Below are 243,793 nucleotides of genomic sequence, written 5' to 3'. Positions count from 1 at the left end.
ATTTGGGTTCTGGGATTCATGTGAATACCATCCAGGACTGGTGAGTGACGGCCCAATGGCGCTCCCCGATGGCAGCAGTCTCCCCCAGCAGGACCACATCTCCCACTTTGAGGGATAGTGGGCTACACCTGTGAAACACCCCCTTCCTGTCACTGTAACATAGTTTACCTCCACATTTAATCCCTGAGATTTCTCAATATAGAAAAAACAAGCGCAATTACGAGTTTTTCTACACGATAAAGAAATGAACAGCTTTTACTTTGGTTTAGTATGATGGGGGAAGTTTTTAAGGAAAATTGATGAAAATCCATTTAAATAGCAGCAGGTAACATCCCATCAGTGTTCATTCGCCAGCGCTAGGCTCTACAGCTAATCTAAGCTCACATTGTCTCCTTTAAAAATGTGCCAAAGAAAAGTGGCTTTTTTAGAAAGAAAATGACATTAATTTCATTCACTGAGATATTGGTTTTTTACATCTGTTTGAAGAAGCAAAGAAGAGACAAAGAAACAGTTTTTTTCCACATGAACTGAGGTGTTTTTACTGCATTTCAGTAACAGACACAGCCTTATTACACATCGCACTCACAGCGAAGAAGAAGACACATCCTCAATGTCAGTGGACAAAGTGATCCAAAGTGGCCTTTAGGGAGAGAGAGCCTGCAGGTTAGAGCTACAGGCTCTCTTCAATCAAAAGCTGCACTCCAGAATGCAGGCATTAAAAGCACCCAGTTGATGCCTTGGTGGGTCAATACAACACACACAATGGGTGTAGATGTGATCGACAAAACTGTGGGGCGGAGGGGGGAGGAAGGGGGGACGATCCACTGACATAAAATCACTGGAATGGAGAGAACTTTTCATGCAGACCGTACAAAAAAAACCTCTCTGGAGTTATTCTGAAAGCTTACTGGCACTGGAGGATGTGTGCAAAAAAATGAAAAACCTAGCCACTGTTGAGGAGAACTGGCCTATTTTATGACCTAAAAAGTACACATGGGGCGGCCCATTCACCGCCGTTGATCAGGTGATGCTCCAGTGATGCTATGCCAGTGCGGGGTCATGTTAAAACAGGTAGGCCCCCTCAGGATGTGAAAAGGTTAACCCAACCTTTCCTCCTGGGGGGTCAACACTTCTACTGATTACTGCTAACACCAGTTTTGTCCTTTTTGTCCACATGAAAAAAACTTTTCTGTGTTATTTTTTGGAATATGATACTCTTGCAAAGTCATACACATCCATATAGATAGATCAACTCTTTTTTTATGTCAGCATACAAGGTAAGCTGGGTGACTATATATGAAGACAACAACTACAACTTTCACAGCACTGGCATTGGTTAATTTTAAATACAGTACTCAAGCATTGTTAGATTGATAAAATCAAATAAGATCAAATAAAAAACAAAATAAAAAATTAAAAGGAAATATAAAACCCCCGAAGAAAAAGAAAAGAAAAGCTACTGTATGGAAGTTGGTTTTCTCCCCTAATGTGTTTCTTTTGTATTTCAATGGCATGATGTACATTATTTGTTTTAACCATACCAACATCTATCCAAAGGGAAAATTGTCTATGCAGGGTATCGCTTTGGACTTCCCTTGATTTTACACAGTACCATGCATTTATCATTAGCTTGTATTGTATTTATTCATTTATCTTGTCCTCTAAATTTTGACTGAAATCATCAATAAACGTGTTAAGATAGCGTTGTCTTCACATAGACTCGGGTAATGGTGTTTTAGTCGGTCATTTCTCGGTGCACATCCACCCTATTGCATGTTGACAGGTTTTGCAGGATACAGTGGCGATCGTGAGGGGTAGAGAGGGTAGGGTGGGGACTGCGGGTGGTGGCTGGAGGTTATGTGGGATCAGGGTTATAGGAGGCGGGGTTGGGAGTGTGTATGTTGAAGGAGAGGTTCGGGGGGTTGTCAGCTCCTAGACGACAGCCTTTGAATCCTTGCAGACCTGAGTGGTGGTGCCTGAGTTAGTCTGTTTAATGTCCGTCCTCCCTCCCACATGGTTCAGTGGTCTGAAACGAAAAGTGAAACTTTGAGTTAGGAGGGGAATGCTGCCAATAATTACTCCTGTACTGGGAAGTTTACTCTACGGGTTTCTCATGAAAAGATTCCATCAGTCTTTAATGAGTAATACTTTGTCAAAAAGAAAAACAGGTGATTGTTGTTGTAAAAGAACTTCCAAGCAGACAGACTGAAAGTGCTTCAGCTATGAGTCAAGACACTTATCAAGCCCTTGACCTCAGTCTGTTTCACACTAACTGATCAGCTGTGGCTCCTGTTCTCGGGCTGTTTTATTAGGAGGACATAATCATCTCTGATAGCACTGACAATGATAAGACAGTAGGTTCAAATTTGTACTGCTTTGTGTTTTCATCTTGGCAACAGCAACCATCTGAAAACAACAACTGAGAATGTGCTAATAGAAAAGTATGGGTGACTTAATGAGTCTGAGGACCACAAGGGGAAAGACTGGAAAGAGAAAGGAGTGATTAACTGCTCAGGTGAAAGAGTAATTGCTGCCATATTTGCTCCTCATTTCTGTTGGTGACGTAAATAAAGCTGTTGCAACACTGCAGTTGTTTTTCCTCCCTTTTGTTCCTTTCCCCTTTTTTTCTTCTAAAGGAGACACGGGGCTGTAAAAAACCTTTGTTTTTCTTCTTCTTCTTCTTCTTCTTTTTTTTCTTCCAGGGCACACCTACTATGAAAATACACCACAGGCGCTTGACAGTAATTTCCTCCCCGGTTTCCAAAAACCCCCCTGCGGTGCTCCTGCTTTCCCACTTGATTCTCCGTTGTCGGCCTTCCTCCTTCCTTCCCTCCCTTCCTCATCGTGGAGGAAAGAATGAATGAAGGGAAGCCCTTGTGTCTGTCATGACTGAGCCTTAATAGTGATAGCGATCATGCAAAGTATTCGGCACTGACAGGAACGTAGTGCATGTAAATGCAATACGCCTACCGCTGCTTTCCTATGGAAGAAAAATGTCGAGCGGAAGTGATGGACGTGTGTGCGTGGGTGTACACGGAGCTGATCTAAGCCCACCATCACTGGCTGGAGCTGGTTAATAAACCCAGCAGCCATGTGGGCATCATTCAGGTCTTACTGTACCTTGATGGGGCCATCCACTGGGTCCAGTCCCTGCTCCGACAGCTGTTTCAAGGCACTTAGAGCAGCCTGAGAAGAGAAGGAACAACAGATGGTCGAGTGAGTGGGGAGGGAGGGAAGAAAAGGAAGGGAGATTTGGGTGGGAAGAGAGTGAGTGTCACCCTTCAGCTGCTTTTCAAATAACACTTAGTCTGGGAAACCTGATGCCAGCAGGACACTTTCCCTTCACTCTCTGTTGTCTTTGGCCTCTCTCCTCTCACTGTTTATCTAGCGTTATTGGGTTAACATTTCCACTTTATGTTTTGGCTGCTCCGCATTTTCCTACGTCAATCCAGAGTGACATCTGTATTCGTGGCGACCGTAGCTAAACAAAAGCAGCAGGTCGGAATAAATCATAAAGTTTTCAGCGCACAGTGCGCAGAAAAATCCAATCAGTCTAGCCTAAAAAACACACTAAAGACAGACAAGTGTGTATGTAACATTTTTATTGTTAATTGTGTAATGACTTAATTAGGGTTAATTTGTGGCCGAGAAAGAAAACTGCAGTGCAGCCTCATGTGCTCGACAGAGTATTTATCTTAGAATTTACCGTGTCTGCCACATTTAGCTCATAATCACAACCAGCCACTTGAAGCAATCCGATGCGATGTCATTAAAAAACGGCACTACATGCTATCTATATTTTCAAACTTGGACCAAAAATCCCATGAAGTCATTTCCTTCCTGCTCATTGCCTGCCTGCCTGTGGCAGCTCGAGGGGCTGCTAGCAAAGTGAGAAGGGTCCCGCCTGCTATCATAACATATACAACATGTGTGGGAGTCAAGGGGTGCAGCATAGACACACACACACAATGCAACTTGGGCCTGGAAGGCAACAACAACAACAAGCGAGTTTTTTCACCAGTGTTTTCTTAACATTTGTACTGTGACATTAAAACTTTACAACCACTGACCACAGTTTGATATAACAGCTGTTTACATGTCCCAATATGAACTGTTCTACCTGATCTTGACAAGTGTGAAGGAAAAATCATAGATCCTTCCATTATTCTTAACCTTCATCTTGGATGTGTTTAGCACTTTTGTTCCTCTTGATACAGATTGAGGATACAGGGTAGGTGGGGAATATATCCAACAGCAGAACTAATACCACTGGTATCAACACAAATGACCCCATAACGAGGAAGCACTTGGCGACAGTGGGAAAGAAAAACTCCCTTTTAACAGGAAGACAACTCCAGCAGAATCAGGCTCTGGCTCAGGAAGGGGCAGATATCTACAGGGTCACCTGATCCAGCCCTAACAATACGTTATATCAAAAAGGAAGGTTTTAAGGATAATCTTAAAAGTAGAGAGGGTATCCATCTCGTGAATCCATACTGGGAGCTGACCTGGGAGTGGGACCTGAAATCTCATTTTACTTTTCCAAGGAGACACAAGTAAACTAGCAGTCTGTGAGTGAAAGACTTTCAAGACTTGTATGTGAGCAGAATGATTTTAAATTTAATTCTGGATTTAACAGGGAGCCAGTGAAGAGAAGCCAATATGGGAGAAATATCCTCTCTCTTTCTAGTCTGTCAGTACTCTCACTACAGCATTTTGGATCAACTTAAAGCTTTTCAGGGATACAGTAGTCCAGTTTAGAAATGATAAATCCATAAACATAATGTTTCTCAGCATCACAGAGGGACAGGATGTTTCTAATGTTAGAGATGTTGCGCAAATGGAAGAAAGCAGCCCTACATACTTGTGCAATATGTGCATTGAAGCACATATCCTAGTCAAAAAATGACTCCAAGATTCCTCACAGAGGAATGTGAGAAATTCCTCAAGTTTATGCCATCCAGACCAAGTAATATGGTTAGATATCGTGTTTCTTGGGCCTAGTACAATAACCTCTGTTTTATATGAATTTAGAAGCAGGGAATCATAGATCATCCAGGTCTTTATGTCTTTAAGACCTGCCTATAATTAAACAAATTGGTCTGTGTTTTCTGGCTTCACATATAGATAAAGCTGGATATCATCTGCATAGTAATGAAAATGCATGCTATGTTTTCTAGTAACACTGCCTAAGGAAAAAATATCAATCTATATGTCTACACGAGTGATCACTGTTGGAGATACTAACACTTTGTGTCTAAAAGTACACATATTATCTGTCTGAGGAGGAACTTGTTCTACTGTTTTGTCTCTGAGCAATTATCTGTGATGGTGCTGGAGAGATGAAGAAAGACAATTAAAACTGAATTAGTTTTATATAATTAGATTTACATACCTAAAATGAAAAGAAATATAAAGACAGGTCAAACACAACAAAACCAAATGGGATGGAAGTCAGCTGACTCACTCCACCACCTTATAGCTCAGTTACACTTGAGTAAAACTTGAAAGGCAATTTTAATGTCCCTGATAATTCAGCAAATTTCATCACCCAGTGTATCCAGTTACACTTCTTTCATATACTTTAACATACTATAAAAACTCATTGTAACAAAGAGGAAAAATCCCAACAGTTTCACTTTATTATTCAACACACATCTGCTATGACAGTGGCCTAAGCTAGCCAGGACCCGTTACACTTCATCACTGGTTAATCAGAGTCGAGATAAGACACAAGTGGTTTTGCGCTCTAGATGAGTGAGATGTGATGACTGGCTGAGTTTACCTCATTATGAAGCCCACCAACGTCACTCAGTACTTTATTCTCATAATAAATTAGCCATTCTCCTCACAAGGATATCTGACTGAGAGGCATTTTCTCTGATAGTCCAGAATAGACAGACAGAGACGTCTCCATGTGAATACCCATTTGTATTTAAGCCATATGCAAGCGAGAGGAAACATTAATCATGCTTTAATCCTGAGAAAATATGAATCCCAGTACATGCCATATCACTATGTCTCCATGGAATGCAATATGCCCAGAAGGCTGTTACAAACTATTATCTGTGTGCTTGTGTCCAAAATAATTTTAAAAGTGTTTCACTTCAAACTATGAGAAACATAAACCAGGAACTGTAATTTATGACTGACAGGTGCAAGGGTCAAAATCTGGTTTGTATCCATCAAATTGAGGGGAAAAAAATCTGTGATGCGTACAGGTACTAAAAAATCTACAACGCTAATAGCTGAACTGATGTAAAAAATTGATACTGCTGAGTTACTACTTATAGGCCCTTTCTCCAGAGACACAGAAATCAAGTGAAGCCCTTCTGAGTCTGTAGCAGATAATTTATGGTTCGGGTTGGGCTATGTGTGTTTTTTTTACTCTGTGAGCATCTGACAGCCAACAAAGATTTAGAGGTAGAGTATACTTGAAGAGATTTAAGGCGAAAACCGCCCAGAACATGACAGATGATGGGATTTTTTCACAATTACACTTTTAATAACCACAGATGATACCAGGGGAACGCTGCTGTAATGCTTGTGATGATTTGTTTTATAAATATGCAGTTACATGTCATTTTACAATGGTCAAGGTTGTCCACATACTGAAGTGGGAAGTCATCAAGATAAGAAGGTAACCAGTCAGATTCATCTAGCAGATATTATCAGTATCATTCCTGATCACAAAAACAGGGGCAGATATCCTGTTTTCTCACATGACAAATAACTTGAAATCAGCCTTCCCATAAACTTCTTTTTTGTTGTATTTAAGCAACCAGATTGGGACCATTTTCTCCCTGAGTAAATAGCTAGAGACCATCTGTTGGAGTGGGAGGGGTGCTGGTGGTGGGGTAGGGGCTAGAGATAAACAGCCATAAATCAGGGGGCTTGACAGTGGCAGCGTTGCTGATATACGACAGGCAGGCATAAGGCACAGCAGCACAGTGAAGGACACGGAGCCTAAGACAAACACTGGGCCTATCTGTGGGAATGGCAGCCAGTGAAATCATTATTTTTCTAATGTGATAAGTTGACCATCGTTAGAGTCAGTCGCTACACTGATGCATCAACACAAGGAGACTGTGTTTAGTCTGAGGCCGGGAAACGCAAGGTGGAGGTGTTCCATCTCTGCCATGGAGCAAAGAGACAGTGAGAGGCGGGTGAGGAGACAATGAGGAGGATGCTGTGCCCCAAGCCGTTGACAAATGGAAGAGGACAGCAATGATTTTTGAATTTGAAGCTTAAAACTAACTAACTAGAAAATTGTTTAATATCCTCTTAAGTCTCTGTCTGCTTTCCCACTCCCACATACCTCGCAATAGCTTCAGTGGTGTAAATATTTGGTTGTGAGTTTGAGAAAGTTAGAGCCAGGTCTAAATCCAAAAACAAAAAGGTGTGGGAAAGGCAGTTTGTCTGAAACGGTGAGATCCCCTGACAAGCATTTCTGAGTATAGCATAAGAACAGGATTACATATGATCATGGACAACACAAACTATTAGCTGTTGTTATTAAACTATGCCCTGGTCTGCTTGGACAAATGGACAACGGTGCCTATATATTCAGGAATGTAGTGTCAGAAATAAAAAAAAAACATGATGAGGAAATTTTCATCCCTTGGACCCGAGCCGAACCTCACATATGAAATGTTTAATATGCCATGTGTAGCCAACTTTAAAACAAACAAACAAAAGCCAAAAACAAGATCACAGTTTTTGCAAAAGCAACGGGCTGACACAGAGCCCCCCAGCAGGAAGTAACAAGCATGAAGTTCTACATACAAGTTTACCTTTTGTTATAGCATGTACAATTCTAGTAATGATGCACGGATCAGCCCAACTTCAGTTGGGTTGGGCTGATCTGCAAATCAGAGGACACATACTGCATTGGTGCCTGGTAACTGTTTGTTGTGTCATATCAATTTTTGGCTGGTAAGATGTTATAAGATGGTTTGAAAAAGAGCTTAAAGAGTTTTAATCATATATTTATTTATGACATTGGCTAACTGGGTAAATTATCAATCCCAAGAAAACAGCATTATACTCTTTTTACCTCACAGTCATAGAGATGTAAAACACTGGTGTCTCCTGTGTACTTTCTGCAATTACTAAACATCCTGTGCATTGTGTGTGTATTTCCATTCGGGTGTTCTTCAAATGTTTGGACGTTTGAAGCACAGTTTGTCGAATCTACAGGGAAACCACTCCAGTTATTCCAGTTATTCCTCTTTATTTGCTCTAGCTTTAGATAACAAGCCAGCACCCATCATTAATGCAAGCCTGGTAGCCAACCTGAAGAACCCCAAAAGCACTTCACACATGAGCTCATCCATCTATCTATCTAGCAGTCCCGAGTTCAAAGGCTTAGACAAACACTGGTTGAATGTGACAGGTCTGAGGAGGATCTGTAACCGTGGCTGAGCTCCTGATGTGGAGTGACAAGGGTGGCTCATTTTTCTGGGCCTGCTGCGCTCTTAATAGCTTCACCGACAGAGGCTACGCTTCCATCAGCGGCTTAGCCAAACAAAGTTCAAGTCCCAGAGGAGTCTACCGCATCAGCATGTCAGATCTGATGGATCGTTGGATCACATTGACCCTGACAAATCAGACCCCTGTATCAGCTCTCACTACTAGACAACTGAGTTTCAGAGAAGCAATATAGACAATCTGGGGTACAAAGAGAAGACACAGCAGAATGCTGAGAACCAGGGATCAGCGTTTTCAGACTTTGAATCTCCATCACTTCATTCTCTGACCTTTAGCAGCCATCAAAGACACCAAGGAGGCCCCAATTAGGTGAAGACCACCAGCATATCATTCAGTCTTGCATGTTTGCTTTCTGCACGTATTCTGAAAGAAAACATTTGCCTAGTTTTTTTCATTCTGTTGGGTTATCAGATAAGATCCTGTTTATGCTCTACAGAAGGCAAGATGACAGTCCAGTCATCAGTACACTCTGAGATAATCCACAGAGTACTGAAGTGTCTCCCTTTTAACCAAGAAAAGGCTTTGTTCTGGTTCTGTGCAGTCCAGCACAAATAACCCTTTTCTAATCTCAAGTCCATTCTATGAGAATCAGAGTCAACCACCCCTCCCCTGCAGCTGAGCCACAAACCACACCCCACCACACTCCCATTCTCACTTTGATCAGGCTTCATTATCTAAACCAGGGGTCCCCAATCCCAGTCCACGAGGGCCTGTGTCCCTGCAGGTTTTAGATCTCACCCTGGGTCAACACACCTGAATCACATGATTAGCTCATTATCATGCCTCTGGAGAACTTCAAGACATGTTGAGAAGGTAATTTATCCATTTAAATCAGCTGTGATGGATCAAGGACGCATCTAAAACCTGCAGGGACACCGGCCCTCGTGGACTGGGATTGGGGACCCCTGGTCTAAACCATGTGTCATTTAAAAGGAAAAAACACAAATTCTTCCTGTTCTTAAGACTACAATCCACCCCAAGCTGCTACGCCAACATGCATACCAAAATAAAACCCATTAAGCGTGAGAGACTAACCTGAAATGAAACCAAAACTGAAATCATTCATGAGCTGCTCGACAAATAATAATAATTATGGGCAGAAATTGGAGCGCTGCATCGCTTACAGGAACAATATTAGCCAAGACACACTTCCTCACTTCTACCAAGTACCACTACACACACCCCTGTTATACACAAACCACAGCATTGTTACACAAGCACTTCCAGTTTCATTGAAGAACTTGAGACTGCGATGGGGTGGACGAACTGTAACTCAAACTGTTCGCTTTTGTTTGTTCAATAGTGCAATAACCCTTCATCCTCTCATCCCACAAAAAAACATGCCCAATCTTAGTAATGCTTCAAAATTGACGACAGGTGACTGTTCTGGGGCTGCTATGAGATGGGGACGCAAAGAACATAAAGGGGATGCAGGACAGCTGCTGATGAAGATGATCTAAGGGATATCCACTAGACTAAACAATGACCAGAGTGGATATCAAACAGGGTGTTTTACAGGGAGGACCTGGGAAGTTGAGAAAATGAGTGCGCTCATGTCGGAGAAGTTCTGAGGCTGGATATATTGTTCTGTAGAGGGTTTGTTCTGTTTTCAAAAGGCCACATAAAACCTTGACAGTGCTCCCTTTTTTTGCGCTCATTCCTCAAAGCAGAAAGAAATATGAGATACCCGGGAAGAGAAAACCCCAGCCATCTTTTTTTGTCCTTTGTTAACCCTGTTGTTACCATCATGTCATCACGTCAAACCTTCCTCTGATCTCCAATAAATTCTGTCAGATATACTTTGCAGACCCTCTCTTCTCTTTTTCTTAAATATCTGCCATCTACTCCTCGGCTTCATCTCATCCCTTGGCTTTCGTTTTCCGCTAAATTCTTTCCTTTTTCCTCTACCCACATCAAAACCCTGGACAGGGATCACTGGAACATTCCGGGACAGCTCGTGCAGAACACCTGTGTGTGCATGAGGGCTGGCAGTGTATGCTTCTATTTGTTAATGCGGTGTGATATGTACATGGATTCTTGAGTAACTACAGAGAAAATGTATTCAGATCCACACACCAAACCTCTTCCTCACTCTCTCTCCAGATTTCACATCCTTTCCCACATCAGAGGCATGAATAAAAGAGGCAGTGTGTGCCTGGCAGTGGCCTAGCTTCAGCCTGATATGACGTTAATTCCTCTGAAGTAGCACTTCATGTATGTGGGTTTGCTTCTTTCCAACAGTGTAGCAATTGTGATGTGACAGCTAAAAAAAACCTTCTCTATGAGGAATTCAATTTGATTTCTCCGTACGACTCGGTCACATGTGCATGCTTCCACATTATGCTGATCTGAATTCCGGGAGTGGATAGTGTTTCCCTTTGTGCATCTTCCAGGCGTGATATTAGCCCTGAGGACTGGCTGAGCTAAGTTAGCGGATAACGGCTGTGGGGCTCCCCAGGGGAGCAAGCCTCTGCTGACATGGGAAGCCATAAATAAGGGCCCGGGGCGCAGCACCATGTCATGCGTCATTTGGGCCAGAGAGGCCTGCTTTATCCCCTTCCACCACCGCGCTGCTGAGCATGGCACCTCCTAGGGCGTAAATACAAAACATATGGGCAAAGGGCGAGGGGCAGAATCACCTCAGCATACCATACTTCTGCCTTGTCAGCAAAGCATCTTAGAGGATAAGCAGATACAGACGGGCTCTGTGATAAGACTGAGTTAACTTTGCCACGATATAACTTTTCAAGGAATTTTATCACTGGGCTCAGTTATTTTTGATACGATAACATTACATCAGCAGAAGCCGCATGAAGCAGATAAAACTGCTAGCACTATTTTTAAACTGTTAGCACTATCCAGCCTGTATGAACCGTTCAGTATATATGGCTTGCAAAAGAAGAAAGAATTATATTATTTAGTATTCTGCTAGAATTCTTTATTCTAACATTGTGCATGCATACATACATATAAATAGAGAACAGATTAAAATTTTAACTGGAAGTCACAATTTTCCTTAAAAACATAAAAACACCAGTCAGTTGCATTTCTGTGCTGTTGTGTGTAGTATACCAGTCCTTTGCCTTCACTATAATCCAATCTAGGTCAATGATGGGGCGATCGTGGCTCAAGAGTTAGGAGTTCGCCTTGTAATTGGAAGGTTGCCGGTTCGAGCCCCGGCTCGGACAGTCTCGGTCGTTGTGTCCTTGGGCAAGACACTTCACCCGTTGCCTACTGGTGGTGGTCAGAGGGCCCGGTGGCGCCAGTGTCCGGCAGCCTCGCCTCTGTCAGTGCGCCCCAGGGTGGCTGTGGCTACAATGTAGCTTGCCATCACCAGTGTGTGAATGTGTGTGTGAATGGGTGGATGACTGGATATGTAAAGCGCTTTGGGGTCCTTAGGGACTAATAAAGTGCTATATAAATACAGGCCATTTACCATTTACCAATGATAAGCAACTGCCATCAAGAGTCTCTGACACAGCAGAGAAACTTACATTTCCAATAAAATGAAGGTAGGGACACATTTTCAGTGAGAATGGTTTACTCAAGAGAACCTGTGTACGTCTGCCAAATTACTCAGTGATTGTTAATGAAACACTGACTAAATTCTCCTTTGGATGAGACACAGAGCGTGTGGAATGCATTAGTGACGGGACTACTGCCTGTGAAGATACTCAGTCTGTCAAAAAAACAGCCTCAAGGCCGGTGACTCACCAACCTGACCACTGACTAAGATGAAAGTTCCCTAAAACGTAGATGCCTTGAATTTTTATGGAGAAAAAACCACCATACAGACACAACCTGGATAATGAGACCATCTGGATGGACTATTCTTTTATGATTCATTCAATGAACTGAGATTATTTGATTCATAATGTTAATGGCATGCCTATGTGGATGACACAAATAAAAAAAACCTCTGATTGTAAGTCTTTCAAAGTACTGGGAAGTTGAGATTTTCATAAAATGTCTTTCTCAAGTTCCTTGTCTGGGATTATAGTAAAGTCATGGTGGGAGGCTTGGAAAACAGCACCTAACCATCCATTTCTATCAGGTTTCCCCGCTGACTGCAAAACAGAGTTACATCACCCCGTCTCCACCTGCAGGGATCCACCTTTCTATGCCAGAGGGAGCAGCTTCTATAATCCTGGACAATTGGACTCAAATTGCTCTGGGGAAGGCACAAAAAGCGGTGGGAAGGAAAGCCAGCCTTCAGGCACTCGCTCTCTTATCAACGCAGAGATAGTGATCGGCCCCAAGAGACGTCCCATTTCTCTCTTTTCTGCGGGCTAATCTACCTTTCCTTTCGATCTGACTGTCAAAGATGGATCCTTTCAACAGCTGTCTCCCTGCCAATTCTCAGTGTGTGGGTTTTAAAATGACAAACTCACACTGTTTGCTTGGTGATGAAGTGCACAGACAAGTTAAAGTGGGCAGTGGTACGAGGGTGGGGATGCAAATGTAATAGTTGTGGTTGTTGCTACACAACCAAAGGAAAAAGACCTTTCCTACGTGCAGGGTGGAAGCTCAAACACAAGAGGTAGGATCCAAGGTCTTAATCGCATCCACAATTTGCATAGATAATAACCTTAGCAGAGATACCACATGAAACAAATCAATCTCTATTGAGGATATCAGGGTGGATGTCAAAGAGCATTGCTCGCTGTTATCAGCCCTCCCAATTTAAATTGTAGTCCAATTATTTCTTCATTGTGGGATAAGTGATAGAAGCTAATATCCTGTTTGTATTAAAAATGGTTCAGACAAATGAGAAGTTGGGTAAGATGAGTCATCAGGACAGTAACTTCATGCAAGTTAAAAACTCCTATACCTTGAGTTACGAAATTTTTTAACAGTTTAGGAACAAAAAGAGAACTTGAGTGCAAGACTGATAGAGACTTAAAGTTATTAATCATCCCAAAACCTAAATATAGTTATACTGTGACTCATTCTAAAGCATTACTCTTTGAATTTACACCCAAAACATTAAAAGGTTATATTCATTGTGTTTGTTCTCGACCTCATTTTACATTTTTATCTAACTGAATGCTTGGCACACATAAAGTGATTATAGCAGTTGACTAACAAGCATGCAGGTTTAGTTTAGTTTATTATTACACTCATTTGGCTTGTCAATGAACCTGATCATTGCTGTTAATCACACTATCTATTTTGTTCCGACGCAGATCGGTCGGGACAGTTAATAGTTAACTGTTAATGCAGGAAAACAACTCCAAGTTTTTTTTGTAGAGATATAGGAGATAAAGGTTTGTTGAGCATTGCATCCATTTACTTGACTACATGAGCTCTTTAGAAATACAAAAACTATTAGAGAAAACAAATGGTAAATGGCCTGTATTTGTATAGCGCTTTACTAGTCCCTAAGGACCCCAAAGCGCTTTACACAATCAGTCATCCACCCATTCACACACTGGTGATGGCAAGCTACATTGTAGCCACACTGACAGAGGCGAGGCTGCCAAACACTGGCGCCACCGGGCCCTCTGACCACCACCGGTAGGCAACGGGTAAAGTGTCTTGCCCAAGGACACAACGACCGAGACTGTCCGAGCCGGGGCTCGAACCGGCAACCTTCTGATTACAAGACAAACTGCCAACTCTTGAGCCACGATCGCCCCAAAACAAGTCAATAAAAAACGTTCCCTCAAATCTAACAGCTGCATTGTCAAGTACAGCAGCTTCAGAAATATTGATAATGCCTATTTGTATTTTATACACCATACCAAGTACACTGGTCAAGGATGTTCCAGTGTCATTTACATGTAACCAATCTATCTTTGTGAAAAGGTGCTGCAGGATTTGAAAAATGTTAGAATTTAATCTTTACTTAAAAACTCCAACAGTATACCATTACATCTAACTTACTACATGAAATCTTTAAAATAAACAAATGAATTACATGAACACTTACACAGAAATTATTTGAGTGTTTTCAGTTCGGATTTATAGCATGTTGTACTGTAGCACACAAACAGCAATGGTCAATAACTTGTCCTAGATTTCAAAGACCAGAACACATCAGTAGGATTAAATAAACTGGTACTATGCTAATTTAAGTCAAATTTATGAAATTCAGATTCCAATTAGTTCATGTAAATGATCGTGTGTTGAAACACATAAATTGGGGTTTACAGGTTATACAAGCTTCATTTTGGCAAAATTATTAGCGAATAGCTTCCACTGCTATGCAGACACAATGCTGTGAAACATTTGTGAAAGAATAGGTCTTTCTAAAAAGGTCACTGAATTCCACTGAAGTATTGTAACAGGATGCTTTCATTGCAATAAGCCAGTCTATAAAATTTCTTCATTTGTAGAGCTTCCATGATCAACTGTATTATTGTGAAACAGAAGAGTTTAGGAGCCACAGCTACTAAGCCACATAGCGGCAGACCATGTAAAGTTACAGAGTCTCCAAACGTTCAGGCCCACAGCATGTAAAAGTTGTCATGCTGACTCAACAACCTTGTCTGGCATTAACATCAGCACTAAACCTGTGGGCTGGGAGCTTCATAGTGTGGTTTTCCATAAGGGCTATGCCATATTATACTGACTGTGATAATACTGGTATAAATTTTTACATGATATAAAAGTATCATATCACCTTCAGTGTTTAAGTCCCCCAGTGTGTGAGCTAATTTAACAACCTCCAACAGACAATGCTTTGCAAAATTTCCTCTAAATGTGGAATCAACAACAATTGAGGCAAAAACAAACTGTCAACTACAACCAGGCTATGAAGGAGGCCACACTAGGAGCTACTGATGAGCGACTCAAAAGTAAACAAATGACTCAACCAAGCATCACTAGCTTCACTTGCTAGGTGGACATCATTTAGGAAGAGTAACCAGTGCAGGGAAATTACTGATGCAGTTAGATTGTAAAAAAGCACAGCTTTAAGCAGCTGGCTAAAAAGTCTGACCGAAGATACGAATTATTTTTCAGTGTTATGATTGAAAACATTGCACAGGCTCCTGACGAGTCACAAGGTTAAGTTACTTTAGTTACTTAACTAAAGCAGCGGTCCCCACACTTTTTGGCGCCACGGACCGGTTTATGTCCGCTAAAAACTATTTCAAAAATAACGCTAAAACCTGATAAAAACCCTGAAAACCATGAATTTCACACCCGAGCCTCAACTCACGCGGCCTGGTACCAAACGACTCCGTGGGCCGGGGATTGGGGACCGCTGAACTAAAGCATTAAGCAGTTATTCTTATACTTACTACGTAAAATGTCTGGGGCAAACAGTAACTGTGCTACTTTTGACTTCTGCTGTATCACTAGATATATTGTTGAGTCACTACTACTGCACTATAAGGTTTACTGCTTTATACTGCTTACTGCTACCGGCACCATGTGGCAACAAATTCCCATTTTGAAATAGCCAGTGAGTCATCAGTGACAGAAGCTCATTTACTCACACTTTAAATGTTGCTGCCTGCACCCCCACCCCTGACCACATCGTAAGAAATACTATTATCGCAAATGTTCTTGAAATATTGTGATATAATTTTGAGGCTCACCCCCAGTTTCCATGAATGAGCATCTCCTGTAGTCGTAACGACTAGGTGGCCCAGTACTTTTGCCCATATAGTTTATTTATGTAAGAGACCAAAATAAAGCAAATCACTTACTACAACTGAATCCAAGTGACATACATTTTGTCATTAGTTGGTGAATATGAGGATCCGTGTTGATGTCTGCATGTCTGCCATTTTTGGGGGGATTGTGTGGACTCGATCGTAGAGACTTTACAACGCACCAACTGCGCATGTGCCCCTGCCAACAACTTTGGCCGTCATGTGTCAAGCTGTTGGTGTGTCAGAGTATAATCAAAACTTTAAAATTATGCTGAAAACTGTCGATTGTGACAAAACTGACACACTGATATTTAATATTATCAAAAATTCCCAATAGTTCACAGATAGCCAGTCATTGATGAGGCTTTCTCAGTGGTTGTATACAGGAAATTGTTCTGAAATGGTGCTACATACATTAGAAAAAAATGATTTTTAAGCTTTATAACTTGCTGCCTTTTCAGGAGAAGCTTGTAGGCGTGAATATTAGCAGTATATGAAAGGGTTAAGATACAGAGTAGAAGATGTGCTTAGGCTATATAGTGACAGAAACCAGCTGTATGTAATAATCCTCGACCCTCCATCATGAGCCTTTTTATATTTTTGTGTTAGAGACAGCAGTGTTTATGCGGATACATGTTTGCTGGACAAGGACATCCGGTAACAAGAGAGGACATGGAGTCAGACAGCGTTTTACACATTCTTCCTCTCGTCTCTTGTGCTTTGTTGCTCCCTCAGCTCCTTTTTGGACTTTAATCACCTACTACACACAAGGGACCCATCTTTAAAACCTGTTGTGCTGCTTTATAATTTGCAATGGATCCCCACAAAGCTGGTGAGTGTTTTTCATTAGAATCATAAGAAGAAGACAGACATTTTTATCTTACACTAAAATCCAAAGAAATACTGAGCTGGGCCTGAAACTCACTGTGTGACAGGAGCGACTGAGACCCATCATGCCTTAGCCCTTCATGTGTTATGAAAACCCTACTTTGTTCCTATGGCAACTGGCAGTGTGTATTGAGAAGACAGATTATGTATAAGGCATGTTTACAGAAAACAATAAATTCCAGCATGCTTATATCAAGAGGCAGGCTTTCCCTAAAAGGCTGGTTTTCTGATGAATTGGTTGAGGGGCCACATAAACTAGCCAAAGATGGAACTAGAAGAGAATAAAAGACTTTTAAATGTTAGCCTAATGCATCTGCCAAGTTAGCATATAGCTGGCAGGCCTGTCACAAACAACATGAAACCGACCTCTACAGAAAAAAAACAATGTTATGGACTCCAATTGCAAGCACATACATGAGCAAAAGCCAAACACACAGTAGGTGACGTAATAAGCAAACATAGAATAGCCTTACACACAACATAAAAGCAGCATGACACAATGTTTTCCAAAGGGAAGGGATTTCTATGTCTCTGTTTATCCCTATCTGTATATGTATAGTATACCGTCATGGTAAAAAGAAAGTACACCCTCTTTCATTTCTAAGGTTTTATGTGTCAGGACATAATAAAAAACATTGTCTGGTCTTTACAAGTTAAAGTTGGGTAAATACTTCAGCTGAACAACAACATGCACTGCACTTTGACATTATTTGACAAAAAACTAAGCTAAAATGCAGCTGTAGGTGAAAAACTAAGCACACCTTTACTGCTTCAATAGAAATTATGGTAAGCAGATGCAAGGTGCTGCTAGATCAGACAGTGCAATGCTTAGAGAAATTGCAAAAGACCCAGGAACTAGATCTTAGACTTTACAGGCCTCATTGAGCTTGTTAAATGTTAAAGATAAGTATGGCTTGCTTAGGAGGGTTGCCAGGAAAAAGCCTCTTTTCTCTAAAAAGAAGCAGCACGGCTAAGGTTGGTAAAGTTGTGTCTGAAGAAACTACAAAATGTCTTTTGAAAAGATGAGACCAAAGTAGAAATGTCTGGCCACTCTGGGCATAAATCATGCAACCACAGCAAATCTGCATTAACACCTCACACCAACGGTAAATAAATAATAATAAGATAATTTTTATTAGTGAAAACCTCAGATCTGTGTGCTTTTTTCCCATGCCTGTATATTGCACCGATACTTGGTGGATAAGTACAACACTAGAATGTAATTTGGTTAAAATGTGAACACTGTAAATGTTTTGCTTAGTCACAAACTTCCTTAAAATGAAGCTTTTCATAAAATAAAGAACACAATTAAAAGCATTGTCTGGTATAGCCAAACTAAATAAGTCTATCAGTGTTAACTTTTATGCAGCTGCACAATACAAAGGCTATAATCTGTTATTCGTTATCAACGCTTTGATCTTGCCCATTAAATGAAAGTGAGGACTTATCTGTGGGCAAGTTTTTATGAGCAAACTCACACATTTTTACAGCATGACAAACAGACAGTAAACACCAAGACTGTGCTGTGTTTTTATGTGTATTAAGACACAGCTAATTAGATGGTGAACAGTAAAACAGTGAGTAGAATCGTAAAACAGGGAGCAGAGACAGGTCTGAGTGAGGGATCAGGTACAAGTAACAGACGTCAGAGTCAGGACACAGCAGGCCACTGACAAATGATCGAGGTAGGGTTTCTCATTTGTGCTGTCTTCTCTGTGGTGAAAATGTAAATAACAGACTTTCTTATGTAAAAAAGACCCCTCCACCCCCTTCACCAAGTACCCCTATCCCTCTATTCTTCTACTCCTGTCTTCTCCTGTGCAGTGGTTGGTCCCATGAAGCAGGGGTCAAGGTACTAATGGAGGACCTTGTGGCCTTGTGTGCCTCTGGAAACACTTCCCCCCCTCCACCACCACCAGCAACACTCTCTGCTCACTTATAAATCAAGTAGGCTTCATTGAGAGTGTCAGGGTCCTCTGATGTCCTAGCTATGTCTCATTTCAAAGTCCTTCTGAAAGCTCACACGGTTCCACGTTTACTCACTGGACACAAGGGAGAAGTGTACGTGGGAGTCAGTGTGAGACTCAAAGAGAGAAAGACAGACAGAGAAGCAGAGAGCAAAAAAAAAGGGAACGAGTTTGGGTTCAGAGAGAAGGAGAGGGAAATCAGGAATAGAAGAATGGAAGGGGTCCCTGAGGGAAAGTGGGAACCAAAAAACAAAGGTTTATGTACCAACTGTGCTGAATTAAAGCTCCTATTTGAAAGCATCTCCAATAAACCACACCAGTTTGGGGAAAGCCATTAACTGCATCACTCAAACAAGATGCGTGCATATATGTGCATGTGGGCATTTGCAAATGAAATAGATAAAACAACTTCCTCTACTGAACACACACAGTTTACAATGCACTTATAGAACTGCAATCAAAACATAATTCCCTCCCTTGTGGTAAATCGAGGTGTACATTCTGCAGAAGTACATGCAATCGCTGAGATAATAACACTGCGGTTTCCTTTAGTGGAAGTAATCACAGCAAAACACAGATGAGTAACATATGGATTTAAAATATTTTTTTCTGGACTGCAGCTTATTGTTGTAGTAAGCATTCATATACATCATAAAAGGAAACAATGAAATAATATAGTTTCTAAAGAGACACACATTTGTAAAGCGAGCATATAAGAACGCCTTTGATCAAACTTTAAAACGAATCAACAAAAAGATTACAATTAGCACTTTCTTTCATAATGGGCTAAACTGTTTGAGGTATGGAGTCTACTCCTTAAAAAACATAATTCTCCAGTCACACAGTCCTACAGACCAGTTGCAACCGCCTGGCAACCACCAGTCACTACAGAAAAATTAGCATTCCCTAACTGGTTGCTCGTGGTTGCTGAAGCCTCATTCACAGAGCTGTCACTAACCCCTTGGTAACCAGCAGTTATGCCTTATCCCTTGAGGTCACGCTTGCCATCTCTCCCCTTTTACCAGCCATATAAGCAACCCAATAATATAATTGAAAGGAGAAATTAGCTACTTCTTCTTTGCATCTTATATATTTCACTGGAAAAGCACAAGTTAAAAGCTTTAGCATCAACTCTCTGGATAACGCAGATCTGTAATTCATCACTGAATAGTGCTTCATCAAATCACAGTCAATGACTGTTTCTCTTTGGCCCACTAAAACCTTTTTTTCTTCTGTTGTTAGCACTGTTTTTGTCACAGGCACTGACTCCTGTTTCTGACCATTTGCTTTTCATTTCTTTTGTTGTGCAATTTTCCATTTTCAGGACATATTGCTTTGAGTTTTCTGTCCAGATGCTTTGAGATCTTCCTTTCGTAATCTTCCCGTTTTGCCTGTACCATGTTTTAGACACAGCTGACTGGGAACAACCAGCATCTCTTGCCACACTCTGCTGGGTTTCCATCTTAAAAGAGTTGTACAACCCTTTGAGCGTTTCAGCTGACAGCTCTCTTGTTGGGGCTGTTCTTCCATTAAATCGATCAGGTGCAACAGCTTCTTAAGATATGCAAACACACACTTTTAACATCGGACTATTTTGCATATTAAGCTTTGATTTAAAAAAAATTTTCCTCTTAAAAAATGCCATAAATTAAAATCATTTAAAAAAATTGAGTTATGCTTCAATAAGCCAGACTGTTCAGCAATTAAATAACATTTTCTATCATATCTCTGAACATCCTCCAAGCATAGTACACTATCTGAAGTAGTCATTTCTAACATATAGCACACAACAGGATATAGTTCACTTCATGTTGCTAGAAAAACGAACAATTAAATGTGTAGTCTCCCGAGGGGTCCAACAGACATCACAAAGATGATACATGAGAGTATCAAACTGACATTTTCTTTCTCACATGCAGCTACATTGTGTGACCTCTAGTGAAGTCCAGAGCTGCATTGCATGTGTGAAAATGTCTTTATATAACCAGAGTCAGTGATTAACCTAGCTTAGTAAAAACAAACAAACACTGGAATATGGGGAATCAATGCTCTTCACACGTAATAAAAATTACCTAGTAGCATCTCTAGAGCAGAAAAGCAATTTCAAGGAGATGACATGTCTGTGGGAAATTTAAGGTCCCTGCCATCATGCAATCATACAGCGCTATCCATAAAAAGGAAGCTTTAACAATTTAATTATGATATAAGTTGTTAATGAGTGAGATTAAGAAATGATGGTAGATGGGGTTTTTTATCTTTAATCTCAGTCCCCATAAAATCAATAAAAGCTGCTGTATATATGTAATTCATTGCCCTGCAATTATGTTCCTTTGCATATGCATACACAAAGACATATAAGCTTTTCCCCAGCAAAAGCCTAAAGAAAGGGGTTTTCACCTAACGCTAACATGTTCCCATGCAGTCCCCCAAAATCCCAAGTGCATAATGCTGGATGTGGATGACACTGTGCTTGATTGGTTGACAACTAGACTGGAAAAGGAAAGAGTGCTACAGCGGATTTTAATGGAGAAAAAACTGTGTGAAAAAAAGCACAACAAAACATCCAAAAAAGAAAAAATACAGCATGAAAAGCCCAGACAGTGGCTGCAGTGTTGCATGCTGCATGTTCCATTGTTTTTAACACCCAGCTCAACTTCAGCTCTTTGAATGTTATAACTCCGCTCTACTCAGCAACTGGCTGATGGCTTGACAGCAGCACGAGCAAGACTAGCCCAAAGACTGGTACCACAGACTTTGTACACTGCCTCCATCGACTCTACAGGTATTTGGACCATTCACGGACTGCCAACGCTCTACCACAGCTGACAGCAGTCTTTGTTTTGCTCTTGGTGTAGCAACACATGAACCAGGTCAACCTGGAAGGTTTCTCTAACTAGAGCCTGTTATAGGCAAGAAGCTTTCCAGCTCGCAGACGCTCTTTAGAGCAGGCAGTGATAGGAAAAGACAGCAACTACACTTTCAAAACAAGAACATAGCAGTTGTCTACAAGCAAATCGTGTCATTATCTCCAGCAAATAAAAGAATGACAAAATAAAATCATAAAAAAAAGCCCTGTAGGGGAGCAGTGTGTATTCAGTAATGTCGGTAATGTTTATGGCTCTATAATTGCCTAATCTGACACAGTGACAAACATATTAACCAAAGATATCTTGTAGTCTCAGCCCTTTCAATATTGGACAGCAGTTGTGCCCGTTACCCATTATTTGTGACTTTCAAACAATTCAGTATAGAGTCATTTGAATTACCAGTAGATCAGAATCACATTAGTATTTGATCAATCAGATATTTAACTTGGTGCAGGATGCAGAGCATATGATAGAAGTCATATTGAAGAGAAAAGAGGAGGCACATTGGTTGCTAAGATGTGCAAAATAGGGGCTCATCAGCCTTAACAAAAAAGAGCGAATGCCCATGTTTCACTTGCCACTGTAGCCTCTTCCGCTCACATTTATGTAGTGACAGTGTGGTTTGCTTAATCTTTCCTTATCTCCTTTAAATGCAAAGGGCTGGGCTGAATTTGCATATAAAACAGAACACAAGTTGTCACTTGTGACTTTATTTACAGAGGAGATTTAGTAGATCACGAAGATACTGTTAGGAGGCGGGCAGGCACACACACACACACACACACACACACACACACACACACACACACACACACACACACACACACACACACACACACACACACACACACAGAAAGTGTTAAACCACAGGGGTAAGTGACACCTTAATTGTAAGTGGTGTTAACCTCCTATGAGACTGTTGTTTTGAGTGTTTCAAAATGTCTGTTGCTAGAGGCCTGAGAATTTGTTCACATCGGGATGAGGGGGAGGTGGCTGTGGTGGTGGGACTCAGACAGACAGAATAACATTCCCCAATTGCTACGGTCATTTCCATAACTCAGTACACATCCAGACACACTGATCACCGCTAGAGGTTTAGTTATTTGCAGCTGAACACTTAAGTAGATTGGATAAAACAAATCACTGGTAATTCTGTATAAGGCAGGAGGAACCTCGACTTCTGCTCCCCCCCCAAGAAGCTGTCAACAAAACCTGAATGCCAGTAATTTCGGTAAATAATGACACAGTATTCAGTGGGAATCAAAAACAACCGTTGCAAACAAATAGGGTGTACGCATCTCGGAGATCAGATTTCATCAAGTCAGGAAAGCAACAAAGAGCATAATTACAACTCATAATACAGGTCATTGTGCAGCATGTGTGTTTGTCTATGTGTGTGTGTGATTGTATTTATGCTTGTGAGATAGACATGTATGCCTGCAATTACTGTCAGGGTGTGATATGGTTTTGGAGCAGTCCTGCGATGATTAATTCTTTTTTTCTTTAAGTCTTTTTAACCACAAGAAGTGTCGTTCCATATCAAGTCAAAGGATTTTATTTTAAATCCAGAGATTTTCCTTGAACAATAGGAGTTTGGTATATTTTGCAACTTTCCAAGGACAGGATGAGACTGACAGTTTCAATGTTGGTTTGTGTTTTATCTATGTCGTAAGACATTGGCCTGGATGGCAGTGGATGAAGAGATTAGGATGATTAATGCACATCACTGTCACAACTGTGCACCAAATGGATTATTTCCAAAGAGCTCAAATAGACAGAGGAAGGCTGAAGCTCTGAAAATGTCTTCTTGGCATCACTCTACTGCTGTGTGGCTTGTATATTAGGTCAACAAAGCATAAGTGGATTCGGTGAAACAGCTTGCATAACACAGATTATTAAACAGAGGAGAAATATTAACCTTTGAGGAGTAAAACATCACTGTGCTGCCATTAGAAAAAGGTGATGTCCCCACAGATGACACATCTCACACATTGTTACTGAAAGATTGCAGAGCAGAGGAAAAGATTAAATGCATGGTCCTTATCTTGGGGACCTTTTCAGCAAAGCGAGCTATCACTCAGTATCAAATGACATGAAGCTAATGAGCAAAAGACGCTACAAAGAGCAGTGGGTAGCCCAGCTCTCCTTTACCTCCCACAGAGGTGCCGAGTGAAAGAAGGTGCGACTGCTTTACAAACCTTTATCCGCACCTAATTTGTGTGCGTGAGAAATCACGCGCAAAACCTGACGCCCCTGAAGGCTGCAAAGTCACTGCCAAAACATCTTGCTCCTCTCACCGTGAATGTGATAATGAATCCGGCACCTTTGCTTGTTCTAAAGTAGTCACACTGGTCTGGGAGAACAATTCATTTCAATAAAAACATAAATTATTCTTTTTGACAGAATTTTGATTAAAAAGGTTATTTGCGCAAAAAAAGCCAATATATGACAGAATGACAAATCGGCTAAGAGAAAGGATCTCACTCTTAACGTTATTTGCTCTCAAAGTGTATTATATCTCCAAAACTCCAGTTTCAGAGACACTCCAAGCAATGGAACGTAATCCAGATTGGCAGGCACAGTAACACTATCTGCGAGCGAAAATTGCACTAATGCCTTTATGTGAGTGTCTAAAAATTGTACTAAAACGTGTCAAATTACTTTGTAGCTCATACCTTACTAACACGTGCTGACAGCCTGAAACGCAGGCCTTTTTAATTTTAGTTTTGGAACAGAAGTTATCATATGTTTTGCTAGCACTTGTGGGTAAACTGTGTTTCTGGACGTGCAGTCATCCATAAATGTGTTATTACTAGTACATATTAATTATTCAATTCAATTTTATATAGTGTCAAATCACAATAGTTGCCTCGAGATGCTTTGTATTTGCAAAGGTAAAAACCCTACAATAACACAGACGGCTCCTTTTTAGCAAGCACTTGGTGAAACCAGAACCAGGCTCATATATTCCCAAAGCATGGATGACGGTTAGTTCAGTGATGGTCACTAGGAAAACACTCAAATTCCCAGATAGGCTATGTAACGAAGGGCATCTGGCGTAAAAAATTGGCCAAATCAAATGCATCTGCTGTGGCGACCCCTTGTGGATAAGTGAATAGCTAACAGATTTTGTGGTTAGCACTATTGCCTCACAGCAAGATGGTTCTTGGTTCTAACCCTGAGTGGGGTGTTCTGTGTGGGCAGCCCAAAGACATTGGTGTTAGGTGAAATAGCAATTTTAAACTGGCTGTGGACATGAGGTAGATAAAATGTTTTAAAACATATAGTACAAATATGGTCTCTATTACTAGAAAATTGCTCTATTAATGGCAGTCCATTCTTTTTACTTAGATTACTTTGAAGTGAAAATCTGATTGGCCCGAGGACCATAGTGCAGCTTTTTGAGTACATTCTTCTCCACTGTAGTGGAACAAAAACAATTTGCTAAATAATGGACTAATCAATTGACCAAAAAATAAATAAATCAAAAATCAAAACAGATTAGCTTGTTTTGGCAAATCTGTGGGATGCACAATCGAATTGGAATCCGGGGAGTTGATTTGATTTGATTTGATATACCTTTATTAGTCCCACAAGGGGAAATGGGTCTAAGCCATTGCCTTGGGGCCATTTTCCAAGCCAATACAGAGCAGCTTTGTGGTTTGGTGTGTGTCTGGGGGAGCTTGAACTACAATGTTTACATTGGTGGTACGTGTCAAGGTCTCCCAGCAAAATCTTCCATGTTAAAAAGACTTATCACACATTAACTGTTGTGGCAAATGAGTTTGTAAATGATACAAGTCTACTGGAGCAGACTTGTATTGTTTACACATACATACAACTTTCTCACATAATGTCTAGAAAGGTTCAAGGTTATAGTGCATGTGTGAAAATGGCTGATGTCTACCCTTAAAAGCTTTGCTAATGTTCCAAGAGGCCACTAGGAGATATCAACAAGTCCCCTAATGGGCAAGTTCATGTTTATTCCTACTGGCGTTCTCTAGGTAAAAGACACTTGTATCTCCCATTTTCTCATTCCTTGCCTCAACAGTCTTTTGTTTGCCCAGTTAATCAGTTTCTCTGCAGTTCTTCTCTAGCCTTTCCCTCTTAATCATTTACACCTTCCTCTTCCTCCTCCATCATTCTTTCACTGCTCTTCTCTCTTCCCGTCACACTCTAATCTCCTGGTCTGAAAGGTGTTTCCTGAGGAGGGCAAGTGGGAAGACAGGCAGGAATGATGGATCGCTCTATAGATACTTCGCTTTGTCTCTCTCTGGGGTAGGGAAAGGGTGGTGATGGGTAAGGGGATAATCATGGTTTGGATACGTCTGACAGTGTGAATGTAAGGTATGAGCTTTTCCTTAGCAGGATTTAGGTTCTGCAGAACCTTTAGAGGAACCTACGGGCACCACCTGTAGTAATCTCTAAATGTTCAGGTAGCTTCTGGGTGAGGGTTGTATTGCTTGATGTTGGTGACTGCTAAGACAGGTAATTTTTCTATAAACCAGCAACTGCAATAAGTTTATTTTCCACTTGCTGTTTTTGGCTAGGCACAACAATGTAGAGCTTAAGACTAAACAAAGTCCAGGTCTCATTATGTACTATATAAAGAAAAAGACATCCAACCCAAATATGCAATAGTGGTCTGCAGTGACTCGCAATAACGTAGTGTAAACAGTACTTGCATTTCTAGCTGATGAGTTCTTCAACTGACCCAGTTAACAGAAGCAACAGACCAATTCTCCTGCAAGCCAAATTTTTGGATCATTACACTCAGCCGTGACTTGATATCAGCCAAATATTTATGGCGTCATTTATTTTGTTCTGAAATGACCCAAATTTTGTGTCAGGATGTTGTTTGCCAGAAAAAGCGACAAAAACACAATCGAACCAGGGTCTTCCTGGCTCAGAAACTGGTCCTTGATGGGCGACTGGCATGTAAGTATAGAATCAGGGCAGGACACTGTGTTACTCCAGCTGATTGAAATTTATCTATCTTCCTGTCATTTTTGATCACGTCACAAGTGAAACCACAACTAAAAATCTCCTTTTCTTTAGTTCCACCAAAAAAACCCTCCATGCAGGCAATCAGTTACTATACACATTTAATACGTTTAATTAAAAACTGTCTCCAGTCCTCATTCAGGTGATTGGTGTTTCGATGTCTGAGTGACAGACCAGTGTGCCCTGTGTTCTCCACATTCAGTGATTTAGGATATGTCCAGGTGCTGGTTTTGGTTACAAAACACTGGCACATAAAGAGGAGACAGCTAAGACAGATAAGCAGGGAGAAGAAGCTGTTCAACAGCTGCCAGCCTGGTTGGGTAACACTCCAGAGGACCCCCTGAGAGGAGCACAGCTTGGGGTAACGTCTGCACTGCAGTCAGGGAGGAAGACTTCAAACACAAGGCTTGTACAACCTCTGGCCCTCTGCAGCTCCCTCTCCTGCTGTTCCCCTGAGCTCCACGGGGGATCTCTGAAGACCATGCCAGCAGTTATCCTACTATCTTCCACTATACTTCGTTACTTTCAGCTTTTTTCTCCTAACTTAAACACAGTAAACATGGGTTTATAATAGTGATTACCAGCCCTTAAATGCAACCAAGAAACTATCCACTAGCACTGTAGTAAGTGTTGTATTCACTGCCTTAAAAGGCAACTTCCTTTTTAAATATATACATTTTAAAAATATAAATCAAAGTAGAGGTTTCAGGCATCTGCAGTGGTCATGCTGTAGCCTATTCCATACTCACTTGGGTCAAACATGAATCCAAGCCTTTTCAACACATTTCATGTAAACAAAGACAGGAATGTGTGTAACATTTAGAGTCCCTAAACGGGCTCCTTATAGCTCTGCCCTTTCATCCTTTGTTCCAATATCATTGCTCTGCCAGAGCACGATCAGATTCCCAGTCAATTTTACCAGAACTGTTACATTTCCTGTGGTATAAACGAACAAAAATGGTCAAGAGAGCAAGAAAACAGTGTTTACCTACTGTAACCCTGGCGTGGAATGAATTGGGAATAAAAGCACTGGCTCAGCAAATAATGAACCACTTATGCAAAACTTTGCATCACAGCTTCATGATAAATTGTTAAGGAATACCTGGAAAAACTGGTACAACTTAATAACCAAACAAATCCAGAAAAAAGTGGCCCTCATTACCTGAAAGAATGTCTGCAACACATTTTAATCCTAACAGATTATAGTCAATGTGTCACATCAAAGCAGCCAAAAAGTGCCTTTGCTGCAGGAAACCCAAGCAGTCACAGCTGACAATCTGGGAGACAGGGCTCCTGGGACCTAGGGTGGCTCAGCTGAGGACATTACTGCACGCAAAGCAATCCCACACACAACCAAATGCACATAGACACACACAAGAGTCTGGTGGCAGACAACAGTCACCCTGTCATCTTCGATTGCAGGCCACTCATGTTGGACCAGCGACACCTTACACTCAGACCAGAGGGCCTCGGCCCCCCTGGTGTCCCACTGCCGCCACAGAGGGACTGCCAGAAGAGTTAGTTCAGCTCTGAAGAACAAACACAGGAATCAGCCTGTCCAGAAAGCATGTAGTCCTATCAAAAATATGTCTAAATACAGTATGTTACGGAGCCTGTTATTTGTTTTTGGAAGTGAGATAAAAGCTGTTTGAATGTGAATTTAACCAAGCAAATCTAATTTAACTAAAATGAATTAATACAGTATAAAACCACAACACAACAACAGTCTCCTCACAGTGCTTTTTTGATCATGTAAAGACTATAGAACAATAAAGAGAAACCCCAACAATCCAATGACCCCCTGTGAGCAAGCACTTGGCAACAGTAGGAAGGAAAAACTCCCTTTTAACAGGAAGCAACCTTTTTCAGAAACAGGCTCACGAAGGGGCACCTATCTCCTACAACTGGCTGGGAGTGAGAAAGGACAAAAGACACACTAAGGAAGAGAGAGGGATTAAAATTACCTAATGATTAAATGCAGAGTGGTGAACAAACACAGAGAGTGAAAAGAGGTGAGAGAAGAAGAAACAGTGCATCATGGGAAGCCCCCAGCAGCTAGGCTATTACAGAGTAACTAAGGGAGGGTTCAGGATCACCTGATACACCTGATCTTAATAACATGTTAATTTATCCTTGCTTTTATGTGACTTAGAAAACAGGGTTATGGTACTTTTAAAAGAATACATTATATCTGATTTCTCAGCTCATGTGTGCCTAAGCTGTTCCTCCATATTAAATAAAGGAATCTATCATTAAACCCCAATCACTAATCTTCCTTTTATTTAACACCTCATTTATGGACATGCGCTTGTTCAAAAACCTAAGTAAAGCCTGAAATGCCAGAACCATGCAAACACAAATAGAAAATGAGTACTATGGGGTTTTTTCAACTCTATTTTGTGTTTGCAAACTCCTTCATAACTGTACTCTGTATCATGCATATCTTTCCTTTAACATCATGGGCAGAGAAGTATGGAGAGGATTTCCTCTGGCTGTGGATCTTTATCAGTTACTCTGGCCTAGTAGACATAAACCTCCACCAGAGTGCGGATAACACTGCAGGAAATTCCCAGCGAGATCATAAATTGAGTCACCGCATGTCACTGTGGTAATTTTGTGTGTGCAGCAACAGAGAGAGGCTCCAGGAAAAGTTTTTTATCAGGTCTTAGCGCTGAGATTCCCAGTTCCATCTCATCAGATTTACAATCTTTAAATGTACATATTAAATTGTGAGATGAGAGTGCCTGTGAGTGGGTGCTGAGGCATTTGGCCTAGGGGACACATAGCTCACTCACTCACTTAGTAATTGGCAAATCAATCTGAATTTATGAAAGCGCATGCCTAAAATGAACTAGGAGACCTTTTACAATAACTTATAAGTAAGTCAGGTGCAGCCACTAAGTCACATGCACGTTTACAGGAACTGACTAATTGGCTCTTTCAGCTTTTCTGCTTCAATTGTAACAGGGCTTCAACAAGAAACACATGTGACGTCATAATTTTGCTTTAACTAACATTTAAATAATTTGACGTCATTGATGTAAGCATGGAACTGTGAGTCCATAAAAACAGGATGACTGAGGGAACAAATATAGTTGTTGTGTTGCTGATTGTTGCATTGCCTTACTGTTTTTTTTTTTAAGTGTTGTCTCAGCATTGAGTCTTGCCTAGTAGTACTTCAGGGGCGCTCAGAGCTACTTATCCTGGAATTTATACTTTTTCCCACCACGGAAACAGCCCATAAAGAGGTCATACAGGGATAGCTTCCATGGTTGGAACATGTAAAAAAGGAGCATGACACCCTAATATGACCTGCTAGTTCCTGTGATGGAAAATGGTCTATGGTAAAGCCATCCAAATGTGTGATGCCTTCAGAATTGTTAAAGTGTTGTGGACTGAAGGGCTGCTGGGGGTAACCCCTTATTGTTAGGTGCTCCCTTTGTGGTCATACTCTTCACTGTACTGAGAAGAGGAAAAGAAAGGCTTTCTCTAACAGTCGGTCATGCCCCAGTGCTCCTGGCAACAACAGGTCCCAAGGACGCAGACCTGCCTGGCCTATATTGGCTTGGCTCTCAGTTAGCGGTGGCGACACTATCCCCCTGTCAGCTGGCCCAATCGGGGCCGACCAGGCCCTTTATTAAAGCTTTGAAGACTGCTGAACAAAGAGGCGTCCTATGTTTAGATGATAGATTGTAAGCAACTGGTTTTCTGCTTGGGCAACACAAGACAAAGAACCTCCTTCTGAATGCAGTGAGTATGCGAAAGAGAGTGAGCGAGAAAACTAGAGAGGGAGGGAGGGAGAGAGAATGACAGGGTCTGCCATAAGTTTAATCAGATTTGTGGATGAGGATTATTTTTGATGGATAGAAAAACTAAAGCTGTCGGGAAGAAATGCAGTGAGTGAATATTAACACGGGTGGGTCTAACACCCTGGTGATTAATAATAAAAGCAGAGATTCTCTGTTAATTAGAGGATGAGACCTGTCAAAGTCTCACAATACGTCCTATATAGTGCACCATATACAGCATACGGTACACTTGACTGCACCAGGAAAGGAAGCCCATCTGATAACATAGTGGGACAGTTGCAGTTTATTTTTTATTATTATTGCAAAAAATAATAGAAAATCAAGATTAGCTAATGATATTTACAGTTTAATATGTACTCAACTTCTTGATCCGATTTTTGGATGGATAAAGTCTTTGATTTAACTGTCAAATGTCTTTAATAAGATACTTGATTATTACAAGTATCTGTTTATAATATTTGATATGTTATCTTTCACAAGCATGACTATCAGTATTAGATTCAACTGGAAAAACCAACTTGATTGTACTGATTCTGTAGCACTGCTAACCAGCGAACTAACTATAAAATATCATTATTTCATTTCTTGCTATTTCATATTTCTGTGAAATGTTTTTACAATTGTCAAATTAATTCTTACATTGGAAAAAAACTTTTTTTTTTTTTTTGGTCAGGTCACTGTAACCATTACCAATGACCACCAGATTTAAAAATCAGTTTGTCCATGAGTCCAAGTACACATTTTTGCCAGATGTAGTGTCATTTGTAATGAACACTCTGCAGGTGTCTTAGATATCCCCTTCACAAGGGGTAGACTTGAGATCACAGTGACCTTGGACTTTGACCACCAAAATCTATTCAGCCCTGACTTTAGTCCAAGTGACCATCTGAGCCAAATGTGACTAAAATACATCAAGGCCATCCAAGAGATATCATGTTCACCAGATTTGGATGGACAGGCAACCAAAAGCATAAACGCTCGGGCCACGGCGGTCACTGTTATGGAGCCATAAAAATCCAATTTAATTGCCATGAAGGATCATTGATTACAGTCCACAGGAAGATTTGGTCAACTCAGAGCGCTTTATAAATATATAAACGTAGGAAGAAATATATTTCAGTTTTTTTAAAGTGGATATATCTATAGTCAATGTACTTCTTAAAATGTGTTATGGTAGGAAATCCCCCAGTTTGACAAAGTAAACACAAGGATCAGCACAGAAGCGTCATACTGCTGTGGATGCATCAAAATACATTTTAAGCAACTTAAAAAAGACTCAGTCGGGTGATGGGGGTATGTGGCGGGGTGTGCTCTGTAGCACTGCTGCAGGGAGGCTGACACACCAGAGCTGCATCAGCTCATCACGCCTCCCGTGCATTAAAATCTGTGCTGTGTCCTGACTGTGTTGTTGTTGTTGTTGTTGTTGTTGGTGTGTATGTTCGGCTGCGAGCCGAAAAGCTGCAGCCATGTGTTTGTAACAGCAACCGGTTAATAAAAGAAGTATGCTAGAGAGCATGAAAACATGGCAGGGTCTGTTATGGATTTGTTACATCATGTTATCAGTCTCCTCAAAGCGACTGGACTTCTTTGACTGACATGACTTTCTCTGCAGAACACTGAAGCTGGTAGTCAATGGCCTTGATTGTTAGTTTGTTTGAAACACTGAGTTTGACTTTGATGTTTTAACACATTACACTGGACCCTTAAAAAAGTCATAAAGTAATTGACTCCAGAGGTAAACTGCTAACTTGTGCTTTAATAAAGCATGGATGTTGTGGGTTTTTTGTTTAGTGTACTTTACATTCAGTTCATTGATAACCACAAAAACAAAACAAACAAAAAAATGGGCATATTTTTTAAAAACATCCTCACTTTACTGTTATTGTATACAACTTTTACACAATACTGAATGCATCTAAGCAGACTCACCTGGTCATGGCTGGCTTGGAGGGTGCTCCCAGTGCCGTGGAAAGTCATTTGCACAGGGGAGAGAGTCAGATAGGTCACAAAATCCTTACCACTCTGCGCATCGCTGTACTGCACCTGGACAGAGGCAGGCAGATAAAGTGAGTTACCTCAGATAATGCAGGAAAAAAGAAATCAACGCAGAAAACACAAGGGAACTGAAGCATCTCAAGCTTTTAGTGGGATACAATATTTTTTGAAGTGGTTGGCTTGAGAGTAAATCTTCCATGTCTAATAGCCACCAAGGAGCATTTGTGGGCAATTATCCCACACCGTACAGAGATGGCATTAGGGGAGAATGAATGCAAGAGTGTGTATATGCAGTTGGCAGGGAAGCATCAGAGGGGTTAGTGATCACATCACTGGTGACCCCTCATCACTGAAAGGTTAACTCTGCAGGCATTCCTAAATGGTGTGCAATCAGGACTGTTATGACATGATGCTCCTCTGGGACAGCCTGCCCCTGATATCCAAGGGCTTTTGGTAATACTGCCTGCTTGTCTGCCCTACTTCTTACTAGCTCTCACTCTGCGCATGTATCTGTATTTGCATTGGTTCATCTGCGTACTAGCCTGCCCTACTTCAGTCCAAGACAGCTGCAGGCATCTGAATAAAAAGTAGGTTTCTCAATAACTGTGAGGTAACCGAAAGGAGTAAAATATCTGACTGATGCAGAAAGACAACAGGACAGAAGGAACAAGACAGTGACTTCACATTTGAGTGAGAAAAAGGGTAAAAAAAACAAGTATTCAGGTATGGAAGATTATCACTGTAACACAGCTTCAAGCTTCTGCAGTACAAAAGGGCACAAGCTTCAAACTCTCATCATATATAAGCCTAATCACACACAATCTTATGCATCACTTACATTACAGCATGTATTCTAGCAAATATTTTGATATCAGTAACTGCAAAATCTCTAAACAACAAGTGTGCAGTGAGCTTCGTCATATTTTAGTTGTCTGAGTAGAATCATTTCATGCCAATTAACAGAAAATGTGTGTTATAAGCACAAACCTGTGTGTACTCCTCTGTGCACCAACTATCCGACTGGATCAAAGTTTCATCTTATCTAGACCTTAATTCAGTGGTTGTACAAGCTGAACGTGTGTGTGTGTGTGTGTGTGTGTGTGTGAGAGGGTATGCACACCAAAGTGGCTGTATACGATCTGTGACTGAAAGCTTCCAGAACGAGATGTGTGCCTTTCCCTCCCAGTGAGTTACGATCAGCCAGCCAGACACACTGAAGTCTGCCTAAAGACACAGACCCATCGTGACACACACACACTCACATACCCACACACCCATCATAACATATACTCACACAGAGATATGAATATGCGCACACAAAGATATGTTTGTGTGCGCTCGTCATGTTACATCCAAAACTTGCACACACTTGTGGGAAAATTCATGCAAACCTGCTGATGAAGAGATGGGGCCACGGTGATAAACTGTGGAAAGCTATTTTAAATGTGTATGAATCATTAATGCAGTAAAGTGAGCCACAGAAAAAAGCATTCCCTGACAAGTTATTCTCCAATAAATTGTCTAGACTTCAACATTAAAGAGAGGAAAAGACAGAAAGGAGGGGTGAAAAAAAGAGGTACTTTTTGGGGTAAGAAAAAAAAGGTTTTGCAACAGTAATCCTATGGCACAAAGTTTGCAAATGAGCTAAAAATACTCATATTCTTGAGCAATAACCATGTGTGACTAAGTTTAGACTACACAGTTATACTTCAGCGTCTGAACACAGAGACACATACAAGTCTTTGTATGTGTTTAACTGCCCCGTATGCTGGTGCGTTTAGGCAGGATGGAGGCCTGTGTTTAGGAACCTGTGATGTATGGTGTAATCACGCTGTCTGATCAGCGGGTACTCTGCACGGTTCGTCTGTCATAAGCTGTCAGGACTCCAGCTGAGGGTGAGGCCCTTAATGGTGCTGGAGGAAACAGGCGTTCTTTTAAAGTTGTTCACTGGAAGGAGATATACACTTATATGCATATCAGATTTCTTATAATTCACAACTTCTGCCATTGTCTGCGAGGGTACACGTGTGTATTTTTAGCTAATAGTGAGTACAAATTACAAAGTCAGTATGCTGACTTTGAACGGGCAGAGATCAGGAGCTCTCATACACAGAGTAAGGTAAGTGGCAGCTCTGTTGCCTTTGGTCATGACAAAATTATTAACTACAGGGAGTGCAGAATTATTAGGCAAATGAGTATTTTGTCCACATCATCCTCTTCATGCATGCTGTCTTACTCCAAGCTGTATAGGCTCGAAAGCCTACTACCAATTAAGCATATTAGGTGATGTGCAACTCTGTAATGAGAAGGGGTGTGGTCTAATGACATCAACACCCTATATCAGGTGTGCATAATTATTAGGCAACGTCCTTTCCTTTGGCAAAATGGGTCAAAAGAAGGACTTGACAGGCTCAGAAAAGTCAAAAATAGTGAGATATCTTGCAGAGGGATGCAGCAGTCTCAAAATTGCAAAGCTTCTGAAGCGTGATCATCGAACAATCAAGCATTTCATTCAAAATAGTCAACAGGGTCGCAAGAAGCGTGTGGAAAAACCAAGGCGCAAAATAACTGCCCATGAACTGAGAAAAGTCAAGCGTGCAGCTGCCAAGATGCCACTTGCCACCAGTTTGGCCATATTTCAGAGCTGCAACATCACTGGAGTGCCCAAAAGCACAAGGTGTGCAATACTCAGAGACATGGCCAAGGTAAGAAAGACTGAAAGACGACCACCACTGAACAAGACACACAAGCTGAAACGTCACGACTGGGCCAAGAAATATCTCAAGACTGGTTTTTCTAAGGTTTTATGGACTGATGAAATGAGAGTGAGTCTTGATGGGCCAGATGGATGGGCCCGTGGCTGGATTGGTAAAGGGCAGAGAGCTCCAGTCCGACTCAGACGCCAGCAAGGTGGAGGTGGAGTACTGGTTTGGGCTGGTATCATCAAGGATGAGCTTGTGGGGCCTTTTCGGGTTGAGGATGGAGTCAAGCTCAACTCCCAGTCCTACTGCCAGTTTCTGGAAGACACCTTCTTCAAGCAGTGGTACAGGAAGAAGTCTGCATCCTTCAAGAAAAACATGATTTTCATGCAGGACAATGCTCCATCACACGCTCCATGCTCCAAGTACTCCACAGCATGGCTGGCAAGAAAGGGTATAAAAGAAGAAAAACTAATGACATGGCCTCCTTGTTCACCTGATCTGAACCCCATTGAGAACCTGTGGTCCATCATCAAATGTGAGATTTACAAGGAGGGAAAACAGTACACCTCTCTGAACAGTGTCTGGGAGGCTGTGGTTGCTGCTGCACGCAATGTTGATGGTGAACAGATCAAAACACTGACAGAATCCATTGATGGCAGGCTTTTGAGTGTCCTTGCAAAGAAAGGTGGCTATATTGCTCGCTGATTTGGTTTTGTTTTGTTTTTGAATGTCAGAAATGTATATTTGTGAATGTGGAGATGTTATATTGGTTTCACTGGTAAAAATAAATAATTGAAATGGGTATATATTTGTTTTTTGTTAAGTTGCCTAATAATTATGCACAGTAATAGTCACCTGCACACACAGATATCCCCCTAAAATAGCTAAAACTAAAAACAAACTAAAAACTACTTCCAAAAACATTCAGCTTTGATATTAATGAGTTTTTTGGGTTCATTGAGAACATGGTTGTTGTTCAATAATAAAATTATTCCTCAAAAATACAACTTGCCTAATAATTCTGCACTACCTGTATAAACTTGTTTTCATCCATCCATCCACTGCTTATCTGAGTCTGAGTCGGCAGTGTAAGCAGACACCCAGACCTCCTTTGTCCTGGCCAATTTGTCCAGATCTTCAGGGGGACACCAAGATATTCTTAAAATAGCCAAAAGATGGAATCTTTCCACTGTGTCTTGGATCTGCCTCAGGAGAGGGCATTCCTGAAACACCTCACCCAGGAAGTATCCTAGTCAGATCTCCAGACCACCTCAACTGCCTACTTTCATTGTGGAGGAGTAGTGGCTCTGCTCCAAGTCCCTCTGGAGTTATGGAGCTCCTCATCCTATTTCAAAGGCTGATTCCAGATACTCTCTGATGGAACGTTCTAATGACGCTTGCATCAGAAATCTCATTGTTTTGGTCACTTTGGTCATGGCCAGGGGTGAGAATAGCAACGTAGATCAGTCGATCATGGATCAATCAGCCCTTGTTCGTTTTCTCTTCATAGTGGTGTTTTGAATCGCTTTTCATCTGGTCCTACCCAGGACCAATTTGCCTTGAGACACAATACTGGGGCAAACTCCCACCAACAAAGTAGCTCCTGGGATCTCTACGGCACCAGGTAAAGGTGTTGATTCCATCTATTTTGTGAACAACTTATCCAACTACAGGGCTGTATCCTATCTGAGCTAACATTTTGTAACAGGAGGGATATGGCATGACTGCAGTTTTGTGTGTGATCCATTTCCCAGAATAAAGAAACTGTTAAACCTATTATGAAGGAACAGTGGTTCCTGATGTCATAGTTTCTCTTCTATGTAGCATTGCATTCTGTTCATTATTTGTCATTACCATTTAGCTGCAAAACTATGTAAGGAGTAGGGTTTCTTTCTGACCTCCCCCTGAGATTTCCTACACTTAAATATCTTAACAACTACTGGATCATATCCAAAGTATCCTAATGAATTTGGCTATCCCCTAGCACAGCTCTTGGTCGATTATGCTTTGTTTTCTTTGGGGTATATGTTACAGTCCCCCCTCTGAGATCTGGAGCTGGAAACACTTCCTCTTTAAGCCTGTAATGCCCCTGACACGCTGTATGATACTGGATCATAAAAGTACACATGACGTAGTCAAGCTAACAGCAAAATTGCAGCTAAAATAGCAAAGTTGGCAAGTCACCAAACATCAACAGGAGGGTTTTCTTTCTTGGTGGCTTTTTGATAAAAGTGCCTGATTATGAGTATTTACCAGAGACTGTGACCTAGAGGAAGGACAGAAATTTTCGTGATCTCCCAGCATCAAAGAACATAATGGCATCATCTGATTTATGATGATTTGTTGGAAACTAAAATAAATGAGCATCTTAAAAACAAAGGTCTATTCTACCATCCAGGCCGTCTGTTTTGAGTGCATGTTTGCATGCATCTGTGAGCGCATGCATTCTAAACAGGCCAAACTAATCATCCCAGGTCCCATCACAGAAAACAGCCTCTAATCCACTTCCTTCAGAGACAAAGAGGCAGGAAAGTTATGCAAGGCCTGCGATTGATCGGCGGCACTAATGTGGAACGACCTTTGACATCTGGCTTCTAAAGCTGGATAGCTCCAGTGCTCCTCCTCATTTGAACAAACATGAACATGCACAAACTGAAACACAACTGCAGTCATCGCTCTTGCAGCCATGCTAAGAATTTATCTTTAGTGCACAAATATGCACGTCCACAGACAAAAATACAGGTAAAATATCCAAATTCAAGCAATCCACAATGAGGATTGTGCTACACAACGCTGTTAAGGTAACTATGAATACAAATATCTGTGTAGTCACGTTCTCCATGTGACTGCACACTAAACTGAGTGTGAGTGGCACACAGTCAAAAATCGCAGAAATAACTTGGACTTCACAATAAAGTCTCCCAGGCTGGCATTGTTGGTGAGAACCAATTAGAAGTCCATGTTGAGCAACTTCAGTGAGGACTCAAAGGCCTGTGAGTGTTCGAAGGACTCTGTTAATATACCTTTGGCTTCTATAATGGGCAGGAGGTTGAAGGCAAACAAAGTGGCTGCTCTTAAAAACTTTAAGTGCACTTTGCCTGAATCACAGAGAGATGTCCTAAGAAAAAGAACAAAGCAAGTTCGACCTTCTATTGAAACCAGTCCATTATCAGAAACTTCCCAGAGGAGTTTGCTAAAATTTGCACCAGAGGTACACTTCAACTGTGAGAGACAGAATGTGAAAAAAAAAATCCATGAATCCACATGGTAGGATTTGTAAAGAATTTATTCGTAAATCAGGGTGGAAAATAAGTATTTGGTCAATAACAAAAATACAACTCAATACTTTGTAACATAAACTTTGTTGGCAATAACAGAGATCAAACGTTTACTATAGGTCTTTACCAGGTTTGCACACACAGTAGCTGGTATTTTGGCCCATTCCTCCATGCAGATCTTCTCAAGAGCAGTGATGTTTTGGGGCTGTCGCCGAGCAACACGGACTTTCAACTCCCGCCACAGATTTTCTATGGGGTTGAGGTCTGGAGACTGGCTAGGCCACTCCAGGACTTTCAAATGCTTCTTACGGAGCCACTCCTTTGTTGCCCGGGCGGTGTGTTTTGGATCATTGTCATGTTGGAAGACCCAGCCTCGTTTCATCTTCAAAGTTCTCACTGATGGAAGGAGGTTTTGGCTCAAAATCTCACGATACATGGCCCCATTCATTCTGTCCTTAACACGGATCAGTCGTCCTGTCCCCTTGGCAGAAAAACAGCCCCATAGCATGATGTTTCCACCCCCATGCTTCACAGTAGGTATGGTGTTCTTGGGATGCAACTCAGTATTCTTCTTCCTCCAAACACGACGAGTTGAGTTTATACCAAAAAGTTCTACTTTGGTTTCATCTGACCACATGACATTCTCCCAATCCTCTGCTGTATCATCCATGTGCTCTCTGGCAAACTTCAGACGGGCCTGGACATGCACTGGCTTCAGCAGCGGAACACGTCTGGCACTGCGGGATTTGATTCCCTGCCGTTGTAGTGTGTTACTGATGGTGACCTTTGTTACTTTGGTCCCAGCTCTCTGCAGGTCATTCACCAGGTCCCCCCGTGTGGTTCTGGGATCTTTGCTCACCGTTCCCATGATCATTTTGACCCCACGGGATGAGATCTTGCGTGGAGCCCCAGATCGAGGGAGATTATCAGTGGTCTTGTATGTCTTCCATTTTCTGATGATTGCTCCCACAGTTGATTTTTTCACACCAAGCTGCTTGCCTATTGTAGATTCACTCTTCCCAGTCTGGTGCAGGCCTACAATACTTTTCCTGGTGTCCTTCGAAAGCTCTTTGGTCTTGGCCATGGCGGAGTTTGGAGTCTGACTGTTTGAGGCTGTGGACAGGTGTCTTTTATACAGATGATGAGTTCAAACAGGTGCCATTCATACAGGTAACGAGTGGGGGACAGAAAAGCTTCTTACAGAAGACGTTACAGGTCTGTGAGAGCCAGAGATTTTCCTTGTTTGAGGTGACCAAATACTTATTTTCCACCCTAATTTACGAATAAATTCTTTACAAATCCTACCATGTGGATTCATGGATTTTTTTTTTCACATTCTGTCTCTCACAGTTGAAGTGTACCTCTGGTGCAAATTACTGACCTTTGTCATCATTTTAGGTGGGGGAACTTGCACAATCGGTGGCTGACTAAATACTTTTTTGCCCCACTGTACAAAACATGCATAAAATTGCTCATTTATTCCTAAAATTGTCACAGTCATTTATTGTCAGCAGATTAGACATGTGAGCCTCGCATCTCAGATCAGCTGTTTAAAAGCTAACAATATGCTAGCTAATGTTAGGCTCGAACATCCTAAAGATCAACACAGCATATCGAAACTAGCGATATTGACAGCTGCGGTAAACGGTGGATTGACAGCCTACAATCTGCCTGTTTGTCCTACTGTGGCCACCATAGATAGGATTATGTACTTGAATTGTGAGGGGTAAAAAACACGAATTAAGTTGACTGCAATCTCTAATATAATGACATCTAGTAGTGGGATTTTACACACTGTACCTTTAAGCAAGCAATAATGCAAAGAGACAATAACTGAGGTTAAAATTACAAATGTAAGGAGCCAAAGGTCCAAAGTAGCAGCAGAGCAGTTACTGATTCGAAGATCAGAGCAATTATCCACTTTTTTTCAACAGCTAGAAAAACATTACTGTGTGTTTAAACAGATACGAACATTTTAATATCTCCTATAGTCCATAAAAGCTATTTCTCCCTAGAACGATCCTCTTGATTACTCTTTCGGAATTGCGATTTATAGAAACCAGTGCAGGGCCCTTTAAACTCTGCAGCAGGAGTGAGTGAAGTCTATCATGGCAGGAGGAATGGGGTGTGTCAGCAAAACACACAGCTGATTCAGGGTGCCAAAATTTAGCTGCAGTAATTCAACAACGCTGGTCTTGAACTGAAATCCAGAAATATGACATTATCTAGTGCGATCTGCAGAGGCCAGCATCTATGTTGAGCTCAGTGTGTGTGTCTATAATAAAAACACAAACACCAAAGTCAAATAGAGGAGCACAAATGTACACACACGCACCATTACTGCTTTTGAAAAGACAGAATAACTGTACAGCAATACATTTACAAGGGTCTATTAAATAGAACTCCAAACTTAACACTTCAGCTTATCAGGTCCCCACCAATACACCAAAACAACTAGATACACACAGGCACACACACAGACACACCTTCATTTAGTAAAGAGATAGCAGACACTTTGGGAAATACCCTTACCTCCCTTCAAGAGACTGATACCACTCAAATGTAAGAATGAAACTATAGTCAACAGTCCACGACTACTCTGTCACTTACTGTGGTTTCATATTTAGGAGCATTAAGATAGCTATTATGGGCATTTCTGTAACTTTTGTAAAAGCCAATGTTTTTTTACAACTTCAAAAATGATCACTTTATTGTAATCTCATTCTTTAAGTAGCTGCCCACAGCTTGTGGCCGCGGATGAGGATGGAAGCATCTATTAACTTAAATCAGCAGCTCTGCTCTCACGACCACCACCACCATCTCTTCACCGCAACAGATCAGGCCAGCAGCTGCATCTCTGCTGAAGTCCCACCAATCCTAAGACAAGTCTTTGCAACCGGGGATTGGATCGTCAGGGTCGGTGAGGTAAAAATGGATAGTGTTTGTTTTCTCAGTGCTAAAATAAAATGCCCACAAGTCGTGCAGAATTTTTTTAAGTGGTAAAAGAAAACATTCATGAAATTGCTATTGTAACATTACGCTGTTCTGTGGTCACAGTTATCATAGTACGAACCAAATATCCAGAGAGATTTGGGGACAGAAAACAACACAAAGGGGGCATTTTCATTCTGTGATTTTATATCATTAAATTGTCAACAGATCACTTGTGACTTTGTCTGCAGCTTGTGAAACAGCTCACTCAGTTGAGAAGGAGTCGCAATGAATAGAAGCATCCAGGCTGGAGACTTTCTGAGAACGGCGGCTTATGTGAAGAAAATAAAAATAAATAACTGTTTGGGAATCAAAGCGGTCGGTTAACACGCCCTCGGTCTCCTAATGCTAAGCCTGCACTGACACAAAACTGCAATCACAGTGTAGTTTTGAGAATTACATGAAATATGATCAATACTATCAAAATACAAGAGAACAAAGGCGAGTAAAAAAACGATTATGCTGCATATTCAAATTTGCAATATGCTGCGCTCGCACTTGAGGGTATATGATTTAAAGGTTTGCAAATGGGCTTGATTGTGGTGTAAAAACATCATCACTCAGTTTTGCCAAGCACACAGACGCAGGCATATCCACTAACACGCATACGGAGGGCCACCATGTAAGCAGAGACTGCGCGCCGAGCCAGCACAGCATTAGTGGTCTGATTTATACCACCGACAAAACTTGTTTTCGAAGATCGCTCTTCACACAAATATGCCGCAGAGCGCAGCTGGAAGCCATCACCCTGCCGCGGAAATCAAACGTGCAGGGATTAGCCATCCCAAAATGTATTTTCTAATGCAAATCCCAGAGTAAACAGAGAATAGAGGGATGAGATGATGACAAGGAAGTTGGAAACAAACTGTTAGAGTCTTTGAACGTTTGTACCAGATCAGGCGTTTGATGTTAATACAGAGAGATGCGAGTGAGCAATGGAGATTGGAGAAGAGGGAAAGGTGGAAAGGGAGTGGTGCAGAAAGTGCCAGGGTGGGTACGAGGTGGAGACGGCACCATTTGAAGTGGTTTTTCTGCAAAGCCAAAGAGGGAAGCGTAGAGAGAAGAACAAATACCGTATAAGTGTGAGAAATCCTGGGAACTGCACTGAATGGATATCAACACCAGTCACTCGCCAAGGATAGTGTTTTCATTAACATGGGATTTCCCCCCACAAAAGTTCTGCCTCCAGCACGGCAACATCTACATCCCTCCATTTTCTCCAAATCCATCTTCCAAGTTAAGCCTGCCGTGACTAGTTAAAATAACTCAGCTGATTAATATCTCTACTGTGTTATTGCTTTGGACAGAACTGATAGACACAGTAGATACAAATCAACTCCTCTAGACACAGACTGGAATGACAGTGCAGTGAGCTGATCTCTGTCCACTGTAATACATACCCAAGTAAGTAGACCTTATCAGTTTTTTTAATCCAATAAGTGGTTACATATTTGTACATTTCATTGTGCACCTTTTACTGTGATTCTGTGAATGGTTTGGGAAACATCAAGTAATCTAATATGTTATGCTTTAATGTAAGAATTCTGCAGGTTTGTTGAAAACTAGGTTACACTTAAGAAAGTGATTCTGTCATGTGTCCCACTGCAAATCCAAGATACAAACTCAGGAAGGGTGTAAATTCTAACTTTTGCTGAAAAAAAGCTACCCCCTTTCACCCCTTACTATATAGCTTAGGGTTTTAAGAGTATGAAGAGCAAAACACTATTACCATTGCCATTATAGTGGACCTTATCTACAGAGAAGCCCATTCTTACACTTCAAACTGAAAAATTAGATTTTTTTTAAGTAGTAAAACCCAGTTTCTCCCAGTACAGCCTTGTCTTGTTTGCACCTGACCGAACAGATATTCTCATATTTTAAAGACCCAACTGTCTGGAGAGGCAGAGTAATGGCTTGCATTTTACTCCCGCTACACAATCATGAAACATGACCTGAAGCGCTTGCACATAAATACAAATGAGGCCAACCTGAAAGAGCGATATTGTGCCCCAACACATTCTGCCAAGTGTGACATGAGCTGAGAGTTTGACCAGTAGCTTGTGGAGTATCTAAAATGTGCAAAATTCAAGGAAAATACTGCTGTAGACTGAATGCTTAGTGACTCCATAACCTGTTCACAAACATCCCAGTACCAGGAATGCATTAAGTGAGTATCTTGAAAATAAATCTGCAAGTAGACTGAAAACATTTTATAAAGAAAAGGAATTTTCTGCTGAAACACTCAATATTGGTGCACACATATGTGACTGCTTTTGATAACATTTATACTCCCTTCTTTTTCCATTTATCGACTTTTAAATATGTGAAATCCTGCCAAGCAGAAAGTGCCGCTCTGATAAATGCCTGCTTAGTTTTAAAAAATAAAATTCAGGTATGAAGGCATGAGGAGGAATAAATCAGGTCCACAGCAGCAGATCTGTTGTGGTCCAGATGTGTACCATAGCACCATGTGGAGCTGATGGGAAAAAATATCATTAGCATTCCATCAATCACCGATATCTTATATAAACTTTTTCCCCAGCTCATTTCTTACTGAGGTAACATTTAATAATATGAGGCGGTCAGCAATAACTGACTGGTGACTACCAGAGTCAAACACGTAGAAATGGACATAACATACAGAAACATGATAGAAGTAGTAGGCCAGAAAAAAGGTACGTGGACACAGAAACTGAGAATCTGTTATGTAGCTTTCATTCACTTCTTCATCCTGTTCCATGTGTTGTCTATTACCTCCTGCTTTGTTTTGTTTCTGCCCCACTTCCAGCACACATACCCAGCATGCCAACAACACACTAGCCAAATTAATAGCAAATACACAAAGACACACATACGTACAAAAACACTGGAATAAGTGACAGCATCCTTGCTCCAAGCTGGCATGAGTACAACACACTGTTGCTTATCCAATCGGAGCTTCCACTAGAGGCCATTTTCCAATCAAATCAAAGTGGGGCTTAGCAGGTAGGCCCCGGCTTTTGTTTGCAGCGCTGGATGGATGAAACAGACACTATGAGAATGTCCTTCGTTTTTGATTTGTTCCTTTAATCCACCACTAGGAGGTCTCTGTAATCCGCTCACTTGGATGACATAATTACATTTTTCTAATAATTATACATCAGACAAGCAGATTAATATTAAATTGCTAAAAAGATCTTAGTGTGGATTTGACTACTCGTTTGCTGTTGAGTATGGCTGACAGGAAGACGGCTCAACACAAAGCAGCACATTACGTGACCACTGGAAAAGCAGACAAGTGCAGCTTTTGGCAAAAACATTTGAAATCTGTGGTGATTTGGCCGCAAAAACACATAAGAATACATAAGCCTTAAAAAGCCTGCCTAGCATGGCTCTGTAAGCAACCAGAGGTTCTCATTACAAACCCACATGATATGAAACATCCCCTCAATAGAACACATATTGTCTGCGTGTCTCAATTACAGCCTGAATTCCTCACTTAAGAAATGCGCACACACACATGCACACACACACAAGCACACGGGAATATGTGAGTACACCGATTATGGTTTGTGTATTTATTCACAGAAACGCATGGGAGGATGAACAGACAAATATATTTGCAGCAATGTGAAATGGGTTACAGTTTGTAATGTTTGGCAACAACACCAACTTAAACTTTACACACAGGCTTTGCCCAGCTCTTCCATTTCCACTAAACAGAACCTGCTGTGTGTGTGTGTGTATTTGCGCATATGTACAAGTGTGTCTGGGCTTGGCCAGGCAGCAGAGCTCTCTCAGGTTACACACACACAGGAAGGCTCAGAGCAATAACAAAGGCCTTTCAAAGGAACCCTCAGCAGGTTAAGATAAAATGTTTTCGCTCAAACTGATAAAAAGCATCTGCAGCTTAAATGAGCAGGCGCTGGTATCAGTGGCGAGGTATGTGCAGCAGATCGGCCGGGACAGATTAAAACAGACAGCGGGTTGTCTCCCTCTTGGACGCACAGAGACCTAAGAGCAAGTGTATGTGTGCGTCCAGTCTAGTACTGACAGAAACACCTGTGAGGTTTAGTTCCAGCTTTAAATCCTCGGCGTGCCAATAATGTGAGAAACAGAAAATGGATAGGGTGTTATCGAGCAGTTCTAGGTTGTACGCTCCACACACAAGTCCCACTGTGCTGTAGGACAACCGCTGTGATGACTCTAAGATACTGTAGACTCGGCAACCTCTAGCACATACTTTAAATGTGTATTTTCATTTTTCTTTTTAACTGTCCAAATATCTTCTTTATAAACACACGGCTGATGAAGAACACATTTTTATTTGCAGCACTGTTCTAGAGGGAGAAGAATTTGGACACAGTTGTTGATCATATTTATGCATGGTCATGCTAACATCTGTCATGTCATGTGTGATTACTGTATGGGTGTAGTGCTGGAGGAGAAGGGGGGGGGGGGTGTCTTTAACTTTTTTTAGTTGGAATTATTAAATTTATGACATAATTGAATCCAGTTTAAATGACAAGACTTTATTCCACAAGAATAATAAAGGTTAAAGCAGCAAGAAAGTTCACTGAGCAAAACAGGAAAATTCAGATTTTTTAACTTTTTTTTTAAACTTAGAAACATTTGCTTCAAAGATGGTGATCAGATTCGCTTGCGTTCAGTTGGCATCGTCAAAGCGACTTGTGAATTTCTGTATATGTAGATGCCAAAAGATTTGATTTTTAACTGATTTATCACAGTTAATTGCCATATTATCACAAACATATTGCATGTAATTGCCATCTCGATCCCATTTAACTGCAGACTGATAGCAGCAGACCGACTCTGTCTAATTGCTGCTGTCTTGATGCATCAATCTGTTTGTAATGATATGGCGATTAACTGTGAAAAATCAGTGAAAACCTCAAATCTGTTGGCACCTACATATGCAGAAATTCACATTAAACAGAATTTCATATTAACAACTTGCATTTGGAGTCCAGCCAGAACCTCATAGATCTGGAGCAGAAATTCCTCTATATATAGCGGTGCAGTAGCTACAGGATGACGATTTAGCAACAAAATGACATGGGTGACAACCTTCCTTTTTGATAGAAATATAACCAGAATAAAACCAGCTGGTAACCAGTTGAGTCAAGTCCCCTATTGCAAAGAAAGACAGAAACTGGTTATGCTCACTGGTAGAGACCAACTCCGACCAGATATCCAGCAAAGTGTGTAATAGACATGCTAGTCCACAGTGTCCATTCCACGTGTTGCCTCTCAAAAATGTGAAATGGACATGTATGCAGAAGTTGCAATAACAGCAGAGAGAGATATTTTATTTCAAGCCAACATACAAAAAAATCACGGGAAAGTGTTTAAACGGATATTAATAACATATTTACATGTATATACATATTAGCCACCTAGCTTAATCATTTCTGATGATTAAGGACCCTGGAACACACTTTATATGATTTTTGCTCACTAGCAACTTGTTGGCTTTAAAGATATTATCTTCCCCTGCTGGAAATGCAGTTTCCGTTTCATGTTTTGGAGAGGCAAAGCGTGAAATGGACACGGTGGACCAGCGTGTCTATTACACATGTTGGTGTGATACTGGGTTGCTGACTCAGGTGTTTTATTTGGAGACAGGCTTCCTCCTACTAGGTGACCTGTGCAATCACCTTGCTATTAAAAGTAGTTGCCCAGAGGTTGAGAGTGTTATATTCTCTGGGCAATCAGTTGGTTGCCTCAAAAATGCTAAAGATTTTAATGTAATCAATGGGCAAGCACCAATTTTTCCTAGGAGCAAAGATGTCAACATCCTATTTTATTCTGCGCCAATAACAAACTGCATGTTGAGATCTGAGAGGGTGTCCAATGGAAATGAAACAAAATCTGTCAGACAACCAATGAGGCTGTAAACAGAATGTTGTTATATCATGCCACTCACTTATTAAGGCTTATATGAACTTTGTACTAACTATGCTGAGGTACTTCCAGTGACAGAGTGACACATTTAATGAATTCACCTATATTACTGCCAATTAAAAATGTTTGGTAAGACTGCAAAAGTAGGGCATAACACAGGCCACTTACCATGTAACAAAAATTATTTTTTAGATGTACAGAAATTTTAGAGGTTCACCTCTTTTGCATCTTACCTGGAAGCCCTGGATGCGAGCCAGGTAGTCCAGCTGCTGTGCTGGCTGCACCGAGACACCACAGGCCAGGTTCTTCCCCTTCATGGGCAGTGAGGCTTCGGCTGTGGGTGACTGACCATTCAGCAGCAGCTCCCTGGCCATGGTAGCGGTTGGGCTGGGTGAGGAGGATGAGCCACTGTAATAAGAAGGGTGTCCTGGGGGTAGCGGGGCAGAGCAGGGCCCCATGTCTTTTGATGCCATGTAGTTAACGGAGTTGCTACTGGTGCTCCCGGGGCCCGGAGCACTGCCACCTTGCTTTCTACTGGCCTCCATCTCCTGATAGACATCTGGGCTTAGGTGGAGCAGACCCTTTTGGGCTGGAGGGGTCAAGAAGGGCGGGAGGAAGGGAGGGAGGTGAAGATTAAAAAAAAAGATGTTAGTATGAATAGATAAATGGACACAAAGAAAAGTATAAAGAGTTAAAAGAGGCAAAACAGAATAAAGGAATGACATTAGGAAAGAGAACAGAGAAAAAGGTTATTATGGATCTCATAATTAAGCGTTGAAATCTCATGAATACAGATTCCTTAGCCACTTACATTAAGACAATACCAAGGAGTGTTTGTCTATGTGGGTGCCTAACTGTGTCCATTTGTGTGCCTACAAGTGTGAGCTCCTAAACTGGCATTTCGTCACCAAACATAGTTGACAGTTACTTGTGTTTTGGCAGGTCCAAGCACTATCAAAGCGTCTGCTGGGAAACACACACACAGCCCCTTTCTTTCTCACTCTCAAACACAAACACAGAGACACAAACGGAGCATCCACCAATATCAACAGAGTGTCTATGACTTCATCTTTGATGGAAAACAGCACCGTCACTTCACTGGTATCCTGCTCCAGTTTTTATGTCTTCAAACATAGACCCAGCTGAACCTCAAAGGAAGTTTAGTCACAGACAAAAGGTTCTTGTTATATTATTTTGAATGAGGAAATGTCCCAAATGGCCTGGCCGAGGCACCTTTGTGGTCTAACAAGTGAAACTGGACAATACTTGCTGTAGTTCTAGCCAGCTGAACACAACAGCACCATTTTAAAGCTTTCTGGACTCTGATATCACTGACCTGAAAGTGTTGCGGAAGCAGGAAATGCCCGTGGGTTGGGATTCAATACGTTTGTTACTCTGTGGCCATGGTGAAAGTGAAAGGAAGGAGTACAAGGCATTAAAAGAATGCAAGGAATTGTAAAGAGAGGATAAAAGAAGGAGGATGAGCTGGCAGCTCGTTCAGATGGAAGAGGATGTGGGGATGAGTGAATGTGAAACCCATGAGGAGCCTCCAAGCCCAGCCAAGGTCACCAGAGACAGGAAGACCAGCTGTCTGTGTGTCTGTGCACATGTCTGTGGGCTTGTTTGTGTGTGCATATGGACCAACAGCTGGGAGAAAGCGCTGGAGCGAGCACTTGACTGACAGGTCACTTCCTGTTTCAGTTAACATTTACAATCACAGACAGATATACACAAACAAGGACAGAGTTTTGCACAATTGTAGCTTACTCTAGTGTAAGGTTTCTGGGAACCTGCTGACAGTATTTCCCATAATGAACAATGAAGTTTGCATTCCTTTCCAGAGCAGCAGAAAAGCTGAAGGAAACAAATGAAATCCAGAACTTATTGCTCGTACTACAACAAGTGGCCCCTTGCCAACAATGACACAAATGCTAGGACTTTTCCCCCCTCCTCCCAATCATGATGACAACTTTAATTTGAATTTACACAAGTAAAACTTGCAGGCCTGCACATTCTGAATGCAGCATCATAAAAAATGAAAGGTGTTAGCCAACATGACATCAGCAGTGGACAAAGAGAATTGGAGGGGGGGGAGGAGGAGGCAGTCAATGTGATCCATGTGAGTTTCTGTGACTGCCCAGTGCATGTGAGAGTGTTTGCATGTTTGCATGTGATTGAGTACTTAAAGCTGGTGTCAGATGGTAAGCGAGAGCGTGAGAGCAAGAAACAACAAGAGTGAGACAATGGACGAGAGACAGTGGGAGTGAATAAGCAAGAGTGGCTGGATGTGTTTGCGCGTGATGCTGGACAGTGATTGTGAAATTGTGTACATAAAGTGGGAGAAAGTTAGTGAAAGGGGAGAGCGGGAGAAAAGCAGGCTGAGCCTGAGAAGTGGTGAACGGAGGAGTAGGGAGAGCTTATTTGTGGTACCGGTTCCAGGCAGTTGCAGAGGGGTCCCACCCAGACTCGGTGTCCGGTGGGCCAGGGGAGCATTGGAGGAAAGCCAGAGCCAAGCATGAGACTGATCGAAAACAGATAGGGCCGAAGCCCGCCGCTATAAATCACCACTGTGGAGCAAGACCTTCACATAGCTTACACATGCACACAATGCACACACACACACACACATATGAACAGCAGGAAATGAAATGTGGCAACTCAAGTGAAAAGCCGTGCTGCAAGACCCATGGGAATAGAAGGGAGAAAAATCACCCTCTTACTTCTTTTACTTAGGCTTTCTTTTTATGCTCTCTTCCTGTCTCTAAGCCACCCTGTTTGTTGTAGCAATGCCTTCCAGAGCTTACATAGGGCAAAGGACACTGACGCACACACACACAAAGAGTAAAATGAGGGTTGTAGGTGCCTGAGGTGCGTGTGTGGGTGTATTGTCTGGGAATGGAAAGAACAGAAAGACAGAGGGATAAATGGACAGCCCTTGACATATTTACCTACTTTCTCCCACTATGCCTTATATAACGCAGAAACATTCTTTGTGTGGAGCATAGCTCGTCAATGACAGCATTGGTTATGTGTAGGAAATTGCGTTTGTGTTACCTCAGGCTAGTAAATGGAAGAAGATCAAAAATAGAGTTAACCCATTTTGCCAATATGCAACAGCTTTTAAAGCTAAATTAAAAAAAAGGTTTCGACAGAACTGAGTTTTTGAAACCTTTTCAAGGGTTCCGTCCTGCTTTATGTCCTTTTCTGCTATAACTACCTGAAAATGGATCAAAGGACATGATATTTGCCACGTCAGTTACATACACAAAACATTAAAAAATCAGCTGACAATAATGCTTATTAGGCCTCTATATCATCCTCACATTTTGAAGCAGCTGGTGTCCTTTGCACACATCCCTACATGGGGCCCCTGTAGTGAGTTTTCCAACTAAGATGCCATTGCAAATGGTTCACTTGTTGTTTGGGGGGAAAAGAGTGAAGTTTGCCAGCCTTCTGTGGCCCTCTAACACTTTTGAGCCCCACGGAGAGGCCTGTGGGTAATGTTTTAAACATATATCTCGAGCTACACCTAAAATGTGGACTGTGGTTCTTCCTTTGCCTGTGATTTTTAGTTTTTGCCTCTAACCTAGCCTAGTTTCTACTAACCTAGCAGACACACAATGAATAAAATGACAATGATAACCTCCAGCAGCAACTCTAATTGCTCTAATTTCAGGATTGAGCCAAAAACAAACCATTTAAAATTTGTTTGACCTGAGGTATCCACTCACTAGAAGCAATAATTAAATCACACAGTAAAGTCTCTCTAGAATTTCTATTAACAATCAATCTAAAAACTTGAATATCCTGTTTTTATGCCATAACAGTGCAGACTGCAATAAAAATGCACGGCCTGATTGTAAATGGAATGCCATTATTATAAGTGTAGATTTAAGAAATGCTAGAAAACCTTTTTCCTGATAGCCTATAAATGTAACTTTCTATGTAAGTCTTAGTATCATTTTACCACCGCTTGGTAACTAATAACAGGACTGTATACCCTTTGGCACCAAATTAAAATTTCAGCAGCAACAGATTTATATTTTTGCATAAGTTTTTTTTTCTTAAATTGTAACACTGTGTTAATTGTGACCAACAGTCTTTTAAGACAGACAACAGGAATGACTGTGGCTGATAGTAGGATATGATCTACTGTTATCATCTACATTAAAATAAACCACAGTATGCTACTTTAGGGGATAGGCGTCAATGAGAAAAGACCAAGGTGCAAATACCAACCCTGAAGACACAACAAAAAAAGACTTGTAAACGTGGCAGTCAGAAAAAGTAATTGTTCCATGACCCTTATACCTGGTTGTTCCACCCTTTGTAGTAGGAACTGCAATCAAGCAATAATTGGAAATTAGCCTTTCACATTGAATTCTTCTTTGCAAAACTTTTAATTCAGCTACACTGGCGGGTTTTTGAGCATGAATGAACTGCTTAAGGTCATGTCAAAGCATCTCAATTCAAAATTTTCAGTCATGTGACCGACTCATCATCCTAGCTGTCAATTATTATCTATCCATGGAGGAAAAACAAAGATATGAAGAGAAACTACATCCATACTTTAACCTGGCAGGTTTATTGAATCCCTAAAAGTAGCATTGTCTTTCCCAGAGTACCCATTTGGTCATGTCTACCTGTATCTGTATGTGTATGTAAAAAGAAAATTCACCCTACATTGCTGCCTGGATGAAAGCTTTTAAAGTAAGGATAGCTACATGAATTTTCGATCTGGAGGTAATTGTAAGTGTTACCTAGCTAACTCTTTTTTTTTTTTTTTAGCTAACTCAAACAAACTACTATATGTAAATCTTTAGTTTTGTTGACTTGGACATTCACAGTGTAGGACCAGAAAAGTTCTGGTAGTATTAATCATCACATTACTGTTGTGTCATAAGAGTAAAGTTGAGCGAGTATTTTTCTGATGTCAGGTAAATCATCCCTACAGTTTAAATGAGACGCCACTGACAGCTTGAGTTGCTGTTAAGAAGCAGGGATTGATGCAATTTGTCCTCATTTGGCAGGTTTAGGTGAGGTTTGCTCACTTGTTGGTGCCATTTTCTACACCATTCTGGCAGCTATAAATAAACGTTCATTAGTGCATTGATTAGTGCATCCAATAGCACAGCAACTATCTGGCATTTTGGCTGAGTTAAACTTGAAAAGGTTGAAAGTATAGCTGGAGGGTAAAGAACTGCAATACTGTCAGGTGGGCGTGTCCCAGTAGCTCTGACGTCACATGAAAACTTTGGATATGATTCAAGTCCGGACTTTGACGGTCCGGACCTTTGTTGCAGGCTTTGTTCATGGCTAAGATCATTTTGGGTTAGAGTTGTTTTCTTTTTCTTTTGAAAGTGTACTAAACTAGCCAATAGGGTTGGGAGTAAACAAATTGTTTACTTTTCTAGGCATCTGAAAGAAGCAAGTGCAAATATGGGATACTGTCAGAGTGGATACTAGCCAGGGGCCTAGGTACTAGAGACCTTCTTGCTCCATAGTATAAAGTCTAATTTGTAAATTCATAATTCTTTGGTGACTTTACAGTGTACAAGTTGGGGTTCTGTGTCTGTCCTCCTGCACAATTTATCAAAGCAGCTCCCTTGCCTAAACATTTCCAATAGTGAGAATGTCTCTGAAACTGATTATTACCTCAAGCATGCAACACTTGAGGTAATACGGGACTTTGGAGATGACTTCATTCTCCCTGTGCTGTTTGGAGTTAATTTGAGAAAATAGGTATATCCACATACGGTACAGTGAGACAAGGGAAGAGCAAGGCACAACCAAATGATTGCAACCACGTGAAATTAGGCTTTTGTGTTTTTTTGTTTTTATAACATTTGCTTCAAAGACAGAGACCAGGTCTGAGACCACTCAGATTCAGTTGCTGTCTTCAAGGTGACTTTGGTGCGTCATGATGGTGAAAAACAGCAATAAGACTGACTCAGTGTGCTATCAGTTTGCAGCTGAATGGGGTGAAGCTGGCAATTACACACAATCTGTCACTGTTAGTAAAAATATGCTTATTAACTGTGAGAAACTGTAGTAAATCTGTTGCTTTCCTCCACAAATAGTGATGTAGTTGCTGCAGGAAAGCAATTTGTAAAATGACACAGGCACTCTTGCAGATGTGCTGCACTCATTGGTGACTCAGACTGATAGCAAAATGGCAGTCTGTCTGCGTTTACAAATTACCTGGCAGCTCACAAATCTGAGAGTACGTGCAGTTAGGCCATGATTGTTTAGAGACAGGTTGCCTTTCACCAGACAACCGGTGCAAACACCTTAGAACTGAAGTCATTACAGGCATTTAACCTCTGATTGCAGCTGACTGCTGCAGCTACCTGCACTTGATATTGAATGTGATTTTTCGTAGCAGCACAGATACTGCCGCCCTTGTTTTACTCTAGTGTGACTGAGCCAATTCTAAATTCATTGAGGAAGACAGATTTGAAGCAGTTTTTTCTACGGTAACCTTCCTTTGGTTCAGACTCAGGGCTGGGCTTTCTAACATTTTTACACATTTTACACAAAAAATCTGTATGATATAAAATACGGGGTGGAATCAAACATATTGCTTTCTCTCGTGGCATTATTTGAACAGTGGAAGAAAGCAAATTAACTGAAGTATATTAAAATTTAACATAAAAAATATAAATAAAACCCATCCTGACTACACAGTGTAGTAGTGAATGTAGAGAATTTATGCTTTTTTGGGGGGGTGGAGGTATAATCACTACGGAAAAATGTGTTGTGATATATCATCACTGTGGGTGACACACTGTGATAGTATTGCACGGTGAGTTATTCTTGGACTCTTACTCATAAGATTAAAGTGCTTCTGAAAAAAAAAAGTCTCATTCAGAAAAGATCCGCACAATAAGTAACACTGCCGTTATAAAGAGTCGAAAACAGATGTCGCTACATCAACAAAGATGGCTAAAATATTGAGGATTATAAGTTTAAAAGTTTTAATTTTATTCACCTATAAACACGGGCCCTGTTTAAACACTCGCAAAGTTTGAACAGCTGCAAGGAAAAGAAAAGATTTTCACCCCCCCCCTTTTTTTTTACCCCCAGCCAGACTTCTACTTATTCACACTATACGTCAAAACAAAAGACAAACAAGAAACATCTTCCATTCAGCACTGACAGACACACGCACACAGAAAACTGAGACCAGCTGTATCTGTTTGAATGAGTTGTAAATGGTGTTTATGAAATAAATATTATTCAGACATTAGCGTCGTGTGAGTGTTCTGCGGTTTGGGCAACTTTAAAGAGCTAATTAGCAGATAGTTAAGCCTCATGCTGAGTGTGAGATAAACTAAGTGGAAATGGCAATGGACCAAAGGCACACTCCAAGCCAACAATAGGAACAGTCATCGAAAAAAGGAAGATTTTGTTTCCCAAGAGGCTCTACTCTGGAGGTATTGGGCAATGACCGAAGCTCCGGCTTCAATAGAAACCACAACCACCAAAATAGTTTTTCCAAGAGAACAATCATTGATCTACAAATATTATTTAGATAATATATCTTTCAGAAACTCGACTAAATCACAGATTTGAGTGCTATAAAAATTGTGGCACAGGCTCAGTTCTCATCTGGGTCCTGCCTATCAAGTCTAAACCAGCAGTGAGCAATGCAACAAATCTGGGCGATTACTCTCTCAACATAAGTGTGCTAAGCATGACATCCATTCTCCTCTCCAGAGTGAAGCTGGATGCCCCATGTCAGGGAGCCGGAGCTCTGCCAAAACCCTCCATTAGACCAAAGTGACGACAGCACATTTGAATCTATTAAAGCTATCTGTTTTCCCCTCTGCTGCTCGACATCTCACAGATTGTTCATTTGAGTCACAAACTGCTCTTTCTCAAGCTGCTGGCATTTACTTTCCTAGTTTAAAACTGCTTACATCTGCTTTTTTAAAAACTCAATCTAGAACATCACAAAAATATAATCAAGCTCAGATACTTGCTTAAGCAACACCATGACAATTAATTCTTTGGAAACTTCTTTCACACGTAATATTAAAAAAACAACAACAAAAAAAACTTATGCCACATGTGGCACGACTAGCAAAATAACACCACTGCCAGGCTCCGGAGACAACAAAACAACTAAAAATAGAATGGGAATTCTTGAAATAGCTTCTTGACTTTAATGTGAGATTTTCGGCATTATTTTTTATTTTGATTACAGACAAGACAACCAACTTAACAAGAGACAATGATGGAGGCCAGCTGTTTTAAAATTACACCCTTAAGGTTCTCAGTGAAGAGTCCTTTGAGACAAAGCCTCTTCTATAAATAAAATGCCCTTTAAGGCCATCACATTCCTATGTAAGATCTTACATAAATCCAGACAGGAAATGTATTTTGCATTTGCTGACCTTTTGAAGATGTCCATAAGGTGAGATAATGATCTGTTTCTCCTTTGTATCTGTTTGTACATTAACAGGCTTGGGTATTGTCCAGATATAACAGCAATGGCAAGGCTAACATGATGATGTTTAGGAGGTTAACTATATTTACCATCATAGTTTAGACTGTTAGCATGCTAACATTTGCTAATTATAGTGAGCGATGCCATTAGCTTTGGTCTTTCACTATAAACCAAAGTCAAAGCCATGTATTCCTTTTTGTACTTGATTATCCCACTAGTGAGAAATTTAGAAGAAGACTTCATTCATTGTAGTTCAGGCTGGACCTACACACTGGCCCAGTTAATTGACTGGTATTGTGATTTTCACAACCATGCTGCTAAAAACCTGCACAGAGATCCAAATTGAAATAAAAAAATAGCTTAATATCTAGTAAAGACCTACTACTAATCTTGTGTGCTCAATGCACATTTTAACTACCGAATGCCTTTTTGAACATTTATTCCAGAGCATGGATATCACCACTTCTGTTTTTTCCACTACTTTGGTCCTTTTAGCACTAGTTTGACATTCTGTAATACTAGTTGTAATGATTTATTAATTACTTATTCTGTTTCAGCAACTAGTTACAACACAAACTTTACTAAGGAAGCTGAGCCAGAACCTGTAGCATGAGAGTCACAGGTAGTCCGCTATCTGATGCATTCGTGGCCTTCTGGATAATGTAAGCCAGACAATGTCAGGGGAATCAGATTAGAGTATAACAGTTTCCTTTCATACATTTAATGAACAACAGGTGATAGTCTACCTGAAAATTACTCAATTTTTATCATGTGGTGTTGGCTAGGTAGAGCATACTCAAGGCAGGTCACATCTACCCAATCCACTGGAAACCAGGCAGTTACCCGCTCTATTTAATGTTTAAGGTCCGATCAGAGTGCAACCGCATGAGCACACATGGAAATACCTTTACAAGATCACTACTCAACTGCAAAACATTTCTCAAGTAAATAGTCTAAAAATCTTTTATAGCAAACTAGCCTTGTGTAATTAGCATTGTGTACATTTTATTTACTATTTTGGTTTTGGTCTCATCAGTTTGAGAAATCTGCTAACTACTTTAACCACTGATGTGATAAACCTTGTAAACATGTATGACAGTTGCAGTGTCTCTATGTGTTGAGGATTATGGGTATGTGTATGTGCACATACCCTATACTCCTGTGCACTTGTGTGTTAATCCTGAGTGAAAGGCTATGTTTTCTGCACAGGAAGGCAGCGGAGGGACTCCCCGGAGGGCCTCTGTGTGCCGGCCCTGTAAGCCTGTGTGAATGAGCCTGAATTCGCAGGCTCCCCACGAGGACGCACGGCCAATTAAGCTGACAGTCAGAGGCCCATTGACCAGTCACAGAGATTAAACGCCGGGCCATCTCGGTGGCTAAAACCACCTGCAGGATGGAGGGAATGATGGAGAGCCAGAGAGGAGGAGGAGAAGGAAATGGAAAGAAACACGGGGAGACGTGCCGATACTCACTGTTGCTTGTCGCTTCAGTAAAAGACGCCTTTTGTCCATTCCAGCCTTTGTTGTCCATCTGTAGTGATGTGGAGAGAAGGAGAGAAGGGGGAGGTAAGAGAGATGTAGATTCTTGAACAGACAGCTTCTTCACGCATGTCAGACAAGTTCCTTCCTACTGTTTGGTCAACAAAGAGACGAGTGCTCACAGGAGGGGATGCTTAAGGAGCCTAGTGTCTCTAGGCCAGCTACTTAATTAGGGGGGTTGTCAATGTTTAGTAACAAAAAAAAGAGGCTCCTATTCAATGTGTTACTTCTGCTGTGGTGTGTGCGTCTGCTTGCACAAACACACACAGCCACAAACACATGTGAAACACAAACAAATCATTTCTCACATGTGTGACAGCTGAGGAGATGACATTGCTGTAAACAAATTCACCCACGCTACAGTGGAATTTCAGTGCAAGAGAGCTCACAGCTCACAGAGAGAAAGGAGGAATGGAAGGAGAGAAAGCGCTCGAAAGAAAGACAACCTATCTTACAAAAGCTACAGAGCTCTGAGTTGTCTGAGATCAAAAGAAAAGGAAAAACTAATTCGTACAGAGACGTTGTCGGAGTTGTCGAGCTATTGCACAGTCACGTATCGGCCAATAACTTTGTTCTGTCTAAATATTGTTTCTTGAGTGTAACCAGACAGGTCTCACCTCTTGCCAGAAATTAGCTTAAACAGGGAGACTCACTGCTTATTTCCATAACAGCAGACTCACATATCTGAAACCTTAGAAAACAAAACACAGTGGTTTATAGGACTAAAGAATGAAACATCCAATGATGTGATTTGATTACATGTCTGTAACGTTTGACATTCCCCTGGAGACTCGTGTAAGTGGGGCATTCAGTGTGCAGAGCGTTTAAAACTTTCAAAAACTCCTCTGCTGAAGTCTCAGTAGCAGTAACTACACAGAAGATCAAGGTAATTAATGTCAGAGCTGAGGAAATCAAACTAAAAGGAAGGAAATTACTGGCTGCAAACTGAGATGCGCTTTCTTCGGAGCATGTCATGTTTAACTCTCCTGCAGTGTTGGTCAAGTTACTTGAAAAAAGTAATCAGTAACTAATTACTGATTACTTCCACAAAAAAGTAATCCCATTACTTTACTGATTACTTATTTTCAAAAGTAATTAATTACTTAGTTACTTAGTTACTTTTTAAAAACACGATTTACAACCTGAAGAGGTGATAAAGCGATAGATCTTTCAGCCCAATTCTACTTTTTCTGCATAATCCATCATACAAAATGTAATCAAATGGAAAAGTCTCTTTTTTTTTTAACTTGTTTTATCAGTTTTAATCTTTTAACTTTATGCATCAAGCAAAAATTTAATTATATGCAACATTCTCTGACTTGAATAAATTAGTTTAACATTTAAACCTATTTTCTGCACATTCCAGCACATAAAATAAAATATTTTTTGTGTTTACACTCACTCTTTCAAATAGATGCAAGTAAAACACAGCAGAAAATAAATAAAGTCAAAGACTCAGCGGTCCTGTTGCTCTATTTTCACCTGTAAAGCAGGACTGCGGTAGGCGGAGGTTTACCCTGGTGCAGGTGTGCCGCGGTCAGTTGAAGAATCCGCGAGTTTCTCTGTGAGTTTCCCATTACGTCGTTGCACACTCGGTGCTTGCTTGGAAGTTTAGGGGTTTTTTTGCTGTAAAAAGAAGTTTTCTTCCCACGCACAACGGACGCTAATGTTTTTGTTACTTTTTATGGAATCAAACTCAAAGTAAGGTCAGTACTTCCACGCTTTAAACGCTGCACGCTCATACGCTCTCCCGCACTCGATATATGATCCATTGTTGATCTGCACACAGCTGTTGTCACTAACGGCGCACTCGCTTATGTCACTGTCATTCTCGCAAAAAATCACGGTTTTAGTAACGCAGTAACGCAGCGTTCCTACGGGAAAGTAACTGTAATCTAATTACCGTTTTTGCAATAGTAATCCCTTACTTTACTCGTTACTTGAAAAAAAGTAATCAGATTACAGTAACGCTTACTGTAATCTGATTACAAGTAACGCGTTACTGCCCATCTCTGCTCTCCTGTAGTTCTAAGATTTGGTTTTCTGAATAGTATACATACAGTATATGCAGCATCATATATCAAACTAATGAGCTGTCTGGGGAACAATTAACATTCTACAGAGAGACTGGTTATGTAACTCTATCTGATTCTGCCCCCTTGAGCTTAAAAACCAACGAGGTGAATAAAGATGTTGGTGATCAATGGTTGCTTGCAAAACACATATGGTTTAGAGAAGCTGAACGGGTTGTATAATAGGTCAGCAGCACTGGGATTTGAGATAAATCTGGGAATTGAGTATCAGAATTACTGTGCGGGGTTGTAGAGATGAGATAAAGTCAGGGCAGTGCATGAAGTTTCCTAATTAGTTCTTCAGCATACAACTTTATAGGTACCATCCGCTATCACCATTCTTATAGCTCTGATGCTAATAACAATTGCAAAGTGTTATTATTTGGGTGTCTCTGCTTAGACTGCTGCCCCCTGCAGCCCCGACCTTGATAGGCAAACAGAAAAGTGACAGAGGCAATAAAAACCCATTGGAATAACTCATGAGTGTCTGTAATTAAGTAACCTAAAGCAACCTACATACTATACATTTATGTTGCACTCATTAGCCATTATATTAGGTGCCCGAAAGGTCATTTATGTGACTTTGAACGTAGCATGGTTGTTGGTGCCACACAGGGTGGTCTAAGTATCTAAGTATTCCACAAACTTCTGACCATTCTCTGTAAACCCGAGAATGGTCCAAAAAAGAGAAAATGAGTACCAGTTCTCTAGGAGGGCAACAGTAACTCAAATAACTACTTGATACAACAAAGGTATGCAGAACAGCATCTTCAAACCTTGGTGCAGATGGGCTACAGAAGCAGAAGACCACACTGGGTGCCACTCTTGTCAGATAAGAACAGGAAACAGGTGCTACAATTCACAAGGGCTCACCAAAATTGCAGAACAGAAGATTGGAAAAGTGGCAGGATCATAATTTCATGTAAACAACATGAAAACACCGATCAACCCTGGGTTGTTTCAATGGTTCACGCTGCTGCTGGTGGTATAATGGTGTGGGTGATATTTTTTAGCATTTCCATACTTTCATAGGTCCTTTGGTACCAGCTGAGCATCTTTTTAATGCCACTTGACTAGGAAGGTGAGCTGTTGTTGACAATGTCCACCTCTTTATGACCACACAATATCCATCTTCTGATGGCTACTTCAGGATATTACCCCATGTCACAAGGCTCAAAAAATCACAAATGTATTTCTTGAACATCACAATGAGTTCAGTGTACTCAAATGGCCTCACAATCAATCCAACAGATCACCTTTGGGATGTGATTCACATTATGGATGTGCAACTGACAACATCTGCAGCAACTGAGTGATGACGTCATGTCAATGTGGTTCAAAATCTCTGAGGAATGTTTCCAGCACTTTAATTAATCTGTGCCACAAAGAACTATTGCAGTTCTGAAGGCAAAAGGGGGGCCAGCTTAGTGCTATCAAGGTATATCTAATAAAGTGTTCACCTCTTCAACAGTTTTAACATGTTTTCACTTTAGTAGCTACAAGAAATCGGAACCAAATGTAATCTGTGGATCATATTGATATATTCGTATCATTATGAAACAAATGAGATAATTTATAGATGCAGTATAAGAAACCAGTGCTGGGAAAGTTTACATTTCTAAAACGGCTGTGAACAAAACCTTCTGTATAATTAATTGTGTGATTTATTCCTCCCCCCCATTATGTAGAATCTTTTAAAACTTCAAATAACATTCAACAATATACAACTACTACCAGTCAGGAAGTAAGATAAATAAACAGTTGTGCAGCAAAGTGGGAGGCTTGTATATAAAACAGATATGAAATATACAAGCTGGCGAAGGCGTTTTTACCTCAGCCGGGTTCTGAGGGACTGTGGAGGCCTTGTATCCCAGCTGTAGCAGCATAGCCTCAGCTGCATTCCGCTTGGCAACCTTCTTGTTGGGCCCTGTTCCCGTGGCAACCTCATTATTCACCTTCACCTGTATGGGAATGGAGGAAAACACGCATATAAAGAAACCAGTACACACAAGTGAGATAAAGACACTAGCAATATTTGCTGATTCACAACTGAACATTCTGGTTTTGCTGATGCATCCTGTTGTGATAATGACTAACTGTTCCTTAGTTTTTTTAAAAAAAGTTTCTTTTCTCTCTTTTTCAGAGCTGAGGCAGCCATGCAGTGCACATTGCACAAAAAGAATCTGAGTGAAGTGTTTGTTTTTCAGTAATCCCAAAACATTAAATCTGTCTATACAGAATGTAAGCAGAAATTTCCAAGAGAATATCAGACGTCGTTATGTTATCCAAACAGACAATTACACTGTACAAATAACATTCTGGGAGCCAAAGCCTGTGAACTGCCAGGCCTCAGCGCACTCAGTCAAAGTGGTCTGACATGCTCGCTAAGTACTCATCTGAATACATCACGAAGGTCACAACAGAAGGAGAAGGAAGGAAGGCCTCAATAAATTCCCCAATCACTAAACAAACACAATCACTCTTTTATCAAAATTTAAACGATGATCAGCTCCTCAGAAAGCGTTTGACAAAAAGGTGGAGCCCTTTCTGAAGTGATGGCTTCAGACAAACGATACGAAAACAGAGACTCATTTGAGCCCTGCTGCCTACCAAAGGAAACAATGTGGAAATTTTAGAAGATGGAGTGGACTGCACAAAAGAACACACACACTCACGGGGACTAATGTGTGCATCAAAGAGGCATGGAGAATAGGTTTGAGGCTGAATTACCGCCTGATGCTAAGAGAAGCTCTGTTCTTCACATGAAAGAAAAGGATTATGGAACGAGAGACTAAGTGGGAGAGTTTGACTGGGAGAGGCAGCCAGGGAAAGATGAATAGGAAGAGAAAAAGACAGACTGCTGTTAAAATGGCGAGCATAAATAACAAATGCACACGTTTAGCAATTTTACGGTGTGAAGCGGTGTGGGTTAGTACAATGCCACAATCTTTCCAGGAGTATATGTCCCAGAAAATCCACCCCAAGATATGGTCAAAGAATTTGCAAAAAACCAAACAAACGAATAAACAATCAAACAAAAAAAGGCCTCAGTTAGCATGTTGAATTTTAAAGTTCATGACAGCACGATTAGAAAAAGACTGAACAAGTGTGGTTTGTTTGGAAGGGCTGCGAGGAGAAAGCCTCTTCTCTCTAAAAAGAACATGACCGCATGGCTTAGGTTTGCAAAGAACAAACCACAAGCTCTCTGGATCAATGAGGCTCATTCATGAGTATTTTCATGGAAACATTCTTACCCTGTGCAAAAAACAATCACGTAAACAAAATTACTAACAAATTCACTGCCATTAGCTAATTTCTTTATATAAAGAAAGATGTTTGATGCCAGGTGACGTAGAGAAAGAGATATATGAGAGAATCCTGCACATGGTGAAAGTCCAACTGAAGACACTAGCTCAGGCTGAAATAATTGAGGTTAAAATATGAGGTTAAAAGGGGTAAAATATCTCTACCCAAGAAACTCATTGTGGCTCAATTTCTTTTTAAAAAGAAAAAAAAAAACAGTTTGGAAATCCGAATTGATACATAAAAAATAAAATAAAGCACTAAAAGACTAAAAGAAAAAGAAAAAAAAGGTCACGCACAAGGAGCAACCAGATTGGTCACTCCAAGATGAGAAACTTGGTTCAATGGAAAAAAGAAATCTAGATTCCCCGGTATCCATGGAACAGTACCAAGAACTGTATATGACACTCAGCAATCGCCTTTTCATTTGGTATTTCATTTTCTTTACCTGTATTCTGAGCATTTCTTTTTTTGGTTTGCTGTTTACGATACATATGAATGTTTCACACGCTAATCAGTGATTCATTAATATTGTTGTACCTGAAAAAATTTAGAAATGTTTTGGAGATACAAAGTATGTGAAGGTGTGGCTGTCACAGAAAAATTTAAAACACAGCTTTTTGTCATCTCTGCTGAAACATAAGTGAATTACAAGCAGCACACTAAGTCCAACATCTAAAGACGTTTTTTTTTTTTTTTTTCACATGAAGGGTGGGACAGAATATCAAAGCAGCAACATAACTAATCACTTCCTCATGTGAAATACTTTCAATACACACTGATGCCAAATATCAATATTCTTATTAAAACTCTAAACCAACTGTAAACTGGCTGGTACAATTTCTCAAGAGATGAAGTTAGGAAGAAACTCAGAGGGAAAGTACCAGACAACACGGTTAGCAGGGGAAAGCAAATCAAAGAGCTAATTCATTGAATCGATTAATTAAAAGTGAGGAGCAATAATACACAAAGATTCAATTTTCTCTTCTTCTGTTATAAAACTATTGCAGCGTACTGCTAAAGACTGTATACTGCAGAATCACTGTGTTGTGAATATTTATTGAGTTCATAATTTAATAGTTATTGAACTATAGCACTGTATGGATTCCCTACTTTACACAATGAGCTTGACTGATTTGTTAGAGCTTAATAAAACATTTTCAAAATCATGTAATGATCTGATTTACATAAATGTCATCGGCATTTACCTGACAAGTTCTTTTAAAATCAACAAAGCATTTCTCAAGATTGTCCTTCAATCTTAATTGCAAATTAATTTTAACACGTGGGTAATTAAAGAAACACATTTGGCAGAAACAGTAGTTTAGCTTTAACTTGTAAAAGTAGGGCAGGTAAATTAAAGAGGGCAAATTCCAAGTTTAAAGTGCACAGTTTATTAACTGAAGCCAATTTCAACTTGGCTTCAGTTAATAAACTTAATTTCAACTTGCAGACACAGATTATTTTTTTCTCCTGTGGTTTTTCATGCATGACCTCAAATAGGCTAAACAACTCTGAAAGAGATAACTGTGGTATCTGATGAGATTTCCTCATACAAAGATCCTACTCTGTTTACTGGACTAATAATAAACACCAAACCACCCGTAACTAAAGGTTGCAGCTGACAGAGGAACATGACATTTTATGAATACTAGCTCCTTAATTCCAGTATCATCCTGTGGTACAGAAAACAGACTTCGTGCCACCGACAACTTGAAATGTAATAGCATAAAAAAAAGTTGGCTGCTCCAGTGATGGAAACAGGGCTGTAAAGATGGATGTTCATCTATTCTAAGCTTTAACTGCATCTATAAACATAATAAATGCTAAACAGAATGTTTCACAAAGGAATGCCGAGCATGAGAGACAAAGAGGAGAAGAGAAAACGGTGAAAGGAAACATGAGGAGGCCGAAATCATTTTAATCCAACGTTGAAATGCAGTAAATGAAAACAGACTTTAATGTTCAGTTATTCTACCACATGTTCCTGACAAAATAACCATGTTTGCACCAAATGCATTAAATTATTTACATGTCTTCTGGTGACTAAACATTAACCAACAACATTTTTTCCTGTTCTTTGACATAGTAAATAATAAATACTGCAAAACTGGAAGTAGGTTCCACACTTAAAAGAACAAAGCTGGTCAGTGGTGCAGGAGGGGAATAGATTTCTTTTCTGCACATTAGCAGGCTGTTCAAAAACGACCTTGTTTGAACAAAGGGGAGCTTGTCATGCTAACACAGTTAGGGATCATAATCCCTGTGGAAACCTAAGAAACCTCGCACCCACGTTCATTATCCACATATAGCCATCCTCCGTGTATGTAGTAGCCTGAGATTCAGCAGATATGAGCTAAGCTCCTTGTCTTTTACAGCATATATAACCCTTTTTAGGACTACTTAGCAGGCCACATTAGCAACGGCAATTTATTTATTTACACAGCACATTTCATTACAAGTAAACTCAATGTGCTTAAAAAAACGGTAAAATAACACAACAATAAAGACCTAGCTATGTAGGACTATGATACCTTGAGGCACACACAGTTATTAAGTGTACGTCTGTGAGAATAAAAAGGTTTTAACTTGTTTTTGAATGCGGACACAAATGGAATTGACGTCAGGTCAGCGGGCAGTTTCTTCCAAAGAAGTAACTGAAAGCACCCTCAGCACACTCAGATCTAACTGAGAGTAGTTGAAAGATCGGTACCTGATGACCAGAGAGCTGTAACTGGGTTATAGACACTGAGCAAGTCAGAGATGCACTGAAGGGTCAAACCACTGAGAGATTTATGAACTAACAGAAGAATTTTAAAGGTAATCTTGTATTGAACTGGCAACCAATGACGTTACTTACATACGTGTAAGGCTGCTACAATGTGGACAAGCTGAAGACGTCCTACTGATGATTTAGATAATCCCGTAAATAAAGCGTTAGACTACTCTATCCTGTTTGATATGAACACAGGGGGCAATGTCTTAGTTTGAGATAAGAGCAGTCCTGGTGACTTTAATAAAATAATTGTCAAATTGAGATCACTGCCCAAAATTATGCCACAGTTCCTGACTTGCTCACTGTGTTTGAGAGAAAGAGATTATAAGTATGAATATATTTTCTGTCTCTGTCTCTTTTTGGAGCAACAACAAATATTTCCACTTTGTGTATATTTTAGTTCTTAAAGATTTTAAAGTCAATTTATAGTTGACTTTTCTATGATTTCTCTCAGATCTACAGCAGGTTCTTTCAGCCATCTTTACGTTTTCACTATTTCTCCAAGGTTCTCAATCGATAATTGTCCATCATTTCATCACATGACAACAGTACTGGTAATGTGTACTTTTTACTTTCCTTTTTGTTTTGGCAGGTGAATGAAATACTTCTGAAAATATGCAATAATAATCAGAGATAGCAAAGTCTAAAACATTTGTATATGTGGGTCAGTAATATCATCCAAAAACACGCCAATAAACTGATTATATTCAAAACTCAGTTAACTGTCAAATGGCAAAAATTTGCAGCTAAAAATGATTCTATACAACGATCACACCACCTCCTGCTCGCACGCATGCAGCATTCAAAACTACAATTAGTCGTCGATATTTCAATCAGCTGTTCAATCACTCTTATCAAGCCAGGGTTTTGTTAGAAGGATAAAATCCAGTTTATTAGTAACAGTGACATCATTAAAAATAAAAGCCTGATTTGCTAAACAATTTAGGAGCGCAAATTGGAAAGTGGACTTAGTTGACTGAGACAAGGTGGGTTTGATGAGTACAATGTGTTCTTTGTGTATGGTCTGCTGTTAATTCCTACTTTAATATGAGAAAGTGGTCTAGTATTTGCAGGACATCATATAGTTGGGAATGTCTTTTCTTGTAGTAGCATATTCTGTGACCAGGAATGTACCTGCATGATGAACTCCCGACGTCGGGGCATCCCTCTCTCTGAGAGCAGCAGGTACTCGGGCTCCTTCTCCTTTTTGGCCTGCTGGATCTGGGCTAGACGGCTGATCGGGTTCATGCCCTGTCCATAATCTGGTCCTGTCTACAAGGAAAAAAAGCCAGTGATGATCTCTTGTAATAACCATAATCATTTATTCTGCCATGCATCCCTGTGTGTGTGTGTTGGTTCACTTTATTAAAGTACCTTGAGGATGGTCTTGGTTCGTTTCTTGTAGTGTGTCTTGGGTTTTTCCACAGTGGGTATGGAGGGAAGCTTCTTCAGGTCCTGCAGGATGGACAGAGCGGCACGTTTCTTGGACAGCTTCTTGCTGTTGCCCTCACCCTCGGCAGAGAACTCCCCCACGGTGACACGGGTCAGGAAGCTTTTCATGTGTGGGGGCCCACTCTCCTTCAACACCTGGAAAGGTTTTTGGAGAAACACAGATGGGAGGGGTTTTTTTTCATAAAAGAGAAATTAAATAAAAATGATAGTACAAAATCTGAATTTATATATGTGTGGGTTTTTTCTCCTGTGTGGAATATGTATAAAGGAGTGTGTGCAGAGCTCTCTGTGAGCAACTACACCAGGTGGTCCAAAACATCTGCTCTCAATGGTCACACACTGCTACCCACCCACATGTGGGTGTGTTATCCATATACAAAACACTCCAAACTGAACAACACTGACGCACAAACACACATATGAAAAGTAACATGTTCCTAGATGACAGTCTCTAGTGATGAAGGCTCAGTTTCCTTCCTCTAGCCTCTGGTCACCTGGGAGACCTAAAACAAACACCGGCTGGCGTTAGGTCATGCTTCTGCAATCACATCTACTTCAAGTCCAACCACAGTGTGCGAGTGTGTGGATGTGTGTGTAGCAGGTGGGGTTCTTATATAGGAAAACATGCTGGAGGAAGAATTAAGTTTCACACACTTACTGAGTCCAGCTCTACATGTTCGGTGAACGTGGATCGGTTCCTAGCTCGATGGCTTTCTCCCTTGCTTTCCTTGCTTTTTTTGGTTTTTTTGCTGCAGCAGCTGTGTGCTGCTTTGGATTTTTTCAGCCCCCTCCCACGCTCTCTCCTGATTTTCTTCTTTTGAGCTTAATTTGCGGTGCAGACAGCACAAATTGTAGTAATCAGATGCAATCTAGCAACAGTTGATTTGAACTCAGTGACCGATAAAACAGATTAAACTGATAAGCGGAACCTAGAGCATTCCTCAAATACTTCACACATCAACACAGACTAATACCAGACCTTTGGGGAAACAAAGGATAATGTGTCCATACCCCCTCTTCAATCTACACGACACCCAAAAAAACAAAGATTTTAGTTCAATTAAACTCAAGTGACAAGGCAAGTCCTGTGCATGAAAACTAAACAAATAGAAATCAGTTAGTGAATGTTTAGACAGATACCACACATACAACTATGGCCACAAGTAAAACAGAAAACTCAGAGCAGACACGCATAGTTTTAATGCAACTAACACCTTTTATCACATACATGATCACTTCTTTTCTCTTCCTACTCAACTGACTCCAACATTTTCTTAACAGAGGATACACTGGCCCCCATGTTTCCCATCACTGTTAACCTGTCAGCCTGTGGGCAGTCCTGCACAAGGAATTCAAGTATACAGTAGGTTAGCATGTGCGCTGTAGTGAAGCCTTGAAGCACTAGCTGTCCAAGACATCAGGCAAACTTACTCCCACCCAAGGGATCTAACTCTGGTCTTGCTCATCACCAGAAAAGGGAAATGTAACATGGCAGCTTCTTGTATGTTACAACATTCAGTGGGACTGGAAGCATCCCGAGTCAGATTTAGTTTTTTAAGGCATAGTGCTGACGATGACGTCGCACATCACCGGCCGCACTCAGCTAAGATTATGTCACTTTGAGGAAATAGAAATGGATTAACAGTGAAATGTGTATTTAGGGCCATAAATATCTAGATAATAACATTTTTGCAATAGATTTTGAATCAAACAATCAACATGTGACTGACTTTCAGCCTTACTTCAGGAGACTTAACAAAAGTACTGCATAAAGGAATTACAGCCATTTTTATTCATTTTTATACATAACTTCACATATACTGATCCTGGATGTGAATGTCACAGTAATTCTGGCCTTATCGAAAAAGTTCTTTTTCTAGGATGGAATGATTGTACAGCACACATCTTTAATGACATTAAAAAAGAAGAATTGGTTGCTAAAGTTATTTCTCTAATAAACATAAACATATGCATACACTCACTTAAATAAGATAAGATGAGATAAGATAATCTTTATTAGTCCCACACGTGGGAAATTTGTTTTGTCACAGCAGAAAGTGGACAGTGCAAAGTTATATACCAAAAATTAGAGAACACAGGAATACAATAAGAATAAGATACTGTGCAAAACTGTACAGACTAGAGTAGAATAAAATAAAATAGCATATACAATAGGATAAAAATAGAATACAAATGCGATATACAACCGAGTAAAAATACAAATCCACTTATTAAATCTTTTAACAAGGCTAAGCCCTACTAACTTACTGTTTGTGATCATGATTGACTACAACTGGTAGCTTTTCTTCTTTCCGCATAAAAAGAAGTTGTTGTACAGCACTCATTAGATTGACCAATACTTAGAACAATGGGAAAGTCCAGGCAACTCAGTAGTTCTGAGAACTGGAGATTTATACAAGTTGGGAGCCATTTTCTAAACAACTGCAGATTCCAAGATCATCATAAATTAAAAAAAAAATAAAAAATACATAAATACAAGTTATTCAGATGTGTCACCACTTTGCAAAGGTCTGGATGAAAGGTTTTATAGTCAGACGAGACAAAGACTGAGCTATGATGGCAGTAGATTTGACCACAATGACAAGAGGATGTTTGGAGGAGTAAAGGTGACGCTTTCAAAATTTAAGAACAATGTACCAGCTGGCAAGAATGGTAGTGGAACCATCATGCTCCAGGGCTGTTTTGTTGCCACTTGTATTGGTATATTGCAAAAAAGTGGATGGAATAATCAAGAAAAGGACAGCCTCAAATTCTTCAACTTCACCTCAAATCAAATTAACTAGATAGCTGTTCCTGCAACGATCCCAAACCCACATCAAAACTGGTTTTGGAATGGATAAAGATGGCTAAAATTGAGCTTCTCTAACGGCGTTCCAGCCTCGACCTCAACCCTTTTGAAAGTTTGTGGACTATGCTTCAAAGCAGGGCACGTGCCAGGAAACTAAACCAATTTAAATGAACTCTGCCAATTCTGCCAAGAAGAGTCGTCAAATGTCCAGACAGAACTATGCCAGAAGCTTGTTGATGGTTACTAAAAGTATCTAGTCAAGGTCCAACTTGCTAAGTGACATTTAACCAAAACTTACTGGGGGCGGGTACATATCTGACTATGTATGTCTACTTCTGACCCTGTGTGGATTACAGAAAATCCGAAATAAATAAATAAACTTGTGCACCCAATTCATATTTTTAAAGTAATAAAAGATGTACTGCATGCTCTACAGTCACTTTACCTTAGAAAGAGAGAAGTTCAACGACACCATTAAAAGCCCTAAATTACTGTAAAATCTATGACTTAACGTCTGAAGTCTGGAGCCCTTTGACATCACCTAATGCTGTTTCCTCTTTTGCAACGGTCTGCTAGGCCTTTATTGTAGCCATCTTCACTTGTGTCTTGTTTGTGGGTCTCTTTGTCTTCAGTTTTGCATTTAATAAATAAAAAGTATTAAATATAAATCAGGTATTAAAGTATTAAATACAAATTAAATATAAATCTTGGGTTGACATCCGGTGGCTGACTCGGTCAATTCAGGAATATCCTATTTCTTTGCCCTGAGAAACTCTGGGGCCATTATCCATTTATTTACTCATCCAATTCAATTCAATTCAATTCAATTCAATTTTATTTATATAGCGCCAAATCACAACATAAGTCACCTCAAGGTGCTTCATAGATACAGAGAAAAAACCCAACAATCATATGACCCCCTATGAGCAAGCACTTTGGCAACAGTGGGAAGGAAAAACTCCCTTTTAACAGGAAGAAACCTCCGGCAGAACCAGGCTCAGGGAGGGGCGGCCATCTGCTGCGACCGGTTGGGGTGAGAAATCCACTTTGACAACGATAAGCTTGCCTCCTCAACAGTGTTCTTAACTTGGCTAGATGCGATCAAGGGGTTTTCATAAACACTGAAAATATTCTGCAATCATCTCCTTAAGTTGTCTTCTGCAGTCTTTCAGATCTTTGGGTGTTGCCAAGATGGTCAGTGCTTGTTTTTCAGAAGTACCAGATTGGGGACTTGTCACTCGTAGAGTTTTATTATTGAAGGTTTATCTTTAACAGTTACCAAATGCAAGTTCAATAATGACTTTTTATCTGGTTAGTATGACATGATTAAACAAGGGAACAGGGCTCAAAAGTGACTGTCAATTCACCTTTAGCATATTTTTACAAATACCTAAGGACCTATATGTAAAAGACAAGTCTTTGATGCTGTTGTAACAAATAATCAGATGTGCAAGACAGGAAACCTTTTAACCTCTTCTCAGTTCTATTGTCACTCAAACCTTCTGTGTCTCCTTGTTAATCACACCGAACATCAAGTCTTTAACATTTAGTGAATAAGCAGAGACTCAGTCAAGAAATGTTCTGGCACATAATCTCCATAAACAGAAAACTTAAAAGAAAGAGACAATATTTTGGTTTTCATACTGATTAAATTAGGTATGACATCAATTAATTAATGAGCTGGTTTTGGCAGGCAGAATTTGTCACTATTGGACAGAGCCAAGTTAAATGTTTCACTCTTTTTTGGGGATGGCTGTAGCTCAGGAGGTAGAGCAGTAGAAAAAGCAGATAGAACTAGTCCATTTAGCATTTACACATCTTACAGGGGCATTGATCTTTACATCTAACTCTTGGTGAGAAATCTACTATTTCTTGTTTTGAATGTGTACAGCAGTTACATTAATTAACAGAGAAAAGTCAATGTTCTGTAACTACATTCATCCTCTTTGTCATTCAGGAAGGTGTTTTTGTGGGTTTTTCAGAGTGACAGACTCACACAAATACCGGAGCATGAGCCCTCCAGAAGTGTTCCACTTGCTTATAATTCATCTGTGCTGTTTAAATTGAAAACATAAAGTCACCAATGGGAAGAACGAGATCAAATGTGGCCTACATGGACATATGGCAAGTCAACAAAAAGTATGAGACAATGCGTATATATCTACGCATTCAATGTCACCTACTCTTGGCACACGATGGCGGCAGACAAGCTGCAGTCAGTCTCCTGGCAGATGACACGGGATCTGCGCCACACCGATGGGATTTCAGCACTTCCATTCATTTACACGCACAGTCAGACACACATACATGCAAACAAATAGACAAACACACCCGTCTGCCACCTAATGACAAGGATCAGATTGTATACAGGAAACCTTTGGTAATTCAATGTTGAATTTTTTTTAAAAATCCCATCTATTCTTGTCTCTTTATTTGTTCTTATTCAATCATGTCTCCAGCTCCGCGTGGAGACATTAATACCCTGAGCAGTCTGAGGATTTGAGCATGCGAGAACTCAGGTACTCTAGAAGAGGAGGCTATGGGAGCAGGGTAGGACAATAGTAGGGACTGGTAAAGGGAAGAAAGGCTCTTTTGTGATGAGTGGTGGATGGACAAGCCCTGAGGGAAGCTGATTCTTGTAAGATGGGTGGTTCTTGGCTCGGACCCTCTTCTCTTGTGTCCTCCTTGGAAAAGGAGCCTCCGATCCAACACACAAGCCGTGATTTATAGATTGGTTCCTCTTTGATGCTGACATCTGTTTGATATTGCCTGACGGGGGGATTAAATGAGCCAACTGGCTCTCAGGGTGGCAACGACCCTCATCGCTGCAGAGGGATGGGAAAGCAGACACTCGCTAACAGTGACTCACGGGTAATTTCATGCAACAGTAAGGGCAGGGATGAGCTGATGTGAAAACATGGTTTCTGTGAAAGGCATTCACATGAGAGATGACCATTACTGTTTTATGTGGGACGCATCTATGTGTGTTAGACGAGGGTGTGCATCAAAGAAGATTCAGTAAAGAGGAAAGACATAAAGCTAAACTTTGTCAACTTAGTTGGAATTTAATGGACTAAGTGTGCAAAATGAAATCCATAAAAACAAGTAATTCAGTAATTCACACTTGATCTCCAACCACAGCATACTGGCAGAGCGAGAACATACTGCATCTAAGAGTGGGGATTAAAGTGAATCTGCTCAAGAGAAATGAAAGCTATGAGGGAAAGAGAAATGTATGTTATGCAAGGAGAGGGAGAGGATAGATTTCAATCTCTGTGCTTGTAATTTTTCTTTAGTTTTATCTTTAATTATTATCTAGTATGTTGGTTTATGGAGTTCCACGTCTAGAAAGACTGCCGTCAATCTTAACAGATCAAACGCTAACAGTCTTGCCACCAGTGACTACTCTGAAGAAAATTGCCGGTTCAAGTCAACTTGTCAGTGGAACAATCGTTTAATTTAGCGGCAGTTTAACAAATTACTTCTTAATGAGGGGAGATCCATCAAAAAGTGCTCTCTATTTTTGTTTCTCAAACAAAGTACTGAGTGTGATATCTTATTGTGTAATTCTTAAATAATTGGGTTACATTCACAATTTCATTAGTAGTTTATCCTTTTACTTAGTGACACTTCATCAGTGTGTTACCGAAAAATGTAAACTAGTGAGAATATGATTGTCTTTTTATAAGGAAAATGGGGTTCAAGTGCTTCAGGATAATTTAATTCTCACATGTAAGTGACACAAATAGAAGGTAACTCTATTGTAAAGTGATTCAACTCGATTAACTGTATCCGGGTTTTCTTTTCAGTCCTCTTTCCATTCATCGCCAAATGGCAGCTCCAGCAACTGGATAAGCAGTTAAGAAAATTGATGGACGGATGTTTCTTTTTTCCCTTCATTTACTTATTTCTTTGATTTCCCCTTTTTAAAGTATTTTTTTCTTCTTCTTTTTTAAATGTGTGTGGCCATTTGTCTTTGTTTTATTTTCATGGCTGAAAATAAAACAAAGACGTTCAACATTGAATTACCAAAGACAAATGGGAGTCTGTGATGGGAGGGGTGGGGGGTAGCTATCAGGAGGCCACTGGAGGGACTGAAAAGTTTTGTATTTCTGCATTAATGTTTAATCCCTAGAGGTTGCCGCTTGATTCAAATGCCTTGTTATATGTAATCACATTCTTTTCCAATTATTTATTATTCATTTATTTAAAAATAAATAATTTGTTGATTACTGTTTGTTGCCATCTGACACTTCAACATTTGCTTGATGTAGCGCAGAAAAAAAAATGAACCTGATCCCTCTGATTTAAATAATGATATCCTTTTACAGTAGAGGGTAGACCAAACAAACCAAGCTAAACGCTGCTGTCAAAAAGCGCACACAACTCGTAACTTGTGAAATAGTCAAAGAAAATGAACTGTTGACAGAAATGTAGGGAGATGGTGAAAGAGAATAAGTGTTGTGAGAGAAAGCACATGGAGAATATTTACTGATTTACTGCTCATCAGACAGCAGTAATGAACAGTCTGTCTCCAGACTGACAGTGAGCAGAGGAGAGACCGCTCGGAGGAATGTGGCTATGTTCTTCTTTTAAAAACTGCTGCTCTCAGCCTCCAGTTTGGAGGGACTGAAAATGAAAGTGAAATGACTGCTGCCAGTGACAAAGACATAACAGATAATGAATCATGTCAATCCAGACTTAGCTGGATGAAATTATTAATAGCAATTCCAGGAAGGTAAGTGTAATTCCTCTGGTTAAACGCAAGGTAGGACTCACAGGGTAGCCATTCCATACCCTAGTGAGTAAATACATTTTGTTAACAAAGAAGTTGAAAGGTGGAAGGAAAAAGGGAGGATTGGATAGCTTCGCAGATAATTTTTCCACTGTTGTGTAAACTCTTATTAACAAGCAAAGTAAACACAGTGAGAAGATTTTACCTCCCTTCCTCTCCTTACAGTTCATTTCCTCTCAGCCCATCTTCACATCCCCTAGTGTCTGTGAGGAACTGCCCTCTGTAATTTTGGGACTGATGTAAGAGAGGTGGAAGGGAGGAACTCTGTGGAGGAAGGGAGGGGGCACACATTGTAAACTGAGCCTCTCTTGTTTTTGGCACCTTGCTGAGTGCAGAAGAAGAAGTGGGGAGCGATGAGGGAGAGAATATTGGACGAGTCAGCTGAGATATGGTGAAAGCCAAGGAGCACTGAACCAGAGGGTCATACAAGGACACACTAGATTTCATGGACTAAAAAAAAAAAGTTGTGTTGTGACTCTAATGGTCAGAAAAGATGTGGTAGGATTCCCTGTAGAATCCAAAGGAATCTTGTCGGGCAAAGCTAGTAAGGAACTTAATCCTGGTCATATCCAGTGGACCATGTGAGGGGAACAATGTTTTAAGTTTTGGATGTCGGGTTTTACCAGCTGATGCAAAAAGCTTTTCCCAGAAGCAGCCGTGATTAAGAAACAGAAACTATTGTATGCCAAGAAAGCCCATCCTGAGGTGGCATTAGACATGACAGACAATGTACTTCACAAAAACGAAAATCCCTGAATACAATGATTACACATCCTTAACTGTAAAACCAAAAGTGAGCCAAATGCACAGAATTACCAAGTGCCTTTACTCAGGTTTTCAGAAACACATGTAATCCCTGTTTTAATGGCAAAAGGCAGAATTCTGATAACATATTGAAGCTTGGTTTAGCAGATGATGCTAGTAAGTAAAGTTCATTCATAAATAAGCCTGGTTTTAAAGCCTTATTAAATGAGTCTATTAACAATCAGATACAATGTAAAGTCAGTACAATGAGCTTGACTCAGGAACCGAATTTAAGTTAGTTAAGCATAAAACAAACGAGTTAAGAGGCAGAGTTTTGAATGGTGTGATTTTGTCATCATAGTTAAATTTAACAGTAAGTTTGTACAAATAAAGCCTACTCAGAGAGCACAGCACTCAAATAATGGAACAAAGCTCTGCAGTCTTGTGCTGTATAACCGTTTTGCCTTCTGGGCAGGGATGGGTGTCTAGATTGAAATGTGATTTAATAAAGTAAAGTGTCTTTTAGGGGTTTGTACTCGATTAGCACCAGCTAAGCTGAGTCACCAGTCACAACACCACACCACTGAATCCATTCCCACATGCTTAATCAATTCCATAACCGCACTGAAACACACTCTCATATGTAATGTGTCTCACTAAGATAACAGAGCTCACTGACGCATAAGTAAAGGAAACGTCCGTCCTTATAATAATAAAAAAATGCATTATTAATGAAGGATTCCCACCGTGACTCCTTCAAATTCCAGCATGTTATCTTTTCACACGGCTACTGATGAAAACAATTTTAGAAACACTTCCCACATTTTGACATTACATAAACCCCGGACACCACGACTATTTACACATCATCTCACTGCACAGTTTAATCTTCATTCTGCATTCCTTCTGAAATTACTTCAAGGAAGATCATAACTTGCAATTCCCCTTGGTACCAATAATAATAACATTGCACGAACATATCCTTGTGGGTATTTCTCATATCGTTCTCACCTCAAAATTAACAGACAAGTTCCTCTTGAGGGCAATTTCATAGACCAGGCTGATCTCTGATTTACTGGCATCAGCGCCTTCCTCCGTCTCCCCCTTTTCCTCTGGATTCTGGAAAACAAATACAAGATTCGAAAGAGGGAAATGTTTAACAAAGGTCTGTCATTTGATACAATGGTAAAATGATAACGAATTTTTTATTTTTTATTTTCACAATTTCCAATGAACAGTGACTCAATGTTTGACATGTCATCAAACATGGACGATACTGAACTGCACACCAGCAGTGTGGACGTCGGCCAACCTGCCACAACGAGAAGCTTGTCTGTATTCTGGAGACAATCCTTATCTGATATGGAATTAAAAACTTGGTTACATGGACACGACTGGTGGTCCTCTGTCTGCACTGGAAGGCCTCTTAAATTGATTTTCTATTAAATTTGAAATTTTTATAGTGAAAAACTGTTCCAGCTTAAATTATCAGTTATAATTTGTGAACATCGTAAACTGTGTCCTCCTTAAAACAAACTAGAGAACAAGAAAAGCTTAAGATCAAAGGATCAGCGCTCACGGGGAGAATCACACATTTATATCTAAGAGACAGGCTCGATGACATTTCACCGTTAAAAATTAAAACTATTTTCTGTCTCCCACAAAAGCAAAAACTAATTAACCTATGAAGCAATTCTGGACTTAACATATGACGGCTCTGGGTTGAACTTACGGTTGAAATTACGAAGCTAGTGATAAGAGCAACTTACAGTAATTCTTAAATTCGTTCCCATTAATGTTTGAATTGAAATCTTTCAATTTGTCATCACAGTATCCTCTGCTGATGATAAAACCTAGTTTGCAACACAGATATCACGTCACCAGGCACACAACAAGGGGTTTTTTGGTGCTATCTGTTGATGAATGTAGCCGTCTCACTTTTTGTCTGATTAACTCTGAATGACTGCAGTCTTTCCCTTTGGACTCCTTTCCTTTTCCTGCCTCAGTACATGACCTGATGGCACATGACTAACACTGTGAGGTCTCTTAAAATTCACAGGAAGGAGTCCTACTGCACCTACCCCACTGGGTTAAAGACATACAGATGGTAAGAGGCATGTGTGACTAACTTATGCTGAGATATACGCCATATTCTATTTTGGTCTAAGACACTTAGATTGGCATTAATCACACAGTAACATTAGTGTGATATTGATCATAAACATAAAAACAAGGTCACAGGTTTATGAATCAGCTGTTGCTGCCTAGCAATTGCCAGCAACTTTCAGCAACTACTTGCCAATTGGTCGGGGACTAGCAACTGGAGACATAGCAGTGTGAACTCAACTCAGGGATAAGAGAAAGAACTTGTAAACTGTAGAAAATTGTTTATACCTGCAAGCAGGTAAAAAAGTCTTTTTTAGACCTTTCAAACAGAATGAGGACTAAACTTGAGGCTGAAACAGCAACAGTTTTGTTACATAGTATTAATTAAGTTTCAGAACAGAAATGTGAAATAAATTTAATGTGAAAACAAAACAAAGCTAACTTTCTGCTGATTGGAGTAAAGGCTGTTAAAAAATAACATGGCCTTAAGGATGGACACTCATCCCGTGATCTAAATATGTAGAGAGGGCATAAGTAGCACACAATGATGCTACTTATTCCCCCTCTACACAAACAAAAAACATTTAAAATGGATCAGAATTTAATTTAAGGCAATTTAATGCTTTTTTTTATGCCATTATTATTATTAATAGCATTTTAAAGACACAGTTTTACTCCCTCAAGAGAACCTTAGAGAGCTGGTTAGGTTTAAAAAAATAAAAGGTGGTGACAATGATTTGTTTGGTATTTATTTTTTATTTGTCACAACTATGGCTAACTAATAAATAAGCACTGCTATACTACACAATACATATCTAATGTGCTTAATGCCCTGTATAGACACGGACATGAGAGAAACTTGAAAGTGACTCAGAGCACATCTCATTTTTTTCCCACTGCTCTAATTTCAGTTCTAATTTGGATTCATATTTATCATGATCACATGTTTCTGTTTCACTGATATATTTGATTAATAGCATAAATTAATCTCAAAGCTGCATTAACAAGCTGCTCGATAAGTTTGGGTGCAAACCAGAATGACTAAGCAGACCTGGCAACCTTCCAGTGACAAAGACAAATAGAGGGCTAACTCTGATTCCAGCAATTCATCTATTTATATAATAGTATATAAATATAAGTATAAGAAGAACCCATACAGAACTCTCAGATATTAACAATCACCTTGAAGTAGCTATTGTCAATGAAAAGAAGAAAAAGATTTCATTTTTATATTTAGGTCAACTGATTTTAAAAGGGATCATCGAAGGATAGGAAGAAGGGGCTCCCAGAAGATGAAAATGAAATTCAGTAAAATTAAAGGCAAGCTTGTTTGTTTCACAGAGCTTGCACCTTGAGCTTTTAACTTTTCCCAGAGCAACATGCATATACAGAACTGTGCAAAAATCTTGCCCTAGCTATTATTTCTTTAAACTTTGTTTCAAGGAGCCAGGCTTTCTTGTAATTTTTGAAAGCAGTCTTGACGAATTCAAAGTTTTTCTTTGGACATTACCTGCTTTTACAATTTACCTGACCTATTCAGAGAATATTTTGTTTGTTAAGACGCTTAACATTGACCTATGGATCATTCAGGTGTAATTAATTTGGTACCTAAATCAAAGGAAGAATGAGTGCATGTGCATCTACACATAACATACAATTTAGCAAAGAAACAATTTGTTATGAGCAGCCTGATGCAAAAAACACTTCCTCTTCCCATGTCTTTTTGCACCAACAAATAACTTCTAACCAAACACTTGTCCCAACTCCAGGATGTTGTGCAGTATCTCCTTAAAAAAATGTGAGGAAACTGATAAAGTGGAGGACAAAAGAACAGTCATCAGGCCTATCATCACTGTCAATATGTATGGAGGGAGTCAGGAGAGAGGTCTACAGTCACAGTGGAGTCTCTGTCATGGTTCGAGGCTAGTACGTTTATGAGAATGCATCATTTTTTTGAAAGAGGTAACTTATATGGTAACATATATTTATGAGTATAGTATCTGTTTTTTCTATTAAGAAACTAAAAAAATTACTTACTGTGCCTTTAAAGAAATGACAAGATAGCTTTTCTAAGAGAGTTCAGGCCTGCATGTTTGCATGTTCTAATAGGTCACTGCACCTATTTCCCAATTTCCCACCACAGTATAAAGAAACGAAGGCTAGCTCAAAGCTAAACTCACTAGTGGGGATATAGTCATTCATTTAAGCATTTAATCATTAAAATTGCAGGTGTTTTATGATTCCCGGGAATATATCTTGTTGCCCCACTGGTGTATAAACAGTATAATTACAGTGTCATTGATATTTACCTGCGGTCTTCCTCAAAATAAAGGTTTGACAGCCCGTGGTGAAAAGAAACATTTTATGCCGGAGGGCGCCCACTTACACATGTAGGATCACACAGACTCATGCAGAGACAGAATGAAAGACGTATACTGTAGACAGAATGTTCCTCAATTTGTAAATCAAGACTCAGAAGCAGCAGCAAACAAAGAGCTCATTTATGGAGGCCGACGCCACAAGACAGCAAGGCAGGCAAGTGAGAAGAGCCAAAGCGTTTTGAATAACCATCAGCGATGCCAGGCTGTGAGGATATGGGGTAATTTGATTTCCGGTGGGAGATGATAACAACAGTTAACAGCTATGCCCGAGGGAAACTCTGGAAAGGTACAATGACACTGGGAGTAGGCAGAAAGAAAAGCACAAGAAAAAAGAAACAGGGGAAGAGAAAATAACCCTGTGCCAGGTGCAAACTAAAACTATGGAGATTGCAGGGCTTAAATTATACATTGGAGTAATTAGAGCTGAGGTGAATCTGGATTCAATCTGATGAAAGGTGAATATGCAATCATCTTAGCAACTGCAGAAATATTACAAAACATGATTTAGAGGCATCCTCTAAGCAACACCAAATCAAAATAAAGAAAAAATCCTTCCACCTTTAATTAATGAAGGCGTTTATAACAGTGGGTAGGATGAAAGCTGCAGATGAGGCTCCAAAGAACAGAGGAACAATCTAAGTGTTTATTAGCTTTGCCAAAGCTTAAAAAGCAGCCATAAGATGTCCAAGACTGTGTGCTCGTGGGTGCTGGAAAGCATGTACAAAGCTCTCAAAGCTGAATTCTGTTGATTTGTGTTGTATTTGTGTACATTTTAGAAAATTACATTTGCCAGTTTAACCGAATGTTCCCCTTAAGTTGTCTATAATCGGATGGACTGACAGCTACCACTGGATTACTTTGATGCAGAAGAAATATTTATAACTTGAGGATTCTCAAAGCTGCAAGGTTTTGTGAATCTATATGTTAAAATCCATCCAGACCTCCAGAGAGTCATTCAAAGACCCACTAAAGTACTCAAAACTGCCTTTGTAGTAGGTCCTGCTACACTAGGTGAAAGCAATACCCGTCACGTTGATACTGACAGTGATACTTGTTGTGCAGAACAGGTATCAGATTTATATCATGAATAGCAGCCAGGGCTTTTATTTGGTATCGGTTTAGTAGGAAACTCATGGTACTGAACACCACTAGTTTCAATTCTTTTTCAGTGTATTTCAACATGCCCAAATATAAGTACGAGCCAACTCCATGTGTGTACACTCCCCAGAATAAGGATAAAGACTGTAAAGAAAGTACACTGGATAATGAAAACACTTTCTCAGAAAAAGTGACGAGACCAACAGGACTACTGTCCAGTCATTGAACTCTAGTCAATCCTACTTCTGAACCAAATCAAAGTAAAGTTCAATGTCGCTTTCAACAATTTCAATATGAACTCTGAGAACTACGTCACTATTTGTAGAGGAATTTCTGAATCTGTTTCAAATCTATGAGGTCCTGGATGGACTCTGGATGTCAACAGTTAACATGATTTTCTGTGCGTGTACCTGGCAGTACAACTGTCTTGATGCATGCTCGGTCATCCAGGTAAGACAATCACAGAATGTTCAGATGCTACCCATCAGCCTTCCATTCGATGCACCAGTAGTATCGATTTTCAAATATTCTTGGGTAAAATACAAACCCCAAGTTGTTCTCTGATGCATCCGGAGCGTGCATCGGTGTGTGAATGTTCGAAAGCACTTACATAGGAAAAGTGTAGAAAAAAAGTGCTTGTATGAATGGGTGAATGAGGCAAGTTGCATAAAATCGCTCTGAATTCTCAGAGAAGAGGAGCACTATATGAGAACCAGTCCATTTACCAATCCTAGGTGACTTCCTTCTTGAGTTATCACATTCAGAAGATTTTCTGAAAACATGACCTCTGACCTATGACCTTGAGGTCGAGGTCACTGAGAGTGGAACTTGTCTGAGACTTTCAGTAGATGCATCTATGGAATGAATTAAAAATCTTCCATCAACTTGTTCTCAAGTTATCACATTCACAAGTTTGGTTGTCCAAAATTGTCCGTAAGTCAATAAGACTCAGTCAGAAGTCAGTAGAACTTAGTAAGTGCAGGTTAAACATTGGGAAATATGCAATGTTATTGTAACCTTTCTGTTTTTATGTGTTTCCGCGTGTTTACCTGTGGTGGCCGCTCAGGGATGGGTTCATTGCGGAGGGCTTGCAGGGCCTTCATGGCAGCGTTGTGTCTGGCTGCTTGGCGAGTGCGTCCCTCACCAATAAACTCATGACTCCCTACAGACAGCTGCACATAGAAGATCTTAGGAACAGGATAATGGTACCTGGAATTTAAAAAAAAACCCCACAAAAAAACATTAGCAAGAAGAGAAGATGTATCACGAAACTAGTAGTGCAAAATATGGCAGATCAGGAGTGCACATTAAAGGACATTAAACGATCAATATGTCGCCTTAACCTTAAGCGAAGGTTTACATCCGCTTTAAAAACAGATGCTAGGGAAAGAACTGGCTCTAACATAATGAGCCAAGTTATCAATTCTCACCGTTTACACCATTTCCAAATTAAAGGCCCACTACTTCATCAGGGTCAATTACTACACAATAGCCTGTTGGCCAACCACTTGAAAAATGCAGTGCTATTGAATCTCAGCTCAGGCATGCAAAACAAAGCGCAGGGACATATATCCTCTCTTCTTTCTTCTTGCCCCAAACATAGATTATTCTCTCTTTCTTTGGGTCCTGACAGAGTGGGACTGAGCTGTCACTGAGCAGATTTAGAGGTCTGCGTGTGTGATACCCCCCTCCCGGGTCAGTAGGAGAAGGGCTGAGAACGTCTGCTGGACTGAGGACAAGGAAAGAGAAATAGTGGGAAAACTAATAAGAGAAGAGAGACGTTTTTTTTTAATATCCGCCGCGCTGTTCACTTTCTTCTCTGCCAATTTACACTTATACTCATGAGGACATACAGACACCATATGTGGTCGACACAAATGGATAGGAGCAGTTAAGATTTATGGAAATGGGTCTTGACTCGAGTCTGGTTCCCAAACTGTATTTAATTTTTTCGTAACCTTTTATATCTATACTAAGTAAATACAGTGACATCTTTGTCTTGTACAACGACTGGTTGTAGAAAACTGAAACTGCCTTTAGAGATATACAGCTTTCCTTTTTTCTGTGTTCACATTTCTATAGAGCAACATCCCACTTGGTGTCATAGTCCAAATAACTGATTGGGTGCGTGTGGGAATTTGGGGAAACCCAAGAAGCTTGATGATGCTGGACAGGAAAATCAGCGTGCAATGGAAACTTTTGCAGTTTCTGTCTCAACAAACTGCACACATGCACGTTATTAAATGAAAAGGTATCAAGGCCTTATGTTATCATTAATTTATTATCTAGTGTCGTACAGTACAACAACACAAAGAGCTGCCATGCTAGCAGCTTCCAACAGTGGAGCACTAAGCTAATGATAACATCACAATGCTAACAACATACTGAAATTTACCATATACACAATATGAGTTGGGGTTCACAATATGGGGATCATGGCCTCAGTTCAGTTCAGTTCATTTTTATTTCAGTTCCTTTTGGGGATTAGATATTTTTCAGGGATTTAATCTCAAAAATTACAGTGGCTCCACCGTGTCATCATTAAAAATTCACCTTACTTGCAAAAGTTCCCCAGTTTAAGATAGGGAGGAGACACATTTTTTAAAAAGTTACTGTGCTAGTGCCAGTAGCTCGAATAAATGGTTGGGTTTGGTGAGGAAGAGCAACTGGCGTCAAAACCTGTGCCAAATTAAATATTAGGATCCATCCACGTTGGTGATCTCTTGGGGAAACATGGGAGTAACCGTAAGTACCTTCTTAGTCAAAAACAATTCACTGTGGACAGTTGTGGCCAAGTGTTTGACGTAGTGACAAACATGCTCTTACTTTTAAATTCTTCATCGACTCCTGCCTTGTTCCAAGATGTTATTACTTTGGAAATTCCAATTTTACCATAACTGATGGAAACTGCATCAAGTGCCTATGTAATTAAGAACCAACAATAAAATCTAACTTGAAGACTTCATTAAGATTAACACTGATAATTGTTTTACAGTGTTCAATAAAAACATTCGTTCATTACTTACAGCATCACAAAGGTCTCCTAGAAGAAATTCGAGCCATTTGGCAACCATCTTGGTAACATTTCCGAGAGATTAGTTCAAGTTAACAAGAAATGAGTGGGAGAGGCATAACTTTGACTTCAACACTTCACGACTCACCAATGAAACTTGATAAAATGTATAAATATTTGGCTGATTGTGCCACAGATTAGGGTTTAAAAACATTTTATACACTCACAAGTTAGACTTCTGTTACAGGTTCCTGGAGTTTGTTGACAAATGTCACAATCATGAACCTCTTTGTGTAACAACATGACTCACTTGGCATTACAGCTTTTCCCCATGAATTTCTTTTCAAAATGATTAAAGATAACATATCTGTTACAGTTACACATTGCTTCTTTTTTAAATTCTCCTCCCTTTTTTCCCTTTTTTGTCTTGAATTTTCTTAATGTCTTGCTCAGCAGGCCTAAGAATGAGTCAGCATATTACTCCCAGAATTCCAGCAGGTCTTTCTCCAGCCCACAGGCCTCCTCTCATTCGTCTGCTCTCAACTTCTGGCCACAGGGGCCTTCCCTGGGCGGGGGCCTGTCTGGCCCTCACACGTCAAGTGTGGCCCCAGGGTCTCAGAGGACATGCCAAGTGCAACATGGGCTCCAGCCAAAAGCGCAGAGCTGAGACGGGAGCAGCTGGGGCTGAAGCACTGAATACAGGTGCAGAGAAGAACAGAAAGAGGGGTAAGAAAGAGAGAGAGGAGTGAGACTGAAGGAGAGAAGGAGAGAAGAAGAAAGGGAAAGAAAAGAAAGGGAGAAGAGAGAGAGGGGGACGTGGAGGGATGCCTGTGGGAGACTCGACTCCACAACGTGGGAAAGTAGTGGCTTACACACAAGCAAGTAAGCCAAGAACACAGGCGAGCACATATACACTCCGAAAAAATTACACACACACGGCAGGAAAATCACATTAGTGCTCGAAAGAGAAACACCTCAGCTAAACCAGCATGGTCTGTGTTATCAATCATTATTTTTGTTGTTATTCCTGCTACAGAGAGCAAATTGAACCAGAACATCTGAGGGAATGTTTGGAAAATTCTCAAAAGGAAGAGAAAAACTATTAAAAAAACAAAAATTGTGTCGGCTGATGACGCAGATGAGTGCATGTGCGTATCTAGTTATGACTCAAGGGGAAAAAAACCCCAAATGCTGCAGCTCAATCAAATGATAACTCATCAATGTTCAGCAGTGAGTAATGAATTTGACTTTGAAGGCACAACCTTCCCTGCGGCTCTCTTTGATGTTGGCCATGTGATATTACTTTTTCATCTTAATCATTCAAAGACTTATGTCTGAACATACAAAGAGACAGATACACTCAAAGGTTCTAGTTTTTTTCCTTCCAAGGCCACACACAGGCCTGCTGGGAAATTGGACATTTGGCGTATTAATTATCACTAAAAATGACAGTGTGACATTTGAGCTGGAAACCATTTTCAGTTGCATGAAAAGTATTTCCTCTCTAAATCGTTATATGTTATATATGTTCCTAAATGAGCTGATTTCTCAGCCTCTACCTTGACATTTTTATTATTTCTCAGTATATTTATATTCACAGTAACAGACTTGTTTTCATTGCCTGTAAATCTGTAAATTCTTACACTAACGATATGTTCACACACTCACACAGAGAAAAATACCACTGTCAGAGAGCCTTTACCACAGGAAATTTAATAAAAATGTATCACACTTAAAGCTAGTTTTCCTTGCCTTCATTTTTCAAGTTAGGCATCATTAAATATACGAGACCCATCATCCAAATTAATCAAATTAATTCTGCACAGTCAGTAAAAATAAATAAATAAATAAATAAATAAAAATCAATATTATCAATAATGTAATTCAAGATGGCTCAAGGACTTATAGAGATGGCAGAAAGAGAAAAAACAAAAAGGTAAGCATGACCTCAGAAACACTCCACTATCATGATGTCATTCAACTGTTCTTCAGTTATTTGAAAATATAGCGCAACAATATCGTTTGTTATATAAAAGTGCATGTTGCATATAAATGAACGCATTTACAGTGGAAAGATGAATTTGTTGTTTTTTTTTGCAGATTTGATTCTGTGTTGAGCTGTTGCTCTGAAAACATTTTTACAGTTGGGCATAGATCTATGCTGCTGGGTTCATTTGATTGTGCGTCTTAAATATAACACACATGTTCTTTAAAATATGCTTTTAAAAAAGCTTCCTTTGGCTGGTCTCTTATTTCTAAGGGGTCGCAACAGTAGTTGGATCTATATTAGTGATTTGGCATAAATATTTAGGCCCGTCTTGAAGCAGGGAGGAGACACAAGTCCTTTGTGTGTTAACTGAATGTGTTAACCACTACACTATGGTTAAAAAAACATGTATTGCATGGGATAAAGTATTTTTAGCCAGTATCAGTATGGTGTCATAGGTCACATTTCACATCAGAGTATTTTTTCTCTAACAAAAGTCTTTTTACTATAAAAGCTCTAAATCAGCTGTTGAGCGACGGCTAAGACAAGATGACCCGTACTCTCTTCAAACATGTTTGACTAACAAAGCCTAATTTGGTGCGCCCCATGCCCCCAGCCCTCTTATAGGAAGTACACTTCATAACTTTCAGTGGAAACAGTGCAGAACAAAACATTAATATAAGATTAATACAAGATGGTGGAAGTGGTGATTAATGGTGAGCGAAATATTTATGTGGCAAATTATGAGCCCCTTAATACCAATCATCATGGTTTTGCGTTTAAATAGAAGTTGCATCACCTTCTCACTTCTTTACCATCTTGAAATTACTACTTTTAATATTAAATTGTACTACAGCTTGAAAGGAAAACTGTTTTCCTCACACCAGTGTCATAAATTTCACAAGGCAATGAGTTTAGTCCAGAATCTGAATCCAAAAGAAGCCCTTTGGGACATGGCAGACAAAAAAGATTTACAGCATGAAAATGCAGCTGACGACTCCAAAGAAAGGAAGTGATGCTGTCAAGTCAGTATTCACCAGAAAGAATATTTACAACAACTTGTGGAATCTCTGACATGATGAGTTAAAGCTATTGTGAGAGCAAAGATGGGCTTTACAGATTTGAAAGAAATCTATTACGCTCATTTCCAGAATAATTCTTAGACTCTAGTAATGTAGCTTTGCTTCACTCACAGTTCAAAATAAACCTTATTTAACTCAAAGTGGATCTTTACAAAGACACTCGCTTCATCCACTATTTGAAACCAGCTCTTTTATATCCTTCACCTTCCTTATTAGCCAGCTTTCATCTGACTGGATGCCCCTCTCAAACAGAAGGTTTCAACGGGAGGTGGGTGGGGCCTCTGTGCTCACAGCGGCAAGTCTGGAGCGCCCTCGGTGGCTGTATAAATGGTGGCAGGGCTGTGGTGATGTCACAGTTGGCTCACAAAACAACCAATGTGGCGACCATAATGGGCCCTCTCTACTCTCACTGACATCACTGGGAGAAAGGGTTCGAAAAAACTTCCTGAAACTCAACATTAGAGCATTTTTAAGATCAAAGATTACTTGCACGTTCATTGATGTTGTTATTTTTATAACTTGAGCATTAATGATTATAAGAGTCATGACAGAAAATAAAGAAAATCAAAAAAGCTCTGTTTTAACAAAGGAAAAATACTGAGACCCATTCCATTTAGCCCATCTACCAAAAGCTTTAAAGTAAGTAAAGCATCGTTTATGTGTTCCTCTTATACATGGGATGAAAAGGTAACAAGTCTGCTACAACAAAATGCTGCAATGAGAAAAAAGTGGGCCAATCAGACACAGATAAATGACAGAGCATGAATGAGGGAGGGTACTGGCCTACTTGTCTTCCAGGGTCACTGAGCTTTAATACCAAGATCTGCTAACCACACATACAAACATGAATAGCGGTATGTATGGAACCACATTTACACACACACTAAGCTTTTGAAGGGGGATGGGACTGCACTGGAAGCAAAAGGGTGACAGAGATCTGGGGGGAAAAAAATACAAAAACTTGGACAGACTCATTCTTCCACCAGCTGCATTTTCTTCCAAACTCCTGCCAGACCTTTACTTGTTTTCTCTCCCTCCCAACTTCCATACTTCATTCCCTGTGTCCATCATTGATTGCTCTCCTTCACTTCAGCCTCACGCGATTGCACATGCAAAATACAAAGCGGTGTGAGAAAATAGCCCATGTTGTCAAGTAAACACAGTTTTCAAAACATCTAGTGTCATGGTGTTAGGTTGTGTATTAAGATTTCTTTGGACCCTGTCTGAGGTTACAAACCACTAATCCACATGGGAGAAGCTGATCCAGTGTGATGTTCGAGGAGTGGTTCCAAATGAAAGCATTTTTTTGGCTCTAATTGCTCATTAAGCATGATTTCTGGAGCCCCCTGTACATGAAACTCAAAAACAAAGATTATGGGTGCTTAACTCAAATATGTCCATGGCCAATGTCTTCTTTTGTTAATAACTTGTATGAAACACTACAGACGTTTTTATTATATATTCAAGTTCTTTAAGGGGGATCTGCAATGCATCTAAAACCGCTGGGTAATTCAGGGTTATTTTTTCTCCCATATATACTGTTATACCGATGGATGCGATGGATGGATGTTGATCAATGGATCAACATATAGAAGCCAAAGTTTCTACAAGTTTTGATACTTTTGGCTCTTTCTGATGTCACTAAGAGCGGCTATTATTAATATGGTTATATCAGGCACACAACTGAGGCTCTGACCACAGAAGACGGGCAACAGTAACTCAAAAAACCCTTTGTTACAACCAAAGTATGCAGAAGAGCATCTCAAAAGACACAACAGGTTGAAGCTTGATGTAGATGGGCTACAGCAGCAGAAGAGCACAGCAGGACAAAGACTGGAAAAACGATGCCTGGTCTGACGAGTCTTGATTTCTGCCACAACATTCAGATGGTAGGGTTAGAATTTGGCGTAAACAAAATAAAAGCATGGATCCATCCTACCTTGTATTTATGGTTCAGGTTGCTGCTGGTGGTGTAGAGTGGGATATTTTCTTGGAACATTTTGGCCTCTCAATCAAATAGAGCACTTCTAGGTAATGTGGTAAAATAGTGCTTGTGTGACGCTATCATATCAACATGGAGCAAAATGGGGACTGTTTCCAGTACCTTGTTGAAGCCATGAAGAATTAAGACTGTTCTGAAGGGAAAAGGAGGTCCAACATAGACCTAGCAAGGCGTACCCACTAAAGTGTCCAGTATGCATAAATGCTCTCTGTTATGTTGATCATTAGACAAAAACAGTGACAGCCAAAGACCACCCAGAGCTTTGAAAGTGTCAATGGAAAGCATTTGTTTATTCCCTAACACCAATTTATAACCCATCTAAATCTATACAAATGAAAAATAAGCTTTTGGTTAAGGGGCTTGAAAATGTAGCTTAAAACAATGTCTGGCTTTAGATTTTGTTTTTAATACTATATAGACAAAGGGAGGTTTTTGAAAGCACAAACAGAAACAGAAAGGAATAATGGGAGAGAGAGAGAGAGTGTAGGATCTGTGTCAGTTTCACAAAAGTCACAATAAGTGCTACTCAGTGAGTGGTTCCATTAGGCAACTGTGACAGAGATAAACAGATTTGCTGTCAAGCCTTTAGTGTTATAGAATTTAGAATCTCGTGGCATTTCAATATAAAAACATCAAACATACAACAACGTGTCAAATCACTCAGGTGTCCAGTGAGAGAACTTTAGTAAAATAAAGTGTCGACCTAAGACTGAAGCTCTCATTTTATAGTTCATTTAGCATCCCTTAAAAGCTAGTCTTGCCACTCTTAGCCCTTGACGGAGCCATAACGGCAGTTTTCATTATAACTGGGAGAGAAAAAGCTGTCCATGTAGAGTCACCAGTAAACTCTGCTAAGAAACAATTAATAGTCTTGGTGACTTTCCATCACAATAAGGTTCAAAAAGCTTTTTTGCCCCATAGGTTGAACTTCTACTGTGCATGTAGAGTGCTTCACGACGCCAAGATGATTGGCTAGTGCTTCTAGGTTCTGCAGATGACTGGCTTTTGGGGGGAAGGGGTGGAATATGTCACAAGAACTGCCACATTCAGTGACATAAAATTTTCCCATAGATTTTTGTTCAAGATTCATCGACTGGTTTGTCTCTCCGTTGCATTAAATCAGAGATTTAATATAACTAAACCTTACATTCTGTAGATTTTCATTAAAGCTCACCATGGGAGCAATCTATTTCCTCCCTCATATTCCTCCAGTGTAATGCATGGCTGTGTCTTTGTACTGCAGACAGCTGGTGTCTCTTATGGACAACTCAAATCACCGACTTTAAGGACAGAAGATATTAATCTGGAATAACGAACAGGCGCTGTGCATAAACCAAAGCTTTCATGACTTATTTTAATTAAATTGTCAAAAATGACAGTGTTCATTGTTTTTACTGTTGTGGTTTTCATTTTCTACAAGAGATTAAAGCTCTTTTTGTGCATGCTCTGTAATCAGCGTGCTGTCTTGGTGCCCTCCTTGTACTCCCATCACAGCTGTGTGTAGGTCCTGCCCGCTCTATTGCTGAGCTGCAGTGGTGCATTAAGTACTGTTTCCATACATGATAGTATCATTTATAGTAGCGAAACTGACAGGTAGCATACTCCAGGGAAAAATATTAATGTGCTAGAGTAAAACAAAAAACAAGGCTTGATTTCATTAGGTTAGTAATAAAAGCAACCACTGGAAAATAGTCTATTCGTTAATAATCTGACTGAAAACAGGCATCGCGTGAATAATTCTGACTTCTTAAGCACAGAAGACTGTGCCAGTGTGCGCAAACCAATTATACCACTTGTGCATTTATGTGACATAGCAAGAAACAGTTCTTAGCCCCTGTGCCCTTTTAGTGCCAATTGTTAAGTCTTGGCTGACTGAGAGGAATGGCTGGCTGAGGATCAGCATAAAATCAGAGCCTTCTGTCCTCATTAAGAATATTACTTTGAGACCTGCTGTTTTATGTTCATTGTCATTAAAAGGGAAAAACTAATTGCTTTGTTAAAATCTCATGCCATTTTCTGAAAATAAATACTACGAATTTCTTATGGCCAGATTATTACGATGTGGTTTCTGTGTCAGCCATTATGCCTGTCACAGTTTTTACTTTGTATTTTTATACCAACATCTCTAAAGCAATATGCAGCACAATTTTTGCCATTTAATGCATCTAAAAATTAATGAAGCACTCTAATTGAGTGCTCCAGGCATCAGATAGGAGACAGTATGTATGAATATTTGCATACTATACAACTAATAAAGAAATAAAAAATAGCAAATTTAGTGATTTAGCAGCAGGCTAACTAGTTAATTTATCGACAAAGGCAATGTTCTAGGCAATACTATTTATTTCTCTTTATTGCTTACTGCTCTTTGAGTCTTTCAACCAGATGAGAACAAAGCTGTTTAAACAAGCAAATATCCTGCTGATGTGTGCTTAAAAGTGTTTTTTCCCCTTTTTTTGGCTGAACTGTGGTTTGCTTATGCTGAGAAAGAAACACAGTGTCAATTACTTACTGTACAGGATGTAAAATAAAGACTGGATGATATGATTCCACTTGTAGGACCACCAAAGAAGAAATGCAGAATCATTTAAAAAACAAACTCTGTTTTGACTTTGCACGCTCTGAAGAAAATTATAATGATGCAAGATGACAGTTCCTAAAAAGGAGGAGATGCATATTTCAACCGTGTGTCTGCTGCTGGCTTTATTCAATTCAAAGTAAACCAAGGATAAATTTGTAATAGATTTGTGATATTTCTGTAATCTTCGTCACATCTTCCAGTGATGGATTCAACTGCAGCAGAATGATGATTGTGATGTGGACCTCGTTCAAAATGTGGTTTAAAAAACTTTTGAATCTGTTTTCCCAGAAACAGGAACCTATCCGCCTACAACGACTGAGGTTAGAACATCTGGGTGTAGCCCTGAACTATAAACTAAACTGGAAATGTCTATCTACAAAACAGTTGAAACACTTCTTACAGGTATAACACCTTTAAGTGCAATTTGCCAATCCGTATCCTGGTGGCAATGTTTAAGAAATAATCTAACAGTCTAAATGAGATCACAAAAAACTACAGGAGTTTTTCTGGAGACTACACTAGGTGCACTCCAATTTACAGACATAATGGGTGAACATAATGAAATTGCTGCTGTTAATACTCTGCAGCACCAGAAAGTAGGACAGTAATGTGTCCCTATGAGCTGATGTGCATTAACCCGTGATGAACCATGCCAACAATGGGTGCAGATGTTATGATGCGTGTTATGTGGTTCTGGTGTCTAATGCCCTAAATAAAGAGCGATCCAAATTACTCAGCAAACAGCCAGGAACGTCAACCATTCCTCTTGACAGATGTTTACTGCAAAGTACTGATATTGCACAGCAACTAAGGAGGTAAGGCTAATCGCTTTGAGCGCTGCAGCAAAGTGCACAATTTCTTGAGAAGAGATTCAAGTGTTATTTTTGCGAAAAATGCAAAAATGTTCTTTGTAAAAATGCCTATTTAGTCCTCTGACTCCCCCTGACAAACATCCTAAAAGGCAGCATTATGAAAGGTGATTCCACTGATTTAGCCTACTTTGTACATCATGGCCTCAGTTCCATTTTTAAATTCAATGCATCAAGGAAGAAAAGGAGGAGAGGAGGACACACAGGGATACACAAACAAGAAAATCCACTCAGAAGAGAGGAGATGAAAGGAGAGCCCAGACTTCTTTGTCAGTGAGTCTGCTGAGCACAAATCATTCCAAGCATTTGTTTATGTTGGATCTGTATTTCACTCCTCCACCCCCAGTCTCTTCAATAAAACACTGCTTTATGAGTTTACACCCATTTGTGCAATTAAGACATGTTATCCTTTAGACTGGATTTCCGCCAATGTTAATTTATCTACTTATGTAATTTATGATTTAGAGACACACACGAATATGTGGAAAATTTTTAAGGAATAATGCAATAGGAGTAACTCCTCTGAAGTTTACCTTGGGGGGTTTGGATGGGCAAGAAAACTGTATCTGTAATGCCTTACTGGACAAAAGAGCACACAGTGTCCCGATTAGGCCGTTTGAGACTACAAAGCCCAATTGGCCAGAGAGCACTACAGAAAAATAAACCTGAGTGGGAGAAAGTGAGTGAAAAAAAGATGACTGTGTGTGCAAAGGGAACCTCGGAGGATATCTAATACCTCCACAGTAGAGGAGATGACATGAAATGTTGAATATAAAAAAGCGCTCATGGGCAGATTTGCCTTTTCAATGGGACAGGTTGTCCCAATTAGAAATGTAGATGACAAAGTACACCTGTGTGTCTGTGTGTGCCCTTTGTGTCTGTGCTGCTGTCATTGCTGTTTGATGTTATACCGTTTTCCTGAAGGCATGGGAAGGGTACTCAAATATCCTTCCATTGCAACTGTCTCTTCTTATAGTTCTTACGTGAAAGTGATTTTACACTGACATTTCCATACAGCTACAGACCAAGTCTGGAGCACAATTGTAAGGCGATTAACCCTTTACATGATGTGACATTCAACAATTGAGGAATATGCAGCATTTATTGAGGCCTGTGTATAGACCAAAAAATATAAAATTATACCTGATATATTTGTAAACCCTGAATGTAATTTTTCACAGGACCTAAAGTTAAATTTGTTCCCTCCAGTTGTTTGTAGGAGTCTTTCTTCTGTGTTAATTACATACCTTTAAGCATCATACAGCAGCAGGATCCATATGAGCACCTCCAAAGCTAAAGTTTTGCATACATTTTAAATATGTTCAAGTACTGTAGTCTACTTATAATAAATTGTGGACATGGAGGTACAACTGATCAAGAACAGTGAGAACAACAGCATTCTTACTGTTCTTACAGCATAAAGAACAAGAACAGTAAATAACACTCGAAGATGTACTCTTTTTACCCGAAAGAGGTTAGCGTCATACAAAGCATCACAGAATAAACCATCTTTTTATAGCAACCATCCTGAGGATGAGTTTTTAATTCACCGTGAGTTCGTCTTTTTTGTTTATGCTCCCACGCATATCATCTTAGCAGTGGCATCATTGTGTACAGGGAGGCATTTCAAAAACAACATGCAGATGTAACCTCTCTAATCATCAAAGTGACTAACAAAGCACAGCAGCAAGCAGCCTATTAAAAATGAAAATGGATTTTATTATACCATAAAAATTATTTGGATGATTTATGAATGTAAAGAATTTTCACTTAATTGTTTTTTTTTCTTTTTTTGTTTTGCCCTGATAAATAGTTCATTAGTTTAGTTGGGGTATTTGAGCTATAAGTGAACTCTCTGCGGGACTATTCAAAGGGGGACACTGGTACAAATAACCCAGTGGCATTAATAGTGAATATAAATATTCTGCCCTTCCTGATTTCATGTAATTTTATGTATTGTATAACACTATTTCAAATTATTTTTATCATAAGTCCACCAATATATTCAAAGCAGGCCTTTATGTGTAAAAGCATTCCCTGTAATTATTGCTGATGTGCACCCATGTACTCAACCCTGAAACCAAACACACGAGACATCCCATTTAACCCTCAGTGTAGGCTCAGTATTATTCAAGCCCCCTTTTATCTGCTAAATGCTCTATGTTCAATGCTCACTAACTGCAAAATGGATAAAATGTAGTGGATTTATCAAAGTTATTCCACTGAAAACAAGTGCCTGCTGTGACTGGAACCAAGGTCAGTAGGAGCAATGACATCGAACCACTACATCCATCCAATGAGCTAGAGGCCACTAAAACGTATCTGTGGGTTTCTCAATACAAGTAGAGATTTAATAAACAGTAATGTTTCTCACAGTTGATCTAAAAATGCTTTACAAACCAAAGCAAATTGGGTCTTTACTTATTCTCCTACATACAGCAGACTGGCCAATATAATATAAAACAGGCACTGAATTTTCAGCAGTAAAGGTGAGTCACTCTTCCTCTCAGTTTCCTACAGAGAAAGCAGTAATGGCCAGCGTAGTATCTGAACATCATCACAGGAGGAAATGTCACAGTGCAAAGCACCCCCAGTATTTCAGCCCACTGTTCTTCCAACAGACATGATGTTGGTGTCATAACCAAATGAGGACTGGGAGGAGGTAGGCGGCTTCAGGCCGCTAAGCTTTGCTCTAACAGGGAAAGTCCTATCCAAATTCCAACTCTGACAGAATGCAGGATGCAGGCGCCCCGCCCCCCTGAGATCAGAGCAGCAGGAGGAAAGCTGGGAGCGTCGTGGATAAACTGGAGGAGCGCAGTATGACTCATTGGAATCAGGTGTTCCAATGATAACACAGGGGTTGTCCGTGAAAACGGTTGATGTAACCAGATTTCATGATAACACAAATATTTTCCGATTCTGTGATCATTTTTTTTCATAATCACTCAGGCTAAATTTCCACACATGTTTCATAGCAGCTCAGTAACTGACTGAGAGAGCTGATCACTGTTGTTCAATGGTGTGGTCACGTCTGGATGATAGCAGAGATGAATCACTGATTTAAAGATGGACTTGGATGGGAAAGAATTATGCATAAGTCCTTCGCCATAAATAAGATTCATTAAGACTCTGATAAATGTACATTTCATATTATCGCTGTATTTTCTCATCAGGGCACTTTCTGAATGAATCAATACTGGTCTGGGCGGTGATTAGCGCGCTGATAGATCATAGCCAGACTGCCCTTTTAATGGTCAGATTTTCCATCAACATGACTTTGGATCACTCTTATTCATCATAATAGGTAAGGGCATGGGCATGAGGAAACCTTCGTTTCCCTGCACCATCATTAAGGTGACCGATTGTGGATATGGCCTGTCACTCTGCCACATAGTTAGTCATCTAAGTAAGAGAATTCATATTCAGAAGGTCTTACTATCATTAATCGGGGCTTGACTACACTGAAAGAAAGAGACCTCATGGAAACATAATGACCTTGGAATAATAAATGTCTTTCTTATGTCACTTCTGTTTGAGACACACACGTCCTCCAACCCCCTTTCTGCTTCCTTTACACAGTGCCATAAGAAAACAAAACAGGCCATGAGGAATAGATACTGCCTGTCTCCACACTGTGACATATGACATTGACAGACAGATGCTGGAAAACAGATTTTCTCCTCTACCCCATTTATCTTTCACCCCTGTTTGCTCCTGCATGGATCAAATAGTAGAAGATGTAAGCCAGATGCTAGACTGTCTCCTGACTACACTCTGTTACCCAACAGTGCAACTGATTGACTGACATCTTTTAAAAAATAAACTGCGCTCAGCAGAACTGATGGCAGAATGCTGCACCTAATAACATTAATGAACAAAAATATAGATGGAAAAAAATCTCTTCTTCATGACATTTCACTTTGCTTAGTGCTTTAATATTGAAGATGTTAATTTAAAATCCTTATGATTACAACACTGAACCCATACACACAGAAAAGCTTTCATAAATTCACCACATTCCTAACTTGCAGGTTACAAAATGGGATCTAAGGCCTTCACTAGGCACCTTGAAAGAAGTGTTATGGGACTTTACATGAGGAAACACTGCCACCTTGAGGGGATTATAATGTGTCCTGAAAATAACACCAAGTATGTCAAACAATCCTAGATGAATACTAACTTTATTAGGAACAGTGCACTTTTTGGAGCCGCATAACTCAACTTCTGTTAAGTTTTAATCACAAACTATGTCAGTATTTAAAATAATATAGCATTTAGGAGACTAATTAATATAACTAAATGTAATGTTTATCCTAAGCTGACAGTTGAGTAAAATTGTGAAGATACGCTTGTGGGATAAAACTAAAAGCCAAACAAACTATTTGTGCACTGTCCAAAACAGAAAACAGATTTCCCATTGTTTTCCTAACTGGGAGTAACAGGGTATACCTGGATTAGCTCAGCAAATTCACAGACCTACATAGCATTTCTCTCCTGGGGGAGAGGAGATCATTAATTGCACCTCTGTGGCACTTTTACAGAGTTTAGGAAATGGTCGGGTGGCTCCAGCACAGAAAAAACAACGAAAGAAAGTTGACAGAGACAGAGTGCACAGGGAACCCATGAGGGCACCACGTTCATCAGTTTAGAAAACATATGGAGCGGAGAGCCATGCCTGACACACATTTAAGCCAGTTGGGATCAAAGAAACATCATCTAAAATTTATCAAGACCATGTCCACACCAAGTCAGATGAATGTCAAAGACCCTCTCTTCCTTTGTATATTATCGCAGATTATCGACACCCACAACAAAGAGAAATGCTAATCTTGGTGGTTGGATAAAGCATGTGCTGTTGCATTAGAATCAGCAAGCATGTGCTGTTGTTACAAACAATGCAGCAGTGATGGTAAAACAAAGAAAACCTAAATCTAACTTTGGTTGGGGTTCCAGGTCGAAAGGTGAGTATAAAAGACTTTACTTAAAAAAAAGAAGCTCATCTTGTCATGAATAATTTTCCCCCACCCTTAAAGGTTGAACAATAAACCAATCAGCAAGTAGCTTTGAAACTAAAATGAATAACAGCTGAGCCAATCAAATCATTCATTTTTGGGAGCTCACCTTTGGTTAAACATCCCTCTGAAGTTATAATTGGCTCTGTAGTTGGGCATCGGCTTGGGATCCAAAGGCCTGTAGATAGCCGGCTCCCCTCTCTTCATGGCCAGACCATTCAGCTCAACTGTGGGTGTTATACTGCCTGTGTGAGTGAGATTGCAGATGCAAGCACGGAAAAGATTAAAACCAAGACAGGGAGGTTTTTAAAAACACTGATGTGAACTTCTTTTTCTGGCAGCAGCAAACAAAATGGCTTAAAATGGTCCAAGCAGTCTAAAAAGATGGAAACAAAATATTTTCTAGAAAAGGTACACAGGCAGAAAGCTGCACTGTGCAGCCTAACATTTGCCACGTGAAACTGCATTCTAAGTAAAAAGTACCCTCAGGATGCATGCACCACTAATACCACCACTTCTCAGTGATGTTGCATAATTTATCACAGGATTTTTTGGACTTTCTTAATCCCATTAAAAGCCTGGCTTTGAGGCCTTTTACCACTACAAAGTCGCAGAGGGCAAGGGAGGTAAGTCCAGACTAGTGGTATTAATTTGGCTAGTGATAAACTGTAAGCCTGTTCCTAGGTTTTACTGAGACACTTTATACTGTTTTTTGTTGTTTCCTTGAACATCAATTATCTGAATATTCCCAGTTGCTTGGCAGCAATGCTGGGAAGAAAAGTCACTCAGATGAAAAACCAAAATGCCCCCTAAGTACATAAATGCATTGCACTTTAAATTCATGATTGTACAGACAGGTATAAATTAACTTCCTCTGTAAATGGACTTTTTAGCTCTATCCAGTGTGCTAACATCCAATCCATACTTTTATTTTAACACCAGACTTTAAAATGAATGAACATTAGTGAGTTTCAATTAAAAAAATCTAAACATTGTTTCCAATTTTAGGAGGATGAGACAAGGCGAGCTACTAGAAGTGTAAATGCATGGGTTTTAATGCTAACTATAAATTCCTGCAGATGTGTGCACACAGAAATGAACAGCACAAACTTGGTTTTAACCATCTGCAAGAAAATGAAACTGCTTCTGGTAAACAGGTTAAAAAACTGAAAAATGTTCACAGTGCTGTCGTAATTTTAGATCTTGTTCACAGCAAACTGCCATAAAAAAAGCACAGGATTGATTCGTGTCTGCAAATATCTAGGGTAAACTGCTGGAGTCTAATATTATGTCAGATGAAATGCAAAATTTATGTTTGCACAGACAGATGACTGTAGATTTTGTCTTTCATCTCCTACGTGGAAACTAGGGAGTGATTTTACCATGACCAGTAAAAATAGATGGAACAATTACAACAAGATGTTTCATATGGTGACCAGACTTTAAAAACTGTGAGCCTATTCTTGACAATGGCTCTGTTCCACTGAAGTATTTTAACAGTTTGACAGTAAAGTGGAGTGTATAATCCCAAGACCTGACCCTGCAGCAGCTTTATCAAGTTCATTCATTGTTTATTTGCCATTTATTCCATTGGATACTCTTGTCCACAGGATGTGGACCCTAACCTTTTTATCCATGTATCACTAGCATCACAAGTCAGTAACTCACTACAGCCTTTTAAACTGCCAGTAAGTCCAATGAAGAAAAGATGAAAAAAATGTGTCCTTTTATCTGATCTTCACTCTGTTACACTCTTAACTTTTTGATTATTGGCGCATATTTGCTATTCCAGGAAGCATGGTAGTGACTATGCCTGCGTGGGTTGTCTCTGGGTACTCTGGCTTCCTCCCATAGTCTTAAGACATGCTTGTTTGGTTAACCGGTGATTCTAAATTTGTTACAAGTGTGTGTGTGACTGTCTATCTCTGTCTTTCACCTTTCAACAGCCCAGATACGCTCCAGCCTCTCAATAATCCTAAGAAGTAAGTAAGAAGCAAAAAAAAAGAAGAATGTATAGCTTTAATATTTGCTGGTCTATGATTCCAACTTCAAACAGTATCAATGAAGAGGTTAAGTTTTTAAATGTTAGACATAGTGCTAGCAACTAACTTTAAGATAGGCCCGGATTGTGCTTTAGGATAACAGTGGACCAAAGAAACAAGCTTAGCTTGAGAAAAATTCCTCCTTACAACAAGGTTAAAAAATACTGTAAAACTTTTGGAGGATGAAAACCTGCTTTGTTGCCCTCAAAGATTTGAGAAATCTTGACACTCTTAGTTAATGAACAGGGAGTAAAAGTACCTCCTTCTTGGCGGCCTCATTCTCCCTGGATCTAAAGGCAATATCTTCTTTCTGCTGCTACAGCTGAGCCACAGCCCAAGTTAACATTTAAGTTCTTCTATAAGACATACAGTGTTAATTATTAATTTAATACCTAATAATATATGAATAGAGTGCTGTCTATTTTTCCTGTAAAAAAAAGACACCTCCATTTTTAAGAGTTTAGCAGATTATAACCAAGCATCAACTTGTTTTGCAGCTTTTTCCAAATGGTTCAAACATTCTTCTTGAAACTATAGCAGCTATCACATGCATAGCCATAGAAACAGTAAAAGGTGCAATTCATGGTAATCCTTCCCAGCCACTTGCTTTTTTAACAGTTAAAAGAAATTCAGTTGTGGCTGCAGTACCTGGGTTACTGTTGATGTCAGCTTTAGGGGAGCGGGGCGCTGGCCTGGGAAGGACACTCTCAGCCAGTGCTTTGGCAGCTGTGGAGTGTTGCGCCTTTTTAATACTGGTGCCCTCTGCCTCCCACACCTGCTCCCCAAGAGTCAGCTGCACGGTGAAGATCTGGAAGTGACACCCAGAGAGGAAGACATTACCCAACATTTTTATCAATATCCTTGTTACAGAACTTTTGGCAGGAGTTCGGTGCTCTCAGCACAGCCAATAACTAATTACTAATTACAAAAAGTGCAAATGCTTTATTTATTTAGCACATGTGGATGTGTGTCAAAACAAGAATTACACTGAACTACCTCCTGAGATTTATTAAATATTATTCCATATTGACATGATAACGCTACATCTGAAAAACTTTTTTTTTACCTTAGCGTGTGCAGGGCCTCTCTCATTGAGGAGCTTGTACTGTGGTTGGATCCTGTTGAAACGGGCTAACTCATTCACCAAACACATTGGAGTTTTCTCTTTAGGGTTTGCCATGTTCTCCTGGGGCGGGCCTAAATCATATCAGAAGACGACATATTTAAAAACATGGTAACTAAAGCACTCATCTATCCATCTTCTTCCACCTATATTCATGAACAAATATCATTTTTTAATATAAGAATTGGATACTTCCACTGAGTGACAAGGGATGAGCTATTAGCAGCGGATACAGCCACTGGAACACTTCTAACTTGCAAATAAAATGCAAACTTGTTTTATTTTTATATGTAATTAAGGGGAAAAATCAGTAAACAAGCACTTAATAAATAACTAATAAATGAATCTGTTTATAGGACAATATTGTAAAGTGTTTTTTCCTTCGTGTTGTGGTCAGTCCGTGAGCTACTGGCTTATAGTGCAGCAATCGTGGCTCAGGAGTTGGCAGTTCGTCTCGTAATCGGAAGGTTGCCGGTTTGAGCCCCGGCTCGGACAGTCTCAGTCGTTGCGTCCTTGGGCAAGATACTTCCGATGGCGTGATATGGCAGCCTCGCTTCTGTCAGTCTGCCCCAGGGCAGCTGTGGCTACAACTGTAGCTTGCCTCCACCAGTGTGTGAATGTGAGAGTGAATGAATAGTGGAATTGTAAAGTGCTTTGAGGGTCTCGAAAAGTGTTATATAAATGCAATCCATTATTATTATTATTATTATAGCTAACATATGACAGGACGTGTTGGCAGAAATTCACTTCCTAAATCATTATTAAAGAAGCAGTGGTACCGAAACGTTTCTGAATTTAGGTTAGGTCATGAGAAATAATGAGCAGTAAAAGGAACATGAGATAGAGCCCTTTAGGCCAGTTACCTAATTGCCTAAAGTCAATTTTTTATTATAGAATAACTATGAAAAACACACACATTGTATTGTAGACTTGGGTACAACTATAACCTTCATCATGCACACAGTTGTCTGTATGAATCATTGTTAAGGTCTTAAATCTATACCAGTATTATAGAGTCATAATATATTATGACTGAGGTTATGAAATTTTCACAGAATAACTCACTGAATCATCCCCCAAAATGAAAACACTAATGAAATGTAGTCCATCGTTTGTTGGAAATCACAGAAACTATTGATCGCTGAGCATGTACTGGCCATGGAAAGCCAATAGTCAGTGTTTTTGTTTGTGTGCGTATGTGTAGTTTTTTTTAAATCACATTGCCCCCTGTTGCAAGAGTGAAACCAGGAATCAAATATTTTAGCCCTTCAACACTCTATTTTTTGAATAAGCAGAAATTTAATAACACAATTTTACAGATAAGCAGTTAAATATCAACCACTGCCGTGGGTGATGGTATTTTATTTGCAAAATTGTTAACCTACTGTAACAGTTTTTAGTTTTCATAGATAAGTAGCAACTCCACACATGATGCAAAATAATAACTAATTTCCCCTAAAGACAAACTTGGGGGAAATTCTACCTGGCGGTGTGGCAGACACAGGGGCGTCCCCATATCCGACTGCAGGAGCAGGGCAGGCGGGTGTGGGGGCCGGGCCTGTGCCATTGACGGAGGGCTGCAGACCCAGGGATCCTTGACTGGCCATGGCCGTTGGAGGGACTCCAGGGGAGAGGCCAGGACCAGCCAGGGGCGCTGAGGTCTGTACTTTCACTTGAGCCATGCTCTATTCCTGAAAGCAGAACAAATTTGAAAGCTTTTGTTAGAAATACACTTACTACACTGTAATTATAACTACTGAGTAGTTTAAAAATAAAAGAAAATCAATATTCATTCACTAGCAGTACACAATACTACATTAAGCACCTGTGAATCTGAGCACAAATGCACATGCACAGTTTAAAGCTAAATGTCATTTGACAGATTTCTCTGGGCTAAGCCTGGAGAACAGACTTCAAACTGAACAGCCCTAGGCCTATCTCACATTCTGATCCACTGGCAGCTAATACACCCAGACAATGAACCTTTATTTGAAGGAGCTTTGCTCATGTTACGGCTGAAAAAACTCCCTGGCAAAAAGGAGGAATCCGCTGGTTGTAGCCTGAACAATGCAATCTATATTAAACCACATTTTGAGGGACACAGCCCATTATCAAACAAATAAGGGTCAACAAATATCAAACAGCAGAATGAATTGTAGTATTTATTTATCTCTTAAAATATGCATGCAATATTTAGCAGAATGCAGTTAGACACAGTACACAGGCTGTGACTGTGTAATTTAAGTAACATAAGCATATATGCTACTGTGTGTTTTTGTCTAAAACAAAATCATGATTAAGGTGATAAAAAAGTCTCTAAGATAAAAAACAATTGCTCCAAAATGGCTCCCACTTTTGAGTCACACAAATAGTGGCAGACAGTGATCGGAAATGAAGGAAATACTTTGAGCATCCCCACAGAGGTCAAAACAAAAGGTCAAAGCTGAGCTGAACCCCTGGAGTTTTGGAGAAATTCAGTGTCATCCCTTGGACACTGCATGAAATGCTAGCTTTGAATATGGCACATTCAGGTTTTTAAATATTGCATATCTGATTTTGCAGGTGTCACTTCTCTGTATTGTTTAGGGACCATGTTTGAACTGGTGTAAACATCAGCCAAGTTTGCACGGTCAGAAAATAGCTAATAAGGTTTAAATGCACCACAACTGATGTATCTCTTACTGTAATATGACTTTTATTCATTGCATGTCATGAAGTTATTCCTGTTTAATTCGTAGGTGCATCATGCCTGCCCGTGGGGTACTTGTGGTGATAGTCCCTCTTGCTTTTCTTTTTACGCTCTCACAGCAACACGCACAAATACAGCGGCAAACAGCTGCCTGTTTGCACGGCTGTCTTTCACTGCAAGTTGAACATGGGGGTTGTGTTACGTTGGGGTTGACTGGCAGAGCTTCAGTGCTGTCTGCAACCCCTGAACATTTATTACTGTGTCCAGCTTAGCAGGAAGCTAACGTTGCCAACAAGATATACGCCGTTTCTTCCCAATGTCAGCTCCTAAAAACACGCAGACAGAATAGGCAAGCATGCATGCTGTCATGAATATGCCTTTATGGTTTCCCCAGATGAATAAATCCTATCTAGCCACCCCCAGTTGCGATACTTTAGCCGGTTAAAGCTCATCATGGCTGATCGGCCGAGCACCCTTCTTGCTAGCATCTCCAAACCGCCCCATCCTTCTCGAAATTCTGGGGATTTTCAGTCAACCCTGATATCATATACGAGTTGGCGACAACATGGCAAATAATCCACAGAGTATCCGACAACTATGGGAAAAATATTTCAGGACATTTTTTTACCTTTATCCAGGGCCAGACCCCAGTTACACCTCCAACATTGGCAAACACTAAAGAGAACTGGATGGAAGAGGAACCGACCACCTTATTTGTCTGGGTAAAAAAAGAAATGAAAATACGTGTCACTGGACTCAACATGACGTATCCATGTAATATTTCACGCATAAAGCTTGTGTTTAGCTAACCTTGTTGTGGCTGCATATCGCATATCGCTAACGTACTATGAGTGGAGTTTGAGGTGAATTTTGAATGAAGCCACCCCCGCCGCGGTAAGGATGGTTCAGTCCTGGTGCGCTTCCTCGGATCCCACAGTGTAACTTTTGATTCAGAAACAAAATTAATATTTCCAAAGTTGTTTTGTGCACATTTGTATCACCAAATGGATTTTTAGTCTTATTCGTAAGTTTTCCATTTTACAGGTCCGTGTTTCAGTGAAACTTAAGGTTTTGTGCTAATGCTATAAAATATAGTTTTACTTGGAATATTTCCCCAACCATCCATTGGGAATTTTCTCTATTTGATTAATTAATTAAAGCAAACCCTATGAGTGTCTCACAAACAATCTAGTCAGAATTCTGCATCAAGCTTTATTTGGAAAAGTCCACGCTGGGGCAGTGGTATTGTACTAAGATGAGAAATTTAAAAAAAGAAAAAGAAAAGATGGCTAGGGGTGGGTGGGTAACCTACATACACTTTATATTTAACAAGGAATAGATAACCATAAAGGGAAAATATCACGAACTGCTAATCCCCAGATTTGACAGCTAAAGCGTCTCCAATAGAGGGCGTCACTAAACCACTTCTCCCTGTGTTATTGTAGACAGAAAAATATCCAACAACAAATAGAGCAGTATAAAAAACATAATTCAACCAAAATAAGTGAAGTAACTTGATAACAGATTGTAATTTTACTTGGCCAAACGCATGTATATCTATTGTACAATCTGAAATTACCCTTTCCCCCTTTGTTTTTGGCTGAAATAATTTCTCACACCATAACGGACCAGTTAAAAAAAACAAAACAAAAAACAAAACAAGCTTCAAATGAAAGCTCCATTGCTTTCAAAAGCGTCAGATCATCAGTTTTCCTGCCACACTACATCTTCATCTTTGCACATGTTTCACAAACCTAGTGCAATTCCACAGGCACGCCTGAGATCTGTGCCATTCACTTTTTACAGACAGATGGAATTACATGCTTCTGAAATATGCAGTTTATGTAATGTGTCACTGTCACACATTTATCTTCTTTCTCAATTTGGTCATCATCCTTCTGCCTTCAGAGCAGAACTACTCAGTCTTTTGCAAGCTATTTAAAAAGGAGAAGAAAAAAAACCCATACTGTTCAGACTGAGGTTGAATAAAAGTGAATCTTTGTTTTTATTATCGATTATGAAAATGAACAGGCACCTATTACATGGAGCTTGCACATCCCAGAACAAAATTTCAAATATAAATAACACACCCTTATTAGTGTTGACCACTCACAACAACTTGCAAGCTAAGAGTTCAAACCACATTTAAAAAAAAAAAAAAAAAAGTAACCTAAGGGGGAAAAACAAAACAAAAAAAGAACAGCCAAACCCTGTAACATAACCACAAGCATGTTTAAAAAGACAAAACAAGCCTTTATTGATCCTTTAGGCGTCTCTGTGCACTGATGCTGCTGTGACTACATTTACACAATCAGTGTTTCAGTCAGTCTTATTCTCGAAGCAGTGATAGCAGATACGACCTTATACAATGAAACTAATAAAAAAAAATAAAAAAAATTGGTTAAATAGATGTCCTTAAATTATCAATATAGTTTTTTGTTTTTAAATCTTCAGATAGCCGTGTGCTGTGGTAATCTCCTCTACAGAATAGAGCATCATCACATTCACGCATGTTCATTCAAGAAACTCAGCTAGACCCTGGAAAAGGGAAAAAAGAAAGAAAGAAAAAAAAAAAAAAAAAAGTAGTAGATACAAACAACTCAAGATGGAAAAAATTCAAGTATCTCTGACTGGATGGCGATAAACATGTCTTTAGGAATGGAGTGATTACACTTTGAAATGAGCACAGCCTCTGGAGGTGAGCACTGTTAGCATCCATCCTATAAACCGTGACCTCAGTTATGGAACGACTAAAAGTTGCCACAATGTTAGATGCCAATAAGAAAAAGTAGGGTTTGAAACTGCATGCACCCCTACTGTAAAACTACCTTCTTTTTTTTTTTCCTTTTTTCCAAAACCAGCTTTACATGTTTGTTGCTGACCGTACACAACCTAATTGGCAAAAGATGCAAAGTTCCAATGAAATAAAGCACTCCTATCATCATTCTGCTATAAAGTTAATGCATCCTTTGCCAAGTTCTTGCACATCATCTAACAATTTAAAGACGCATGTATGTACAGAATAGTTTCAGACATGTTACAAGTTTACAACATAACAGTCTCTTTTGGTGAAAATATAGTTAAATTCAAAATCTCTGATAGGTGTCTTTTTAGAGGCGATCTCTTTATTGAAAAAGTACCTGAGCCAAAACTCTGACCAGGGGGAAGAGAGAGAGAGAAGGAAAAAAAAAAAAAGTATTGTCTTCATACATTCTAGAAAGACTTTGTCATTCTAGAGATAAAAATGAAGATTTAAATAACAAAAAAAAATAAAAAAAATTCAAAAACATACTGACCCGTCAAAAGCACCCCCTTTTCAAAGTATCAACTAGTTGGGAAAACAAAATGCCAAAAAAAAAAACAAACAAACAAAAAATTCAAACATTTCAGAAGATTAAAGCATGAAATAATAATAAAAATATATATCATACAAATACAAATGGATCATGCGATGACATTCTTTGAATGGAAGAGAGGCTGATGCACGTCTTAAAAGGCTGGACCAGAAAAGTTCAGCCCAGCTTTATGAGGAGACAAACGCCGAGGTCACTGGATGACTCCTGGATCTACCGTCACGCCTGTGCTATTCCCGTGTGTACCAAATTTCAGTCCGATGGTAGGAAGAACTGCAACCAGGTCTTAAGAGTTGGAAGATGAAGAAGAGCGCGTGTGCTGTCGATACAGTGGTTAAAAAACTAAAACCCTTGAACCTGATAAGCATCGAGGACTGCTTACAGTACACCTGCAAGTTGGGAATAACGTAATAGTGCCTTTTTAAACTAGATACCATCACAGTGCATGTAGTACTACTACTAATAATAATAAAAACAGATGAAGCATTTTCTTGGGGTTTTGATGGTCAAATCCCTTCCAGAAGACTGTTAGATTTAGATCTCTCTTTGTAGGCCCCAGCATGCATCCACCGGTTATTATTGCACAACACAAGGACCTTAAAATGCAGCCACACACAAACAAAAAAAGTAACAATAATAATCTTAAAAGAGGAATTATAAGTATCAGTACAAGTCTGCCTTACTTGCTCGCTGCATTGTGACCTTTTTGCCCTCCCCCCAAAAAACGGAAAAAAAACAAAAAACAAAAACAAAACAAAAACACACACAAAAAAGGAAGAAGTTCCATCTTGGGTGCAGCTAAACGTTCCGTTATTTTCTATTTTACAACAGACTAAAACATGCAGCCAAGAGCCTCCAGCGCATGGTGTCCATTGTTCCAGTCAAAGGTCAGAGTTCAAAGACTGAATGATTAAAAAGTGCTTTACGTAGGTCAGTAGGACTTCTCTCTTCTACCATTAATACAAAGTTTGTACATTAGCATGTATCATCTGTGAAGGCAAACAAGACAGCATGAAGATTAGAATTACAACAGGAAACAGACAAAAAAAAGTTTCACGTTCAGGAAGTGCTGAAAACAAATAAGACCTTTTTCTTTTTTTAAACTCACCGTGATACCACCATTTTGTTTTCTTTGGGTTTTTGTTACATGTTCTTACATAAAATGAGTTATCGGGCGGCCGTCTCTGCAGAAAACAAAAAGCAGCAATTAGATTTAACATTTAACACGTGCCCACAAACCGCTACCGCCCACACCGGGTGTCGCACACTTACCTTTTCTTTGCAGCTTGACAACATGCTGATAATGCTAAGACAAACTGATTGCACCGAGAGCGCTGGCGACCAGTCTTCCGTTAGGATAGATAGACAGATGTGACCGTTGCTATACACATGCGGGTGGACAGGTATATTCTCTCCTGTGAACATTACCTGCACAATGAAAGCAAAGCAGACCACATCAACGCAACTGAATATGTACAAATAAAAATCCCACGAGGCTGGCGAGCTTTAAGATCCTAAAGAAAGAAGAAACTTTGGGGTGGTTGGGGGTTACGTGTGTGGTCAAAGAGCCAGCTCGGGGATGAACTTTGGAGAAAGCTAAAACATTCATTCCCGTCAATTAATGACAGCAAAATAATTAGACTTGCTGCAGGGTTAACCCACTACTGCAGGGATAGCAAACTCATTTTACTTTGTGGGCCACATGTAGCGAGCTGGACCAGTGAAGCTCTCCCATTCTTTATTGCTGATTTAGTGACCGTTTTACATAGTGGATATTTTGTATACCTTGTACAGCACTTTGGTCAACAGACGTTGTTTAAAATGTGCTATATAAATACACCGATTTGACTTCTGTCGATGTAAAGATGCTTAATTATGGATTTAATCTCAGATATTTTAATGGAAGAAAAACCAAAACCTTGTCGTTTACGTCCACAAAGCTGATTCTGTTCATCTGGATGTCCAGTTTTCAGTGGGAGAAACGTTTTTTCACTTATCCAAGTGACTTCTTAAAAAGTAATGAGATGTTTCCCCCACTGAAAACACAATGTCCAGATAAACAGCATCAGTTTTCTGGGATTTCCTTACTTGGATAATAGAGCACAGGGGAAGTCGTATCAGTAGGAAAAACTGTAAGACTAAAAAGCTTATGCCTTTTTAGTCTAAGAAGCTTATGCCTTCTTTCACATCTTACTAAACTGTCCAGTTGGTCGGACTGAAGGCTTTGTCGGGCTGATTCTGGCCCCCGGGCCTTATGATTGACACCACTGCTCTACAGGGATATGAGGCTCTCGGATTAGGACAGAGGGGCCGGGACACGGTGGGAGAGAGAGGAAAAGCGAACAGTGTAGGGAGAGCTAGAGAGGAGATACAGCATGTTTTATAAAAAAGTAGACACGTTCTATAAAAAGCACTGGGCTACATTTGACTTTGAAAAAGGCACAAGAGTGAGGGCCAAGCAGGAAGATATGTGAAGTGTGAGAAGCAAAAAGCTAGAGTCAGAAGTGCTAAAGCAGAGAGAAGGGGGAGCGGGTAAAAAGGGTAATGAAGGGTTGAGTCAGTCTGGCACCAGACCGGGCCTCACGGGAGAGTGCAGGCTCCACATCATGAGGGGGAGGGAGGTGACTGATATGACTAGAAAGCACAGCTAGCTTTATAGTCTAAAGATCAAGACCAAAAAAAAAATAAAATAAAATCTCTTAAAATATTTACTCAAACCTCCAAATCACACCAAGCCAACAGCGTCTTTAGGTAACCTAAATCTTCTATTTCACTAAGATATCTAGTCTCGGGTCCATGCTGTGCCTTGTTCTAGTGCTGAATCTGTGCTCACCACAAGTTTCAATATTTCTAACTTTAGAAAAAGAAAAACAGAAGTAGCCTCTGTTTTGTTTTATAAGGTGGGCCTCTAATTTGCAGCTCCAGTGAACACAATACCCATCTCAATGTGACAGTGAAGAGGTGATTTTAATGACACTAGGCAGAGCTTCAATGGAAAAGGCCAAATCTGAGACTAACCAATAAAAGAAAGCCAAGACTGCTAAACGCTGCATGCATTTGACTGAGAAAGGCTGGAAAATGGTGGTAAGATCAAACAATTCCACCTTTAAAGTGTTTCCAACAAAAATTGAGATGGTTCGTTTTGTAGTGGGTAAAGGAAAAGATTTATATAAGATTAAAAACGAGATGTCGAATAAAGAAGGGTGACCCTCTATTTGGAAATGCCATGCTGTAATCTGCTGGAAGCGGCATGACTGGACCGCACGCAGGACAGTGATCTAAAGAACAGCTCCGAAGTACACAAGAACTCTTTATAGAACTGGTCAGCTCGGGGTCTGTCTTTAATGGAGACGTTACTGCAGTCACCAGATCTCAACCATACCCATTAGATTACCTCAACAAATTTGAAACAACGATGTCTGCAACGGTTCTTTAACGAAAGCAAAGTCTGAAGGCCAAAAAACAGATGTGACATTTTAGGTCGAGCCCAAAGTTTTCCAATTCTGTCTTATTTAAAGCTGAAGTTATTATTGGAGACTGATTCTAATCTTAAAAATTTTGTAAGCATTAAAAATAAAATAAAAAATTCTAGAGAATACTCTGATTCCACATTTCAATCTAATGATGATTAGTTTTAATTGCAAAGCTTCTATTTTCCCCATGTGAATGACACAGAATGTTCAAATGACTGGTGGAGTGATGTGCAGAGCTTGGATGGCTAAAACATGTCAAAAAATGAGTAAATGAAAAAATAAAAAGCCCTTATACAATTGTAACAATCTAAACTGTAAGATTACACAACACTGTTTAAAATTTGACATCTTTGTTTTAGAAGATGCTGCACAGGGTTAAAGTTCTGGTAGGAAATCTGGAGTTTCTCCTGTGCGCATGTAGCTGTGAAAAGGCTCAACAGAAACTGAAGCTGTTATGCAAAAATTGTCAAGTGATTTTGATCAGACTTTGTTTTCTTTTCCACGACAATAATAGGATATAAGGTGAAAGAGAAGTTCCTCCGAGGCCCCAGGAGAGGACTTCAACAGTGGATAAATCTGATAGTGTGTCCTTCCTATTTGAGAGGGTAACAGCTAAGTAGCTCAATTTATCTAATTTTCTCTACCTATTTTTAGACGGGCAGGCTCCTAATCAGTGAAACAAGACTGTTGAGTCAAACTAATCCCATCAAACATGGCTTCAGTGAGACTTCTGCACTGCTGTCTCTCAGTGATTCCAAGCCAAGATTCATTGCACTAATGACCATAGAGCCAAGATGTTTCATGAGATTACAGCAGGTATCTAGCCGATGAATATAAAAGACTGTTTCTACAGCTCTTCAGTTTTTGAGTTTATTTCAATCGGAACACCACTGTGGACCATGAACTCAGGAATATCAATCTTTGATATCAAGCTAGGAATGGATGTGGGACATTCGATCAGAGTAGCAAACGGTATCCTTTGTTCATCTGCATCTCCTGCACCCACAGTGCAGACAAAACAGATCCATAAGACAAGATGGTTAATAAAGTGAACTTATAGATAGCTTCAGACAAAGTGCTTTAAAATGTTTAACATTTACCCACACACCTACGCACAAACAATAATGACTGCTGAGCTTACCTGAGGTGAATCAAAAGGATATCGACTACTAAATTTGAAAAGCAGCTGAAATTTCTCTCCTTCATACAGTGTGCCAGGTGCTCCCTCCATATCTACAATCCACCTAAAAAATTAAAAAATAAAAGCACAATATTAAAGTATGTCAAACAAAAAAAAAAAATTACATAAAATAACACAGATCACCTTGAGATAATCAGGGTCTAGTAGTCTCTGACTACAAATCAGAGTGATGTAAATATGAAAAAAGACCATTTTCTTTTAAATTTATGGAGTTGGTGGAGGGAGATCCATTAAATTTCAACATTAACTCTCTTAAATTACAACTTACAATAATGTAAAAGTTAAAATTTCATTAACTTGCACAAAAAAACAAAACACATTTTTAGAGATTTACACAAATCAGAGGAAAGAGGAAACCACAAGGAACCACAAAGCCCTGCGAGGTTGCCCACAATTTGCATGGAGGAAATGAGCAATTTACCCTCGATTCACCATATTAGCAGAAGAACCTGCGCCTTTAAGGGACCCTGGGCCTATACAGATAAAAACAGCACAGTTTGAATGAGGTGCACCAATTACTTTTGCGACCCTCACACACCCTGTGTGTAAATCCAAATTGCAAGAATCAGTTGATTTGTGGGTTTGGGGGATTGGAGTAAAGATCTTGCAAATTTTTGACAGGATAAACTACTCAGGCTTTTTCCTTTTTCCTCATACGTAGTGTACTTGACAGTGAACATAAACCTTCAGTGCTTTTGGAGAAAATGGCATTTCTATAAAAGCAAAATTTGGTTTATGAGTGATAATGTGCTCTGTGTTCAATCTTACAATTCTGGAGTAGGTGGGAAACAATGACAGCTTCAACATTATTTCTGTTAATAATGTGCCGTTTTATAATTTGGCAGCAGATTAGCTAGAGACAAGTACAGAACCACATGTAATTATCATTAAAAAAATAATAATAAATCATACACAATGTGAGCTGCCGGTTCTCCAGTAAGTGTGTGTAATCAAAAGCTTTCAGTCTGACTCATTTCAGTGACATTCAATATTCATCTGGGTTATGACAGTGCTTTAGTAATAATGTGATATTCTATTGATCTACTGGACAAAATCTATTTTCGCTTCGGTGGCCAGGCTACAGAACTCTGCTGACTGAGCTGCTAGCAATTCAATCCTGCTCAGATGATTGCAAATACAGAGCCTTGTGCCTCTGGGATGAAAGACAGCCTACCTGCACCGCACACTCTTTACACACACACACACACACACACACCTCAAGACTGCTGAATGTAGCTTCACTGGTGGCAAAAACAAATTGAGTGCAGAACAGTTGTGGGGCTCATAGTAGAATCCTTAGAAGAAAAAAGCATCACAATCTCTGCCCTATTTTTTCCCATGCAAGCAGTGCAGACAGGACACCAGAGTCTTGTGGCTGTTATCCAGGTTTATAGCCTCATGCCTCATTCAAATCTAGACTGGCACACATGATCATTTAAACCTACATATAAAGTCTGTTCTCCTTAAAACGTTGCCCTTGGAAAGGGTCAGTCACAGTGTCTAAACGAAGCTCCACTTTTCCTTCAAGAAGTTCAGAGCGAGGCCTGATTGTGCTACCAACTCATGCCGAAAACAGTCAGGGACTTCAAGGACATCACGCTCAATGTGCTCAAATTCCCTATAGCCTGGTGATTATATGATCCAGTCAACAAAAATAACACTGAGACATTTAGTGAAAGTGTAGGGACAAGGACAAATGAGTACACCTGAGAGGCCCAACAGTGCCTTTAAGCAGCAGTTTCCCTGTTTACATTAAGTGACTCATTACACCATCAAGCTAACCAATATAGCACCAGCACACAATACACTTAAAAAACAAAACAAAACCATTGACTCTCAGTGTTGCTCGTTACAGTACAAAGTGTACTATATAAACAAAAGGTGCAAAGCTGAAAACACACTGACCCTTTATTGCGGTAACATACCAGCTTGTGTGCTTCTATGCCAAGCACAACAAGAGTATGTCATACTCCAGTCAGGATAATAAAGACATTTCATGACCACAGTCAATCGTGACAACAGAAAGTAGCATAAAGACACCTTGTGACATCAGAGCAGAGCGTTTAAAAAAAAAAAAAAAAGACACACCTACACATGCCTTGTCAGAGAAATTATATACAAGGATCACAAGCCAGCAGGACTGGTTAGGAGACTTGGCAGTCATGCAAGGCATTTGTTAGACCAGGTGACTGTTATCTAATGAGGAAGATGCCACCATAACTGACCAGTGACAAACACTCCAATGTGCACCCTCTCTTTCAGACGGCATTGGAGGCCAGAAACCATGCCACACAACTCGAAAAGTTAGTAACTTAACAAGTCCATGCTTCAGCTTAGAAACTAGTCTCAAATCCATTTAAAGACTACAATTCAAGTCATATTTCCTGGCAACAGTAGTCATGGGGTTTAAGGGGATACATCACGACAACCAGACAGAAAGGTCAGCCAAGCAACCTCTGTTTCTAGCCCAACTCCTGCATGCCAGCCATTAAATATTTTATAAGGATGAATAGTGACACTGTGCATTAGAGACACTCTACGAAGGGCCTGTGGCTGCCAGTTGCTGGAATGACCCCAATTCCTCACCACTACACACTGCTGAGGCTGTGGTGTCTCACCTCCAGCCGCAGCTACCTGTATGGCATGCGGCATGCTTGCCACGCTACCCGTTTAAAGGAATGAAACCTGGCATTTCACAAAGCCACATGGTATTTGAGCAAACACGATAGGCATATCGGTGATAAAAACCCAGAAGTGCTGCCACTCTGAAACAAATGAGTCACAAGAAATTAAAAAAGAGAGAGAGAGAGAGAGAGAGAGAGAGAGAGAGAGAGAGAGAGAGAGAGAAAGAAAGAAGGACTTACTGTGTAATGGTGTTCTGTACACTTTTTTCATTGAGCGTCATTCCTGGGGGTGGATCGTTTTGCAAGGCTAATAATTCCTTTTGTAGCCTTTTCTGTGGGAGAAAACATGATTGGGTTTATACCCCCAAAAAAATAAATAAATAAAAAGTTGAAATACTGGATCAAGTCAAGTAAAATCAAACAGAGTAGTGGCTGAGAAATTTAGCACATGTGTTCATCAATTTTATTAAGAGGCCCATACCCGGAAAAACACTGATACATCAATGATATTCCAATGAGGGGTTACCGTTTATTATGTTTATTAGTAGTTAAACGTGACCCAAACAAAACGATTTCAAAGAGGTAAGTGTTTAAAAAAAATGTATGAAATTTGCTTTACGGGTTTGATTTATTTAGACGTTAACAGCCAGTCAACTGAACAACGCAGTTTCTGTGAAAGTGATGCACCTGTTCAGCTGTTCAGGAGGAAACTGCAACTGTTCGATCTGCGCACCGTCTGCTTAGCTCACTGTGGTGAGAGCCCGGCCACTTAACCGCCAACATTTACGGGAAACATCGGAAATTTTTCCACCTCATATCCTTGAATTATCACGCCTTTCTGAGAAGAACCTACACACGGGCCAAGTCATCGACATACAGTTCCAGGAAGCTAGCTTCTACTAGCCTTGACTTGCTGTGGATGATGATGATGGGCTAGTTGTATTGCTAGCAAAGAGCAGCCGCTAAACCTGAACAGTTGAGGATAAATGTCATCGATTTTACAGTAACGTCACCACCACTTTGGGCAAATACGCGTAGGTAAATGAAGTGGTCGATAAAGTGCCAGGAAAAAAATAGTCGGGAGGTCCGGTAAAAATCACAAAATAAGCGATCGCTGTCAATTGTGTTCTTACCTGCATCGACGCCATGATGGAAACCCCCCCCTCCTCCTGCCTCAGCGCAGAGTGTAGAAACGTACGTCAGGCGGTCACGTGATTTAAGTTGTTTTGACAGCAGAAAACAAATCCACACGAACGTGTGTGTGTGCGCGCCACCGTCACCGCCAAGATGTCCGTAACATTTAGCAGATTTATCACAGCATTTCACCAGCGATAAAGACAACATAATATTTTTAAATATTCTTTAAATATGGGGGACTTCGGGCACCTCCAGTGACCTTTGCTAAAGGATGTATTTTAGTTATTAAAAGACAGAAACTTCCTACCTTTGAGGTATAACATGATCAGACGCTCGGGTGGAGTAACCGTGCCTAAAAATGAGAATAACATTGGTTTCTACAACCTCTAAGTGTGAGAGTAATGACTCATCATGACAAAATGCTTCAAAGAACAGACTTCCTGTGATCATCAGAGTATTTAATTACATTTTTCGTTTTCCTGATGATGATTATCATTATTTGAGCTGCTTTAGCTCGTTATGTTATCTTACTGTCATTTTTTTTTTAGGTGTCAGTGGCTTAAGCACAGGAAGCATATTCATTTATCTGTGTAAGCAAAATTTTTGAACATTTCATCCACTTGAACTGCAATTTGATCTAACCTCCTAATGTTTCCTACAGAGAAAATGTCTCTTGGTAGCCAGAGTTGCATCAGATGTGATATAAGCTCTCGCCTCACCATGGGAATTAATAGTTGGGTGTATCACATGGCATGGCTGGTAAGCACTCCATATAGGCACCAGTCAAATGTATGGACACAGGCAACGTAAATTTCTGAAACTTGAATGTGCAAGGCAATGTTTATTCAGAATAATAAGATCACATCTATCAGCTTTACATTTTTATGTAGTTTAAGTGATCACTGACTGTTTTATGAACACGGAAATTTCTTCTATAACATGCAACACAAAGCCCTTATGTCATACCACTTTATGGGACTTTAAGGAGTCTGTACCAATTGTTTTATCCTAGAGTCATAAATTCACTTCTTGATGAATCAGTGTCACGCTGGAGCAGTACGAGCACACAGTGAGTCCTTTCAGTTATTTGATAAGTATGTTAAGAGTGTTTAAACCACAGCAGTTACTGCAGTTCTCCTACGATAGTGTAAAAAAAAAAAAAAAAGCAGTATTTTCAGATTCAATACACATTTTTATTTCAGCATTGCCATGCTAATTAAATTAGACATCTGAGGTTCATTCATTTTCCAAACATCCTTATCTGATCCGTATAAAGACTAAACCCTTTTAGTAGATCTACTGATGTGAAAAAGCAAAACAAAACACTGAATTATCTGTTTTAGTGTATACAACATCCCCACTGTTGCCTTTATCTCAAATATCTTTTTTTTAAACTTCAAAAAAGAATAAAAATAGGAAGCATATTCATTGTGGAGATGGTACTTCATTTCATGAGGCACAAGGTACCAAAGACTGGAAACAAAGTGCTCACCAAATACGTCTTTATTAAGATGGTGTGGTGAGGAGAGATTTCTGGGGGGGGGGGGGGCCACATTTGTCACATTCTGCTATATCCATTTAACATGTTAAAATGTCATCTTTTAATACTAATGAAACAACAGCAAACCACAGAAAAAGGATTATTTTTCATATGAAGTGAATAGCAAAACAAGTTAAATACTCAAAAAAAGAAGAAAAAAAAACAACTAAAAATGTTTTAAGCTTTCTTTCCATTATCTTTGCAACTTTAGCAATCCAAAAAGTTAGCAGCCATGAGTAGTTCCAGTGCGATCTCCGGCGCGATGGGGAATTCGGGTATTTCTGTGGAGCTGTTGGTGTAACGGACCTTGTAGGTGAAATACATGCAGACCTTGGAGAGGACATGAGATGGAATCTCTCTGAAATTCACTTCGTTGGTTTCATTCTCAGCAAATTGTCCTGCAGATAGACAATATCATGTTCATACATTAAAAGAACATATACAGGGATTTCCTCAATGATGTAAGCTTAATTTATAGGGCTGTGTTGAATTTCTGCCATTGCTCTGCCATCGTGAGCAAAACTCTTAATATTGGTCATGGATTTGATGAATCTGGAACTAAACAGTTACTTTTACAGAAACTGTGAAAGGAGAAACGATATCGGAGCCAACTGAATCTATAAACATATTGCTAGACTTATGAAAAAAAGAAAAACAGCATGTCTTTGCACTGATGCTACTGGAATAGCATAATGAACAAGCTAGATACAATTACTGAGGTATTATCCTGCTAATGTGTTTACACCGGATACTGCTACCAAACAGCCCTATCACAGTGGTTCATGTCTATGCCACTGTAGTTACTTTTCTGTTAAGGTGCACATCAGCCTACAGTGTCAAGTAAAGAGCTTCAACATAAATTTAAGTCTTGCACTGAGCATAACACCTAAAAACACCTTATTAACCAAAAAAGTATTCTGAAAGCTTTCCAGTGTGCTGGCCCAAGTACTAGTAGTAGTAATAATAATAATAATAATAATAATAATAATAATAATAATAATAATACTACATATTATTTGAAAGCGCCTTTTAAAACACTCAAGGTCACTGTACACAGTAGAATAAAAAGCAACATAAAAGCAAGTAGTTTACACAATCATAAAAGCACAAGACATAAATAAATTTAAAATAGCAGAGTGGAGAGGTTATGTGGGTTAAGCTATTTTGAACAAGTGAGTTTTAAGTTGGGACTTAAAGAGAGAGAAGGAAGAGATATTTCTTAAATCAGGAGGTAGGGAATAGGGCTGGGCGATATGACCTAAAATCCATATCGCAGTATAATTTGAACCATGTGCGGTAACGATATATACTGCGATATATATATATTTTTTTTCTGTATAACGTATTTTCCACCCTAAAAATCCTTTAATTTTCTCAAAAATCGAGAGTGCGCCTTATGTATGAATTCTGGTTGTGTTTACTGACCTCGAACCGATTTTATGTAATACACAGCGTGCAGAAATCTGTCAAAAATGCTTTAGTACAACTTTGGTAAGCTACGAAGCCACACTGCTTGATGGACTGTCAGAGCATTAGGTCTGCTGTAGTCAGGAGCCTTGCAGATTATCTGGGTCCAAATCTCCGTCCGCTTCAGATCCCAAAGTCAAACGAACACTGAGAGTTAAAAACTGTCAAAATTCATTCATCTTCAATAAAATGATCAGCGTTGCTGCTTTACCAGGTGCAACAATTAAGTTTAACATCCAGGCATCAATAAAAACAGAATTTATTTAAATTTAATGGAGCTAGAAGTTAGCAGGAAGTTAGCTCACTAGTTTCCACCTAAACATGTTCTGACTGAGAGATTTTTGAATATAATGTTATATAATGTTGTGCTACGTGATCGCTAGCGACACAGCTATGTTAGCATAACATTAGCACAGTGAAACTGGAGGATGAACACCAACTTTTTTCCACTCGATGAAAGTTAACGTGAGGGATTCTGGTGGTTAGGGACACATGCAATCGCAAGGCAGGATGCTATACACGGGCCAAACTTCAGTCAGGAGAACAACTCAGATAATTCATCCACAATACGAGGTTAGTTATTAATATACTGCAACAACATGGGAATAAAACAGCTGCCAGAGAATTCAACATTAATGAATCAATGGTATGGAAGTGGTGGAAGCTCAGTTTTTGGCTTTCCCCATATTTCAAAAGTGCTTCATCTCTTTGCGATTACTGTCGCCCGGCATAATTTGCAGATGATAATGGTTGTAGCCGCTGCAATGCTTTTGACCAAAAGAGGCGCATGTTGACATCATCAACATGCACTATTGCGGTAGAGCGGTATAGTCAAAATCTCTATCGTTGGCCAAATTTATATCGTTTCTATCATATATCGTTTATATTGCCCACCCCTAGATGGAGCCAATAAACAGAATTCTGCATGATGATCAGAGCAGGATAGGTAATCAAGTAAAGTTGGGCAAAAATATTTACAAGTTAATTGGAAAACAGACCATATAATGGATATTGATAACAATAATTAATTTTAAAAAGCATTAAACTGTCCAATTAATTGTAATTATATGCACCTACAAAGATATTTTTGATCAGGGATAAATGAGGCAATGAATAATGGCATTTGCACCAATGAAATCCTATTAATAGTATTGCTAACAAAGGGGGAGCACAGTGCCATCAACTGGAGAAACAGAATTAACCTGACTGAAAGCAATAACACCATCTTCTACAAGCACCACTATGCACATCTTATACAGAACCTCACACACCCTCTAACAAAATTAGTCAAATAATAGTTCACATGATGATCATGTGGTTGAGGTACTACAATGGGATTTCTATATGTGGGGTTTTTTTTAATTGCAAAAAGATTTTTTTTAAAAAGCCTCCAGTAAAAACAGCAGCAAAACAAACGTTATGTTCTTCAGTGTTTAAATACATTTGGTTCCAAATTCCAAATAACTACTCACACTGGATTAAAGTGGACAGCAATCCAATTGGGGCTGCGCTACAGGTTAGCATTGGTCAGAGACTAACTCAAAACACTAAGAAAACACCTCAAAATTCACACACAAAATTTTTTTTAGTTTCGTTTTTTTTAAGCAGATTGGCAGAAACAAGCTACCACTGGAAAAAAAAAAAACTGGCATGACCTTCAAAGTGCAACAAAATTACTGGAGAGCATGACCAATGAATGTATGTGTGTATGATAACATTAGATTACAAATCATTCAAGTTAAAAAGTTAAATTTGCTCCTTTATAACAATGTCATTGTCTGAATTCTCACCTGGCCCGCTTAACATGGCTTTGATAGTCCCAGATGTCAAGGCATGTTCTCGTTTCACAATGAACTCGTGGCCATCTGACGAGATCAGCTTCACATACATGGCATCTGGCCCTTCGCAGCCACCATAGGTTCTCTCTTCACCATCTGTGAAGTAACAGAGATGACAACCAACAATTTTAAACAGGTGTACGACAACAGCTACTGAAGAGGGACGAAGAAATGAGACCTCAGTGTGGCTACTTTAATGTGGACAAATGGGAATTGTGGATTTCTAGCCATCACTCACCCATGTTGTTCCGGGATTTCTTTAATCCTGAAAAGGAAAAACATTAAAACATCACTCTTTTTGGGGCATAACTTGCAACTCAACATTTAATCGGCTAGATTACACAACGGTTGCCACTGTGTTTGTCAAACTGCAGGTTGTTAAATGTTAACGCTGGCTATCCCGTCGAATATGATTTATCACAAACGCCGCGTAAAGTTAGGGCCGTTAAAACAAAGCTAGCTTCCTTTCAGAGATATATGAACATCTTCACCTGTAAATCCTCTTCATCCATCATATCTAAATTACACAGCAATGGCTGTGAATTTATTCCTCTATCATATGTGTAAGCAGCCGTCAGGGTTAGTCAACTCTGGCTAGCCTGCTAAAACCTTTCCAAAAAATTGATATAGCTTTTTTATTTTACCGCTTCTTCACAATGTAAAACTTAAACCACATAGTTGACTTTGACATACGGCAATACATAAAATCACGTAACGGAAAAGATACACGGATTCTTACCACTATGTACCTTATAGCGTAGAGAAGATTGTGTTTCAGCTAACGTTAGCTAACAGGATGTTGAAACCCGGAACCAGTATGGGCGAACACACGTCCGCAGTAAATTTCTTCCGCAGAGTCGAAAAAGAAACCTCCCCGGCTCTTTGCCAGTTATGTGTATAAAATAAATAAATAATAATATTCATATTACTATGGCTAGAAACCTTTTCTTTTTAAAAAATAAAATATTGTCTTCTACGATCACAAAATACGTGTCAGGATAATGAGCGTTCAACTGTCCGCTATTGTATATGAGTCAGCATATCGAAATAATACATTAAGGTAAACAGATAAGGCTAAATAAGCAGAAGAAGTAAGACATTTTCTGGGTTTTTTTTTATTGTATTTTATCATTATTATTATTATTATTATTATTATTATTATTATTATTATTATTATTATTATTATTATTATTATTTTATCAAGAGCTCAGATGACTAAAATTGGTTTACGGGTTAATGCCTTGTTAATCCTATAGAGAGCGCCTGTGTTCAAGCTTAACCTCTCCGACTGTTTCCACTGGGTTTGTGACGAGCGACAGCAGGTGTTGATTGGACATGACAGAGACATTTTATAGGGCCATAAATCTGGATTCAAGAAAGAAGAGGCGGGGGAGACATGTACTCTGTGCTTTTATATCTTCTGAAGTCCAGCCAGTACAAAATATTATAAGAATACAAAATATCATAAGAATATCGAATACATAAGGACAACATTACAGCAAATGGGATGTCGTACGCTCAGATTCAGACTGTGTCTTTGCCTGGACCTCTCTGCCTGGAGGTCTTCATGCAGGAAAAGTGATGACTGTTGAAATCTGAGGCTCACAAATGGACGCAGAGTTATCTGAGCTGGGACACTAAGAGTAGTATACTGAGCATGCCTGGAAACTGTACAGTTTGATGCAAGAGTGATGAAGTGTATGTTCCTTACAGATAATATTGTGGGACTGTGATATACTTTTTCCCACTTATTCTGATATCTAGGGATCCAGAGTTCACTCACCAGTGGGAGAAGGAATCTATTTTCCAAGCCAGTTATTTATAATTGGCTGTGCTGGGTTCTGCCATAGATATCAGCGAAGAGGCAACACCAAATCTGATATTTATTTTTTGTTGCAAGGATTATATGCTGTTGCTTTGTGCTCCAGAAGGTTCTATCACCTTTGTTGCCTGTTGACTTTCTTTCTCTCCCTCCCTCTCTCTCTCTCTCTCTCTCTCCCTCTCTCTCTCTCTCTCTCTTACATACACAGACACACAACCAAAAACAATCACTGACCTTCCAGTCCCCCATTACACCATTAGTGCTTATGATCAGAGAGGGCGGGTGGCGGCGGCCCCTTTGATGTCCCTCTGATACGACCCACCCGGCTGCAGCTGCTCTCAGCTCTATTTTGGGGAGGCTGCTGTGGGCCCTTACAACAGGGCTTCCTTAAACCACACAAACATGCAGAACACATGCAAACACTCGTGTCATGTGCAGTGATACCATTCATCCCTGTGACAACTGAACTCTATACAGACCACACTTTCTTGTACCCACCTCTGGTGCTATGGAAAAACTTGAGCCACCAATTATTTCTTTGTATTTTTCTAGGAAAATGAGAAACGGCTGCAGCTATTTATTGAAAAATGGAAACATACACGGAAATACAGTATATAAGGCAAAATCTGAGTTTGTGTAATTCTAACAACCTTGAAATACAGCTTTTTTCTTCAACACAGCCAACTCTGTTGAGGAAGCTTTCTTGTTATTTCTTGAAGTAGTCTTCAGGAATAGTTCTCCAGACTTTTCCTATCAAGGCATGCTTTTGTGCTTCGAATCATTTTCAAGCCATGTCAGGTTTAATTCATAACTCCAAAAGACCTGTTGGCGTTGATTTTCAGTCAAGTTCTTGTAAAATTCGGCATACCTCAGCATTTCCTCCTTGTTTTTCTTCCTTAAGAATGGCTTCTTCACAGCCAATTTTCCACTGAGGCCATTTCTTATGAAGCTTCAGTGAATAGTGGATGGATAAACTAAAGGGCCAGATGTGTCTCTCGGGTCTTTGTTGGATTTTATTCCCATTTCTTAAGAACAGTTTCCTTAGTTTTTAAGCTAATAGTGCTTTGTGAATCACCTTGTTGGTGCAAAAATACTTTATACCCTTCAAACTGTGTTACATTTGCCATTTTTAATAAAATCGACTAAAGAAATGGGAATAAGCAGTGTGTTTTTGTGAGAGACTGCTATTAACAAATTGACTAAAAATACAGTTTAAAATTGGTTCTTTGCTAAATAGTCTGTTATGTGAAACAACAATGGTTCACCCCTTGAGTTTTGTACCATTTATATTCTTGCATGATTCACAGGTCAGTGCTAAGTGGCTTAAAAAACATTCTTCTGAAAATGTTCAGGTACAAGAACTGCACTGAAAATCAGGAAAACCAGCCAATGTCCAAGAATAACCTTCAAAGCCTTCCAAACAGCCTGGGGAACCATTGCTCAAGATCACATTAAAATATTAAAAAGAAAGTCTGGCTTCTTAGAAGTTAAATATAAAGAAGTGAGGGGTGACTCAAAACTTTTGCATAGTAGTGTAAACACGGTCAAAGTTTCAAATAACAGTGTAAGTGCATGTACAATTAATCCAAATGAGGCAAAAGCACAAATGTCGGAGTGCTCTAAATGATCAGTTCATCTTTTTATTCTGCTCCACTTGCCTTTTTTCAGACAGATCTTCAACTGAGTGGCCACACCAAAGTTGAGTATAAGATAATTAAAAATGAGTTTGAACTGTGAATAATTCAATGCTACTCTAATGAAGTCCAATAAAGAAAATATGCATATGGAAATGACAATAGTGGGCGTACTTTAAACATTTATCTGCTGATTTTTCCATCATTAATGATAAATGGCAAAAGTGGATATGGTGTTGTGGGAAGACTCTGTCTCACTTGTCTATATTTACCAGCACACACAATTTCCTCTTCTTTATACCACAGTTTTAATTCCACATCGGTTGGTCATATGTAAATACATTAGGACCATTTTAGGAGCAGTATAATGGCCTTGGTAGAGAAGCCCTGAATGAAACCAGGTCAGCATTATAGTCATGATAGGGAAAGATGGGGGATGAATGTCTTTGGGCAATTCTTCTTCAGTGAAAAGAAGGGGAGTCTTGTCACAGTGAATCTGAGTGTACTGTTCCTTTAGCCTGCAGCCAGCCACAGCGCCCTGCACTTCTCATGTTGGTCTTAATCCCATGAAGCTCAGCATCAGCAGCCCATGACATGGTTCAAAACAGAAGCATCTCAATATCAATTTATGCTAATTGTTTAAAAAGTCTTAAAATCCATGAAATAAAAATTGTATATGAACTTTTTATATAAAAGGATTTGTTTCTATTTCTTCCACAATAACTGTGTTTGTGTAATTTGATTTACCAGAAAATTAGTGAGAATGTAAAGTATCATATGTGGCAAAGTGCCGCTTTTGATATCCTGTCTTTGTTTACCTTGTACAGTGGTGGGGTCCTCTTATGTGCTCCTTTGATAAATAGTTGAGCAGGTAGAGCTGTTGATCAAACAAATGGGTTGAGGAGAAATAGGTGCTGACATAGTAGTATTCAGCCAAAATGCCTTTGAAAATTGCAGCTAATGGTGAAAGCAGTAGGATGAAACAATGCGCTCCGAGTCAGTGAAGCACAATTATCACGAGCCATTCATTAATGGTACACTCCTGGCAACTTATGCATCCGTTAAGACGAAGCCATTCGCAGCAAATAATGCATGAGGAAAAATAGCATCCTCCAAATCTTTGAGAAGTCTTTTCTGGCTTGCCTCAAGTTTATATATTTATTTAATGTAGTTCACGCACAATGAAAGCTTCAGCAGACAGATAAGTGGATGCGACAACCATTTACTTTGAGTAGCTTGAGGCTAATGCGTTGTGTTGAGGCTTGCTTGTTTGAACTATTATGACTCACCCTACAGACCCCTGTGATAAAACCTTCACCATGACTCACATGTCACTAAATAAACAGGACATGGAGGTCCTTGTGCTTAAATGGCATGCGTTGCTCTCTTAGGGTCCCAAAGAAGTGGCACATTGAGGCTCGACAAGTGAAAAAAGAATCTGCTGCGTGTTTAAATAATGCAGGTAATTGTTTACTTAAAAGTGACAGGTTTACAGTTTGATAACTGCTATTTGGTTCTGTTTGTGTAAATATGAGGAACAGATGAGGTGATGCTAAGCAAGGCAAGCAATGCCAAGCATGGAAAGGGGATCTGCTTAATACTGATGTCTTAGCAACACTTCTGAAAAACGCTGCCCACTGATATCTCCTCACTGCTTACTAGCATTAATCCAATTTTAGAACTGAGTTGCTTTTTGCTCTGAAGGTGGAGGCTTGGTCTCAGTTTGTTTGACCAATCGGCAGCAAATTTCAATTTGCTACCCAAGTCCTTAGTTTCTATTAAGGCTACCTGTTTAGAACATAATTATAAGCACTGTATAAATATTGTTTTAGAAAGGCTAAATATAAGGGGAAAAATGTATGTCAGGTGTCTGCTTATGTATTTTCTCTGCTCTCCCATACTGAGTCGCACACTCACCTCACGCCCACTAAACTGGGTGTAGAATCTCCACCCTGGTTCAAAATTATAGCTGTCAAAGAATTTTGTTAAATGGCCTCTATAAGAAGGTACAATATGCTTATAAGGTTTTGGTTTATATTTGTCCAACTCAGCCTGTGCAACCAAATCTTGTCCCACTTGCTCTGCCTTATTAGAATAGTAACAGAGATATTCTATACTATTACTGACAAGTTCTGCTTCACATAGGGGTTTTAGTTGCCAGGAATATATACCCTCCAGAATATTCCAGAGGGACACAGTCTGAACAGCAATACGACACCGTAAAACCATAAAATTAAAAACAAAAGAAATAATCTCCCAGTTTTGCTTTTTTCTCTTGGAGTCAGGGCAGAGACCACAGCAAGTGCAACGACATGGTGTTGCTGATTCCAGGCAGGTGCCCCTGCTGGCGTAACATGACACTAATCCAGGGCTGATCAGTGGTGGAAACAGTATAAACTGACTCGAGACAAACTGGGGCACCTGCGTGCTTCTGAACAGCTAATGTGAGACCCTGACTAAGATACTTTGATTTCGTGCCTGGTGTTTTCCCCCCTGGATCTCATTATCAGAAGGTCAACATGAGGTCACTGTTGCATGGATATAGGTAGGAGTGAACATGAGACTAGAATTTAAAACATTTTTACAAGACAAGTAGAAATCCTTGTATCCTTCCAATGAAATCTATCTGTTGATTTTATTTGGAATTACTTGTGTTGCATGTATGCTGTCCTCTATAATATACTTACCAGCCATTTCATTTGGTATCAGGTTTGATCCTGTTTTGCCTTCTTAACCACCTTAATTCTCCATGGCATAGATTCAACAAGGTGCTGGAAACATTCCTCAGAGATTCCGGTCCATATTGACATGCTTGCATCACACAGTTGCTGCTGATTGGTCAGCTGCACATGCACGATGGCCGTCTCCTGTTCCATCACATCTGAAAGGTGCTCAAATGTGGATTGACATCTGGTGACTAGTGGAGGCCATTTGAGCACAGCGAGCTCACTGTCATGTTCAAGAAAGTTTGAGATGATCTGAGCTTTGTCGGGTGTTATCCTGCTTGAAGCAGCTTTCAGAAGATGGGTACACTGTGGTCATAAAAGTAGACATGGTCAGGAGGGCAGGATGAATCTATGCTTCCATGTTGTTTTGACCCTACCATTTGAATGTCACAGCAGAAATCGAAGCTCATCAGACCAGGCAACATCTTTCCAATCTTCTACTGTACAGTTTTGGTGATCCCCTACGAAGCTTTTTTTTTTTTAGTTACTAGCCATTCTTCTCTGATCCATGGCCTCAACAAGGCCTTTTTACCCAAGGAGCGGCTGCTAAGTCGATATTTTCACATCTTTGGACCATTCTCTGTGAACCCCAGAGATGGTGCTATCCCAGTTTAGGGATAGCACTGAGTGTATACCATGATACCTGAAAGGTGAACTGAATGGTAAACGAGGATCAAAATACAAGAAGAAAGCATAATGTTGTTTAACAAGGCATAACATCTTTATTGTTATACACATAACTTCATCTCCAAAGACTTTGCACAAATCAGTGGGGTAATATGAACCTTGCGATATCAAAAGTCTCCCACAGTTTCTTTTTATTTCCTAAAATACTCAAACAAATACATCTGCTTTCCACATCCCCAATGGTACATACAGTACATCCAATTAGAAATAAAGAATTTTTTTTCCACTGTCAAACATTATCATATGTGCATTACATTACCAATTACAAACAAGTTATATTCATTGTCAAAATAGGTGTGCAAATTGTTAGAAAAATACCAACTCATACCAGACTCTGGATTGTGCTCTGTAAAAATCCTTATAAATAGTATATAATAATCTATATAAATGTCTCTAACATGCAATGTTGCAATTCAAAAAATATCCCATAAACAGACTGTTCAGGTAAACCCTCTGAAACTCCAGCCTTAACCTTTATTTGTCTACACCATAGTTTTCTTTAAATAAATGTCAGTAGTTAGTTTTTCAGTAGTTCTGTGGACGGTTTGCAAACATCAAACTGGTTGAAGCGTTCTCGAAAAGTAACGTGCTACTCATTCCTCCACCAAGGCAGAAGGATGTGATGGATACCATTTGTGTGTTTGCCAGCAACGTTATGCAATAACTACTGAGGCCAATTTTCATGAAACGTGGTGGAGAGGTGGACTATGGGCAAAGGAAGAATTTATTGAATTTTTGGTGCAGGTTGGATCACTTCCTTTAACCCTTGTGTGGTGTTCGTATTTTTGTTACACAGCCAGTGTTCATGGGTCTGGTGGACCCGCTAGAGTTTTGGCTTTCCAAATTAACACTATCAAACAATTTTATGTTAAATTACTCAACAGATGTTTACTTCATCCCACTTACAAGACATATGAACAGCAAACATGGTTAATTTTTTTCCCTTTACCTTTGTTAGATCACATTTATGAATTAACGTGCGTTTCGTTTTTCTTTTATATAAAATGTTATAAATAAATCAGTTATAATCAAGTGGAGTGAGTGGAAAGACACAACACATTTACACGTGAAAAAATAATTAATTGTTTAATTTTTCTTTTGAAAAAAACTGAACACGGGTCTCACAGACCCGAACACCATACAAGGGTTAAAACTGTGAAACAGGCTGCTGGCCTTAGTGGAGGATGAGCGCTCAACTAGTTTCATAAGAGACATTATAGTAAAGTTGACCTACCAAGAAAAAAAAGGACCGCATTAAAGAAAATCTAGACATTTTAAAGCCCTTTCTGTGATGACCAGTGTTCACAAACACATCAGCTATACAATGAATAAATAATTAATCTTGGTACAGGTGACAGTAAATGTCCGCCGTATATAAATAACCACTTTGAAAATCAAAGAAACTCATGCCATACCTGCAACAAAGACTACAAGCAGCTACGATGAGGCAAGTTAAAAGCATGGTTCAGGTGATGACAACAGTCAGAGTATTTCCCACATACAACAAAGTTAAGACAAGGATGGCATTTCTTTCCCTCCCCCCCGCTTCCTCATCATTTTTGAGGTAAACAGTAGTACTGTTAAAGACTTTTGAAGGCATCTCTCTTCTCCCTGCAGCCACATTCCCCATGGCCTTGACCTGAATAAACTGTCCACAAAACTGTCTCGATCCAGTCTCATAAGCAAGCAAGCATTTCTGGGCTTACACAAGCAGCTGTGCGAGCTGCGTTTTTGCATCTTATCGGTATAGTGAAAGCAAAGAATAGTGACGAAATCCAAGCTAAATGGTCTACGCGTGTACAATGAAATAATTTTCCTTCCGATTTCATAAATAAGACATTTGTTACCCTCAGAGTGAGCGAGCTTCTAAAGTACTGCTTTCCTAATCATAATGACTGCTGTCAATTACCACTTCTCTCAAAACCAGCCTATTAAAAAGATGCGAGTCTCACAAAATAAATGGAAATAAAAAAGGATGTTCATAATGGCCATACTCGAACCTTTTGAAAGTATAAACATATTGCACTTTCAGTTACGTGGTTGTGTAACGTCAAATTACAGCTCAATTGTTGGAAATGAACAAAGGGAAAGCAAAATGTATTTATTAGTTCTGAGAAGAGAACAGATTTCTACAAGCAAATGACGGCAGGTAACCAACATTGATAGAACATCTATGAACAAAAAACTACGTTAGAACAAAAAAGAAAGAAAAACAAAGTGTTCAAAACTGTACCATGCACGGGGAGTGTTTCAAAGCAGTGTATCCTGGATCACAAAGGACGGAGCTTGAGAAAGGTGCAGTGATGTTTGGGTTAACAGAGTAAGACTGGCTAGTGACCGTGCTAGCACTGACTGCTGGCAGCGGCCATGCCCACTTTCCTCTTGCAAGAGTGGCTAGAACCCCAGAAAACTCTCCAAACACCCAAAGCGCACTCCTGCTGCGACCGTTCCCCCCTCTTCAACCCCTTCCCCCAACCCTCGAGCCGGGCTCACATCTCCCCATCAAAACGTCAGATGGCAAAATAGAAAGGCAGCTGTTTGCTCCCGTCATCTAAAAGTGCATCTCCACACTCTTCCAGCACAGTCCGTCAGCCCACTGCTATCGCTGCCAAGGCAGTGGAAGTGGGCTACAGAGACCTGTGCTTGGATCAGCACATGTGTGGGTTTCAATTACGTCTTCTTTTTTTTTTCATTTTATGTATATTTTTTTTTTAGATTGCGTATGTTTGGTTGCAATTTTTAAACATTTTCTTTATCGCACTAGACACAACATTTCACTTTAGCTTTTAGAGAAGCCAAAGGAGTGCTAATTCACGGGGCTGGCCCCTAACAAGGACAGTGTAAGGTTGGTGTTATCGTTGCCTTCCTCTCGATTCTCTTCGGTTTCATGCTGATTCCTTTGGCCATCCCCGTGTTTCACTGGCGGCGTTTTCATGTTTCAAGGCCGACGATGCAACTGTACCAGTTGCCATGGTTCCGCTGGAACATAAGACAGTTTGTTTGTAACTTTCTGGATTTAATTGAGCCCTGTCACATTTCAGATGCACGCTGAGGCGCATCAAGGAGACGAGACATTAATTCATGCTGTGATCATTGATTTCTGTTGGAGAGCAAATATGGGATGAAACAATACAGTAAATCCACTTACCTGAGACACAGCATCATCATGTCAGAAAATGGACAAATATAATTGCGAGGCCAATATTCAACAGCATTACCATAGCAACAAGGATTGAGTTAGGACCCTGCAAAAAATGACAAAATATATAAAAATCGTACAGTAGGGAATCAAATGTACTGTAATGAGACCTCAACGTGTAACGTGTTAGCATCCCTGTATATAAAAGATGGCGTTGCTACCATGACACCACCCACTGATTCACTGAGCCTAGAGTCTAGCATTGTGGACATTTAAGACTTTTCAAACCAAATGTCACAAGTGACATAAATGAAAAAGTTTTAAAAAATCCAGGAAAGTCTACCCTAAAGCACATCCTGATTTAGCATCTATTTTATTTTAAATGATTTACACAAGTATTAAATGAACGTCATGCTGTATTAAATAAGACTTTAAACTAGCAATTGAGCTCATCAACTCCTAGGTAAATGTTTATTCAAGTCATAAAGTCATCAACTCATGTGGGAAGAAAAACTGTCATATTGCAGTTTCCAAGTTCCAAAATTTCATCCTCTTTCGCGTTTGCAGACATCCATCTTTTATATACAGGCCATGTTTCAAAGTCAAAACATGAATTTGAATCAATAAAATACAAAGAAAAAGTGGTATTGAGGGTATCACGCTACCTTTATCTTTCAAAGCGTTGTTGCAGTTCAGATTTATAGTTCTAGCTTAGTACAATACAAGATTAAAAGTTTGGGTAATCAGTGATTATTTCATACTTTCAACTGGAATTAGTCATCAGACAACTACTCCAGAAGCTACCTAGAATGAGTCTGATATTTAAACCTGCTTTAGACAGAAAATTGGTTAATGAGATATGTGTTTGTGTCCCACCTTTGTGCTAAACTAAGCTAATCCACTACTGGGTGTAGCTTCTCATTTACAACACAACTTTCAGCAAAAAAGCACAAATGTGTGTTTAAGTCAGATATTTTTCCAAAACCTTTGCTTTAACACACACTTTCCCATCCTGTCACTTACTGTTTCTTCCGTGCTTTCTGCAATTTCCATGCTTGCTTTCTTTGTGTCTGCGAGGCTCTTTGGCTTTAGAGAATCCTGCTTCCTGAGTTTCTGGTCGCTCTTGCTCTCCCGTATAGATGCTGCCTTAGGAGTAGGTGTACTAAAAGATCTAGGGGGTTGTGGGGGCATACGTGCCAAAGCCAGGGCACTAGGCTCTTCTTCTGGATCCTCAGGTTCTGGGGGTGGAGGGACCCTTGTAGGGGCCTTGACGTAGTAACTGTGATATTCAGTGTGGAGCTGGCCATTGACTGGAATTGCAGGAGGCTGTGAAGGGGGCACAGATGCTGGGGTGGGTTGCTGAACTTTAGTGGGTTTAGGTGGAGCTTCGATTTGGGCCTGAGAAGCTTTGGGCCCATCGGTGACAGGCTGCCGTTCTTCTTTACTCAGCTTCCTACTAGACCGCTCATCCTTGCTGGTCTTCTGACTTAGTTTCTCTTCTTTGCTAATCTTGCGGGAAGGTTTTTCTTCTTTGCTGGTTTTGCGGCTGGTGCTGTTGTTGGTGAGCTGTCCTTTCTTCTTGCTGGATTGAGGTGAGGGCGGCGGTGTGGTTGCAGGGCTGGTCGCAGGAGAGTGGGGAGGCGTTGTGCCTTTTCGGTAAAAGTGGGGAGAATCTCTCGGAGAGCTGTCCTTCTTTTCAACAGGGACCTCTTTAATCTCCACTGGCTCCTTTAACTGCTGTTTTACATAGTCGGGACCTGAATGGGGGAGACAGGTAAAACGCATTAACGTGACATACTGTTTGCCTTCAACACACAGATGAAATTTAAACCACATCTACCCTCAAGCGCAGTTAAACTTTCAAATAAAATATTCATCAACATTATATTGAAATTCAATAACTCCGCAAAGCCTAGAAAAGAGGGTCCCGGGGAGACAGAAAGAAATGGACTGATTAATGCAAGGTCACAAACACCATTTCACAAAGAAAGCCTCCCCTGCAAGCTCATCTTCATCATCAGTCATTCTCTTTTATCAGTATGTCGCTTTCCTGCAAAGTCTTTTCAGTTCTTAGCATCCAATATGGCCACGCAGATAATGAGAGGTGACCCCGAGGTACAGCACTGACACACTTTGATGCGAGGAAGATCATTCCTTTTACTACAGAAAGAGCTTTTGGACTGCCTGGGTTAGTGGACGCTAACGGACTTTGAGACTAAATGAAAACTTCTCTTTCAACTATGTAGATGTTGAAATCTCCTCTAATATCCTTTTTAACGTGCAGACAATATAGCTGAATGTAAATGTAATTTCGCATGTGGGTAAAGTGGCACCTTATCTGTCCCTTCTGTTCTCCTGCTGAATTAACATTTATTAGAGACATTAAGCTCTTTGTTCGCCTGTTTTTCTCCCCTTCGCCTGAATTAGATGGTGTCAGAGTGACTAAGAGGAGGGATAATGTTGCTTTGTTTGAAGTATATCAGGCGGTATGAGCAGAAAATGATTCTCTGCATTCCATATGATAGAAATAAATAAAGGAGTTATAGAAAAAAAAAATTTGGCTGTTATGCTCTATCTGCACGTTGACTCGTTCAGCACAGACTCACTGAGCTGGAAAATGGTTGATCTCAGAGATCAGTCTTGTCTCATACATGCCTGACACCAATTAAGCTTGCACAGTACGATTTAGTCTCAAAGAGTTAACATTCATTTGCCACTCATCAGTTCTTGGAACAATTACGCAAATCCAGAAGGTAACAAGTCTATCCAGTCTCATATGAGTGTAATCGGCCTTACTGGGGAATCTTTCGGGCCTCAGTACTCTTAAGCCCAAAGTACTTTTCAGCTGCGTGGCAGCCTAATTTGTTTCATAGCCACCACAACCAATAAGACCCACTACAAACAGACATGGGGACATTTGAACATCTGTGGGGCTTAATATATCTGCTGAGCTTAATTTCACACCATAGCTCAACAAGAGTTAGGGCCTCGTGGGCGGATCCAGGCAATTTCACTATGGATGGGGACGGATTCCTTCAAGAGGTTCCAGGCATTTTCTGAATGGTTCTTGGCACTTAAACACTCCGCCCTCCCCAACACCACAGCCTCAAACAGATAGAGGACCACAACACTGGGCGTCAGGAAAATCTACACTTCTGCAGCCATGCTCAATTCCAAACTATGCCGATCATGCTTTTCCTGTTTCAAAATAACACTTGTGAATGTACAGGATATATTTATGATTGTTTTGTAGATATTTCAGGAAGTCTACATCCTCTTGACAAGTTAGTGAAGATTTATTAGAGCTGCTCTTCCAAGGAATCCTGCCAGGTCAGCTGGAACATGTACTGGTTACCCAAATGGCTGTGGTGTTTCTTTCCGTTGCGAACATTGATCAACTGGGCTGAGTCTGCAGCCTTCTCAAAGAGGGTCATTAAAATAGGCCATGATACCCAGCCATGACCAAAACAAAAATACTTGAGATACAAACACAGATAAAAATGCAAGTTTCAGCATTAGGGAGATTTTTTTGTATCCTCAACTTATTTATTTTCAATAACTCAAACACTTTACTTTCTTCTCACACGACTGTTGTATCTTTGAGGTTTATTTGAATGCGAGCTTTTGTTTAAGCTGCAGGATGCCAGTTCAGTTTATGTTAATCCACAGCACATTTTCTGCTCCACTGCACTCTTAGCAAAACACACGCTCTTTCCCTCTCTCTGGCACCCACACGCAGAAGATCACACACACACAAAACACAACAGATTGGCTGCTTAAGACCTAACCAGCCCTGTCCTTAATATGAGATGAACAGCGGTAGCAGGGGGAAAAGCCTGGGGCCGGGGTAAGTGTGGGCATCAATGTTTATGTGTAATGGGGGGAGGCGGGCGGGGGGGGGGGGGGGGGGGTGGAGTACAGTATATGCGATTACACATCTGCTGCCATTGTGCATCTGAGTACACCTCAGCTTAAGGCTCATAGGAGTCAAGAGTCTTTGGATGAATGATGACAGGTCTACATGGAAATGCACACTTCCACATAGCAAACTTTGCCACCTAGCTTTATTTTTCCACACGGTAGTTAAATGAAAATTCCTGGTTTATCTGCTTTGACGACTCATTTGCTTTTGTTTGATATACTGGATATACTGCGTTATACATGCGTTGTACATGTATAAGTCTGTTCTATGTGCTGGGATCTCAGCTTGCTCGGTTAGATTTAAGATTCATAACTCCATTTGCAGCTTTTGAGATTTTCTCTTTCTTCCTCCTACTCACACTGGCAGATGGGCAGAGGGAGCTGTTATTGTTTGGCCAGATTACATTCACTACGGTTACATAGCCTACGCAGACACATGCAGAAATTAGTGACAAACTAAAGAAAAAGCTGAACCCTTGACCCCGCACTATGAGGACACGCTGTGAGGGGATTTTGATGGCAAGGCTTGGATCCACTTGTCCCCCACTTAGAGGGAAGGATCACTGCAAATCAATACAAGGCATTTCTCCGTGATCACCTATTCGATAAAGAAAGTGGTCTTTTCTAGGATTACAGTACCCCCATTCACAGGGCATTAAGGGGGTCACTGAATGCTTTTATGAGTATAAAAAAGGGATGAATATTTTATGCTATGGTTTTTACAGTCACCAGATATTAGCCTCTTTACTCTCTCTATATATTTTAGACGAATCATGTTCAATCCCTTCAGTAGGTTTCCAGAGAGGCTCAACACATTGCTAATATGCTTTAGGTTTTTTTTCCCTTTTGATTTGTTACCCATCTGTATGCATTTGAAATTATGTAAATAAAAGATTTCCCTACTGTCATTTGCTAATGGGTGAATGTGATCACTGTCTGACTGCGCTTTGTTTACAAAAGCCCACATGCAAAGAAGAACCTTGAAGGCCTCACATGCACACACGCTGACAGGAGGGACTGGCAGTAATATATCACCACCGTAATGCAATGTTTTGTCTCTGCCTGTCTGCCTTATTCTACTTTTTGATTACGACCATTTCAAAAAAGTGGGACACATAAATAGTTTTTGAAATCTGGTCAGTCACGTAAGGTAATTTATATCCTGTATCCCTGAAAGTCAAAAGAAGGTTCTGATTTACTTTAAACTTCACATGAGCTACTGCGGTGAAACTTACTGCACACCTGCTGCTATGAATAAACAGCAGCACCTGCCCACGTCTGATTTTCAGCCTTGACAGGTCGAGGCTTTTATGGTTCCGCCAGGTCCAAGTGCACCTTGACCGGGTCAAACAGGGCAGAGCAGGACCCCTGCTAGTCCCCTCACCCTCCAGCAACCCCATCCCCCATACTCCACACCCTCTATGACCCATTGAAGGAAGGAACAGCTGCTCTGCCTTGGCCCAATGGAGGGGGCGAGTGTGGGACTGAGCTCGTCTCAGTGCATAAGGATTTCAGCTATGTCTCCATTAGACACCAGTGAGCACACATCGGCACCAAATATAGCCCAATTAACGTCACCCCACAGGCCACGCCCAGCTAACCCACTCTACTGCCCCTCCAGGGTGCTGTGTGTGAATCAATCATAAAGGTCAGGGTCCCGTTCCCTATGACCCTCACATTGCTTTTGAAGTACACACTCCTAATCTTGGTGATAATCTCCTATGAGTACAAAATGCCAGTTATGAACAACAGGGGGCTTGGGCCCGTTGTTGCTACCCTAGAGGATTTGAGTTTGAACATCTTTGCCTCACTGTAACATCATGACAAACAAGGTTATAACAGAAAAAATATTCTAAATAACTTTTTCCATAATTGAGAGCAACAACTGCTGTAGTCGCCTTACAAAAAAGCTGCAAATAGGGGTAGCTATTTACACTCGAACATGACCTAATTAGCAAAAGGGCAGAGCACAAACCAGCAACAATCCTAGAAAATCTGAGCTAGACTCTACAAAAACCAGCTTGTTCATAAACAAGATATAAATTAATACGCGATTTGACTCTTTGCAGGTGCCCCTCTGGCCGTCAGCTGGGTTTACCAGACACGCTTACGTAACTTGAACGTTTAAATGCTGCGGCTCAGATGTCGCCCTGCGCCGCACATTATTATGACATCGGCCACTCTCTCATTCATGATCTGACTTATAAGGCAAGGACACTCTCCGCACAGACTTGTGAACCCGGAGATCACCCAGCCTGCCAAGCATGACCACTGTTTTCCACAACACAAACAAGTCTCCCGATGTCTCTAGCTCCCTGGCTGGCCATTTCTGCGGCTTAGTGAAGGGACATGCTTGAATGGGTCCCATTGTCAATCTATTTCTCACCCTCTATTTTGCGGTGGCTTCTGGCAAACACCCAAGGTCACTAGCTCATAGGCGTAAATATATTACACCAAGTGGAAGAGGAAAGCATAGTATAGGTCTTACACTGTAAATATAAATAAACAAAACAAAAATAAAAAGGTGTGCATTCAGTGTTTTACCTGGAGCCCACCTGCACCACAAGGTTTTTAGCAAAAACACACCTCGCTCTCTGACTATTAATACAGTAGGATATGACCCTAAAGCTCAGCTTATCTTGTAAATTACATAAAGAGTTGAGTTGACGTCTCAACTGTGAACTAGTGTATAGTGTGAAAGGGTTAGCTGGTCATGCTTCACGTAGATAGAAGATATTCCTGTCCGGTATTAGGAACAAAAGACCTTTACTGATTTAACTCACAAGCACCCATAAGCCATTTCTACACTCCACCAAAGGACGAGTTTATGTAATGCAAAAAAAAGAACAGAAATGTTTTACATTCACACTTTTTTTTGGTCAGAGTTTATCACTGCAAATTTTAGCAGGCATATCTGAGCTGTTACTGCAGGCCTTTGAGGGCTAAGACAAAGCTTTCGGCCAGAAAACAGTAGCCGACTGTGCTTTGTCTAAGCACAAACACAGTCCTCCATTGTGGTGCTACAAATCATCTTCAGTACCTCTAGTCTTCGATTACAGACCCAGAACTCCAGTCCCTGCTCTTTTGTGCACCCAGAACAAGCTCATTACTTACTCACACACAGTCAGTGTAAACAACCCTAAAACTATGCAAATACCATCATTCACACACAGTACCCAACCCCTTACCCATTACCCAGTCCCAAAAATGTGTTTTCATGGACAAATTAGTTGTTGGATTTTAGATCAGCTTGATTTTTTCAATGTCCCACCGATGGGTGTGAATCACATTTGGGCTCCTGCGACAGTCTTTGCTTTAACTGCAGATTCAGTGCTGGTTTAGCACACCTGCAGTCTGTTTTGTATTCCGACCATAAAATAGTAATGGTAGATAATTAACACACTCTAAAAGCCTGTGATGGGAACATGAAGCATAACAAGGACACAAGTAAGATTACCTGGCTGGTAGAAGTTGGGTGAGAGCTCCCGGGCAACCGCCCTGGCAATTTCAGATTCATGCACCGCAGAGATCGCGGCCTGGTCTGCAGCCTCACTTTTTGTCCTAGCATGGGCTGTTCTGTGAATGCATAAACAAAAATAAGTGTTAGAAAAATGGAAACAATGAAGAGCTGCTCTCCACCATGTCCACAGTAACAACACAGACATATAACGGGCACACTGGTGGGCAGTGCCAGCGTAACCTGCTGCTCTTTATCTGTCATCAATCATCAAAGAACCTTGTATTTAAACCTTTTTCAGATCTATACATAAAATAACATAAAAAAAATCAAGAGACAGAAGAGCAACATGTTTTGAGATCAATATAGGGGTATTATGGAGATGTGCTGTGATGAAGCAGAGAGAGGCCAAGGGTGACCAGCTTAACAAAGCCTTAAAAAAAACTCAGCTGAGAGGTATTGTGCATGTCCACATGTGAAAACACACAAACCATGGCTATAGGCAGTATCTCTGTGCCAGGGAATGAAGATGTCTCTCTCCCTCTCTTCTACCACTGCGGTTATTTAAAAATAAAGACACCAAACAAACACATAAAGATCATCAATTAAAGTTGATTACTCACTTAAATCTAAAAATGACAGTGACAAAAAAAAATGCTCAAGTGATATGAGACAAGTGCAACGAGGAACGTGAGGATCTAGATGGGAAGTTCAAGTATCACTTTAAGAATTGACAGCTGTGCCCGCTGCCCTGCTTAACCCCACTCATCCCTCTTCCTCTCCATCTATCTCGCACTGTCCTGTGTTCTCTCTTTCAATCAATGCTCCTGTTTTGTTTTTTCCCCCGATCCTGCTTCATCCGTCTATTGGCTCATGCCATCATCACTCTGCATCCCTACTCCTCCCCTCCCTCCCACCGCCTTGCTGTTAGAGTGACCCCATCCGGACAGATGTCTCTATTTCTGTCCTTGGACTCTGGGGCTGTCCTGTTTCAGAGGACAGGAACATTAAGATATTAAAATTCATGAGGAACCAAGAAATAAGCAAACAGACAAAGGACATGCTGAGGGTATGTTTGACCAGCTGCAGATAAAAATTCGGATTCAAGAATCTTTAACAGTATAACTCATAAAGTCTCGGTTCTTGCTGCGCTACAGGAATTTCACTGGTGTGGCTCATACTAGGCCAACTGTAGCATTCATTGTCTTCCTCAGGAAAGCTACGGCAGCTAAAAATTGACAATAAAGCATTCCAGTTACATCACACCACTGACATGCATACTGCTCGCCGCACATGCTATCAGAAGGACACCGAGGCTTCTATTTCTGCAATGTGTGAAATATCCTGCTATGTGAATGGAAGCATGAATGTGCCTCGAATGTATACAGCATGCCCATGGCATGTCCTAAGGATCTTCACAGAGGAGTGGGCATTAATTCATGGCCAGGCAGAGGAAGTGATGCAGACTGTTCCCAGACAGGATATCTGGTGGTGGGAGGTGACAGGCGGAGAATGATGGGAGTAGAGGTGTGATAGAGCACTGGGACAAGAGGAGAGTGAAATGGAAGGTGAGAAAACATGGGCATGTCGAAGACGGAGATGAAATGCATGGTTCTTTTTTTTGCCTGACATATAGCAACTTAATTAAACTTGCACTGTACACATGGACAGTTCACTGTTGTTCACTTTTTACATGTGACTTTTGCGGATTCATTCATCTTCCTGCTTCCGAGGGAAACATCTAGATCACCCTGTAGATATATTAGAGGGTTTTCCCCAATAGGAGCTCCCGATGAGGTAATGAGCTGTGAGAATTGCAGCCATAAAAATCTGAGCAGAAAGACAGCAAAATGCTTCACCGAGCAGATGATAGCTCTCTGTACAGCATGCATCACCCCAGCCAGTTAGTGGCATGCAAATCCTTCCAACAGAGAGCCAAAGTACGCATGAAAACAAACTCTTCACACATTATGAAATGAAATGCACTGTCTTTGCCATGGTAGAGGAAATGAAAAAAAAAACCCTGGGTAAACAACAAACAAACGCAAACTCAGGAGTGACCTTGGAGAAAGTTTTTGGAGCGGCGACTTGTAAGACAGTCTGCCCATGAATACAAAGCAACACCTGCTCACGTCTAGCTTTTGGGTTGTGCAGACAGACCTGTGCGGGGATGCTGGGGAGCCTGCTTGCACACGCACAGACACACTTGGCAGTTTGTAGACATTTGGACAAAGCCTTAAAAGGGTGCAAAACCTTGAAGTGACTCCTTCTGGAGCGTCATCTGCGAGATGATATTGATAAAGCCTTGCGGCTGGCTGTTTCATTAATGTGACAAATCAAGAGTGTGAAAACAGTTGAGTCAGTTTGGCAGCGAGTGTGGCGGATGGTCTTTCTGTCTGTGTGTATTTGAAACATGGGGGAGAAAAAGAAGGGGGGGAAGGAGAGAATAACTGAGCCAAAGGAGAAAAGTGGGAGCAAGAGAAAGAAAGAGGGGGCGAGAGGCTGCCCCTTTAAAGACTCTTCGGCGTTTAGAACTGCTGAGGTATGCATCTCAGCCCCTCTAATTTTACTGTAGGGTTAAATTTCAGTCCTCAGGCCACAGGCAGCACGGTGCATCACGCTATAAGGGCTGTTATGCCTCGGTCGCGTGCTGAATACAGTATTATGTGTGTATGCGCCTGTTGCGTGTGTGTGTGTGTGTGTGCAAATTCCCAATAGTAAGGCTTCAGTCCATCACTCCCTAGGCTATAGCCTATTTGAGAAATCTCTTTCACATATGCTGGCACAGTTTTGAACCCCTCTATTGCCTTTCGGTCCCCTCTGCACCCATCCTGTTTTTATTTTCTGTCATTTTTCTGCTCTTTACCACACTAACCTATTCCCCTTCCCCCTCAATCCAAGCTTGATAGCTTAACTGGAATGCTTACTAGTACAAGATATTAGATGAGTCTTTACCTTGTCTGTGATAGACAACAGCTATCCTTTAAACTCCATCACTCTCTTTATTTGCCCACAACCAAGAGCAAACTATTGCTACTACAAAGCAAGGGTCATGTTCCATTTGTCTGCTCTGAGTGCACAAATCAGTGCATGAAAGGATATAATAAATGAACAGAAACTGCTGTCCTATATCTTGGCCAAACAATCCCCACTCCAAAGCAGCAGCACAGACAGTCTGGACAAATTAGCACTTAGCTCGCCCCGCACATATATCCATGCAAGGCTGCTATTGAATTCCCGGCTGGTGCTAATTCAGGATTACTCAAGCATGACTAACACCATTAGCGGTTAGCTAAAACCGACTCTGAAATTATTCAGGAATTATTCTCGGACTGAGGCCTTGGCTCATATTACCAGGGGCTGCAGCAGTGGGGGACACAATAGTTCAAAGGGAAAGATGGAGTGGCTGTTATTATGAGATAAGCTAACATTATGCTGAAGAGAGAGCTGTGTTGCTGTATAATGGAAATATTTATGCACGCTCATGTCTGACTGATAACATGTATTGTACTGATGTTTGGAGGGGATGGGCTCTGTGCTCGGTCCTTTCTTCTGTTTTGTATTGCCTTTTTTTTGTACTGTTACTCTTTTTTAAGGACAAATAAAGAAATCTTTGTTTTTATTTCACTGTCAGACTGAAAGCTTTGTTCTCCCTGATATGCCACAGTATGCACAGACCTATCCATACACGTCTACGAAGACTCAGTGACTGGAGAGGCTCAAACCTCCTCTGGAATTAACATCAGCGAAAAAAACTGTGTGCCTGGAGCTTCATGACACGGGTTTCCATGATAGAGCAGCTCCCGTTGGTGTGATATGTAGGTAGCATGTGACAGTGTTTAGGCAACCAATGTTTAACATCTGTTGACTATGCGTACAATAAGAGGAGTATATAAAATAAAGTCCTGCAATTAATCGAGTAAACATGGGGTTAAATATGTGTGGAAAAAATAGCAATGATTCTGTACTATTTGCCAATTTCTGATTTCTGCCATCATGACATCATTTTTTCCTCCCCCTCAGATTTTGTATTTTTCATAGAGGTTGAACTAACAGGTAGAGACAAACTGAGAAGCTGTTCCCAAACAGACTTCATTTCTGGGAAGAAGAATGAGTAGAATCAGTTTTGATTAAACAGGAAAATCCCCAAACTCTGCCAACATTTTTGGCTGTGGATTACAAACAGACCTAATCTCCCGCTGGTATTTTCTACTCAAGAGCTATAAAGTGAACCCTCCACCTCGCCTAACCCTCATCGGGTAACGGGCGTAACATGCAGGTATGTGAATCTATCAGGATTTTATCGTGTTCTTCTCAACACGGCACTGATCTGTGGTACATGTTTGGACCTCTGATATGTTGAAGGCCTGATACGCTCTTCGTGCCGTTACGAATCCTTGGGCGTGTTGAGAGAGTGACACAGAATCTCTTACCGAGATGATCCCTCTGGTTTTGGTGAAGGGCAGTGGTGGGGATTCAGACCTCAGCTCTGTGTCAACACTGTTGGTGAAACATGGCCACAGCTGATACAGCTAATGACACAGAGGGGGAGGGAGTGATGTTGGCTAAAGAATTCGCAGCAGAGAAACAGCTTATATTTGTTTTTCCAGTTGAGCAAAAGCAAATATAAGCAATGAAAATATGAGAGGCTTGATGACGAAAAAAAGACTTTTGACAAATATGTCAATTCAGATTCACTCAGTTCACCTATGTCTTCCTAAATATTTATTTTATACATATTATATACATACAAAGTGACAAGTAACTCATAAAAGAGATCGGGAACTAATAATATGAGTTACTAATAAATACTGGGACATCAAATTTAAAAAAAATTCCAGTAAAAAGACAAAGTAGTTATTAAATATCTCACAAGCTAACCTGTATATAAGAATGACATACAATCCTTAGAAAAAGTTAGCAATGGAACCAAGATCCTATTTCATTAATGGTTATCTTACACTATATCAATTAAATGTTAGATATTTAAAAGTTTGAGGTATTTTCATATTCAATCCAAAGGTGATCCAATGGTGATTGGAGCTTGGTGACATGGCGCGTACTAAAAGGCCCAAAGTGTGTCATGAAAATATCCCACACAATACCACACCGCCACCAGCACCAGCACCAGCCTGAACCATTGATAAAGAGTGAGTTGAATCCATGCTTTCGATTCCAAATTCTGACCCTACCCTCTAAATGTCGCAGAAAAAAAATCGAGACTCATCAGCAGCGATTTTCCAGTCATCTTCTTTCCAATCACAGTGTGCCTGTGTGAATCAAAACTTCAGTTTCTTGTTCTTAGTTTACAGAAGTGTGCTCTTCTGCTGCTGTAACCCAACTGCTTCAAGTGTTGTTTGTTCAGAGATGCTGCCTGTCAGCATTCTGGCTATTTTACTCTGACTTTTGACACCAACAAGCCATTTTTCACCCAGAGAACTGACGCTCACTGCATATCTTGTCTTTTTCAGACCATTCTCTGTAAACCCTAGAGATGGATTGTGTGAAAACTCCCAGTAGATCGACATCTTCTGAAATGCAATGCCATGTTTAAAGTCATTTAAATCACCTTCTTTCCCCATTCTGATGTTCACTTTGAACTTCAGCAGGGTCATTTTGTCCATGTTTAAATGCCTAAATGCACTGAGTTGCTGGCATGTGAGTGGCTGATTAGGCAATTGCCTTAATTAACAGTAGACACAAAATAAAGTTTACATACCTTCTATGGTCCCACAGAGTAGGTGTAACAATTTTAAATTTAGGACAAAGACGATTCTGGTATAAGAATTAGTGCTGACATTTAAATTGTGTTGCTGTATTAGATATAAGGAGAACAAATGTGCATTGAACATTAAAATTCACATTAAAATAATATGAGATAAAATAAGGAAAGTATTCTATATTTATTAACCTTTACAGAATAATCAGTACTGATAAGAACTGATAAGAATAGTTTTTCCTGTTGCTTAACATGAATTCAAGCTGCTCCAACACTGACATTGTAAACACACATACAAGGCTCCCATGCAAATCAAGCCATGGCGATTATACAAACATTATGCACGCATACACATCAATCATATACACATTCAAACATATACACGCAAAAGCTTTTGACCTGCACCTTAAATAAAACGAGCAACCTCCCATACAAATGACTGCGTTAACTCCAGTTTACTCTCTCTCCCTCTCTCACATATAAACACAGATTATACCTGCAAGAAAAACTTAAAGGCCAATTAATGAGATGTGCCCTAATGAGGTCTATTGGGAATAAGTGTAAAGAAAGGGCAACTATAAACTGCTCTTGCATTATTGCATTAAAGAAAACATGGCTGATAGGAGTCCACGGTAAATCTCCAACTGGAAACAGGCGTGTTGCACAAGCCTTGGAGGATGACTGTGTTAAACTAACGGCGCTTCTTCACTCGGCTAATTTATAAGAAAATCATCAAATGACTGACATGACGATGACGGCGGTGAGGCAGTAACCATGGTAACCACCAGAGACATTTGAGCGAGCTGTCCAACCAGGCATCTGCTCTGTATTAATGAATCTGCAAATGAACGAGCACACAGCCTAATGTATGGGAACGCGTTTATGCACGTGCAAACAGACACAACACAGCTATTTTTAAACTCTATAGAAATAAAAGCACTTAAACTGACTCGCATAATGCATAGCTTTGTAACATAGCTGACAAAAAAACAAAACACCCCCCTCCCCACAAACAAACAACTGCTCCACGGTGTGTCTAATTTAACTACGACGCTCAACATCCGAAGCTGAACCTGCACGAGTAAAGGTCACATTGCCTGGCAACCACTTGAGCTTAAGGAATAGTTTTAATTATGGTCTGTTCTCTCTTTCCTCCAATCTCTTGCCACTATTCACCCCACTGTCTGCACACACACACATACACACACACACCCATCAATTTCCTTTTCAGTGCAAAGCCAAGCAGAGCATTAGCATTAGGTTACATCTGCCCACTGCTAAATAAATTGTGATGTAAGGTTCACGCAATCTGCATGTTCTGGCTGTTTCATGAACTAGCCGGAAGACCTGTGCAAAAAAACCCCAACCCTGATAATGACACATAAAGTCTCCTATTGCAGCAATCTTGTCTCATTATCAGCAACTACAACAGCTAATGTTACGTGTCAATCTCTGCATCAGTTAAATCATCTAATTGAGTGCATTAAAACACATGTGGCTGACTGATTCGATTTTATCAACGTGCCACGCATGAAATAGTATGCCTAGTGTATGAAAAGAAGCTCACAGGACACTAGTAGCAATTATCCAGACCGATATCAGAACAGCACCATAACTTCCAGGTAGTAAACAGATAATGCTGCCGTCTTTTCGCAGATTAGAAAAAGTAGGCGGCTAAGTTGTAAACATCTCAATGATTAAACAACCACTTCTGTCATTATCAGTGACATTTCATTAAATGTAGACCTGAAATCATCATATTGACGGTACAGAAAAAAAATGTGATTCATTCTCCGCTTCTACTAATTCACATAATTCACACAGCATGTCACCCTACAGGAAGTATTTAAATCTGCTACCTTCAAGGGCAAAATGTACTATTCTCCTTGCAGCTGCGCAATGAAATTAAAGATCTTTGACTTCTTGAATGGGATTTGGAGCCATAGTTTAGGTTGATTTGATATGATTCATCTCATATGGAGCAGTCTTACAAACATGCCCCGATAACCCCACCCTTGCAACGCTGTTCTGTGAAAATCCTGTTAAATGTTTCCCAACTGGTCTTGGCAGATGGCCACCCCTCCCCGAGACTGCTTCTGCTGAAAGTGTCTTCCTGTCAAAAGGGAGTTTTTCCTTCCCACTGTCGCCAAAGCGCTTGCTCATAGAGGTCACATGATTGTTGGGGTGTTCTTTGTTTTCTTTGCAGTTTGTACTTTAAAATATACAGCACCTCGAGCCAACTGTTGTGATTTGGAGGTATATATAAAAACTGAATTGAATTGAAGTTAACAGAATTTAAATCATCTTATCATTTAATAGTCATTTAATATAGGGGATACACATGCATCATACATTTGCAAATAAATGAAATACCCAGTATCTACTTATTTTTAACTTGTTGACATCTCCCAGAGTGCGATGAAACAGATGAAATGTCCTTATAGACTCCCTTCTACTAAAAGAAATGCATCATGGGTATGGTCACACACACAGCATCATGTCTACATGTGATTACAACAGTGGATGCATGCTTCAGGAAGAGATGCTGTGTGGAAAAGCAACACTCTTACTCAGCAATAGAAGTGATAATTCTATAATCCAATCCGTGAACAGCTGGAGTGAAAGCAGCCTAGCTAGCCAATCAGAGTGGCTGAACAGATTTAGTGGGGCACATCAGTATCCAGAGGTTAAAGACCCATGGCTGTGTTAGCTGTAGGTACAAAAACAAAAAGATGCTTTTAGAGATTTTGAGATTTGCTTCAGACAAACTTAAATGACAGATGTAGTGTTCTTGGTGCCACAGATAAACAGGCATTTGCAATTATTGTTAAATGTTTGTTGCTGCCATTCTTTATCATTAAAAGCATTTATTCCTGTTTTTTATGCGACTTTAGGGTAAATATAAATACATGTGAAAATGTGTCTGGCATGTAAACATACCAGCCATACCCACGTAATTGGGGACTGAATTTTAAGGATTTTAACGTAATGTAAATTACTTTGACTTGTTACTTAATGAGTTGAGTTCCCAGAAATTTGAATTTTAATGCAAACTACTGATGAATTACTTGCAGTTTTGATAAATGATGTTTGATTCTTTTGTTTTCTAGTTCCAGCTCCTTAAAGATGAAACTAGACTGCCAACTGAACCCATTTGAAAATCTTACTTTGGATTAATGTATTTTAATGTCATTTTAAAATCCATACAAATGTTGAAGAAAATGACCAGAATGGACCTGTAATAGGATGACAGCCGTTCCTTTTGTACCCCTGCCTCTCACTCTATCACAGCTGGGATAGGCTCCAACATCCACACGACCTTGATGGATAAGCCGTTAAGAATATCAGTGGCTGCACTCGTACTCAGGGTTCGGTTTAAGGTGATCCAAAGTGACGTGTTTTGTAATCACATTACATTTTTCAGCAACACGGTCATGTGATGTGTTATACTAAAATTATTAAGCAAAGTATGTAATTGCTTGTGTTACAATCATTCTTCAGGTACCTGCACCTCGGGCTGATAGAATAAAAAAATCATCAAGCATCCCTTTTTCTTCCTGAGCTCTTAAAGTACAATCAGCTGATTTCACTTTATGTGCAGAGGAGGAAAACTACTAAAACTTTTCAGGAGCCGGGATATAGACATTACTTTTATTTTTATTGCACAAAAAAACAACCAAACTAGAACATGATGGTAAAGTGCATCAAAGGCGGAAACAACTGTTACGTTGCTAACAAAACTTTGGCTGTTTGCAAGCATCTGCACAGACAGCGTGCTAACACAAACCTAGCGAAGAACCCAGAGTGATGACAAAGCTGAAAGCATGCCGACACCAGCCCAGCAGCCACAGCCTAATCTCCAACTCGTAACCAAGGCAGGGATAAGCAGTCAGCCCTGTAGCATTGTAGCCTGTACACATTTCAAAAGTAGGATCACTTTAAGTATCTTTGTGCTGGTTTTTAACGTTGCATTTTGTTGTTGGTTTTGTGTTCTAATGTAAAAAGTAAAAGAAATATTGTATGTGCAGGGATTTATATCACTGACTGTAAAATCCAATAGAGACAGTCAGAACTGTCTGTATCGTACATACTGCAAGGCTAAATATGGCAAAAGCATTGAACTTTCGGAGTAAAAGTCTATTAATGCACTGGAGAGACTGTCACAGTCCACATGCTGTGGATACTATTTTGAGGTGCTGTTAAGTTTATTCCCTGCTGGTGATGTTAACCCGTAAATCAGTGCATTAAACTCAGTTGCACGAACATTAATTTACACTCAATCAGCAGTTCTCCAGGATGCCTTCCTGAAATCTAGCAAAGAATTATAAACCACAGCTGACTGATGCTGCTTTTACATACGATCCCATTTACATATTTCCCAGGAAAGCTTATTTAAATTAACGCACACACACAGTGCGCCATTCTCTGAAGTCTTAGTTGCTCACTTTTCAGAAACACTGCTTCTCTGTGTGTGTGTAATACAAAACCTGACCTACTCCACTGATTCCAACCCTCATTAACTTCTATTACATACACTATTAATTAGACAAGATGATGCACCACAATGAAGAAGCAGTCCATCTATCTGCTGGTTAATAACCAAGCAAATGTAGTATTCTAGGACATTCATCACAAACTAAATTAAGGAGCAGCTAAACAGGAAATAGAGGAATGGGAAAAATAAGCTGTACAGGGAGTACTTTTAAATATTTAATGACCGCAGGTGAACAGCTACATGAGTTAACCTCTAACAGCCACGGCCTCCACATGACTCCCTTCTTCTGCCTGCCTCTTTGCCTGGCTGGCTGACTCATCTCAGTCTTCCTCCAGAAGCTGCAGAAATATGTGCCATTCTCCAAGAGATTACAAGACACAGTCACACACTTCTGGCATGTAGGTGAAACCCAATCCTATCGCCACTGCTGTGGACACAGCCCAACACCCCAATCCTGCAAAACAAGCCTCTGCTATGTGTGGAACAAAGCTTTCTTACAGTAAGTCAGCAAATTTAGTCTATCCCAGTCCTAATTTACACATATTCCTCCTACTCTTGTTAAGATGTATCTTCACGGTGCCAGGAAACGGTACGAACTCCTGTTCTTGGAGGCTGCGGACTGATTTTGTGCCAAAAATCGTTCTTTCTCGCCTTCCTACTGTTTCCCACCAGGGAGGAAAAATATTAAGAAGGAAGTAGAGAGAGAGAGAGAGAGAGAAAAGAAGCTTTCAACTCTCACTCTTGACTTTTTTCCTTTTCTTTCTTATACCCACAACTTTCAAACTCCACTTCAACATAACCCCGATGACATCCACAGGATTGTTTTTCAGCTCTCCGAGCCACATAAGACATCAAACAGCTGTTTTTTTACAGCTTGAGTAAGTAAGTAAACTGACTTTGATAAATGAAATTGCTGGAGCGCTCTATTGTCCACTATATTAATATCCTTACTAATACTGTGATAATGATTTCAACCACGTTGTCCGGCCAACAAAAACTCAGCCCCTGCTTCAACTGCTCGCATGCTTTTCATCCACCGGCATCTTTCAGAAGCGCTTACTGTGACTTAATATATTGGTAATGTGTTGAAGTACAGACAAATATTGCATTACACAGTATAATTTGATTTGGTCCGTGGGTCATGTGAAACTTGCTCAACTAAGTCATGATATATGTGCCGTTGCCTCAGCGACATTATTTATAGAGCTTTAATAGCTCTAGCTGGGAAATGACTCCGGTCATTAATGATAACGATGCAGATAACCTGAGGCACACGTGGCAGGTTATTTTATGTGTGTGAGTGCACGAGCATTGATTCTGTCAGCAAAAAAACCAAACAAAAACGCAGTGTTACGTCACACCATCGCACTGCCATAAATAAAAGAGAGGGAGAGGTTTAATGTGGGATAAATATAATGTATGATCCTGCTCGCTTTACTCTGACCCGTGATTCGGATCGCTGGCAGCCCCTCACATGCTTACAGTTGCTACTGTACACGCCGTCACTTCGTAAAGAGCCAAATTTGACTTGCTTTTTAAAAGGCGTGTGAAGCTGGGTGGCACCGGTACCCCATTAAATGTATGCGAATGCAGACACGGGGGGGGGGGGGGGGAAAGAAGCAACCTAACTTTACCACTGCGACTATTTGAAGCAGCATTGAGGGACAGCCAAGATGAAATCTTACATGATGTACTGACTGTTGGGATTATTTTGTTCACTTGTTGAAACACCGGATGATCTATAACTCACTACAAAAAGGGCAGGTGGTGAGTGGCTGAGGTCATCCCACAGCAGGTGACAAACAAACAGGCCGGGGCACAAACGCACCGTACACATTGCGCTTTCTTTGTTCTCTAGCAAAATGATGGTCGTCTTATCTGATCTCTCTATGCCCAAACAGACACGTGTTACTTGAAATCCCATTTATATGGTATGGACACACATACAGCATTCTCACACATGCACACACACACATTTGGAAGAAATGATAGTGTGAGTGAGATGGCGGGCTGCTATATCAGTGTTGGGACGGGTATATATTCCTGGCTGGTGCTGATAAGCCAACTGATGCCTTGCCTTATTTAGGCAGTGCTCGCTGCTGACACACTAGCAGAGAAGCACACGCTGCATGTACTCTGACTGTATGTGTTTGTCCAGCAGTTTATGTGAGCTGGAGTATGTATGTGAGGCATTCCTGTGGGGCGATAGTTAGGCTCCCAGTATGAATGCATATAGACAGAAGTGTGTGTGTGTGTGTGTGTGTTTGAGAGAGAGATATACATGGACAGAGGGTGAGATGTTACATGGATACCTGTGCACATGCATATCTACTGTATCTGCTATGTATTTGATCAAAAATATGTAGTACACTGATTTTAGTCTGTCATTCTCGATAGCATGCTCTAGTTTCAACTCCTTTGCTTAAAGGTAGAATATGTAAGGCCTAAAAAAGATGAACTAAACTGATAAACTCAAAAAGAAAAGCAGCTGTCTTCCTCCAACTAGGAACCTAATTGGTGATTCTAAATCGGCTGTAGGTGTGAATGGGTTATGAGTTGATCGCCAACCTGTAACAGAGTGGCGATCTGTCCAGGGTGTATCCTGTGTTTCATGCTATGACAGCTGGGATAGGCTCCAAGTAGAAGAAAATATTGAGAAAGTGTAACATCCAGGATTCTTAAGGTTGTGCAGATTACTCTGTCCACGTACTGCAGAAATTATAGAAGTCTAAAGGGCAAAAAAATAAAAGTAGCATCACTTAGAATTAGGGCTGAGCGATATGAGGAAAGGAAGGAATATAACAATACACGATTTATGCCACGATATGATCAAATAACCTCCAAAACCAAATGTCATTTTGGTTTTGGAGGCCTAAAATTGCCTAAATTACTACTGGTATACTCTACTGGTATAATCAACCATTCAATATTTTTTTTCCATTTTGCAATGGATGCCTTTTCAGCTGGTGGAATAAATTTGTGCGACTGCTACCTTTTGCAGCAATAGATTTACAACATGTTTCGCAAATTGGCGCGTTTTGTTCGACATCATCCATGTGAAATCTCAACCAAAGTCTCATTCCCTCGCTCATCTGAAACTCCCGCTGGCACCATATGTTTTCCTATCTGGGGGTATAAACACGCATGCCCAGCTCAGGGCGCCAGGTAGAAAATTTTCCCGTTGGGAGCAAGGGAGGGGTTAACGATGCATTTGCAGCATGTGGGAGGAAAAAAACTCACAGTCAATAACGTGCAGACAGCTTAATACTGCCATGGCAATTTATACTCAGTGGTTACGATAAAGCTATTTTAACCATCGTACGTGAAAAACTCGCCATACATCGAGTATATTCGATGTATCGCCAACCGCTACTTGGAATCCGGACTAGCTGGTGGTTGTTTATTGCGAAACAATAGCAACTACTGGAGTAAGACATGCTACATACTGCACCTTTAACAAATCAATTATCTCTGTCTCACATCTCTTTACAAACTAAGCAAGTTTAACACGCACAGTCAAATAATCCACGGAGTATTATACACAATGATCCTGAAACATTTTAAATATGTTGAATCAATGATAGTAATTATGGCTAGTTTTTATATTATACCAAGTCCTATTACTATTACTGACTACAGCTATAATGATCTCAGATGGTATCAAAGCTGGGCACACTTTCCAGGAAAATTGGAGCCAATGAACTACCATACAGATGCATTCTATTTCTTGGCCACCAGGGGACTGACCTTGTGGTTGTAAAAAGACTTCTTCTAAAAATCCCATTAGGCACTGCGTGGATCATGACCAAGAAAACGGCAAAGATACAAGAGTGAGGACATAATTACTGAAGGAACTACTCATCCCATAACGCACTGCAAATCCAAGCTTCTCCCAGCAGGAGAAATATACAAGCAGGCAATGAGTGATGTCATGGTGGCTACATCCATCTTTTTCACTGTATATAACAATAGATTAATCAGACTCTCCACAGTGTGTCCTTGTCCCATCTTCCTCCCCTCAACCCAAACCAAAAGTAGCAGATGTCTGCTCCTCCCTGACCCTGGTTCTACTGGAGGTTTCTTCCTGTTAAAAATGAGTTTTTCCTTCCCAATGTCGCCAAAGCGTTTGCTCATGAGGGCTCATACGATCGTTGAGGTTTTCTCTGTGTTATTTGTATTACTGTAGATTAATTACCTTAAAATATAAAGGACCTTGAGGAAACTGTTGTTGTGATTTTGCGCTATATAAGTAAAATTGAATTGAATTGAATCCAACAGTATCCACTAAATTATTGGTTCTGATGATCGACTGCACCCATGGAAAGAAAAGATATATACATCCAAAGATCTGCTGCCAGCAATCTCAGAGCTGGGTCACCCATACATCCAGTACAAATCCAGACTCATGTCTATTAAATTTCATGAAAAACTATAGATGCATTTGAGAGCACTATGGACACTATAAACACCCTGTCAGAAGTGAAACTGTAATGTGGAAAACAGTTAGTCTGAGTGTTTTGCTCACCAGTGTGAAGGAAAAAACAGACATAAAAATATCATCTGTACATATAAGGTGTTGGTTAACCTTTTACTGGAGCCTGCAGAGCAAACAGTGCAATTGAACATAACACACAATGTAGGTCTCTATGAATGCACTGTGGTTTTGCTCGTATTTCTCATTCTTAGCATTACAGAGGCAGTAAGCCAAATTAAACTAATATGCAAGCATTATTGAATTTCTGTGCTTAGCAGCTTTTGTAAGGTCAATTTAACATCTCTGCTTTTATTAGATAGCCTACAGAGTAACAGTTTAGCCAGGGATGTGTAATCAGGGTGGACTGCTCTGTGGATATACTGACAAACTGCTGAGTTCCCAAACTGCTGATCTGTAACAAAAAAACAATTTATGGGAGAAGCATCATGACTCGGTAAACTCTTCAGTGGCACATAGAGTCACTTATCTCAGTTCACAGGCCTGATACAACCACACCACACCACTCAAACAAACACACACATATATGCGTGGACACACTGAAAGAGCTGTGTGTGTACAGAAGGTCACTTTACACAGATAAGGGCAAATGACAACTGTGAATGAGAGACACAGAACTCCACTCCACTCTACCACATCGCACTAGCTCTCTATCGACTGGCTGATCACGAGCATGAGGTCATTGGCTCCACCCCAGAGGCTGATGGGATAGCTCTTCTGTACAGTAATCCACAGGGGAGAGGCCGGTGTGTCCTCTCTATGCCCTTTTTATTATACTCTCCCTTCATTTCTGTCCACTCCAGACTCTTCAGAAACCTCTTGCTCAGCAAATGTGCTGCACTTCTGATTTCATTCAATCAACATCTATCCCCGGCTTTCTCGTTTCCATCCATTTCACTCCCTGTATCCTCTACGAGCCCATCTCCCCCCCATTCCCTGTGGATCCGCTGGGTACACTCCACATTCAAAGACAGAGAATCATGTGACTGGAAGTGGATCGATACGAGTGCATCTTTTGCCCGGCACTGTACTGTATAACGATACTTACATAACCTGCTTGCAACAGTGACAGTCTGCCATTCTGGCTCTTTATAACACAACTGCACTTTTAAAAAGAAAGAGAAAAAAAAATCCAGATGCCAACCAGGCCACAGAGGAACCTGCTTTGAGATTTCCAGCTGCACATGAAGTAGTGGCACATGGCATCCAGTAATTTGATCGCTTACTTCAGGGGACCTCGTTGACTGCCGTAAACGCTTTGCATAAGCTCGAATGCTTTTGCTCTTGTTGCTTTATTGCTATGAATTAGGTCATGTGCTTCCTTGTGTAAATTGTTGCTCTAATGCGCAACAGGACAGGAGCTCAGATGGCTCATTCTTATCAAAACATTATCCCTTTTTTTTTTATCTTTTCACTGTAGGTTAAGCCCAGTCTTATTGGCTGTCACTTACATAGATGGAAGTCCCATATTAACAAATATCCACAGTTTCAAAATAAAGTATGTTCAATCCAACTAATGTACTCTGCATTCTATATCCTTGAAAACAGCACAATAAAGCATCTTCCCTTCCTGCTCGCAGGAGATGATCTATTGTATTGGAAAAAACAATAGCTGCTCATAGACTGGGTTCACATTTGAGTAGCAATGTTCTACCTTTAACCTTAAAATTGAATTTTTTCCTGGTTAAAAAACAAGCTTTTGATGATTATTCATTTAGTCCACAAAATGTTGAAATGATGAATATGTTTGTAAATCGTCAAGGAATGGTGACAGTTTAATACTGTATAGTTGTAGAGCAGCCCAACATGTTACAAACATTTATCTTTATCCAGATTAATTGTCGGGCTTTAATCGTGGCCGTGTTCCTGTGTCGTTTAGTCAGTCTCTACTTTTATGGGAGGTCATGTTGGTCTTCACAGAGAGAGGATGTCACTGATGGGGTCATCTCGCACAAAAGCCAAAGGCAACTGGAGTTCAAACCTTCTATTTGTAAGGGATAGCCAATCAGGAAGTCCTTTTGTAAGACAAGGCTCAGTAAAAGGTAAAAACAATAATTAATGATTTAATAAACACAGTGCTACAAAGAGCTTTTTCTCAAAATACACACATTAAAGCGAAGCATGGATATCCCACTACACAGCTCACGCAAGCGCTAGTGTGAGCCATAGCCACAGCTATAAAAATGAGTTTTCACTAGACACACAAAATGAACCACTGATTTAGTTCACTGATGAGCTGAGGAAGGCTGCTGCTACAACGCCAAATGTGTGGCTGCTTCTGGTTTTAAAATAGGAGTGTTGAACAGTTAAAAAAAAAAGCTTGATTAGATGATTGATTAGACCGACGGCTGGAATAACATCTTGGCAATTCTGTTATAGCACTGGAAAGGAATTGCACGGGTTTTTGCATGATTTCTAAAATATTAAAATGAACACCTGTGGATTTCACTGGAAGGCAATGAATGGAAGCAAGGAAATGAGAGGCTAGCTCAGAAACTCGGAAAACTGAGCAGGATGACTAGCTTGGTGAAAAAAGATCATTTCCAGGGCTGAAGTCCAATCTGATACCACTGATGTTGTAGACAAAGAAATGTAGGAATTTGTGTATCGCAGAGGAAGTGGCTGGGAATCCAGACTGAGCAGGATTAAGGAATCTGGGAGTGTGTTTATTAATGTTAGTTAAGTCAAAGAAATAATGTATTCTTATATGATTTAAGAGATGACTGAAGGTAGTTAACAAAGGTTTCAGTCCAAGAATAAAAATGTGAAGCTCATGAGCATAATAAGCTCACGTTAATGAAATAAGAAGGAAGATCTGATTCTGCAACCAAAACGAGATGAGTACAGTGCTTTTGTTTTCTCTGGTCAGTAGCTTTGAACACCAATCTGGTAGACGCTGGAGCACAGCAGTAGCTGTGGAAACGACCCGGTAAAAGCAAAAGAGTCTCGTTGGTGTAGGAGGCAAGACAAAGAAGAGGGAGGGGAGATAGAAACAAAAAGCCAAACACGCGTAAACCTCAACACACGCTGTGGGAGTCAGGCAACCTTCAGGTGAAATTATTTTTAATAGATTAGTAAGTTAAAAAAATGCTTATTAGCCCAATGCCAACAGGTGTTTTAAACTGGAAAGCAATCCCTGTGGAGGGGTTCTAGCCCATGAAATCCAATGGAAATGTTCATGGATAAACAGGAGTAATAGGTTATCTAATATTTTACTTTATATCCAAATAAAAATTACATTCCCCACACCCTCTACTGCTACTTTGTAGTTAGCGTATTTATAAAACATGGGCATTTTAAACTTATTTAATCACCTAAAACATAAAATCTGCAAAATTGTGAACCTGTGCCCAGCAGGAAAAAACCCTCACAACTGAACTGACTGGTACATCAAGGTAAAAGTCAAATGATGGTTCATTATGCTGTGAACTAAGAAACACACATGTGCTTTTAAGTTTTTAAAATGCTTGTTGATGTGTTTTTAGGGATGCAAATTCATGCACACGACTTGAAAAGGGGTTCAGTGGTGGGGAAGAGTGGGGGAGGGAGAAATCAAAACATGGTTGATTGCAGAGAGACCTTTTCACAGCTTGTACACATCCCCTCAGTCTTCAGTCTAATAATTCCCTGATGCAATGAAACCAGAGGATGTCAAAGCGATGCCGCATACCCTGAACTGTGTCCCAGTAGGAGGGAGGCTTTAAATGAAAAGGTCACATCTCATCCACCTGTTAAAGAGCAGATGCCACATCAGAGCAATGCTTGGCAGTGGGAGCAGGTATTGGTACTGGGCGCACAAGATGAGCTTGGCATAGGAGCAGGTATGGCTATAAAGCTCACGCACATGAACTCACAGACACTCGGCTACAACGCAAATACACACACACACAAAGACACGCGTGCAAGATGCCTGACCCCTCTCCCTAGGAATGAAAGACACGGGCAGAGAATAGAAACAGAACCTTTTCCAGGGATGATCACACTGGCAACACAAAAGCCTCGACTGTTGATGTTGCATAAAGGTCGGAGCTGTTGTCATGGGACTTCACTTATACAAGACTGAACCTTCAATCAGACCAGGAGATATTTGTCAAACAGGACACTGCTGTGACTCCTCAGTGGTGAAAATAAATGCCTGAGGATTTTCATCCTGTGTGGGCTTTTTTTTTGTATTTACACAGTATACACCCACAGGTACATGCAGGAGCATGAATGAACATCCACCCACACATAAACACAGTACCTGGATGCTGCTATTTCCACTTTACTCCTCGCAATGGCTGCAGCCCTCTGTGCCCCCTCCACAGCCCGATCTACCTTCTCTTTGGTTTTGGGGTTCTTAAGAGGAATCAACTGCTTTCTTATTCCACGCACCAGCACATTATTTTTGTACTTCCCTTCTTCTTTGGTGCCGTCTGGGAAAACCGTGCACCCGTAACCATGGCGCTTATTGTTAAGCCATTCTCCTTCATATTTCATCCCGTTGGATCTCTCTGATACACCAAATCCATTGCGCTTGTCATTCTTCCACTCGCCCATGTACGTCTCAGTTGTGGTGGCGTCCACATGGTCCTCCTGAGGTAGGTCCTCATCTGGCAGCTCGCCATCACCGATGGATATGGTAGAGTTGGCATCGCTTGAACTGATGCGGCTCATGGTGGCGTCACTTCTTGCAGAGCTGCGCTTGCTGGAGATTGAGGTCCGAGAGTCAGACTTGCGCAACTGTCGCAGGCTGCCAAAGAGCGAGCCGCGGCGGAACAGGCCCTTCTTCTTGCCGGTGACAACTTCGCTGTCCGAGTGGAAGTTGAGGACGAAGCCACCGCGGCTGCCCGTTGGAGTGTCTGCTGGGGAGGAGAGGTCCTGGAGCACTGCACCATTGCTCTGCTCAGAGCGCAGGGAGGCCATAGACGTACGGAGTGGAGAACGGATGACAGTGGCCATGCCATAGGGAACACTCTGACGCACACCATAGCCGTGTCGCATACCACCCATCCATTGGCCTTGATAAGTTCCTGAGTAAGAGGAAGGTATAGATCAATGAGTAAACACTTAGTCTCAATCGCTACTTCGAGCCTATAATTCTTCATGACTTTGTAAACTAATATTAACTATAAGATAATGCTTTAAGCTGAGGTGACCTTGTCATTGGTAAGTTGTGACTGGTCAATAGGGCACAAGTATAGCAACGACATGCATTTACTATAAATATCCCTAAATTTGATTAGAGCATTGTGTTGTCATCTTCAAAGTTTGCCCCATGCGCAATGTGTTTTCAGCTAATACTTCAGTTTGCCTATATTTAATTTGCTAACCAAGCTGGCTAACTAACACTAACATTAGATGATAACCTCCACAAACCAGTGGGGTGACAACAAGCTGGTTATGTCCATTTTCTATTGCTTGCAATAAAACCGATGATAATCTGTGATTATATACATGCCTGAAAAGCTCATTTCGTTTTACAACAACTTTAAAGCCAAAGCAGGGTAAAAAATTTTTAATAGGCTACTCATGGTCAGAAGAAAGCTCCTCTGTGCTCCTCATGCACAACCTGCGTGTTGTTGACCAGTAACTTTCTATATCAGCAACAAGACCTTGAAGCCTTGCTTTGTTGGTGCAGGAGTATGTCAGCTAATGAAATGTTTTTTCTCCTTCCACTCAGATATGGGACTGTGAGCATAGCTAACCCAATCACAGAGATTTGATTAAGGTACAGATACTAAAGATCGCTTGGGATGAATGTGAATCACTTAGTAGCTGCCTGAAAATAGGCCCCTGGCTAACTCCCCCACTGACAGTAGGCACATTCACCACCATCCGTTTGTCTGTGACGACAGGGAATTGCTATGAGTCACATAATGAGGAGAATACTTCATTAATCCCATTTGGTGCTGCTGAGCCCAATGAGCAGGTTGTCGGCCTACCCTACTGTTGCTTCTTCAAAGTGTCATATTACAATCCTAAGCCTAATAATAAGAAAGGCTTGTTAATCCAGTGCCTGAATCTCATTCACCAATGCAATGAAATAAGCCATAACAGTCAGATTCTAACAGAAAATGATATACTAGTCAGGGGAGGAATTTAGATGGATAAACAGGGTGAGATTAACAGGCTGGCTCTGTGCTGCAGTTCAATTTGGTGACCCTGCAGATCAAGTTATCAGGATGTTGCGGAGTCAGACAGCCAGATGTTCTGTAGATCCTCTAGGATCAGCTGATTCCCAAAGCCCAGCCCTCTGTAACATCATATGTGAGGCATTTATTCTGCACCATAAGGCCTCCATTAGGGGAGGATGATGCTCACAAATCACCCAAAGACTTGCTTGTTTTATAACAGGAGAGGCCTGAACAACAGGCAAGCGCTTGTTTTTTAGGCTTCCTGCGATCTTGTCTCCCTCATCAGACACAGGTCCTTACATAAACGCAATCTGTGAACACATCAATGATTAGTGAGATGACTGACCTCTCATTTTCAGCAAGTACAAGTCCTGTGTGGGACTTAGCTCTTTCCACTACAGATGTGTGAGTTCTTTAGTCTAGACACATGAAGAATAACTTTAAATGCTACCAAAAATGAGCACCTTCTCGTGCTTTATACACATTACACTTCATTTAAAACGGGAGCATGTGCACCCTTCAGGACATGTGTTTTTATAGTTAAGGTTCAAAGGGAGAAAATGACAGTGAAGCAAGTGATTTGAGTTTGAGTCTTTAATTGACTTTAAATGGACTGATTTGCTTTCCAAACTCCTTCTCCGGGAGGCATGTTTCCAGTGAGGAGCAGTCACTCTCCTCCCACTGTCATATGAGGAGCAACCGGTAGTTGCCAAAAGAGATGTCCCTTGGAATAAAATAGGAACCGTGATCTTAAACGGTATTCGAAAAGTTAACGTTACCACCGGGGTAAAGAGTCAGTTATGCTGGGTAAACGACGAGGTGACTGACCACGATGCGCAGTGCGCAATCTCAGTTTATACTCAGCTCATATCAGATGGAGATTCACGCGCTGGTGTGTTACAGTGAGCCTTCCTCAGTTTGAGTCTGAGCATCCTACACACGAGCTACATAACACATTACCACTCACCGCCGTTAAAGCGACATGCACGCTAAACAAGCGATGTGCCATATCTATTAAAACCTGGTGCCTTACCGCCATCTCCATAGGTTTCGATCCCATATCCATCCTGTAGACCGTTGCTCCAGGTCCCGTCGTATCTAGCAGGTGTGTTGTGGCTTTGCCGGACGCCGTACCGACCCTTAAAACCATGACTCCACTCTCCTCGATAGATCCACTTTCCTTTATTCTCCACACCCAGCCCATGGCGCTTCCCCTGGGACCAGTAACCCTTGTAGGTATTCCCGCTGGGCCAGGTGTACACGCCAACTATTTCAAAGCCGTGCGACCAGGACCCGGCGTACTCGCCTTGGCCCTTGGGTCCGGTGCAGATCCCATGTCCGTGGGCTTTGCCATCCTCCCACCCCCCGCAGTATGTGCCACCATCGTCGAAGTCAAACCTTCCGCCCGTCATTCAGATATAGACTGGAAATAAAGCAGATGGTGCGCTGCTGCAGACTCAGGATTCTCCAGGACCTGGGCTGGAGGATCCAGGACCGGTGGTGTGATGAAAGGATGAGCCAACAAGATGATGACTACAAGAGCAAAAAATAGGAAGGTGAGGATGGTGGACTGGCGCTTCCAGACACTGACATGTAATACAAAAGGCATGCGTAACGGTAAGTGTAAAGGTATGAATGGTGGGCGTCATTTACCGGAGGCGCACGCTGGACTCTCCGCTGTGTGTTGCTCGTCTCCCCCCTCTCACCCACTGATCAAAGGAGGGAGAGAGAGAGAGATGTACCGAGCCCCTGTTGAAGAAAGGCGCTGGGCCAATCGCAACGTCACGCCACAGGGACCTCCCACTCTCCTCCTCTCCCCCCTCCGCAAAGCGCCCGAACGCCTCAATTTCGCCAAAATAACGCGCCACTGCCAAACTTTACATTTGAAAGACCCGCCTCGCTTTACACAGACTAAATTCCTCAATTATCACTTCCCATAATGCCCCCATTACAAAAATATAAGCTCGGTCACATATGATTCAATCCTCACCCATATTACATAATATTATTATATGGCCTATTTTGTGAGGCGATGGTCTGATGCTGTTTTAGACAGTCATTCTTTAACACACCCATCACTTTTCTCTTGTATTCGATACGCATCCTGGATTAAGTAGCCATATACTTTGATTTTCTAAATTAAATATTAATATTATTATACTTATTATATTATTTAAAAAAAGATCAATCATACGCTGGGCATGCATTTCAGGCAACAACTCCTGATTTCACAAGTATTAAAAAATCAATTCTAATAAAAATGGTTCAATGTATTATGTAGAACATGAAAGAAACCAGTTTAATTTACCTGCGTTTAATGAGTAAGAACCAGTATCGCTTTATATTATAGCACTGACTTAAAAACAAAACAAAAAACACACATCAGTTTTTGTATCAGGCTGATAATATTCAGACTCGAGTGCACTAGTAGCAGCCACAGTGTTAGATAACAGCGACCTCTGCTGTACCAGCGTATTCATTGCACTGCCTCAGATGAGGAAGGGTGGCCTGTGACGTAGTAAAGGATTGAACTGTGCACTTTAAAGGGTGTTATTTGTTGTCTGACTTTGTTAATTATTATACTTGGGATTTTAAATTTGGCACCATAGTTGTAGTTTTTTTCTATTAATTAAAAGAAACCCTTAGTAAAATATTTCAACTATGCTAGTCAACAACAAGGAGCAAGAACGTGAACTAGCAGGGAGGGGGGTAAGGGTGCAAGAGAGCGCAGGTATACAAAAAGAAGGAAAATGCGAGAATGTAATTAAAAAATAATTACTTTTATCTTTTAATTTAAAATAAATACATAAAACAATAATTTCGCGTTACACTCCGAGCCAGAGGGGGGAGTACTTTGTCGACCGCGACGCCCCCTCCTACAACAGTAACGGATAAAATGGCGTCCGAAAACAGCTCTGAATCTCAAGATGAGAAAGCAGCTCTTATAAACCCGGACTTAGAGCAAGATGTTCATCAGGAGTGCGGCACAGTCGCAAAACAGCGCGAATCCAAACTGACGCTGTATCACTGGACGCAGTCGTTCAACTCTCAGAAGGTGAGCGTCATTAGTCTTTCAGCACCACAGTTTAGTGGACAGCTCCCCATAACGGGGTTAATTATGACACTGTAGGACTGCAAAAACAGCCCTGCTGCTGTAGATGGTTTAGGCTTTGTATAAACCCGTTCCTCTTTGTTTTTTTTTTAAATCATTAAAACAGTTAGTAGCTTGACTGCCTTTCAGCTCTGTCACGTGTAACAGCAGCTCAGCAGCACATTTCAGTGTATAGACATGAGTTTTCCGTCCTTCAGGGTGTTTCTCAGAAATACAGCAGGTTTTCAGACAAGCTTATTTTCACTTCTCATTTCCATTACTTCTTAACAGAATCATAAGGAGGTTCAGCTTCCTCTCAATCCACCCACCTAACTATTCATGCACTTTTGCTGTAAAAATGCATCTGTAATTTTTAATTAAAGGCAGGTGCTGACTGGGTAAAAGAGAAGCCAATGATTTATTTGAAAATTGTGGGAGGAGAAAAGAGAGCAAGATTTTATTGGCAGGGAAATAAAAACAAGCTTCCTCCACAGTCCCAGTCACAATAAGTTGTTGTTTTCCAGGTGCGTCTCGCCATAGCAGAGAAAAGTTTGCACTGTGAAGAGTACGACGTGAGCCTTCCTCTCAGCGAGCACAATGAGCCGTGGTTCATGCGTCTGAATCCGGGTGGTGAGGTTCCAGTCTTAGTTCACAACGACAATATCATCTGTGACCCAACGCAGATCATGGACTACCTGGAGCAGAACTTCAATGATGGTGAGATTGATGCATATGTAGCTGCTGGTCCCTAGAGGAGCTGCAGCCCAAAGCTCTCATTTATGACACCAAAACTAAAATATTATATCAAGCTTCAGCTTCTTAGAACCTTAAAAGGGTTCATTTCATTGTATTTTCTGTCTGCTTTTATGCATTTCCTTGTATCACACATTTGTTGATTTTTCAATAATTTCATTGTTTTTTTTCTAAATTTTTATTTTCCCTTGGTGTGCACTGATCCATAATAGCTAAGGGTCTGCATCAAATCACCTTAGAAGGAAAGGACATCTGGTAAGCATGAAGTCATTTAAGGAGATACCCAAATGTTTTTAAATCCTCAGGGAAGAAAGTGAACATAAAGACTTTGCTGTCATCATGTCTTCTCCCTAACCTAAGTCAGTAGTGTATAAACCCATAAAAACCCCCCATAAGAAACAAAAATATTAAATTCCAAAATTTGATCCTTTTCCATGACTTGTTTGTCTCCAGAGGGCACTCCGAGGCTGGTCCCAGAAGAGGGCAGTACCTACTACCTAAGAGTGCAGCACTACAGAGAGCTGCTGGACTCACTACCCATGGATGCCTACACCCATGGCTGCCTACTCCACCCTGAAATCACTGTGGACTCCCATATACCAGCATATGCTGCCACATGTGTACGAAGTAAGACGATCTGAGCCTCATAGCTGTACAATTTTCAACTGAATATCAAAGAGACTGTACACTATACCCTTAGTTATCCTAAATCAATTTCTGCCTTCTGAATCATTGTACTTAAAATCAGATAAAAGCTAAAAATATATATTTTATAACTTTACATTGATGTGCAATGTAACCTTTTTTATGATTTAGATTAAAACCTCTCATTCGCACATGTTGATACTGGCATTTCTTATTTCACTGTAAAACTCTGTAATAGTGGGATTAATTTTGTGCCTCATCATGTCTAATATTTTTCTTATTACTATTTTTTGTGGTGACAGCACAGATCGGAAGCACACAGTCAGAGCTGATGAAACTGGCAGAGCAGAACCCAGAGCTCAAAGACGCTTATATAGCAAAACAAAAGCGCCTGAAAGTAAGTTACTCTAATTACCAGAGAGCCAAATGTCTTTATCAAGTGTCCAAATGAGCCTTGGCTATAGAGACACACTGTCCACAGCATATTTTTGTTAAGTAATTTACTACAAATTATGTAAGAGTCACTCAGAAGTACACTGAGTAGTGAGATTTCAGACACCTACTAATCCTCTGTAATTTAGTGAGTGTCATTATGCCATCTGGTCTTGCATTGCAAGAAGTGTACAACTTTATTTTTGTTCCATTTTGCAATTTTTAATAAAACTTTATAAAACACATATCAAATAAATCTGGATATTTATAATTGAGCTATTCATATATATTAGAGCCATTTCTTATATTTTGTAATTTGGTAATATATTGTGTTATTTAATTTAGTTTAGCCTGTCACGGTTCTTATTGTTTTGGAGCAACTGTAACCACATAATTTTCTTAGGGGTTAATAAAGTATTCGGATTCTGAAATATAAGTTAAAGAATTCAGACAAACAAAATAGTGCACATCAAATGTAGTCAACCATAAAGTAAACAGAAGCTAACTAATAAGCTAAAGAAGTGGTAGCTAGCTAGCTAGCTTTAGCAATACTGCTGTTAGTAGACTCCTAATGTAAATATGTGAAATGTAAATGTAAAATGTAAAAACGTACTTTTTTTCCCCACACATGCAGTATTATCTGCAGCAGAGGCCTTTCATTTTTGAGGAACCAACCTCCTTGCTAATCATGTTTATTTAATCACTAGGCAGATGTAGCTAACTTCCGCAGTAGCATAAGTTTCAGTTAGAACAAAAAAACAAATAAACCCAAAACAAAACAGATAAACCAAAAAACTAGATAGACCAAAAAAATTAACATTTCAAAAAATGCAGTGACACTGTGTAAAATATAAGTAAAAACAGAATGAAATGTTTTGCAAATTTTATAAACCCATATTTTCATCAGAACACAAAAAACATAGCAATTGTTAAAAATGAAAAAGAAGAATACTGGCCAATTTTGAATTTGATCGCAGCAACACGTAAACAGAAAACTGTGTGTGTCATCCACTCTTTTTAATAACAGTATGTAAATGTCTGGGAATGCACAGCTGCTGGACCTTTAGGCGAGGAATGTTGTCCCATTTTTGTCCTACAGAGGATTATAGCTTCTCAGCAATCCTAGATCTTCTTCATCACATTTTTCATTTCACTATACATCAAATATATCTAATCACGGAAAGATCTGGACTGCAGGCAGGCCAATTCAGCACCCAGACTCTTCTACTACAAAGCCATGCTTTTGTAATAGACACAGTATTTGGTTTAATGTTGTCTTGCTGAAGTTTGCAAGGCCATCCCTGAAAAAATATTATCTGGATGGGATCATATGTTGCTTTAAAGCTATATATGTCTTTCAGCAATGTTGGTGCTTTTCCACATGCAAAGCTGCCATTATGCACCCCCATGCCATCATAGATGCAAACTTTTGAACCGAGCGCTGATCACAATCCAGGAGGTCTCTCACCTCTTTAGTCTGAAGGACACGGTGTCTGTGTTTGCCAAAAAGAACTTCACATTTTCATTCATCTGACCAAATAACAGTTTTCCACTTTGCCTCAAAGAAGATGGCGGTATTTCTGGATTATGTTCACATATGGCTTCTTCTTTTCATAATAGAGCTTTAATATGCATTTGGGAATGTCACAATGAACACAGTGATTTCTCTTTCCATGACAGAATCCCCCAGTTCTTAATGCAGTGCTGCCGGAGGACCTGAAGATCGCAGGCATCATAAAATTGATTTAAAGCTTTTTTCCTGATTCTCTGAATATTTTGATGATGTTATTCACTGTAAATGATGATAATAATGACACATTACTTTTATAGCCAGTCATGTTATTGACCCTCTGCCAGTTAACCTGATTAGTTAGTCTTTTCTTGCCCCTGTCACAACTTTTTTGAGATCCGTTGATGGCGTCAAATTTTAAATTAGTTAATATTTTTCATAAAATAGTAAAATGTCTCAGTTTAAATATTTACTATGTTTTATATATTCTGTTATGAATAAAATATTTAGTCAACGATAGTTACAGTTCTAATTTATTCTGTTTTTATTTAACGTTTACAGCATCCCAGCTGTTTTGGACTTGGAGTTGTACCAAAATGAAGACATTACAATCATTCTGTGTTGTAGCGGCCTATCTGATCATTTTAGTCACTTTCTGTACGTCCACTTGAAGTAAATATACGCTATGTGTTTATATTTTCTGTAGTCCAAGTTATTTGACCATGACAACATGAAGTACCTGAAGAAGCTTCTTGATGAACTGGAAAGTGTGATGGATCAGGTTGAGACAGAGCTACAGAGAAGGGTGGAAGAAACACCAGGTAGCCACAGCTGTTTGTCACATAGCAGATACTGTATTAATCAGTCAAAATTTGAGAGCTGTAGCTTTTTAAATAACATGTAGGATGCTTTTCTTATCTTCTTGTATTTCTTATCTTCTTGTATATTCTTATCTTCTCCTTCCTCTTCCACTTGCAGAAGAAGGCAGCCAGCCCTGGTTGTGCGGTGACTTCTTCAGCTTGGCTGACGTCTCCCTGGCAGTCACCTTACACCGGCTGAAGTTTCTCGGCCTCTCTCGTCGCTACTGGGGCAACGGTAACCGCGTGAACGTGGAAACATACTATGAACGTGTGGTGGAGCGCCCAGCCTTCAGGAGAGTACTGGGCCACGTCAACAACATCCTGATCTCTGCTGTCCTTCCTGTGGCCTTTCGCGTGGCCAGGAAGAATGCACCGGCTATTGTTGGTACCACTTTGTTGATAGGCGTTCTAGGAGGAGCCACATACCTCGCTTTTCTTTACATGAAGAAGAGGCTGACTGCCTTCAGCTGAGGGAAACTGAATTGGTTTGAGACCAAAGAGGGGTTTAAACAAACTCAAAGTGTCTAACGCTATAACACCCAGCATACGAGCAATTAATAAACATATGTTGCCCGAAATTGTTTTTTTGGGATGCTGGTTGCACAAAACACACTGCTGCATCACGCACCAAAGGATTGATTAGAAAGTCCAGCCAGTGCTTTCGCATGTTTTGCCATTAATCAAAGGTGCCACATCTGATGAGTATGCATCTGGATAGCACTGTGCATATTCACCAGCAACGATTTGGTAGGCAGTATGAAAAGTATGCCAACATATACAAATGCTAAAGTAGTTGGTCTGAAACAGATAATAATGGAAATATGATTGGGTCTTGCATCAAAAAGGCCATTTTAATAGGCAGATTGTTTTTACAGCACATGTGGCTGCACATGAATGCGCCATCCCTCTTCGGAAGAATCTGGACCATCCAATCATAACACAGCAGTGACGCAAATATTAGGAAATACGAGTAGACTTTCATACTGTAGCTAAAGTGATGAAAGCAATTACTATCTGAAAGCAACATATTTATAAATCCTGCACAAAAGGCATACTTGATATATATTAATGAACTAAGATGTGCACAAGCGCTGAATAAAGGCATCATTGTGTGTATTTTTTTAAATTAAGGATCAGTTTTGCTTAACGTGTGCTTTTCATTTGCTGTTTAATTAATGGCAATATTTGCATGTTAGGAAAATAAAATAAAGTCAAATCTCTGTGAGCAACTTTTTCAAATCTACATAGGAAGCTGACCTACATTTTCACTGTATCCCCAGCCTTCACATCTGCATATGTTTTTCTGTATAAATGATGCTTCCGTGTTTGATAGATTCACCGCGTAACGATGGTCGAATGAGTACTGTTACAGTCAATATGCAGACCATCCTTTTCAACATCTGTCTAAAATTAAACTGCTCCCAAACAACCTCTAGTGTTCCCTGTCATTCAAATATAATTAGGAGTACCATTAAAAATTCACGGCACACCATCGCTTAATAAGCTATCGTATATCCTACAGGTTTATTCAAAGAGAAAACAGCTAGAAACCACTCGCATTTCCCAGAACCTGGATGCAAGTCAACATCTACAGTAATCTGTTTGCCCAGTCGCAACCTCCAGGCCAACGCTGACATTTAACATATGCTCCCCTTTGATTTAAACTCCTCCTCACGTGAGCTCAGCCCCCACATAAAACAGACACATGCTAGACCTTTCAACAAAGTCTGGCCTTTGTTGCACGGAGCTGGGTAGTGTAGCTGTCAAAGACATTCCTCACACGTGTTAAAGCCACATGTGAGCAAAGATGTCAAAAGACTTAAGTGAGGACTAGTGTACAAGTCTGGAAAATGCTGCTCTTTTGAATGGCAACCATAATGACATCATCATTTTTGTTTCAGAGTGCAGATGGGTTCTCTTGGGAGCTCTGAATGCATACATTCTGCTATAATTTAGCAAAGTGAGTGACCTACAAGATTTTTGTGCCGTATTAAAATTTAAATTTTCATTTGATTACAGGAAACACTAACAAAGGAAGAGTAAAAAGACTGCTTTCCAAACAAAAGCATGACAGATTATACATATTATTTATTAAATAGAAGATGGTATCATTAACCCTGATTCTGCAACAAAACTGCAGTACTCTGGCCCTATAAGCATGCATATTTACCACTAGAGGGCAGTGTTTTGTCAAAAACCTACTCATGCCAGTGAGTCTTATGGGAAGGGTCCAAATGCAGCCTTGCAGACCCAAGAAGCCAACTTCATGATACTACACAGAAAAGTCATCAGGAAGTGGGGCATGCTCAGTAAACTTCTGTTTGTTCCAAAATACACATAACACTGCTACTTTGTACATATGTGGTGGAATGCGTTCAGATACATTGATTTTTTTTTCTTAAGGACTTCTATATACAAGGGCAATATTTGAAGCCAAATGTGATTCAGCCCACTGACCAAATAAACCCCTTTCTGGTGCTGGTTGTGATCACAGGTTGTTCAAACGATTGGTCCTGACATCTCGGTATTCCTTTGTTTAAAATCCAGCAGGTGGTTCACAAGAATCAGCTCTGCACTTTTCAACAATGGTGACTGTTTTCTTTGTTGCAGACTCATTATGATATATTATGAGCAGTGAGTATACGAGTGTATCGCTCAACCCTCAGCACCCAGACATGTGCACCAAAATATTTGGATTGCTCCAAACACAGGGTCATGTGTTTATAGGCACTGGATTTGACAAATTAGCAGATGCATTTAAATGAACTGTTTCCAGTATTTTATTGTAAATGTGCTCTTCCCTGGCTTTTAATAGTATGTGGTTGTTTTCTGTCAAAACTTTAGATAAAATAGTTTCCTTCTTGAACTGCATTGCATTTACCTGCTTAATAAATGAGAGAAAAGTCTTGTCTGAGCACAGGGGGGTTTCTAAGAGTATTAAAAGGCTTTAACTGTAGGTGAACTGAATCACACTCAAGGATAAGATTCTTTTCACAAGCTGACACACACACACACACACACACACACACACACACACACACACACACACACACACACACACACACACACACACACACACACACACATTAAGCTACTCGGGCCTTGAAGGTAACAGCTTCCATTACTTTGCACCACATGCCCACCAAAATGCAAACTGTGTGAAGAATGAAACATTATTTAGAGAGAAGGTCAGATTTTGCATACTTCCCTACCTCTGAATACCCGACGAACCAAACATAAGGCTGAAAAGTGGTCAGACACAACCCTTTCATTTCAAATAAACACCTCCTTTTCAAGTGCACTGATGCCTTTAATGGTACCATCTAATGATTGGAGGCTGTGTAAGGTCAGGGACTGACAGGGGTTGTGAGGTGAGCAGAATCCATGTAAGGTTTCATGCATCTACCTGGCAGAAGACTATTACGGATAGAAAAAATAAGGCACCATGCTGTGGCTGATGTCCTTGATGATGTGGCGCTGGAGTGGAGGCTGCTTTGACCTGGTGGTTCCTTTGTGCTGTAATACGTAGACCCGTAGATTATTTGAATCTCTGTTTAGTGTCTCTTTAAACCTCTTTGGCATACTTTAAAGATGGTGACTGGCATCAAATCAGACCACTAAAGCAGAGCTGTATGGCGCCTCTTTGCTGCCTTTCAAATAAACAAAATTAACTGCATCACTAGCTCCCACTAGCTCTTCATCCCCCTTTCTTCCATGAAATCACTTTTCTCTCAACATAGTTCTTCTCGCTCTCTTTTCTGTTGCTTTTCTCAGTAGGGAACGTCTGTGTGTTGGGAGGGAGTAGAGCAGGTGTCTGTTTTGGAAACGGAAAGTTGCATGGAAACCCCCAGCAGACATAAAGACGAGCAGAAATGAGCGCAATAGAGGCTTGCGGTACAGTGCATCTGGGTGGCTGAAAGTGATGGATGGAAACCAGAGGCTTGGTGATGCAAGACAAGGGAGGGGTCAAGAACATTGCTGACCTCAGGGCTAAAACGACTTGGAAAACAGACCACGGAGCAATGTGAAAGCTGCAGAATGACCTGAAATTAGGGTTGTCAAAATCGAAAGCAGTAAAAAAATTTTAAAAAGAGATAAGAGTGATAATTATTCTTGCTAGAGTAGGGATTTGCTTGCAGGATTGCAAGTGTCTGTGCAGAAACAGGAGACAGGTGGACAGTTGGGGTGTTGAAGTGAGAGCTGTGCTGGATGTCCGCAGACAGGCAGACTGGGTAAACAGCAACCCACGCAGCAGTAGCTCGCAGCTGAGCTGACTTCCCCGTGACTCCTTCACTGCCAACTGAGAGAGTGGGATCATGACTTTTTACAGCAAGAGACTGTGAGCTGGGGTAACATTAGATTTGGGGAAATGTGGGATGCAGAAGGAAATGTCATGACAGCAAAGAAAAAGTGGTGATATAAACTTCTTTGTAACTGTTTTCCAGAAACTAGTGAAGTAATCAGAAAAGTGGAATCATCTAATCATCAAACCCTCCGTCACATCTGCAAAACCAGAGCAACAAAACGTGTCTTGCTCTCTGATTAGTCCAGACAAATGTCGAAGATGTTGGAGAAGATGATGACCTCCATTTGTTCCTTGTATATACAGTGAGATTACATAATAATACTGTAGACAAGGCCAAGAAAGACTACCTCAGTCAATAGAACAGCAGCTGTTTCGCTCTTTGTGCAACCGCAATTCTATCACTATTGTTGCATCACACGTTAGTCCTCCTGTCTTCTATTTCATTCTCTGATGGTTACTTTGGACACACAGTTTAGAACCAATGGGGAGAGATGTCCAGGGTTTGCTGGCGCTATCAATAACGTTCTAAAAAACCACCAACCTTTTCCAGAAAGCAGCCGGCACCACCTCTTTTAGAGCATCTGCGATATACTGTTTGCTGAGTCGACAGAGGTGGGACCTCATGATGTTGACACTACCGTTAAAATGACCCCCCGCTGGCTCGCCCTTCACAGCTTTATGATGAAACCCTGTGCCACTATTCATCCCCACATGTGCTCCTCAAATATTTAAACTTGGCCTACATAAACACTGCTGTGCAGGGGAGATGGTACCCGACGCCTTTTGGAGCCGACCTGCCGCATTATAAATCTCGGTTCAATTGGCCAGATGTGGCCAGGTCAAACACACCATCAGGTTTTTATTGTGCAAATGAATTTTCTGTGTATCATGAGGTTGCCATTTCCAGGAAAAACTTCTGCTTTCAGTGGAGATCTAAGGTGATGTGGGAAATTATTTCTCAGCAGCATTTTCAGTGCAGTGTGGCGGTGTTGGAGTTAGTTGGTTTGAAGTGGTAAAACATCCATGAGTCAAATGGACACAGTATACTGCAACAGAGGTCGCTACACCTGCAGTCTGTGCCTGTGAAAAAACTCTATGAGGAGCAACACAAGGAGTCCATGAGGAGTCCATCTTTCACACAGAGAACACTTCCACTCCCATGATCCCCCCTTGGTGATAGGGTGTGACCTTACCCAAAGGGATTTAAAATGCTATATAACACCTATCATATGCCACAACAAAGAAAAGACTTGAAATTGTCCTTAGATATCAGAATCAGTGAAAGACAGTAAAGTAATGAGCATAAACTGCTGAATAAGAACTACTCTATGCCTATGGGTTCTGTGACAGGTGACGCATAGTGTATTATTTATCCCTTCAGTTCCCTCAAAGGTGCCCTTAAATAACCCACAACTCCCACACGTGTGTGTTCGTCTTCTGTAAATAAAACGTATAACCTTGCATTACCTGGCAGCCTGTGGTTTGGATGCATGCTACAGCCAGACATGAGTCCTCAACTCTGAAAGAAGATGTGAGGTTTACACACATCTCTCAACTCTGAGGTTCTCAGTTTGGTTTTACAGCTGTGACTTAAGCAAGCCAGTGAACTAGCAACATCTCACACGAGACCATTTTTCTGCACTCTGCACTAGTTCCCCCCGTGTTTGCTTGGGTTCTCTCCGAGCACTCTGGCTTCCTCCCACAGTTCAAAGACACGCAGTACAAACTGGTGATACTAAACTGACCATAAGTGTTAATTTGGGTTCGCTCTTAGCCATGCATCGGACTGGTGACAAACATAAAACAGTAATGCAGAAACATAAATTAAAGTGGAAAGGATCATTCCAGATATTTTTACTGACTGTCAGCACACAGAAGAAATATCAGAAATATTAATGGTTTCACTTGCTGTGAAATTTTATTGAACTGTTAGTGGTCGTAACACTGACTGTAAAGATGTCAGATGCATGCAGTTGCAATGATATCATACAATAAACCTACACTTGCCCGCTCCCTTGTTCACAATGTTCAGATTAGAAGACTTTTTACACCAGATGCCCTTTTCATCTGAAACTGGGCATCTCTTATTTGTTGCACAAATGTGTTTAAACGACTACACTATGGATCCACCAGGTAATGATGTCATATGATATGAAATTATATGATTATATAAACAGTAAAAGAGAGCATTGCTTGGCATATTCAAAACCTTCCAGTCTATGAGCACAACAACTTAGCATGACCACATTAACAGTTTTCTGTGCACTCAGCCATACACTGTAAATAAAAGATGGGCATGACCACTTTGGTTAGTAAAAGCACATTTACTATCCTCAAGGTGAGCGTTCAATGCCACCTTGCTGGTTTGAAATTGGACATGACGAGGGATGAGTAGCTTCAACTGAAAAACCAAGTGACACTGTAGGCCCGCCCTAAAACATTGTCTGCTTTATCATCATTGTAACAGGTACCGTAATTTAAAAAACACCAAAAAGCCCATGTTATATTCAGTTGTTTAATTTAATAGAACAAAATTATTTCACCCACCAGGAAAGTTTTTATTTTGCAATCATAGATCAGTTGAAGGAGGACCTGATGACTTCCTACTAGCAGACCATTAAAAAAAACACGCTTCTGCTTCGGCTTTGCCTTTCACACACCAACAACACACACAAACATCCTTTTATGTTGCAGTCTATAAAGCAAGCACACACAAACACTAATCTGTTGCCCATTGGTCTTTGTCTGATTTCTCCTTTCTGTTTAGAATGCCATTATTAGTCATTAATTTATAATGTGATTGTAATTGTCTCCTTCTGTTATGCCAATGAGATTGTAATGAAGTTATATATTGCCCTATCAATGCGATCTCGATTAGCCTTTCCTCATATTGATAGCTGTGAATGCTACACGAAAGGCAACGAGAAAAATCCAAGTGAAATCAGCTGAGCTGGAGCGCTCTGATGGCAGCTTGTCCTCTCTGAACTTGTAAAGGCAATGACTGAGCACAATAATGCAATCTGACTGTTGTTGCAAAAACTCTTCTCCTGAGGGGAATTTCCTTTGACAAAGTGAAGATTTGAAAACAAATCCTCTTTGAGGGGGATGAAGGGGGCGGGTGGGATGTTTTTTGTGGGCATCTGATTCTCACTGGGACAGAAGCCTTTGGGATTTGGGGTTATATTTGATCTTGCAACCTTTGAACTGGTGGTATAGTTCTTTAAATGTCCACTTATCTTCACACAGACGTTCCATTTGTGTCCCAAATTCCACATCTCTGTTACAAACCAACATGCTATTTTCAAGATGGCTGCCAGGAAAGGAGCCTTACCGGGAGTGCGCTGAGACTTGAGCAAGCTTCAAGCTCAAGGTGATTCACTGCTGACAGTGAATGCAATTTGCTGCTGCTGCCACAAAACATCTGCTTTTGTTCTTTAAAAGAATACTTCATAATCTTAATAAGGTTCTTCTCTTTTCCACCATATCAACTATGCATTTCTTTTTTGTTTTTTTGTACAAAAGGCCAATTAGGAGGTACACATTGTACTACCATCGGACTCTTGAGGTCACAGGGGACAAACCAAGAAGCTCAGAGGATTATGCTATGAAACTGAAACAACAAAAAGAACACGTTGTAACCGGCATCAAAATTAAACACATGCGTGACACACTTAGTTTCACAGGATGTCAGCCATAACATACCCCTAAAAACTTAACAAAGACATGAAAACATGCTGACTCTGTGGATTATCTCTGAGAAGTGAGCAGGATAACAGGTGAAACTATATATGGTATTCTAAGCAGGCACTGGAAAAGCAGATTATGCATTGGCAGGATTTTTGCGGCCTCTTTGCCAAGCACAATACTCGACATAATGAGAAACACTTGTTTCAGCATGAACAATCCACCAAGCCGCACAGCATTCGAAAGGAACCGAGCGAGCTCGTGTTTTACTGTGTGTCATTAACACTGATTATTTTCGGTGGCCTTGGCTCGCAGCCGCAGAGTTATCCCAATGTGACAACTCCTATAAAAATATATGGCTTTATAAATGCCCTCGAGGTGTAGATTGCAAGTGGCACACAGGAGGTAGTCTATACGGTAGAGCATTTTTGAGGAGGAAACAAAACATTTCAAAGGAAATGAAGAGAAAGGGCTGCAACACAAACCATATTCATAACTGCTTCACAGGAAACTGGCTTTTCTTTTTATTGCTGTCTTACGATGAATACTTTGTCTTGTGGAGCCCATCTAACACAAGATACTGTTACTGAAAGAACAAATGAATAAACAATGTGTTTCTGTGTGACCAAATGTTGTCCAAGCGAAACAAATGAAACATTTTTAAAAAGCCATAATAAAATGACAGCTTCTTCTTTCTAATCACAAAACCCTCCGCATTTTGAATATGAAAAAGAGGAGAAATAGCTAAAGGACAGTCAGTCTATCAGGGGGTTTCTGTGATGCCAAAGGTTAATGCTCTTCTTTCCATCTCTTATGAAACAGTACTGTAACTACACCACTGGGATTTTAAAGTGAATGCATCTGTTGGGTAGGGATGAGGAAAACTGCATGGCAATAATCCTTCAACCAGAAACAAAGAGACCCATACACAAACCTCCCGTGTCTGTTTATTTGAAGCCCATTTCAATTCTGTTGTTTAAAAAAAAAAAGCAAAACTGAAAACAAAATGAGCTTTAAAATTTTCTTATTTGGCTGTGTATCTCAGCAGTGCGATACAAAGAGAAGAATTAAATGGCAGAGGGTTTTATTGACACGGCTGTATTCATGGAGGATTGGAGAGGTCTGTTTTCTCTGACTAGCCTGAACCCACTAACACTAGCCAAGTGGAGAGCCATTTTTCCCCCCCATTGCTCCGAGTTCCCAATTGTCAAGCTACACTTTGGGGAATGAAGGACTTATATCGTGGCTCAAAGAGTTGGCAGTTTGTCTTGTAACCAGAAGGTTGCCGGTTCGAGCCCCAGCTCGGACAGTCTTGGTCGTTGTGTCCTTGGGCAAGACACTTCACCTACTGCCTACTGGTGATGGCCAGAGGGGCCGATGGCGCGATATAGCAGCCTCGCTTCTGTCAGTCTGCCCCAGGGCAGCTGTGGCTAAAACGGTAGCTTGCCTCCACCAGTGTGTGAATGAATAGTGGAATTGTAAAGCGCTTTGAGGGCCCTGAAAAGCGCTATATAAATGCAATCCATTATTATTATTATATTTTGAAGCTCCTGCACCTCCTTTGGTTTATGGGCAAGAAATAAATGAGACATGTTTCTTTATCTGCCACAAAACACAAGCGTTAGCAAGAACTCACAGCACTGCCCAGCTGTAGTTAGCAATAGTAATTGTTAGTTATAGCCTCTGGAAGAAGGACAAAGTACATGGTGGTTTGGTCTGGATTGCATTATGATGACTTCAGTTTTAACCACAGAATCTGACCCATAGCCTGACATGTACGATCAGCCACTGCAGTCACTGCACAAAGCGTGCATCTTTGAAAGGTCAAGTTAACATGGTCATGTTTTCATTTCTAATAACTGAAAAACTCTTTTTACACTTTAATGACTCCAAAATGCAAAATGCTTTTGAATTATTCTTATTAGTCTCATTTCATCAAGGCCTACATTTTTGGCAGGTAGTTTGGCGTCAACCTCTTCTAAATCCGGTTGTTATTGGTTTAGGCTAGTATTTAGAATAGAATAGAATAGAATAGCTCTTTATTGTCATTGTTACAAAAACACTGAAAGGCAGTTCAGCATCTCCCCATGTGTGTACACAATAGCGTAAGTATTTACACAATAACACAGACAAATTTACATTTACACAAGAAAGATATGTACAAGTTATACATACACCTGCATACATACAGATACAACCATACATACAGACACGCACATACATACATATATGTATATATGCATACATACGTACACACACATTTCCACATACACGCTTACATATATATATATATATATGCATGTATATATATGTCAGATGGCTTGACTAAAGAGACTAAAGAGAAGACAGACTATCCACCTTGTACTCAGTTCAAACGCCTGCTTCTCTGATGGTACGGAGGTGTGTTAGTACCTGTGGTATTGATACCATCAATCCTGAAAGGTACACACAAGTTTTAGAGCAACATCCAGACATATTTTTTTTTAGTTAAGGCCTTGCATTTTTCAGTAAGACAATGCCAAACTGCACTTTGCATCTATTACAACAGCTTTAAACCTGTAATTTTGCTATACTTGAATGACAGAACATTGCTTGTCCAGAAGTCAGTAAACATGATCCTGTCCCAACTTTTTGGGAGTTTTTTTTTTTTTTAAGATGGTTTATTTCTGAAATCGAGCATTTGCTATGTTTTCTATGTTTCATTGTAAATTGAATATATTTTTTAAAAACTGTCTACAAATGACTCTACTTTTTAAAAATGTATTTATTTACATTTTTATTTACACTTTATCCAGCGCTGAAGTTTGGAATTGGGGTTGTGTTTGAAATTGCATGGCACAGGGATATCTACCTTTTACAGTTATACTTTGTATTTTTACACTCTTATCTGCCACACGGATGTTTCCGATACTCAAAACTGTTGAGCCGGTGAGGTGAGGGCCACAACTGGAAAATGTGCCACACACTGATACAATATAGTCATTTTGAGATATAAGTTCCAGTCATGCCAATCTGATGCTGAATTCAGCTGTTTAGTTCAGGCAACAAATTATCTTTAAAAAAAATGGTGTTCAGAGCAACACGAGTAAAATGAATTAGTCACGTTTTCTTGTGTTTTCTTGTTTTATTACCATGGCATTCAAGATGCGAAGTGGAACTGCATCGTGGGCTTCATGCTTTTGGAGGGTTGGTGTGAAGACTCCATTTCTGGATGGCAGTTCTGTACTAACAAACATTTGCACTGATATGGAGGTCTACTCACACCAACAAACTGTAAATGCTTAGTTTCGTTCCTTTGAGTGCAACCTCTCTGAAGATGATGCCATCTGAGTGATTCCCTGCTGTTTGTTGTGTTGAGTATGAATTATTATACGTCCTGGATGACATGGATTGATCATCACTCCTGACCACTCATGCCCTCTCTCCTCAAAGTTTATCATAATAACTCCTAACAAACAGCCTTTTCCATTCTTTGCAAGTCAAATGTTACACTTAGGTAATAGTGTATTATCTTTAAAGTTGGAAGTATTACATTTAAATGTACTCTTAACTGACTTCAGTTAAAAGCTGTGTTAAAACTAGACATAGTGAAGCTGGATGGTGATAATCTATTGGTTCATTACAAATGCTTCCAAGGACTTATTTGAAAGGAGCCTTGTCATACTGATTATAGACCTTTAAAACTTACACACTCACTAGCTGCATTGTTAGCTCTACCTGTTGAGCTGCTCTCAGTGCATTTAGACACATAGACATGAGCAAGACAACCTGCTGAAGCTCAAACTGAGCATCAGAATGGTGCGGAAAGGTAACTGCTTCAAGATCTGACATATTGTGGGCTACAATGGCAGAAGACTACATGGATGTCCCACTCCTAATGAGTAAGAACAGGAAACTGAAGCTCAGACACGGAGTCATCAAAGTGGACAATAAAAGATTGAAAGAACATTGACTGATCTGATAAATCTTGATTTTTGCTGCCAATTTTTCTTAAGTACCATGAAAGCATAGATTTGTCCTGCCTTTTATCAATGCTTCAGGCTGCTTTATTGTGTAATGGTGGGGGAAATATTTTCAGGGAACACTTTGTCCATCCCTTATTGACCACAGTGTGTCCATCTTCTGATGGCTGCTTCCAGCAGGATAACACACCGTGGTATAAAATACAAATGATCTCAAACTGATTTCTCGAACATAACATTGAGTTCACTGTACTCAAATGGCCTCCATAGTCAACAGATCATAATCCAGTAGGGCACTTTCGGGATGTGGTGGAACTGTGTGGTGCTATCTTATAAATATGAACCAAAATATCAGAGGAATGTTTCCAGCACCTTGTTCAATCTGTGCCATGAAGAGTTTATGCAGTTCTGAAGGTGAAAGGGGGTCCAACTTGGTACTAGCAAAGGTGTACATAATGAAATGTTCAGCAGTTGTATATGATAGGTTATAGGTTATGTGTTTAGCTTTCTTCCTTTACACTTAACGCATGCCTCAGACTACCTCAGACAGAGTACTCAGAGTATTTCAGAATAAAAAGTATATAACAGAGAGCAGAGGCAGACAGACATGGGAGGAACAAAGAAGCTGGAACTATCCACTATAAAACCCTCACCCACACCTCTGACTTTTAAGTTCACTTATGCAGACATATTCAGCTAGAGAGTTTGACCACTGCTTGTCACTGCCCTGCTCTTCTCTGTCAATCCAAAAGCAATTCAGACTAGGCTCAGCCAAGCAGAGCCCCACATTACCACAGGTCATGCGTTCTGCAGCTCACCTAATAGACAGCCACACCAAGCTGACCACACTGACCAGAAGTTCAGGCTGTGGCCACAGAAATGAAAAGGGGCTTTAGGCAAATCAAAATAAATTCCATCATCACATGCATGAGTTGAAACTCAAATGCGCCACATAAACAAAGGAAAACTCCTACACAGCTGGAGAGTATTTTTGTCTAAGAGGGAATCTGCAACCTATTGAGGAAAATAAGGCTGAACTTCCAAAGTGTAAAATGAAGGTAGGAAGGGACAGTATATCAGGGAATTACAATTGTGGTTAGTGCTATCTGGTGTATTTTACTCAGTTATATTGGCTTATGGTGAACGGATTACTGCTGTACAATAGTCCATATATCAAACGATCACTATGGCATTACTGAGAGTTGAAAAACTGTCTAAAGTCTTTCATCTTTAATAAAATGATCAGCATTCTGCTCTACCAGGTGTAACAATTGAGTTTAACATCCAGACATCCATGAAAACGGAATTTATGACATTTAACGGAGTTAGAAGTTAGCAGGGAGTTAGCTCGCTAGCTTCTATCTAAATACAATATAGCATGTCCTGACTGCGGGGTTTTGGAAACAAATTAAAACGTACAGCTCTGTTATCACTTCCAAAATAAATGAAGACAGAAAACTAAACAGCAGTGACGTTTGTAGGGTTACTGAAGTTTGGCTAGCTGGTATATAATGATGTGCTACGTGACCGCTAGCGACACAGCTATGTTAGCATAATATAAACAAGCTAACTTTTTTCCACTCGATAAAAGTTAACGTGAGTGTTCTCGGTGGTCAGGAACAAATGTAATCGCATGGCAGGATGCTGTAAAAGGACCAAACTTCAGCCAGGAGAACAACTGAGATAATCCATCCACAATACGAGGTTAGTCATTCATATACTGCTGCATGGGCTGGGCTGTAGTTACATCCTAAGGTTTTAAAAACTGAGCTTAAATAAATGATTAGCAGTAATAAAAGCCGAGGGAGGTCAACAGTGATCACTGACTGTTTTAGGAGCTTTTTGAGATTAAATAGAAGAAAATACAAAACATTAAACATGTTAACAACACAAAAGCCATATTAAACGCAGACTACTTTAGGCCCGGAAGTAGGATTCGTCACGTCTAGTGATGGGTCGTTCGCGAACGAAATGGCTCTTAGGCTACGTTCACACTGCAGGTCTTAATGCTCAATTCCGATTTTTTGATCAAATCCGATTTTTTTGTCTCCTCGTTCACACTACAAATAAAATGCGACAGCAAACGCGCTCTAGTGTGAACGCTCAAAGCGGCCCGCATGCGCAAAAGAAGATGTCACACACAACGCGCTCTGTTTAGACCAAGAACAGTATTGTTTGACTGATGGCCGTTAATATAAAGACTTCGGACTTTACGTTTCCCAATTTTTGCTTTAAGTTATTTTGTTATTTACATAATAATGTAAATAACCTAATAATGATCCTTATTGCTGTTTAAGAGAGGAGCGGTGCTTCAAAGGATAGCTGCAGATTTCTGTCAGAATCTGCAGATTATACAGTACAAATAAAATGTTTACGTTGTCTTCCCAACAGTTTCACTGACATCTACACTGGATGGCTAGGAAGCGTTCGCGATGTCTTCTCGGGCGCTGATAATTGGCTTCAGTCTTGTGTCGGTGACGTAAAAGGCGGATTTAATGCGACTTGACCGTTCACACAGCAGTCGCTTTCTAAAACATCGGATATGTATCGGATTCAGTACCACATACGAAAGTGACCCAGATCGGATTTGAAAATATCGGATTTGCGCCGTTCACACTGTCATAGCATGATCGGATATGGGTCGCATAGGGTCAAAAAAATCGGATTTGATGCGCTTTCGCCTGCAGTGTGAACGTAGCCTTAGAGCCGGCTCTTTGACGTGAACGACGCGAGCCGGCTCCTTATCGCGAGCCGTCACGTGGGGGGTTTTTTTTTTTTCTTTCTCTCAGCCTCTCTCTCGCACTTTTTTTCCGCTTCACACGGCACGCGAGCCTTGTGCTTTACGCTGGGCAGAGGGGGGAGGGGCGGTAGTTACACTCAGTAGCACAGGAACAGAGCCAGAGAGAGAGAAAGAGAGGCAGGGACAACAACATTAGAAAGGTATAGTAATCATCCACAACTATTTTCGGTTGCAGATGATAAAGGATTGAGAAAGTTTATTCATGCAGGTCCATATGACAGAGAATATGCATGTTCTTTTAGTTTTCATATTATAATTTATATTTAATTGTGTTGTGGTTTGCAGTGTTTTGTGTTCTTTTCACTTTAAATTTGTGAAAGGAAAAAGCTGAAAATTTAAATAGTTAAAACTTGAAATGTGAATAGTTGATTTTTGTATTATATGATTTATTTATTACATTTTATGTGGAGTGAATAAATAAAAGTATATTTACGGTGGCCCCTAGAGACAAAGCACATACAAACTTCAAATCACGTACGAACTCTGAAGCATGTACAAACTCCAAAACACGTAAAAACACGTACAAACTCCAAAACACGTAAAAACTCCAAAACACGTAAAAACACGTACAAACTCCGAAGCACGTAAAAACTCAGAAGCATATAAAAACTCAGAAGCACATAAAAACTCAAAACACGTACAAAAGACAACAGAAGTGCTCCAGGATGCTGGGCACAGTGTTGAGCCTTTGTTATCTTGTGGCTACACAAGCCAGCAAGTACCAACGACCGGATTTGGTGTGTGGTAATAACAGGTAAATGAACTTTTTTTTAAATTATTTGAATATATATATGAGTGCCTGTGTATAAATACACAAACAATACACACATGCTTTCAATTGTGTGATTTAAGTGATCTAGTAGCTCTGCTTTGGAAGTTCAGTTCATGCTAGAAATGTGTTTTGGAGTTTGTACGTGTTTTGTCTCTAGGGGCCACCGCATATATTTATATATAAACATATATAAATAAAACCACTTGTTTTTACGTTAGTAATTCCTTTGTGCATAATTTTATATTATTGTTAATAATAAATTAATTAAAGCAACAAAACAACCTGAAGAGCCGGTTCGGAGCCGAAAGAGCCGGCTCTTTTTAGTGAGCCGAACCGAAAGAGCCGGATCTCTAAAAAGAGCCGGAAATCCCATCACTACTAGTCACGTCATCACTTAACGACCAGATTAATAAGGTCACAGGGACTACACTGTGTAAAGAGCCTGCCACATTAAGTATAATGGTTTTTAATAAAAATGTTTCTGCCTCAAGGCTTCATGTTGAAAGAAAGCCTCTCTATTTAACCAAATCCAAATAATTATCTGAGCAACTTTGCTGCTGGATGCCTCCAAACTCCATAAATATGCAATAAACTGGTTTGGACTGTAAACAGAATCATGCTTTCCATCTAAAGTATTTTGGTTTGTACACTAAAAAGACTTCTGTAAGGGCTGCTGAACTGCTCCAAATGATGACTAATTTGGCAAAGTGTCTGCAAAGCCTCAGTAGGATTGTGATTTCAGAAATATCCCCAGTTGTTCTGGGAATATTTTCTGTTTTTTGTTTGTTCCACTTTTGTCTTTTGTTACCGGTCACCAGTGCCAGAATGTTAGACTCCAGTGAAAAGTCTATGAATCTGTGCCATGATGAACGAAAGCAGTTCTGAATGCAAAGGGGGGCCCAATCCTGTACTAGTAGGGTGTACCTAATAAAGTGTCCATTGAGTGTAAAGATGGTCTTTCAATTAAGAAAACAGTTGAAAGCCTTTAATGTTTTATTTCCTAGAGCATCCAAATGTTTTAGCGACTTTAGACCTCTATCTTTCCATGTTAACTTGAGCTACAATCCTCTATATTCACAATCAAAGTATGAGACAGTCAATCTAAAGAATCTGGAGCTTTCAAATGGACCTCAAAGATTTTCCCAGGAATACCTCAAATAACAACCCTACCTCAGACTTTGAATACTTCGTTTTAAGAGATGATGATACAGTGGAAAGTTTCTGTCTCTGTGATTATCTTCCTAAGACTCTAAATGTTGGGTTTGCTTTTAATTGTTCACAAGTCTGATGTTGATTACTTGGTAGTAAAGCTCCAAAAAACATTTCATTATCACCTTTTCTACTCTCTGCTCTGTGACTACAGAGTCTTGAAATGAAACATGCAATGTTATTAAATCTTCCCGCTTGGTGAGTAGTTGGCATCCTACATGCAAACTGCAGATGACTATGGCAATCTCATTGCAACCAAAGCAATCACAATTATGTTTTTGGTGCAGCAGACCCTGATTTCACCTGGCAACCACCACAAACCAGTGGCTTTACCCCCAAAGTTGCCAGGGGTGTGCAGCGCTGTGGTCCATTGATCACCTCTCCGGTTTGAGCCTGTCCAAAGACATGCTTGTCAATTGGTGATTCTAAAGTGCCTGTTGGTGTGATGGAAGTATTTAAAAAAGTGACGGCAGGGTGTGGAGACGGGAGCTGAGCCGAGGAAGCCTTCATGCATCAAATACCAAGAGTGTCAGGGGAACACCGGGGAGGACAACAACAAAACTAAAACAGGGAGCTAAGAACTTAATCACAAAAACTCGACTTCACTACTGTATGTTTTCAATGTTTTTGTCACTTTTTACAGAATCAAAGTCAAAGTAATGTCAGTACTTCCAAGCTTTAAACCCTGCATGGTCGTACTCTCTCCTGCACTCCATATTATCCTTTGTTGATCTACACACGTCTGTTGCTGCCACGGACGTCGCATGCTCATACGTCATTGTCATGAGACACTCTTGTGAAGAAAATGACGAGGATTAGTAACGCAGTAATGTAGCCTGCTTACGGGAAAGTAACAGTAATCTAATTACCTTTTTTGCAATAGTAATCCCTTACTTTACTCGTTACTTGAAAAAAGTAATCAGACTATGCGGTGTTGCCCATCTCTGGTCCAAATACAGAAAGTATCATAGAAAGATTTAAGGTATCGTGCCACATTTGACCTCTGACCTCTTGTTCATGGTTAATAAATTAAGAGTCAAAGGGAAAGACAAATTTGAAACTTTGTTACTTACTACCGTTGTTTGGAATAGATAGGAATATAGGGAATTCTATATTTTTATTTAAAGACAGGACTCACATGTTTTCATTTCTAGTCTTTAAAACCTGTCTCTACCCATCTAGTATTAATTCCTTCTGAGATACAAGTATGTATATTATGCACACACACAAACACACATGCTGCTATTACCCATTTCTTGTTTTTATACCTAAGATGAATTATTGTTGAATGAAGACATTTTTCAAACACATGTAAAATGAGGCCAATTGTGTTTATTGGGTAAAGGAAAAGGTAGAAGGGGGAAAAGGGGGGATAGAAAGAAGGAAAGAGAGAGGAGAGAAAACCCCAACAATCCCCTCTGAGCAAGCACCAGGCGACAGTGGATAGGAAAAACTCCTTTTAAAGTGAAAGAAACCTAAAGGAGAAACCTATGGCAGAACCAGGCTCAGGAGGGGGCAGTCAACTGCCGGGACTGGTCGGGGGGTGAGGGTGAAAAAAGAAAAAGGAGGGAGGGGAAGGGGGAAAATGAAGATGGAATAGAGGTGGAGGAAGACGAGCTTACATCAGGTGAGAAGCAGCAGTGTCTCTCCTCCAGAACCAGTGGAAACGTTTTCTCTTCTTTTTTAGATATTCTTCCACCAGCACTTTTTTCTCAATGATGAGGGTTTTCAGCTCATCCATTGTTTCTGTGTTTTCTTTCTCAAGTTTGTTGCATCTTTTCACCATGTCTTCTAATTGTTCTTGTTTTTCTTTAAGATGGTCTTTCAGTTCTTTAACTGTTGCCTCCTCTATTTGCTTTGCCTTGTGCACATCTGTGTGCATGTCTTCCAGCTGCTGGTTTCTCTTCTGGATATCTTGAAGTCTACACTGCAGGTCTTTATGTGTTTTCTGTTGTTCTTGCTTTTGTGCCTGGATTTCAGTGTTTTTGTGCTTCAAGGTCTTAGAAAGTTCTTCAAGTTCTGTATTTTTTCTCAGCATTTCATTGATGCTACTCTGCATCGCTGAGCATTGATTTGCCAGTTTTTTCTTTTCTCCTTCCAGTACAGTTGTTTTGTACTTCGTTTCATTATACAGTTCTTGGAGTTCTTCATTTTTCCTCTGAAGAATAAGTTTTTCTTCTTCCAGTTGTATTTTCTGTTGGTCTTTTTCTTGAAGCAGCTGGTTATTTCTGTGCACTTTTTTATCGAGCCTGATTTGGAGCAATCTGTGTTTTTCCTCCATCTCGTCAACATTGGAGCCCATTTGTTTCAGTTTAATTTCCATTTGCTTCTTGTTTTGAAGCAACTGTTGATTTTTGTGCAGAGTTTTGTCATGTTTCACCTGCAGAGCTTTGTGTTTTTCCTCCATGGCTTGGAGTTTGCTCTGCAGGTCTCTCTGCTCTACGGGCTCTTGTTTCTTGTCTTGGAGGATCTCCTTATTTCTCTCCAGAGCTTCATCAAGCATAACTTGGAAGCCTTCATTTTGTTTCTCGATGTCCCTCAGCTTGCAATCCATTTCTTCCTGATGTATTTTCTGTTGGTCTTTCTCGTGAAGCATCTCTTTATTTTTGAGCAGTGCTTCCTCAAGAGTCATTTGCAGCATTTTCAGTTCTTCCTCCAAGACTTCAAGCTTGGAGTCCGTTTCTTTCTCGAGCATTTCTTGTTGCTCTCTCTCTTGAATGAACTCTTTATTTCTGTGCACTGTTTTCTCGAGCCTGATTTGGAGCAATCTGTGTTTTTCCTCCATCTCGTCAACATTGGAGTCCATTTGTTTCTTTTCCATTTCCATTTGCTTCTTGTCTTGAAGCAACTGTTGATTTTTGTGCAGAGTTGCTGCATGTTTCACCTGCAGCGCTTTGTATTTTTCCTCCATGGCTTGGAGTTTGTGCTGCATGTCTCTCTGCTGTGTGGACTGTTGTTTCTCTTCTTGGTGGATTTCTTTCAGTTTTTCCAGAGCTTCGCCAAGCTTCTCTTGGAGCTCCTGATTCTTCTTGAGCATGTTTTCCTGTTTTATGCTCTCTTTTTTCTCCTTTTGGAGCAGATCTTTAATTTTTTCCAGAGCTCCATCAAGCTTTTCTTGGAGCTCCTGATTCTTCTCGTCTTGGAGAGCCCATTGTTTCTCCTCAATAATACCCTGTTTTTCTTGAAGCTGGTAGGATAATTCTTCTAATTCAGCGCTCTTTCTCTCATTTTCTTCCGTCAGGATCTTAATCTTCTCTCTGTTCATGAGATTTTCATTCTCCATTTCTTCCAGTCGCTTTTCCTCTAACTCTACCTGTTCATCCCAAGGAAGAGAGCTGATATAAGGGTCTAGGGACTCATACCATGGAATAGAGCTGGGGTCAACTTCTTGTCTTTCTTGTCTTTCTTGCTGTTTCTGAGACATGTTGGAGTCTGTATACCGTGAGTACGGAAAGGATCCAAATGTTTGAAAATGCTTTACTGGTGAACGTTTGAATGCTGCTAACACAAGTGCTGCAAATAACGGACTAAAAGTTGAACATCCTCACCCCTACTTAAGACTTCATGAGGATCAAAGCTTCAAAGGATCAATGCTTTAGAAGCCTGTGACATCAGAATTCCATAAGCCAATGAGGTTGTCACATGACATTTTTGAATGAGGTCATATTTTTGTATGAATTGTTTTATAAATAACATCAACATTCCGTGAGCCAATGAGGTTCTTACATGACTTTTGAATGAGGATAATTTTTTTACTTGGAAAATTACCAATAAAGTTTCAATCCCTGTTATTTTTGTAAAAAAAAAAAGAAGTATTATTGCAATAACATACAAAGTGAGTAAAGAAAGTAAGTAAAAGTACAGTTTTATTTATACAGCACCTTTCAAGACAAATTCATTTTGTTTGCGTTGTATTGGTAACTCGTTGAAGTGTTACTGGGTATCATAACCAGACAGTTTGCACATACAGTGAGTGAAAGCATTGGGTGGACTGAATCAGGGTGTAGAGGATGATGATTTGTGCTGAAAAATAGAAAGTCCAGGTTTTTTCTTCTCAGAAAAAGCAACTGCATTGAGTTAGAGAAGCTACAGTTGGTCTCTGTGTGAGACTCACAAAAAGAAAGAAGTATAAAATGCATAACAGGTGCATGTACAGCCAAATATGGGCATGTGCACACTTTTTTAAATCCCTGCTCTGCTGGATGGAGTTCTGCCAACAATCCCCACAGGCCTATTTAACAATCTCCCTCCCTCAAACTTCATATCATATGCTCCTACATGTGGGCGTGTGTTTGCGTGTGCGAGTGTGTGTGTGTGCGTCACTGTGTGAACTCTGAATTGGGTGCATTTTACGGTCTTTCTGCCAGGCTACGTCATTTCTCTAATGGCTCCGTGCTTTCACATTGGCAGCGTTACGTTACATGAATCATTATTTACAAAGATATGGGCAAAGGACCAGTCATGAACACACTTGGGTTCGGTAAAAGCACATTAACTAGTAATTGTGTGGCTGTTGTAGCATTAATACAAAGAAACAGCATCAGTTTTCTCCTGCATGACATCATTTTTGTTTAGTTTTCTGAAGTCAGCCCTGAAACCAGTGCTGAACAACAATGAGAGAATTTTTAGCATTTGATTTTTCTATAATGCCAACTAACATTTCTTTGCTATTTACCAGTACTTGGAGGTAAACATTTATGCTCTAAATGCTGCAGATAGGTCTACCTGGTTGAAAGGGAAAGCAGAAAAGAAGGGAATGTTGTTTTGGGGGTCTTAATAGTATGTCCTTTGAGTGTGTTTTACGTCACTACCACCCACGGCTTTTCCTCCACATATGGTGAGGTTCCAGGAATCTGTTTCCTCAGCCTGTTCTTGATGACATGGGTCACATCACTGACACTGCACATGCTGAGGAGAGATGGACCAACAGCTCAAGGCTTAGAACACTTGGAGGGTGACTGTTGGCTTTAGTGTTGGATTATGTCCTAATCTTCAATAAAAAAGAAGTAAAAAGGCTTAAAGATCAATGCACATGAACTTTCAAAGCTAAGAGCTTTTACTCTGGTTTTAGTGGTGGTTTTAGCGCATTATATTTAATGCCTGTAAAAAAAACTGATGTTTTCTGGCAACGTGGCAGAATCATCAAAAGCAAATAGGCTTAGTCACTCTTATTTTTTATTTTATTTTTTTGCTTTGAGCTTAAAGATTGCTTCCTTTCATATACTGGGTATGAGAGCTAACAGCACTTCACACAAGGAAAAGGTAACACAAGCAACAAAATCTGCCTCCCAGTACACAAATCAAACATTATGTCTCATTTGCATAACCTGTAAAATATCAACATATAAAGCAACAGTTAATGATGGAATAAAGGAATAAAAAACACGTTATCTGTGCACTTCTTGTGTGTCATTTCTGTTATGGTCTTCGATTTTGACACAGGGTTTTTGTGTTTTTGTTCTCCTTTTTAATAATCGTCTTCACTTTGATTCTTTGGTTGCTTATTGTGTTTTCAGCCTTGTTTCTTTTGTGACAGTTACTGTTGTGTTTGTGGTATTCCTAGCCTTCCCTGAATTTCCAATATAAAGTTAATTCTCTGTCTCAATGTTAGTGAGTCCCTGTTTCATGACTTTCCTGTATTATTTTGATAGTCATGGGTCTGTAGTTTACTTCATTGTGTCCAGTTTCAAGGTGTCTCCACTTTACCCTCATCACCCTTAGTTGCTTAGTAGCTTTTTCCTTGCTAGAGTTTCCAATTACCCTAGAGGCAAGAGAGAGGTATCTTCTCTCAGCTCTTGATTACAAAGCAAATAAAACAATTTCTCTAAATGTCGAGGTGGTCTTGAATCTTTTAGGCAATAATGTCACAGTAGCTGTCTGATGTCATTTTGGCTTTTCCCCCCCATGACAGGTAGACAAACACAAGAGATGTAAGAAGACAAGCAGTATAAATGACTTAAATTTCATTGGCTAGATGCCTCTTTTTTTCCTTCACTATACTCTCTGTAAAAAATACCGCAAATCCCAGAATGAGGGACACTATCAAAATAAAACTCGACCCTTTCTGAAGGGTGGAAATCCCCAATTTAGTGGGCTTTAAATCAAATCCACACTAACACTTTGTTAGCCAGAATCTGCCTCATTCCCATATTATAGCAATATCTGCGATGCTGAAAAAAGTCTGGATAGGTGGCATATGCAAAGTAAAGATATCTTCATTAAATAATCCATTTCACACCCGGTGGTTCTTGGTGTAAAGGCTGTCTCTGCATCCAGCTGCAGAGGATTTGAGGCAAATCTGAAGCTCAAAGCCTTCCAGTTAAAACAGAATGAAGCAGCCTGTGGATTCCCACTTAGATGCCACTTGGATGCAGCTGAATGCTAAATTGAAATATTTATGTACACTTGGCCTCTATTTACATACTGTGGTATTTGCACTTTCCAGACTTTTGACCACATTTGAAGGATCAGCTAATCCCAGAAGTAGGTGTTCTTGCAGATAGCAACTGCAGATTTTCTCATTTGAAAAATCCTTTAAGACTGATACAGTATAAGAATACAAAACTTAACTACTGACACTGATGTCTCAATACTAGCAATAAAATAACTAGTATTGGTTTTATCCACACAACTTGATGATCCGCTGATATGTGAATGTGGATATTGATATTTGAACCAAGCTGCAGCTCATTTTAAACTTTATACCAGATAATTATTAGTATGCAGCCGCTGCTATCATGAATTCTGGAAACTTAATCAGTCGCTCATATTCCACTGCTTGTTCATGCAAACGTCTAATCAATCAGTCAGCATTAGGTTTGTAGAAATGGTCACAATGACCAGCTGAAGTTCAAACCGAGCGTCAGAATGGGAATAAAGGGGATTTAAGTGCCTGACTTTCTGAGTATTCCAGAAACTGGGATTTTCCCACACAACCATTTTTACAGAAAATGGTCTGACAAAGAGAAAATATCAACTGGGCTGCAGTTCTCTGGGCAAAAATGCCCTATTGATGCCAGGCAGTTCAGAGGTCAGAGGAGAAGAGTCAAACTGTGCCAAGCTGCTAGGAAGACAGCACTAACTCAAATAGCCGATCATTCCAACCATTGTTTGAAGCAGAGCATCTCTGAATGCACATTATTTCTGACCATGAAACAGTGAGTGGAAGATCACATTGAGTGCACCTCCTGTTAGCTAAGAGCTGGAAACGGTAGTTATAATTCACAGGTGCTCACATTGACTGGTCTGATGAGCAGTGTTGGTCAAGTTACTTGAAAAAAGTAATCAGTAACTAATTACTGATTACTTCCCCTAAAAAGTAATCCCGTTACTTTACTGATTACTTATTTTCAAAAGTAATTAATTACTTAGTTACTTTTTAAAAACACGATTTACAACCTGAAAGAGGTGATAAAGCGATAGATCTTTCAGCCCAATTCTACTTTTTCTGCATAATCCATCATACAAAATGTAAACAAATGGAAAAGTCTCTTTTTTTTTTACTTTCATAGTTTTATTAATTTTAATTTTTTAACTTTATGCATCAAGCAAAAATCTAATTATATGCAACATTCTCTGACTGGAAGAAATTTGTTTAATATTTAAACCTATTTTCTGCACATTCCAGCACATAAAATATATATATATTTTTTTGTGTTTACACTCAGTCTTTCAAATAGATGCAAGTAAAACACAGCAGAAAATAAATAAAGTCAAAGACTAGCGGTCCTTAGGCGGAGGTTTACCCTGGTGCAGGTGTGCCGCAGCGGTCAGTGGAAGGATACGGCAGTTTCTCTGTGAATTTCCCATTACGTGGTAGCGCACTTGGAGCTTGCTTGGAAGTTTAGGGTTTTTTTTCGCTGTAAAAAGATGTTTTCTTCCCACGCACAATGCTAATGGACGTTAATGTTTTTGTCACTTTTTATGGAATCAAACTCAAAGTAAGGTCAGTACTTCCACGCTTTAAACGCTGCACGCTCATACTCTCTCCCTTACTCGATATATGATCCACTGTTGATCTGCACACAGCTGTTGTCCCGACCGTCGCACTTGCTTACGTCACTGTCATGAGACATTCTCGCAAAAAAATCACGGTTTTAGTAACGCAGTAACGCAGCGTTCCTACGGGAAAGTAAAGCTAGTAACGCAGTAACGCGTTACTGCCCATCTCTGCTGATGAGTCTCAATTTCTGTCACATGTTAGGGTCAGAATTTGGCATAAATAACATAAAAGCATCCATCCTGCCTTGTATCAGCTGTTAGAGCTTGTGTTGGGGTGATGATGTGGATGATATTTTCCTGGCTCACTTTGGGCTCCTTGTAACCAGCTGAGCACAGCCTGCCTGAGTATCATTGCAGACCATGTCCATCACTTTATGAACACAGTGTACCCATCTTCTGATGAGTGCTTCCAGCAACTGTGTGATGCTATCGTGTCAATATGGACCAACTATCAATGAGGAATGTTTCCAGCCCCTTGCTGAATCAATGCTGTGAAGAATTGAGGCAGTTCTGAAGGCAAAAAGGCATCCGATCTGATATTAGCAAGGTGTACCTAACAACGTGGCTGGTGAGTGTATTTTAGTTGGGCCATTTTAGCATTTAGTGCATGCTTTGCTTCACACCACATCCCCATTTCCTCTTCCTCTATTACCAAACTAGATAGGCTCAGCTCACGCCAACATTTTCAAGATAGTTAATTTACAATATCTTGGCAACAACATGCTTTTTTCAAAGACTTCAAATATCTGGTCATCCCACCCAGCGTGGAAGCAAAAAGTAATCCAGCTGCTGTATGATTCATGGAAACATTCAAAGCTCAGTGTCTTACCATGCATCAAGAAAAGCCAGTGAAAAAAAGAAAGAAAAGTTTGCCAGCTGATCTCACTGTCAAATTTTATGAGTAGGTAATATTACATAATTTGTTGAGCATATGCATCCTCACAGCAGTTGACACCACCGGGTTCTGTGTCCAACACAGAGTTCGGACCACCTTATTCTCCCACCATCTGCAATCATGCAGAGTGGATGCTGATATGTGAATGGAGAGCGCTTAAAAGAACACCTGTTTTTCTTATTGACGGCCGTGTTTATACCAGTAGCATATCCACACTTGTTGGACAGATTCTGAATAAAGTTCACAGACTGTGTTATTGGCACAGGGGAAATGTAACTGGGTGAGAAGTTATTTGATAGCAGACACACTATCCTTGCTTAAATGCATTGTGCATTGCATATTGATAGGAATGACTTTTACAGATGCTATAAAAGCTTTCAGAGAAGAAAAGTTAAGTTGGCTCTTTTACATAGAACACCTGGTTCTGGTTTGGTAATGGACTTGATTGTCTGCTAGTCTGCATCAGTCAAATAGGTCACAGTAAATATGGTCATGAATAAAACAGTTCAAGGCAAATTTGGGCAAATAGCACCCGCACTCTTTAGTGACTGGTTTGACTGAAGCTTGCTAGTTTTGGAAAGAAATTAATACAGGAAATTGTGGCGATGATGCTCTAACAGTGACAGAATTTCCAACCATAGACTCCATCCATCTGGAATCACTCCGCTACTGTGTATCTGGGGACTGAGCTGTTCGGGTCAGAGGACATGGAAAGGTTTGTCATTAAAAGAGTGTTGAGAAATACCTCGGAAGGACACTGCTACTCTTCTGAAACGTGGCCCAGCCAATAATAACAACAGACATAGAAGGCGAGGTGTAATGTTAGATGACGGGAGTGGTTGTAGAAGTTTTACAGACGTTTTCCCGCTGGTTGTTACTTCTCCTGGATGTTTGACCTGCTTGTGTGATGTTTACAGTTTGACGTTGAAAGATTTTTGCCAAGTTCTTCAGCTTAAGCTAGAAGGCTGTGCTTACTTTGAATTTGACACCTGTACACATGTTTGCGTTGTGCGCTCTTGATGATCAATATTTAAAATGGTCCTTCTAGAAGTCCTTTGAAACTGGCCGATGTTCAGAAAGTAGAAAGGACATCCACTAGTAACAAGGTCCATGGTTTTATCAAGTCTTGTCACTTGAAAGCTAGAGAAACCCTAACACACACACACACACACAAAAAAAAAAAACTGAAACTGCTGTAAACCTCTACGGGTCCAAGTGTTAGTGCAACAGCATGATGGCATCATCTGTTACCCGGTTGAGTCACTGGAAAAGCTATAGATTAACCACTTATGTTATGAAGTATTACTAGAAGTACTTTAATGGAAGAAGGAGATGTTCCAACATGTCTAAATTTTAATTTAATTTCATGTCAAGGACAGCAAAGTTTATTTGCAGCCCATTATCATATTGCATAAGTACCAGTGGGCTTTAGAAGCCTTCAACAGTGACACTAGTTTAACAGAAGCACACAGTGGATGGATGACCCAGGGGAAAAAAAAAAAAAAAAAAAAAACACAAGCAAAATGATAATCCCACCGTGCAACATGTAGTTAAATTGCTAAAATAAAAATTCTGAAAATGCTCAAATGTGATCAAATTCAAGGGGGCAGGTGAGGTAGGGTTTAAAGGGAAGGATGAGTGCATTGGGAATTTTGTAGCGTGTCTAAAGTGTCAGATAACTTCAGGCTGAAAAAAATAAGGGAATGAACTAAAACTGAGAAGGATAAACCAGCAGAATACATGACAGACCTATATCCTTCACTGTCCTGATTTTGTTAGGTGTGGCTGTGTGCAGGCAGGAATAGGACCCAAGGTGCAGACTCCGGAGACAGAACTTAAACCAAAACAGCTTTAATGCTGAACGCAAACATCATATAACTAGAAAAACCTCAAAATAAACTTACACCAGTGGATACGCAAAACACACAGCAAAGTAACCAGTAGATCGCCACACAGACACAGAGAAACACTGGGCTTAAATACACAGAGGGAGCAATCAGGGAATGAGTAACAGGAGGGAAACACAGCTGGGACAAATCAGAACTGACGAGACCAAAGAAGCGTAAACTGAACACACTGAGATAAGACACAGACCTTCAAAGTAAAACAGGAAACGCATAACACAGACTCACATGCAGGCACTACAGAGGGAACAGAGACGTGGGAACAGGGCAGACACAAACACTGACTGAACACGGGGATATAGGAACTTAAGATACACATAGACGCGAACTAGACAAGGGGATGCAGGTGATAGGGGAGACAGAGCAACTAAAGAAGACAGAGACCTAAGCCATAAGACAGAACTCAAAGAAACCAAAAACTAGACAGTATAAATAATATCATAAACTCAAAAACCCTGGGTCGACGACCCAGGCATCCTAACAGATTTTCATAATGTATGTGAAGGACATCGAAGAAAAAAAAGAAAAGAAAAGAACAAGCCTTAAAAGTCAGCTTTAAAATGACAGCTGATATTTTTTTCTCGAAAGTTGCCTGAGCTCTTAAAAAAATCTCACTTTCTAAACTTACAAAAGAAATAGTGGTTGATAAAGAGACAAACTATATAATAAGTTATTCATTTGTGTGCATGTGTCTATCTGTGTTTTTGTGTGTTAGGGTGGGGCAGCGATGGACATTTCAGACTCCCTGATGAGCTGCAAGGACGGTTGTGGATAGTCTGGCCTGGAGGAAGGGAAATCACCATTTCACATCTGTCAGTGAAATCAACATTACTTTCCCCCCCCGTTTTTTGTCATTTTTGGACAAATATCAACTGAAAAAGGACAGACATGGTTTGATTTAGTGCATTGAAAAATGAGTATGGCTTTGAATTCCATGCCTTTTCATATTTCATTGGAACCTGCCACTGTGAATTTTCTTTCATTGAACCGACAGCTGTAGGTTTTTCAATACATTCACACAGCTGCTCCAAGAGCTGTAAATTCTTTGGTTTCTTTTGCCAACAATTCCAGAAACCAAAGTATCTGCAGTTTAGGTTTGCTTTATTTTCATTTCTCTTATGGCCTACACTGCAGTCTTATATCCTGAGGTGCTGCTCATCTGCTTAAAAGCAGTAAAAACAGATATTAAGACAAGTTCTTGCATTAATTGCAACCATGTGCAGCTGGTGGGAGCTGTAGCTGCACGTGGAGCAGCCGTGTGTCTTGATGAGTCTCTATAGCAGTTTGATATTCAACAGGAAACAGGGACAGGAAATGTGCACTGGCTTTGCAACGCTGGGATACATTGGACTCACTGCTGAACAAGCTAGAACAGAAATCCAGCAGCTGGTTGGATTTGTTTTGGCCCAGGGCTGACCAACTCAGGGCCTACCAAGACCTAGACAAATGTCCTCACTGATAACAAATAGTTTCTGCCACAGTTCTAAAAGTTCTATCAGCCCAAATTTATATACAGTCATGCAAAAAACGAAAAATTCAGTCATGGTAAAAACTAAGTATACGGTCAATGCTTCCATAGGAATTAAGATGGTAAGTAGCAACCAGGTGCTGCTAATCAAATGTACCTCATTAGCTGATGAAGTGAGTACCTGGAGAGGTTTTGACTGTTTTCTGGTCTGGAGCATTTAGGTGTGTGTTAACGCAATGCTATAGTCCTCGTAGGATTGGACGTTCCAGCAAATTCACCCTGCAGCCGGGCCATGCAATGCTCAGAGAAACTGGGAAAAAAAGTATGTTAATGTTAAAGTTCATGATAGTACAGCAGGAAAAAGACTGAACAAGTTTGATTTGTTTGGAAGGGTTGCCAGGAGAAAGCCTCTTCACTCATCTCAACAAAGGACATTGCAGCATGGTTTATGTTTGCAAAGTTCAATTTCAAAGTGATGATGTCTGGCCATAATACACAGTGCCGTCTTTGGTGAGAACCAAATGCTGCATATCAGCACAAACACCTCATACCAACTGTCAAACATAGTGGTGAGGGGTGATGGTTTGAGCTTGTTTTATACCCACAAGATGGCCACCTTGCAGTTGACTATGAACTCCTTTAGTGTTTTAGAGTCAAATGTGAGGTCAGAGTGACTGAAAAAGAAAATAAGAATCAGTGTGTTGCAATGACTGAGTCAAAGTTCAGATCTGAACCTACTGAAATGCTGTGGTCCTTAAGAGAACTGTGCAAATGAATGGCCACAAATCTCAGTAAGCTAAAGCAATGTTCTGAAGAACAGTGGGCCAAATTTCCTCCATAAGTCTGTGAGAGACTGATAAAGTCAAAACATATAAATTAGTTACTAGTTACAACAAGCTTCTGAATGATCGGTGTCTAGTTTCGTATAAAAGTGAACACTTTCGCATGACTTTATGAGTGTGTGAAAGCTTTAGTTTTTCTAACTTTTATGAATAACACCATACAGATTGAATGACAATCACAACAGTGATAACATAAAAGGCTTAAACTGCTGCCAATCGCATCAAAACATTACGCACAAGTGAACACGTTCCTCAGATCAGGCGCAGGGCTACGTAAAAGGAGCGGTCTTCAATTACACAGTCATGAAAAATAACAGTGACCTTTGGATTGTCCCCGAAGTAACCTGGCTTAGTTTTCATCTTTTCTGATATGCTGAACTTTGAATGTGCACCATTGCTGTGGAGAAACATGAGAAGATCTGCCGCCAGTACAATGGAAAGTCATCACAGGAAGTGAAGTAGTAATTTGTTGTTTTTTAGAATCTGACTGATCAAATCCATTGGCAGACGTTAGAGTGTATGTCAGTAGTATTGTCAATCTTCTGATCGTGTTTACATGTGTATGCATAGGAAGACTCGGAATTGGCCCAATGGTTTGAGCCAGTTGAGCTCTAATGTGTGAAACTATTTGGCACATGGGATTATCATGAGAAGCAGCGCCAGAAGAAGAAAGAAAATGGGAATGCTACCAAGATGTGCATGAAAGTCAAAACACTTGCTGATGCAATACAGGTTAAAACCACCACCACAATCCACAACAGTCAGAGATACACTCTTATTTTTACACTGCATTGGCTGGAGGTTTATGGAAACAAAGACAAAGTTTACTATGTGAAGCAAGTCAAAAGAGTAGAATTACAAAAACATCCCTTGCATGATGTCAAGTTTTGAATTAAAGTTTGACAGAACTCATTAATATTGGAATTTTTTCACCTGGGCTCAAGAAGATTTTCGTCATATTCTACTAACGGGATAAGTGGAAAGACGTAAGGAACATGTCTACAAAAACATGGGGATTTTTATTTATGAGGAAGGGAAAAATGACACTATGAACTCTTAGCTCTCGCCTGTAGAACAACATGTTTTCAAAGACTGTTCAGAAACCCCTTGGCAACCTTTGGTCTCTAAGGGAAGCTTTGTATTCCTGATTGGTTGGCAAAGTTGCAAAGAGGGTACTGCACCAAAACCCCATTTTGTTTGTTTTGGTTGTTAGTAGATTGCTGTAGTTGCTCAAAGTTTGCATAGATGATGCCACTCACTTGAAAAAGTACGACGCAAACTGGCAACTGAGAATGTTTGACTTCAAAGTAAAACTTGTGATGTGTTGCTGGATAGGCGAAACTTTTCCTTTGAAGGTGAACACTCTCTGCATCCAGTTTGTGTTGTACTTTTTCCAGTTTTTCCACATTTTTCATTATCAACCTGTGATTATCAGTTGGGCTACCTTTATGACTAATTTCATAGCTAAAACCAGCATTCTCCATCAACCACTTACCAACTGATTGGGCAACATACATTTTCCCTTGTGAATGGCTGTTGTTGGGGAGGTCACCAATCAATCTCTAGGCCTGTGCGACTGGGGTCTTAATGGACTTGGCATCTATCATTGACAATTTCTGTAACTTTACAAAAACCAGCAGTTCAACATAAGGTAAAGTACAATCCTTTCCCATGTAGGAGGTGGTAAAAAAATTGTTGCTCACACTGTAACTTTATTTTTGACTTTCTATAGATCCACTCAAAGCTTTGTGATGTAATTATGAATTATGAAGAATGGAAATGAGTTGATCTGTGGCAATAAACACTGTTTGATTGACCAGTAGGTGGGAAATAGTAGAACTGCTTTTCCATGAGTTTCATATTTTCCAAAAACATATCACAGTTACCACAGAATAATTGAAGCAATGTTTCTCTATCATGGTGGTGACCACAACTGCTCAGTATTTGCTTCATAAAACTTGCCTCGTTTGCACTGACCTGAAGAACCAAACCGTAAATTCTTACATGGGATGCCACCTGCCATAGAGCGTTTAAACCTTATAAAATGAGTGCTGAAATACATCAGAGGCTGCCTTAATTACATACAAAGAGTTTTGGAGAAATGACTAAGAGTGGGCATCCAGCATTAAACCTTGACTCTTCCTCTAAATGGACATTTTCCAACATATTCCCATCACTGACCCCTAAAAACAACTGGGTTCTGGCTACGTTTTTGGGAAATACTCAGTAAAGTATGAGACACTGTAACCGGTCCAAACTGTGCTTTGGAGAACTTTGAAAAACCTAGAAACAACATAAAGTCTACTGCAAGGATGACGGAGATATGGGGCCAAAAGAGGGGACTCCCAGAAATCCACAGAGACTTTGCTCGATCTTTACTGAAAATCCATCACTTTCATGGAACACAGAGCACAGGAAAGCTCAAGCTTTACAGATAAGCTGGAGCCAATACAAGCACTGATGTCATCATAAATACGGCCTTGGCAAGACCTTGCTAATGATGGATTGATGATTATTCATTCAACGTCACTGGCCCAAGCTTAAGTGAGATAAAACCCCAAGAAGCCTGTCTGATACTGAATTCTTACGTTTCTTTTATGATATCTTTTTACGCACAAATGTGAGAAGCTGAGAGGCTGAATTCCAGGATTTGAGTTCTTTTAGTACACAACCTCCTGAACTCTCCTCGGACTCTGTGGCTTGAAAAGAAAAAAATCAGCACTTCAGCATTAAACAAGCTTACAGTTTAGTAGCATCTTGATGATTCTGTTGGGTTAAATATCTAATACAAAGCTTACATAACAACTAAGATCGGAGCAATCAAGAGTGTAACAATGGTATCACTGGTGTTATTGTACTTTGTTGCACGAGTTTGCTGGCAGGTAGCTAGTTGAACGGCCTCTAATAGGATCAAGGAAGAAAATCTGACATAAAAAATAATCCCACATAACAATTTGCATATTCTTTAATGTTGAATGGTACAGTTCACCAGATGTCACCGCTGCACTCTGAACAGGAATTCTCCAAGCTGCAGGCCCGTGCTTCCCAGCCACATAAAAGCTCTTTCCAGGTGCCAAATAAGCAAGGATCAAGTCTTTAACCACCCACGTAGGTTCTGATACTCAAGCCTTTTCAGCAGTTTTTTTTTTTTTTTTGAGAAAAAGCATTTCTTTAGGACTGTTAGATGATTACAAATCCTAAGCAACATTATAACTGTATGAACTGCAGCACATAATTTCAGTAAGGCGTGCAGGTGGTAGGTATCTGTTCTTGCTTTTCATCTCTATAAAAGCTACTGTACGATATGTAGGTTCATCAGAATAAATTTTATTCCCATTACTTTGAGACAACAGATTTTACTAGATTTAACAGGTTAGTGGCTGAACTTTATTAAAGGGGCGATTTTAAAAGCTATAAAAGCTATAGCAGCAGGAAACAGTTTGGCTCTTATACTTCTTATAGTGCTACAACTTAATCTTTATGCTGGATTCAGCTCACGGTAAAACATGGTGCCAGTAGCCACGTCGTGGATACTTTCTAATTACCTATTGAGGTTTCTCCCCTGACCTCATACATACTGTCTGCTGTAAGAGATTTGAGCCAACCACTCACTGGAAATGTGTATTCCTTGACCGGTTGCCATTGGTGCTAGGAGAAAGAAACTGCTTCACCAAAAACCTCCTACAGATTGCTTTGGTTTATAGCTAATGACAGCAGTTGCCTGTAGTTTTTATGCGTTTCTGCAAACACTTGCTAACTCCTAGCCAAGTGGTAGTTCAACTCAAAAAAACTTCACTAGGAAGCTTCACCTTCAAAGTAAAAGTTGTGCCTCAAAGCTACAGCCAACACTTTTGAAAGCGTTTTACTTTAAAGGCAAACTGTTTCCTGTTTTGTTGAACATGTCAGTTTCACTGTGTGGAGAAGCAGGACAGTGTTAATAGACAACTCCGTCACTTCCATTCAAACTGTGACTGCACCACTATGCTAGTGACCAAAGCAATCACAAGTGTCAGGGTCGGACGGTGCCCCGACCGGTCAACCTGCCTGAGTCCACTCTATCCTCAACCGTGACAACAAGGGGGTTTTGCAAACCTTTGGAGAATACTAATTTTTCCCTGGTTACAAGTGGTTGCCAGGGAATCACTGACTGGTCTGTAGGTCTGCGTAACTGGGGCTTTCGCGTCATTTTCCAGTAACTGCCATCAACATCCAGCAACCACTCACAGCTGGACAGGGAATACTAATTTTTTCCTTGGGACAGCTGGTTGCCAGATGGTCACTGACCAGTGTCTAGGCCTGTGTGACCATGGAGGCCTTATTTACTTGATCCAACATTGTCACTGTGATTGTTACGAAATAGTGGACAAGTTCACATGATTAGTTGTCACATGTCTGCAAAACCTCAACACATCATAAAATACAGACAACACTGCTAGCATTTATCTCATCTAATTTAGCAAGAAACTAAATTAACAAATACCTGAACAACTTCTGAAAATATTAAAAAATAAAAGGCAGACATTGTTGGAAAAAAAATCACGGATGCCAACACAACGCTGAAATACTCTTGTCAAAAAATATTCACAAAATTTACCATTAGGCGATGTCTCGAAGAAGAAATATTGGTCGTTTTGATTTTTGCCAGGTCACGGCTGAGTTCAAAGTGACAGTTTTTTGTGGCTGCTGTCAAGATACATCATAAAAAATCTCAGCTCTAAATTTAACTCTTGCTGGAGTTTTTCATGTTTGCCTGTCTCGCTCTCAGCTGACATCTGAACCTCGTGAGAAATCTGTCTGTGACCACAGCCATGTCTCTGTCCAGTTTGACAAGGCCCAGGCATCAAAAATGGCTGTAGATGTCTAATAGATGGGTGAGAATATCTGGGGGCAAAGGAATGTAACATGTCAAAAATAGATACACAAGCTGAGTGGCTTATTCCTGAAGAATCCCCTCCGCTCGAGCAATCGCCAGGTTTTTCCCACACTCTAAACAGTGTTACGGGAAAAAGGGTGTTTAATTGTGTATGCTCTGCTGACATAATGTTTGCTAAGTTTGTCTCTAGTACTTTATAGGCCATTGACCAAAGTCGTTGGTACAGCAACTTGCCAGCTTGTGTATTGTCTCTCATGCCTCTCAGGTTTATTACCTATTTTACGTGGGATCACACTGGTCTTTAAATGCTGCTGATCTTAACCTCAGGTGCTCTCTGCGTTACTTGACGTATAGTCTTTAACTTACCTGGATGGCCTTTATAGTCTGTTTCCCTTCTGGGATAGGACAAAATCACTTTAGATTTCATTGAGAAGTCAAAGAAAAGGGCTATGACTTTGTTAAATTGGGTTATCTCTCAGAAATAAGTGGTTCAGTACCAAATAGCACTGCAACAATCCTCTTGTGGGTTAGACACCATAAAAAGTTACTTTATCAGTGATATTATAACACCACGATGTATACACAGTCTAAACAAAGCAGGAATTTAATTTAAAATCAAACTAGAGCTCAGTAAGGGCTCTCTGAATAGAAGACTGAATTATTTATTGACTTAATTACTGTGCTTGTTTCCCTTTGGACAGCAAAGGAGTAATAATCCACCCCTGAACTTCTGATGAGGACACTGGGTTGAAGTTTTCTCACCCTTTGGGATTTTTTTCACTGTAACAACTGCTGTTAAAGGTACCAGACTGTGTGAAACGTACACTATTTGCTATGTAACTGTATATTCCACTGATACAATGTTTAACAGCTGTGTGTGGAAGAAAGCAGCCGAGACAGCTTGGAGTTAGAGGCTGGGCTCTTTACCAATGTAAACTAGTCTTGAAATGTCACTATTTCTTTCTGCCCCATAGCCAACAAAAACCAACTCATGACATCACAACTTCCCCACCCTTGTACTGCCCCAATGGCAAAAAGGTAATGTTTAGCATAAAGTTGTTGGTTTGTTTAAAGTTTCTTTTATAAAACTCAGAGTATAGAGGTTTTAATATGAGTTTGGGATTCAGTCACATGTATTAGTCTACATGGTTGATTGAAACGAATAACTTGACTTTCTGAGGAATTTGATATCGAGGCGAGAGCTTGCAGATTGTTAACTTAGGTTAGCATAATGCCCATAAACTGAAAACATAGACTGTATAAAACTTAGATATAACCAATGTTAGGTCACCTATTGGTTCTGGACTCTAAAATTTAAATCCTCAGTGTTACTGTCTGCTAGGGATGGGTATCGTTTAGGTTTTATCCGATACCAGTACCAAACCGGTACTTTTGAAACGGTGTCGGTGCTTAAACGGTGCTCGAACCGGTGCTTAAAGAATGGAGAACACAAAATTGGTCCAAAAACCTCTCATGTTTAGCTGTTTTCCACTTTTTCTTTGGTCATTTTAGCCTTTTTGGCCAGGGTGAAGGGAGTATCTGCCATCAAACAAGAAGACAGCCGCATGTAACTACGACGGTGTTTGCTAGTTCACCTTACATGCATTAATTCGATAACGTGGTTAGCTTACACACGAACAACATTAAGCTACTCACGCAGAGAAGAACGGCTGCTGCTGCCATCATCATCCGTCATCATTTCTGCTACACTGGCAGGGCTAGGGGCCAGGACTCTCCTCTTTAGGTTTTTGGGGGATGTTGCTAACTCCGGGTCCGATAACAGGCAACCCACCCGCAGTAGATGTGCACGGTGTGAGGTCTCGCAGCAAGCTATCAAATACGGTGCATTTCTCGGCTTTTAACAAAATGCTACACGTCGCCAGGTGTTTCATCAGATTCGAGGAGTTACCTCCTTTGACAGTATCACAGTATCACCTTAAAGCACTTGTTGCAGGCTGCTGAGTTTGCATCTTTTGCTGTGAAGTACAGCCAGAATGTGACCACTTCGCCTTGGGCATTTTTAATCTGTAGCTCTGCTCTAAAAGAACGTACGTACCTGGGCCCGCTTACTATCCTCGGAAAGGTATGATTGGCTAGAATCTAAAGTGTATGACATCTCAGGGAAAAAAAAGCACTGAAATAAAGCACCGAAATGTGCGCTGCTTTTCGGTCTGGTTACTACCGTTTATGTAAGAACCGGTGCGATACCGGTACCCATCCCTACTCTCTGCTTGTATTCTCAATCCAGAAGTTACCATATTTGAAGAAGGTGCAGACCTAAGTCATCAGCTACCTCCAGCTAGCTAGCTTGGTTAGCGTGCTACATTCACAAACTGCACAGACACATAACTACTAAGTAGTGCTATGAAACAGGCTGAGCAAACAGAAGCACCAATTTATTGGATGTTATTTACCAAACAAAGCCATGATATTAGGCAGATATGCCCATTTAAAAGATTCAAAAGGAGCTAATGTGAGTTTGGCGACTTGGTCTTAGCAGACACAAATACTGCCTGTGCTGGAATTAGTTACTAAAATATAATTACCCATGTAGAGCTTTCATGATGTGAGAAACTATCCAGAGAGGTCAAAACCTTTTTTGTAATATGCTTTAATGCTTTTAATGCTGTAAATTTGATAATTTTAAGATGATAACCTATGAGCTGGGAGAGGACAGCTCAGTTAGTCCCGCTTATGAGACATCGACATTTTTGCTTTTTTTTTCATTAAATAAACAAACATTATATACATTTTGATATTAATCTGAATTTATTGCTTTGTTGATTCTATGCTTATCCAACCCACTTTGTGCTCTATATCAAAAAAAAAATGAAAGGTAGTATTAATCTTTGAATCTAACTATGGGAAAGAAAGAAAATATGCATATTTTTCGAGCCATAATTCACATTACATTTAAGAGTTAAGAGCGTAACTCCTTACCCAAATGTAAACTCTCAGGATAGCCCTGTTAAAAAATTATACACATAGGCACTGCTATAAAGCTTTTCAAACTGCTCTGAAAAGTGTTGGTCTTTCAAGTCATTATGCCTCTTTTTCATACGTCCTCCTATTCACATGCTGCCGATCTCTTTCCCATGCATGGTGGATTCTGCCAGCGAAGTAACAATAACCTTGGGTGGAGTGCACAGCTGAGCTGGAGTCTACAGCATCTGCTTTGATTGCTGGAATCATGGACAGAGCAAAGAGGCATCCTCAGGAGATTGTGTTACTTATTGAACTGTCCAAGTCAGAGCGATGTACTCCAGACCATGGGTCAAAAAGTGTCCAACAAGACTAATTTGCTTAAACTTTTATGAACAGAGAGTGCATAGTTGTACGTGAGGCTCTGCACTATTCATGCAAATTCTATTTACTCATTTTCCTCTCTGTACTTGAGTTTTGAAACCTTTTGCCATCTAGAAACGTAATGAAACACTTGAGTCTTTCTATGGTCTGCAGGCTATTCTTTCTTGCTTTCCCTTTTCCTCACTAGTGCACCTCATCCCCTCTGCAGTACTGGCATCAGCTCTAGGATTCAGGAGGCCTCTGGAGAGGGGGAAAAGCATGAGGGAAACTTGGAACAATATGTTGTAGGTAAATAAATGCGCTGTCTAAAAAAGAATGCCTTTTCAAAACATACCCAGGCCCCCTTGAAGAAGCATGTGCCCCAAATAATGCCCCAATTACTCTACTGATAATATGATAATATACTTCAACCTCTTTCGAAGTCACTGGGTTCACTGCGCAAACAAGGACCAGCACTCTCAGACTGAGGGAATATCATCTGGGGCCTTGAGGAGCTGCACATGAAGGAGTTGTGTGTGTATGTGTGTGTGTGTGCTTGTGTGTGTGCTTGTATGGGAAACAGAGCAAGGGGGATAGACTTACTGTAGAAGTACAGTATTCTATTCAATCCCATTGCCAGCTTTTGCACATTGAAACTGAACTTTTGACTCTGTTATTTAGTCCTGGATCAGAGGCACACAGCTGATTAAACAGTGTGAAATTCAGCGAAGCAGGTGTATCTTAAGCTAATCTGATGATATGGATTATAATATGGCAATAAACCCGAGGATAAGATCTCAGCACTGTGTTGATTAGAATCTTTGGCCAGTGGGCTGAGCTGGCTGGAGAGTGGCCTGACTATTGATACCATATGAGAGGATGAGTCAAAATACTGAGCAGATGTGACGGTGCAGAGTCACAACAGGAAAAAAGGAAACCTAATTACATTTTATCTCAAAAGGTACTGAATTGGCTAAATAGAATTATATGTAGACTGATATAATTCCAACACAATGGCTTTAAAATATGTGCATGAAAAATATTTTTGGGGTTAAATGTACTTTTTCGTCTTTGACTAGCTTCTACAGTTCACTCAAAGGTAAGTACAGGTCTCATTGAGTTACTAGAGTCAATCTCACATCTCAAAACCTGTCATAGCCTTTTTAAAAAATCTGACTTATTTCTGAGAAAAAAAAACTGGGTTCACATCTGAGTATTAAACAAAGTGCTGGATCTGTGCTGGGAAGTAATTAAACTAATCTGTCATGATTCACCCTCTTACTCTGACGATTTTCCATCCCAGTGAAACCACAGCGGTGGAGAGCAAGAGCAGAAATGTATGGATGGAGTGAAATGAAGGAGAAAGTCTTTGCCGTGCAACCCGCTCGAATGATATATCCCTTCCACCAACTGCACCACCTGAAAAGGACATCACTTCCAAGAAGATTTTTTTGGGGAAAGCACCAGTTGCCGACTGCAGACGAGGGGGAGAGAAAGAGAGTGAGAAGGGGGAGAAAAAGTGTTCCTGCGTCACGTTGCTTTAATTTGTTCACCAGCTGCCAATGAAAATGATGACCTGCAGAAGGTTTTTTTTTCTTTCTTTTTCTTCCTCTCTCTTGGCACTGAATATGCACTGGCAAAACACATAGCTGGAGGCACACTCTGAACAAGTGTAATCTTTATAGTATGATGAATACCACAAAGAAGGCTGATAGGACGAGACCCAGCTCTCACACTGATTTCACTGATAAAAGTGCTGCGTTTGTGCTGAATATGTGATCAGTGGCGCATGCGGCAAGTGCAAATCTGTCACCTGAATGTGGAGCTAAAGTGCCAGTTTGGTTATTAAGAACAACTTAACCCTCTAGTCCAGTCCATTTACTCAGTATTAGTAAGAACCTCCTCTCCCTCCAATAAATCTGTAGATTAATCACATTAAAGCACGTGCATGATAAAGACCTGTACCACAGCTTGTTTTTCCTTGTCGTTTTACTTTATTAACGCTTTTAGGAAATTAGGCAAATTCTACAGGGAAAGGATTAAGAGGAAACAAACACAACGCCTCTCGGTGATGTTCTGTTTCAGGTGTCAAGGAGGGGCTCGTCTACCTCCGAGGCAGACTCACTTCCTGCATTCCCCATTACCATATATAAGCCCGAAAAAACGGACTTCTCCTGAAACACTCACAAAGTTTGCAAAGCGCAAAAACTACCCACTTGCAGCCCTCCCTCTCTCCGATCCCTCACAGAGGCTTTAGAGGTGATACCGCCTTGGCAACGCAGGGACAAGGTACCACCGCGCAAGGAAAAGTAAGAGGAATGCGACCGGTGTTGCTGTACTGTATTGTTACAAAGAGGGAGGTTTTAAACTTGATGTAAGCGTACCTGGATTGTAGTGCATCGCATTTTTAAACGACAATCCATTAAGTCTCTCTCTCTCTCTCTCTCTCTCTCTTTCTTTTTTAATTTTTCAGAGTCCTCCAGGACGTGGGATATTCTCTTCTGCGGTTTGCTAAAGAGCAAACATGAAACCTCAGCTATTTACCTTAGACTTAGTACTCTTGTGCATATCTTGCGGAGCAAGTGCACTGGCAGTGACTATTCCTGTTGTGTCCACGTCCCCGCCAGCCGCCAATATCACCAGCCTCGGCGCAGCGCTCGACTTTGGAACAGACACTGTGACTTTTTCAAAAACCAGGAGGAAGCGGTACATTAGTCAGAACGACATGCTCGCAATTCTTGATTACCACAACAAAGTGAGAGGCAAAGTGTTTCCTCCGGCATCCAATATGGAATACATGGTAGGTGACAGATTTTGATTTAAAAATATATATACATATATTTATTGCACGATTTTACTGCAGCCATGTGTTCCATGAACAGGATATTTCACCTCCAACATGCACCAATGAAATATAAGAGCTATGAAAGTAATGCTAGCTCATTTTAATAGTCGCACTACTTTATTTAGGAAGCGTTTTTAGGGTCTACTTGACATCATCAGCTGTTTAGCAGATCATGCTGCAGCAGACCACCAAGGTAGTCACTTCCAAAAGAAGAGGGTGTCATGTATAATACCAGAAGCCTGCTGTAATGGAAACATCCAGTTGACCTGTTAGATGTTAAAGAGTTTCAAGTCCAAAAACAGACTTGATGCTTGCATTTTGTTCATTTGGACATATGCTGTTTTGGCTGACAAACATAAGCGCTTAGACTGATGTGTTTCGATTTAAAACTGCCATTTCCAGCTCTTACGTTGTGTTATCAGTAAAATATTATTAGTGTTGTCCTTTTCCTTTAAAAAAATCAGTTGACTACTTTTTGGGGGCTGCAGTCATGATCCATTCCTAATGGCACCCTTGTGTGCAAGTGTAGAACAAGCTGTTCAGCCTTCATTCATTATAATAAGATAAGATAAGATAACCTTTATTAGTCCCACACGTGGGAAATTTGTTTTGTCACAGCAGGAAGTGGACAGTGCAAAAGTTATGACGCAAAAATTAGAATACAATAAGAATAAATACAGTACACAGCTGTACAGAATAGAATAAAATAATATACTATATACAGTAGAATAAAATAGAATAAAAATATACAATAAGATAAAAATAGAATACGAATGCTATATACAACTGAGTAAAAATACAACGATGCCAGAAATAATAAATGTATTCCTCGAAAGGGTCACTCAGTAAGGGTGACTAGGAAACAAAGTGTCTCCTCTTATGCAACTAATTCGATGGATGATTTTTGTGTTTTGCCATAGTAATGCCTGCAACATTGCTAAGAGCTCAGTGTGCCAACTCTTATCTCATATCGCGCTGCTAAATGAAGATCTTGTGCTGATATTTTCCCCTTGGTTATGTAATGGGTTTTCTTGCTTCCACCTAATCTCTGTGTGTTTTTAGGTGTGGGACGACACACTGGCAAAGACGGCCGAGGACTGGGCTCATGCCTGCCTGTGGGAGCATGGGCCGCCTCACCTCCTCAGGTTCCTGGGTCAAAACCTCTCAGTCAGGACAGGACGGTGAGTGACCTTTGACTCCACCCCCCCTTCCCTGACATCTGCTGACCCTCTCTCAGCAGTCATGGTCGTTGCCTTGTTGCCCCCTTCTTCTTTCCCCTTAAGGTTTTTCCACTGTGACCTGGTGACTGGCTAAGGAATGCTCCTGTAACCCTTCAAATAAACACAAAAACCTTGCTTTCAGCCATGACCCATGAGGACAAAAGCCTGTCCCTTTTACTGGGTCTTGATTTTCCATTTGGAAACAGAGGGCACCTTCATGTGTTCCTACTTTTAGATTTTATTGAGGAGCCACATGGAGTACAGGCTATTTGAACATGTCCTTCTGAACTCATTAATACATCTCTAAAAGCAAACAAACAAGGAAACTGATGTTTCTTGTGGAGCCACAAAAATTGGTGAAAACTTTTTTTTTTTTTTTTTTTTACTTTTTTTTGCCAGTATCTTAGTGTATAGGATACAAACATATCTAAAACTCAATGTGAAGAAGAAGATTTTTAAAATCATTATACTGACACTTATATATATCACAATATCAAGGTGTTGTGTTTATGTGGCACTGAACCATTGAAAACCATGGAAACCATTGAAAGTCGGTTATTATAGTCATACCGAGGTGAGTGACTAAACTGGAAAACTAAAGGGTTTAAGATATGAGATGTCAGCCGATGGAGGAAACTAAAATATCTTCACACATACCTGGACAAAACTAGATCAGGGCTATAGTAAACAGTTCTTTAATCTTCTTCCAATTTGTCAAACAAAATAACAGATTTTCATAATTTTCCCATCATTTCCCCTGCTGCTGGAATTGCAAATGCTGTGATCTCCCATTTGCTTGAAAAAATTATAATGACACAAGTCACAACTGATAATATGAGTCTTGCTGAAATTTAAGTGTTCTGTTCACAGATATCGATCCATTCTTCAGCTGGTGAAGCCGTGGTATGATGAGGTGAAAGATTACGCCTTCCCCTACCCCCGTGACTGCAACCCTCGGTGCCCACTCAGATGCTACGGACCCATGTGTACCCATTACACACAGGTAGTAGTCGCACACTTACTCAGGCTACAGTAGAAATGCTGCTGGGGGGGCTTCAAGTAACAGCTGCTCTTTTTAATATGCAGATGGTCTGGGCAACATCCAACAAAGTCGGCTGTGCCGTGCACACGTGCCACAACATGAATGTGTGGGGTGCGGTGTGGAAGAGGGCGACATATTTAGTTTGCAACTACTCTCCTAAGTAAGTGTACTTGCTAACCTGACAGTTAACTGTGTGGTTCATGTTACACAATCTCACGTAGTGTAGCTTTCACGCTGAAAGGAAACCTTTTATTTCGAATGAACTTGTTAACCTGATGACGACACGCTAACGACAGGCTTAATCCTGACACAGTTTGCTCTGTTCTGTGCTTAGCTGCGAAATGCCACCCATTATGGTAGGAGCACCAAAGCACCGGAGGGCCACGAACCAAAAGAAAAAGTCTCTAAATATCTCAGAGAATCAAAGAACACCCAGACTTGTGACTGACTTGTGACCCGAGGTTCTTTAATCTCACTAGTTTGAGACATACGTGTGAGAAGAACTGGCTCATGACCCACTTTTAGCTTGCTAACTGGGAATGTGGTCTCAGTGCTCTTGTGCTTTACACGGTCCTGCAGAGGTCACTGTTGTCACGGTCTACAACGAGAAGTTCTGTGCATGATGCCAGCTGGCTCTGGAATATGCAATAGTCACTGAAATCTGAACCTTATGTTTTTTACACATGTAAAAAGCAATTTCACACCCATTTCCATTTAGGGATCGTACTCAATGTTTCAGTCATATACCCAAAGATCTTCTACACCAGGTAGTCTTTCTGCTAATGAAGACCACAGAATGACTGAAAAAATGGCTGAAAATCTATCGCTTAGGCAACTGCTACTTCCTTTCTAGCTCTGTGGTTATTTTTGTGATTCATTCACACTAGATGTTACTGTCTTCCAGGGGTAACTGGATCGGAGAGGCTCCCTACAAAGTAGGCGTACCCTGCTCCGCATGCCCTCCCAGCTACGGGGGCTCGTGCAGCAACAACATGTGCTTCCCCGCTCTCAAGACAAACTACCTGCACTGGTTCAAATAAACAAAGGTTTCCTCTCAACATAAGCTGACAACCTACAGTACCACAGAGACATTATTTTAATCCAGTAAGGATTTGCACAATAGTCGTGGACCACGCTAATTTGTATATATGGGCTTATTTAAAGACAGAAACATGCATTTAAAGGCAGCGTAAAATTTTAGCTTTGATCACTTGTAAATAATCTGTAAATTAATTTGTTTTATACCAAAACTGCAAAGACTATTTTAACTGATGCAATATATTTAAATGTAAAATGGGTCCTTTTAACAGCGCAGACTGTACAGTGCGTGGTTTTTACTATACCAGTTTACAGCTGACAGTGTGGTAATAAAGGACATTACTACCATCACAACTCCTCATAGCTGCTCACTTTGGTGCTACGGGCATCACACCACCATGCTGTGTGCTCTGCCTTCACAGGAATGCTCTGATATAAGGATCAAAGCTTTTGACCTCAGAGGGGAAACCCCCCACACTGACAGTGTCAGCAGCTTATAAGCTCAAGTGTGCTGCAGTTCCAGCTTGTGTCCGGCAGCAAGTTTGTTGACAAAAGTGCAGAATATACATCAGTTAGAGTGGGAAAGCAACTTGTCAAGTTACACAACACCTCAGTGGTTGGACGTTTGTTTAAAGTGCAAAACAATGCATTTTCTCTGTGTACCATTACAGAGACTTCATCCGTTTGGGCGTTTCACAGGTTTCATACAGTGTTCATGTCATTTTGTATTCTAAGAAGCGCATAAAATCATTTGACCCACATATCTGTTATATAGTCATATTTGTTATTGGTATCCTACTGTATATTACCACTATATACAGTCTATTGATGTTGTTTATGTATTTCGTTATAATCACTGATGTAGCCAAGCTTTAGGCACTTGAGTGCACCTTAATTGTTTGTAAATTTCCAAAATACTCAAAAATTATTATTATTTTGTATATGTAGATAATCATTATACTTTGATTATCTTCAAATATACTGTAAGTTATTCATTTTTATATTAAATATATATATATTTAAGTGATATTAATTTTTGTTTTGTAAAAGGATTGGAGTGCAATGAAATCATTTTTAATCAATCAGAAAAAAAAGAGTTAAAAAAACAAAAGAAATTAACATTTTCAGCACTGATTGTGAACCTTTTCTCCGTTTGTGTTTTGTACTTGTAATAAAATGTTCTATTTTGATTGTTTGTTTGTTCCGTTGTATGCTTTGGGCAGCTCATGTCGTCCCTCTGGCTAAAAGCAGTATCATTATCCAGCGTCTGCTCTGTGTTGTCTTAAATTGATTATCTTTCTGACTCTTTGATTCTCAATTAAAGAGTGCCCTTGAAAAGCCCCACATCCTGCGTATCAACAGCAAAAACGGGGAGAAAAGAAAACATCTTCAGGCTACAACCGAATCCTAATAAGAGAAGGTTGACTTTGGCCCCGACGGTCTGTGTCTACATAAATGAACAGATAACTGATAGGGTTTCAGGGGACTGTCATGTTTGGGTTTCTCCACTGAAACCATCGACCTTACTGAGGGGGAGAAGCAACGAGCAGCAAGAATGCTGGATGTAGAAAGAGGCGTATCATCGGAGACGTAGCCAAATTGTAAAAATGGGATGGTCTAAACAGTGGATGCAGAAAAATTTGTAAGAGGTAGAAACACAGGGAGAGAAGTCAGGATGTAAAGCCGCTGGTGTGCGCAGCAGCATTGCACTATTAAACACTTTCATGATAACCTTTGCTTAGCGTGACAATTGCAAACCACTTCCTGCACATTTTTGCAGCCAGAAAGAGCAGCCCATTCCCTGGAACTAAACAGCAGAGAGTTTTTGAGGAACACATTAGTATGCATGGGAAAAAATCTTCCCGTCTGTGTAAATGCCAGGTCCTGCGCCAAACAGATGATAGTGAGTGTTTAAAAAGACACATCATCAGGATGCGGAGCGCGATGCGACGACCAGTTAGACAGTCTGCTGTGGATGTTATCCATCAATGATTGAAGCAGAGCAGAGGTTAAGGACATGGGTTTGGGCTGGGATGAAAGCAGCTTGTGATGGCTCGAGGGCATGAGCAAGAAAACACCTGCAAATGAAGTGTAAATTGGAAAGGGAACAAATATGTCCATAACATTCATGAGTTTGGACTTAATTCAGCTTTTTTCTTCCTTCTTCTTACTAATGAATGAGTGGAAACACTTTGAAAACTTCTACTTGACAGTTAATTTACACTTAAAACCTGATGCTGTTTGTTGGAGTTTGTCATTTATGTCTTTTTTTTTTTCCTGTAGTGACGCTTTTTAAGCTTTTTTCAGATTTCTATTTTGACATCGTTGTGCAGACCCAGTACTCTGAAGGACACTGTTATCAGCTTGCTAGTTCCACAAAACAGACTGGCTAGTCTTAACGTGACCCCTCAACTCCTTTTAGCAGTGACACATTTTAGCTGCTTCTGTGGGCAGCTGTTGCTCAAGAGGTTGAGTAGGTCATCTACTAACGGGAAGGTCAGTAGTTCAGTCCCAACTTATCTAGTCTGTACCTTGATGTATCCTTGGGAAAGATACTCAAGTTGGAATTGTCCCCACTGCTTTTGTGTGAGTATGTTATTGTAAGTATAGAAAAAAACGTGAACGAGGCTTGTAGTAGAAAGCATTTTGAGTACTCAAACTGAAAGGTGCTTTATAAATACTGGCCCATTTATTACTCTTCAAATGCCAATTTAAGATCAGAAATTTGGTGCGTGCGCTTGGCTGAGGAGCCAAACATGCAAAGCTATCATCTGTGGGATCTTAAATGAAAGCCTCTAAGTCAGAATGATGTCTAGATGCATTGATACTGTATCGCTGTGGATCTTCGGTTTGTCTCAAATAGCTGGCCTGCCGGTAAAGGACAGCTGTTCGTGACGGGGCTGGAGGACGGCTGAATGATGGTCACCTCTCCCCAATCGAGAATCTGGTGCTAAATAACTTGTAAACAATTTGATTCTGTGTCAGGGTGTTGTGGTAACATCTATTTAACGGCAGCCCTCACTCTAGTAGGGATGGCTGTACCTTGGGTGGTTGAGCAGGTTGCCTACTATCCTAAAGGTTCAGTTCACTGGCTCTTCCAGTTTACAAGTTGCTCTCTGATGATGATGATGATGATGATGATGATGATCAGAGAGTATAGAAAGGTATAACGGAGGCATGTTTAGTGCTTTTTAGTGCTTTACCAGGAAAGCCTGCAGGTTTCTGGTAGCCAAACTTTGTCAGTGCACCTGGCCAGTCTAACTGCTGACTCTTTAAATACTTTTTCTTTGGATGGCTTCAGCCTGGTTATTTTAGGTTTTATTTTATACAACACCATACACCTTACATTCAAACAGCCAAAAAGCTGCTGACACTTTAACTAACATGACTGGGGTTTTTTTGTGGTTATTTTTGGTTAATAAATTGGTACATTTTGGTTAAACTACGTTTCTCCCGTGATTTTTTTAGGGCTCATGATCATAACAACCCACACGTGGTCTTTCAGTTGACTTCATTCAGGAAAACAAGCTTCAACTGTTTTTATATTTAGATTCAGATTTTTAACCAGCAAGAATTTTTTTTTTAGTATGATGCTGCTAATCCCTCACCCAGCACGTGGTAGTTAAGCAAGAAGAATAAAATCTTATGAGGACCCACTCAAAGACCCCCCCAAAAAACGAGTTAAACACAATCAGAAAGCTGGAGAAGTAAAACAGATGTTCAGTCCCCAGATGCTGCAGCAATAAATCCACTTCAACTGGCTTACACTGTCGGCCTGTGCCAGCATCTACCGAGGCGATGATGATGCATCTGCGATCTCGTCTGAAGGTGCACCACTTTTCCTAATAACACACGTGAATTACCGACCTGTCGGATAAACTGTAACTGCTGAAACATTTAAGTCTCCCTCAAGTGTGAAGGTGGTGAAATGTTTATTTACAAAGAGGATGGAGACTTCATAAGGACCTTGGCAGGTTGATAGATTATGAACCAGGAGCGGGTGAGTGCGAGGAGTCAGTTTCCAAATGTGCAAAGAGCCATCCAAATCTAATAATGGCGAGAAGTATGAGAAAGACTTTGTCACAGTTTGAGTATAATAACGAAGAAGAGGGATAAATCTTTTGTGTGGATGGTTAGAAGGGTTTTTTTAAATATATATTTGGTGCACAGCTGTAGAAAAAGTCTCCTCCACTTTATCGTCTCTGTACTCTACAACCTCTGTGCCCTCCCTGACTGCACAGAATGGTTGAAAACTTGGCTTCGCTTTGCCTCAGAGGGGATATTGGGAGAGACTTCGTTTTTATTCAGTGTATTTTTCCTTGTTCTTCAGTCCCCCCGAAGCACAACAACTATGTTTAGTTTGTTCCCCTTGCAGCTCAACCATCGGAAATGCACCCTGTGCCCTGTCCAAGCCTCGCTCTGTCTGCAAACCTCCCAAAAATCCTTTACTGGCATAGCAGCAGAGCAGCTTGAGGACATCAAAATGGAGCTGCTATTAGGAAAGAAAAAGCTAAAATAAGGGCTCAGTGAATTTAAAAAACCAGCAGTGTAAATTCTGTTACGCACAAGATCATAAATCACCTTGTAATGCAAGCATAAACAGGTTGGGTGAAACTGGCTTTTAGTGAGCTTAGAGAGAGGAAGAGTGTCTGCATAGATTTTTTACTTCCTTGTGCTTATGGGGCGAGGGGAAAATAAATAAGTCAGCAGAGTTTTATTGCCAAATAAAGATCTGTCACCCTCAGGAGCTTAGATGTTAGGCTGCTGTAGGCTGAGATAGACACATCATTATCTTTGAGAACCACACTCACTACAAAGCTAATGCAGCTAATCCAGAAAGTCCTATAGACAAGTGTTTTGGATGATAAGGAAAGTTTTGCATATAAATTATCAGAAATTAAAACTGACAGATTACCTTGATGCTTGACTTTGTCCTTCAACTCAATGAAAGGCCCATCATGAAATCGGCTCATTGGGATTCGATTGGTCAGAAGACGGTGATTTTATTGTTCATGTTGGCTTAAACAGGAACAATAAAATAATACAATAGAAACAGCCTCTCTAATTTTGAGCTTTATAAAACCTGCAGACAAGAGTCAAGCTCATGCTCTGTTTGCTCACGTTCATTCTCAGTTCCTCTTTACAAGGTGAAATGAAAAAGTAATGGAACTTGATTTAAATTTGGCTCCCTTCGAGGTCATTTTCTTATGCAGCTCTGCACCACATCCAAGACTTTTCCTGGTAGAAGTTCTCTTTTGCCCACTTGCACTTGTGCATTTGTAGTTTTTCGGAAGAAGGTAGTCAGGCCAGGATGGTGGATGGTGAGCAAAAAAACTCCTTCAGTGCAGACATGGACCATAACTCAGTTACACATGTCAGGACGTTACCCTGGGGAATGAATTCTTTGCAAATGTGAAAACATTTGCAAGCAAATCTTCCAAAGAGCAACCCAGACATAGCAAGGATATGTGGTGGTGCATTGCTTCACAAGGTGTTGACCTTGAAGGAGAGATTGGCTTAAATTAATAAGATGCTTTTCATCAGCTGGATTCCAAAACTTTTTGTGAATGAGTGAGTGAGTAAGTGACTGAGTACTTTTCCAGTGAGCCATCTGCCATCTACCTTCTTCAGGCTGCTGCAACCAAACTGTGCATAAGTCATCATTTGTACTCCACTTCACCATCTACAGAAGAGTTAAGTCTATCGTCTTGCAAATAGATGATAGACTCAGTTTTACAAACTCGTGGAATTTTTGTTTATTCAGCTGCTTCAAAGGTCAAATTTGAACATCCTTATCAATCAAATAATCACCCACAAGTACATATTCACACCTCCGACAGGTCAGGGATGAGCCTGTTGACATACCTGTTTCCCAGAGACTGACATCAGCTACTCGAAGTATGTTTTTGGCTCTCCTCAGACGCTGTCATGTCCATGCTGAAACCCCATTGTGTCCATAAATGTCTTGGGGAGTTAAATGCAGGGTGACTTCTTCTTTTCTGCTGGATGCCCTTACTTCAAACAAGGAGTAAAAAATAAAGCATTTCAGGTACACAAATCATTTGCGGTGTCTCAGGCATCTATTTTTGTCTATATTCAAGACAAAGCTGTCATAATATGGGTGGGAAACATTTCATTTCACAGAAGGTTTTCATGGCTGGGTTTAAACATGCTCACCACGCTAGAAGTACCCAAGCGAACGCTGATGTTTCTCGAAATCAGCCGCAATGAAACAAGACACCAGTTCAGCTCAAGCTGGCTTGTGTTACGGTCACTTTTCTTGTCTGGTGACTTTTCCTTGGCAAAGTAAGTTTCTAACATGGACTAGTAAAATATAAATAAAGCATATCTGGCATACTTCAGCATAGATATTCAATTTTACAACAAAGCACATAAGCAGGGTCTTGTCATAAAACTGTATAGTCTATATTCACCATATGCAACATTAAAGGTAATTATATGCTTTCAAACTGACATCTCAGACCTGCAGTGGCCATAACATTGAATCTACAACATGTCTAATGTTGAAACAAGCTTCACTTGACCCGTCTCGCTTAGTCTAGGAACACAAACTGAGGCAAAGGTTGCCCGCGTTTGGTGTTTGCCTTCCATATCCTATTGTAGTCTTTGTTTTGGATGGGGCCGAGTTAGCCTCCTCGCAGGGCCTAGCAGGGACTTCAGACAAGCGACATCCTGCAGCTGCAAAACACGGGCCAAAATCAATGTCGTCCCAGAAGCACAGTGCTGGGAAAGTGCTGCCTAATCAGATGGGCTTCCTCCTTCACTCTCAACTCTTTTTTACACACTCAGCCAAACAAGCTCAGCGTGGCTTTGATGCTGATATCAATTCATGGTACACTGACCCTTTTGCTCCCACATTATGCGTCGCATTTTCTATTCAGGGTTAAATAAACCCCAAACCCTCTAAATTCATAAAAATAACCCTGTCAACTGTTCTTTTTTTGTATTACTGAGTTGGTCACTGAGAAAGGGTTTCGACATCCAATGCGGCAAACCAACTTTCGCTTCAAATGCAAGAAACTGCATGATTATGGGATTCTCTCCCGAGGAGAATATAAGGTGACATTAGACCGCAGTGTATTTGGCATCACTGTGTTGAGTTTCTTTTGGTTTCAGTCGGTTTGTGGGCAAAAGCAGTAATCTGCAAACATTCAGTTCAAGGGAGCCACATTTCTGCTAGTATTACTCAGTTGGTAACATCATGAAATCTGACATGAATCAAGGGTGTATTTAGATACCCACAATTCCCCAGCGTCTATTGTCTCTACATCATCACTTTAGGTTTTTTGTTTGCTCAGGATTTTACCCTAATAGCCTGAGCGATGGATAAGTGCCTCAGTTTACCCAGAGCTCCTTTTGTGGTGTTACAGCGGGGGAGCTGAAGCATTTTAGCCTGTCATCAGGAACTGAGGTTGACTGAGAGATCCACATTGTATATAAAAAGATACTGACACCTGGTGGTTAAGGGAAGATTTGATATTTGTCATGCATTTCCCTACAAGCAAGTCAAAATGTTTATAAATACTACATATTATAGAAAGAGCCAGCATTGTTCAGGAGGCAACACACACTTGTGATTCAAAAGCCTGCTCGGTGTCACCTCTGTATCTTTTTAAACGGCAGTTACAGGATGTTTACAGATTGCAATTTAAAGCTTGAATAATACTGTGTGTAGTGATGTGTGACATATAGAGTTTCTCAATTTTGGCTTTTTAAACTGCTCTATATTATTACTCACTGCATTTCAAAGCAGCATTCATTTTTCTGCATGCATGAAAGCATATGGAGCAACCTATGGAACAAGGCATGGTGGGTTTTTTTCAAGTTGTCACACACAAGTGACTTAAGAAAACACCCAGAAAGCAAATTAAATGTTCACTACTCTGCAAAAGACTTTGTTTCTTTACATTTTGCTTCCAAGGAGCCAGGCTTTCTTATGATGTTTTAATGTGCAGTAGCTCTCCAGGCTTTCTAAAGCATTTCCAAGTTTTTCTTTGGACATTGGCTGCTTTTTCTGACATTTTTGGTCCATGCCTTGTACCTCCCCATTTTCAGATGAGTGGTCTTTCTTCGTTAAGCCACTTATCACTGATCTCTCAAACATTCAAGCATAAAAAGGAACCTAACTCAATCAATCAACATTGTGTCTACACATAACAGTATTTTTGCACCAACAAGTGAATTCCCAAATTAGCTGAAAGCCTGGCATATCTTGGCATTGTGTGCAGTTTGTCCCAAAAGAAGAAGTGGCAGTAGCATCTGAAAGTCATGTCAAAAAAGAAACAAGAACAAATAAAGACCTGATACAGCACCTGAGCCCTTCAGTTGATCCGTTCACTATTCCCTGAGAATGGAATAAAAGGCAGCCAACATCCAGAGAAGAGCTTTGGATGTCCTACAGGAAACCTGGATAAGTATTCCTGAAGACTACTTAAAGAAATTACAAGAAAGCTGCCCAAGAGAGTTATGGCTGTGTTGAAGAATAAAGGTGGTCATACCAAATTTAGACTTTTGAAGAACTGTACAGACGTTGCTTTTGCCTAATTTACTGTATTTCCATGAATGTTTGCACGTTTTAATAAATCACTGGACCTATTTCCTATTTTCCGAGCAAAACATGAATAACTGGCTCAAGATATTTGCTTAGTATGGTATTACAGGAGAGTGTACTGGGTGTACTGTAAACCAATAACACATTACAGACACAAGCAAAGATGATGCAAGGTTTCAGACTTTCAGGGCTCTTAAAAACCATTAAAAAGCAGCGAAAGGCTCCGAGCTGAAATTACACATAATGAGTACTTTTGACACGCTGTTGACAGTATTTCTGCTCTTTGACTTAAGTGACACTGTTTTATATTACTTTTACTTTTGTGCGGTAAATTGGACATGTCCTGGGCTGTGAAGTTTGGCAGCGTGGTTTAACACAGTTTCCTGTAAATGAAAATGGAAAGTGAAACAGAGGAAGGGATGGAAGAGGAAAAAAATACAACAGAAATTAAAAATCGTCATCTTTGGAAAAATAAAATTACATCTCGCAGAAAAGAAGTTTGAATCCAACACCAACAGAAGACTAGTGGATTTAAAACAGATCGTTCAACATTTGTGTATTAACGGCTTCGTATTTCAGTTGGACACATTCTAGCAAAATCCCTGATTACAACCCTGCAATAAGACCTGGCAGGAAAACAGAGAACAGTTTGTGCACCGCTCACAGATGCATTGGCATCTCTTGACCACAAGAGGGTAGACACAGACAAACTAATCCCAAGCTGGCCTGCAGGCGATATCTTAGGCAGCCTTCTGCTGAACGCTGCTGATAATGTCACAAAAGCAATGATGTAGAACAGCAGCCAAATGACCTTGATGCTCTTTACTCCCACTTTCACCCCAACACCGTTCCAACACTCTGACCTCAATTGAGCCCAACCAGAACCATTAGAGAGCAATGTGCCAGATAACATGGGCCAACAAAACGTGTTCTTCGAGTCTCTTTGTGTGGTTTGCTGCTGTGTCCAGAGGCTACTGTTGTGTAGATGCGGGGCCTGGCACGACCGATGCATTCTCCTGGGTTCACGGGGTTTCTCGCAAGACCACATGCTGAATGGAGGAGGTACAGAATGGAGCATCTGGGCCCACATGGCTTCACAATGGCTGTGTGGGTAAGACAGAAAGTGCGAGGAGAGAGAGGAGCAAGCATAGGAGTGGAGAAAGTGAATGTTTTGGTGTGAAAACAAAGGCAGGCAGAAACTTCAGGTAGAGAAAGCAGAGGTAACAAAAACAGGGGAAAAATATGAAATCATAAGAAAAACAACCCAGTAACAGGTACAAGATAGCAGATGCAAGAAGAAAGAAAATAAAAAAAGAAAGAAAGGCTGCTAACACAAGACGCCTAGGCATGAAATCATTTATATTGCTCTACTGCTGGCACAAATAGTGTATATTTACTGGCAGGCATTGTAATAACATTAATCAGAGAGTGACTTGCGTGTTACAGATGGCCTGACCTAAATTACCACACTATAAATCATAGAAATCCCTGAACAGTTGGTAAATATTTCCTTTATCCACACAGTTTACTGTTCATACTCGAGGTCAGAGGCATCCTTTCACAGTCAGACTTTGTGTAATTCAGCTGCAACTTTCATGTGATTTAGGTCCTTTCACACCCTCGGCCCATAAAACTTATTTTGAGTCTTTAAAATAATTGTATGTTTTATGAATCGGCTCATATTTAAGTTGTGAAGGCATCTGTGCCAAGACACACACACACACACACGCACGGATGCACGGACAAACGGACGACGCCACCACTTTGCCGCCTTACCTCTCACTCTCCTCCCGTTAAACAGAGACAAACACACACCCACTGAGCTCTCTTCCTTCAAGGCACATGTTTTATCTAAATGTAGTGCAGCATTTTATTCTGCTGCAGATGAATGAGTGTTTTCAGAGTTGCGATCCCTCCTGGGAGCGGTGAGGAAGAACATTGCTATTTCAGCTGCTGTGATGAGGACTTGGGAAAGTCCTGTTGGGTCTGACAGCGGAGAGGTGGCTGGACGCTGGAGCCGTGGTCGAGGACCCCTCGCAACTGACCCGGGAAGCAGACGGTGAATCCCAGGTTTATGGAAGTTCAGATTGAGTCACCAAAGTGAGCTCTGTATCACATTTAATGAAGTAGGTTAGACAAGCAGAGGCAACCTGGAAGAAAGGCTTTTATATACGTCTTGTTCTCAGTTCCCACTGATAGTTCATCAGCTGGGGGCTGCGGTGGAAGAAAGTAAAGGAACTCAAGCACACATTTATTTATTTTGTTTCTATTGCACTATTTATCTGACAGCTAACAAAATGCATTTTTTAGGATTGAACCAGACGTGCACAGTCAGCTTGGCTTGTTTCACAGCATGACTACGAGATGCTTCTGTTGCAGTTTCCATAAAAAAAATGTATTTCAAAGTTTAAAGGTAAAATCATGAGCTGTACCTCTGAAAAGCTACTCCTTACACATTAACAATACAATAATAATAATAATGATAATAACAATAATAATAATAATACACCAGCCACAGGCCCATTTCTATGCAAAGATAAACTGCACTTATAACTCTTTTAAGCTAATTGTGGGTTTCATAACTTCATAGTTCCATTAAAATGATACTTTAGTCCACTGACAAGTTGTTTCTTGAAAGCCAGACTCTGTTTATAGCTTTGAGTGCAATGCCACACCTTATTAATACACAAACGTGTATCCTGCCCAGCGTTACATTTGTTTATAATACATCAGTTGTGAAATTTGGCACAGATTATAAATCTTACAACTTCAAATTCATAGGCATCCACACATAGCTGAGTTTTCTGTGTAGTGCTTGATACACCTGATGTGTAAGCGCTAAAAACATCAAGGAGTCATAGAAACAAGGGGATTTGCTTAGTGTTGGGGGGAGGAGAGCAGGGGAAAAACTGCTGCACATGCTTGTCTTGGCCGGCCTGCAGTTTATTGTAAAACACAAGAACATTGTGCCTCCCCTGGTGGAAAAGTAAGCCTGTCCGGGTAGAGGGGGGGGGGGGGGGGGGGGGTAAACACACCCAGGTCTACTGTTTCCACATGTGCCATAGCTACCAGTAAAAAATGACCAGATGACAAAAGACAAAACGTGCCTGTTTCCATTATGGAATTCAGTCTGTGTTGCAGGAGAGAGCGGGGAAACAGTGACGACAAGTTCACGGCTTGGCTTGGTTTTCTAGTTACAAACCCCCCCACCTCAGAAAAAGAAAAAAGAAGAAGAAGAAGAAGACAGAGAGCCACCTGTGAACAGCCAGACCTGGGAAAATGAGACCCAAAGATGAGGTAGATCTGATTTAAGTTAATGCGGTTTTGAACAAAATCACTTTCCAGGGTGAAATCGCAAAACGCTAATGATGAGCCAATCAACGATCAGGTGGTATAACTACTAAATGACGTCACGAACATTATAACCTCATTGTCAAAATCAATAAATATAAACAAAACGTTTATCTGATTTTTTTGTGCGTTTTAGAGCCTCACAGTATAAGGTTTACTTTCTGCCCGCATCACTGGAGAAAGAAATATGCACGCACTGCCCCGGAAGCGCACAGAGGTCTCGCCATGAAGCGGTGTGGGCTGTTTCCAAAGTTAGGAGAGGCGTGGTCAGGGGCGGCTTTCTGGAAGCCCAGCAAGTTTAGGATAAAATGTGGATAAGTGATGCTTTGGCGGCTTTGGTGCAAAAATCCTGAAAGAAGAAAGACCGACCTTCTTTTTCTACTTCTTCTCTTTCCCCCCCAAACTGATGAAAACCGAATGAAGCTACCACATCACATCTTTGATTTACGTGCTATGGCAGCCAGCGACAATCATCACACCGCTCCACCTGAGCTCTGCAACACAAACTGAAGGCGGATTTTTTTTCCCTTCTTCTTGCTACACAAGTTTCATCGCCAGATCTCTGTCACAACCTCAAGGAGTGGGCTTCATTCCAATTCATTAAAGGTAAATTATTTCCAAAGTCTGCACTAAATCACACCACTCCATTTCTGTTTTAATATGCATTACTGTTCACATTTTCCATTAGATATTGGCTCGTTATATCAGCTTCTGTCAGCATCCTTGCTTGCACACACACTTTCAGTGAGAGCCTGTGTTTATACAGGCTTGGTAAAAGCAAATCTACATTATTCACCGTCCTGTACCCTTAACTGCATTCATTGCAGCTGTGCTGTTTACTGTGATTTGTAATGCTGTGTTCTTTCCTTCTAAAGCTTCCCTTTTATTGTTTGGATTTAGGGGGAAAGTTGTAAAAATTGATTTCTTTAATCCAGGCTTAATCCAAACTAGTCATTCCCAGCCTGCCAGCTTACCCTCACTGAACCCCATTAGCTTACCTGTGGCAGCGCACCAGACTAAGTGCCTGCAAGCCAACACACTGTCCTCACCAAGTTCAATATTGACCCAAGTTATTCAGCAAATTTGATACAGGACTCGAACTGCAAAGCTTCCAATTATCATTTCTTTCTCTCCCCCTCTCTCTCCTTCAGGGTCCTTGTCAGCTGACATTGTAGACAAAGTGTGTCTGTGCTGGCACAAAAACATTTTTCAACCCTATCCATCCTGCTCGAGTTTATCGTTATCACCAGCGTGTCCAAGGATGAGGCTTGGGTCCCTGCACCGGCTGAGAGGCGTGTCCTTGCTCCTGCTGCTCCAGACGACAACATCCATGGTGATGCTTCCAAACTCCACAGGCTGGGAGCAGATTTTGGACAAGTATCTGGACGAGGACGGCGACTGGTGGGAGGCCAAACAGAGGGGGAAGAGGGCCATTACTGATAGTGACGCTCAGCTCATCCTGGACCTTCACAACAAGCTCAGAGGCCAAGTTTACCCTCCTGCTTCCAACATGGAGTACATGGTAGGTGGAGGTGTTGTCTGTGCGTCTTCGGTGATTCGTAGTTCATGCAGTTAACGCATGTTTTGACCCTTTTCTGAACTCTCGCACATTTGTGGCCCATATAGCTTAGTGAAATGACCCAGTCACCAGACTGCCTGGCGTTTGTCCCACTTGGCTCACACTTGCAGCATGCCAGCATCTAAGCACCCTCACACATGAGCCCAAACACAAAGAGACACACACACGCTTAACTTTGTACCCACGTGACTTTGGTCATTTTTGCCAGAAGCGAAGAATGTTCACCACCTTGCCAATGATCACATTTCTCCAATGTTTTTTTTTCTCTGTTGTTTTCTTTTACTCATGGTAAGAGATTTGTTTGACTTTATCCTTTGGCCATCACGTGTATGTACAGTGCCAGATCACTTTTCACAGTGCAATTAGAATCTGAGCACGGCACCGGGGCTCGATTTACCAGCTGCCCCTGCCCCCACTCCCCTCACTAAACACACACGGGGGATAGCACACCTTCTGAAACTTAGCAATCCACAAATCTGAAACTTTTCCACAAGCACTACGTGTGTAGGCGCAGCTTGACCACTACAGCGCATTGCCTGCAATAGTTAAAAGGGTAAAAATCAATGCAATGTGCAGAAAGTAATGAGATTTTATCATCTTTTCATCCACGCTTAAAGAGCTATGGAACAAAAGGCAGTATTATTCTGTGGTAAAGGCAAATAAACAGTTCCTGCTGGGGGCAGTTGCTGGACTGTGTAATTGTATAATTGAGAGGTTGGACTTGAGGACCTCTAGTGTGTGTGTGTGTGTGTGTGTGTGTGTGTGTGTGTGTGTGTGTGTGTGTGTGTGTGTGTGTGTGTGTGTGTGTGTGTGTGTGTGTGTGTGTGTGTGTGTGTGTGTGTGTGTGTGTGTGTGTGTGTGTGTGTGTGTGTGACGCTCAGCCAGGCTGGCTTTTGGTTAAGGCCCACGCTAGTGGAGAAATGCTGAGCCAGCAGCACACAGCTCTTTTCTACTGTCTCCTGTTACACTTGGCTGTTTTTTTTTTTTCTTAGCTGCAGGGGCACCCAGGGGTGAAATATGGAAAGGCAAGCAACAAGAGTATGTGAGGTGAAGGAGAATGAAAGTTAGCAAGAAATGCAAGATGAAGTGAAATACAGGTGTAAAAAAAGAAAAAAAAACATCATAAAAGAGTTTTTTTTAATAGGAAGAGGAGGCAGCATGAGACAGATGGAGGGAGAGAAAGCATCGCAAAACAGGTGTCAAAGTAACTGAAGTGAAGGGGAGAAAAGAGGAAATGAGCAAAAAGGAAAAAAAACTCTGAAGGGGCACGCAGTTAGGAGAGACGGCAGCATGCAAGAATAGGCACCGAAATCTCATGTGCGGTTTTGTAGATGTCAGTGTGTTTCAGACAAAAGCTGTTCAGGTCATATGTAGAGCAGGTCTTTTGGTGATTTTTAGCCCTTTATTTTTAAAAGGGTGCTCCGTACTCCTCCGATTTTCCTTTGGTCCGTGTTGAACTGCTGTCACCTTTCAGAAACCTCACAACTTCACTGTACTGGAAGACTTCATAGACATGCTCTCCTGCTCTCCTGACACACTCAGGCATGCAGACACACACACACACACACACACACACACACACACACACACACACACACACACACACACATCCGCACACATAACCATTTGCCCATCAGCTCTGTTATTGTCTGCCATTGTATTAAACCACAACCCGAGTGACCCTCTGTGGCAATCATGACAGAGACTCAGAGATAACATCAATTCAAATCCCCCTCTTTCCTCCCCCTTATCGGCTTCTTTTTCTTGCCCTCCCTCTCTCTCTCTTTCTGCCTCCCCTCTCCCTTATCCCTGTGGCTCCGTTCCCATTCTGTCATTATCCAAGACAGAGGCCCAAAAAATTCCCCGGATGAGCATTCACACTCTGTAGCGGTCCACAAAGCTTCGGTAGGAGGACCGCGTTTCTGCCGCTCACTCAAATGTTGACCCCGCAGGTATAAACAGAGACGTGTCAGCGTTTGAAGCCCTGTAAGACAAACAAATGGCATCCTGGGAGAAAGAGCCCCACCTGCCTTGATGTTTAACTTGGCTTTGCTGGTCTGCGCTCAGGTCTGAGGTTACAGTGATGTTAGCAATGGATGATAAATGAATGGGTTCTGCTGCCAAATGTCGAGCCTTTTAAATCATTGATGCGTAATGTATTTAAAAAAACCAAAGAAGCACAATAACAAAACAATAAAAAAAGCAGGATAATACATTTTCACTGGGTTAATGTCTACGGCTATATGGACGAGCATCTGATGCAACGTTTCTTGCACTGGATGGTTCAGAAGTCATACACCAGCCCGGAGATGAATTCCCTCCAGTGTGTGTGTGTGTGTGTGTGTGTGTGTGTCTGTTTTTTATTACAGGTTTGCTCAATCACAAGGCGTGGGGAAGAGAGCATCTGCCACAGGTGCTTAAAGCACATCCAGTAAATCCTATGTACAGTAATTTGGAACAATCCACCCTGAATTACTTATAAAACTCCTTTAAAACTTTAAAACTTAAAACTACTTTAAAACTCCTGCAAAGCCTAAAAGACAAAATAACGGAAAATATGCTCTCTTGGGACCTCACCTGCACTGGTTGCCGAAAACAAGTGGCACTCTCGTTGGAGTCCAAATAGCATTGTCTATAAAAACATTTAAGGAGCTATGACCACAGCCTGCAGTGGCACTGTTTGGTGACAGAGATGGACAGGTTTGGAGAGCATCCCCTGTGTTTGATTGTCTTTGGCATTCCCTGACTTATTGAAAATACTTTCCGATTCCTTTTTGTGAAACTTGAGCCGTTACGCTTATTGGCACATCCTTCAAACCACCTGTTCAGAGGATTTTTTTTTTTGAGGGGGGGGGGGTGATTTACGGAGGTCATCCAAGTGCTCTTTTATCCTCTAGACAATGCCATGAACTGAGGCCAACATTCCCCTACGCTGACTTAAAACACTTTGGCCTTCCATCCAGTCCTGACTCATCAGCCTTTTTTTTTAAAAGTCTGTAGAACCTCTGAAAGCCATCCTTCACTGCCTCCTCCAACGCCTGTCATGCGTTTCGAGCTACGGTTTGGCCAGCTCGCAATTCCGTCTGTTGAAACGGCTTCCTGTCATTTGGTTCATCTGCAAAACACTGGCTGCGTAACTCCTTCTGCAATTTTGCAAATGCGATTTTCTCACCCAGCAATGATTTGCTTTGCATTGTTGCTCAAACCATGCCCCCTGTTACAGCACAATAATAGGGAGATAATGGTGTTTGCTCGGCGACAACATTCAAACAGTGGTCAGCCCCGGGAACTTTGATATGAGCTGGTGGGAGCTAGAATGCACTGCATGAATAATTGCATGCCATCTCAAGCTGCATATATTGCTGTGGGAGTCCAAAGCTCTCAGTACACTTGCTTAATATAATGCCAAGATTATAAACATTGCTCTTCCTGCAAATGCTCACTATGAATGGGTTGCAATTGCACTTTTCATAAATATTTCGGGGAATGTCATCATAAAACTTTTTGGACCATTGACTCCAATGACGACTCAGTAATGTGTGATAGAATAAAGAACGGCATGGGTATAAAAATGAGCAGAGACACATTTACACAAACTGAGGATACACATCTTTCCTTTAATTTGTCTTATTATTTTTCCCCTTGTTGTTGACTATTGTTGCTATACCGTTAAGATTTGTATTGCTGTAAATTAAGTTACCCATTTGCATCCCATTGTTCTCACCAAATCATATCACGCCTTCTGTTTTCTTTTCCCCCAGCTTTGGTTTCCCAATTCCCATGTCTGTTCCCTGCTTTTCAGTATTATTCAGCATGCACCATTGATTATGAGCAGGAAACTCACACTTGCAAAGGAAGTAGCCCTCTGGGCCTTTGGTATAGAATCAGAAAAAAAAAAACTGCCACAAATGAAGTGTTAAGCGAAATAAACAATGCAGTGTGCACGGCGCTGAAAGACTCAAGCAGAGGAGGTGTTTTTCTTTACGGCCCCGCGGAACTGTGGTCGAAGTGGGTGGTGGGCGGGGTGGTTCGCGGTTACAAGGCCTCCCCTGCTGGGCGAACTGTGCAAACAGCAGCAGCTTGACAAGCCAGCTGTACTCTGTACAGACTCAACAGCTGAAAAATATGTGTCTCGGTCAACACTTTCTCAACCTGCTTTCACTGCAACTTTTCAGGACAGTGGAATGAGTTTCTCAGCTGGACGGTGCCGCTTATTTTATCATTATTTAAGACGTGCCTCGAGATCATCGCACATCACGTCTTTGTGATACAAACTGTAATCTCCAAGAGCTCCGAGAAGCTGCAGCCAGAATTTTGGGTTCTTTTTCAGGCTTGAAGCCTATTGTAGTTGCGGTCACAGTAAAATGTTTTAAGACACAGAACCACCAATTTAGCACTGCATACTGTATTTCACTGCTTATCAGTCTTTTTTTTTTTTTTTGCACAAGGATGTCATTCTTTGAGAAGAATCAAAGGGAAAATATGCAGATATAAATCAAACTAGAGTTGACTGGTCTCCATTATCCTGCCAAAAAAAGGGATACGCAACAGATAAGGCAACACCGACATTTATTTGCGGCTCACTGCAAGCAGAGGTCACGTCTGAGCGCAGATAGGGTTTCAGGTAAACAAATTCTCATTCCTGTTTTAGCCCCGCGTCTGTCACTCAACATCTGACCTTATTGTACAAGAACGACCACAGGCAACCGCAGGAGAGGTTGCTGTAACTCTGCATCCTTCTATTGACGATGAATTTTTATGTGTTTGTTCAGTTATGTAACCTTCCCACAAGGCTCTGTTTTAAAAACTGACATTCCGCTCTGCAGTATCACGTTGGCATCGCTGATTTTTAACAAATGCGTTTAACGGGAAGAAACAGCTGAAGAAACTGCTCTGAGTTAAGAGTTAATTTGCAGCACTGCCAGACATCCTGTTGCTAAGTAGGTGTGCGGGGCAGTTGTTTCTAGAGGGACGGACAGTGGAGGTGGTTGGTGGAAGTTGAGGGGGGTTATTTTAGTATGGTTAGTGGATGAGATTTCAGTGAAGGTAAGCTGAATTCCAGGCCCCAACGTGTGAAATGCAAATATTTCTGACACCTTCACCCATATACTACTAATACATGCGCTCACACCCACTAATGCACATCAACTAATAGACTTTCTGGCAGAAACCTGTTATACAAGTCATCCCACACTGGAACTGGGAGTAAACGAACACACGCCGTCCTTCAGAGGAAGTACAGTTGGTGTTTTTCTAGCATTTTTATAGTAGAATATAGGTCAGCAGGGAGGAAGGACACTCTTTGCATTCCCAGAAAACCCCAGAATGGGAATACGATCCCTTAGTATCCAACCAGAGCTAAACTTGACTGAGAGGGCAACTCACAGAGGGAAAGTGAAACAAAAGCATGTACCCAGTCATCTCACTAGAGACATATGGAAGTTATTACTAAACCCCCCCCCCCCCCTTTTTTTTTTTTTTTTAAACTTCCACGACTTCCAAAACTTCCAACTTCCAAGAAAAGTCAGCTGAGTCGAAGTAAGAAAGGCAAAAAGCTTTACTGCAGCAGCAGCAGCTCCTAGTTTCTCTTCCTTATCATCATAGGTTGAAATGGTGTGCTATTTCCCCTCATGTTACTGACCACAGAGCAGTGTTTCTCTAAGCTCCTTTACCCTATAACACATTGAACTGGTTTATGCATTTTATCACCATTTTGTTACTTTTATAATCCAGGAAACTCATTTCTCCATCTCGCCTCGTGCAGGTGTGGGACACAGAGTTGGAACGTACTGCAGAGGAGTGGGCAGAGACGTGTCTGTGGGAGCACGGTCCCGCCGGCTTGCTGCCGCAGATTGGACAGAATCTGGGGGCACACTGGGGAAGGTAAATAATCTGTTATTACAGACAGTTTATGCTATCAAACACTAAAATTAAATACGTTTGGAGACTTCAAAAGGTTTTCAAAGTGCTCTGTTCTACTTTAAGTGACCAAGTAAGCTGTAGTATAAAAATCTGGTGATGATCGAGGCTGTTTGGATACAATGAAGTCACTCGGATGGTCAGCAACAGTACTCGGGCAGGCTGACATTTAAACAACGTTCAGTTGATACTAAAGGGCTCGAAGTGTCCAAGGAAAATATCAACGCAACATTACACCACCAGCAGACTGAACTGTTGATGGAAGCAAGGACGGCTCTATGCTTTTGTGTTATTTACACCACCATTTAACACCAGACACAGCAGAAATCAAGACTTATCAGGTCAGACAGTTTTTCTTCTATTGTCCAATGTTGGCGAGCCTGTGTGAATTGTAGCCTCGGTTTCCTGTTCTTAGCTGACAGGGGTGGCACCCAGTGTGGTCCTCTACTGTTGTAGCCCATCTGCTTCAAGGTTTTGATGTGCTGTGCGTTCAGAGATGCTGCTCTGCCTACGTTGTTGGTAACAGGTGGTTATTTGAGTTACTGTTGCATTCCTGTCAGCTCAAAGCATCCTGGCTGCTCTCTTCTGACCTCTGGCATCAAACAGCCATTTTTGAACAGAGAACTGCTGCTCACTGGATATTTTCTGGTTTTTGGACCTTTCTTTGCAAACCCTAGAGATAGGGTTGTGTTGGAAAATTCCAGTAGATCAGCAATTTCTGAAATATTCCAAGCAGCCTGTCACGGAAAACCATGCCACGTCCAAAGTCTCTTAAATCACCCTGTTTCTCTATTCTGATTGGCAGATAAGACATTTGCATTAACAAGCACTTGAACATTCACAAGTAATAAGGTGGCCGGCGAGTGTACAATATGTTACCCATGACTGGCATTTACCTGCTGCGAATGAGACGTCAAACACACACTGTGGCATATATGCGAGTGGACTCAGACTTAACACAGATTTCTTTGCTCCTTTATTTCACTCAGTCTCCTGCAGAGCTCCAGAAAACAGCGCTGCTTCACACAAGAGACGCTTGTTCTGCATCTAATCATATCACTCCACAGTCGAGATGTCTGCTTAATTCTAATCAGATTAACTGGCAACACCTGGTGCCAGATCAGTGTCCTTGGTTACTGAGCACAAATGTTGATTTTCAGTTAGAGCACTCTGTTTGCCAGTGGATGATAACTATAGGTGGCACTACATGGGTTTATTAAGTGTGCTTGCCTCAGAGTTCTTGTGTCAAAACAAATCAAGCACTGCTTATCTAATGCTCGGCCATATTTACCATATACATATATATATATACATATATATATATGCATTTTAACATAACTGAATATCCGAGCACTGAGAGCTTATACAGTATATTACAAGACTTAAAAAGACAGTTGTAGTGAGCAGTGAAGAGCTTAATGCCAACATCTACACCAAAGGACTCATAAGACACAAGATATGTTGCTTGGAACATTATAATCATAGATGTGCTTACTGATCTCTCCAGGTATCGTCCACCCACGTCCCATGTTCAGGCTTGGTATGATGAAGTGAAAGACTACTCCTTCCCTTACCCTCAAGAGTGTAATCCCTACTGTCCCTTCAGGTGCTCTGGCCCAGTTTGCACACATTACACACAGGTAGCTATGGATCATGACTTCTGGAAACCTTACAAAGGTGCAATGAGAACATTTAAGTCATCTGTTTCTGCTTCTCCGTATTGTCCTTCTTTTGTAGCTTGTCTGGGCTACCAGCAGTCGAATTGGCTGTGCAATCAACTTGTGTTACAACATGAACGTGTGGGGGCAGATCTGGGCCAAAGCCGTCTATCTTGTCTGCAACTATTCACCGAAGTAAGCAGATATGTTGTGTACCAGCACTGTGAAGAGTTAATTATAGTGTCAGGCCGTTTTGATGTGACATCACAGCGATCACTTGTAGTTAAAGCAGTCCTGGTTTGTCTGTGTTCAGTAGTTTTTGTTTGATGTTCCATGTGCACAGGGGAAACTGGTGGGGCCATGCACCTTACAAACATGGGACCCCGTGCTCTTCTTGTCCCCCCAGCTATGGAGGAGGATGCAAAGACAACCTCTGCTACAAAGGTAAGAAAAAGCCACACATAGAGAGAGGGAGACAGAAGTCGGTGCAAATAACTCATTATCATGCCTTGATTTCTGTTTTATTTAAGGGCAAGATGACAATTCATATCCACTGCAAGAGGAAACTGAAGAGAACAACTTTATTGAACCAGAGGTCCCCCGTACCACAAATCCCCGGGCTCGGGCCTCCAGACCTGAGCCTCCCAGTTTCCCCGCTCCAGCCCCTACGCAGCCCCCCGCAGAGGACCTGCAGAAGAATGAAATGGTCAACACACAGCAGATGTGTAAGCTGCCATTTGACTGTTTATTTTGGATCAGGTTTCCTCTCGAAATGGGGGGTGTACAATATGGTTTTAGGTCTGGGAGGTGCAGAGAGTGGAAGTGGAGGACAATATGTGCTGCAAAAGAAAAAGGAAACCTGTAGCTGCTTGCTCAGTATTGAGCTAGCGATACTGAATAATAAGTGCAAGAAGTAGACTTTGACCTTAAATATTTTTCTTGCAATTTATCTTAAATTGCTTTGATGCTGTATAGTCCTTATCTGTCATCTCCATGATTAACCCTGGCACTTTCTGGAGTCTACTCAATATTGCAAGTCACTCTTTGGAGCAGAGAGGGGAGGTCTATTTTAGCATGAGCCCCTGAGTGTGTGTTTGTTTTTGGCTTGCTGAGAAGTGTTGAGGGGTGAGAGCGGCTCGCTGTGGTTTTTAAATGGCTTCCTCTCTGCAGCACATTAAGGCCTGTGCTTGTAAGATGAGACACATCCTCTAGTTTTGCTGACCACCCTGAACCTGAATTCTTGTCTTTTATTCTTGAAGCGTCTCCACTTGAGTCTTTTAAGAACTAGTCATCTGCATCGGAGCCGCTAGTTCACACATGCTGTTTCCTGCAGGAGAACTCAAAGACCTCTGTGTTTATGTGTTACAGCCCAGCTAGTGACCTGTGACACTAAGCTTCGGGATCAGTGCAAAGGAACAACATGCAATAGGTACAGTGAAGGCGAAGCATTAATAGGGTGCGGTGCAGAATGTACAGTTCACATATTCACATGGTTATTTTTGCATTGACACACAGATACGAGTGCCCAGCTGGATGCCTAGATGCTACAGGAAAAGTAGTTGGCACAGTGTACTATGAAATGGTGAGTGTACATGTAGCTAGTGTACTCTGAGGGAAGATTAAAAAAGATTTGGACGCTTCAGTGTCTTTTCACGAGGTGTGCAAGATGAAGCTTTGGGGAAAAAGATGTTTTGTACTTTGAGGATACGTCTTAGTGCTTATTTATCCAAATTTCTTACTAAATACAGTATAAATGGTGTCTCTTTTTATCTCTTTTATTGCAGCAATCCAGTGTGTGCAGAGCTGGTCTACATGCTGGTGTCATAGATAATGATGGAGGATGGATGGATGTAACAAGGCAAGGAAGAAAGGACTTTTTTATCAAATCCTACAAGAATGGCGTCCAGTCACTTGGGTGAGACGGCAATAAATTTACACCAATGACAACTGATAGTTAAATATAATGAAAGTGAATAGAAATAATAACATCTAATGTTGCTGTATTCATTTTCCCCTTGACAGAAAATATCAAAGTGCTAACTCCTTCACAGTCTCCAGAGTGACAGGTTAGTCTGTCATGCTGTGCATGTAGATATGTTGTCATTTGTTTCCAGCTTCTCATTATGGGCTTTGCCGACACCCGCTGTGTTTCCTTCTTACAGTCAAAGCCATCACATGTGAAACCACAGTTGCACAACTGTGTCCATACGAAAGGCCTGTAAAACACTGTCCAAGGTATGCACCTCCCTGTATCGCACACTCTCTCTGGTTATCAGAGCTGCCTAGCATCATGTCTGTTCATCATTCGTCTTAGGTTATACTGCCCGAGAAACTGTGTAGAAGAGAATCCTCACATATCCAGAGTGATCGGTACCAGAATATACTCTGATGTAAGTCCCTGTTTTTGAAGCGGAACTTGTCAGACACTAATTCACACTACTTTGGGGCTGTCAGCATTTTAGAGACAGAAATGAATGAACATTTCTGACATGTTTTCCTTCCTCTTGCATGCTCCTGTAGAAGTCCAGTATATGTCGAGCGGCCGTCCACGCTGGAGTCATCAGGAACGATGTGGGTGGTTACATCGATGTGATGCCAGTGGACAAGCGAAAACACTACATCGCCTCGTACCAGAATGGCATTTCCTCAGAGAGGTATTGGATGACTAACCTCACAATCTTATAAGAGGGGAAAATAAATAATAAAATAAATAAATATATATGTGTATAGATAGATAGATGGAAAATAGTTATATACACAATAAAAGAAGGACAAAATAAATAATGCATAACAGTATCCTATCTCTGTTTTATAATACCAATATAGATATATTGTTTGGGGGGGGTTTGCTGGTCCTGTGTCAGCATTCAGCCTTAATACATGACAGGAAAGTGAAGAGGTTAATGCACTTGCACCCAGAGTGGAGCAGTAAGAAATCAATGCCTCTCAGGTATCTACTCTCCTCTCCTTCTGGACCTAATCATTTGAAGATGCAGGCAGTTACATCCTGTATGCAGTGCACGTGGTAGAGTCATTTGCATTCTTGTAGTTTAAAATAATGAATTGCTTGGCAATTAGTGTACACAAGAGGAGTGCATCTTCGTGTAGTTCTAGACGTGGTTTGCTTTCTGGTAGTAGGTCAAAAAGGACGACCAATAGACAAGGATTTAAAGCTTAATATAGTTAAACAGAAAAATTTAAAAGGACAGAAATAAAAAGTTAATGCGTGTAACCGAGGAAACAGGGTCTTGTTACCATTTATCTCAAAGGGGGTCAATACTGAATCCGATTTTAGATAATTTTCTTGCTTGGTTCTAACAGGAAAGTGGATGAATTAATGCAAATCAGGTTGAGGAAAGAAGCTGCAAGGATTTATGAAGGATTTATGTGTAAAACATCTCATTTATTTGGTAGAAACGGATCTGGTTACTTGTACGGTCACTTGTAATCTAAATGAATCTGTGAAATGGCGTTCGATTGCTCTAATTTGCTACATGGTATAGAAAGAGAAGTCGTCATCACCGACAAGCTGACTTGCTGCATTTGAAGTTGCTGTGTTGCTGAATATTTATTAAATATAATACAGCTGAAAAGTAGCCAGCATCACAAAAGCTAAAAAGATGAAATATATGTAGCACAGACAACAAATATCTGCAAAGAAATTTCTGTCTGTGTTTGTTTCTTTGTCTCTCAACTCCTCTTGGACCAACAGGAGTTGAGCGACCAAACTTTGCACACAGGTTTATCTTAGTCCTCTGAAAGTTCTTACCTATATCAAATATTATGACATCATCATGTTGCCTAGCAATTAATTAAAATAATCTGTTTCAGCAATTATGCAGCTATAACATCTTGTAAAAACATTGTGTCATTTTAATTTCAGAACAAAAACATCATTTATATCCATAAAAGTTAAATTAGGTGTGATATGTTATAATGCCGTCACATTGCTTGGCAGTCAGCTAACAATGGGCTGGAATGGCCTGTTTGTAATCTTTTACTCACCCACAATGCTGGTTGCTAATGCTTACATCCGCATTAGCAACCAGCAATATTAAGAAGCTGAAATGACCAATTTTTAGCATATAAAGAACATCTAGCGTCTCTGTTGTTTTTGTCTCCCCCTTCTGGCAGCAAGAATAATTACATAAACACAGCTGACAATAGTTAATAACTTATTATAAACATCTTTTTTAGACACTAATTCTTTCTCTGAACGAGTTCCTTTTCTGTCTAGAGCACCAGAAACTTTCCTTTTCTTTGGGTGTTTCTACCACACTGAGCTGATATATTCTTTTCTATCCTGCTCTGTGGTTTCTCCCTTCTTTAGTTTTGGCAAACCGGTTATTTTTTTGATAATACAAAATTCATCTCTACTGGAGTGCCAGCATGGGAATGTCACCACAGATGCCAGATTCAAAACTCTGGTATACTGGAAAATACACATCCATTTACATGGTTTAATCAGCACTGTGTGAACCCACTTGGCGAGTGCTCGGATGTAACAGCTGGTCATGTATATGTAACAGCTTCTCACTCCAGCTTTAACAATGCCACAGCCAAGGACAGCAATATACATAAGATGAAACGCCTCAGCTAGTTTGCAAATAGAGCACTTCATCATCGACATAGGGGTGTACATCTGCTTATACTGCCCCAACATTTTTCATTTGTCTAATCCGACGAAGAGGGTTGAGAGTAGATTACCTTGTTTGGTGCCATGTGCTAACACAGAGTAGGAAACAAGAGATATCACTGGTTTTTACGGTGGCTGTTGGAATGTTAAGAAGCTTAAAGTGGCCTATAAAGTACTCAAACAAATTCAAATCTGTGCTGTGTAACGCTGTCTTCTGAATGTAGAAGAATCAGCAGATGTGATCTTTGAGTCTGAAGACTCAAAGTGTCTCTGATATAAAATTTGAGATAGCTGTTATTAAATTCTCCTGCAAGCTAAGGTATTGCTATGCTAATAAGGTGAAAGCTTGTGTTGAATTTATGCTGCACCACCTTGCAACAATATTAAGGCCACAGGTTCATACCAGCCACTCTTCAAAGTGACCTAGATACAGTGTAGTCTGTTCCAGTTTTTAAGAGAAATTAAATTGCCCCTACTGTGGTCTGCAGAATCACTACACTTCCCATGACCTATGTAGAGGGGAGACTTGCATTCACAGCCTCATTCATTCAAAGCCCTTTCCTCCTCCTTTTCATCTCCTTGCTCTTACCATGCCTGTCGCCACTTAATTTATCTTTGTCACTCTGCTAAGATACCTGACGTCTGCCCATCACTTATCTGTGTCCCTTACCTTTACAACATGTCTGTCTTTGCTGGGTGACCACATGAAGTTCCTCGTGTTTGTGTATTAATGGGTGGTTTACCTGTTTTTTTTTTTTTTTTTTTCACTGAACTTCAGCCTCCATCTGTTTGTGTGCTGTCTGTCATCAGAACGTCAGACAGCACACCGCCACGGACATTTCTCCACAAAACCAGTCGATCTGTTTGTGTGTGTCTGTCATGTAGGCTGGGACATGTTCTGTATCTGACACATGCAGCACCCAGACTCACTCTCCCTCTTGTTGTTCTCCTTCCCCGCAGCCTTCAAAACCCTCCCGGAGGGAAGGCGTTCCGGGTGTTCGCTGTGATTTGAGAGCCCCAGAGGGCAGCTTCACCAAACAGAAAATCGCACTTGTGCTGTTGAAAAGGTGGTAATCAAGCCATGTTGTCAAACTCAATGACTGAAATGTTTCTGGCTTTCCTACACTACACGGGTTAGAGGTTGTCACTATGGCAACGGAAGCCCAGCAACAAAAAAGAAACTTGACATGCACGCAATGAGAACCATGAGTTTTTGTCAGCTTTAGCAGGAAATGTTAAAAACTGTAAATATTGCTGATTACTTTGTTGTACAAATTTGTTAATATAGTATTACATTTGTATTGCCTTTGTAGCAAATATCTGTGTATGAATATTAATTATAGAAATGTATTATATGACCTTATAATGGCACTTCAGAGATAATATCACTTTTATATTAAGTCTGGCACATTTATTGGTGCTTTTGCTACATTTTGTACTTCTGGATTGGGGAAATTTGTTATTCATTTATTTTTGTATGGTTAGACACTATATCATTATAACTTGTAAAGGATGCTGCTATATGTTTTAAGTATTGTTGCTGTGATCACCTGTTCGATAAATTTCTTTGTAATTTTCCAGAAAATGTGGTTTAGTTCAAACTACCTGCAGGTCGGGAAGTATGCTCATCTCTCCGGGGTTCACCATTCACCTTTCATTTTGAATTTTATTTTACCGGATGTCGTTGCTCCAAAGAAAAATGATGCCCAGTTAGTAATCGTTTTTGACACTGATACAGAGAAACAAAAATACGTCTTAAAAATCTCATACAGTATGTCGTGCAGTATAAAATATGCTTTCTTTTAAGCTGTAGTCGTTACAATGGGCAAGCAACTCTATTCTCATCTCTGTTTTCCTTGCGTCTAGATTTTCCTAACTTGGGATTGTTAGGAAAAGTTCATTTTGCAATAAAACAACAGAATGACCACACATTTCTATTAGCCACTTTCTTTTTCCATTTTAAGTCTGTTAAAGTTAACTTGATTTAAAAAGCTGTTTGCATTATACATTGATTGTCCTGAGTTGAACCCCATTTGCCTTCAAAACTAGCTCCACTCAACATGGCGTTGGAAACAATCCTCACAGTTTTTAGTCCATATTGACACGATAGCATGACGCAGCAGCTGCTAATGTTTTATCTGTGCATCCATGATGCAAATCTCCTGTTTCCCAACATCCCAAAGGTGCTCTAGTGGATTGAGATCTGGTTATGATGGATGCCATTTGAATACCGTGAAATCATTGTCATGTTCAAGAATCCAGTTTGAGATGATGTGCCATGGTGTGTTATCCTGCTGGGAGGAGAAAATGGGTACACTGTGGTCACAAAGGGCTGGAAACGGTCAGCTAAAATACTCAGGTAGACTCTTGTGTTTAAGTGATTCTCATTTGGTTGAGAAAAATCCCCCACACCATTACACCACCAGTATGAACTGGATGTTTTCATGTTATTTACACCAAATTCAGAGCCTACCATCCAAATATCACAGCCTGTTTAAAGTGTATCCTCAGTTTCTTGTTCTTAGCAGATAGACCCCCCCCCCCCCCCGGTGTGGTCTTCTGCTGCTGTAGCACATCTTGTGTTCAACTTGTGCACTTCTGCATACCTTGGTTGTAACAAGTGATTATTTGAGTTACTGTTTCCTTCCTTCAGCAATCTGCCCATTCACCTCTGACCTCTGACATCAACAAGGCATTTTCACCTAAGGAGCTGCCACTCTCTGGATATTATTTATGTCACCATTCTCTGTAAATCCTACAGATGTTTGTGTGGGGAAATCCCAGCTGATCAGCAGTTTCTTAAACATTCAGACCAACATCTGAGTCCATCATGCACCAATAACCATGACACATTAAAAGTCACTGAAATCCCTTTTCTTCATTCTGATGCTTGATTTGAACTTCACTGGGTCGTCCTAACCGTGTCTACATGCATAAATGAATTGAGCTAATTCATTACATTAATGAGCAGGTGTATATACCTGGTGACTGCACATAGGAATTTTTATAATTAATAGGTTCACCCAACCCAAATTACCCAAATAATATGGAATAAACTTTTGATCCACTGCCCTAAAATTGTAAATGAAAATATATTTTTGAAAAATTAGAAATTGTTCAGACTTGTTTTGGAATACCTCCTCAGTGTCTGCCACCAGGGAGAGGAGCTATCACTCCTCATTCACTTGGGAGCAACAGTCGAACAAAATGACCAGTCAATAATAGATTTCACCATATCCACGTCTGGCAGTGTTATGATGTCTGGAGGGCCGCAATAGGTCTTGAATTAAGCCGTCAGTCTTTGTTACTCCCCAGACAAGTGATACTAAATTTTATGGCCTTAATGTACAGCCACCAATGTGACACAGTATACATGGATTTATGTTCAATTAATTGTCTCTGTGCCCGCAGGTCTAATCTTAGGATTCATAATTATATATCTGTGTAAATTAGAAAATGTCAGTGTACAAATAGAAAAATACAGGCAGACCCTCACAAAAATTGGTGAACAGTGAGAACGTTAAGAGGAGGCTGATTCATGTTTGTAACTTCATTTAGACCATATAATTGCTCCAGAACTAGAGAACAAATACAGTAAAATAGCACTGAAACATATACTACATCTGCTCACATTTAAATCTAAGCAGCCGGTATATACCATGTATAGATGTGTACACATGGATTGTACATAAGCCACTGTGTATTGAGTTTTACATAATGGCATTATTTATCTTTACTCTGACAAACCATTGCTCTGTTCATATTTATATCGATGCTTGCTGCAGTGTTAACACATGAACACATGTTTTGATTAATCTTGATCGCTTGCCTGATTGGCCGAGCTCCACTGCTAAAGGGGCAGTAGAGAGACTGATGCAGAAAAGAGAGCCATACATCAGACAGGTGTCAAAATTCACAGTGGGATGGAGTGATAGGTGGCATTCAGAGGCTTGGAAGAATGAAAAGTAAGAGGGTGAGCAGGATGGTGAAAGGGAGGGGAAAAAATGGGGGAGAGATAACCTGAAGGTTTGAGACAACGGTCTGAACATCTTAATGATGTGATGACGCTGCAGTCCCAACTGTGGGTAGGTTTTATGAAGATGTAACTTCCATGAAAGGCTTTGTTGGACAGTTAGCCTATTTATTTAAAAGAAATCCTCTGTGTCTTCAAATAATTAAAGAAGAGGTGCAACACATTAGTTGAAAGTGATGGATTATTGTGTGCTTTCACATGCAACCCACCGAGACTGCCCACTGGACCCACCAGACAGCCGAGGATGCATTAGGTGCAAACTGACAGAGCGACAGCTATGGGCCCATTAGGACCAAGGAGACTGAGTACCGTGAAGACAGATGGGATGAAAGACAAGCTTGCAGCTAGCAGGGTCTGCATGGTGCCACCAGTGTTTTCAGACTGTCGTTTAAAATAAGGAAGGCCATTAATAACCCCCTCACTCCGCTCTGCTCTGCTGCAGTCTGGCACTTCTTGCGGAGCTAAATGTGGCGCTGCATGGCAGCAGACTGGCAGACTGTGTCAAAGAGACCGCATATACCCGAGGAGAGGGGAAGAGAGAGGATAGACAGGCAGGCAGCGATATGTGTGTGTGTGTGTGTGTGTTTGTGCATGTGCTGTACATTTGGGTTTAATTGTATTTTTTTACTTACTCACCTGTTTGTTTATGTACAGTGTCTGGCCCAATATAGTTGGATGGGAATCAGATAGCAGTGATGCAGTCAGGGAAGCCGTCAGCACCGAGGTGAAAAGTTATGGTTGCCAGTGGTAATGACTGGATTCCTTCTTGTCAAGCCTTTACTTTGGCAGACAAACAAAACATAGCATTTGACAGGGAGTGGGCTTTTTTTTTTACTCTTATGATCCAAAAATATTACATGTACATAGCCACACTGTGAATTAGTTTTTTGCAAAGATGGAGTGGGTACTTTGGCAGAGAAAAAAAATACGCTTTTCCTGAGTGGCAAGGTGAGTCATATAATTATTGAGTTATTTTGGGCCTAGATGCTTTTAAAACAAACCTCTGACAAATCTTAGACATTTGATTTATAACAACCATTCATTAGGAGCCGCCTCTCCTGTGACCAACAAACCCGACTACTTGAGTGAAGTTTGAAATCATACAGCATGTATTCGAAATGCTGCCGCAGTGCTTAAAGCTGGAGAGTTGTGCTGCAATAACCAAATATCAAAAATGATACTTTGAATGTGTCAATCAAGAGGCCGAAAGTGCGTGGTTCAACATCAACAGCTTCTGTTTGGCTTGTTGCCCGTGCTTATGTGCTTATCCACCTTAAAAACACAGAACGGGTTGCCTGCACGCTTGTGGTCATTACTTCTATCCATGCCTTGCAGAAGCGAGAGCAATGTGTGACACGCTGAGCTGCAGGCAGTGTGATTTAACAGTGTCAAACTAATGGTTAACTTCGTGTGAATGGCTATGTGTATCTGTTACATGAGCCTAAGTGGTGCTTATTGGATCCTAGAACCAAACAGTGCCATTCGAGAGCGCTGTACCTGCAGCGGCTACACAATGTCAACAGCTGAGCCTCGGCCAATGTGTTGTACCAGGTTAATTGCGGGGCGCTTTAACAGATCAAATACACCCTCTGTCTTCCAATCCAACACAAATAAAAGAGGCTTTCCGCAAGAAAAGGTTCCTTTGTTTCACAGAAAATTAAGAAATGTGAGCTCTTGTGCTGCAGAAAGATTATTTTGCCCTTGTATACTCAGGCCAGTAAAGCTAGTTAAGAACATCTGGCAAAGTTTTTTTTTTTGCTTTTTTCTTTGCACATTATGCTAAACACAATACTGTGCATCTACATATTAACATGGTAGCTGCCGCACGCTCGGTTTTGGTTTTCCTCTCACTTGTACTCTGTGTGTAAACACTGATTAACATAAATGAATCTTACTTCTTCCATGGCAAAACTGCAGCTATATTTTAAATGCTTCAACGCTAAGAGCGGAAAAATAACTGCCCACAGATGGTTTATAGTCAACAATTTACACACATACAACACCAGCAGTGACATTTGTTCCTGTATAAATAAAGTGAAACAGTTTTATGCTGTGAATGCAGATGTGGGCCACATGTAGACGTCTTTTTAAAACAAGCACTGAGGACCAAAGTTGGGAAAGTTGGGCTTACAGTACCTCACCGGGAGGGGCTGGCTGCCTCCCAGACTGCATGGCTGGTAGATGTGCGCCTCAGCATAAATAAGGACAAGTCTGCATCAAAATAGCTTCTTGAAACAACAAATTAATACATATTTATTTGTAAAGTGTAGGTTTTATTATTTAATTGAGCAGTCCAGCATCTCTCTCTCGCCAAAGGATCAATGTTTAACAGCAGCCCTACTTTTGAATATAATATTTCTAAAATCAACAGCTAAACAGGCAGAGGTTTCCTGTTTATCCTCCAAATGCAGCTCAATTGAGAATGAATGAATTATAACGATAACAACAGTGCTTTAGCTGAGATATGTGCCAACCTTTATGCATAAAGCCATGGATAACAACAGGAAATAGACTGAATATTAAAGAACCCTGCCTCTCCGAGGCACACGTTGCATGTAAAGTCTGCAAATTGAAGCAAAGATACGAATGTTGAGACAGGGCTGGAACAAAGTATAAGAAACCTTCCAATAGAGCAAGAAACAGACTGAAAAACTACATGCTGCAAAGTTAAGGGTCATGGCCAAAAAAATCAGGCCAAGCACAGCAGATGGGCACACACACTTCTTTGCAGTCAGTCATAATACTAGAAAAAGGAAGTGGAGGAGTCTTGGGCCAAGGCCTAGAGGGCTCAGGGATAGTGGAAGAAGAGCAGAGCATGGAAAGTGAATACTGAGAGAACTCATAAAACAATGCAGTTCATAGTAAACTACCTCAAACAGAATAAAGAAAGTTTATTTTCAATTTTTTTTGTGCAAGTCAGCAAAAATTATTCCTTTTGTAGCCGCCTGCAACAAATGGAACAGTAGAAAGACTTATGAGCAGCGGGCAAACACACATTTCTATTTCAGAAGTGTAGCACTGTGTTTATATTGGGATCATGGTCAAGGTGCACCGAGTGCAAAATATAAAGAGCCGCAGCGAATTAGGCACCGACGATGGGCCACAAAATCACGGACTGGGCAGTCCCTGGACTCTGACGTCATCGCTGACCTTTCATGTATTTATGGAGGAGGTTTGATTTCCACTCTTTTTCCATCCTCACACACGAGCCGTTGTAATGCGGGCCGTGGAGGTAAAAGAGTAGCTTTGTTCTGACCTGGATGGTGAGCACTGGAGTCGTGTGCTTCTGCCAGTCCCGAAGAAGGATCCACAAGCCACAGCCATTGAGAAAGGCACAAGGATCACCTGTTTTATATTAAATCTGTCAGATTAAATACGGAAGTCAATAACCCGCGGTGCTCGAGGCGACGTTTTAGCCAAATTTCATGCTCTGCTGCTGATCATGTCACCAACAACTGTTTCTAAACTGAGCCTTGGAAGAGAACAAACAGCACTTGGAAACACATACATGAATCTGCTCTTAAACACTGATCCACCGTCATATTAAATGAGGTGCACAATGACAAATAACAAGCAATGACAAAGCAGCCTGCATTTTGCTATTTGAAGTAACAAACTTTTTTTTAAAGGATTTAAAACATATGTGAAAATGCCTTGATCTATAACAGACTAATTTTTGACTTCATGCAGCGATCTGTAGCACAGCTTATGTTGATTATTCATCACTTTAGGAATTTATAGCACAAGAAGACAGCTTTCATTACCATACAGAAGAAATATGAAGACATTTAAAAGGCCCCTTCAAAGTACTCCTAGCACTGCAGACAATATTGCCCTCTACAGGGCATACACATTAGTCACGCTTGTCTGTCCCTGCTCATTACTCTTTTTTTTAAAGTATATGAGGCTGTGATCAGTTAAACAGACTCAGCATCACATGGGCTAATTAATGTATAATTACGCAGTATTTAAAGAGCTTGAGGACCAGTAACTGCAGGGTGGCAATCTAAACACCCTAAGCCATGCTCTTATCTGTCCTGCACCGGCACCTGTTTACTTAAAGACCTTTAGCGACCTAGGATGTGCCAGTTTACTCTGACCTTTGACCTTACAGTAGAGGGCACACAAGATGAAGCGCTGCAAATACAAAACATGTTGTTGCCGCTATAACTTTTAAATTAATGTGATGCATAAAAAAGGTGATGTTTAAAGACAACTAATTAAAAACTAATCAGAATAACAACTCCAGAAAACCCGATATCTAATTCCAGGCACACCGGCTTTAATTCATCAAGAGTCTCCTAATATAAAAGATCATTAAAATGAATGAGGTGGCCACATA

General features: G+C 40.5%; 7 protein-coding genes across 12 annotated transcripts; 3 read left to right on the top strand and 4 right to left on the bottom strand.

Moving 5' to 3' along the window:
• Nucleotides 1-511: 511 nt before the first annotated feature.
• On the bottom strand, nucleotides 512-104,296 carry stau2 (staufen double-stranded RNA binding protein 2). Of its 2 annotated transcripts, XM_080306472.1 has the most exons (16): nucleotides 104,236-104,296; nucleotides 104,054-104,143; nucleotides 102,220-102,427; nucleotides 100,680-100,810; nucleotides 100,262-100,421; nucleotides 97,681-97,816; nucleotides 82,075-82,234; nucleotides 76,452-76,559; nucleotides 67,015-67,227; nucleotides 66,775-66,912; nucleotides 61,394-61,522; nucleotides 57,424-57,481; nucleotides 47,733-48,088; nucleotides 32,559-32,672; nucleotides 3,121-3,186; nucleotides 512-2,026 (listed from the first exon to the last, which is right to left on the bottom strand). In XM_080306472.1, exons 3-16 carry the CDS (start codon nucleotides 102,416-102,418, stop codon nucleotides 1,991-1,993), a joined length of 2,004 nt encoding a protein of 667 aa, XP_080162598.1. In that variant the 5' UTR covers nucleotides 102,419-102,427; nucleotides 104,054-104,143; nucleotides 104,236-104,296; the 3' UTR covers nucleotides 512-1,990. The 2 variants fall into 2 exon arrangements, with proteins under 2 accessions (XP_080162598.1, XP_080162597.1); XM_080306471.1 differs by lacking the exon at nucleotides 104,236-104,296 and having other exon boundaries at nucleotides 104,054-104,160.
• A 1,361-nt stretch (nucleotides 104,297-105,657) lies between these two features.
• On the bottom strand, nucleotides 105,658-115,324 carry ube2wb (ubiquitin conjugating enzyme E2 Wb). The gene is made up of 6 exons (XM_026179695.2): nucleotides 115,210-115,324; nucleotides 114,317-114,408; nucleotides 111,393-111,495; nucleotides 108,051-108,206; nucleotides 107,887-107,962; nucleotides 105,658-107,767 (listed from the first exon to the last, which is right to left on the bottom strand). Exons 1-6 carry the CDS (start codon nucleotides 115,222-115,224, stop codon nucleotides 107,754-107,756), a joined length of 456 nt encoding a protein of 151 aa, XP_026035480.1. The 5' UTR covers nucleotides 115,225-115,324; the 3' UTR covers nucleotides 105,658-107,753.
• Nucleotides 115,325-116,384: 1,060 nt separating this feature from the next.
• eloca (elongin C paralog a) lies at nucleotides 116,385-120,937 on the bottom strand. Of its 3 annotated transcripts, none has more exons than XM_026179696.2 (4): nucleotides 120,808-120,937; nucleotides 120,297-120,323; nucleotides 120,011-120,154; nucleotides 116,385-117,151 (listed from the first exon to the last, which is right to left on the bottom strand). In XM_026179696.2, the coding sequence occupies exons 2-4, from the start codon at nucleotides 120,298-120,300 to the stop codon at nucleotides 116,961-116,963; spliced, it is 339 nt and encodes a 112-aa protein (XP_026035481.1). In that variant the 5' UTR covers nucleotides 120,301-120,323; nucleotides 120,808-120,937; the 3' UTR covers nucleotides 116,385-116,960. The 3 variants fall into 3 exon arrangements, with proteins under 3 accessions (XP_026035481.1, XP_026035482.1, XP_080162599.1); XM_026179697.2 differs by having other exon boundaries at nucleotides 120,798-120,923; XM_080306473.1 differs by having other exon boundaries at nucleotides 120,550-120,877.
• An 8,667-nt stretch (nucleotides 120,938-129,604) lies between these two features.
• On the bottom strand, nucleotides 129,605-160,069 carry jph1a (junctophilin 1a). Of its 2 annotated transcripts, XM_026179450.2 has the most exons (7): nucleotides 159,920-160,069; nucleotides 159,300-159,799; nucleotides 156,394-157,162; nucleotides 137,445-137,563; nucleotides 131,090-131,823; nucleotides 130,076-130,172; nucleotides 129,605-129,906 (listed from the first exon to the last, which is right to left on the bottom strand). In XM_026179450.2, the coding sequence occupies exons 2-6, from the start codon at nucleotides 159,676-159,678 to the stop codon at nucleotides 130,092-130,094; spliced, it is 2,082 nt and encodes a 693-aa protein (XP_026035235.1). In that variant the 5' UTR covers nucleotides 159,679-159,799; nucleotides 159,920-160,069; the 3' UTR covers nucleotides 129,605-129,906; nucleotides 130,076-130,091. The 2 variants fall into 2 exon arrangements, with proteins under 2 accessions (XP_026035235.1, XP_080162596.1); XM_080306470.1 differs by lacking the exon at nucleotides 159,920-160,069 and having other exon boundaries at nucleotides 159,300-159,822.
• A 1,066-nt stretch (nucleotides 160,070-161,135) lies between these two features.
• gdap1 (ganglioside induced differentiation associated protein 1) lies at nucleotides 161,136-166,987 on the top strand. The gene is made up of 6 exons (XM_026180798.2): nucleotides 161,136-161,321; nucleotides 161,882-162,074; nucleotides 162,564-162,737; nucleotides 163,058-163,152; nucleotides 165,404-165,518; nucleotides 165,676-166,987. The coding sequence occupies exons 1-6, from the start codon at nucleotides 161,163-161,165 to the stop codon at nucleotides 166,026-166,028; spliced, it is 1,089 nt and encodes a 362-aa protein (XP_026036583.1). The 5' UTR covers nucleotides 161,136-161,162; the 3' UTR covers nucleotides 166,029-166,987.
• A 38,743-nt stretch (nucleotides 166,988-205,730) lies between these two features.
• Nucleotides 205,731-210,893, top strand: pi15a (peptidase inhibitor 15a). 2 transcript variants are annotated; one of them, XM_026179982.2, is made up of 6 exons: nucleotides 205,731-205,867; nucleotides 206,032-206,358; nucleotides 207,466-207,584; nucleotides 208,494-208,626; nucleotides 208,710-208,825; nucleotides 209,570-210,893. In XM_026179982.2, the coding sequence occupies exons 2-6, from the start codon at nucleotides 206,083-206,085 to the stop codon at nucleotides 209,703-209,705; spliced, it is 780 nt and encodes a 259-aa protein (XP_026035767.1). In that variant the 5' UTR covers nucleotides 205,731-205,867; nucleotides 206,032-206,082; the 3' UTR covers nucleotides 209,706-210,893. The 2 variants fall into 2 exon arrangements, with proteins under 2 accessions (XP_026035767.1, XP_026035768.1); XM_026179983.2 differs by having other exon boundaries at nucleotides 205,799-205,932.
• Nucleotides 210,894-221,950: 11,057 nt separating this feature from the next.
• On the top strand, nucleotides 221,951-237,349 carry crispld1a (cysteine-rich secretory protein LCCL domain containing 1a). Its single transcript, XM_026180048.2, has 15 exons — nucleotides 221,951-222,232; nucleotides 222,778-223,148; nucleotides 228,970-229,088; nucleotides 230,632-230,764; nucleotides 230,862-230,977; nucleotides 231,126-231,226; nucleotides 231,313-231,507; nucleotides 232,151-232,211; nucleotides 232,298-232,364; nucleotides 232,567-232,697; nucleotides 232,805-232,848; nucleotides 232,945-233,017; nucleotides 233,097-233,172; nucleotides 233,303-233,436; nucleotides 236,379-237,349. Exons 2-15 carry the CDS (start codon nucleotides 222,888-222,890, stop codon nucleotides 236,428-236,430), a joined length of 1,563 nt encoding a protein of 520 aa, XP_026035833.1. The 5' UTR covers nucleotides 221,951-222,232; nucleotides 222,778-222,887; the 3' UTR covers nucleotides 236,431-237,349.
• The last annotated feature ends 6,444 nt before the right edge of the window (nucleotides 237,350-243,793 follow it).

The sequence above is a fragment of the Astatotilapia calliptera genome, chromosome 9, assembly GCF_964374335.1.
Source record: "Astatotilapia calliptera chromosome 9, fAstCal68.1, whole genome shotgun sequence".
NCBI lineage: Eukaryota > Metazoa > Chordata > Actinopteri > Cichliformes > Cichlidae > Astatotilapia > Astatotilapia calliptera.
Note: the sequence above shows the minus strand (reverse complement) of the source record. Positions and strands in the feature narration are given on the sequence as shown.

Excerpts from the sequence above, each read along its gene's own strand:
- ube2wb (XM_026179695.2), bottom strand. Across the intron at positions 111,496-114,316 it reads GTACAGAACACCATTACACA|GTGGATTGTAGATATGGAGG; the intron begins GTAAGTCCTTCT and ends TTAATTTTTTAG. Across the intron at positions 108,207-111,392 it reads ATCCTTTTGATTCACCTCAG|GTAATGTTCACAGGAGAGAA; the intron begins GTAAGCTCAGCA and ends TTCATTGTGCAG.
- crispld1a (XM_026180048.2), top strand. The coding sequence starts at position 222,888 with ATGAGGCTTGGGTCCCTGCACCGGCTGAGAGGCGTGTCCTTGCTCCTG. Across the intron at positions 223,149-228,969 it reads CTTCCAACATGGAGTACATG|GTGTGGGACACAGAGTTGGA; the intron begins GTAGGTGGAGGT and ends CGCCTCGTGCAG. Across the intron at positions 231,508-232,150 it reads GGTCAACACACAGCAGATGT|CCCAGCTAGTGACCTGTGAC; the intron begins GTAAGCTGCCAT and ends TATGTGTTACAG.
- stau2 (XM_080306472.1), bottom strand. The coding sequence starts at position 102,418 with ATGGCTCAAGTGAAAGTACAGACCTCAGCGCCCCTGGCTGGTCCTGGC. Across the intron at positions 82,235-97,680 it reads AGAGGGATGTTTAACCAAAG|GTACCATTATCCTGTTCCTA; the intron begins GTGAGCTCCCAA and ends TTTAAATTCCAG. Across the intron at positions 66,913-67,014 it reads GAACCAAGACCATCCTCAAG|ACAGGACCAGATTATGGACA; the intron begins GTACTTTAATAA and ends TTTTCCTTGTAG.
- gdap1 (XM_026180798.2), top strand. The coding sequence starts at position 161,163 with ATGGCGTCCGAAAACAGCTCTGAATCTCAAGATGAGAAAGCAGCTCTT. Across the intron at positions 162,075-162,563 it reads GGAGCAGAACTTCAATGATG|AGGGCACTCCGAGGCTGGTC; the intron begins GTGAGATTGATG and ends GTTTGTCTCCAG. Across the intron at positions 163,153-165,403 it reads CAAAACAAAAGCGCCTGAAA|TCCAAGTTATTTGACCATGA; the intron begins GTAAGTTACTCT and ends TATTTTCTGTAG.
- pi15a (XM_026179982.2), top strand. The coding sequence starts at position 206,083 with ATGAAACCTCAGCTATTTACCTTAGACTTAGTACTCTTGTGCATATCT. Across the intron at positions 208,627-208,709 it reads TGTGTACCCATTACACACAG|ATGGTCTGGGCAACATCCAA; the intron begins GTAGTAGTCGCA and ends TTTAATATGCAG. Across the intron at positions 208,826-209,569 it reads GTTTGCAACTACTCTCCTAA|GGGTAACTGGATCGGAGAGG; the intron begins GTAAGTGTACTT and ends ACTGTCTTCCAG.
- jph1a (XM_026179450.2), bottom strand. The coding sequence starts at position 159,678 with ATGACGGGCGGAAGGTTTGACTTCGACGATGGTGGCACATACTGCGGG. Across the intron at positions 137,564-156,393 it reads GTGGAAATAGCAGCATCCAG|AACAGCCCATGCTAGGACAA; the intron begins GTACTGTGTTTA and ends ATGCATTCACAG. Across the intron at positions 130,173-131,089 it reads CAGAAAGCACGGAAGAAACA|GGTCCTAACTCAATCCTTGT; the intron begins GTAAGTGACAGG and ends CATTTTTTGCAG.
- eloca (XM_026179696.2), bottom strand. Across the intron at positions 117,152-120,010 it reads AGCCATGTTAAGCGGGCCAG|GACAATTTGCTGAGAATGAA; the intron begins GTGAGAATTCAG and ends GTCTATCTGCAG.